Source organism: Tamandua tetradactyla, chromosome 18 (assembly GCF_023851605.1).
Source record: "Tamandua tetradactyla isolate mTamTet1 chromosome 18, mTamTet1.pri, whole genome shotgun sequence".
NCBI classification, from domain to species: Eukaryota; Metazoa; Chordata; class Mammalia; order Pilosa; family Myrmecophagidae; genus Tamandua; species Tamandua tetradactyla.
The window spans coordinates 36,889,898-37,156,924 of record NC_135344.1 but is presented as its reverse complement, the minus strand read 5'-3'; the positions used below and the strand labels follow the sequence as shown (position 1 = coordinate 37,156,924).

The 267,027-nt window shown below is 38.6% G+C and overlaps 1 protein-coding gene, 2 non-coding genes and 2 pseudogenes across 8 annotated transcripts; 2 read left to right on the top strand and 3 right to left on the bottom strand.

Annotated features, from left to right (window-relative positions):
• Positions 1–16,666: 16,666 nt before the first annotated feature.
• LOC143662416 (septin-7 pseudogene) lies at positions 16,667–22,047 on the bottom strand (annotated as a pseudogene).
• A 9,904-nt stretch (positions 22,048–31,951) lies between these two features.
• Positions 31,952–32,058, bottom strand: LOC143662877 (U6 spliceosomal RNA). The gene has a single exon (XR_013165643.1). It is a non-coding gene; the product is annotated as a U6 spliceosomal RNA (small nuclear RNA).
• Positions 32,059–70,297: 38,239 nt separating this feature from the next.
• Positions 70,298–222,036, top strand: ARK2N (arkadia (RNF111) N-terminal like PKA signaling regulator 2N). 6 transcript variants are annotated; one of them, XM_077135564.1, is made up of 6 exons: positions 70,746–71,040; positions 170,396–171,182; positions 190,928–191,110; positions 210,585–210,711; positions 213,633–213,700; positions 218,585–218,680. In XM_077135564.1, the coding sequence occupies exons 2-5, from the start codon at positions 170,468–170,470 to the stop codon at positions 213,658–213,660; spliced, it is 1,053 nt and encodes a 350-aa protein (XP_076991679.1). In that variant the 5' UTR covers positions 70,746–71,040; positions 170,396–170,467; the 3' UTR covers positions 213,661–213,700; positions 218,585–218,680. The 6 variants fall into 6 exon arrangements, with proteins under 6 accessions (XP_076991677.1, XP_076991678.1, XP_076991679.1 ...); XM_077135565.1 differs by having other exon boundaries at positions 213,633–213,693; positions 218,585–218,678; XM_077135562.1 differs by lacking the exons at positions 70,746–71,040; positions 213,633–213,700 and adding an exon at positions 70,298–70,366 and having other exon boundaries at positions 218,585–222,036.
• LOC143662748 (non-histone chromosomal protein HMG-17 pseudogene) lies at positions 196,986–197,330 on the bottom strand (annotated as a pseudogene).
• A 4,144-nt stretch (positions 222,037–226,180) lies between the features above and the next one.
• On the top strand, positions 226,181–226,371 carry LOC143662861 (U2 spliceosomal RNA). Its single transcript, XR_013165628.1, has one exon. It is a non-coding gene; the product is annotated as a U2 spliceosomal RNA (small nuclear RNA).
• Positions 226,372–267,027: the final 40,656 nt, after the last annotated feature.

Sequence of the window (267,027 nt, the reverse complement as noted above, 5' to 3'; positions counted from 1 at the left end):
ATTAAAGGAAATGGCTGCCTTCACAAAATGGATCAGGATTAAAACATGGCTTTTCTAGGGTACATAATCCTTTCAAACTGGCACACCTACCGACTTCCAAATGTTAATATATACAAGAAATTAGTTTATTAAGAAGATGACCTTTTAAATCAGTAGTAGAAAGATGAGGTCCTTCCTCATGAAGCTGGATACACATCTGAACAAGAAGTCAAAGAAACTGAAGTAAGGTACAGGGGAAGGGGAAACTATTGCAGGTTCAGCTGCTGCTTTAAACAAGTAAAATGAATCAGCAGAGCAGAAACAATTTGGTGAATGTACAGTTCCCAAAATGTAAAAATGTTTTACAATTTTCCTTCTCTCCTGTCCAGAATCTGAACTCAGGGAAGGACTAGTCCCTTTTTAAAGACCTACCTGATTAAGTCAAGCCCTCCCAGGCTAGTCTGTCTTTTGATTAGATTAAAGTCTTCTAATATGAGACTAATTATATTTGCAAAATCCCTTTACAGCAGTGCCTACACAGTGTTTAATCGAATAAGTAGGAGAAGGTGTGTGTATGCTGCCAAATGTCTGCCACTCTGCAACTCTGAGAGAATCTACCTTATAGCCCACCCTAACCAAAAACGAATTAGAAAGGGAATTCCAGAGACTGTAGTTCAGTCGATCCAAGATGACACGTTCACAGCCATCACCCACAAATTAAAGAACTTAACAAATTTCAAGTAGGATTTGTACAGAGTGATCACACATAAATATACCATAGTGCAGAAAACCAGACTAAAAGGAAATCCTAAAGCAGAGAAAAAATCATTTTCAAAGGATGTATAGTCTAACTATATAATGACTTCTCAACTGTGACAATGGAAAGAAAAATACAAGGTAATGATACCTTTAATGTGCTAAAAGAAAGATATTATCACTCTAGAAATCTGTATAAGGAAAAGTATTGTTCAAAAATACATCAGACAAACATGGAGATGGTTCATTAACAGCAGATCTACACTCATGGAAATTCTAAACAAAATCAGAAGGAAAGTAATTCCAGATGGAAGACCTGAAACATTAAGAATTAAGAGCAAAGAATGTGACAATATATAGATAAATGTAATAAGCATTGACAAAAGAAATTAACAAAATAAATAGTGGATTAAAAAAAAAGATAAAGGGCAGTGCAACTGGGCTCAGTGGTGAGAATTCTTGCCTGCCGAGCTGGAGACCTGGGTTCAATTCCTGGAGCCTACCCATGCCAAAAAAAAACAATTATACAGTTCATAAACTTATAAGTCAGAAGAGGGGCCAATGGAAATAAGTTGTTCTGGGAGGATTTTAAAACTGAATTAGATTTATACTTTGATAAGTATGTCTATTGTGATTTTTAGCATAACCACTAAAAGAATAAAATGGAATAAGTATATAATTCTAGGCTCATGGGAGAGAAAATGAAATATCAAAAATTATTTAGACCATCCAAAAGAAAGAAAATAAGTATAAAAAAATTTAGAACCAGCATGATTAAAAAAAAAAAACCAGAGATTCTTTAACATTTTTTAAATTGTGAAATATATATACAAAAAAGCAATAAATTTCCAAATACATTATTTATTTATTTATTTATAATTATAAATGTGCCAGTTTGAAAGATGTATGTACCTAGAAAAGCCATGTTTTAATCCTAATTCCATTTTGTAAAGGCAGCTATTTCTTTTAATCCCTATACAGTTTTGCATATTTGAAACTTTAATTAGATTATCTTCCTGGAGATGTGACTTAATCAAGAGTGGTTGTTATACTGGATTAGTGGAGACATGTCTCCAACCATTCCTAGTGGGTCTTGATTAGTTTACTGGAATCCTGTAAAAGAGGAAGCATTTTGAAGAAAGCAAGAGATTCTGAGAGAGCAGAGCAACATAGCCACAAGAAACAGAGTCCACCAGCCAGCTACCTTTGGAGATGAAGGAAAATGCCTCCCAGGAAGCTTCATGAACCAGGAAGCCAGGAGAGAAAGCTAGCAGATGATGCTGTGTTCGCCATGTGCCTTTCCAGATAAGAGAGAAACCCTGATCATGTTTGCTGCCCCCTTACTTAAGAGAAAAACGCTGAACTTCATTTGCCTTCTTGAACCAAGTTATCTTTCCCTGGATGCCTTAGATTGGACATTTCTATAGACTTGTTTTAATTGGAACATTTTCTCAGCCTTAGAACTGTAAACTAGCAACTTATGAAATTCCCCTTTTAAAAGCTGTTCCATTTCTGGTATATAGCATTCTGGCAGTCAGCAAACTAGAACAATGTAATATAACATATATACAAAGCAAAGAAAGAGAAAAGCAATAGTTTTCAAAGCACTCTTTAACAAGTTTGTTAAAGTTTGTCATGAGCTACCATACCAGCCTCTCAGATTTTTTCTTCTAGCTGCTCCAGAATATAAGAGGCTAGAAGGAATAAATGTGTTTTTCATCATCACAATCAACTTTTTTTTTCTTTTTTATGAAAAATAACATATATACAAAAAAGCAATAAATTTCAAAGCACAGCACAACAATGACTTGTAAGACAGATTTCAGAGGTTGGTCTGGGTTCCAATTCCACAATTTTAGGTTTTTCATTCTGGCTGCTCTAAAATACTGGAGACTAAAAGAAATATCAGTTTAATGATTCAGCAATCATATTCATTTGTTAAACCCTACTTTCTCTGTATAACTCCACCATCATCTTTGATCTTTCTATCCCACTCTTTAGGGGTATTTGGGCTACACCCATTCTAACTTTTTCACTTTGGAACAGGCTGTCAATACTATGGGGTAGGGAGACGGAACTAGCTAATGTTCTGGAGATGCTGGGCCCTCTAGGTTTCAGGACTTACTTTGTCCAGGGACCCATATGGGGGTTGTAGGTTTCTGGAAAGTTACCCTAGTACATGAAACCTTTGTAGAATCTTATATATTTGTCCTAGGTGTTCTTAAGGATTGCAGAAATGGTTTTGTTTGGGATTTGGCAAGTAATGATAGGTAGCAATGTCTAACTGAAGCTTGTGTACAAGTGACCTCCAGAGAAGCCTCTCAACTCTATTTGAACTCTCTCAGCCACTGATAATTTATGAGTTACACCTCTTTCCATCTTTTTTGGTCAGGATGGAATTGTTGATCTCAGGGTGCCAGGGCCAGAGTCTTCTCCCTTGCAGCTCCAATTACATTTTTTTTATTTTTTTTATTTTTTTTTTTTTAGCATGGGCAGGCACCAGGAATCGAACTGGGGTCTCCAGCACAGCAGGTGAGAACTCTACCTGCTGAGCCACTGTGGCCCGCCCTCCAATTACATTTTTTTTTTCTGTGTGCACTTTTATTTTATTTAAAAAGAAGGGTTGTACCTTCTCCCTTTCCTTCTTTCTTTCTTTTTTTTTTTTTTCTTACCGGAAAAAAAAAAGTTAACACAACATTTAGAAATCATACCATTCTACATATGGAATCAGTAATTCTTAACATCATCACATAGATGCATGATCATCGTTTCTTAGTACATTTGCATCAGTTTAAAGGAACTAGCAACACAACAGAAAAAGATATAGAATGTTAATATAGAGAAAAGAAATTAAAGTAGTAATAATAGTAAAAAAAAACAAAAAAAACCCTATAGCTCAGATGCAGCTTCATTCAGTGTTTTAACATGATTACTTTACAATTAGGTATTATTGTGCTGTCCATTTTTGAGTTTTTGTATCTAGTCCTGTTGCACAGTCTGTATCCCTTCAGCTCCAATTACCCATTATCTTACCCTGTTTCTAACTCCTGCTGGACTCTGTTACCAATGACATATTTCAAGTTTATTCTCGAATGTCCGTTCACATCAGTGGGACCATACAGTATTTGTCCTTTAGTTTTTGGCTGGACTCACTCAGCATAATATTCTCTAAGTCCATCCATGTTATTACATGCTTCATAAGTTTATCTTGTCTTAAAGCTGCATACTATTCCATCGTATGTATATACCACAGTTTGTTTAGCCATTCTTCTGTTGATGGACATTTTGGCTGTTTCCATCTCTTTGCAATTGTAAATAACGCTGCTATAAACATTGGTGTGCAAATGTCCGTTTGTGTCTTTGCCCTTAAGTCCTTTGAGTAGATACCTAGCAATGGTATTGCTGGGCCGTATGTCAATTCTATATTCAGCTTTTTGAGGAACCGCCAAACTGCCTTCCACAGTGGTTGCACCATTTGACATTCCCACCAACAGTGGATAAGTGTGCCTCTTTCTCCGCATCCTCTCCAGCACTTGTCATTTTCTGTTTTGTTGATAATGGCCATTCTGGTGGGTGTGAGATGATATCTCATTGTGGTTTTGATTTGCATTTCTCTAATGGCCAGGGACATTGAGCATCTCTTCATGTGCCTCTTGGCCATCCGTATTTCCTCTTCTGATAGGTGTCTGTTCAAGTCTTTTTCCCATTTTGTAATTGGGTTGGCTGTCTTTTTGTTGTTGAGTTGAACAATCTCTTTATAAATTCTGGATACTAGACCTTTATCTGATATGTCATTTCCAAATATTGTCTCCCATTGTGTAGGCTGTCTTTCTACTTTCTTGATGAAGTTCTTTGATGCACAAAAGTGTTTAATTTTGAGGAGCTCCCATTTATTTATTTCTTTCTTCAGTGCTCTTGCTTTAAAGTTTAAGGTCCATAAAACCGCCTCCAGTTGTAAGATTCATAAGATATCTCCTTACATTTTCCTCTAACTTTTTTATGGTCTTAGACCTAATGTTTAGATCTTTGATCCATTTTGAGTTAACTTTTGTATAAGGTGTGAGATACGGGTCTTCTTTCATTCTTTTACATATGGATATCCACTTCTCTAGGCACCATTTATTGAAGAGACTGTTCTGTCCCAGGTGAGTTGGCTTAACTGCCTTATCAAAGATCAAATGTCCATAGATGAGAGGGTTTATATCTGAGCACTCTATTTGATTCCATTGGTCGATATATCTATCTTTATGCCAATACCATGCTGTTTTGACCACTGTGGCTTCATAATATGCCTTAAAGTCAGGCAGTGCGAGACCTCCAGCTTCGTTTTTTTTTCCTCAAGATGCTTTTAGCAATTCGGGGCACCCTGCCCTTCCAGATAAATTTGCTTATTGGTTTTTCTATTTCTGAAAAATAAGTTGTTGGGATTTTGATTGGTATTGCATTGAATCTGTAGATCAGTTTAGGTAGGATTGACATCTTAATTATATTTAGTCTTCCAATCCATGAACACGGTATGCCCTTCCATCTATTTAGGTCTTCTGTGATTTCTTTTAGCAGTTTTTTGTAGTTTTCTTTATATAGGTTTTTTGTCTCTTGAGTTAAATTTATTCCTAGGTATTTTATTCTTTTAGTTGCAATTGTAAATGGGATTCGTTTCTTGATTTCCCCCTCAGCTTGTTCATTACTAGTGTATAGAAATGCTACAGATTTCTGAATGTTGATCTTGTAACCTGCTACTTTGCTGTACTCATTTATTAGCACTAGTAGTTTTGTTGTGGATTTTTCCGGGTTTTCGACGTATAGTATCATATCGTCTGCAAACAGTGATAGTTTTACTTCTTCCTTTCCAATTTTGATGCCTTGTATTTCTTTTTCTTGTCTAATTGCTCTGGTAGAACCTCCCACATGATGTTGAATAATAGTGGTGATAGTGGACATCCTTGTCTTGTTCCTGATCTTAGGGGGAAAGTTTTCAATTTTTCCCCATTGAGGATGATATTAGCTGTGGGTTTTTCATATATTCCCTCTATCATTTTAAGGAAGTTCCCTTGTATTCCTATCTTTTGAAGTGTTTTCAACAGGAAAGGATGTTGAATCTTGTCAAATGCCTTCTCTGCATCAATTGAGATGATCATGTGATTTTTCTGCTTTGATTTGTTGATATGGTGTATTACATTAATTGATTATCTTATGTTGAACCATCTTTGCATACCTGGGATGAATCCTACTTGGTCATGATGTATAATTATTTTAATGTGTTGTTGGATACGATTTTCTAGAATTTTATTGAGGATTTTTGCATCTATATTCATTAGAGAGATTGGTCTGTAGTTTTCTTTTTTTGTAGTATCTTTGCCTGGTTTTGGTATGAGGGTGATGTTGGCTTCATAGAATGAATTAGGTAGTTTTCCCTCTACTTCGATTATTTTGAAGAGTTTGAGGAGAGTTGGTACTAATTCTTTCTGGAATGTTTGATAGAATTCACATGTGAGGCCGTCTGGTCCTGGACTTTTCTTTTTAGGGAGCTTTTGAATGACTAATTCAATTTCTTTACTTGTGTTTGGTTTGTTGAAGTCATCTATTTCTTCTTCAGTCAAAGTTGGTTGTTCATGTCTTTCCAGGAACCCGTCCATTTCCTCTAAATTGTTGTATTTATTAGCATAAAGTTGTTCATAGTATCCTGTTCTTACCTCCTTTATTTCTGTGAGGTCAGTAGTTATGTCTCCTCTTCCATTTCTGATCTTATTTATTTGCTTCCTCTCTCTTCTTCTTTTTGTCAATCTTGCTAAGGGCCCATCAATCTTATTGATTTTCTCATAGAACCAACTTCTGGTCTTATTGATTTTCTCTATTGTTTTCATGTTTTCAATTTCATTTATTTCTGCTCTAATCTTTGTTATTTCTTTCCTTTTGCTTGCTTTGGGATTAGTTTGCTGTTCTTTCTCCAGTTCTTCCAAGTGGACAGTTAATTCCCGCATTTTTGCCTTTTCTTCTTTTCTGATAAAGGCATTTAGGGCAATAAATTTCCCTCTTAGCACTGCCTTTGCTGCGTCCCATAAGTTTTGATATGTTGTGTTTTCATTTTCATTTGCCTCGAGGTATTTACTAATTTCTCTTGCAATTTCTTCTTTGACCCACTGGTTGTTTAAGAGTGTGTTGTTGAGCCTCCACGTATTTGTGAATTTTCTGGCACTCCGCCTATTATTGATTTCCAACTTCATTCCTTTATGATCCGAGAAAGTGTTGTGTATGATTTCAATCTTTTTAAATTTGTTAAGACTTGCTTTGTGACCCAGCATATGGTCTATCTTTGAGAATGATCCATGAGCACTTGAAAAAAAGGTGTATCCTGCTGTTGTGGGATGTAATGTTCTATAAATGTCTGTTAAGTCTAGCTCATTTATAGTAATATTCAGATTCTCTATTTCTTTATTGATCCTCTGTCTAGATGTTCTGTCCATTGATGAGAGTGGTGAATTGAAGTCTCCAAGTATTATGGTATATGTGTCTATTTCCCTTTTCAGTGTTTGCAGTGTATTCCTCATGTATTTTGGGGCATTCTGGTTCAGTGCGTAAATATTTATGATTGTTTTGTCTTCTTGTTTAATTGTTCCTTTTATTAGTATATAGTGTCCTTCTTTGTCTCTTTTAACTGTTTTACATTTGAAGTCTAATTTGTTGGATATTAGTATAGCCACTCCTGCTCTTTTCTGGTTGTTATTTGCATGAAATATCTTTTCCCAACCTTTCACTTTCAACCTATATTTATCTTTGGGTCTAAGATGTGTTTCCTGTAGACAGCATATAGAGTGATCCTGTTTTTTTAATCCATTCTGCCAGTCTATGTCCTTTGATTGGGGAATTCAGTCCATTAACATTTAGTGTTATTACTGTTTGGATAATATTTTCCTCTACCATTTTGCCTTTTTTATTATATATATCATATCTGACTTTCCTTCTTTCTACACTCTTCTCCATACCTCTCTCTTCTGTCTTTTCGTATCTGACTCTAGTGCTCCCTTTAGTATTTCTTGCAGAGCTGGCTCTTAGTCACAAATTCTCTCAGTGACTTTTTGTCTGAGAATGTTTTAATTTCTCCCTCATTTTTGAAGGACAATTTTGCTGGATATAGGAGTCTTGGTTGGCAGTTTTTCTCTTTTAGTAACTTAAATATATCATCCCACTGTCTTCTAGCTTCCATGGTTTCTGCTGAGAAATCTACACATAGTCTTATTGGGTTTCCCTTGTATGTGATGGATTGCTTCTCTCTCGCTGCTTTCAAGATCCTCTCTTTCTCTTTGACCTCTGACATTCTAACTAGTAAGTGTCTTGGGGAACGCCTATTTAGGTCTAATCTCTTTGGGGTGTGCTGCACTTCTTGGATCTGTAATTTTAGGTCTTTCATAAGAGTTGGGAAATTTTCAGTGATAATTTCTTCCATTAGTTTTTCTCCTCCTTTTCCCTTCTCTTCTCCTTCTGGGACACCCACAACACGTATATTTGTGCGGTTCATATTGTCCTTGAGTTCCCTGATACCCTGTTCAAATTTTTCCATTCTTTCCCCGATAGTTTCTGTTTCTTTTTGGAATTCAGATGTTCCATCTTCCAAATCACTAATTCTATCTTCTGTCTCTTTAAATCTATCATTGTAGGTATCCATTGTTTTTTCCATCTTTTCTACTTTATCCTTCACTTCCATAAGCTCTGTGATTTGTTTTTTCAGTTTTTCTATTTCTTCTTTTTGTTCAGTCCATGTCTTCTTCATGTCCTCCCTCAATTTATCGATTTCGTTTTTGAAGAGGTTTTCCATTTCTGTTCGTATATTCAGCATTAGTTGTTTCAGCTCCTGTATCTCATTTGAACTATTGGTTTGTTCCTTTGAGTGGGCCATATTTTCAATTTTCTGAGCATGATCTGTTATCTTCTGCTGGCATCTGGGCATTTAGTCAGATTTCCCTGGGTGTTGGAACCCACAGGTTGAACAATTTTTCTGTGAAATCTCAGGGTTCTGTTTTTCTTATCCTGCCCAGTAGGTGGTGCTCGTGGCACACGTTTGTCTACGGGTTCCACCAGTGAAAGTTGCTGTGGGTCCTTTAACTTTGGAAAACTCTCGCCGTAGGGGAGGTTTGGCTGCCGAAGCATCTTGGAAGAGTGCCAGCTGGCCCGCGGGTCCGAACGCGGGGAGGGTCGCCGGCCACCGCAGCATGGGAGAGCGCCCGACCGAATTTCCTAGTTGGCCCGGGGCACCAAGCGTGGCGGGAGGGCGCCAGCTGCCGCAGCCCGGGAGAGTGCACTGTTCCCAGCCGGACCGGGGAGTCACGTGTTTGGAAGGGACCCCCCGGTCACCGTTCTCCGCAGTCTGGGGATTTCCAACCCAACTCTCTCAATTGGTCCGGGGGGCCTCGTGTGGTGGGGGCGTCAACCGCCGTGGCCCAAGGGGACCGCCTGCCCAATTCTGCCAGCTGGCCTGGGAAGGCGGAAGGGAGGGACTCCAGCCGCTTGCTGTCCCGCCCGGGAAAGTCCGCGCCCCTCGGCGATCTCACCAGAGCTGGTTCTCCCAGACAGTCAGCCATTCCAGGATGGGGTACACCGTCCCTTTGATCTCCGTCGTGGCTCCGGGAGCTGCTCTGTATTGTCTCCACTCCCCCAGTAGCTGTTCTGGAGGAGGAAAGGTGAGGGTGGCAAGGCTGTCGAGTCCGGTGGCGGAGGAGCCGGTGAGGGCGGAAGAGGGCACGGTGGTGGTTGGAGAGCCGCCGGAGCAGGAGGAGAAAGGGAAGGATAAGATGGCGGATGGAGCGCCGCCAGAGCAGAAGGGGGAAGAGGGAGAGGAGGGCGGGCGGGCTGGCTGGCAGGCAGGGCGTGGGCGCCACACGCCGCGCCGGCGGACAGAGAGGGAGAGGAGGGCGGGAGGGCTGGCTGGCAGGCGGGGCATGGGCGCCACGTGCCGGGCCGGCAGACAGACCTCCAATTACATTTTAACAGGTAGTGATAGAACAGATTTTAAAGTTTGGTATGGGTTATAGTTCCATGATCTTTAGTTTTTTCTTTTAGCTGCTCCGAGACACTGGAGACCAACAGAAATATCAACATAATGATTCAGTAGTCATACTCAATTGTTAAATCCTGTCTTTTCTGTTACACTCCTTCTCTTTAAATAACATATATACATAAAAGCAATAAAATTTCAAAGTAAATCGCAACAGTTAGTTGTAGAAAAGATTTTAGAGTTTGGTATGGGTTACAGTTCCACAATTTTAGTTTTTTATTTCTAGCTGCTCTAAGGTACTGGAGGCTAAAAGAAATATCTGTATAATGATTCAACACTCATACCCATTTGTTAAACGTGACCTCTCTGTAAAACTCTACCATCACCTTTGATCTTTCTCCCACTCTTCAGAAGTATTTGCGCTATTCCCATTCTAAGTTTTTCATGAAAAAAACTAGTAGTTCTTCTAAATGTAAATGCAAAAAATGTTTTTAAAAGACAAAACTTGAAATAATGGGTTTACAAAAACCTCCAACTTTTATATGACATAGATATCTTAAATGTAAGTCTGAAAGTTAAAAGAAAGATTTATCATGCAAATACTACCTAAAGAAAAACTAGTATAGATATATCAATATAAGACAAAATAGATTTTATGCAAACATCATTACTAGAGATAGGGAGTTCACTTTTAAGGCTGAAGTGCTCAATTTTTCAGGAGAATAAAAAAATTTAAGTTTATATGTACCTAATAAAAACTACTTAGACTATACAAAGCAAAATTTACTAAAATCCAAGGATAAATATGGATCTATAACCATGGTAGATAGATTTTACACAGCTCTCTCAGTAATTGACAGAACAGAGGGACAAAAAATCAGCAAGTATAGAATATTTGAACAACACGACAAACTTGATCTAATGGACATATAAAGAATCCTATACTAAACTGCAGCAAGGTGCATTTTCTTTTCAAGGACATCCATAATATGTACAAAAATTGTCCACTTCCTCAGCAGTAAAGGGAATCTACTATTGTAAACAATGGACTACAGTTAATAGAACAATTATAAAAATGTTCTTTCATGAATTGTAACAAATGTACCACACTAATGCAAGGTGTTAATAATAGGTAGTTTATAGACACATTTATATATTTTGCATGATTTTTCTGTAAACCTGCAACTTCTCTAATAAGGGATAAAAAAACAAAGGTTAAAAAAATCCCAACCATTGCCAAAGGACTGAAATTATCCACAGCACACTCTCTAATCACAATGCTATTAAGGTAAAAATAAATAATTGAAAAAAACCTTGAAATTTCTGTATGCTTGGAATCTAAGAAATCCAATTCCAAATAACCTATGGATCAAAGATATTATAAATTTTTAAATATTTAGAACTGAGTAGTAATGAAAATTCTATATATCAAAACTTGTAGATTTCTGTTTTGGGTCATGATGGAGTAACAAGGGTCAGATTTATTATCTCACTTTACACAGCTAGGAAAAGAAACAAAGTATAGGAAACTAAAGCTTTCAGGCATTAAATAACAGCACAGTGATCCATGAGAGAAGGGAAAGAAACAAGATGAGTCCTATGATGGCACCAGCTTATTGTGTGGAGAGAGTTTCCAGTCTGGCTCAAGGAGGAAAAACCCAAACAGCCTAGTGGTCTTGCTGAGTCGGGAGAGAGAGATGAGAATTTGAGAAGACCAAAGTAAATTTTGAGAGACAAAATATTGGAGAGCTCTGGAGATGTACAGACGGGTCTCCTCACATCCTTGGCTAAACTGCTGTTTTGCACACACACATGAGGAAACCACCTGAAGCAAGCCAAGGAATCACTGGAAAGGAGTAGGCTAAAAAATTCTTGGAATACACAAAGGGCTAGGAGTAGTTCATGTTCCCCTGAGCCAGAATGGAGCATTGGATAGTGTCTTCAAAAGGGTATTGCCTTAGTAGAGGGGCCAAATTAGCCCTACACCTCTACTAACAAAGCTTGAAAGTAAACTTTGAAGGAATCGAACTGATTGAAAATAACTGCTACCAAAACAAAGTCCAACAATACTTAAAGAAATATGCCCACCAATGTAAATTCAAAATGTTTGATATCCCAATAAAAAATTACCAGGTATACAAAGAAGCAAGTGAATGTGACCCATTATCTGGACCAAAATCAATCAGTAGAAACAGACCCATAAATGAAGATTTAACAGAAAAAAATATGTTAAAAATCGATTATACATATGCTCCATATGTTCGAGGAGGTAGAAGAAAGCGTTAAAATAATGGAGAGAAATGAAAGTTATGACAAAGACTCAAACTGAACTGTTAGAGATGAAAAATTCAATTTCTGAAATGAAAACATACACTTGTTGGGATTAACAGCAGAGTGAACATTGCAGAAGAAAAGGTCAGTGAACCTGAAGGTATAATAATAGAAACTATCCATAGTAAAACACATACAAAAAAAGGTTTTAAAAATGGATAGAGGGCCGTGCGACAGTGGCTCAATGGTAGAATTCTCGCCTGCCATGCTGGAGACCTGGGTTCAATTCCCGGTACCTGCCCATGCAAAAAAAAAAGTGGATAGAGCATCACTGACATGGGACAATACCACATTGTCCCACATTCATATAATTGGAATCTCTGAAGAAGACGAAATAGAGAATGGGACAGAAAAAAATAGGAAGAAATAATAATTAAAACATTTCCAAATTTGTTGAAAACTATAAATCCACAGTTCCAAGTAGCTCAATGAAGACTATGATGAAAAAAATATCCCCACAGCCCATCAAGATCAAATTCCTGAAAAACTGGTAATGGCAGAGAAAATCTTGTAAGCAGCCAAAAAAAAAAAAAGAAGATGAAGAAGATGACAAACTATGTTAAGAGGAACAAAGATGAGAAAAGATCAGATTTATGAAACCTTGCAAGTCTGAAGACAATGTAGTGATATCTTTAAAGCACTAAAAGAAAAAATATCAATATAGAATTCTATATCTACAAAATACCCAACAAAATATAAACTTTTATAGTCTCTCAGTAAACGCTGAGAGATTTAGAGCCTGTACTATAAAAAGTGTTAAAAATCACCTGTTTAGGACTGATTTTAAAAATTCAGAAATGGATAGCCCAATACTACCTAACTGTAATACAATAATGTTAGAACACTGAATGAAGCTGAATGTGAGAATGATAGAGGGAGGAGGCCTGGGGGCACAAATGAAATCAGAAGGAAAGATAGACAATAAAGACTGAGATGGTATAATCCAGGAATGCCTAGAGTGTATAATGATTGTAACTAAATGTGCAAATTTAAAAATGTATCTGCATGAGGAAAAACAAAGGAATGTCAATAATGCAGGGTGCTGAAAATAGATGATAATTAAGATTTTAAAACTTTAATGTATGTGTGAGATAAGCAAAAGATGTTTATTTGGTACAAAATTTATATTTTGATTAGTGCATTTCCTAATATAACTATGTGGACAGCTTAATCGAACACCATAGTACTTGGAACCTTGTGTAGGGTATGCGATTTTGTAGGTTTGTCCAGAGTGATGACCAGATAAATCCCAGAGCAATTTGAACAGTGAATAGGGAAGTATTTGCCGAGTCCCCTAGGGGGAATGGTGAGAAAGGGGGAGAATTCAACTTCCCCGAGTGGAGAATTCTTGATACACTCACAGATAGTGGGGACAGCCAAAGCAATAGGCCGAGCCTCCAATCTTGGGGTTTGTTCATATGACACTTAACCTCGCAAAGGATAGGCTAAGCTTACTTAAAATTAGCCTTAGTCACTCCCAAGAGAACCTCTTCTGTTGTTCAGATGTGGCCTCTCTCTCTCTCTCTCTCTCTCTCTCTCTCTCTCTCTCTCTCTCTCTCTCTCTCTCTCTCTCTCTCTCTCTCTAGATATCACCTTGTAAGTCAAGATGTAACGGAGAGGCTAGAGGGAACTGCCTGAAAATGTGGAGCTGTGCTCACGTGTCCATGTTTCCTGAAGATAATTGTATGATGATATGGCTGTCGTTGTGTGACTGTGTGGTTGTGAGAGCCTTGTGTCTAATGCTCCTTTTGTCTACTTTATCGATGGACAAGTAAAATATATGGATTAAATAAATGAACAATAGGGGGAACAAGTGTTAAATTTAGTAGATTGAAATGCTGGTGATTGGTGAAGGGGAGGGGTAAGGAGTTTGGAATGCATGAATTTTTTCCTGTCTTCTTTTTATTGCTTTTTCTGAATTGATGCAAATATTCTAAGAAATGACATGATGATGAATATACAACTATGTGATGATAGTCTGAGTTATTGATTATATAACAAGATGGAATGATCATATGATAAGAATATTTGTGTTTTTATGTGGTTATGTATCATAAATAAAAAAGAAATTAATTAAAAAAAGAAAGGGAGGGGTAAAGGGTATGGTATGTATGAATTTTTTTCTGTTGTCTTTTTATTTTTTTCTGAATTGATACAAATGTTCTAAAAAATGATCATGATGATGAATATGCAACTATGTGATGATATTGTGAATTACTGATTATATATGTAGAACGGAATGATCATATATATGTTAAGAATGTTTGTGTTTAAAAATCTAGAAATTAATTTAAAAAATTTTTTTTAAATCACCTGTTTAGTTAAAGTATAATGGAAAGGCTGGAGGGAGGTGCCTGAAAATGTAGAGCTATGTTCCAGTAGCCATATTTCTTGAAGATGATTGTATAATGATATAGCTTTTGCAATGTGACTGTGTGATTGTGAAAACCTTGTGTCCGATGCTCCTTTTATTTGCCTTATGGATAGACGAGTAAAACATATGGATTAAAAATAAATGAATAATAGGGGGAACAAATGTTAAAATAAATTTGGTAAACTGAAATGCTAGTGATCAATGAAAGGGAAGGGTAAGGGGTATGGTATGTATGGATTTTTTTCTTTTTATTTCTTTTTCTGAATTGATGCAAATGTTCTAAGAAATATCATGATGATGAATATACAACTATGTGATGATATTGTGAGTTATCGATTATATAACAAGAACGGAATGATCATATGGTAAGTATGTTTGTGTTTGTATGTGGTTATGTATCATAAAAAAAGTGTTAAAAGCATAAGGAAAATTATAATAGATGGAAATTTTTAACTATGTTAAGGAATAAAGAACCCCAGAAAGGGAGTTCTCACTACTAATTTTAGAGAAATTAAAAAGATTTATTTTTTATGAAAAAAGTGTAAACCAACAAATTAGATGACTTACATAAAACAGGCAAATGTCTAGAAAGACATCACCTCTGTTTTATTGTCTCCACTTCCTACTTCCAGACTATATATCTGCCTGTAGTGTACACACTGAAAACCACTGTTTTATTCCTACATACTTCTGTACTCATCTCGAAAGAATAGAGACATTTTTTAGATAATCGCAGTAAAATTATCAAATTCAGGAAATTTAACATTGATAAAATACTATTATCTAATATATAGTCCATACACAAACTTGTCAGTTGTCCCATTAATGTGCTCTGTAACAATTTTTTTTCCAATGCAGGATCATCCATAGTATAGTTGTGTGTGTGTGTGTCTCTCTCCCTCTCTCTCTTTTTTTTTTTTTACATCACAACATTGTTTATTATGTGAATTTTTACAATCAAACAAAAATATACAGAAATGCAATATATACAGCTAAATGCAGGATGGTGAATTTTTTTTCTCTTCTAGAGGTCATGATTCCCATTTCTAGTAAAATAAAAAGAGACTGTACATAAGTGAAAACAGGTTGGATATTAAATTCACAATTTTGCCTAAAAATGATCTATAAATGCATTTCCCACTGCTACTTAACATAAAGTGTAAAACAGAAGTTAAGAGAAAGTTACCTTGTTGGTTCCTATCATATGAAAGATGCTATCTTCTATTTGAGCAAGGCGAATATATGGAAAATGTTTAAATGAAATGTTCTTACAAAAATAAAGCAGTAATGGGTGTACAGGTGGTTCAGTGGTAGAATGCTCGCCTTCCATGCGGGAGACCGGGTTTGATTCCTGGACCATGCACTTAAAAAAAAAAAAAAAAGAAAAGAAAAAAGTGAAAAAAATTGAAGTGGTAATGAGATTCAGGCTAAAGAGAGCACTAAATGAGAATAATATATATTTAAAGACTCCAAAGCAAACAAAAACATGGTTATTTAAAAACAAACAAACAAACCTCTAGATGCAGTGTTACAAAAGACAAAGAAGGGCTTTATATATTAATAAAAGGGACAATCCGCCAAGAAGAAATAACGATCATAAATATTTATGCATGTAACTATATGCCCCCAAATGCATGAGTCAAACACTGGCAAAACTGAAAGGAGAAATTAGACACTTCTACAATAGTAGTTGGAGATTTCCATATACCACGCTCATCAATAGATAGAAAATCTAGACCGAAGATCAATAAGGAAAGAGAACTTGAATAATATGATAAATAAACGAGACTTAAAAGACATATACATGACCTTGTACCCCAAAACAGCAGGATATGTGTCCTCATCAAGTGCACATGATCATTGTCCAGGACCATCTACTGGATCACAAAACAAGTCCCAATACATTTTCTTCACTGACCATACTGAAGCTGGAAATCAGTAACAGGTAGGGAACTGGAAAATCCATAAATAAAGGGAGATTAAATAACACACTCTCAAACAATCAACGTCTCAAAGGAGAAATTACAAGGGAAATAAGTAAATATCTGAGACGATGGAAAACAAGAACAGAACATACCAAAACTTAAGGGAAATTTTAAGTCATATATATGTTACTAGAATAAAAATTAAGAGATAAAATGTAAAACAAACAAAAAAAGCTCTAGTTACAGTGTAAGTAATTGATGTCCAAGTTGGCATATTGGTAATTAATACATAAGTGGTGGTCAATAGAGGGTTTAAATGATCTTCCCTTTTTTCTTGTTCTTTTCCAAAGTTCTCAAAGAGTTCTGTTATTCTAATATACGTTGTTGAAATTCTCATTTTTCTTTCTCATCCTCAAACTGATTATGTTTTTCCTCTAATTTTTTGTGCTGTGATTCCAAATTCTTTTTCATTTGCTCATGGTGCCACTGGAGCTCAGCTTCAGAGTCCTTCGAGTTTCTGAACTTTTTCTTTGACCTTCGTTACAAACACATACCCTCTCCATCTTGGCTACGTGTTCTCTTTTTCCTTCTTCTAGCTGTGCCAGAGGGCTCTTAATAAGCTGCCCTTTATTCTTGTTGCTATCAACTCCACTATAAGTCATAGCTATGAGTTTTCTACTTCTACAATTATCCTAGTGCATGTTATTAGAGTCATCTTCAAGTCCTGCATGTGCATTCTTTTTTTAAATTTATTTATTAATTAAAAAAATTAACAAACCAAATAAAACATCAACATATGTATCAGTAATTCACAATATCATCACTTAGTTGCATATTCATCATTTCTTAGAACATTTGCATTAATTCAGAAAAAGAAAAAAAAAGACAATAGAAAAAGAAATAAAACGAACACAGAAAAGAAAAAAAAAGATTATACCTACCCTTACCTCTCGCTTTCATTGATCACTAGCATTTCAAACTAAATTTATTTTAGCATTTGTTCCCCCTATTATTTATTTTTATTCCACATGTTCTACTCATCTGTTGACAAGGTAGATAAAAGGAGCATCAGACACCAGGTTTTCACAATCACACAGTCACATTGTGAATGCTATATCATTATTCAATCATCATCAAGAAACATGGCTACTGGAACACAGCTCTACATTTTCAGGCAGTTCCCTCCAGCCTCTCCATTACATCTTGAATAACAAGATGATATCTACTTAATGCGTGAGAATAACCTCCAGGATAACTCTCGGCTCTGTTTGGAATCTCTCAGCCATTGACACTTCATCTCATTTCATTGTTCCCCTTTTGGTCGAGAAGGTTTTCTCAATCCCTAGGTGCTAAGTCTCAGCTCATTCTAGGGTTTTTCTCGATCCCTTGATGTTGAGTCTCAGCTCACTCTAGGATCTCTGTCCCACGTTGCCAGGAAGGTCCACACCCCTAGGAGTCATGTCCCACATAGACAGGGGGAGGGTGGTGAGATTGCTTGTTGTGTTGGCTGGCCTGCATGTGCATTCTTATCAGCATACTTCTTAGAATAGTAAAATAATGACGTTCACCATTTTCCATTTCAGCAACACCTCGAGGATACCACCTTCCTTTGATCCTTTTTGCCATTATCTTCAATAATAGTGTTAATACCTACTACAGCAAAAGGTAAGTGGTCCTTTATCTTTTTATTTTTCTTTATTATAGATGTTGCGGGTTTACAGAAAAGTCATGCATAAACTACAGGGTTCCATCTGCACTAATACTTCACTACCAACATCTCGCATTGTTGTGGAACACAGTTACAATTGATGATATCACATGTTTATAGTCATACTATTATTAAAGCCCATGGTTTACTTTAGGGTTTACTGTTTGCATAGTGGATTAAAAAAAGTATTCTTTTACCACTTATACAATCTAACATTTCCCCCTTAAATCATATTCAGATATATATTTCAGGGCTGTTAATTGCATTCACAGTTTTGTGCTACCATCCTTACCATCCATTACCAAAACATTTCCATCATTCCAAATAGGAACCCTATACATTTTAACCTTAACTTCTAATTCTCTCTCCTTACCCCATCCCCTCGTAGTGTATATTCTAGACTCTATGAGTTTGCTTATTTTAATTATTTCACATCCGTGAGAACATACAATATTTCTCCTTTTGTGTTTGGCTTATTTTACTCAACATAATGTCTTCAAGGTTAATCTATGTTGTCACATGTATCAGGAATTCATTCCTTTTAAATGATGAATAATATTCCATTTTATGTATACCACATTTTATATATCCATTTATCAGTTGATGGACACTTGAGTTACTTCCACCTTTTGGCAATTGTAAATAAGGCCATTATGATCATTGGTGTACAAATATCTGTCTGAGTCCCTGCTTTCAATTCTTTTGGGTATATACCTAGCTGTGGGATTGCTAGGTCACATGTTTGTTCTATATTTAGCTTTCTGAGGAATCACCAAACTACCTTCACATTGCTACCAGCAGTGAAATGAGTATTCCTTTTTTCTCTACATCCTTTCCAGCACTTGTAATTTTCCCTTTTTTCTGTTGTGAGCAGCAACTAACTGAACACCACCTACTTTGATTAAAACTTTGGATTGGTCCACTGTACAGTCCTTCTTATTCCATTACAAGGACCTGGATATTCCAAAGAATAGAAATCTGCAAATAATAATGAGTTGATTATTGTTGGCTTGCCCAATCCAGATTCACCTACTACCAGAAGTGTGAATTCAAGCCCTTTTTTCACTGATTTTCTGCATACTTGATTTGGGAGGTTTGCAAATCCTACATAGACTTTGCAGTTCTTCCATTGAGCCGTGGTGCTGCTGTTGAGTTTCCTCTCCTCAGCAGCATCAGATCTCACGCTAGTTGTGTCACTTTTAAGTCAGCTTTTGATACGTACTTTGGGCCATTTTGCTTTTACTGTCCTTTTAGACCCTCAGACTCTAGGTCTATGAGAGTTTCTTTCTGAAATCCAGCTGTTTTAGCTAGTCCTGGGTGGGTGGACAACACTAGGAATCATTGTGAGGGGAGGTCCAAGCCCTGAGGGGTCACCATCCTTCACTCCAATGTTCTGACCCATGAGAGGGACAGTTCTGGTCATAAATTTGCCTTTGCCTATACTGAATTAAGAACTCATGACTTAGTGTGGTTTCAGGGAGTCAGCACAATGGGTTTAGCTGTGACAGTTTCTGTTTCTTGGGAAACATGAAAGAAGTGAAACAGGGGAAGAAATGAAACGTGAATGAGAGATGTTACTCATGAAAACATGTCTGGAGCTATTTTGAGTGGACTGAGGATTGTGTAGGTGCCCTGAAGACTGTTCGGTTGCCAGGGGACCTTTTTTTCTTGTGGGTTGTCATGGAAGCATGTGACAGATGGCTCCCCATGGGCTGGGTATGACACTGGTATCAGGACTGCAGATGAAACACCAACCCAAGAGGTCACTTTGCTGGCTTAATTTAGTACTGTGGTGCATGGGCATCCTTCTGATCTTAGCTCAGCTCCCTCTCATGCAAGTATGTATTTTTAGTTTTTTTTGTGTGTGTGTGTGTGGTACCCACCTCTCACATGTGCAGTTTTCTTTACATTCTGCAGCACTGGTTATGGATTGACAGCATGCCTCCACAGCATTGGCTGTGGAGAAAGAGAATTGGTTTCTGTACCTCTTTGGGATCCAGATTTCATATAGGATTTTCAGATAAGGAGCATGAAAGCTAGTTCATACGCTACCTAGTAATGTGACCTTAAACACATCATGTAGACTCTCAGTTGTCAAATACCTTGCCTTCCTTACAGTTCATTCATTCATTCACTTCCTTATTAACAAATATTACTAAATACTATGTGTTAGATAGTGGGGATACAAAGAAAAATAAAAATTCCCTGCAGCTTCAGACATTAGCCTGAATTTCGCAGAATGTCAGAAGGGAAGGAAAAGCAGATCAGGAGGGACTGTCTAGCACAAATTTTAGTTGTATAGACAAAGAAATGGTGTCCCGCCCCAAATTAAAATGACTGTCCAGATGTCATACCCAGTCACTGACCTGGTCAGAATTAGAACCCAGGCTGCTTATTTTTTAATCCAAAGATCTTTCCTGTGCATCACTTGCTTTTGGCTAAACTGGAATAAGTTTCACTCTTTCTAGTTAGGTTTTTAACTACCTTAGATATCTAAACTGGGGATGCCCACGGTTTTGAACTGTTAAAAATAAAACCTCTCAAAATAAAAAAAAAGAACACATAACAACAAAAAAGGCGATTTTTAAACACAAAGTAATACATGCATATCATAAATAGTTCCAACAATTTAAAAGTATATAAGTGTAAACATTCCATTTCTGGTGTATTGCATTCTGGCAGCTTTAGCAAACCAGGACACCATCCTTTAGCTTATGTTGACTGTTGGCATTTCCCATTTTCTCTGGAAAAGGAAATAGAGAAGCCTCACTAGTACCAGTGTGATCACATGGCATCCCAGTGTGCATCAGAGCTGGGCATTTCCCTCTCTACTGGCCCAATCTCTTGGTAATGTGAGAAGTAGTCACCAGGCACCCCTGAGACATCTTTCCTGAGAGATATCTGGACCTGTTCTAGTTTGCTAGCTGCTGGAATGCAATATGCCAGAAATGGAATGGCTTTTATAAAGGGGAACTTAATAAGTTGCTAGTTTACAGTTCTAAGGCCAAGAAAATGTCCCAATTAAAGCAAGACTATAAAAATATCCAAATTAAGGCACCAACAAGAGGTTACCTTCACTCAAGAAAGGCTGATGAATTCAGGTTTTCTCTCTCAATTGGAAAGGTGAACATGGTAACATCTGCTAGGTTTCTCTCCAGGCTTTTTATTTCATGAAGCTCTCCTGGAGGCATTCTCCTTATTCATCTCCAAAGGTCTCTGGCTGCATGGCTCTCCTCGTGGCTCTTGTCATTCTAAAAGATACTCTCTCCAAAATGTTTCCTCTTTTAAAGAATTCCTGTAAACTAATCAAGATCCACCTGGAATGGGTGGAGTCACACTCCCTTTAATGAAAGGTCAATACCCACAATTGGGTAAGTCATATCTCCATGGAGATAACCTAATCAAGTTTCCAACATACAGTACTGAATAGGGATTAAAAGAAAAGGCTGCCCTCACAAATGGATCAGGATTAAAACATAGCTTTTCTACGGTATATGATCCTTTCAAACAGCACATTTGGCTTCCATTGGACTCCTGCTTGACACGGGGAGAAGCCCCCAGTCAGGCCTCAGTAGCAATTATCACCCACCACCGTGAGTCTCCTTAGATCTGCACATGGAAATTAGGCACCTATCACCTCTAAGGAAGCCAGAGGCTCAAAGTAGACTGAGTTTTTGTCTTGGGGAAGCCAGATCTGAGCCCCTAGATTCTTAGAGACACAGAGTTGCATTGAGGACATAGGAGAGAATAACAATGAGCCACATGAGAAGAAAAAGCAAAAGCACACAATCAAGCGTCCTGGTCAATAGCCATGATTTACCAGTCCACATAATCAGAGAGAAGTGTCTCCTGGCTGGTTCACAAAGTATATTGCCAGATTCAGCTTCCTAGGTTCTTGGTCATGTTGTAAGAATGAATTTAAAGATACAGCACAGCATAGAGGAAGCTGCTAGAACATTTATTGAATACTTACGTGAGAAGACATGTGGGCACTCTCACAGGAAAAGAGGGGTGAGAGGCAAGAGACTCCAGCAATGTGGGGCAATCTGCTTTTTTTTTTTTTACTTTGTTATTATTGTATAGTATAACATATATACAAAGCAAAGGGAAAAAAAGCAATAGTTTTCAAAGCACTCTTCAAAAAGTGGTTACAGGATTCATCCCAGAGTTTGTCATGGGCTACGATACAATCCTCTCTTATTTTCCCTTCTACCTGCTCCAGAATATAGGAGACTAGAGGGCTTAAATACTTTTTTTATCATCACAATCGACTTTTTTTCTTCGTTTTTGTGAACAATAACATCCATACAAAAAAGCTATAAATTTCAAAGCACAGCACCACAATTAGTTGTAGAACATATTTCAGCCTTTGACATGGGTTACAATTTCACAATTTTAGGTTTTTACTTCTAGCTGCTCTAGAATACTGGAGACTAAAAGAGATATCAATTTAATGATTCAGCATTCATGTTCATTTGTTAAGTCCTATCTTCTATGTATAATTCCATCATCACCTTTGATCTTTCCATCCCTCTCTTTGGAGTTGTTTGAGCTATGGCAATTCAAAAGTTTTGCTGTTGGAAGGGTCTGTCACTAATATGGGGTAGGGAGATGGAATGATCCGATGTTCTGGGGAGCCTGGGCTAGGTTTCAGGACTTAACTGGACCAGGGACCCATCTGGAGGTTGTAGGTTTCTGGAAAGTTACTCTAGTGCCTGGAGCCCTTGTGGAATCTTATATATTGCCCTAGGTATTCTTTAGGATTGGTTGGAATGGTCCTGGTTGGGGGTTGGCAGGCTATAACAGATAGCAAGGTCTACCTGAAGCTTGCGTAAGAGCAACCTCCAGAGTAGCCTCTAGACTCTATTTGAACTCTCTCTGCCACTGATACTTTATTAATTACACTTCTCTCCCCACTTTTGGTCAGGATGAAATTGTTGATCCCACGGTGCCAGGTCTGGATTCATCCCTGGGAGTCATTTCCCACGTCGCCAGGGAGACTTTCACCCCTGGATGTCATGCCCCATGTAGGGGGGATGGCAATGATTTCACTTGCAGAATTGGGTGTAGAGAGACTGAGGCCACATCTGAGCAACAGAAGAGGTCCTCCAGAAGTAACTCTTAGGCTTTCTTATAGGTAGTCTAAGCTTCTCCCCTACCTACATAAGCTTAACAAGAGTAAGCCTCATGATCGAGGGCATGGCCTATTGATTTGGATATCCCTAAATTTTGACATAGTATCAGGGGATTCCCAGTAAGGTTTAATAGTTCCATAGTCTTTCTCTACTCCTTCAGGGAACTTTGCCAATACTTTTTGATTATATGGTTAATATACTCTAAGATGTATCCAGGCATTAAAATAATCTATATTGGATTAAAGGACCTCTTTCTTATTCTGGGCTTCCCGAATAAGCTCAAATGAGCTATAAAAACAGGTTGAATTAGATTATGCTCTACAGAAAAAATCTGGATCAAATAAACCTTTCTTCCATTGGTCTCAAAGAGTATGTGTGGTTCTAAAATATAGACACTGTCTTCCTTACCCTTATGTTCTGAATTACTTTAACCCCAACCTGCTTGGCTTTGTTCTTTTCTCTAAATATCAGGTCATATATATAAAACAGCCCCTCAAAATCCAGAAATAATAATCACCACTCTGGACTGATGTGTCTGCTCTAAAAGCTGACAATCTAGGCCCCTGTTTCTTATAAGCATTTTCTAATGGGGACCATATTATTGTTGTTTTCTCTTTCCTGGCTTATTTTGTCTCACCAAATGTCCCACATGTTCATTCACATCATTGCATGCCTCATGATGTTGTTCCTGTTTATAGCCAGCACAAACTTCATTCATGAGTATACACCATCGTTTGCCAATCTACTTCTCCGTCAGTGCATCCTTCAGCCACCTGCCTTCATTGGGCATCATGTAGAGGGCCCGAAGTTCACAGTCCATCTACATTCTCAATTTCAGATAACTTCGCTGTTTCCAAGAGACAGAAAACCAACAAACACACCCTCACCAAATAGGAAACCTAAACCTCCTCTTAACTCTTGTCTCTCCCCCCATTATTTACCTCTGCTGTTGCTGTGGTAGTGCTGATGGTTTCCTCTTGAAACGTGCAATAGCAGTTGTCCTCCTGTACCCTGGACTTAAACACTCTTTATACAAAAATCATATCCTTTAAGTAATTCTATGTGAACTCATTCATATTTCTAGTGTGAGTCAGTGGGACACGTAGGTCTATACAACCCCTTTCAATCTTGTTCATTTTCAATATGGTAATATTACTTCTAGACCCACTAGAGAATCACCTTTGCTCTTATCTATTCCCTTACACTGGAGTTCAACCTCATTAGCTAATGGTTCACCCATCTCTAGCTTCTATGTATCTCTAAGTCCCCTATATTCTGTATTATAAGCCTCTGATTATACCTTTATGCTGGTCATAAAAGTGGGATCATACAGTATCTATTCTTTTGTGTCTGACTGATTTCACTCAGCATTATGTCCTCAAGGTTCATCCATCTTGTCATGTGCTTCAGGGCATCATTTTGTCTTACTGCTGCACAATATTCCATCATATGTATATACCACATTTTGTTGGTCCACTCATCTGTTGATGGGCATTTGGTTTGCTTTCATCTTTTGGAGATAGTAAATAATGCTGCTATGAACATCAGTGTGCAAATGACTGTTTGTGTCATTGCTTTCAGCTCTTCTGTGTGTATACCAAGTAGTGCTATTGCTGGGTCATAGGGCAACTTGATATTTAGTTTCCTAAGGAACCACCAGTCTGCACCATTTTACATTCCCACCAGCCATGCATAAGTGTCCTAGTTTCTCCACATCCTCTCCAACATTTATAGTTTCCTGTTTGTTTAATAGCAGCCATTCTTATAGGTGTGAGGTGGTATCTTATTGTAATCTTGAGCTGCATTTCCCTTATAGCCAGTGAAAATGAGCATCTCTTCATGTGCTTTTGAGCCACCTGTATTTGCTCTTCAGAAAAATACTTATTCATATCTTTAGCCCATTTTATAATTGGGTTGTTTGTTCTTTCATTGTTGAGTTGTATAATTTCTTTGTATGTACAGGAAATCAAACCTTTGTCTGATATGTGATTTCCAAATATTTTCTCCCATTGAGTTGGCTGCCTTTTCACCTTTTTGACAAAGTCTTTTGAGGTGCAGAAGCATTTGATTTAGAGAAGTTCCCATTTATCGATTATTTTCTTTTGATGCTTGTGTTTTGTGTGAAGTTTTGGAAGCTACCTCCTATTACTAGTTCTTGAAGATGTTTCCTTATATTTTCTTCTAGAAGCTTTATGGTGCTAGTTCTTTTATTTAGGTGTTTGATCCACTTTGAGTTAATTTTTGTGTAGGTTGTAAAATAGGGGTTCTTCTTTCATTCACTTAGCTATTGATATTCTGTTCTTCCATGCCCAATTATTGAAAAGAACATTTTGTCCTAGTTCGTAGGATTTGGGGGCCTTGTCAAAAATCAGTTAACAATAGATTTGGTGATCTCTTTCTGCACTCTCTATTCGATTGCATTGGTCAGTGCTTCTATCTTTGTGCCAGTACCATGCTGTTTTGACCACTGTGGCTTTATAATAGGTTTTAAAGTCAGGGAGTGTTAATCCCCCCACTTCATTCTTCTTTTTTAAGATGCTTTTAGCTATTTGGGGTCTCTTTCCCTTCCAGATGAATTTACTTGTTAGCTTTTCCAAATCTTCAAAGTAGGTTGTTGGAATTTTGATTGGTACTGTGTTGAATCTGTAGATCGATTTGGGGAGTATTGACATCTTAACTATATTTAGGCTTCCTATCCATGAGCAGGGAATGTCTTTCCACCTATTTAGGTCTCCTTTGATTTCTTTTAGCAATGTTATGTAGTTTCCTGTGTACGTGTCCTTTACATCCCTAGTTAAGTTCATTCCTAAGTATTTGATTCTTTTAGTTCCTATTTTGAATGGAATTTTTTCCTTAACTGACTTCTCAGCTAGGTCATTGCTTGTGTTTAGAAATGTTACTGATTTTTGCACATTAATTTTATATCCTGCCACCTTGCTGAATTTGTTTATTAGCTCAAGTAACTTTGCTGTAGATTTCTCAGGATCTTCCAAGTATAGTATCATATCATCTGCAAATAATGAAAGTTTTACTTCTTCCTTTCCAGTTTGGATGCCTTTTATTTCTTCATCCTGCCTTATTGCTCTAGCTGGAACTTCTACCACAATGTTGAGTAATAGTGGTGACAGTGGGCATCCTTGTCTTGTTCCTGATCTTAGGGGGAAGGCTTTCAGTCTCTCTCCATTGAGTATGATGCTGGCTATTGGTTTTTCATATATTCCCGTTTTCATATTGAGGTACTTACTTTTGATTCCTATCTTTTGGAGGGTTTTTATCAGAAAAGGTTGCTGAATTTTGCTGAATGCTTTTTCAGCATCAATTGAGATGGCATGTGATTTTTCCCTTTTGATTTGTTAATGTGCTGTATTACATTAATTGATTTTTTTGTGTTAAGCCATTCTTGCATTCCTGGTATAAACCCCACTTGGTCATGGTTTATAATTCTTTTAGTGTTGTGTTGGATTTGATTTACTAATATTTTATTGAGAATTTTTTCATCTGTATTCATTAGGAAGACTGTCCAGTAGATTTCTTTTCTTATAGCATCTTACCTGGTTTTGGTATTAAAATGATATTAGCTTCATAAAATGAGTTAGGTAGAGCTGCTTTTTCCTCAATTTTTTGGAAAATTTTGAGCAGGAATGGTGTTAGTTCTTACTGGAATGTTTGATAAAATTCCCCTGTGAAGACATCTGGCCCTGGCTTTTTCTTTGTAGAAAGATTTTTGACGACTGATTGAATCTCTTTACTTGTGATTGGTTTGTTGAGATCTTCTGTTTCTTCCTGAGTCAGTGTAGCTTGTTTACATGTCTCCAGGAATTTGTCCATTTCATCTAAGTTGTCTAGTTTGTCAGCATATAGTTGTTAATAGTATCCTCTTATAATTTCTTTTATTTCTTCAGGGTCTGTGGTAACACACCCCTTCTCATTTCTGATTTTGTTTATTCATACCCTCTCTCTTTTTTTTCTTTGTCAGTCTTGCTAGTGGCCCATCAATTTTATTGATTTTCTCAAAGAATCAACTGTTGGTTTTATTGATTCTTTCTATTGTTCTTTTGTTCTCCCATTCATTTAACTCTGCTTTAATCTTTGTTATTTCTCTTCTCTTATTTGCTTTGGGGTTAGTTTTCTGTTCTTTCTCAAGTTCTTCCAGGTATGCTGTTAAGTCCTCAATTTTTTTTAACTTTTTTTATTAGTTAAAAAAAATTAACAAACAAAACATTAAGATATCATTCCATTCTACATATACAATCAGTAATTCTTAATATCATCACATAGTTGCATATTCATCACTTCTTAGAACATTTGCATCGATTTAGAAAAAGAAATAAAAAGACAACAGAAAAAGAAATAAAATGATAACAGAGAAAAAAAAGATTATACATACCATACTCCTTACCCCTCGCTTTCATTTACCACTAGCATTTCAAACTAAATTTATTTTAACGTTTGTTCCCCCTATTATTTATTTTTATTCCATATGTTCTACTCTTCTGTTGATATAGTAGCTAAAAGGAGCATCAGACACAAAGGTTTTCACATTCACAGAGTCTCACTGTGAAAGCTGTATCATTGTTCAATCATCATCAAGAAACATGGCTACTGGAACACAGCTCCACGTTTTCAGGCAGTTCCCTCCAGCCTCTCTGCTACATCTTGAACAACAAGGTGATATCTACTTAATGCATAAGAATAACCGCCAGGATAACCTCTCAACTCTGTTTGGAATCTCTCAGCCATTGACACTTAGTCTCATTTCACTCTTCCCCCTTTGGTCGAGAAGGTTCTCTCAATCCCTTGATTTTAATTCTCAGCTCATTCTAGGGTTTTTCTCAGTCCCTTGATGCTGAGTCTCAGCTCATTCCAAGATCTCTGTCCCATGTTGCCAGGAAGGGCCACACCCCTGGGAGTCATGTCCCATGCAGAGAAGGGGAGGGTGGTGAGACTGCTCGTCATGTTGGCTGGAGAGAGAGGCCACATCTGAGCAACAAAAGAAGCTCTCTTGGAGGTGATTCTTAGGCCTAAATTTTAAGTAGACTGGACATATCCTTTGTGGGGTTAAGTTTCATATGAACAAACCCCAAGACTGGGGGCTCAGCCTATAGCTTTGGTTGTCTACACTGCTTGTGAGAATATCAGGAATTCAACTTGAGGAAGTTGAATTTCTCCCCACTCTCACCATTCCCCAAAGGGGGCTTGCAAACACTTTTCTAGTCACTGATCAAATCACTCTGGGATTCATCAGGGCATCGCTTTGGACAAACTAACAAAATCTCATGTCCTACCTGAGATTCCAAGTACTTATGACATTCAATCAAATTATCTACATGAGTTATATTAGGAAATGCTTTAGTCAATATATAAATTTTGTAACAAATAAACATTTTTTGCTTTAGTCTCACACATAAGGTGACATTTTAAAGTATTAATTATCATCTGTTTTCAGCACCCTGCAATAATGACATTCCTTTGTTCTTCCTCATGCAAAAACATTTTTAAAATTTGTACATTGTACATTTCACTATTGTTATACACTCTAGGCATTCCTAGATTATACCATCTTGATCTTTACCATCTATCTTTCTTTCTGATTTCATTTATGTCCCCAGCCCTCCTCCCTCTATCATTCTCACATGCAGCTTCATTCAGTGTTTTAACATAATTACATTACAGTTAGGTAGTATTGTGCTGTCCATTTCTGAGTTTTTATATTCAGTCCTGTTGCACAATCTGTATCCCTTCAGCTCCAATTACCCAATATCTCACTCTATTTCTATCTCCTGATGGTCTCAGTTACCAAGGAAATATTCCGAGTTTATTCCCTAATGTCAGTTCATATCAGTGAGACCATACAGTATTTTTCCTTTTGTTCCTGGCTAATCACACTCAGCATAATGTGCTTAAGGTCCATCCATGTTGTTACATACTTCATAACTTTATTCTGTCTTACAGCTGCATAATATTCCATCTTATGTAAATGTCACAGATTGTTTAGTCAGCTGTCTGTTGATGGACGTTTTGGCTGTTTCCATCTCTTGGTAATTGTTAATAATGCTGCTATAAACATTGGTGTGTAAAATGTCCATTTGTGTCCTTGGCCTCATGTCCTTTGAGTAGAGACAGCATATAGATGGGTCCTGTTTTTATATCCATTCTGCCAGACTATGTCTTTTGACTGGAGAGTTTAATCCATTAACATTCAGTGTTATTACTGCAGGGGTAGCACTTTCTTCTGCTATTTTGCCTTCTGGATTTTATATGTCATATCTAATTTTCCTTCTTTTTACCTTTACTCATAGTCTTCCTTTCTACACTCTTCTCCACACCTCTCTCTTCTGTCTTCGTATCTGTCTCTAGTGTTCCCTTTAGTATTTCTTGCAGAGCTGGTCTCTGGGTCACAAATTCTCTCAGTGATTTTTTGTCTGAAAATGTTTTAATTTTTCCCTCATTTTTGAAGGACAGTTTTGCTGAATATAGAATTCTTGGTTGGCAGTTTTTCTCTTTTAATAATTTAAATATATTATCCCACTGTCTTCTCGCCTCCATGGTTTCTGCTGAGAGATCTGCGCATAGTCTTATTGGGCTTCCCTTGTATGTGATGGGTTGCTTTTCTCTTGCTGCTTTCAAGATCCTCTCTTTCTCTTTGACCTCTGACATTCTAACTAGTAAGTGTCTTGGAGAACACCTATTTGGATCTATTCTCTTTGGGGTATGCTGCACTTCTTGGATCTGTAATTTTAAGTCTTTCATAAGAGTTGGGAAATTTTCAGTGATAATTTCCTCCATTAGTTTTTCTCCTCCTTTTCCCTTCTCTTCTCCTTCTGGGACACCCACAACACATATATTCATGCGCTTCATATTGTCTTTCAAATCCCTGAGTCCCTGCTCATATTTTTCCATTGTTTTTCCTATAGTTTCTGTTTCTTGTCAGATTTCAGATGTTCCATCCTCCAGTTTTGAAATCCTATGTTCTGTCTCTCGAAATCTACCATTGTAGATTTTCATTGTTTTTTTCATCTCTTCTACTGTGTCTTTCATTCCCATAAGTTCTGTGATTTGTTTCTTCACACTTTCAGTTTCTTCTTTTTGTTCTTTTCTTGCCTTCTTTATCTCCTCCCTCAATTCATTGATTTGGTTTCTGATGAGGTTTTCCATGTCTGTTCGTACATTCTGAATTAATTGTTTCAACTCCTGTATGTCATTTGAATTGTTGGTTTGTTCCTTTGATTGGGCCATATCTTCAATTTTCCTAGTGTGATTTGTTATTTTTTGTTGGCGTCTAGGCACTTAATTACCTTAATTAGTTTATTCTGGAGGTTGCTTTCACTTCTTTTATCAAGGGTTTTCTTGCTGGATGAATTTGTTGTCTATCTGTTCTTTGACATTCCGTTCAGCTTTATCTGGACCTTTAGCTTAAGTTTTGTTTAACAGAGGAGAATTTTCCAGTTCTTGTTTTCTTGTTTCTTGCCCTGCTTGTGTGGTGCCTTTCACCCACACACATTTAGGAGGGTCTACTTAGATATTATAGACCCCAGCCAGATTTTCCCAGACCAAACTGGCCTCCTATCAGGAGGAAAGAGTCACCTGCGTCGGTTTTCCCTGAGGTGAGACCCAGCAGGTTGAAAGACTTTCCTGTGAAGTCTCTGGACTCTGTTTTTCTTATCCTGCCCAGTATGTGGTGCTTGTCTGACTGCAGGTCCTACCAGCATAAGATGATGCGGTACCTTTAACTTTGGCAGACTCACCCTGCTGGGGGCATGGTGGAGACAGAGGAGAGGTTGTAGGCTGGTTTTGCTGGCTTCAAATTACCAAGCCCTGGTTTCTGAATTCCTTGATGGAGGGATTCCACCTGAGTTGGGCTTAACCCCTCCCCTGGGGAAGGCACAGTCTCCAGACAAGCCCTCCAAAGAGCTCACTTCTGCCTATGTCTGGGGCAGTTGCAGCCTGAAAAGTCCTGCTGCTGTATCCAGAGGCAGTCAAGCCTTTATAGATACACAACCACAAAAACCTCTGTTTCCTTCTTTTTTTCCCCCCCCTTTTTCTGTCAGTCCTGCCCCCTTGGCGCCGGGGCAAAAATGAGCAACCTCCGCTTTGATCAGGTTCACCTAAGCTGGGGGCCTATTTTTAGTAGTCAGAATTAGTTAATTAGTTCCACAATTGGTGTTTGAGTGTGCCCAGTCTCTGCTGCTGGTAAAGTCCTTTCCTTTCCCCTCTGGAAAGCAGCCTGTGGGGGAGGGGCACTGGCTGCCGCAGCTTTGGGAACTCATGGTTCAGGAGGGTGCTCACAGCCAGTCCAGCTGGTCCAGACTGGGGTACGCTGTGTGTCTGGTCACTGACGTGGCCCCAGGAGCTGTTCTGTACTGTTTCTGGTTATTTAGTAGTTGTTCTGGAGGACAAACTAAAACACGCATGTTGTTAAGCCGCCATCTTGACCCGGAAGCAAGTCCTCAATTTTTGCTATTTCTTGTTTTTTAATGTAGGCATTCAGGGCAATAAATTTCCCTCTCAGCACAGCCTTTGCTGCATCCCATAAGTTCTGATATATTGTATTCTCATTTTCATTCATTTCCAGATAGCTACTGATTTCTCTAGCAATTTCTTCTTTGACCCACTGGTTGTTTAAAAGTGTGTTATTTAATCTCCAGCTATTTGTGAATATTCTCATTCTTTGGTGGTTATTGAAATCCAGCTTCATCCCATTGTGATCAGAGAAAGTGCTTTGAATAATTTTTTTTCTTCTCTTTTTTTTTCTTTTAAAATATGGAACACTTCATGAATTTGCGTGTCATCCTTGCACAGGGGTCATGCTAATCTTCTCTGTATCATTCCAATTTAAGTATATGTGCTGCTGAAGCAAGCACTGAATAATTTCAATGTTTTAAAAAATTCATAAAGACCTGTTCTGTGCCCCAGCATATGATCTATCCTGGAGAATATTTCATGAGCACTAGAGAAGAATGTATAATCTTGCACTTTGGGGTGCAATAACCTATATATATTAGGTCTGATTCATTTATCAAGTTATTTAACTTCTCTATTTCCTTATTTATCTTCTGTCTGGTTGTTCTATTTATAGAGGAGAGTGGTGTATTTAAGTCTCCTACTATTATTGTTGAACATCTATCACTCCCTTCAGTTTTTTTTTTAATACATGGCTTTCATTTTTATTGTGTAGTATAACATATATACAACGCAAAGAAATAAAAAAAACAGTAGTTTTCAAAGCACTCTTCAAAAATTGGTTACAGGATAGATCCCAGAGATCCCAGAGCCATAGATCATATGGGCTACCATATGATCCTCTCATAGTTTTCCTTCTAGCTGCTCCAGAATATAGGAGGCCAGAGGGCTTAAATACTTTTTTTTATCATTATAGTCAACCTTTTTCCTTCTTCTTCTGTGAACAATAACATATATACAAAAAAGCTATAAATTTCCAAGCACTACACCACAATTAGGTGTAGAACATATTTCAGACTTTGACATGGGTTACAATTTCAAAAAAAAATTTTTTTTATATGCACACAGTTTTATATATATAATGCAGCATCTGAGTAGATACCTAGCAGTGGTATTGCTGGGTCATATGGAAATTCTGTATTCAGCTTTTTGAGGAACTGCCAAACTGCCTTCCACAGTGGTTGCACTATTTGACATTCCCACCAACAGTGAATAAGTGTGCCTCTAACTCCACATCCTCTCCAGCACTTGTCATTTTCTGTTTTGTTGATAATGGCCATTCTGGTGGGTGTGAGATGATATCTCATTGTGGTTTTGATTTGCATTTCTCTAATGGCCAGGGACATTGAGCATCTCTTCATGTGCCTTTTGGCCATTTGTATTTCCTCTTCTGAGAGTTGTCTGTTCAAGTCTTTTTCCCATTTTGTAATTGGATTGGCTGTCCTTTTGTTGTTGAGTTGAACAATCCCTTTATAAATTCTGGATACTAGACCTTTATCTGATATGCCGTTTCCAAATATTGTCTCCCATTGTGTAGGCTGTCTTTCTACTTTCTTGATGAAGTTCTTTGATGCACAAAAGTGTTTAATTTTGAGGAGCTCCCACTTATTTCATTCTTTCTTCAGTGCTCTTGCTTTAGGTATAAGGTCTATAAACTGCCTCCAATTATAAGATTTATAAGATATTTCCCTACATTTTCCTCTAACTGTTTTATGGTCTTAGACCTGATGTTTAGATCTTTGATCCATTTTGAGTTAACTTTTGTATAGGGTGTGAGATACGGGTCTTCTTTCATTCTTTTGCATATGGATATCCAGTTCTCTAGGAACCATTTATTGAAGAGACTGTTCTGTCCCAGGTGAATTGGCTTGACTGCCTTATCAAAGATCAAATGTCCATAGATGAGAGGGTCTATATCTGAGCACTCTATTCGATTTCATTGGTCAATATATCTATCTTTATGCCAGTACCATGCTGTTTTGACCACTGTGGCTTCATAATATGCCTTAAAGTCTGGCAGCATGAGACCTCCAGCTTCGTTTTTCTTCCTCAAGATACTTTTAGTGAAGCTTCCAGAGAAGATGGCGGCTTAGTGAGACGCGCGGGTCTTAGTTCCTCCTCCAGAAAAGCAACTAAAGAAACAGAAACAATACGAAACAGCTCCCGGAGTCACGACAGAGACCAAAAAGACAGCGTACCCCATTCTGGAACAGCTGAACGGGCAGGGAAAATCTGCTGCGGTGAGATACCCGAGGGGCGCGCATTTTCCCGGCCGGGACGGCTGGCGACTGGGGTCCCCTCCACGCACGTGGCTCCCCGGTCTGACTGGGAGCGTTGGATAGTGGGGCCCTCCCATCACGCTTGGCGTTTCGGGCCAGCTGGGCAATTAGGACCGGCACTCTCCCAAGCCGCGGCAGCCAGCGACCCCCGCCTCCACGCGCGGTTTCCCGGGCCGACTGCCGTGCAGACAGACGAGCGCCACGAGCACCACCTACTGGGCAGGAAAAGAAAAACAGAGCCCAGAGATTTCACAGAGAAACCTTTCAACCAGCTGGGTCCCACACCCAGGGAAATCTGATCAAATGCCCAGACACCAGCAGAAAATAATGGATGACACTCGGAAAATTGAAGATATGGCCCAGTCAAAGGGACAAACCAATAGTTCAAATGAGATACAGGAGCTGAGACAACTAATGCTGAATATACGAACAGAAATGGAAAACCTCTTCAAAAACCAAATCAATAAATTGAGGGAGGACATGAAGAAGACATGGGCTGAACAAAAAGAAGAAATAGAAAATCTGAAAAAACAAATCACAGAACTTATGGGAGTGGAGGACAAAGAAGAAAAAATGGAAAAAACAATGGATACCTACAATGGTAGATCTAAAGAGACAGAAGCTACAATTAGTGAACTGGAGGATGGAACATCTGAATTCCAAAAAGAAACAGAAACTATAGGGAAAAGAATGGAAAAACTTGAGCAGGGGATCAGGGAACTGAATGACAATATGAAGCACACAAATATACGTGTTGTGGGTGTCCCAGAAGGAGAAGAGAAGGGAAAAGGAGGAGAAAAACTAATGGAAGAAATTATCACTGAAAATTTCCCAACTCTTATGAAAGACCTAAATTTGCAGATCTAAGAAGTGCAGCGCACCCCAAAGAGAATAGACCCAAATAGGCGTTCTCCAAGACACTTACTAGTTAGAATGTCAGAGGTCAAAGAGAAAGAGAGGATCTTGAAAGCAGCAAGAGAAAAACAATCCGTCACATACAAGGGAAACCCAATAAGACTATGTGTAGATTTCTCAGCAGAAACCATGGAAGCTAGAAGACAGTGGGATGATATATTTAAATTACTAAAAGAGAAAAACTGCCAACCAAGACTCCTATATCCAGCAAAATTGTCCTTCAAAAATGAAGGCGAAATTAAAACATTTATAGACAAAAAGTCACTGAGAGAATTTGTGACCAAGAGTCCAGCTCTGCAAGAAATACTAAAGGGAGCACTAGAGTCAGATACGAAAAGACAGAAGAGAGAGGTATGGAGTAAAGTGTAGAAAGAAGGAAAATCAGATATGATATATATAATACAAAAGCCAAAATGGTAGAGGAAAATATTATCCAAACAGTAATAATACTAAAAGTTAATGGACTGAATATCCCAATCAAAAGACATAGAATGGCAGAATGGATTACGACCCAGCAATACCACTGCTAGGTATCTACTCAAAGGACTTAAGGGCAAAGACACAGACGGACATTTGCACACCAGTGTTTATAGCAGCATTATCTACAATTGCAAAGAGATGGAAACAGCCAAAATGTTCATCAACAGACGAGTGGCTAAACAAACTGTGGCGTATACCTACGATGGAATATTATGCAGCTTTAAGACAGACTAAACTTATGAAGCATGTAATAACATGGATGGACCTAGAGAACATTATGCTGAGTGAGTCTAGTCCAAAACTAAAGGACAAATACTGTAAGGTCCCACTGATGTGAACCGACATTCGAGAATCAGCTTGGAATATATCACTGGTAACAGAAACCAGCAGGAGTTAGAAACAGGGTAAGATAATGGGTAATTGGAGCTGAAGGGATACAGACTGCGCAACAGGACTAGATACAAAAACTCAAAAATGGACAGCACAATAATACCTAAGTGTAATGTAACTAGGTTGGAACACTGAATGAAGCTGCACCTGAAATATGGTTTTTTGTTTGTTTGTTTGTGTGTTTGTATCTTTTGTTTTTGTTTTTTCTTTTTCCTTTTTATATATATATATTTTATTAGTATTATTATTTTAAATCTCTTCTCTATATTAACATTCTATATCTTTTTCTGCTGTTTTGCTAGTTCTTTTCCTAAATCGATGCAAATGTACTAAGAAATGATGATCATACATCTATGTGATGATACTAAGAATTACTGAGTGCATTTGTAGAATGGAATGATTTCTAAATGTTGTGTTAATTTCTTTTCTTTTTTTTGATTAATAAAAAAAATTAAAAAAAAAGATACTTTTAGTGATTCGGGGCACCCTGCCCTTCCAGATAAATTTGCTTATTGGTTTTTCTATTTCTGAAAAATAAGTTGTTGGGATTTTGATTGGTATTGCGTTGAATCTGTAAATCAATTTAGGTAGAATTGACATCTTAACTATATTTAGTCTTCCACTCCATGAACATGGTATGCCCTTCCATCTATTTAGGTCTTCTGTGATTTCTTTTAACAGTTTCTTGTAGTTTTCTTTGTATAGATCTTTTGTCTTTTTAGTTAAATTTATTCCTAAGTATTTTATTCTTTTAGTTGCAATTGTAAATGGAATTCGTTTCTTGATTCCCCCTCAGCTTGTCCATTGAGAGTGTATAGAAACACTACAGATTTTTGAATGTTGATCTTGTAACCTGTTACTTTGCTATACTCGTTTATTAGCTCTAGTAGTTTTGTTGTGGATTTTTCAGGGTTTTTGACGTATAGTATCATATCATCTGCAAACAGTGATAGTTTTACTTCTTCCTTTCCAATTTTGATGCCTTGTATTTCTTTTTCTTGTCTATTTGCTCTGGCTAGAGCTTCCAACATGATGTTGAATAACAGTGGTGATAGTGGACATCCTTGTCTTGTTCCTGATCTTAGGGGAAAAGTTTTCAATTTTTCCCCATTGAGGATGATATTAGCTGTGGGTTTTTCATATATTCCCTTTATCATTTTAGGTAGTTCCCTTGTATTCCTATCCTTTGAATTGTTTTCAACAGGAAAGGATGTTGAATCCTGTTAAATGCCTTCTCTACATCAATTGAGATGATCATGTGATTTTTCTGCTTTGATTTGCTGATATGGTGTATTACATTAATTGATTTTCTTATGTTGAACCATCCTTGCATACCTGGGATGAATCTTACTTGGTCATGATGTATAATTCTTTTAATGTGTTGCTGGATTCGATTTCCTAGAATTTTGTTGAGGATTTTTGCATCTATATTCATTAGAGAGATTGGTCTGTAGTTTTCTTTTTTTGTAATATCTTTGCCTGATTTTGGTATGAGGGTGATGTTGGCTTCATAGAATGAATTAGGTAGCTTTCCCTCCACTTCAATTTTTTTGAAGAGTTTGAGCAGGGTTGGTACTAATTCTTTCTGGAATGTTTGGTAGAATTCACATGTAAAGCGTCTGGTCCTGGACTTTTCTTTTCGGGAAGCTTTTGAATGACTGATTGAATTTCTTTACTTGTGATTGGTTTGTTGAGGTCATCTATTTCTTCTTGAGTCAAAGTTGGTTGTTCATGTCTTTCTAGAAACTTGTCCATTTCCTCTACATTGTTGTATTTATTAGCGTAAAGTTGTTCATAGTATCCTGTTACTGCCTCCTTTATTTCTGTGAGCTCAGTGGTTATGTCTCCTCTTCCATTTCTGATCTTATTTATTTGCATCCTCTCTCTTCTTCTTTTTGTCAATCTTGCTAAGGGCCCATCAATCTTATTGATTTTCTCATAGAACCAACTTCTGGTCTTATTGATTTTCTCAATTGTTTTCATGTTTTCAATTTCATTTATTTCTGCTCTAATCTTTGTTATTTCTTTCCTTTTGCTTGCTTTGGGGTTAGTTTGCTGTTCTTTCTCCAGTTCTTCCAAGTGGACAGTTAATTCCTTGATTTTTGCCCTTTCTTCTTTTTTGATATATGTATTTAGAGCAATAAATTTCCCTCTTAGCACTGCCTTTGCTGCATTCCATAAGTTTTGATATGTTGTATTTTCATTTTCATTTGCCTCGAGATATTTACTAATTTCTCTTGTCATTTCTTCCTTGACCCACTGGTTGTTTAAGAGTGTGTTGTTGAGCCTCCACATATTTGTGAATTTTCTGGCACTCTGCCTATTATTGATTTCCAACTTCATTCCCTTATGATCTGAGAAAGTGTTTTGTATGATTTCAATCTTTTAAACTGTTGAGACTTGCTTTGTGACCCAGCATATGGTCTATCTTTGAGAATGATCCATGAGCACTTGAGAAAAAGGTGTATCCTGCTGTTTTGGGGTGTAATGTCCTATAAATGTCTGTTAAGTCTAGCTCATTTATTGTAATGTTCAAATTCTCTGTTTCTTTACTGATCCTCTGTCTAGATGTTCTGTCCATTGATGAGAGTGGTGAATTGAAGTCTCCAACTATTATTGTAGATGTGTATATTTCCCTTTTCAGTGTTTTCAGTGTTTGCCTCATGTATTTTGGGGCATTCTGGTTCGGTGCATAAATATTTATGATTGTTATGTCTTCATGTTGAATTGTTCTTTTTATTAGTACATGGTATCCTTCTTTGTCTCTTTTAACTGTTTTGCATTTAAAGTCCAATTTGTTGGATATTAGTATAGCTACTCCTGCTCTTTTCTGGTTGTTATTTGCATGAAATATCTTTTCCCAACCTTTCACTTTCAACCTATGTTTATCTTTGGGTCTAAGATGTGTTTCCTGTAGACAGCATATAGAAGGATCCTGTTTTTTAATCCATTCCACCAGTCTGTGTCTTTTGATTGGGGAGTTCAATCCATTAACATTTAGTGTTATTGCTGTTTGGGTAGTACTTTCCTCTACCATTTTGCCTTTTGTATTTTGTATGTCATATCTAATTTTCCTTCTTTCTACACTCTTCTCCACACCTTTCTCTTCTGTCTTTTCGTATCTGTCTCTAGTGCTCCCTTTAGTATTTCTTGCAGAGCTGATCTCTTGCTCACAAATACTGTCAGTGATTTTTTGTCTGAAATGTTTTGATTTTGCCCTCATTTTGAAGGACATTTGCTGGGTATAGAATCCTTGGTTGGCAGTTTTTCTCTTTTAGTAATTTAAATATATCATCCCACTGTTTTCTCGCCTCCATGGTTTCTGCTGAGAAATCTACACATAGTCTTATTGGGCTTCCTTTGTATGTGATGGATTGCTTTTCTCTTGCTGCTTTCAAGATCCTCTCTTTCTCTTTGACCTCTGACATTCTAACTAGTAAGTGTCTTGGAGAACGCCTATTTGGATCTATTCTCTTTGGGGTGCACTGCACTTCTTGGATCTGTAACTTTAGGTCTTTCATAAGAGTTGGGAAATTTTCAGTGATAATTTCCTCCATTAGTTTTTCTCCTCCTTTTCCCTTCTCTTCTCCTTCTCGGACACCCACAACACGTATATTTGTGCACTTCATATTATCATTCAGTTCCCTGAGTCCCTGCTCATATTTTTCCATTTTTTTCCCTATAATTTCTGTATCTTGTTGGATCAGATGTTCCGTCCTCCAGTTCACTAATCCTAAACTCTATCTCTTGAAATCTACTGTTGTAGGTTTCCATTGTTTTTTTCATCTCTTCTACTGTATCTTTCATCCTCATAAGTTCCGTGATTTGTTTTTTCAGACTTTCCATTTCTTCTTTTTTGTTCGTTCGTTGCCTTCTTCATATCCTCCTTCAATTCATTGATTTGGTTTTTGATGAGGTTTTCCATGTCTGTTCGTATATTCTGAATTAGTTGTTTCAGCTCTTCTATCTCATTTGAACTATTGGTTTGTTCCTTTGACTGGCCCATATCTTCAATTTTCCTGGTTTGTTTTGTTATTTTTTGCTGGTACCTAGACATTTAATTACCTTAATTAGTTTTTTTCTGGTGATTGCTTTCACTTCTCTTACCTAGGGTTTTCTTGCTAGATGAATTTGTTGTCTATCTGTTCTTTGACCTTCAGTTCAGCTTTTTCTGGACCTCTAGCTTAGGTTTTGTTTAACAGAGGATAATTTTTCAGTTCTTGTCTTCTTGTTTCTTGCCCTGCTTGTATGGGGCCTTTTCCCTCCCCACCCTTAGGAGGGTCTGCGTAGGTGTTATAGACTCGAGCTGGGTTTTCCCGGACTAAACTGGCCTCCTATCAGGGGCAAAGAGTCACCTGTGTCACTTTTCCCTGAGGGTGAGACCCAGCAGGTTAAAAGACTTTTCTGTGAAGTCTCTGGGCACCCCCCAGTATGTGGCGCGTCTGCCTGTGGGTCGCACCAGCAAAAGATGTTGCGGCACTTTTAACTCTGGAAGACTCTCCCTGTTGGGGGCATGGTGGAGACAGAGGAGAGGTTGTAGGCTGGTTTTAATTGCTTCAAATTGCCAAGCCCTGGGGTCTGAATTCCTTGAGGGAGGGATTCCACCTGAGTTGGGCTTCACCCCTCTCCTGGGGAAGGCAAGGTGGGAGACAGCCCTGAAAGCAGCCCATTTCTCCCTATGCCTGGGGCAGTTCCAACCCGAGAAGTCCTGCTGCTGAATCCAGAGGCTGCCAAGTCTCTGTAGAGACACAGCCACTAAACCCTCCGTTTCCTCCCCTTTTCTCTTTTTCTGTTAGCCCAATGAGCGACCTCTGCCTTGACCAGGTTTAGAGTGTCTTTCCTCTCCCTCTGGGATGCCGCCTGTGGGGAAGGGGTGCCGTGTGCCGGCCCCTGCGGCTTGGGGAACTCACGGTTTTGGGGAGGCTTGCAGCCGGTCCAGCTGGTCCAGACTGGGGTACGCTGTGTGTCTGGTCACTGACATGGCTCTGCGAGCTGTTCTGTACTGTTTCTGGTTATTTAGTAGTTGTTCTGGAGAATGAACTAAAACGTGCACATTGCTAAGCTGCCATCTTGGCCCCTTCTCCTCTCTCTTCAGTTTTGCCAATGTCTGTCTCATGTACTTTGGAGCTCCATGATTTGGAGCATAAACGTTTATGATTGTTATATCTTCTTGGTGAATCGACCCTTTAATTAGTATATAGTGCCCTTCTTTGTCTCTTATGATGTCTTTACATTTAGACTCCATTTTGTCCGATATTAGTATAACTGCTCCTGCTTTCTTTTGGTGACAACTTGCGTGGAAAATCTTTTTCCATCCTTTCACATTCAATCTATTTGTATCCTTCTGTCTAAAATGAGTCTTGTAAGGAGCATATAGCTGGATTATACTTCTTAATCCATTCTGCCAATATGTATCTTTTAATTGGCAAGTTTAGTCTTTTAACATTCAAAGTTATTACTGAAAAAGCATTTCTTGATTCCACCATCTTATCTTTTTTTATTTTATTTGTCTGATCTATATATTCTTTTACCTCTTTCTCTTTGTGTTCTTTAAATTACCCTTAGTGGTACTCTTCAATTCTGTGCCCTCTTCCAGACCTCCCTCTCCTGTCTTTTTTTTCAGCTGGCAGAACTCCTTTTAGTATTTCTTGTAGGGCAGGTTTCCTATTGATAAATTCTTTCAGGACTGTGAAAACTTTAATATTTCCCTCAATTTTGAAAGACAATTTGGCTGGGTACAGAATTCTTGGTTGGAAGTCCTTCTCTTTCAGGATCATCAATATATCATACCACTTCCTTTTCGACTCCAGGGTGCTGGTTGAGTAGTCTGAAGTCAGTTTTATCTGATTTCTCTTGTATGTAGTAGATTGTTTTTCTCTTGCCACTTTCATGATTTTCTGCTTCTCTTCAACATTTGACAGGCTGATTAGTATGTGTCTTGGGGAAGCCTTGTTTGAATTGATTCTGTTTGGAGTTCTTTGTGTTTCTTTGACTTGTATATTTATGTCCTCCATGAGGGTTGGGAAGTTTTCCCCCGCTATATCCTGAACACTACTCCTAGCACTTAACTCCTCTCTTCTCCTTTTGGGACACCAATGATTCTTATATTTGTGTTCTTTGTTGTGTCTATCATTTCCCTGAGTTCCCATTAAATTTTTTCCATCTTTTTTGCCATTTGCTGTTTGAGTCTTCAAAATCAATTATCCTGTCCTCTGTATCACTTATTCTTTCTTCTGTCTCTTCAAATCTGGTATTGTGTGCCTCTACTATGTTTTTATTTGGTCAACAGTCTTTAATCTCTGTCATTTCTGCTATTTTTCTATTTATTTCAAATTCCTCTTTGTGCTCTCCTACTGTCTTCTTGATGTCCTTTATGTCATTTGCTATCCCACTTATTTTATTAAGTAGAGTTGTATGAGTATCTTTCATTAGACAACATCTGTGTCTCCTCTGGTGTTTTAATTTGGTCATTAGGCATGGCAACATCTGTCTGCATTGTGTTATGCTTAGTGATCTTCTGCTGTCTTCATCACATGTAAATATCTTGATTGATTTATTTTGGGAGTAGCTTTCTTTCAGTAGTCTAAGGCCTTGTGTTTGCGGGATGGTTGTACAGCAGGGGGCAGTGCACAGGTTGGAGCACTCAGTATGGTAATTTGTTTCAGGGCAGGTATGGGCACAGGTTGGGTATATTATGCTGATGCTTGTGAATGAGGGCTCCCAGCGACCAGGGAGGATGTAGCTATGTGGGTATACTGCTCTGGGGAGTATAACCCTAGTGTGACCTGGTCTAAGGCATTGGACCCTTTGTGTACATGTGTAGAACTGTGACAGCAGGTTGGCATTACGCCTTCATGGATTGGGGGCAGATGTGACCTGGCTGCGCAGGTCGGCACTTTCTCAGAGCTGGGAAGTGAGGCTAAGGGCTATGTGCATGCACGGTTCTAGGACTGCTATACAGTGTGGCTTCCAGATCTGGTTATTGGGGGCCCATGTGCATGGGTTAGCCAGTTTACACATGGGAGTGCCGTAAACTGATGCGCTGAGCTCAGGGAGGGTGGGGTGAGGCTGTGCAACACTATGGAGGAGGGGATGGGGGGTGGGGGTAGCCTAGGTATGGGGGTTAGTGCCCGCAACATTTATGTGCTGGCAACACCCTGCAGGGAACAGGGAGAGGTAGGTAGTGCTTGGGAGGGGTCCAGAAGAGGTGGGTTGGGCTGCACTTGCGGTGGGGTTGTGGAACAGGTACGTGCACTGTGGGCTGATCGGGTGGGGGCGCCTGGAGCACGAGGAATGGGAATGGGTGAAGGGGTTCAGGTGTGTTGGGTATGGGGTGAGTCGCTGGTCAAGCAACACGACCTGGCTACTTCCTAGTCCCGTGTTCCATCTGTGCACTCCTGTGGGCTCCACGGCTCTGCACCTCCATGCCAGGCTCCATCTTTCTACCTCTCAGATTCTCGGCCTCTGCAACCAGGGCTGCTGCATGTGGTGCAGAAGGCTCTCTCAAGTCAGCCGCACTCCCGAACGTGCCACCTCAGTTGCCCTCCTGTCCCTTCTCTAACTTTCCGTGGAGCAGGGCTAGTTTTGAGCTATGCTAGTCGGCCATCTTCCCGGAAGTTCCCAATCGACTTTTATTGCTTAGCTTTACTTACTCCCCCTTCTCCAGGTTAGGGGCTCTTCCTCTGACCTCCTCTCCAGGGCAGTACCTGATGCATTTGGCCAGGTCGGCTGTCACTGGGAGTTTTTCCTGGGTGGGTATCCCCAGGCAGGTTGTCTTTTAGGACAGGTCCTCCTGACCATAATTAACTGTCCTTGCTCAAGGGCTTCTTCATGGTATTTTTCTCTCCCCTCTCAGGTCCTTTTGCTAGAGTACTTCAGAATCATCATGTCATCCAGCAACTTCACTTCTAGGTGTATACTCAGAGAAAGTGAAAACTGGATCATAAACAGATACTGGAACACCAATGTTTGTAGCAGCATATTTACAATAGTTAAGAAATGGAAACAACCCAAGTGTCTATCAACAAATGAATGGGTAAACAAAATGTGGTACATACACACAATGGAGTATTAGTCAACCATAAAAAAAGAATTAAGTTATGAGACATGCTGCAATATGGAAGAATCTCAAAAACATTATGCTCAGTGAAATAAGCAAGGTACATAGAGATGAATATTGTGCTATCACTTATAAGATATTGAAAATAGCAAATTCATAGAGATAGAAAATAGATTAGCAGTTACTGAGAAAATAGATTAGAGGTTACTGGGAGAGGGATAAGGAAAGAAAGGAGAGTATTTGTTTGGAAAGATAAAAAATAAACTTAAAAAAAGTAAAGCAAACTTTGCAGTGTACAAGTTGAAACTAAATCACCGAGAAACATAAGCAGAACTGGACCACAAGTGCTATCAGGAGTATGTTCTCTCTACCTTACTCTACTCCAGACTTCATAACTCAGAGCCCATTGCTTATTGCTATGGGCTCCTTTGACTACCCACATCAAAACAAGTGAAGACTCTGCCTCTGCCTTCCCTGGCAGCAAGAGTAGTCCCCGCCAGTAGCCTGGGATTATAGCATCACTGGTAACTTGCCCCATACTGGTAATTGTCCCAGCCATTATCCTGGTGCTGACCCTGGCATCTGCCTGGATGCTGTGCTGATGCTTGCTTCAGCCATGGCATAGGCAATGGAACTGCCACTAACACTGGTATTTGCAACATTCCCAGCTGTTGCTTCAGCCTACATGTCTTCCTGCATATGTATATAGATTCTAGATCCTTCTTTTTCTCTCTTTTCAACATCTTCATTGAGATCTCTTCATGTGCCACACAATCCATTCAAAGTACACAATCAATGGCTCACAAGCCACACAGCCATGCATTCATCTCCATGATCATTCCCAGGACACCTGCATCACTCCAGAAAAATAGACAAAAAGAAAAAGCCTATACATCCCATACCCCACACCCCCACCTTAATTGATCACCAGCAATCCACCCAATCCCCCTTAAACCCCTATCCTCCCTTTATCATCCATTCACTACCTTGTACCCACTCTTTCACTCATCTATCCATACCCTGGACAAAGAGAGCACCAGCCACAAGCCCACCACAATCACATGGTCACACCACAAAAGCCACACAACTACACAATCATCTTCAAGAATCAAGGCCACCGGAACACAGCTCAACAGCTTCAGGCATTTTCCCCAGCCACTCCAGCATACCAAAAACTAAAAAGGGCTGTCTATATAATGCATAAGAACAACCCCCAGAAAAAACCCTTGACCCCACTTGAAACCCCTAGCTACTGAAATTCCATTCTGTCCCATCTTTCTCCTCTACCACCAGGCCAAGAAGGCCCTCTCAATCCCATGGTGCCAGGTCCTAGCCCATCCCAGGATTCATGTCCCATGCTGCCAGGGAGATCTACACCCCTGGGAATCATGTCCCACATAGCAGGGAGGGCAGCGAGCCCACCTACCAGTTTGGCCAAGAGAGCGAGGGCACATTTGAGCCACAAAAGAGGCTCTCTGGGGGTGACTCTTAGGCACAATTATAAGTAGCTTAGCCTCTCCTCTGCAGGAACGAGCATCATATGGGTGAGCCCCAAGATCGAGGGCTTGGCCCATCAAACTGGCCATCCCCAGTGCTTGCAAGAACACCAAGAATTCCCCAGGTGGGAAAGTCCAACACCTCTTCCTTTCTCCCCAGTCCCTTAAGGGGAGCCAACAAATACTTTTTTATTCTCTACCCAAATCACTCTGGAATGCATCAGGGCACCATATCAATCTACGCAAACCAACAAAATCTCACCCCCACACCTCATCCAAGACTCCATGCAATTATAGTGTTTGAATAAATTGACCAAAAGAAGCCAATGCCACCAAAGATACAAATCCTACACCAACTAACATCTCCTTTAGTCTCAAACAGAAGTCCTAAAATATACACCATATCATCCTCCACCGTTTACTCTGACCAACTCCAGTCCCATTCAGATCAGCCTCACCCATAACTAGATCTTTCTTGATAACTTTGTAGTTTCTGCTCTACCCTCTGTTTCTTTGTTGGAGACCACCCATGGCTCTACTGCTGCCTCTAATGATCCTCTAATAAGGATCATGGATCATTAGCATCAGTTTAAAATACGTAAGACTCTGTTATAGGCCGATAGATCATTCTATCAGTTTTGAATTGCATTTAGCTGCATATGAATGAAACTACACACACAGAAGTGGCCTACACAAAATAGGGGGTTATTTTTCTTTCATGTAAAATGCCAAAAGCAGGCAGTCCAGGGTGGAGATGGGGACTTTTATGTTAATCAGAGACTTGGGCTCCTTCTTAATGGACTGGCTTCCATTCTCAGGGTCATTTCTTAGTCACACAGTGCCTGCTGCAGCACTGGCTTTCGTGTTCCCATCACTTCAGTCACTCAGAGCTGCAAGGGGACCTGGAAACTAGTATTTTAGTGGGCACGTGGTTGCACAGAATACATTTTGGGGACTCATTTGTTAAGGAAGAATGAGAGGAAGGACTAACAAGTGGGTAACTACCAATCCCTACCACAGTTAAAATGCTTTTACCTTCCAGTCTGGGGTTGAATTTTGTCTTTTAGCTCTCTTTCTGTTCTCTTTGGAAATAAGATTTCTTTTCTTTCTGTTTGTCCAACTTTGCCACTCATCTCTCTGCCACCATTTGTTCGAACAAAGCTCAGTGTTCCTCTTTTCCAACTTGAGATGTCTGAGTCCCTTCTGTTTGTATTTTTTTAAGTAATTCTCATTAACATTTACTGCCTATTCTAGAATTATGTCTTTCCTCATTTTCACATTCGCAAATAAATATTTTTAAATAAACTTTTTATGAAGCAACGCATACATAGCAAAACCATAAGAATATAGATTGATGAATTTTTACAGAAGGATGAATGGGTGATATGCATTTTAAAAATTTTAAAAAGGTGATAAGCAATCTTCAGCAGTGTACACACTGATTGTACCTGGCCCTTAGCCTCAGTTCACTGCCTGAGCAGCTGCTCCCACTGCTGCTGAACTGGTAACAGCGGGGCTCACGCAAGTACTGTGAATTCAGGTAAAAGGACAAGCAACGCTGCAACCATGAGGTAATGAAAACAACTTGCTCTTGCCTGTGCCTCAAGCATCAGAAATTGGGGAAAATAAGGTCGATTGACTGTGGTCCTGGCCAATGAAGCCATCTTGGTCAGGAATCCTAAGTCTAGGGAGTACCGGGGTCATCCAAAATTTAAGTATGAGACCACAGTTTATACACAAAATCCCAAAAGTTGTCTATGTGACCAACCCGGGACCCCCCATACCACAAGGCACAGTATGTCTGACTCTGTGGACACTTGTTATCCCTAGGCTAACTGTGGATTTGACTCCAGAAAGCTCCCTGCAATTGCAGGGGAGAAAATGTGCTATCTGACTACTAATGGAAATTTAGCTTGAATTCTTTTAGCCCTTAGCATCACAGCAAATACCTCCCTGCAATAGGCTTCTGTGGTAACCTACATACACAGTAGATCTCAAAGCTGAGTGTGCACTGAACTGCCACTGCTGGGTGCCACCAGCCTGCCTTGAGCTGTGACCCTGTGAATTGGACTGTACAGAATACCCTGCTGGCCTGGCAGAATTCAGCACATCGGGAAAGCCTGGAAGAGAATCTTCTCATTAAGACTGAAGTCCCAGGTTTTATCAATTATCAGTAAAATGGTTTAATTCCCTTCTTTCTCCATAATGGCATCACTTTGTAGAGTTGTTGCCTCTGTGCAGGGAACTCCTTATGTTCTCTTGTCTCTTACACCGTGGATGAAGACAACATCTGGCCTCTGGTCAACGTGGTCTGCCTTGTGGGGTGGATTGTGAGGACCCGGGGCCCGGGCCCCACCCCCTCCCCCATTTTCAGAGCAAGTCACACAGCCCCATACGTGACTGGAACAGACATTAAAGGTCAAAGAATGTATACTCCCTCCCCTTATCAGGTCTGCATCTTATAAGCCTCACTCCCCCATCCCCTCCCCGCCCAGCCCCAGGATTCCTCCTTCTCTTGCTGTCTTGGTCCTGGGTGGAGTGCAGGGTTCCATTTCCTAACCGACTGCCATTGGGAAGAAGAATTCTCTCGTCCTTAATCCCTAATAAGAACTCATGGCTAATCTTCTGTCTGGAGTGTTCTTTGGTCTCGGGGTTGTGCTGGGCTGGAGCAGTGCAACTTTAGAAAATACTGCCAAACTTTTTTCCAAAATCGTTGTATCAATTTATACTTTTATCATCCATATGTGAGAATTCCAGTTGCTCTACATTCTTGCCAATCCTTGGTATTTTCCCATTTTGTGGATGTTAGTACTATCCCATTGTAATTTAATTCACAATTTGTTTGATGACTAATGAAGTTGAGAACATTTTCACATGCTTATTAGTTATTTGGATATGATACTTTGTGAATTGTCTGTTTTGCCTTTTGCCCATTTTTCTGTTAGGTTGTTTGCCTTTTTCTTATTGAGTTTTAGGAGTTTTAAAATATAATGTGGATATAAGGCCTTTTTCAGATGTAAGTAAAGCAAATATCTTCTCTTATTCTGTATATTGTCATTTTATTCTTATTTTAAAAGACACTTTTTATTGTAGTAACATATATACAACTTGAAATTTCCCATTTTAACTAATTTAAAGTGTACAATTCAGAATGTTATGGTAATGTGTTACCATAATAGATTATAGGTTACAGGGGTTGGGGGGTAAAGAGAGTTATTTCTTAATGATGCAGTTTCTGTTGAAGCCCATGCCCATGTTTATACTTTAATATAGATTTCTTCACTCCATTTCACCCCATCTGAAGTTAACTACTATAGTTTACTTCCTTTTATAGAAAAATAATATTATATCACAACCTTCGATATGAATTGGACACATATGTATAACTTATTTACAGAACTCAACAACATTGCGTAAGTATAAAGGTGTAATCATTTGTAGTCCATCTTTCATCTCCTCTTCTATTATTTACATGGAATGCAAATAACAATGCATCCATTCAGTACAACACTGGCTGGGAAAAATCTTTTAGGGAAGTCTCTAAGCCTCTGGCTCATCTAATAAAATCGCTGCCCAAGGAAGAAATTCCTCAGGGAATGTGTCTAGGCTGGCTCTCTGAGCTACAGTATCTATTTAGGATGAAATGGATTCTCATCTATTTGGGACGAAATGAATCTCTCAGGACAATTTTATGAAGGGGGTATGACAAACAGTTTCAAGGATGGCCCCAAGGATCCTTGCCTTCTGTTATTGTCTTAGTTTTCCAGGATGTTATGACAAATACCACACCATGGGTTGGTGTAAACAATAAGCATTTATTAGCTTATGGTTTTGAGGATAGAAGAAGTCCAAAATCAAGATATAAGCAAGGCTTCCTCTCTCTCAGAGTCTGTTGCATTCTGGTGCTTGTGGCTGGCAATCCTTGGGGTTCCTTGACGTGCATCTGTGCTCCCATCTCATGGTGGTATCCCCTTGTGCTGGTTTGAAACTCTCATGTATCCCAGAAAAACCACTTTCGTTTTTTTTTTTTAACATTTTTTATTATAAAATATAACAAATATACAAAGCAAAGAAAGAAAAAAGAAATAATTTTCAAAGCACACTTCAACAAGTTGTTACACAATAGATCACAGAGTTTGTCATGGACTGCTATTCCACCATCTCCGATTTTTCCTTCTCCTGATCCTAAACACTAGAGGCTAGATGGAATATTAATATAGTGATTCAGTAGTCATACTTCTTTGCCAAATCCTATTCTTTCTGTCATACATCCTTCCTCTCCCCTGATCCTTCTTCCAATTCATAGCGATTCCTGGGCAGTGCCCATTCTGACCTTTTCATGTTGAGAAGGGGTGTTGACACTAAATGAAAAGGGGATGTAATTAATTATCTCAGAGAGCCTGGTCCCTCTGGCTTCAAGATTTATCTGACCTAGGAACCCTCCAGGAATTATAGGTTCCAGGAAAGCAAACCGTAGTGCGTAGTCTCCATTCGATCCCTAGGTGTTCTCAAGAGCCAAAGGTGTGATGCTGGTTTGGGTTTCGCAAACCATGGCAATCTAATTAAAGCTTGCATGAAAGTTGTCTCCAGAGTAGCATCTCAACTCCACTTGATCTCTCTTGGCCATTGATGCCTTATTTTATTAGGCATCTTTTAATGCCTCTTTTCCTCTCCTTAGTCCAGAAGGCATTGTTGACCTCACAGTTCCAGAACCAGATTCATCCCTAGGAGTCATGCCCTACACTGCCAGGGAGACCTTCATCCCTGAATGTCATGTCCCATATAGGGAAGGGGAGGGAGAGTAGGGGAGGGCAATGAATTTCCTTGCAGAGTTTGGCCTAGAGAAGGAGAGAGGCCACATCTTGGCAACAAAGATGGCAACAAAAGAACCCCAAGGCCTCCCCAGGGGCATTCTCAGCTTCTCCCCCACAGAAACAAGTTTTATAAGGGCAAACCTCAAATTAAAGGACCTGGCCCATTTTTCTGGGAGTCTCCTATGATTGAGAGGGTACTTTGGGCTTAGAAAAGCCATGTTCTGTTAATTCAATTTCGTGGGGGGAAGACTTACCTTTGTGCGAGACCTCTTGATTAAGTTGTTCCCATGGAGATGTGACCCCTTCCAATTGTAGGTGGGACTTTTTGAGTAGGTTGCTTCCATGAAGATGTGACCCTGCCTATTCAAGGTGGGTCTTAAACCTTTCCCAGAGCCCTTTATGAGAAAGAACTCAGAGCCAACTCAGAAGCACAGAGAGATGAAACCAAGGTACAGACGTTTGGAAATGTTAAGCTAAGAGATGAAACACAGAAGTTGCTCCAGAGAAGCTAAGTGCGGACCCACAGACACTTAGAGAGAAAGCCCCTGGAATCAGAAGCTGAAGGCAACAGAACTGGGGGCAAGGACCAGCAGATGCTGGCCATCTGATTTCCCAGCTGACGGAGGTGTCCAAGATGCCAGCAGCCTTTCTTCAGAAGCAAAATATCTTTTTCTGGATGTCTTAGTTTGGACATTTTTATGGCCTTAAATTTTTAAACTTATGACTTAGTAATTCCCCTTTGTTAAAGCCAACCCATTTCTGGTATATTGCATTTCTGGCAGCATTAACAAATGAAAACATGCCTCCATTCTGGCTTCTGGGTTCTCTTTATAAGGCCACCAATAATAGAATTAAGACCCACTCTGATTTAGTTGGCCGTACCCTAACTAAAATTAACATCATCGAAAATTCCTATTTACAATGGGTTCATACCCACAGGGACACAAATTGAGTGTTTTTTTGTTTTGTTTTGTTTCTATACAAAATTCAACCTCCTACAGTTATTTACATCTCTGTATAATCTTCTATTGAGTGTGGGCTGGGCATATTGAATTGCTTCTAAGAAATAGGACATACGGGACATAATTATACCAAAACATTATTTGCTGTTTATCTGAAATTCAAATTTAACTGGGCATTCTATATTGTTATTTGCTAAGTTGGCAAGCCTAAAGAGAATTAGTGTACATCCTCTACTGATGGTGTCTTTAAATTAGAATTCCGATTGTGAGCTGCTGATGTTACAGAAATCCCGAAGATGAGAGTCACAACTTTGCTGCTAAATTGGTCATTTACACAAGTAAAAAAGGAGGAAGTTAGGTTCTAGACCCAGCCCCTCATTGCATTTTTTTATTGTTCTAATAGTTTTTCAGTTGATTCTCTTGGCTGTTCTAGATAAATAATTATTTCACATGCAAATAATGATACATTTAATTCTTCCTTGTTAATTTTTGTTCTTCTGTTTTTCCCTTCTCAGGAGTTATCACCATGTTAAACAGTGGTGGTAATAGTGAATATTTCCATCATTGTTGCTGTTTAATAAACTATCCCCCAAAACTTAGGGCATAAAACAACCACAGATTCGGTGGGTAAGGAATTTGGACAAGGCAAGCTGGAAATGGTCTACCTTTGCTCCTTAATGTCTGGGTTCTTAAACTGGGCAGATTTAAAGTTCGGGAATTGTTAAATAACTAGGGGATAGAGCATCTGGAGATGTCCTCACTCACATGTCTGGCAATCTTTGCTGGTTGTTGCTCAAATCCTAGTGAGGCCTGGTGAGGCTTTTTTTTTTTCTTTTTGAGTTTGAAAATTTAATGGTTTAGAACCAAAGTAATGACTCATACATAAAGAAATGACAAAAAATGCAATACAAACATATGTATGCGACTGATGTAAATGTTTTTAAGTATACAAAATTCAAAAAGCCATGCAACACAAAATGATTACACATGAATGTACACCTCCTGTACAACCAAAATTAAAACAGAAAGAATTAATGGTAAGAAAATAAAAAACCATAGTATTTCATGTTCAATGAATGAAAATCAAAAGACTAACATCATTCATTATAAATGAGCCCTTAGAAATCAGTAACAAAATAACTATTACTTCAAGACAAATGAAAACATTACAAGAAAAATAGAACATAGAAGAAAGTGAAATACAATAGGCTATTAATGATGTGATGATCAAGCTTGACATTCTTTGTAATATTACATTGTCAAAGATTAAAAATACTGATACATGACATTTGAAAACCTTTTTTTTTTTGAGTGAGACAGACAGTAAGATTATTTTTTTGCAAGATCTAATTTGCTGAGCAGCAAGAATTTTATATGAAATCCGGATTATGTGAAATCTTCTTCATCTTAAATATTGTAACCTGGGTTACAGGCCTGGTCTGCCCTAAAGCAAAGTTCTCCTCTGGCTCTAGAGCTGTAAAAACTTAAAATAAGTTATTTGCTGCCAACATACAAAGGAGGAACATTCATAGTATACATATACCCATTTCCGTAGGAAGGAAGGAACACAGGGGTCGCTGGACCCATACAGTTTTGAAAATCCGCAGGGCAAAGTCCATTAGATTTCTAAGTCTAAGAGTCACTTATCCTCAGGGCTTTAGAAAGCAGCAGTCCCACCCTTTCCAAGGGCCTATACAGAGGCCTGCCTCTCTCCGAATACAACCTTGGGGGACATTGGAGAGACCACCTTTTCTCGGCTCCATCCTCTCCAAGGATTGGGGCTGCACCCAGGCTCTCTGCCATCTCCAGGGCACATGCAGAACCCCTCCATGTGGTGGCAGCCAGGCTCTCCCAAACCCCAAGGAGTATTCTTCACCCTCTCCAAGGCCTGAGGTGGCATGACTCTTCCACTGCAATGAAACGGAAGGCCCATCCTCTGCCTTTGGGTCAAACTCACCCTCTCCACGGGCTTGGGTGGGTCCGCTCTCCTGGCCCGAGGCTTCTTGACTTCAGACCCCAGCCTCCACGGTTTTGCCTCTGAAGGTGTTTTTCCTCCAGTGTGTCCCTTCTCTGTCCCTCTCAGTCCCGACTGACAGTGGTTCTCTTTATACAGATCCCGAAATACTCTTGCTGGCTTTCTATGCAGTAGCCTCAGATCGTGCCCATCAGACATAAGGAGTTTCCACAAATCCTTCCTGGATAACTCCTTGTCCAATCCTGGCTTTCTCTAAAGTGGCTGACTGGTTCTACATTTGGCCAAATCCTCATGTGGGGCATTATTTTCTGGGGTCTCCCCTCCTGGAAGCCCAGAATTTTCCAGAACATCAATTTCTGGTTTCTTTGTACCCAGTTCAGTTCTCAGCTTATCTCTTCGCTGTTGCATTTCGCTATACACTGTGAGGAGAAACCAGCCTGCATTTTCCATATTTAATTTGGATATCTCTTCTGCTAAATATCCAAGTATATGGCTTTTAAAATCTGCCTTCCAGCCAAAGCCACTAGTCAATTTTGCCAGATTATCTGCTACTTTAAAACAAGGATCACCCTCCTTGCAGTTTGCAATAACATTTGCCTTATTTCTTTCTAAAGCCTGGTCAGAGGTATCTTTCTACCAACAGTCTCTTCAAAGCATTCTCGGCTTTCTCTATCAAGCTCCTCACAACTCCTCCAAAATCTTTCCCATACCCATTTAAAAAGCCATTCCAACATGTTTGGTATTTGCAAACTGCAGCAGCACCCCACTCCTCTGGTATCAAAATCTCTTCTAGTTTGCTAGCTGCCGGAATGCAATATACCAGAAACGTAAAATCTTTTAAAAACAGGAATTGAATAAGTTGCAAGTTAAAAGTTTTTAGGCTGTGGAAATGTCCCAATTAAAACAAGTCTATAGAAATGTCCAATCTAAGGCATCCAGAGAAAGATACCTTGATTCAAAAAGGCCAATGAAGTTTAGAGTTTCTCTCTCAAGTGGAAGGGCACGTGGCGAATATGGTTATCTGCTAGCTTCCTCTCCAGCTCCCTGGGAGGCATTTTCCTTCTTCATCTGCAAAAGTCACTGGCTTGTGGACTCTCTGTTTTGTGGTGCTGTGGCATTCTCTGCTCTCTCAGATTCTCAATTTGACAACCTTTTTTTTTTTTGGTACATGGTCTGAGAATCGAACCCGGGTCTCCCACATGAAAGGCAAGCATTCTGCAGCTGAACCACCCAGACCAACCTCTTTTTGAAGCCCACGTATGTGACCTCTTTGAGTGTTCTCTCCATGATGACTAATTTGGACTTCCTCCCAGCATGGTGGCTGGTTCTGAGATTGAAGGTCTCATAAGAGCTGGGCAGAAGGGCATGACATTTTTATTATCTAACTCTGGAAGTCATAAAGCATCACTTTCACCATATTGTATTTATTGAGGCAGTCAGAAAAGATTCAAGGAAAGGGGACCTAGACTCCCCCTGCTCCATGGGTGGATTGTCAGGATCCCGTCGGACGAACATGTGGGATGGGAGCTATCATCATGGCCATCTTTGGAAAATATAGTCTGCCAAAGTGAGCTACCTTGTTGCGTTCCTGAGTTCAGTGGAAATTTTTACACTGAAAGTGTTTCACCTTTAAGGTTCAGATATATTTATTTATCATGTCAAGGAAGTTCATCTGTTCCAATTGTATTGGGTTTTTAAAAAAATAAGTAATGGATGGTGAATTTTTTCAAATGTTTTTTCCGTATCTACAAAGACTCTATGAAGAGGCAGTGAAATAAGATTAAAATGAATGAGGTTGTGGTTGCCCTGTGAGGCATGCCCATAGTTCATTCATTCATTCAATAAATATTTTCAGGTACTTATTGTATGCAGGCACTCTGCTAGGCAGGAGGATAAAACAGAGCAAAAACCAGAATGGTTCCCTGTCCTCATGAAGTGCACAGTCAAAATGATCTGGTGTTTATGCAGCAAATACAGAAAAAGGTGTTACCACCCACTCTCCCACCCCCAATCCTGAATAACCTAGTTAACTAATCCAGCATCCCTCTCTTTCCAAGATACTGAATCACTTTGTCTGGATTTTATTTGAAGGGCGTGGGGTCGTATATATATAACTTTAGCCACTAGAGGGCAGCCATATTTTAAAAGAACTTTGAGAGAGCAGGAAAAAGAGCAAACCCATTAACTGTAGAGCTATCCCTGGGCTCCTTAACCAAAGTCAAATCACAAGGTGGGATTCTCTCCAACAGGGATTTCAGCCCAGCACCCAAACCACCCAAACCACTTCAGATCTGGGGATCGCACCAATTTATCATTAGATTTTGGTCCCTTGAGTAGAGAATGATGTAGTGAAACTTGGTACAGGTCATGATGAAATAGATCAGAGGGTTTCCTAAACTGAACACTTCAGACAAAAGGTAACCACAGAGGAACCCCCTGGAGCATGGGGCCTCGGGCACCCGCAGACCAAGCATCTTTCAAGTACTCACTGAAGAGCGTCAGTCAAGGAGCATTTATTGAGCGATATCTACTCAACGAGCAGCTTGTACTTGGGCAGGAGAAAAATAGACTCTCCCTGGCTACAAAGTGAAACTTAGTTTGCACAACATTATGAGAAAGCAGGAAGGACAGCCCTGTATCAAACAACACCCAGTCAGGCTGACCCCCTCTCCATTCCAGGGGAAGACACTGAGAGGCCACCCAGGACTCCAGGTTCCCTGTCTAGACGCAGCACGGAGCCCTTACTCTCGAGTCCCGTCAGCTGAGGAGTGCTTTCAGATCCCCCAGCCCTTCTCCTTCCTCTCCCTAACCTGGAGTTGTTGTTGCTTGCTAATCAAAGGTGTTTTGTCATAGGTCCTTGCCCTCCCCCAAGCCCAATCTAGGGTTTGTGAGGCTCTGGGAGCAAATAAGGGAGAAAGACTTTTAGCTCTTTCTCTACCCACCCTCACCCACGTCAATGAATACAGAGCCCCTTTGAATGAGAAGAAGGGAGGGGGAGGAGATATAGGAAGTGAAAACGGTTAATATCTCAAAAATAGGGTTCTTCCACAAGGTCGTAAGAGTGTATATCCTTATCCCAAGTCTGGCATATAGTATGAGCTCAGTGAGTGTTAGTTATTACAGGTCCATAATCCCCCACTGGAATTCCCAAACCCCCAAAGCTCTAAAATCCCAAAGGCTTCTCATAATTCATTTGGCAAAACCTGATCTGACGTGAGCTCATTTGTGGCAAAACCTTACCTGAATCACTGTGAAGCTAATCTTGGTGTGCATGTACCACCTGGTGTGAGTAGCCATCTACGTCACTGCAAAGATATAAAGCATTTGACCACAGTGCTGTCTCAGGCTCCACTGCGGGTATTAGGAGTTTCTGACATTAGCAACTGATTGCCTTTCTCAAATCTGGAACCTTCTGTGTGACATTAGACATGGTAGATAGACCCTAGGGTGGCCCTAAGATTCGTCTCTCACTGTTCATGTCCTTCGACTGCGGGTGGGAACTGTGACCTGCTTCTAGCTAATAGAAAATGGCAAAGGTGAACAGATTTTGCAGATAGAGCTGGGGTTCCAAATCACTCTGTTTTGATTTAATCAAAAGGAGATCATTCTCAGTGGACCCGACCTCATCAGATGAAAACCCTTAAAGAGGCTCTTCTTGAAGTCAGAGACTGTCGGGTGTTAGCTTTAAAGAAGCTGCCACATTGTGAAAGCACCTCGGAGACGTCCATTTGGCAACAAACTGTGGGTAACCTCTAATCACTGAAAGTGTTTGGCCTACTGTCAGCCAGAAAGCAGGGGCTTCAGTCCTACACCCCCAAGAAGATGAATTCTGCCAGTGGCCTGAGGAAGCTTAGAAGCAGATCTTTCCCCACAGGATCCTCTAATGAGACTGCAGCCCCGGCCATACCCTGATTTTGGCCTAGTATTTCCCTGGAACAGAGGATGTAGCTAAGCTGAGCTCAGACTCCTGAACCATGGAAAATGAGATAATAAAAGTGTGTTATTTTAAGCCACTGATTATGGTAGTTGATTATGCAGTATCTTAGGGTACCTGGGCTGCTGTTACAAAGTACCACAGACTTGTTGGCCTAAACAACAGAAATTTATTATCTCTTGGTCCTGGAGGTTAGAAGTCCGAAATCAGGGTGTCAGCAGGGCTATGCTTACCCTGAAAAAGGAGACTCCCTTCCATGCCTGTCCCCTGGCTTCTGGTGGGCAGCTGGCATTCCATGCCACTCCTTCACTTGTGGTGGCATAACTCAATCTCTGCCTCAGTCACATGGCTCATTCTCTCTCTCTGTTTCTGTCTCTCTGTGTCCAGATTTCCTCTGCTTATAAGGACACCACTTATGATGGATTAGACACCACTCAGTTTGGCCTCATTTTAACTAAAAATGTCTTCAAAGATTCTATTTGCAAATAAGCTCACATATGCAGGATTGGGGGTTAGGATGTGAACATGCCATTGTGGAGGACATACTTTAATCCATAGCATGCTGCCTAGAAAATTAATACACTAGAGAAGTCCCTTAACCTCCCTGGGCTCCAGTTCCTCATCTGTTAATTGGGGGGATGGTTGGACCAGATCATGCTGGGGGTCTTACAGGCTCTAGCTTTTGGAGACTGTAGATGAGGCAGATGCTGTGTGATTAGTCTTGGGAGAAGGACCCTCTAGTCAGATGAGCAGAGTAGGGTTGAGGGGGGGCGTTGGGGTCAGGGAGGTCATGACTGTTGAGCTGGCTGGTGAGTTGTCAGAGAAAAATGCAGACAGCTGAGGACTCCCCCTGAGTCCCCAGTGACCCATCTGCCAGCTGGACACCGACTGTGGTTGGCACCACTCCTCCTCACAGAGGCAATCAGCTTTCAAAGCAGGAAAAACAAATACCCTCCTATCCCTGCTCGGTAAGGGAAGGTCCACCATGCGGGGCACCCCGTCCCCAATGTTTAGGGTAGAGAAGTGTCCATTTTCAGCAATCTCGGACCTGAGAGGCCTCAAACTTTTGGGGCTGTGACCTCTGGAACTGAGCAAGAAAATCCCAGGAAGCTGAGTCAGGGAGGGCATCAGGTTTCTTGTTAGCTCTTGGCAAAATTCTGCAGTGGGTGAGGTTGTACTTCTGTGTTCTCCAAACCCAGCGGATCTGCCTCTGCTCCCTGTTCTCACTCCCTGCCTCCTGTCCCTGAGACCACAGCCCCTCCACTCACCCTAGAGGTGGAGTATTAGCTCTTCGTCTTTCCTTCCTCAGACAGACCTGAGGGATTGTCCTTTATTAAATTCCTTAGGGGATGATCTCATTAAGCCTTATTATGGGTCATTTCTATTTCAGGGAGAATGCATTTGCTGGGATCTTTCTATGGGCAGCTAGTTAATTGAAACCTGAGATGGGGGTTGGGTGGGTAGGGGTGAGATTGTAGAGAAAACCTGAAAACAAGGGGGTGTGACTCACTGAGGCCGGAGCTGGGAGCTGGTTGGAGGAGAGAGACTGGGGTTATAGATGAGGGGAACTGATAAGAAGAAAACACAGGCCGTGGAGTGGGAGGGGAGACAAAGACAAGCGCCAACTGCAGTCTGATCTGCTGAGAGAAACCCCCCAGATGCTTCCAGGCCTCTCTGCCTTCCCATGCTCAGACATATGAATCCAGACCCAGCATGAAGTGATAATGGTCTAGACCAGAATGTGGCAACAGAGACAGAAAAGAAAGAGCTATGAGAGGACTTGGAAGCAAATTTGATATAGGAATGAATGAAAAGGAAGAGCCCAAGGTGAGTTTTAAAGATCCCTGGAGAATGAGGAGAAGTGTCAGGGTACAAGGCCAGCAAAGTCCTTAGATCAATGTCAAGTTCACTACCCTATTGTCTGAAGAATTGCTCTTTACCCACTTCTGAAAAAACTGCATATTCCTGTCTCCGGGAATCTTCCGTTCTTCATCTGTTCATGTATTCACGCATTCAGTTAACATGAATTGTGTGCCAACTGTGGTTCGGACCCTATGCTGAATACTGGGAATGGAAAATAAACAAATACATGTCTTAGGCCAAGGGACTTGAATCCATTCAGAATAGATAGTCACTCTCAGAATTTCTTTTACTTCAATTCCCTCTTTTCAAAAGTTATGCCAATTTTCAGGTTAGTTGCCGTAGAGAAGAGTAGGGAAGTTTGTGCTGGGAACCCTAAAGTAAATGAACTTGAAACTTTTTGTAGTGATGGGACACAGGTGACAGCTCACTAATTGTCTCCGTCTTTTATGACTCTAGGCCTGGATTTTATCATCTGTAAAATAAGGGAATAAGATTTAGGGGATTTCTGAAAACTCTTCTATCTTCCTTTCTATGCTTTTGCTTTATAGATGTTTAAGTGCTTTGAAAAGCTTGATTTCTATATAAATATGAGGCGGTCCTTTATTTCAGAAACAATAATAATGTCCATACCCACAGAGGTGATTTGGGGTGTGATGTGGAACTTCTATCCCCTACTCAACGTGTTTCCACGTGGAGGGGGTTACATTTGAGCTATACTCCTGGAATCTCTTTGGCCTCTTCCTCTTGGGAAGAATGAGCTATCTGATTGGGAAGTTTAATGGAAGGAACTGAGCAGGTACAGGGAGGATTTGCCTGCCTACAGGGAGGGAGAATATATTCTGGGCTGCTCATCATGCAACAAATCTGCTCTTTGGGGGGATGGCAGAGGTTGTCCAGCTCTACTTGCAACTGGGTGAATGTCTGTCTCCATTGGCCGTGGCATATAAAGAAGCCCACGGGGAGTGCATATTTGCACCATGCCCTCTAATCTAGTTTTTATCTGCAATAAAGTTGATATTTAAATGTTCATCTGTTTCCTGTGTCTTAATTCTCAATTGATTCCAGACTGGGGAGAGGTAAATAGAGTATTATTTATTGCACCTCCCAGGCCCCACCCCAAGAAGAAAGAGAAAGAAAAGATCACCACAGTCCATTTAACTAATAAGTCTTCCTTGAGGATTTCTCTTTTTTCTAAACTTGTCTCCCACAGATTCCCTCACTACTCCTAAATGAACACTCTACCTCCAGGTACACTCATTCGCAGAATGTCCTGGCTTTTTTATTCCACTGTGGCATCTGCCCAGCACACCCAACCCCTTCTTCTCTATGCATCAAAATTCTCTTCATTCTTGGAGTCCTGGCTCGGAGGTCTCCTTCCAGGTTGGTCCTTCCTAGAGAGGTCACAGGTGAGTTTGCAGCTTCCTCATCTCAGCTCCTCTGCCTCTGAGTACATATTTCTATCATATTATCATATGGTTCTAGTGATAGAAACTGCACTAGGGCAGACTAGGTTGAACTTTGGCACAGCAGGAAAGCCTGTTAGTTACTTCTGTGTCCCCAGTGCCTAGCATGGTGCTTGGCTCCAAAGTGGGTACCGATAAAATGCTGGTTGAATGAATAAGTGGCAGGATGACTTTTTTTAAATTAAGTATAGAATTCAGTGCTTTTTAAAAGTGTATAATATACTCACGGGGTTGGGCAACCATTGCCACGATCAATTTTGGAATATTTTGTTGCCCCCAAAAGAAACCCTATCCCCATTAGCAGTCTCCCCCGCTTCCCTCCACCCCACTAGCCCCTGGAAACCACTAATCTACTTTCTGTCTCGATTGCAGGGTGACTTTTTGAAATATTAATTTGTTTGTTTCTCATATTATTCCACCCTACCCCTTGCATTTCAAACAGACTTTCAGGCCCGTAATTCCTTTCCTCAAGGACTTGGTCTGAGTGCAAAGCAGAGAAACCCAAGGCCGATGACTACTCCAGTCTTTGAGAAAAGCTTAAACTCACTGTGTTTGGTGGGGAGGGGGGAAAGAGGGCAGATGGCCTTTGAGAGAGAAGCAATCCTGAGGACCTGAAAGCCAGGGAGAAGTGCGGGTCCCCTCATCTCTGCACAGCCATCCTAGAGGAGGCAAGTCCACCTTTGTGGGGTGGTAGACTTTTGGGGATCTCGGTTTTGGCAAAAATTTCTGCTCATACTTGGCAAGAAATCTTCATACTTGACATGAAAACAGACAGCCCAGCTACAGCACAGCACTGGGTTTTGCCAAATGAGGTATCTGCATGGTTGGAAGATGGAGTACCCCTAACTTCGGGGACACCTGATTTCTGGGAGTTCCTGGGTGAGGAAGAGAATGAGGCTTCAGCAATCACTGAGATGTACCTTCCCTCCAGGTGGAAATCTTAGAATGGAAATTAAATAGATTTATAGGAAATAAACAAAGGGATGTTTCTTGCCTATTTGAGTGGGAGGATTAGATTAGTATCCACTACGAATGGATTCTGGATCCTTGTTTCACTCCCAAAATGTTCACCCATCTCTTCTTCTGGCCTCCAAATTTTGCCAAGGCCTAAACTGGATCAGAATTTACACTATCGTTTGCTTACTTGTTGCCTGGAGCATGGCAGTTAAGGAGTGTTTCATTAGGCCCGAGACTATGTAGTGACTGATATGTCTACACAGCAGCTTGGGGCAGCCTTGACACAGAGGTGAGCTTGGGTGGGGTAGGTGGGGGTATGTGCAGGACAGGAAGAATTCTGCAGTTGATGCCCACCACCTGGAGGGAAGGTACATCTCAGTGATTGCTGAAGCCTCATTCTCTTCCTCACCCAGGAACTCCCAGAAATCAGGTGGGAACTGCCCACCAGGTCCATCCTAGCGAACAAAGGGTGCCAGGAGGAACACATTTTTCTACAACTCTAGATCTTTATCTCCAGGCTTGATTAGTCACTTCTAGTCCAATTAAGACTCTTAGGAACCACAAGCACCTCTCTCCTCTCTTGCACCCTTCTTTCCTCCTTGCCCTGTTCCTTTGCCATGATGCAGAAGCCCACACTCCCAGGGAACCACACTGTAATGAAATCTCTAACTTCATGTTCAGTCTTCCCGGGGATGCCCAGTCTCTCACAGAGGTAGACTGAGGAGGTGAGGATAAGTTGAGATGAAGAAGATAAGATGAGGATAAGTTTTTCCCAGAAGAAGAGGGAAAAGTAGTGTTGGTGACTGGGGAGAAAAGGAGAAAAAAAGGAAAGGTGTCAGCTTGGGTTCCCCACAAAACCAGCATCTGAGACAAGAGCTTGCAGATAGGTAGTTGATTTGGGGACGTATCCCAGAAACAGCAGTGCGAGCTGGGAAGAATGATGCAGGAAAGGAGGAAACACCATTCCAGGAGTGCCTTATCAGACGGGTCACCACTAACATCAACTGGGCCTTCGCCCTGCTGGCCGCCTCTGAGGAGCCAAGTAGAACGTCCCTCAGAATTGTCCACATGAGGGGAAAGAGGAGGGGACATTCGTCCACCAGCTTCCATTCCCACGGGTCAAGGGTTGCTGTGGGGTGTTAGCTCCCTCTCTCTTCCAGGTTGGCCCATGAGTCAGCATGGCTGTTCCTAGTGGCCCACAAGAGAAGCCTCAGGGCAGTATACATCAACGCACAGCTGCTCCTGCAACAATACCCGGAGTAAAAATGTGGGCTGAGAAAATGTGAACTGGGTGAGGGTGAGGAAGAAGATGCATCAAAAGAATGGAAGGAAAAGAGGAGGTGGTAACAAGGAGCGGAGGACTACTGTGGTGAACAAAGCAAGCCCGAAGAGGCTTCACCTCTGGGTGAAATCTGAGCAGGGCAGAGGCTGCCCTTAGAGCAGCCACGGACACTGCAGAGTTATTGAAACTGGCTGGGATAAGCCCTCCGGTTACAGTCTTTCCACTATCAAACCCTGGCATGCCACTGGGCAGGGCCCTGGCAACCTTGGCACTGACTTATATCCCAGGGCCCTGGTAGCCAGGGACAATCTCTTTAATGCCTTCCAGGAAGAGAAACTGTCTCCTTGGTGTTCCTGTCTCTTCTAGTTCTAACAACATTGATTTAAGTAGGGTTTCTGGCTGAGAACAGACCTCTTCCAAGGGACAGGCTGAAAGAACATGATTATATAAAAGGATCATGACATGTAGGAATGGAAGCAAGCTTCCAGCTGTCCTTGCAGCAACAGGCCATCTAGTTTGGGTTGTGGTTGCCCCTATAATCTGCAATGTGGGTTGGATTTGAGGAGATGGGTTCTTGAAACTTCTGAAGTCTAAGTGGGCATCTTGGGAAAAGTAAGAGAAGGGTTCCAGGGGAACTTTCTCAGTATCTTTTGAAAAGGTCTGGAGCATTCCATATTTTTATTCTATCTACATATTAGACTCTCTCTCATCCCACCATTGAATTTAGACTCTTTCCATATGACAGAAATCTTTTTCTTGTCTGAATTCTTATAGCATTAGTAATCAATCATACAGATTTAGGCTCTCAATTGTCTTCCTATAGTTCTTTCCCTTTGAGTTAATCCTATCTTCCTGAATTGTGAATTTTAGAGTTTCTTGGTATTTCCCAGGTTCCTGTTATATTGGGACTAGAGAACACCTGGGGCTTGGTAAGAACTCACAGATGAATGCATGTTAGATTGGCTATCCTAGGCCGTCATAATGTTGTGATTTTAGGACTCTGAAAAACCTGGCCAACCAAAAATATCTTTCTCTCTCCAGCAGGCAGACCTGCCTTGCTGACTGAAATTCCTACCTTATATGTCACTCCTTGACGTCTTGTAGAGTAGTGTTTATTTTATTTGGACAAAAGTGTTTCATCATCTGGAAGGGGTAATATATTAGTCAGTTATCACTCTAGTAAGAAGTAGTTTCCTTAATTAAGTTTTGTTAGATATGGAGCATGGAGACTAGCAAGCTTAGAGATTAAGTCCTAGGCTAGAGGGATTTGGTTGATGGAAGTGGGGCAGCGTAAGAAGAGTTGAAACCCTGGGGTTTCAAGTGGTGAGAGGGGAAGGCACTGACTGGCCAAGGTCCTGAGGGTGGTAGGGAAAATGTAAACTTTGATTCCACAGCTTTGTGAAATCAGGTAAGGCCTCCTGTCTCATTCAGGAGACAGCATTCTGTACATTTCATTAACAAAGTCTTAGTTCTCTGAGGGCAGGGACTAGCTCTTATACATCTTATATATCTCTCAATTTATCGATAGCACATGGGTGTGCATTCTCTGGGTTTGCAGGAATGGGACCACCTTCATAGCAAATCCTCTAGCTTTGCAGGTCTCTTAGAATTGGTGGGCCCAGCTTCACTCAGTGAGTGAATCACTTGACCATCCCAGAGAGGGATTTCAAGATGCTCCTTGCGCAGATGGCCTTTTTGCCTTTCTGATGACTTGAGGAAGTAATGGTAGAAACCACCAGCAGAATAAACAGGTCAGAGCAGAACAGCTCTACTAAGCACTTTAGGGACAGATTTCCTCAAAACATGAAATTAATAAGAAGGTACTATTACTCTGGGCCCCAGGACCCTTTTCTGCAAAATAAGAGGGTAATCTCTAAGGTCCCCTTCTAGGCCTGGTGGTTACTCATGGTTACCAATAAACTGCAGTTACTCATGAAGAGGGGTAGTCTGAAAGCTATCTGGCGTTCTGCTGTCCTGAAAGCTTGCCTGCCTATCTGGTGGGGGCCCTCCTACCTGCTGTCCCCCACCCCCATCCATACAGATTCCATGAATCTTCACTTTGTCTTTCTCCTACGGAATCCCATTGTGTTCCTCTAAGTCCTAGTGCCTTGGAAATGACTTCTCAAGAGAGAAATCAAATGAGATACTGTGTTTCACTTAATTTTAGGTTATTGTAGCTGCTGTCAGTCTACTGAAGTACTTTAATGAATGCCTATATTGTTCTTATGCCCAGAGCCTTTTTCAAATGATCAGCATATAATAAAACAAATAAAGAGCCTAATTCCTCACCCCCTGATATACACACACACAATGGCATGGCTAAGTACCCAGATATGTATGGGTAGTGGAAAGAGTCTGGAATTTGGAGGTAGTAGACCAAAGTTTGGTACTGACTTTTCATTTAGTGCTGGTGACCTTGAGAAAGTCATTCATTTGATCCTTCATTTCTTCATTCATTCAATAAGCATTTATTCAGCAGCTCTTCATGACAGTCACATAATCTATGCAAAATTGTAACAACCCCACCCCAACTACTTTCAAGGTTATGTGGAGGAGCTAATGAAATCATACTTACGAAAACGTTCAAGCTATACAAATGAATGTTGTTGATTGTAATAAGTAGAAAGATTTAAACAAAAATGGAGGGGTGGGGGAGAAAGACCCACACACTTGATAGACCTCGTTTATGCTCAATGTACCTATTCCTGACTATCTGGATGCGCCCTGCCCTTTCCTGACCCAGCCTTTCCTCAAGTTAGACCATGCCTGGGATACCTTTCTCTTCAGCTCTGGCCTTGGAATCCCTTCTCTTTCTGCAAGGCTCTAGTCAAAACCTTCCTCTTATGAAGTCCTTCTTAATTTGAGCCACATCTGCCTTAGTGATCGCCATGTTCCACTTGTGAACTATTGTGATTTGTTTCTAGATTGAACCAGGCTACAAGGCAGGCAGCAGGTGGCCATGGAGGGGTCCATGTTCTATGCCTCCCTTTGCCTTGACCTTGGTCAGGTGAGTTGTCTTCTCTGACCCTCATTTTCCTCCTCCATAAAACCTACCACCCTCAGCAGTTCTCAGGACTTACTGAGATACCACTTCAAAGACCTAATAGGTGTGCCTTGCATTCAGTGGGCAGGCTTCCAGTGAATGTCTTTTTAAATAAAATTGATCTGCTTGTACAATATGTTGGGCTCTCCCAGTGCACAAACAGAGGAGTTGGCTGCAATATGTGCAATTGAGGAATGTGGGATGATCCCCACCCAGTAATATTTTCTCCACCCAGAATTTGGTACCTGAAATGTCACCAGGAAAGATTAATTCCCATGAATTCCTCCTCAGAGGCATTCCTTTATGTTTCCACACCACTGGGAGAGGCAAAGCATTAAACCAATTCACCTTCTGCGGTGGTAATGGCAACATTGCCTGTCAGCTAAAAGGCAGAAAAGGTCACAAGGAAGGGAGGTGATGAATTCTGAAGAGAGATTTGGCCCACTGCTGGTATGGCTTAATAAAACATATATTTAAAAACATATTTCACTTTTTATTGTTTTAAACCTTCCCCCCTCCCTCCATCTCCCGGTTGTCTCTAATCTACTTTCTGTCTCTGCAAATTTGCTATTTCTAATAAGTGACATCAAACAATATTTGTCCTTATATGCCTTGCTAACATATTTATTTAAAACCCAATTTTCAGGACCACTGGCTGTTGTTCTTATTTCAGTATTATAGTTCTTGTTGCTGGAGAGGGCAAGGGGGAGGAAATGGCTCTTTATGGAGCCATTCTCCATAAAGCTGGGATGTCCACAGCTGTGGAGCCCTTATCACTTTCTTTCTTCCAAACTCATGTATCTCTGGACACTACCTACATGGAAGCTCCCTAGGGCTGGTGGCCCTTTCCACCCTTCTTAGTAGGATCCCTCGTCTCTCTTTTATCCAATCCCCAATTTTAACCTTTTCTCTTTCCTGAGTCCCAGATGGTATGGTCAGTGTGGGGCCAATCACTCCTTCTTCTCTAGGTTGTAAGTTGAGCCAGGGAGGATTTGGTTTCCTGCTGTTCTTGACCATAGCACCCAGTGGAAGTCTAGGTGAGAACACCACACCCGTCAGCACTTACAAAATAAAGCCCAGACTCCTGACACTTACATTCAAGCCCCCAATTTCTCTTCCAGCTGATTCTCTCCTCATCCTCCCACTGTGTTGTCCACCACAACCAACCTGGCCCTTGGATTGTTCTTTGAATATCCCAGGGGCTTTTCCACCTCTAGACCTCATGTCCCTTTCCCCTCTAAGGTCAGCTTTTTGCACTTGTTCATTCCCTCCAGAACATCTATTGAATATGTCCTACCCCCCAGGCTGAACTGGACACCAATGGGGCTCCAAGGATGGATGACATCAAGGCACTGGCTTTCTTTCTCTTTTTTAACAACCTTCAGGCATGTTCCAGATCCTCCCCGAGGTGTTCCCTGGAAGCCCTCATGGACACCCTCAGGGCTCACTCCCTCCTGTCAGCCTCTCACCCACTGACACCTGGCACTACTTCTTTTATTTGACATCCTTTCAAGTTCTTGTGTTTCCCTAGCAAGATGCTAAAATCTACTTCTTTCATTCAATATCCACGTACTAAGTGCGTCTGGCATGCTAAGCTTGGGGGCCTGGCAGTGGGACTGAACAGGACAGAAGTGGATGCAAAGCAGGCACAAGTGATGGCAAATGCCATGAAGCAAAAAACAGGTGCTGTGGTAGGGAGAGCATGGGGGTAGGTTAGATGGGGTGTCTGAGGACTACCCTCACCCCTGCCACCCAGGAACTCCCACCATGTCTGGCGTGATGTCATACAGAGCAAAACTTTTCATCATGTGTTGAGATGCCAATGCATATTTGTTGATACATTTAAAACTGTCCTTTGCATTTATCCCCCAACCCCATACTTTTTTTTTTTTTTTAGAAGGGGCGGACTTTCTAAATAGAAAGGACTTAAGGGTGATGATTTGACTGGAAAGAGGAAATTGGAGTTGGGTCGTGTGGCTCTTTACCACAGACAGAGGAGCCTCGACCATCCACAGCAGAGAAGAGGAGGAGCTGGGAGCAACAGTCTTCCTCTAGGCCACCTCGTCAGCTCCACTACCATGACATCTTTTTGCACCATTCCATTCTGGTTGCCACGTGGACTTGTTGCTTTGGAAAAATGATTCTATTGGGATGGAAATGTCACGGCCTTAACCGGTGTAAGTGTGCGTGCCTCTCGGTGGCAGTGGGGATGAGGGGAGCTGGCCTGCAGCACTGTTGTCAGAACAGCCTTGATTACAGAACATTCTCTCTGAGCTGAGCTGAGAGCTTTACACACGTGGCTCAGTTCACCTTCACACCAGCCTGCAAGGTAAGTGTTGGGGGTGGGGGGTAATCTGTGCTCACGAGCCTCTGTGAGGTTAAAGAACTGCTTGGTGGTCACCTTGCTAGAGCTAGACAGAAGCTGGTTCAAATTCAGATCTGTCAGACTCAAGAGCCCTGTTCCTGACGCCCATTCTGAGCATCCTGGCATCCTGAGAATGCTTCTGGATAGACTTCCATTCTGTGGAATAACTCTTTGAGAAGAGCAGGTAATGTTAACTTGGGAAGGACTGCCCTGCTGGAGATTATGCGGTTACCATAACATAAAGTTTCGGCATTTCCCCTATATTCCACTGCCTCACAGAAGCTACGGGTGATTGCAGTGGATGCTGGTTATGCTAAAGGGCAAGGGGGAGGAGGTGGTCCAGGGCTTAGCAATCTGAGAGGGTAGGGAGCCATTGGCCCGGAGCCCAGAGATGAGGGTTCTCTCCATCACATCACCCAATTTCCTCATCTAAAGTGGTTCTAATTATAGTGCCCATCTCACAAGAGCAAATGTCTCAGGTAACCTGCAGGGCCAGGACAGAATAGAGTGTGGTTAAAGCCAGTGAAGCCACTCTTTGATGCTCAGGCCACCATGTCTCTGGCCCAGCCCCATTCCAGGTGCAAGAAGAGTGATTCAGACAGGGTTGGCTCAGGCCTCTGTGGCTATGACAAAAGTCCAGAGGAGAACAACAGATATGATTTAATAGCAACATTCCAGATAGACTAAGGGGTAGACATTTTTTTGTGTGCAAGAGTGTCTGTGAGCAGAGGAGTTCTGACAAATTTTTATATAGAGTCAGCGGGAGGCCTGGGTAGAGGGTGTTGGCAAGCGTGGTAGTTCGGAGGGGGGGTAATGTCTGGCCTGGGCTGATTTTCTGGAAGGGATGGGATTTGGATCTTGGAGAGCTGAGTATTTGATGTATGGGAGACTCTCAGAGACAATTTTGAGGCAGAAGCAGGATCAGTTGTCTGGCCCTCCCTATACCTACAGATGAAGGGGAAGAAGAAAGCAATGATCCCATTTAATAATCTAGGTGTGAACAGATAATAATCTAGTAACAGAGATATTAGTACTTAGGATAGTGAATGCCCTAGCTTCAAAAAATATGCAGAGTCCATTCTTTATAGTGAATTGACTTGTTGGTATCAAAACAGGAGGAGTCAAGATGGCACCTCTGAGCAGAGGACAGATTGAGAAGGGGAGGAAGTGTGCTGGAATGACACTTCAGGGCCCTACTTCCCCACAGTATTGAAAAGATGTGACTGTCAAGAAATTCTTTTTAAAACCAAATGCATTAAACCATATTCATTCATTCATTTCAAGACAGCTGTGATCCCAGTAGTTCTTTCCTTTTTTTCTCTCCTGAAGGAGTCTGAGCTCTTGTCACTATTCCACAACCTCTCAAATTCCTGGAAAACTAAAGTCGCAGGCAAATAAATGAATAAGTGAAAGAATGAATGACTGGAATAGCATCAGAGGAAGATAAAATATTTATCTGTGACACATTATGTTCTCAGTGGATCTCAATGAGGGTATTGATGGTAGTGATTAAAAAACATGGGCTCTGGAGTTGAACTGTCTGGGTTGAAATCCACTTGCCATTTATTACCATGTGACCTTGGGTAGGTTACTTTACTACTCTGAGCCTCAGTTTCCTCCTTTGCAAAACGGGACTAGTAATACCACCGACCTCATAGGGTTTTTTGGTGACGAGTAAATGAATTTTAAAGGCATAAACCTGCTAGCACAGAGTAAGCATTCAATAAAAGTTAGCTATTATTTTAATCATTGTCTTTATGATTTATTCATTTAGTCTGGGGTGGACAACTCCCATGCCTGTAAGCAGTTAGCACAAATGGGTGACCTGGAAGAGCAGAGGGGTCTAAAGGGGAGACTAATGTTTAGGGCAGTGTGGACTCGATGCCGCAGAATATTCACAATCTCCTCTGGGGTAATCTCACCCCAGGTCCCGCCAAAGGTCCTCAAACGATAAAGATCTTTTACATTTCTTCTCAAACTTTTTTCCTTCTTCTTCTTCCTCAAAACCTTGCACAGCTTTTAGGGAGGGTGGATCCTTGGCCAGATCTTGTGTTGTGAGGTTTGTTCTCCTCACCACCTCTTCCTCCTTCGGAAGTCCTCTACACGTCAGGTGGTCTGCCCTGGCCGCATCTTTTCTTCTGGTCCCGTGTCCAGTGCGTTTTCTTCGTCCCGGCTCTCAAGGGAAGGCCTCGAAAATTTACAGATTACTTTAGTGCGTCACCCTTCCCAGGGTGAACTGCAAATCAGAGGAGTGACTCTGCAGAGGTGGAATTTGGGGCGAATGAAAGGCGCGAGGGGGATGACCTCCCTAGCAGATCTTGTATACCAGCAGGTGGCGGTATATCGTCCAGAAACTTGGGGATATTGACGCCACCGCAAGAGAAGAGCATAGAGAAGTCGCCCCGAGCAGAGCTGTTGGATTCCGCGAAAAGGTGAGGAAAGAAGGGAGCGGGCTCCCTGCTGGAGTGATTCAAGGATTCAGACACCACGAGGGGGTAGGTATTGAGCAGCGCATATAAAAGAAAAAGCCGTCTTTTCTTAAGACATTTTCCTGGCTTGCATTGACTGGCTTTCCGACCCGCCGGGAAAGAAACATCTGGAAGGGAGCTGCCGGAAATAGAGGAAGGAACGCGGGAAAGAAACCCCGAAGGCCGGCGCCAGCGCGTTCTGCGCTCTGCAGCGGGAGGAACGCGTGTCCCCTACCGCCAGATGGCACTGTCTAGATTTCCCCCGGCTTCCCGCTCCAATCCCCGGGGGCCCCCGCCGCAGCGGCCGCTCTAGCCAGCCTTTGAGGGCTTGGTGGTTCCGGGAGGAAGTGAGGCGCCGAACGGAACGGCCTCTGGTGACATTTTCTCCGGGCGGCGCGGACGAGTGGAGGGACTTGGTGGTGGAGGTTGCAGAGGGAGCGAAATTTACTTTGGCCCAGGCCGGGCTGGGGCGCCTTCCTTCCACTAGCCGCCACGGTTTGTACCGAGGAGGAGAAGGCGGCGGCGGTCGTTGGGTCTCGGGTCACCGCGGCCTGGAGAGTCCCGGCTTGGGGGTCGGTGCGTGCCCCGACGGCACGGGCGGAGCGGGCAAGGAGGCGCCGAGCCACAGCGGAGCGCAGGTGAGCTAGGAAGGGGCGTGGGGCAGTGGCCTGACTGCGGGTTCAGCCGCGGGGCCCGGGTTGCGGCCCGAGGAGGAGCAGGAGGGGCACGGGCCGCGGAGGGCTGCGGCGCTGGGCGCCGGGGTCGTGACGGGCTAGGCTAGCGGGCGCGGATATACGCTTACAGACGGTTGGAGGCGCGCCTCCGGCTGGGAGTTGACGAGAGCGTCCTAATAGCCACGACCCCACCGGTCGTCAGCCCGTTGGTGACCCTTGCGTCTTCCCGGCCCAGCCGAGTTGGCGGCGGGCCGGTTGTCCCCCTTCACCTGTCGCCTCTCCGCAGAGCCCGGGGCTCGGTGAGCCGATGCGAGTCCCTTTTCGCGGTAGCTGAGAGGAGGCTCAAGGTACGGCAGCCCCCGGCCGCGTGAGGGAGCGGCTTCGTGGCCGTGGAGTTCTCTTCACACAACTTTTCCAGGGCCCCGGCCCGCGGGGAACGCGGTGGCGGCAGCTCAGTTCCCCGAACTGCGGTCTGGGGCCGACACTTGCTTGTGTCTCGGAGAGCCGTGGTGGTAGCCCCAGCTCCGTGGCTTTGGGGAAGGGAGAAAAGGCTTGGCGCCGCCTGCCTCTCGGCGCGTCCACTACCTGGGATCTGCAGAAGCTTCTGATCAATGGGAGGGATGTGCCAGTCTCCAAAATTTACCTCTCCTGGCGAGTTTGCTAACTTCATCAGAAAAAAACCGGCAAGGATGTAAACAGACAAGCCCCTGGTTAAGAGGTTCTCGCCTGTCCTGACTTCTCAGGAGAGTTACATGCTTTTCCCCAGTAGCACTTTGTACTTGATTTCTTGTAGTACCTTCCCCAGTGTATTGTACAATTTATGCGGCTGCTCCCACCCGAACCGCATCTCATTCATTTTGTCTTTTAATTATCGTCCCCTCTACCACAGAATAGATGCTCATAGGTTGAAAGAATGAACGTCTGCCCTTGTCCTTCCAATTCTGCTTAAGCAGTTTATGCTTGGATGTGCTTAACCCTTCTTACCTGAGCTTTTGCTTCCTGGAAACTTCACCCAGAAATCCCTCTGATGATGCTTTGTCAGGGCTGAACCTCTTAATTACAAATACATCTGGCAGTTTTGCTTAGGCTTTTGTTGTGTGTATTGTTGGGCATCAACTAACAGTTTGAATCACTTATTTTCTTCTCCTGGAATATTTCATGCGTGGAGGTTGTTAACTTTTTAATGCAGTTTTGCTGATTCTGGCAATTTGAATTCCTCCACTAATCAGAGCATTGCCTTTTGCTTTAACAAGCATTTTGAGAAGCCTACAATTGATAGTTATTACCTGATGGCTGGAAGAGTTGCATCCTTAGCCACATTTTTGGTAGTATGTACAATATTTTGGCTAAGTAATATGCCCAATACCATGCCTATTTGAGTGTTTCGTAGCACAGTAGGTGCTCAGTAAATATAAAATTATGTATTAAATTTGAGTTAAGGAAACTGAGATGGAGTTCACTCGGATAACCTGAATGCTCCTTAAAAAAACATAGTTAAAATTTTATGCATTAGAATACTAAGAAAAGTATTTCTTAGACATTTTGAAATCAAGTGTAGAGTGCTTCTCAGTCTTGCTTTAATCTTCAATCTTCAAGCTATATCTTTTTAGATAATGTTAACATAATAGATGGAAACTTCAAAATAGGTGTATGTAATATGAAAGTGTGATTTCTTAAGAAACCGGGGAGAAACTTCAAGATAATTATATTTAAAGGGCCATCTAAATCAGATTTTTTAATGGAAAAAAGGTTTTTTTTTTTCTGACAGCATTTTGTAGAAAATGAGATGGACTGGATTTTGAAGCTGAAGACTTCTCATGTTGTTAGCTTTATATTAAGTTCACGGTGTAGCTGTTAACATTGTTCACTAAATTTGCTATTATTCCTACATGTGTTTTTGTAAGAGTAACTGTCATATTACTCTTTGTTTTATACTTACTTTGATTAATTCAGCTTTAAGTTCCAATTTAATGCAGTTCTGTTAGAACTGAATGCTGTGCATCCTTTAAGGTATCTTGCTCTTAATATTTCTTAGTGACATTGGTACCTTAAGTCTCATTATAAGACTGGTAGCGTCTGACAGCTTGTATAGTCACTAAATTATTCAAGGGTTGTCAATTTTACTGGGATCCCCAATTTCATGGTTTTTTTTTTTTTTGCACGAATAGACATAAATCTAAGATATATGGGCAAGGCTTTTTCTTTTTTTGTATGCTGTGTGGTGGGGTCACATTTCATTATTTTTCCATGTGAGTATCCCATTATTGCAGCACTTTTTGTTGAATTTTTGTTTGTTTTTTTTGGGGAAGTGCATGGGCTAGAAATGGAACTTGGGTCTCCCGCATGACAGGCAAGAATTCTAACACTGAGCTAACCTTGCACCCCTCTTTTCTTTCTTTTTAAAATTCATGCCTAAACTTTAACATATGTAACTTTGGTAAATCGTCTTAGACCTACTCATTTTTCTGCCTGTAAGTAACTAGAGCTATGAAAAACATGTTTATCCATTATTAGTGAATTGACAATACTTGGGAAAACTTGTCTGTCCTTGTAGCAGTGTCACACTGGGCTAATTAATATGATGTTGTTAATTAATATGATGCCTCTGCTAAGGTACCTTCTCCTATAGTAATAATATTATTATTCAGGAGTGCCTTGGTTATTTTTGGTCCTTTGTTCTTTTGTCTGGAAGTTGATTTATGGTTTGGTGTTAAGTAGTACTCAGCCATGAAAGATGAAAATGCTATTCTCTTAACATATTTTCTTTGAAACTGTATTGATTTCAGTATTTTATTTTTGTAAACAGTTTGGGCCAAGTAAAATTTCTTGGGTAGCTGTAATAATGTAGGCAAAATGAAATGGACATATAAAAATTGTGAGAATTTAGTAGAGGAAAAGCTATTGAAAAAACTTAGAGGACAGAATATTTGAGATGAACCTCTTTTTTTTCCCTCACTACTCATTTATTGATAGCTTACTGTGTGCTGTTAGTATCAGTGCTCTTGATGGGTAAAGTGCAGCTGCAACCTTGAATGTTTAGAGGCATGGGTAGGAGAGAGGAGGGTAGGGCCAAACTCTGAAGGAGTTAGGTATTTTCTTCCTTTGGGGGAAAAACTCAAGTAGAATATGATGGGTGAGATAGTTATTACTTTTTGAGCATTTCTCTTCATTCCTCAAGTTCAGTGAAGAGAAATTTTATTGTTTTTTTTTTTGCTGTTGTTTGATTCTTGATCGTCATACTGAAGTAGATAGTTTTTTCTTCAGTTGTTGAACTCACTTTAAATTTGACTGTTGACATGGAACTTTTCTAAGTCCTTTGGCCTTTATCTTCTATTGTACCCACTTTCTTTACTTTTTTGGGACACTTATGTTTAAACTTGAGGGAAAACTATTTCCTGCTTCTGTTTGGGAAGCTTCTCTCAGCAGAAGTAGAATTTATATTCAGTCAGTTTTCACACTCAACCCACAGGGCCTTGTAAAAAGAAGGAGAAGGATGAAACTAAAAGTAAAAATGTTTTTATTCTCTTCTATTCTCCTGAACTGCTAAGAGAGGAAATGTGTTGTGTATATTGTACATATTTAACTTAACATATTAGTATCAGCCGATAATACTAAGCATGGTTTTTTTTTTCTTTAAACTTTATTATTTTGAAACTATTTCAAATAATCTGGACAGTTGCAAAAATGATACAGACTCCATAGAGAACTCCAGCATACCTCATTCACCATTTTTATCAGCTCATCTCTTAATCCATTTATCTGTGTATTTTCTGAACATTTGAGAGTGGGTTGAATACATCATGCGCCTTGTATTTCCATGTACATTTACTAAGAACAAGGATATTCACTTATATAATCTGATCACCTTAAGTGCACTTAGCAAGTTCAAGAAGTTTAATGTTGATATAAAGCTTACGGTATATTCCATTTTTTCCATGTCCCAGTAATGTCCTTCTGAGCCTTTTCTCCTCCATTCTTAGATCCTGTCCAGGATCGCACATTGTGTTTGGTTGTTGTCTCCTTAGTTGCTCTTTCTTTTTTAAATTGTGGAAGCATGTGTACAACATAAACTTTTCCATCTTAGCACTTCCCATGCATACCATTCAGTAGGATTAATCACATTCACAATGTTGTGGTACCCTCACCACCATCCATTTACTAGAACTTACACCTATTATACATTAACTTACCCACCCCCCATAACCTGTGCTGGACTTTGTCATGAATTTGCATATTCTCTGATATTTTCTTTACCATGGGGCTTAAATTTACCACCCTAAATCTATAACAGTCTTGTTTGGTATGTTACCAACTTAACTTTTTTTTATTATTGTGATGAATAACATATATACAAAAAGCAATAAATTTCAAAGCAATTGCAACAATTAGTTACAGAACAGATTTCAGAGTTTGATATGGGTTACAGTTCCACAATTTAGGTTTTTCCTTCTGTCTGCTTCAAGACACTGGAGACTAAAAGAAATACCAATATAATGATTCAGGTGTCATACACCTGTTAAATCCTATCTTCTCTTTTATAACTTTACCTTCTCCTTTGATATATATATATTTAAATTGATATATATATTACATATTCACATTCCGTGTAATGATCCAAAGTATACAGTCAGTGGTTCACAATATCATATAACTCTGCATTTGTTATCACAATCAACTTTCCCCCCCTTTTTTTTGTGAAAATAGCATATATACAAAACAGAAATAAATTTCAAAGTACATCACAGCACTTGTAGAACAGATTTCAGAGTTTGGTATGTGTTACAATTCCACAATTTTAGGTTTTTACTTCTAATGGCTCTAAGATATTGGAGATGAAAGTAAATATCAATATAATGATTCAGCAATCATACTCATTTTTTAAGCCCAACCTTCTCTATAATTCCACCTTCATGTTTGATCTTTTTCCCACTCTTTAGGGTATTTGGGCTATGCCCATTTTAACTTTATGAGGTTGGAAGGGACTGTTGATAATACAGAATGGGGGATGGAACTAGCTGATATTCTGGAGAGGCTGGCCCTTCTGCATTTCCAGACTTATTTGGTCCAGGGCCATCTGGAGGTTGTAGGTTTCTGGAAAGTTACCCTAGTGCATGGAACTTTGTAGAATCTTGCATAACACCCTAGCTGTTCTTTAGGATTGGCAGGAATGGTTTTGGTTGGGGTTTGGCAAGTTATGATAGGTAGCAGGGTTTAACTGAAGCTTGCGTAAGAGTGAACTCCAGAGTAGCCTCTTGACTCTATTTGAACTCTCTCAGCCACTGATAATTTGTTACATATCTTTGCCCCTTTTGGTCAGGATGTCATTGTTGATTCCAAGATGCCAGGGCCAGGCTCATCCTTGGGAGTCATTTCCCATGCCGCCATGGAGACTGTCACCCCTGAATGTCATGTCCTATGTAGGGGGAGGCGGTGGTTTCACTTAGAGAGTTGGGCTTAGAGAGAGAGAGAAAGAGAGAGAGAGCAGTCAAATCTAAGCAACAAAAGAGATCCTCCAGAAGTAACTCTTAGGCATACATGGTAGGCTAAGCTTCTGCGCTATGTAAATGAGCTTAACAAGAGCAAGCCTCAAGATCAAGGGCTTGGCCAATTGATTTGGGTCTCCCTAATGTTTGACACAGCATCAGGGTTTCTCTGGTACCAACTTAACTTTAATAGTATACATGAATTATAGTAAGTGTGATTTTGAAGTACTTAAAAATAGTCAGTATGACTCAGATTTAGTTGTTTTATCCAGATGTTGTGGCTTAATATAGTGTTTGTTTTAAGCTTTGTTTCTTTTTTTTCATGTGTTTATTCAAAGTATGGAGCCTCACTCTTTGCTCAGATTCTGTCACTTAATGGATGACAGGTAGATGGTGTAAATCCCTAAGTTATTAACTTTATTTTATTTAAAAGCCTACCTGGATGAATGTTTTCTAATTGTGAATTCATCAAAAGTGGAAATCTGTCAGCAGACCTTACTTTGTGTGCAAGAGCGGTTTTATATCTGGCTAAATTGAAAACCCATTTATTGAGCACTTTAGTGCCAGGTGGGGATGGGTACAAAAATAAAAGAAACAGTTTCTGTCCAGGGAGCACAATATAGTGAGCCAGATGATTTCTGAGTTTCCTTTCTGCTGAGAAAGATGAGAAAGAACGGTATAGGGAAAAAAAAAGTGCTGCATACGAAAATAATTATAGTATGGAACTTGTCTTTTCCTTTATAAAATCATTTTAAATGAAGTATTGGAAAACAGCATTTTTCTTAAATGGATCTCTGAGCTTAAAATAAAATAATCAGAGACTCGAATATCTTTTTTATATTGCCAGTTCATTTGCAAAGTACATTTTTCTTCTGCTTGGAATTCAAGTCCATGTATTAGCAAGTTAATTTTGATTTTATAAAACAGCAAAATCTTTTAGAGCCTACTTCTAGCAGCTATTACCAAGAATGTGTATAAACTTGGATTTTTAGTAGTCTAGAAATTAAATTTTCATTAGCATAGTTAATTTTAGAGATACAAGATACTAACCAAAGGGACAGTAGAAGTTATTTTTTATTGAATTGTCTGGTTTAAAAATAAAATGTCCAGAGTCAGCATTTTTGTTAGGTGCCTTATAATTATAGAAAGGTGTTGTTGGGAATAGGAAAGTTGGGTGTGGGCTGAAACTCTGGGAAAGCAGAGCTGTTTTCCTTTCTGTCTCAAGAACAAAAACCTCATGTGGTTAAGATTTTAAGCAGTATCCTGTTTGCGTTAGTTTTAACCTAGCGTAGAAGCATAGTTTGTTCTTTTTTTTTTTTTTTTTTTTTTTTTTTTTTTTTTTTTTATTTTTTTTATTAACGGAAAGAAAAAAAGAAATTAACACAACATTTAGAAATCATACCATTCTACATATGCACTCAGTAATTCTTAGCATCATCACATAGATGCATGATCATTGTTTCTTAGTACATTTGCATCAGTTTAGAGGAACTAGCAACACAACAGAAAAAGCTATAAAATGTTAATATAAAGAAAAGAAATAAAAGTAGTAGTAATAGTAAAAAACAACAACAACAAACAAACCAACAAGCAAACAAAAACAAAAAAAAAACCTTATAGCTCAGATGCAGCTTCATTCAGTATTTTAACATGATTACTTTACAATTAGGTATTATTGTGCTGTCCATTTTTGAGTTTTTGTATCTAGTCCTGTTGCACAATCTGTATCCCTTCAGCTTCAATTACCCATTGTCTTACCCTGTTTCTAACTCCTGCTGAACTCTGTTACCAATGACATATTTCAAGTTTATTCTCGAATGTCCGTTCACAACAGTGGGACCATACAGTATTTGTCCTTTAGTTTTTGGCTGGATTCACTCAGCATAATATTCTCTAGGTCCATCCATGTTATTACATGGTTCACAAGTTTATCTTGTCTTAAAGCTGCATAATATTCCATCGTATGTATATACCACAGTTTGTTTAGCCACTCTTCTGTTGATGGAGATTTTGGCTGTTTCCATCTCCTTGCAATTGTAAATAACGCTGCTATAAACATTGGTGTGCAAATGTCCGTTTGTGTCTTTGCCCTTAAGTCCTTTGAGTAGATACCTAGCAATGGTATTGCTGGGTCGTATGGCAATTCTATATTCAGCTTTTTGAGGAACCGCCAAACTGCCTTCCACAGTGGTTGCACCCTTTGACATTCCCACCAACAGTGAATAAGTGTGCCTCTTTCTCCGCATCCTCTCCAGCACTTGTCATTTTCTGTTTTGTTGATAATGGCCATTCTGGTGGGTGTGAGATGATATCTCATTGTGGTTTTGATTTGCATTTCTCTAATGGCCAGGGACATTGAGCATCTCTTCATGTGCCTCTTGGCCATCCGTATTTCTTCTTCTGGTAGGTGTCTGTTTAAGTCTTTTTCCCATTTTGTAATTGGGTTGGCTGTCTTTTTGTTGTTGAGTTGAATAATCTCTTTATAAATTCTGGATACTAGACCCTTATCTGATATGTCATTTCCAAATATTGTCTCCCATTGTGTAGGCTGTCTTTCTACTTTCTTGATGAAGTTCTGTGATGCACAAAAGTGTTTAATTTTGAGAAGCTCCCATTTATTTATTTCCTTCTTCAGTGTTCTTGCTTTAGGTTTAAGGTCCATAAAACCACCTCCAGTTGTAAGATCCATAAGATATCTCCCAACATTTTCCTCTAACTGTTTTATGGTCTTAGACCTAATGTTTAGATCTTTGATCCATTTTGAGTTAACTTTTGTATAGGGTGTGAGAGATGGGTCTTCTTTCATTCTTTTGCATATGGATATCCAGTTCTCTAGGCACCATTTATTGAAGAGACTGTTCTGTCCCAGGTGAGTTGGCTTGACTGCCTTATCAAAGATCAAATGTCCATAGATGAGAGGGTCTATATCTGAGCACTCTATTCGATTCCATTGGTCGATATATCTATCTTTATGCCAATACCATGCTGTTTTGACCACTGTGGCTTCATAATATGCCTTAAAGTCAGGCAGCGCGAGACCTCCAGCTTCGTTTTTTTTCCTCAAGATGTTTTTAGCAATTCGGGGTACCCTGCCCTTCCAGATAAATTTGCTTATTGGTTTTTCTATTTCTGAAAAATATGTTGTTGGCATAGTTTGTTCTTAAGTCAACATTTTATCATCAAAGTTTCCCATTTTTTTTCCTCAGCTGAAATCCTCTACGCAGTTTGCCATGAGCCTGAGAGTACAGTGGCAACATTTATCTTGGGGACCTCAGATGTCAGCATGTAGTGACCCATCTTTATTTTATTTAACCATCTTCTTACGGAGATGGAAAATGGCCAGAGCAGAAATCTTGTAGGAAATCTAGAACCTTTGTTTTCAGTTATTCTTGATTTACAGTGATAGTTCTTCTGAGTACCTTAGAGAATTTGTCATTAGCTCTAGTGTATTTTTTTTTTTTTTTTTTGCATTTGATAACTTCCGTGGCTTCTTATTTGATGCTAGTTGATCCACAGCTTTGGTCCTGGGCCAGGTACATACCAGTAATTTAGTATCTGCAATATGAAGTGATTTAAGCAACCACTATCACTCTTGGCCTATTTATAGAACTTATATCAGTCGAGAAAAGGCTGACAAGCAGGCAAAGCTGTTGTCTTCTATGGTTGCAGTCTCACAATTTCTGTTTCCGTTCTGGATAGGACAAATTTAGTACATTATGGACAGTTCTATTCAGCCCATTGATTTTAGTGTTCACTTCCTTTGTGTGCTTCATCCCATTAGCGCTTCAGTTTCTTAGTCAACTTTACTCTTGTTTTTCTCTCTCTTTTTTTTTTTTTTTTTTTTTACATGGGCAGGCACCAGGAATCGAACCCGGGTCCTCGGGCTTGGCAGGCAAGCATTCTTACCTGCTGAGCCACTGTGGCCCGCCCAGTCAACTTTACTCTTAAGGAAGAAAAAAAACTTAAGTATAATCATACTGAAAAATAACAAGCAATAATTCTTTAATGTCATATAAATTCAGTCAATGTTCAGATCTGTTTGATCATCTCATAAATGTGTTTGAGAGTTATTCAGATCAAGAGCCAAAAAGGTCTGTACATTATCTCGTAGTCTGCAGGTTCCCCCTTCTTTTCTTTTTCTTAGCACATTATTTGTTGAAGAAATGAGAATTTTCCCAGAGTCTGAATTCGCAGATTCCATTCCTGTAGTGATGTTAACTATATTCCTCTGTCCCCTGGTTTCTTCCTAATTGGTATTAGGATTAGAAACTTAATCAGATTCAGTTTCTATAAAGCATATCCTCTTTCACACACTTTTTTTTTCCGAAAGTACTTTGTAGATTATGTTGAGGCATGTAATATGTTTCCATGATGTTAGCTTCTGCTGCTGATCATTGCTCAGTTCCATTAATTACTCATAACTCATCATTCTTGAAAGCCCTTCATCACTCCTACTTCTCAACTCATTTTGAGAGCTAAGTGAAGGGAAAGGACGGGTTGCTGTAGAGAAAAGGGCTGTTTCTACTATGTTGAACTTCTGTAGGCATTTTTATTTCATTTGTGAGTTTGGTTGCTGCACTGTCTACATGATCTGCTACGGTTTCTCAGTGAAAAAACTAACCTCATTCTTACATAATTGAAAGAAGTCCTCTGAAAACAAAATTTGCTTTGAGATTTTGGTGGTTATTAAAGGGAGAATATTGTTGTCATTTAAGTAAATTAATGTTTATATATAGAAATTAGAAAAGAGATTATTGTTCCTCTTTCAGATTTGGAAACATTGCTATGGAATAAGCAGTGGAATCTCTTGGTAGAACTGAACATGGAAGTGGGGTGGGGCTCCATTTTGATTTTTAGTAAGATATTATTCTTTTATGTGGCTTAAGCTGAATAAGCCTCCTGATTGAGGGCATAGCCTATTGATTTGGGGTTCCCTAAAGTCTGACGTAGTATCAGGGAATTCCCTGATGGTAAGGTTTAATAGTTCCATATTTTTCTCCCATCCCTCAGGGGACTTTGAATACTTTTTGATTGTCAGGTTTATATACTCTAGGATGTATCCAGACATTACAATAATCTATATAGGATCAAAGGACCTCTTTCTTATTCTGTGCTCCCTGTGTTTCAGTTGTTCAAATTAGCCATTCAGATGGGTTGAATTAGATTATGTACTGTAGAAAAATTCAGTTCCAGACCAAATAAACCTTTCTTCCATTGGTCTCAAAGGGTATGTGTGGTTCTAAAATATGGACACTGTCTCTTTTACCCCTGTGTTATGAATTATTTTAACCCCACCTGTTCGGCTTCGTTCTTACCTCTGAATATCAGGTTATATATAAAAAACAGCCTTTCAAAATCCAGAAATAATAATCACCACTCCGGGCTTAATGTATCTGCTCTAAAAGCTTACAATCTAGGCTGTTTTCTTTCTGTTTTTTTTTTTAAATTAATTTTTAAATTTTTAAAAAACATATGCAACAAATGCAAACATTCTTAACTTTTGATCATTCCGTTCTACATATTTAATCAGTAATTCACAATATCATCACATAGTTGCATCTTCATCATCATGATCATTTCTTAGAACATTTGCATTGATTCAGAAAAAGAAATAAAAAGACAACAGAAAAAAATTCATACATACCATACCCCTTACCCCTCCCTTTCATTGATCACTAGCATTTCAATCTAAATTTATTTTAACATCTGTTCCCCCTATTATTTATTTTTATTCCGTATGTTTTACTCATCTGTTGATAAGGTAGATAAAAGGAGCATTGGACACAAGTTTTCACAATCAAATAGTCACAGTGTGAAAGCTCTATCATTATACAGTCATCTTCAAGAAACATGGCTTCTAGAATACAGCTCTACATTTTCAGGCAGTTCCCTCCAGCCTCTCCACCACATCTTTTTTTTTTTTTATTAATTAAAAATCAACTAACACAACATTTAGAAATCATTCCATTCTACATATGCAATCAGTAATTCATAATATCATCACATAGATGTATGATTATTATTTCTTAGTACATTTGCATCGATTTAGAAAAAGAAATAGCAAGACAACAGAAAAAGAAATGAAATGATAATATAAAGAAAAAAATAAAAATACAAAAAATATATAAAAAATTAAAAGAAACAAACTGTAGCTCAGATGCAGCTTCATTCAGTGTTATAACATAGTTACATTACAATTAGGTAGTGTTGTGCTGTCCATTTTTGAGTTTTTATATCCAATCCTGTTGCACAGTCTGTATCCCTTCAGCTCCAATTACCCATTATCTTACCCTATTTCTAACTCCTGATGGTCTCTGTTACCAATGACATATTCCAAGTTTATTCTCTAATGTCGGTTCACATCAGTGGGACCATACAGTATTTGTCCTTTAGTTTTTGGCTAGTCTCACTCAGGATAATGTTCTCTAGGTCCATCCATGTTATTACATGCTTCATAAGTTTATTCTGTCTTAAAGCTGCATAATATTGCATCGTATGTATATACCACAGTTTGTTTAGCCAATTGTCTGTTGATGGACATTTTGGCTGTTTCCATCTCTTTGCAATTGTAAATAACGCTGCTATAAACATTGGTGTGCAAATGTCCGTTTGTGTCTTTGCCCTTCAGTCCTTTGAGTAGATACCTAGCAATAGTATTGCTGGGTTGTATGGCAATTCTATATTCAGCTTTTTGAGGAACCGCCAAACTGCCTTCCACAGTGGTAGCACCATTTGACATTCCCACCAACAGTGGATAAGTGTGCCTCTTTCTCCACATCCTCTCCAGCACTTGTCACTTTCTGTTTTGTTGATAATGGCCATTCTGGTGGGTGTGAGATGATATCTCATTGTGGTTTTGATTTGCATTTCTCTAATGGCCAGGGACATTGGGCATCTGTTCATGTGCCTTCTGGCCATTCGTATTTCCTCTTCTGGTAGGTGTCTGTTCAAGTCTTTTTCCCATTTTGTAATTGGATTGGCTGTCTTTTTGTTGTTGAGTTGAACAATCTCTTTATAAATTCTGGATACTAGACCTTTATCTGATATGTCATTTCCAAATATTGTCTCCCATTGTGTAGGCTGTCTTTCTACTTTCTTGATGAAGTTCTTTGATGCACAAAAGTGTTTAATTTTGAGGAGCTCCCATTTATTTCTTTCTTTCTTCAGTGCTTTTGCTTTAGGTTTAAGGTCCATAAAAACGCCTCCAGTTGTAAGATTCATAAGATATTTCCCTACATTTTCCTCTAACTGTTTTATGGTCTTAGACCTAATGTTTAGATCTTTGATCCATTTTGAGTTAACTTTTGTATAAGGTGTGAGATACGGGTCTTCTTTCATTCTTTTACATATGGATATCCAGTTCTCTAGGCACCATTTATTGAAGAGACTGTTCTGTCCCAGGTGAGTTGGCTTGACTGCCTTATCAAAGATCAAATGTCCGTAGATGAGAGGGTCTATATCTGAGCACTCTATTCGATTCCATTGGTCGATATATCTATCTTTACGCCAATACCATGCTGTTTTGACCACTGTGGCTTCATAATATGCCTTAAAGTCCGACATCGCGAGACCTCCAGCTTCGTTTTTTTTCCTCAAGATGCTTTTAGCAATTCGGGGCACCCTGCCCTTCCAGATAAATTTGCTTATTGGTTTTTGTAATTCTGAAAAATAAGTTGTTGGGATTTTGATTGGTATTGCATTGAATCTGTAGATCAGTTTAGGTAGGATTGACATCTTAATTATATTTAGTCTTCCAATCCATGAACACGGTATGCCCTTCCATCTATTTAAGTCTTCTGTGATTTCTTTTAGCAGTTTTTTGTAGTTTTCTTTATGTAGTTTTTTTGTCTCTTTGGTTAAATTTATTCCTAGGTATTTTATTCTTTTAGTTGCAGTTGTAAATGGGATTCGTTTCTTGATTTCCCCTTCAGCTTGTTCATTACTAGTGTATAGAAATGCTACAGATTTTTGAATGTTGATCTTGTAACCTGCTACTTTGTTGTACTCATTTTTTATCTCTAGTAATTTTGTGATGGATTTTTCCGGGTTTTCGACGTATAGTATCATATCGTCTGCAAACAGTGATAGTTTTACTTCTTCCTTTCCAATTTTGATGCCTTGTATTTCTTTTTCTTGTCTAATTGCTTTGGCTCGAACTTCCAACACAATGTTGAATAACAGTGGTGATAGTGGACATCTTTGTCTTGTTCCTGATCTTAGGGGGAAAGTTTTCAATTTTTCCCATTGAGGATGATATTAGCTGTGGGTTTTTCATATATTCCCTCTATCCTTTTAAGGAAGTTCCCTTGTATTCCTATCTTTTGAAGTGTTTTCAACAGGAAAGGATGTTGAATCTTGTCGAATGCCTTCTCTGCATCAATTGAGATGATCATGTGATTTTTCTGCTTTGATTTGTTGATATGGTGTATTACATGAATTGATTTTCTTATGTTGAACCATCCTTGCATACCTGGGAGGAATCCTACTTGCTCATGATGTATAATTCTTTTAATGTGTTGCTGGATTCGATTTGCTAGAATTTTATTGAGGATTTTTGCATCTGTATTCATTAGAGAGATTGGTCTGTAGTTTTCTTTTTTTGTAATATCTTTGCCTGGTTTTGGTATGAGGGTGATGTTGGCTTCATAGAATGAATTAGGTAGTTTTCCCTCCACTTCGATTATTTTGAACAGTTTGAGGAGAGTTGGTACTAATTCTTTCTGAAATGTTTGATAGAATTCACATATGAAGCTGTCTGGTCCTGGACTTTTCTTTTTAGAGAGCTTTTGAATGACTAATTCAATCTCTTTACTTGTGATTGGTTCGTTGAGGTCATCTATTTCTTCTTGAGTCAGAGTTGGTTGTTCATGTCTTTCCAGGAACCCGTCCATTTCATCTAAGTTGTTGTATTTATTAGTGTAAAGTTGTTCATAGTATCCTGTTATTACCTCCTTTATTTCTGTGAAGTCAGTACTTATGTCTCCTCTTCCATTTCTGATCTTATTTATTTGCATCCTCTCTCTTCTTCTTTTTGTCAATCTTGCTAAGAGCCCATCAATCTTATTGATTTTCTCATAGAACCAACTTCTGGTCTTATTGATTATTGTTTTCATGTTTTCAGTTTCATTTATTTCTGCTCTAATCTTTGTTATTTCTTTCCTTTTGCTTACTTTGGGATTAGTTTGCTGTTCTTTCTCCAGTTCTTCCAAGTGAACAGTTAATTCCTGCATTTTTGCGTTTTCTTCTTTTCTGATATAGGCATTTAGGGCAATAAATTTCCCTCTTAGCACTGCCTTTGCTGCGTCCCATAGGTTTTGATATGTTGTGTTTTCGTTTTCATTCGTCTCGAGGTATTTACTAATTTCTCTTGCAATTTCTTCTTTGACCCACTCGTTGATTAAGAGTGTGTTGTTGAGCCTCCACGTATTTGTGAATTTTCTGGCCCTCCGCCTATTATTGATTTCCAACTTCATTCCTTTATGATCCGAGAAAGTGTTGTGTATGATTTCAATCTTTTTAAATTTGTTAAGACTTGCTTTGTGACCCAGCATATGGTCTATCTTTGAGAATGATCCATGAGCACTTGAGAAAAAGGTGTATACTGCTGTTGTGGGATGTAATGTCCTATAAATGTCGGTTAAGTCTAGCTCATTTATAATAATATTCAGATTCTTTATTTCTTTATTGATCCTCTGTCTAGATGTTTTGTCCATTGGTGAGAGTGGTGAATTGAAGTCTCCAACTGTTATGGTATATGTGTCTATTTCCATTTTCAGTGTTTGCAGTGTATTCCTCACGTATTTTGGGGCATTCTGGTTCGGTGCGTAAATATTTATGATTGTTACGTCTTGTTGTTTAATTGTTCCTTTTATTAATATATAGTGTCCTTCTTTGTCTCTTTTAACTGTTTTACATTTGAAGTCTAATTTGTTGGATATTAGTATAGCCACTCCTCTTTTCTTGTTGTTATTTGCATGAAATATCTTTTCCCAACCTTTCACTTTCAACCTGTGTTTATCTTTGGGTTTAAGATGTGTTTCCTGTAGACAGCATATAGAAGGATCCTGTTTTTTTAATCTATTCTGCCAGTCTATGTCTTTGATTGGGGAATTCAGTCCATTAACATTTAGTGTTATTACTGTTTGGATAATATTTTCCTCTACCATTTTGCCTTTTGTATTTTATATATCATATCTGACTTTCCTTCTTTCTACACTCTTTTCCGTACCTCTCTCTTCTGTCTTTTCGTATCTGACTCTAGTGCTCCCTTTAGTATTTCTTGCAGAGCTTGTCTCTTGGTCACAAATTCTCTCAGTGACTTTTTGTCTGAGAATGTTTTAATTTCTCCCTCATTTTTGAAGGACAATTTTGCTGGATATAGGAGTCTTGGTTGGCAGTTTTTCTCTTTTAGCAATTTAAATATATCATCCCACTGTCTTCTAGCTTCCAGGGTTTCTGCTGAGAAATCTACACATAGTCTTATTGGGTTTCCCTTGTATGTGATGGATTTTTTTTTCTCTTGCTGCTTTCAAGATCCTCTCTTTCTCTTTGACCTCTGACATTCTAACTAGTAAGTGTCTTGGAGAACGCCTGTTTGGATCTATTCTCTTTCGGGTGTGCTGCACTTCTTGGATCTGTAATTTTAGGTCTTTCCTAAGAGTTGGGAAATTTTCTGTGATAATTTCTTCCATTAGTTTTTCTCCTCCTTTTCCCTTCTCTTCTCCTTCTGGGACACCCACAACACGTATATTTGTGCGCTTCATATTGTCCTTGAGTTCCCTGATACCCTGTTCAAATTTTTCCATTCTTTTCCGGATAGTTTCTGTTTCTTTTTGGAATTCAGATGTTCCATCCTCCAAATCACTAATTCTATCTTCTGTCTCTTTAAATCTATCATTGTAGGTATGCATTGTTTTTTCCATCTTTTCTACTTTATCCTTCACTGCCATAAGCTCTGTGATTTGTTTTTTCAGTTTTTCTATTTCTTCTTTTTGTTCAGCCCATGTCTTCTTCATGTCCCCCCTCAATTTATCGTTTTCGTTTTTGAAGAGTTTCTCCATTTCTGTTCGTATATTTAGCATTAGTTGTCTCAGCTCCTGTATCTCGTTTGAACTATTGGTTTGTTCCTTTGACTGAACCATATTTTCAATTTCTGAGCGTGATCCGTTATCTTCTGCTGGTGTCTGGGCATTTAGTCAGATTTCCCTGGGTGTTGGACCCCACAGGTTGAAAATTTTTTCTGTGAAATCTCAGGGTTCTGTTTTTCTTATCCTGCCCAGTAGGTGACACTCGTGACATACGTTTGTCTACGGGTTCCACCAGTGAAAGTTGCTGTGGGTCCTTTAACTTTGGAAAACTCTCGCCGTAGGGGAGGTTCGGCAGCCGAAGCGTCTTGGAAGAGTGCCAGCCGGCCTGGGGGTCCGAACGCGGGGAGGGTCGCCAACCACCGCAGCACGGGAGAGCCCCCGACCGAATTTCCTAGTCGGCCTGGGGCGTCAAGCGTGGCGGGAGGGCGCCAACTACCGCAGCCCGTGAGAGTGCACTGTTACCAGCTGGACCGGGGAGTCACGTGTTTGGAAGGGACCCCCCGGTCACCGTTCTCTGCAGTCTGGGAATTTCCGACCCAACTCTCAGTTGGTCCGGGGGTCTCGTGTGGTGGGGGCGTCAGCCGCCGTGGCACAAGGGGACCGCCTGCCCAATTCTGCCAGCTGGCCTGGGAAGGAGAAAGGGAGGGACTCCGGCCGCTTGCCGTCCCGCCTGGGAAAGTCTGCGCCCCTCGGCGATCTCACTGGAGCTGGTTCTCCCAGACAGTCAGCCGTTCCAGCATGGGGTACGCCGTCCATTTGATCTCCGTTGTGGCTCCGGGAGCTGCTCTGTATTGTCTCCACTCCCCCTGTAACTGTTCTGGAAGAGGAAAGGTGAGGGTGGCAAGGCTGTCGAGGCCGTTGGCGGAGGAGCGCGTGAAGGTGGCAGAGGGCACGGTGGTGGCTGGAGAGCCGCCTGAGCAGGAGGAGAAAGGGAAGGATAAGATGGTGGATGGAGTGCCGCCGGACCAAAGGGGGAAAGAGGGAGAGGAGGGTGGGTGGGCTGGCTGGCAGACGGGGCGTGAGTGCCGCGCACCGAGCCGGCGGACAAAGAGGGGGAGGAGGGCGGGCGGGCTAGTGTTTTATTCTTTTAGTTGCAATTGTAAATGAAATTTCTTTCTTGATTTCCCCCTCAGCTTGTTCATTGGTAGTGTATAGAAACACTACAGATTTTTGAATGTTGATCTTGTAACCTGCTGCTTTGCTGTACTCATTTATTAGCTCTAGTGGTTTTGTTTTGGATTTTTCTGGGTTTTCGACATATAGTATCATATTGTCTGCAAACAGTGATAGTTTTACTTCTTCCTTTCCAATTTTGATGCCTTGTATTTCTTTTTCCTGTCTAATTGCTCTGGCTAGAACCTCCAACACAGTGTTGAATTATAGTGGTGATAGTGGACATCCTTGTCTTGTTCCTGATCTTAGGGGGAAAGTTTTCAATTTTTCCCCGTTGAGGGTGATATTAGCTGTGGGTTTTTCATATATTCCCTTTATCATTTTAAGGAAGTTCCCTTGTATTCCTATCCTTTGAAGTGTTTTCAACAGGAAAGGATGTTGAATCTTGTCATTGCCTTCTCTGCATCAGTTGAGATGATCCTGTGATTTTTCTGCTTTGATTTGTTGATATGGTGTATTACATTAATTGATTTTCTTATGTTGAACCATCCTTGCATACCTGGGATGAATCCTACTTGGTCATGATGTATAATTGTTTTGATATGTTGCTGGATTCGATTTGCTAGAATTTTGTTGAGGATTTTTGCATCTATATTCATTAGAGAGATTGGTCTGTAGTTCTCTTTTTTTGTAATATCTTTGCCTGGTTTTGGTATGAGGGTGATGTTGGCTTCATAGAATGAATTAGGTAGCTTTTCTTCCACCTCAATTTTTTTGAAGAGTTTGAGCAGGGTTGGTACTAATTCTTTCTGGAATGTTTGGTAGAATTCACATGTGAAGCCGTCTGGTTCTGGACTTTTCTTTTTGGGAAGCCTTTGAATGACAGACTGAATTTCTTTACTTGTGATGGGTTTGTTGAGGTCATCTATTTCTTCTTGAGTCAGAGTTCGTTGTTCATGCCTTTCTGGGAACTTTTCCAGTTCATCTACATTGTTGTATTTATTAGAGTAAAGTTGTTCATAGTATCCTGTATTACCTCCTTTGAGGTCAGTGGTTATGTCTCCTCTTCCATTTCTGATCTTATTTCTTTGCGTCCTCTCTTTTCTTCTTTTTGTCAGTCTTGCTAAGGGCCCATCAATCTTGTTGATTTTCTCATAGAACCAACTTCTGGTCTTATTGATTTTCTCTGTGGTTTTCATGTTCTCAGTTTCATTTATTTCTGCTCTAATCTTTGTTATTTCTTTCGTTTTGCTTGCTTTGGGGTTAGTTTGCTGTTCTTTCTCCAGTTCTTCCAAGTGGACAGTTAATTCCCGAATTTTTGCCCTTTCTTCTTTTCTGATATAGGCATTTAGGGCAATAAATTTCCCTCTTAGCACTGCCTTTGCTGCGTCCCATAGGTTTTGATATGTTGTGTTTTCATTTTCATTCGCCTTGAGATATTTACTAATTTCTCTTGTGATTTCTTCCTTGATCCACTGGTTGTTTAAGAGTGTGTTGCTATGCCTCCACGTATTTGTGAATTTTCTGGCACTCTGCCTATTATTGATTTCCAACTTCATTCCTTTATGATCCGAGAAAGTGTTGTGTATGATTTCAATCTCTTTAAATTTGTTGAGACTTGTTTTGTGACCCAGTGTATGGTCTATCTTTGAGAATGATCCATGAGCACTTGAGAAAAAGGTGTATCCTGCTCTTGTGGGGTGTAATGTACTATAAATGTCTGTTAAGTCTAACTCATTTGTTGTAATATTCAACTTCTCTGTTTCTTTATTGATCCTCTGTCTAGATGTTCTGTCCATTGATGAGGGTGGCGAATTGTAGTCTCCAGCTATTATGGTAGATGTGTCTATTTCCCTTTTCAGTGATTACAGTGTATTTCTCATGTATTTTGGGGCATTTTGATTCGGTGCGTAAATATTCATGATTGTTATGTCTTCTTGTTTGATTGTTCCTTTTATTAGTAGATAGTATCCTTCTTTGTATCTTTAAACTGTTTTACATTTGAAGTCTAATTTGTTGGATATTAGTATAGCTACTCCTGCTGTTTTCTGGTTGTTATTTGCATGAAATATCTTTTCCCAACCTTTCACTTTCAACCTATGTTTATCTTTGGGTCTAAGATGTGTTTCCTGTAGACAGCATATAGAAGGGTCCTGTTTTTTAATCCATTCTGCCTGTCTATGTCTTTTGATTGGGGAATTCAGTCCATTAACATTTATTGTTATTACTGTTTGGGTAATACTTTCCTCTACCATTTTGCCCTTTGTATTATATATATCATATCTAATTTTCCTTCTTTCTACACTCCTCTCCATACCTCGCTCTTCTATCTTTCGTATCTGACTCTAGTGCTACCTTTAGTATTTCTTGCAGGGCTGTTCTCGGTCACAAATTCTCTCAGTGACTTTTTGTCTGAGAATGTTTTAATTTCTCCCTCTTTTTTGAAGGACAATTTTGCTGTATATAGAAGTCTTGGTTAGCAGTTTTTCTCTTTTAGTAATTTAAATATATCATCCCACTGTCTTCTAGCTTCCATGGTTTCTGCTGAGAAATCTACACATTGTCTTATTGTGTTTCCCTTGTATGTGATGGATTGTTTTTCTCTTGCTGCTTTCAAGATCCTCTCTTTCTCTTTGACCTCTGACATTCTAACTAGTAAGTGTCTTGGAGAACGCCTGTTTGGATCTATTCTCTTTCGGGTGCGCTGCACTTCTTGGATCTGTAATTTTAGGTCTTTCATAAGAGTTGGGAAATTTTCAGTGATAATTTCTTCCATTAGTTTTTCTCCTCCTTTTCCCTTCTCTTCTCATTCCGGACACCCACAACACGTATATTTGTGCGCTTCATAATATCATTCAATTCCCTGAGTCCCTGATCATATTTTTCCATTCTTTTCCCTATAGTTTCTGTTTCTTTTTGGATTTCAGATGTTCCATTCTCCAGTTCACTAATCCTAACCTCTGTCTCTTGAAATCTACCATTGTAGGTTTCCATTGTTTTTTTCATCTCTTCTACTGTGTCTTTCATTCCCATAAGTTCTGTGATTTGTTTTTTCAGACTTTCCATTTCTTCTTTTTTTCATCCCATGCCTTCCGTATGTCCTCCCTCAATTTATTGATTTGGTTTTTGAAGAGGTTTTCCATTTCTGTTCGTATATTCAGATTAGTTGACTCAGCTCCTGTATCTCATTTGAGCTATTGGTTTGTTCCTTTGATTGGGCCATATCTTTAATTTTCCTGGTGTGATTTGTTATTTTTTGCTTGCTTCTGGGCATTTAATCAGATTTCCCTGAGTGTGGGAGTCAACAGGTTGAAAGACTTTCCTGTGAAGTCTCTGGGCTCTGTTTTTCTTATCCTGCCCAGTATGTGATACTTGTCTGTCTGCGTTCCCACCAGCAAAAGATGTTGTGGCTCCTTTAACTTTGGAAGACTCTCTCTGCTGGGTGTGTGGTGGAGACAGAGGAAAGGTTGTGGGTTGGTTTTAATGGCTTCAAATAGTGAAGTCCTGGGATCTGAATTCCTTGAGAGAGGGATTCCACCTGAGTTGCATTTCACCCCTCCCACAGGGATGGTTCTGATGGTAGAGAGTCCTGAAAACAGCCTGTTTCTGCGTTCAGGGCAGTTGCAACCTGTGTTATCCCAGCACTGAGCCCAGAGGCAACCAAGCCTTCGTAGAAACAGCTGTAGTAGGCTCTGTTTCACCTCCTTTCCTCTTTTTCCGTTAGCCCAATAGGCGACTTCCGCCTTGATCAGTTTCGCCTGAGTTGCGGGCCTATTTTTAGTAGTCAGAAGTTGTTTATTAATGCCACTATTGGTGTTAGGTTGGACTCAGTCACTACTAATATTGGATACTCTTTCCTTCCGGGAAGTCGCCTGTGGGGGAGGGGCGCCGGCCGCTGCGGCTTGGGGAACTGCTGATCCGAGGCTCCCAGCCGGCCCTGGACGCCGCGTGTGTGGGAGGGGCACCGGTCGCTGCGGCTTGGGGAACCGCTGATCCGAGGCTCCCAGCCGGCCCGGGAAACCGCGTGTGGGAGGGTCACTGGTTGCTGGCCGCCGCGGCTTGGGGAACTGCTGATCCGAGGTTCCCAGCCGGCCTGGGAAGCCGCGTGTGTGGGAGGGGCGCTGGTCGCCGCGACTTCGGGAACCGCTGATCCTAGGCTCCCAGCCGGCCCAGGAAGCCGCGTATGTGGGAGGGGCACCGGTTGCTGTAGGCCGTTTTCTTATAAGCGTTTTCTAAAGGTAATGATACCATTTTTGTACTTTTGTTTCTGACTTATTTTGTCTCACTAAATGTCCCACATGTTCATTCACATGATTGAATGCTTCACGACTTTGTTCTTTTTTGTAACAGCACAGCCTTCGTTCGTAAGTATACGCCATCGTTCACCAATCTCCTTCTCCGTCAGTGTATCCTTCAGGCACCTGCATTCATTGGTCATCATGTAGAGGACCCAAAGTCCACAGCCCATCAACATTCTCAATTTTAGATAATTTCATTGTTCCAAAGAGAAATAATACTGATAAACACACCCTCACTGAGTAAGAAATCGAAATCTCCTCTTAACTCTTGTATCTCCCCCCATTAATTTACCTCTACTGTTTGTGATAGTGCTGATGGTGTCCTTTTGAACACAGCTCATAACATGCAATAGCAGTTTTTCCCCTGTACCCCCTGTAGAAAGAGTTATGCAGTCTTTGTACAAGAATCATATCTTTGAAAGAGTTATGCAGTCTTTGTACAAGAATCAGATCTTTGAAGTAATTCTTGTGAGAATTAATTCATATTTCTAGTGGTAATCAATGGGACACTTAGATCTATACATCCCCTTTCAATCTTGTTCATTTTCAATATGGTAATATTACTTATAGACCCACTGGAGAACCACCTTCATTCCTGTCTATTCCTTTACATTAGCATTCAACCTTATTAGCTAATGATTCACCCATCTCTAGCTTCTGTGTATCTGTAAATCCCCTATATTCTCTATTATAAGCCTCTGATTATACCTTTATGCTGGTCATAAAAGTGGAATCATACAGTATCTACCGTTTTGTGTCTGGCTAATTTCACTCAGCATTATGTCCTCAACGCTCAGCCATCTTGTCATGTGTTTTCAGGACATCATTTTGTCTTACTACTGCATAATATTCCATCATCTGTATATACCACATTTTTTGATCCACTCGTCTGTTGATGGGCATTTAGTTTGTTTCCATCTTTTGGCGATTGTGAGTAATGCTGCTATGAACATTGGTGTGCAAATGTCTGTTTGTGTCATTACTTTCAGCTCTTTGGGGTATGTACCAAGTAGTGCTATTGCTGAGTCCTAGGGCAACTTGATATTTACTTTCCTATGGAACCGCCAGATAGTCTCCCATAGTGGCTGCGTTATTGTACATTCCCACGAGTAGTGCCTTAGTGTCCCAGTTTTTCCACATTCTCTCTAACATTTACACTTTCCTTTTGTTTAATAGCAGTATTCTTATACGTGTGAGGTGGTATCTCGTTGTAGTCTTGATCTGTATTTCCCTTATAGCCAAGGCAAATGAAAATGTCTTCATGTGCTTTTGAGCCATCTGTATTTGCTCTTCAGAAAAATGCCTATTCATATCTTTAGCCAATTTTATAATTGGGTTGTTTCTTCTTTTGTTGTTGAGTTGTATGATTTCTTTGAATATACAGGAAATCAAATCTTTGTCCAATAGGTGATTTCCAGATATTTTCTCCCATTGAATTGGTTGCCTCTTCACCATTTGACAAAGTCTGTTGAGGTGCAGAAGCATTTTATTTTGAGAAGTTCCTATTTATCTATTTTTTCTTTTGTTGATTGTACTTTGGGTATAAAGTTTAGGAAGTTACATCCTATTACTAGGTCTTGAAGATGTTTTTTACATTTTCTTCTAGATGCTTTATGGTGCTAGTTCTTATATTTCGGTGTTTGGTCCACTTTGAGTTAATTTTGTGTAGGATGTAAGATAGGGATCCTCTTTCGTTCTTGTGACTGTTGATATCCAGTTCTTCCATGTCCAACTGGGACAAAAGACTGTTTTGTTTCAGTTCAGAGGATTTGGCGGCCTTGTCAAAAATCAGTTGACCATTGATATGGTGGTCTATTTCTACACTCTCAATTCAATTCCATTAGTCAGTGTTTCTGTCTTTGTGCCAGTACCAAGCTGTTTTGACCCCCATGACTTTATAATAGGTTTGAAAATCAGGGAGCATTAATCTTCCCACTTCGTTGTTTTTTAGAATGCTTTTAGGTATTCAGGGTCTCTTTCCCTTCCATATGAATTTGGTAGTTAGCTATTCAAAATATTCAAAGTAGGTTGTTAGAATTTTGATTGGTACTGTGTTGAATCTGTAGATCAATTTCGGGAGAATTGACATCTTAACTGTATTTAAACTTTTATTCATGAGCAGGGAATGTCTTTCCACCTATTTAGGTCTCCTTTGATTTCTTTTAGCAATGTTATAAAGTATTCTTTGTATAAGTCCTTTAAGCCCCTAGTTAAGTTCATTCCTAAGTACTTGATTCTTTTAGTTGCTATTTTGAATGGAATTTTTTCTTTAACTGACTCCTCAGGTTGGTCATTGTTTGTGTATAGAAATGTTACTGATTTTTGCGCATTAATTTTATATCTCGCCACCTTGCTGAATTTGTTTATTAGCTCAAGTAACTTTGCTGTAGATTTCTCAGAATCTTCCAAGTATAGTATCATATCATCTGCAAATAATGAGAGTTTTAGTTCTTCCTTTCCAATTTGGATGCCTTTTATTTCTTTTTCCTGCTTGATTGCTCTAGCTAGAACTTCTAGCACAGTGTCGAATAATAGTGGTGACAGTGGGCATCCTTGTCTTGTTCCTGATCTTAGGGGAAAGCTTTCAGTGCCTCTCCGTGGAGTACAATGCTGGCTGTCAGTTTTTCATATAGTCCCTTTATCGTATTGAGGTGTTACCTTGATTCCTAACTTTTGTAGTGTTTTTATCAGAAAAGGATGCTGAATTTTGCTGAATGCTTTTTCAGCATCCATCGAGATGATCATGTGATTTTTCCTTTTTGATTTGTTAATATGCTGTATTACATTAATTGATTTTCTTCTGTTGAACCATCCTTGCATTCCTGGTATAAACTCCACTTGGTTGTGGTGTGTAATTCTTGTGCTGTTGGATTTGATTTGCCTATATTTTTTTGAGAATTTTTTTTAATTTGTATTTTTTTAATTTTTTTTGATGCAATAACGTACAAGCACATACATTCCTAACAGACAAACATTCCATACATGGTGTACAATCAGGTGACTCACAAGATCATTGTATAGTTACATATTCATCACCATGATCATTTTTTTTTTTTTTTTTTTTTTTTTTTTTTTAAGAGAGAGGGAGGAAAGGAAGGAAAGACAGAGAAGGAAGGAAGGATGGAAGAAAGGGAAACATTTTTAAACATTTTCTTGTTTTATTATATTTTGTTTGTTTGTTTGTTTTTTTTACATGGGCTGGGGCCGGGAATCGAACCGGGGTCCTCCGGCACGGCAGGCAAGCACTCTTGCCCGCTGAGCCACCGCGGCCCGCCCACCATGATCATTTTTTAGAACATTTGCATCACTCCAGAAAAAGGAAAAAGAAAAAACTCATACATAGCATATCCCATACCCCTCCCTGTCATTGACCACTAGTATTTCCATCTATCCAATATATACATTTTTTAATTTTAACATTTGTTTCCCTATTTATTTTTATTAATTTTTAATACCAAAAAACGCCAAATGCAAACATTCTTAACTTTTTTCTTCATTTATTTATTAATATATTTTTTTAAAATACAAAAAATACCAAACAAACACAAACATTCTTAACTTTTGACCACTCTGTTCTACATATATAATCAGTAATTCACAATATCATCACATAGTTGCATATTTATCATCATGATCATTTCTTGGAACATTTGCATCTTTTCAGAAAAAAAAATAAAAAGAAAACAGAAAAAATTTTTTACATGCCATACCCCTTACCCCTCCCTTTCATTGATCACTAGCATTTTGATCTAAATTTATTTTAAGATTTGTTTCCCCTATTACTTATTTTTATTCCATATGTTTTCCTTGTCTGTTGATAAAGTAGCTAAAAAAGGAGCATCAGATGCCAGGCTTTCACAATCACACAGTCACATTGTGAAAGCTATATCATTAAACAATCATCTTCAAGAAACATGGCTACTGGAGCAAAGCTCTACATTTTCTGGCAGTTCTCTCCAGCCTCTCCATTACATCTTGACTAACAAGGTGATATCTATTTAATGTGTAAGAATAAACTCCAGTATAACCTCTCAACTCTGTTTGTAACTCTCTCAGCTGTTGACACTTTCCTTTGTCTCATTTCACTCTTCCCCCTTTTGGTCGAGAAGGTTTTCTCAATCCCTTGATGCTGACTCTCAACTCATTCTAGGATTTCTGTCCCACATTGACAGGAAGGTCCACACCCCTGGGAGTCATGTCCCATGTAGACATGGAGAGGGCAGTGAGTTTGCTTGTTGTGTTGGCTGGAGAGAGAGGCCACATCTGAGCAACAAAAGAGGTTCTCTTGGGGGTGACTTTTAGGCCCAATTTTAAGTAGGATTGACTTATCCTTTGTGGGGTTGTTAAGTTTCATATGAACAGAACCCAAGATTGGAGGCTCAGCCTATGGCTTTGGTTGTCTACACTGCTTGTGAGAATATCAAGAATTCAACTTGGGGAAATTGAATTTTCCCCTCTTTCTCACCATTCCCCAAAGGGTAGTTAGATTCAGTTGTCAACTTGGCCAGGTGAAGGCACCTAGTTCTGTTGCTGCGGACATGAGCCAATGGTATGTGAACCTGATTACAGCTGCAGCTGGCTAGGAGGAGACCTGTGAATGACATTGGACTTAATTGGCTGGTGCTTAAATGAGAGTGCAATGTAGCACAGCCCAAGCAGCTTGGCACACCTGATCTCAGCACTCGCAGCTTAGCCCAGGCCTTTGGAGATGCAGAAAGGAATCACCCCAGGCAAAGTTGTTGCAACCCAGAGGCCTGGAGAGAAGGCCAGCAGAGATTACCTTGAGCCTTCCCACGTAAGAAAGAACCTCAGATGAAAGTTAGCTGCCTTTCCTCTTTAGAACTAATGAAATAAATCCCCTTGAAAAATAAAAGCCAGTCTGTCTCTGGTGTGTTGCCTTCCGGCAGGTAGCAAATTAGAATAGGGACTTTACAAGTACTTTTTAATTCACTGTTCAAATCACTCTGGGATTTACCGGGGATCACTCTGGACAAACTAACAAAATCTCATGTCCTACTCAAGGTTCCATGTACTTATGGTGTTCAATTAAGCTGTCTACATAAGTTATATTAGGAAATGCACTAGTCAAAATATAAATTTTGTACCAAATGAACACTTTTTGCTTTAGTCTCACACAAAAGTTGAAATTTTAAATATTAATTACCATCTGTTTTCAGCACCCTGCAGTAATGACTTCCTTTGTTCTTCCTCATGCAAAAACATTTTTAAAATTTGTACATTTAGTCACTGTTCTAGTTTGCTAGCTGCTGGAATGCAATATACCAGAAACGGAACGGCTTTTAAAAGGGGGAATTTAATGAGTTGCTAGTTTACAGTTCTAAGGCCGAGAATATGTCGCAACTAAAACAAGTCTATGGAAATGTCCAATCAAAGGCATCCAGGGAAAGATACCTTGGTTCAAGAAGGCTGATGAAGTTCAGGGTTTCTCTCTCATCTGGAAAGGCACATGGTGAACATGGTCAGGATTCCTCTCTCATTTGGAAGGGCATAGTGAATATGCGTAATCTGCTCACTTTCTCTCCTGGCTTCGGGTTTCATGAAACTCCCCGGGAAGTGTTTTCCTTCTTCATCTCCAAAGTTTGCTGGCTGGTGGACTCTGCTTCTCGTGGCTATGTCATTCTCCTCAGCTCTCTCTGACTCTCTCATTCTCAAAAATATTTCCTCTTTTATAGGACTCCAATAAACCAATCAAGACCCACCCAAATGGGTGGAGACATGTCGTCCCCTAATCCAGTTTAACAACCACTCTTGACTAAATCACATCATCCAGGGAGATGATCTCATTACAGTTTCAAACATACAGTATTGAATAGAGATTATTCTACCTTTATGAAATGAGATTTACATTAAAACATGGCTTTTCTTAGGGGGCATACTTCCTTCCAAGCTAGCACAGTCACTTGATCATTATACACTCTAGGCATTCCTAGATTATACCGTCTCAATCTTTATCATCTATCTTTCTGTCTGATTTCATTTGTGCCCCCATCCCTCCTCCCTCTATCATTCTCACATTCAGCTTCATTCAGTGTTTTAACATAATTATATTACAGTTAGGTAGTATTATGCTGCCCATTTCTGAGTTTTTACATTCAGTCCTGTTGCACAATCTGTATTCCTTCAGCTCCCAATATCTTACCCTATTTCTATCTCCTGATGGTCTGTGTTACCAGTGAAATTCTCCAAGTTTATTCACTAATGTCAGTTCATATCAGTGAGACCAAACAGTATTTATCCTTTTGTTTCTGGCTAATCTCACTCAGCATAATGTCCTTCAGGTCCGTCCATGTTGTTATATGCTTCATAACTTTATTCTGTCTTACAGCTGCATAACATTCCATCATATGTGTATACCCCAATTTGTTTAGCCACTCTTCTGTTGATGGATATTTTGGCTGTTTCCATCTCTTCGCAATTGTAAACAATGCGCCTTTAAACATTAGTGTGCAAATGTCTGTTTGTGTCCTTGCCCTCATGTCCTCTGAGTAGATACCTAGCAATGGTATTGCTGGGTCATATGGCAGTTCTATATTTAGCTTTTTGAGGAACCGCCAAACTGCCTTCCACAGCAATTGCACCGTTTGACATTCCCACCAACAGTGAATAAGTGTGCCTCTTTCTCCACATCCTCTCCAGCACTTGTCATTTTCTGTTTTGTTGATAGTGGTCATTTGGTGGGTATGAGATGATATCTCATTGTGGTTTTGATTTGCATTTCGCTAATAGCCAGGGACATTAAGCATCTCTTCATGGCCTTTTGGCCATTTGTATTTCCTTTTCTGAGAAGTGTCTTTTCAAGTCTTTTGCTTATTTTGTAATTGGGTTGGCTGTCTGTTTGTTGTTGAGTTCAACAATCTCTTTATAAATTCTGGATAATACACCTTTATCTGATATGTCGTTTCCAAATGTTGTTTCCCATTGTGTAGGCTGTCTTTTTACTTTCTTGATGAAGTTCTTTGATCCGCAAAAGTGTTGAAGTTTGAGAAGTTCCCATTTCTTTCTTTCTTTCTTCAGTGCTCGTGCTTTGGATGTAAGGTCTAGAAAACTGCCTCCTAGTATAAGATTTATAAGATATTTCCCTACATTTTCTTTTAACTGTTTTATGGTCTTAGATCTAAGTTTAGGTCTTTGATCCATTTTGAGTTAACTTTTGAATAGGGTGTGATATATGGGTTCTCTTTCATTCTTTTGCATATGGATATCCAGTTCTCTAGGCACCATTTATTGAAGAGACTGTTCTGTCCCAGCTGAATTAGCTTGACTGCCTTATCAAAGATCAAATGTCCATAGATGAGAGGGTCTATATCTGAACACTGTATGCTATTCCATTGGTCAGTATACCTATTTTTATGCCAGTACCATGCTGTTTTGACCCTTGTAGCTTTATAATATGCCTTCAGGTCAGGTAACATGAGACCCCCAACTTCATTTTTTTTCTCAGGATGTTTTTAGCTATTCGGGGCACCCTGCCCTTCCAGAGAAATTCGGTTATTGTTGTTTTCTATTTCTGAAAAGTAAGTTTTGGGGATTTTAATTGGTATTGCATTGAATCTGCAAATCAATTTAGGTAGAATTGACGTCTTAACTATATTTAGCCTTCCAATCCATGAACATGGTATGCCCTTCCATCTATTTAGTTCTTCTGTGATTTCTTTTAACAATTTCTTGTAGTTTTCTTTGCATAGGTCTTTTGTCCTATGTATTTTATTCTTTTGGTTGCAATTGTAAATGGGATTCTTTTCTTGATTTCCCCCTCAGATTGTTCATTACTAGTGTATCTGTTCATTACTACTGTAATCTGTAGTGGAGCACTACAGATTTTTGAGTGTTGCTCTTGTAACCTGCCACTTTGCTGCACTCATTTAGTAGCTCTAGTAGTTCTGCTGTGGATTTTTCGGGGTTTTCAACATATAGTATCATATCATCTGCAAACAGTGATAGTTTTATTTCTTCCTTTCCAATTTTGATGCCTTGTATTTCTTTTTCTTGTCTAATTGCTCTGGCTGGAACTTCCAACATGATGTTGAATTATAATGGTGATAGTGGACATCCTTGTCTTGTTCCTGATCTTAGGGGGAAAGTTTTCAGTTTTTCCCCATTGAGGACGATATTGGCTGTGGGTTTTTTATATATTCCCTCTATCATTTTAAGGAGGTTCCCTTGTATTCCTATCTTTTGAAGTGTTTTCAACAGGAAAGGATGTTGAATCTTGTCAAATGCCTTCTCTGCATCAATTGAGATGATCATGTGATTTTTCTGTTTTGATTTGTTGATATGGTGCATTACATTAATTGATTTTCTTATGTTGAACCATCATTGCATAGCTGGGTTGAATCCTACTTGGTCATGATGTATAATTCTTTTAATTTGTTGCTGGATTCAATTTGCTAGAATTTTGTTGAGGATTTTTACATCTGTATTCATTAGAGTGATTGGTCTGTAGTTTTTTTGTTTTTTTGTTTTTTTTTGTAATATCTTTTTCTGGCTTTAGTATGAGGGTGATGTTGGCTTTGTAGAATGAGTTAGGCAGCTTTCTGTCCCCTTCAATTTTTTTGGAGATTTTGAGCAGGATTGGTATTCATTCTTTCTGGAATGTTTGGTAGAATTCACAAGTGAAGCCATCTGACCTTGGAATTTTCTTTTAGGGGACCTTCTTAATGACTGATTCAGTTTCTTTACTTATGATTGGTTTGTTGAGGTCGTCTGTTTCTTCTCAAGTCAAAGTTTGTTGTTCACGCCTTTCTAGAAAGTTGTCCATTTCATCTACATTGTCGTATTTATTAGCATAGAGTTGTTCATAGTATCCTGTCATTTCTTCCATTATTTCTTTGGGGTCAGTGGTTATTTCTCCTCTTGTATTTCTGATTTTTTTTATTTGCATCCTCTCCTTTTTGTCAATCTTTCTAAGAGTCCATCAATCTTATTGATATTCTCATAAAACCAGCTTCTGGTTTTTTTGATTTTCTCAATTTTTTTCATGTTCTCAATTTCATTTGTTTCGCTCTTATCTTCGTTATTTCTTTCCCTTTGCTTGCTTTGGGGTTAGTTTGCTGTTCTTTCTCTAGTTCTTCCCAGTGGACAGTTAATTCCTTGATTTTTGCCCTTTCTTCTTTTTTGATATAGGCATTTAGGGCAATAAATTTCCCTCTTAGCACTGCCTTTGCTGCATCCTGTAAGTGTTGATATGTTGTGTTTTCATTTTCATTTGCCTTGAGATATTTGCTGATTTCTCTTGTAATTTCTTCATTGACCCACTGGTTGTTTAAGAGTGTGCTGTTGAGCCTCCATGTCTTTGTGAATTTTCTGGCATTCTGCCTATTCTTGTTTTCCACCTTCATTCCTTTATGATCTGAGAAAGTGTTTTATATGATTTCAGTCTTTTTAAATTTATTGAGACATGCTTTGTGACCCAGCGTTTGGTCTATTCTTGAGAATGATCTATGAGTACTTGAGAAAAAGGTGTATCCTGCTGTTGTGTTCTATAAATGTCTATTAAGTCTAGCTCATTTATTATATTATTCAGATTCTCTGTTTCTTTATTAATCCTCTGTCTAGATGTTCCATCCATTGATAGCGTGGTGAATTGAAGTCTCCAACTATTATGGTAGATGTGTCTGTTTCCCTTTTCAGTGTTTGCCTCATGTATTTTGGAGCATTCTGGCTCGGTGCATAAATATTCATGATTGTTATGTCTTCTTGTTGAATTGTTCCTTTTATTAATACATAGTGTCCTTCTTTTTCACTTTTAACTGTTTTATATTGAAGTCTAATTTGTTGGATATTAGTATAGCTACACCTGCTCTTTTCTGATTGTTATTTGCATGAAATATCTTTTCCCAACGTTTCACTTTCAACCTATGTTTATCCTTGGGTCTAAGATGTGTTTCCTGTAGACAGCATATAGATGGGTCCTGTTTTTTAATCCGTTCTGCCAGGCTATGTCTTTTGATGGGGGAGTTTAATCCATTAACATTTAATGCTATTACTGTACAGGTAGTACTTTCTTCTCTCATTTTGCCTTTTGTATTTTATATGTCATATCTAATTTTCCTTCTTTTTACTTTTACTCATAGTCTTCATTTCTACACTCTTCTCCACACCTCTCTCTCCTGTCTTTTCGTATCTGCCTCTAGTGCTCCCTTTAGTAGTTCTTGCAGAGCTGGTCTCTTGTTCACAAATTCTCTCAGTGATTTTTTGATTGAGAATGTTTTAATTTTTCCCTCATTTTTGAAGGAGAATTTTGCTGGATATAGAATTCTTGGTTGGCAGTTTTTCTCTCTTAGTAATTTAAATATATCATCCCACTGTCTTCTTGCCGCCATGGCTTCTGCTGAGAAATCTACGCATAGTCTTATTGGGTTTCTCTTGTACATGATGGATTGCTTTTCTCTTGCTGCTTTCAAGATTCTCTCTTTCTCTTTGACCTCTGACATTCTGATTAGTAAGTGTCTTGGAGTACGTCTATTTGGATCTATTCTCTTTGGGGTACGCTGCACTTCTTGGATCTGTAATTTTAAGTCTTAGTTGTGAAATTTTCAGTGATAATTTCCTCCATTAGTTTTTCTCCTCCTCTTCCCTTTTCTTCTCCTTCTGAGACACCCACAACACATACATTTGTGCGCTTCATGTTGTCATTCAATTCCCTGAGACCCTGCTGATAGTTTTCCATTTTTTTCCCTATATTTTTTTTGCTTGTCGGATTTCAGATGTTCCATCCTCCAATTCACTAATCCTATCTTCTTCCTCTTGAAATCTAACATTATAGGTTTCCATTGTTTCTTTTTTTCATCTCTTCTACTGTGCCTTTCATTCCCATAAGTTCCTCAATTTGTTTTTTCAGACTTTCGATTTCTTCTTTTTGTTCACTCCTTGCCTTCTTTAAATCCTCCCTCAATTCCCTGATTTGATTTTTAATGAGGTTTTCCATGTCTTCCCATACATTCTGAATTACTTGTTTCAACTCCTGTATCTCATTTGAATTGTTGGTTTGTTCTTTTCGCCATATTTTCAATTTTCCTAGTGTGATTTGTTATTTTTTGCTAGTTTCTTGGCATTTAATTACCTTAATTAGTTTATTCTGGAAATTGTTTTCACTTCTTTCACCTAGGGTTTTCTTTGTTTTTTTTTTTTTTTTTAAGTATAAACCAGGATTTATTCATAGGATTACATGTAAGTAGAGAAAAATAACAGAAAAACCAAATAAATGAAAGGAAGGGGATCCAAATCAATTTTCTCTCTGTAGTTTTAAGCTTGCACTCTTTTTGCACATATCAAAGGTACAGAGGGGCACCAGCATGCACCAATAGAGTATAAGAACCCTACTTTACCTCCAATAATTTAAACATATCTCTAAGACCATGTTTTGAACAAAAAAAAAGAAAACGAAAGCTTAGAAGGCGATATGTTGACTGTGAATAAACATTGAAATATGGCAGTCAGCTCTTTAACTTCTGCATTTGTCTTTATGTTATGACTAAGATTTATGCAACCTTCTACAGATCTTTTATCATGTAATTTAAGTTTTAGAAGTTTTGAGCAATTCACTAGCCGTATACAACTATGCAAGGATGTGCTATAGTTTCTTGGAACTAAGCAGAGATAGTATATGCGTAATAGATGTTTGGTGAGTCAATGACTCAGTTTTGGTTTAGATTACCAAAGTTTGAAGTGCTGTAACCTGTCTTCTGGGAGAAACTAAAGAACATAAACGGGCATAAAGAAACTGTATACTCTTTAATGAGGTTCTTTGAATGAAATAGAAAAGCGTTTCCAAGTGTTTTTCATTTTTCTGTTTTTTTTTCCCTCCACACAATGGACGTTTGTGGCTCAAAGCAGACCTGTGGTTAGTAGGCTTTTCTTAGTCCTAGACATGAAATCCTTTGATTTCAACCACAACATATGATATAATTAACCATGTGTCACAATATGGTGTTGGAAAAAATTGTGGTGTGCACTTTGTTAGTTCTCAATGACATAAAAGCACTCATGCATCCCACAATGCCTAGCTGTAGATCCAGCAAGGGCAAAGGATGTCCTAAGGAAGGAAGCTTCTTTCAACCAATGTTTATTGGTCTTCATTCAAGGGCAAAAAGCAGTCACGGAGAAAGCTCATCTCCTGAGACAGATGGAAACAGCAATTGAGCCCTTTGACATCATCTGTTCTTCATGTAGATGTCCCTTCGATTCAGTCTTCCATGAAGACATTTCCTAAGAATCATTTATAAACTTGAAAGGGGATCAATTGAGGGAGGGAGTTGTTTAGATATTCCAAGGTGGATAATTGGATTTAAAATATTTTTTTAAATTAATTTTTAATGTTATGCCAAGTGAAAGTTGATTCTCTTTATATGAAATATACATAATAGTCAAATCTAGAGAGACAGAAATCAGATTAGTGGTTGCCTAACGACAAGGATGGGTTGGGCAGCGGGGTTGGGTGGTAGAGTTAATAATAGCTAAAGGGTTTCTTTTTAAAGTGAAGAAGATGTTCTAAAATTGACTGTGGTGATGGTTGCATATTTCTGTAAATATACTAAAAATGATGGAATCGTATACTTTAAGTGGATGAATAGTATACTATGTGAATAGCATATCAATAAAGCTGTTTTTTTTAAAAAAATTAATTTTTAAGTTTTTATAAAATACCAAAAAACACCAAGCAAATGCAGACATTCGTAGTTTTTGATCATTCGTTTCTACATATATAATCAGTAATTCACAATATCATCACATAGTTGCATATTCATCATCATGATAATTTCTTAGAACATTTTCTTCTATTCAGAAAAAGAAATAGAAAGAAAACAGAAAAAAAATATACCATACTCCCTTCCCTCCCCCAACCAATCACCAGCCTTTCACTCTAAATTTATTTTACCATTTGTTCCCCCTATTATGCATCTTTATTCCATATCTTTTACTTATCTGTTGATAAGGTAGATAAAAGGAGCGTCAGACACGAGGTTTTCACAATCACACAGTCACATTGTGAAAGCTTTATCATTATACAGTTATCTTCAAGAAACATGGCTACTGGAACACAGCTCCACATTTTCAGGCAGTTCCCTCCAGTTTCTCCACTACGTCTTGAATAACAAGGTGATATCTGTTTAATGCATATGAATCACCTCCAGGAAAACCTCTCAACTCTGTTTGGAATCTCTCAGCCATTGACACTTTATTTTGTCTCATTTCGCTCTTCTCCCTTTTGGTCGAGAAGGTTTTCTCTGTCCCCTGATGCTGAGTCTCAGCTCATTCTAGGTGTTTTCTCAATCCCTTGATACTGAGTCTCAGCTCATTCCAGGATTTCTCTCCCGTGTTGCCAGGAAGGTCCACACCCCTTCACCCAGGGTTTTCTTGCTGGATGAATTTGTTGTCTATCTGGTTTAGTTTTCCCTGGGGGTGATTCCCAGCAGATTGAAAGACTTTCCTGTGAAGTCTCTGGACTCTGTTTTTCTTATCCTGCCCAGTCTGTGGCGCTTGTCTACCTGCAGGTCCCACCAGCATAAGGTGATGTGGTACCTTTAACTTTGGCAGACTCTCCGGTTCTGGGTTGGCTCGCAGCTGGTCCACACTGGGGTACGCTGTGTGTCTGGTCACTGACGTGGCATCAGGAGCTGTTCTGTACTGTTCCTGGTTATTTAGTAGCTGTTCTGGAGGACAAACTAAATCCCACACCTTGCTAAACCACCATCTTGGCACTAACCAGGCCCCCCTATTATTTATTTATTTTAAATCTGTATGTTTTACTCATTGGTCCATACCATAGATAAAAGGAGCACCAGAAACAAGATTTTCACAATCACACAGTCACATTTGGAAAGCTTTATCATTATATAATCATCTTCAAGAAACTTGACTACTGGAACACAGCTCTACAGTTTCAGGCCCTTTCCTCTAGCTTAATACACCTTAATCTAAAAAGGGAATATCTATATAATATGTAAGAGTAACCTCCAGGATAACCTCTCGACTCTGTTTGAAATCTCCCAGCCACTGAAACTTTATTTTGTATCATTTCTCTCTTCCCCCTTTTGGTCGAGAAGGCTTTCTCAATCCCTTGATGCTGAGTCTCAGCTCATTCCAGGATTTCTGTCCCATGTTGCCAGGGAGGTTTATACCCCTGGGAGTCATGTCCCATGTAGAGAGGGAGGGCGGTGAGTTTGCTTGCCGTGTTGGCTGAGAGAGAGAGGCCACATTTGAGCAACAAAAGAGGTTCTCTGGGGTGATTCTTAGGCCTAATTTTAAGTAGGCTTAGTCTGTATCCTTTGCAAGGATAAGTTTCATAGGAACAACCCCAGGATTGAAAGCTTGTCCTTTTGGTTTGGTTGTTCCCACTGCTTGCGAGAAAATCAGGAGTTCTCCAAATGGCGAGATTGAATTTTCCCCCTTTCTTGCAATTTCCGCAAGGGGACTTTGTACATACTTCTTTCTTCACTGTTCAGATCACTCTGGGATTTATCGGGGCATCACACTGATCTGGACAAACCTACAAAATCTCATGCTCTATTCAAGATTCCATGTACTTCCTGTATTCAACTAAACTGACTACAGAAGTTAAATTAGGAAATGCGCAACACAAAAAAAAATTTTTTTAAGGTACATTTTATATATACAGTGATGATTTTTGCAATATCTGTTTTAAAGCTGTATTTCCTTTATTACTAATGAGGTTGAATAGCTCTTCATATGTTTATTGGCCATTGGGGTTTCACTTTTTAATGAAGTGCCATTTTGAGCCTTTTGACCAGTTTTCAATTGGGTTATCTGTCTTTTACAGATAGGATTTCATTGTGTATTCTGGATACTAAAGCTTTTTTTTTTAAAAATATACCAACAAACTAACACAATCATTCTTAACTTATAATCATTCCATTCTACATATATAGTCAGTAATTCACAATATCATTACATAGTCACATAATTGCATATTTATCATCATGATCATTTCTTAGAACATTTGCATTAGTTCAGAAAAAGAAATAAAAAGACAACAGAAAAAGTTCATATGTACCATACCCCTTTACCCCTCCCTTTCATTGATCACTAGCATTTCAATCTAAATTTATTTTCACATTTGTTCCCCCATTATTTATTTTTGTTCCATATCTTTTACTTGTCTATCGATAAGGTAGATAAAAGGAGCATCAGATGCAAGGCTTTCACAATCACACAGTCACATTGTGAAAGCTGTATCATTATACGGTCATGTTCAAGAAACATGGGTACTGAAACACAGCTCTACATTTTCAGCCACTTCCCTCCAGACTCTCCGTTACATCTTAACTTAACAAGGTGATATCTGTTTAATGGGTAAGAATAACCTCCAGGATAACTTCTTGACTCTGTTTGGACTCTCTCAGCCATTGACACAAGCCATTGAGTAGGTTTTCTCAATCCCTTGATGCTGAGTCTCAGCTCGTTCTAGGATTTCTGTCCCACGTTGCCAGGAAGGTCCACACCCCTGGGAGTCATGTCCCACATAGACAGGGGGAGGGCAGTGAGTTTGTTGTGTTGACTGGAGAGAGAGGCCAAATCTAAGCAACAAAAGAGGTTCTCTTGGGGGTGACTCTTAGGTCCAATTTTAAGTAGGACTGACCTATCTTTTGTGGGGTTAAGTTTCATATGAACAAACTCCAAGATTGAGGGCTCAGCCTATTACTTTGGTTGTCCCCACTGCTTGTGATAATATCAAGAATTCAACTTGGGGAATTTGAATTTTCCCCCTTTCTCACCATTCCCTGAAGGGGACCCAAAATATAAATTTTGCACCAAATAAACATCCCTCCCTTTAGTCTCACACAGAAGTTGAAGTTTTAAGGTATGGACGTTATCATCTTTAACCCAACTTCTGATTTATCTTAGTCCTATCCAGATCAGCTTCATTCATGTCTGTACTCAAAATCTGATCAATTTTTAAACTTTTTAAACCTGTACAACAGATATTAAAGTTTGGTATGCGTTACAGTTCCACAATTTTTCATTTTTTTCTTCTAGCTGTTACAAGACACTGGAGACCAAAAGAAATATCAGTATATTGATTTAGCATTCATATTCGTTTGTTAAATCCTATATGCTCCATTATGCTCTTCCTTCTCTTTTTTCTGAAAAAATAACATATATACAAAAAAGCCAAAAGTTTCAAAGTACATTACAACAGTTAGTTGTAGAACAGATGTCAGAGTTTAGTATGGATTACAGTTCAACAATTTTAGGTTTTTATTTCTAGCTGCTCTAAAGTTCTGGAGACTAAAAGAAATATCGTTATACTGATTCAGTGCTCATACTCATTTGTTAAACCTGACCTTTTCTGAATAACTCCACCATCACCTTTGATCTTTCTCACATGCTTTAGGGGTTTTTAGGCTATGACCATTCTAACTTTTTCATGTTGGAAGGGGCTGTCGATAATATGGGATAGGGGGATGAAACGAGTTGATCTGGAGTGGCTGACCCCTCTGCATTTCAGGACTTATCTGGTGCAGGGACCCATCTGGAGGTTGTAAGTTTCTGGAAAGTTTCCCTATTGCATGGAAGTTTTGTAGAATCTTACATAATGCCCTATGTATTTTTTAGGATTGATAGAACTGGTTTTGGTTGGGGTTTGACAAGTTTTGATAGTAGCAATATCTAACTGAAACTGGTGTAAGAGATCTCCAGAGCAGCCTCTCTACTCTGTTTGAACTCTCTCAGCCACTGATACCTTATTTGTTACACTTTTCCCCCCTTTTTGTCAGGATTCCATTGTTGATCCCACAGTGCCAGAGCCAGCCAGACTCAGGAATAAGTGTTTTGTTTTTTTTTAACAACCGTTTAGGAGCAGTCAGTTGCCTTGATTTTTTTCGTGTTAGAATACTGCATCATTTTTGAATCATGGATTCAGTTATAAGTATGCATGTTTAAATATAAATTGTAGGCCAGCTAACGATTGTTGAATTTTGAAGTTATCCCTATTTAAAAAAATAGTCTACAAAGTTGTTTAGACCAGAATGCTGTAAAGTTATTTGAACTGTAACTCAGTTGTTCAATAACTCCCTCTTATCAGTGGCATGGTGTCTCCTTTTATTGATTAACTATTTAGAATGCCTTGATCATGGTCTTAAGTGTAGTGTGGAAAACTTTCTTCACTTATATTAAGAATACCAAAGGAGTGGTGGTTGTGTGGTTTTTATAAAATAAATCTGTGTTGATTTGAAAGGATGTATGTCCCCTAGAAAAGCCTTGTTTTAATCTAAATCCCATTTCATAAAGGCAGAATAATTCCTATTCAATACTGTATGTTTGAAACTGTTATCAGATCATCTCCCTGGAGATGTTATTTAATCAAGAGTGGTTATTAAGCTGTATTAGGTGACAACATGCCCCCACCGATTTGGGTGGCTCTTGTAAGTTTCTAGAGTCCTATAAAAAAGGAAATATTTTGGAGAATGAAAGAGATTCGGAGAGAGCAGAGCAAAATGACATAGCCACAAGAAGCAGAGTCCACCAGCCAGTGACCTTTGGAGATGAAGAAGGAAAATGCCTCCCAGGGAGCTTCATGAAACAGAAAGCCAGGAGAAGAAGCAAGTAAATGATGCCATGTTCACCATGTGCCCTTCCAGATGAGAGAGAGGAACTCTGACTATGTTCGCTTTGTGCTTCTTGAGAAAGAAAGCCTGAACTTCATCAGTCTTCTTGAACCAAGGTATCTTGAACCAAGGTATCTTTCCCTGGATGCCTTTGATTGTACATTTCTGTAGACTTGTTTTAATTGGGACATTTTCTTGGCCTTAGAACTGTAAACTGGCAACTCATTAAATTCCCCTTTTTAAAAGCCATTCTGTTTCTGGTATATTGCATTCTGGCAGCCAGCAAACTGGAACAAAAGAGAAGGAAGAGTATAATGGATGTTTTGTTTTTAGGGGAAAAGGTCAATCAGCTTTAAAATAATATTTGTTAAACATGTAATAGTTTATACTAATTGATCTATAGACCTGTGCAAGGAGATGGTATATCATTTCCATATCCTGTCACTGCTATTTTTTAAAATAATTCATTGCATCTTAGGTGTCTGAAGGGCATATGTTATGCTAATGATGCATTTGTGGATAAAGTCAGTGTTGAGGTAAAAGGTAAACTATCCACTTATAGCAGAGTTTGTCCTTAAAAAGTTAAATGATTTAAAAATTATTAACATGAGCATATAGGATTAAATTTTTTTTTAAGGTATGAGGCCTCATGTCCCCAGGGCCAAGAAAGTGCCTTTTGCTTATTAATAAATACTGAATATAAAAGTATTTTGAAAATGTTATGACTCCTGTATGCTGGGCAGTTTTCTAGGTTCCAGGGGTATACTAAACAATACAAAAAAAAATGCTTCTTGTATCTTATATTCTTGTGGGGCACATAGACAATAAACTAAATATATAAATGAGGTAATTTTGGGTATGGTTTTGAAATAGAAAACAGTAGAGTGAGGGTGAGCAGAGGTGTTTAGGGAAGGCCTTTTTTCATGTTGAATTTGAGTTGAGAGCTGACGTATAAGAAACCAGTCTCAAAATGAGCTGGCAGTGGGAGGAAGTATGAAGCCCCTTGAGTCAGAAGAAATCTCCGTGTGTCGAAGAGTCTGGAGTTCAGTGAGGAAAAATGAGGTAGAAAGAGAGTTCTGTTAAACATGCCTTGTAGGTCTTCAAAAAATTCAGTGTTTTTTCTAAGTGGAGGGAACCATATAGAAAAGGTGTAGATCTAGATGAAGAGCAGTCTTATTTACCTTTTAAAGGTAAAATATAGATCTGCCTTGCTTTACACTAAAGACGTATATTTGTGAGCAAGATGAAATTCTAAATATTAAATTTCAAAAACATTAGGAAAATTTATTTTAAAGAGGTCTGTTAAAACCGACAGACCTTTAAGTATGTAATCTAATTTATCTTTTATAAATATCCAGATTTTCAGAACATCCATGTTTGGTTAAAGGAGGCTGCTTGTGTAGCATGATCTAGTCTTAGGGTAAGATGCAGATTGGAAATTCAGAAACTGTTCTAAATATATCTTGGCCATTGACCTATATTTCTTTTCTTAGAAATGAGGATTATACATTCCAGTTTAGTTATGAGCAATAATTAGTAAAAATAATTGAAGTGTTCTGAAAACCTGAATAGAATTGTTTAGAGATAGTTGTCAGTGTGGGTAGGCTGCTTATTTTGTGTAGTGCTCTTAACTTACAGCTTTTTAAAAAAGATTACAAATATGCAACAAGACATTTGAGGGTTTTTTAAAATTTTATATATGAAGTTTTTTTCTTTTTTGGTAGGATTTTCAAATGAAATTGCCTACAATTTTTTGTGTGTGTTTTAAAATATTCCTTGAAAGTTTTGGAAAACCTTGAGGTATTAGTTAATTCTCAGTTGAATATTTATGTTTAATTTGAATTTGCCAGTGGCATCATTGGTACCCCTTACTGCAGATTGGAAGTACTAGTTTTGTGTTGCTGAGAAACAAAGGAGAGAGTAATGCAAATCTACCCCCTTTCGCTTTATCTCAGAAATCTAGTAGTAGAGCCATTAACTGCAGTGGTTTTCTGTATGCTGTGATCCTAGCTCCTTCGAGAATGTTTATGCAGAAGATGGTTGTGCATGCATATTTTCATCTGCATTTTTTTTGAAGGGCATAAAATGAAACTTAATAGGCTCATTTAACCGTGGTAAGTCCAAGTGTACAACTGACCTCTGGTCAGCTGACTCCAGGAGCTCATTTGATAATCATTTGGGCACTTTTTTTTTTTCCTCTTCGTGTGCTGACTCTGTGTACTGCTTTTCTTTGAGTGCTTTATTTTCTGCAATGCTTTTCTCTCAAGGGGGCAAAGTTGGCCCCATGGAGCGCCAAGCTAACAAGTTACTTTAGCATCTTTGACTAAAAATCACAATATTGAAAGTAGAATTATGGCAGAAGCATTCTTTCTCTTGACTTTATTACAAATGATCGCAAATATTTATTGAGCAGCTCATTATTATATGACATGGTGCTAGGTGGGACACACTATTATTTGGGTAGTGGTTAAGAGCATGGACTCTAGTGGGATGGCATTGGTTAAAATCCTGATTGTCCACTAATGACTCTGTGATCTTGTGCACATTCCCTGACCTTGCATCTTAGTGCATCGATCTGTAATATGGGGTAATAGTATTTATCTTATAGAGTTGTTAGGGGTTATAAATTTAAATGCTTAGTAAATTTCTTGAAAATTAAAGAAGCCTTGCTTTTAGTAGTGTTAGTTTCTATATAGTTATGTCATATCCTTAGGCACCAAACAGACCAATCCAGTCACGCCAAAGGCTGAATTTTTTTGTAATTATTTACAAAAATGTATGATTTACTCCTAAAATACTGTTAAGATAACTGCTCCTCTTTCCTGCATATGGACAAACTATGTATTGAGACATGTCTAAATAATGTGGTATGAACTATACTTTGTATGTGTGTGGTGCATTAGAATTTATGAAGCATTCTTACATTGTTTCATATATATGTATCTGCCTCTTTTAACAACCACTAGAGTATGTCTTTCCATTCCCTGGTATTTTTTGGTTTTACAGATCAGGAACTGAAGGACAGAGATAGAGAATTGTCTTAGGTTATGCAGTTAGTGGCAGAACTAAGATTAGAACTCAAGTTCTGGTTCCTACCTAGATTTTTTCTCTTTTCTACCTTGCTGCCTTTCTTTTCTCTTTCATTACTTTTTTTTTCTCTTTCATTACTTTTTTTTGCATGCTGTATGGCAGGGTCGCATTTCATTCTTTTTCCATGTGAGTATCCCATTATTGCAGCACCATTTGTTGAATTTTGTTTGTTTTTGTTGGTTTCTTTGGAAGTACATGGGCCGGAAATCGAACCCAGGTCTCCCGCCTGGCAGGTGAGAGTTCTACCACTGAACTACCCCCGCATTCCTTCTTTCATTACTTTTAAGTATAATGAAAGTCAGCTACAGAAAGAGAGAAGTAGAGAAAATTATACAATCCTCAAAGATTTTTTTTTTCCTAATTGACTTTTATTTGATGTTTTCTTAGGAATGCCATTTGATATTATTGGCAGAAAAATCCATTCCATTTTCCAGGTCTTCTGAAACTTTCTCATCATTTCTCTTTGGGTGTCTCAGAGACAGTTTCAGCTACTTATGCCTAATATCAAACTTTTGATGACCCTTTCCTGTCTTTATTCACTGTACAGGTCTTTCAGTTTTCCCTTACTGATTAATTCTGCCATCAATCTAATTGTAGAATCCAGAAACCAAAGACTTGTTCTTGACATTTGCCTTTCTCACCCTCCCAACCGTGCTATGATTTCTTTTTTTTTTTTTTTTAATTTTTTTATTAATCAAAAAAAAGAAAAGAAATTAACACAACATTTAGAAATCATTCCATTCTACAAATGCACTCAGTAATTCTTAGTATCATCACATAGATGTATGATCATCATTTCTTAGTACATTTGCATCGATTTAGGAAAAGAACTAGCAAAACAGCAGAAAAAGATATAGAATGTTAATATAGAGAAGAGAATTAAAATAATAATACTAATAAAATATATATATATATATAAAGGAAAAAGAAAAAAACAAAAACAAAAGATACAAACACACAAACAAACAAACAAACAAAAAACCATATTTCAGGTGCAGCTTCATTCAGTGTTCCAACCTAGTTACATTACACTTAGGTATTATTGTGCTGTCCATTTTTGAGTTTTTGTATCTAGTCCTGTTGCACAGTCTGTATCCCTTCAGCTCCAATTACCCATTATCTTACCCTGTTTCTAACTCCTGCTGGTCTCTGTTACCAATGATATATTCCAAGCTGATTCTCGAATGTCGCTTCACATCAGTGGGACCTTACAGTATTTGTCCTTTAGTTTTTGGCTAGACTCACTCAGCATAATGTTCTCTAGGTCCATCCATGTTACTACATGCTTCATAAGTTTAGTCTGTCTTAAAGCTGCATAATATTCCATCGTAGGTATACGCCACAGTTTGTTTAGCCACTCGTCTGTTGATGAACATTTTGGCTGTTTCCATCTCTTTGCAATTGTAGATAATGCTGCTATAAACACTGGTGTGCAAATGTCCGTCTGTGTCTTTGCCCTTAAGTCCTTTGAGTAGATACCTAGCAGTGGTATTGCTGGGTCGTAATCCATTCTGCCATTCTGTGTCTTTTGATTGGGAAATTCAGTCCATTAACTTCTAGTATTATTACTGTTTGGATAATATTTTCCTCTACCATTTTGGCTTTTATATTATATATATCATATCTGATTTTCCTTCTTTCTACACTTTACTCCATACCTCTCTCTTCTGTCTTTTCGTATCTGACTCTAGTGCTCCCTTTAGTATTTCTTGCAGAGCTGGTCTCTTGGTCACAAATTCTCTCAGTGACTTTTTGTCTATAAATGTTTTAATTTCTCCTTCATTTTTGAAGGACAATTTTGCTGGATATAGGAGTCTTGGTTGGCAGTTTTTCTCTTTTAGTAATTTAAATATATCATCCCACTGTCTTCTAGCTTCCATGGTTTCTGCTGAGAAATCTACACATAGTCTTATTGGGTTTCCCTTATATGTGACAGATTGTTTTTCTCTTGCTGCTTTCAAGATCCTCTCTTTCTCTTTGACCTCTGACATTCTAACTAGTAAGTGTCTTGGAGAACGCCTATTTGGGTCTATTCTCTTTGGGGAGCGCTGCACTTCTTGGATCTGCAAATTTAGGTCTTTCATAAGAGTTGGGAAATTTTCAGTGATAATTTCTTCCATTAGTTTTTCTCCTCCTTTTCTCTTCTCTTCTCCTTCTGGGACACCCACAACACGTATATTTGTGCGCTTCATATTGTCATTCAGTTCCCTGATCCCCTGCTCAAGTTTTTCCATTCTTTTCCCTATAGTTTCTGTTTCTTTTTGGAATTCAGATGTTCCATCCTCCAGTTCACTAATTGTAGCTTCTGTCTCTTTAGATCTACCATTGTAGGTATCCATTGTTTTTTCCATTTTTTCTTCTTTGTCCTTCACTCCCATAAGTTCTGTGATTTGTTTTTTCAGATTTTCTATTTCTTCTTTTTGTTCAGCCCATGTCTTCTTCATGTCCTCCCTCAATTTATTGATTTGGTTTTTGAAGAGTTTTTCCATTTCTGTTCGTATATTCAGCATTAGTTGTCTCAGCTCCTGTATCTCGTTTGAACTATTGGTTTGTTCCTTTGACTGGGCCATATCTTCAATTTTCCGAGCGTCATCCATTATTTTCTGCTGGTGTCTGGGCATTTGATCAGATTTCCCTGGGTGTGGGACCCAGCTGGTTGAAAGGTTTTTCTGTGAAATCTCTGGGCTCTGTTTTTCTTTTCCTGCCCAGTAGGTGGCGCTCGTGGCGCTCGTTTGTCTGCACGGCAGTCGGCCCGGGAAACCGCGCGTGGAGGGGGGGTCGCTGGCCGCTGCGGCTTGGGAGAGTGCCGGTCCTAATTGCCCAGCTGGCCCGAAACGCCAAGCGTGACGGGAGGGCCCCGCTATCCAACGTTCCCAGTCAGACCAGGGAGCCATGTGCGTGGAGGGGACCCCAGTCGCCAGCCGACCCGGCCGGGAAAGCGCGCGCCCCTCGGGTATCTCACCGCAGCAGATTTTCCCTGCCCATTCAGCTGTTCCAGAATGGGGTACGCTGTCTTTTTGGTCTCTGTCGTGACTCCGGGAGCTGTTTTGTATTGTTTCTGTTTCTTTAGTTGCTTTTCTGGAGGAGGAACTAAGACCCGCGCATCTTACTAAGCCGCCATCTTCTCCGGAAGTCTGATTTCTTAAATCTATCATCTTCTCTACCATCAGTCCAAGAGCTACAGTAATCTCTTCCCTTGCCTTTGAACTGTTCTTACTGGATGTAATTTTATCCTTCTTCTATCCGGTCTCCACACGGAGCCAGAATTGTCTTTCTGAAATATAAATCAGTGTACCTCTCTCTCTACCCTCTGTTTAAACAGTAGATTCCCACCACTCTATAGGAAAGCCTTCATTGATCTCCTAGGCTACATTAAATTCCCCTTTTTTCCTTCTTTTATGACATCAGATACCTCCTCTCTATGGGATTTAAACAACATTAATAATTTTATGTTTGTGTGATTATTTGATTGTCTCTATTTTGGACTGTAAGTTCCTTTAGGAAGGTACTGTATATTTCCCAGTGCTTAGCATACAGTAAGTATTTGTTGAACATGTGAATGAATCCAAGTGACTTTTGTTGTACATAAATGACTTATTAGCTTGACTTGAAATGAAGACAAGAGAGGAGAGAGGATAAAGATAAAAAAAATATTATTTCTTGTAATTTGACTTTGTGCTTTCTATATATTAGGTGCTTTAAATATGGTCCTCATTTCATCTTACCAAGAATTGTGAAGTTTTACAAACAAAGAAACTGATGCTTAGAGGACATCAGTAATTTGTCTAGGAGATCTAACACTTCAAATTCCCTTTCCCTACTTGCTGTGTGGTCTGGTGTTTTTATCATTGTTCTCATTTTTGAAAGATGCTGGATCACCGTATCTCATTGCTATCACCATACTGCATTAGTGCTGAGAGAGACATTCATTAAAACTGACTGACAGCAGTTTTATTATTTTTGCAGGATTTTTTTTTTTGCTAAAACAGACCTCTCATCTAAATCTAATGAAGCGCAAGTTATCCCAGATGATTGAGTCCCGTGCCTCTGACCTTCCTCATTTCTTTTGATTTTTTCTTATTTCTCTCTTGTTACACAGTAGAGGTTTACAATTCTATAGTAGTCCCTTTTACTGTTGTTTGTTGAAATCAGTCTTATTTTTCTAAACCCTGTTAAATGATCTTCTTCATAGACTTTCTGTCAGTGATCTTGTGACTGTCTGTGGTTCTTTATACCTTTCCTATAGCACTTACCCTATTCTGCCTTGTTTGTATTCATCCACTTCATTTGTGTGAGCTGCTTGAAAGCAGGTGCTACTGTCTTTCTTTGGGAGGTGGGGGGAATGGGCAGCCTCTGTGAATCGAACTCAGGTCTCTGGCATGGCAGGTGAGAATTCTGCCACTGCGGCATGGTTGCCCCACCCAGGTGACTACTGTCTTTATCCTGAACTGCTTTGAAACACTTACTGAACAATTATGTAGATAGTTGGTTTGCAACAGATATCTGTTATTGATTGCACTTGAGTGTAAGTGCCTGATAAAATTGCTATTACTTCAGACAGCAGCTGTAAGTTTAGAGTTCTCAGGAGCACTGTCACTTCAGGGCAGCTGGCAATAAGTTTGAGAGTCCCCCAGCGTCAGTAATTCACTAGAAAGACTCTCAGAACTCAGGAAAGCACTACATTTAGAATTACAGTTTTATTATAGCAAAAGGATACAAATTAAAATCAGCCAAGGGAAGAGACAGAGTGGATTCTGAGTGGATCCAAATACTACCTCCTACTCATCCTCTACCCATGGAGTCATGGACAGTGTTAACTCCTCTCAGCCATGATGTGTGTTAGTACACATGAATATCGCCGACTAGGGAAACTCACCTGAGCCTTTGGTGTCCAAAGCTTGTATTGAGACTTGATGACCTGCTGCCTACTTAGATGACCTTTGGTCTCTAGTCTCTCTTGGAGGTCAGTGCAGTACCTTTAGTTATACTTTGAAACTGATAGGATGGGGCTTAAAACCCCCATTATGAATCACACTATTAGACTGTCTGGTGGCCAAAGATCCTAGACAAACAGACACTTGTATCAGGCAGGACATTCCAGGACCTAAAGGGCTAGAGATTACCTTTAGGTAGCCAAGAACAAAGGCCAGACATCTCTTTGGGTGAGCTTAATTCTTCACTATACAATATGTTTTTGATATGTGTTAGCTGAATTTCTTAATCTAGTCTTTCTTTTAAAAATAGTTTCAGTATTTATGCATTTAATGAGAAATATAAGATTAGATTTTCACTTTTAAAAAAATATTTTTATTGATAAAATACAACACAAACTTTTTTTCAGATTTTAAATTAGATTTATTGAGCTAAAATATGTGTTATTTCCTAATATACTAGAAGAGATGGGCTTTTTCCTCGCAATTTTAATGAAATAAATAATATACACATGGTAATAAAAGCAAACTATACAAAAAGGTTTACACTGAAAACCACTAGGTCTCCCTTCCACCCGTGTATCCTAGGTTCACAGTTTCCTTTCCAGGAAGCAAACAGCCTTACCAACTTATTGCAAGACAAACATTCTTAACATACAAATGTTCCATATATGGTAAACAGTCAGTGACTCACAGTATCATCACATAGTAGTTGAGGAGGTAATTGATCAACTGGATAACTTTTTAGAACATTTGCATCACTCCAGAAAAAGAAATAAAAAGAAAAAAGAAATAGCTCATACCTACCATACCCCTTACTCCTCCCTCTCATTGACCACTAGTATTTCCATCTACCCAACATATTTTAACCTTTATTCCCCCTATTTCTTTTTCTATGCCCCTTACCATTCCCTTTCATTGATCCCTAGTATTTCATCTACTCAATTTGTTTTAACATTTGCTCCCCATATTATTTATTTATTTTTAATCTATATTTTTTACCCATCTGTCCATACTGTAGATAAAAGAAGTATCAGACACAAGGTTTTCACAATCACATAGTCACATTTGGAAAGCTGTATCATTATACAATCATCTTTAAGAAACATGGCTACTGGAACGCAGCTCTATAGTTTCAGGCACTTCCCTGTAGTCTTTCTAATACATCTTAAACTAAAAAGGGGGATTTCTATGTAATGGGTAAGAGTAACCTCCAGGACATCCTCTCTACTCTGTTTGAAATTTCTCAATTACTGACACTTTATTTTGTCTCATTTCTCTCTTCCTGCTTTTGGTTGAAAAGGTTTTCTCAATCCCTTGATGCTGAGTCCCAGCTCATTTTAGGATTTCTGTCCCATGTTGCCAGGGAGGTTTACACCTGCATGTGTAGTCATGTCCCATGTAGAGAGGAGAGGGCACTGAGTTTGCTTGCCATGTTGGTTGAGAGAGAGAGAGAGAGGCCACATCTGAGCAACAAAAGAGGTTCTCTGGGGTGACTCTTAGGCTTAATTTTAAGTTGGCTTTGCCTATCCTGTGTAGGAATGTTTCATATGAACAAATCCCAAGATTGAGGGCTTGTCCTATTGATTTGGTTGTCCCACTGCTTGCAAGAATATCAGGAATTCTCCAAATGGGGAAGTTGAGTTTTCCTTTCAGATTTTCATTTTTAAACAGAAATAATTCTGCCTGCAGTTGTAGTGATCAGGAGTATTATATGGGAATATCACTTATGTTGTTATAATAGTACAGGAAATAATATCTTTGGGAACTGGGTGGTAGAGAAAGGGATGAACTTGAAAAATGTGGACAGATTGACAGTACTTAATGATAGAATGGGATTTGGGATTACGGGAAAAGGAGTGTCAGGTATGACTCTTTTGGATTTGATAACAGTACCACATTATTTACACATTAGTTGATATGGGCCTGTTAGCGTAAGTGCAGGTTTTGCGTGTAGTTTCTTATTTATTAGATTTGGAATACTTTTGAGTTATCTAAGTAGAACGTCGAGGAGGTAATTGATAACTGGGTTTGGAGAGCTTTGGATGCTCCTTCTGGGCTAGAGATATGAATTTAGTAGCTGGGGCTGTAGATGAGATCACTTAAAAGTAAAATAGAGAGAGAAGCGCCTAGGAGGGGCCATGAGGAACTAAATTAAAAGGCAAGAGAAGGGTGAGTCTGCAGAGGCCGTATTGCGAGGAAGGAGTTAAAACCAGAGTAGTGTTTTGTGTAGAAGCCAGCATAATGGGGGTGGGGGTGGAGCAGGGGATTCAAGAAGAGGAGAGAATGGGTTATCAATTTCAGATGCTGCTGAAAGGTAAGGATTGAGAATTTTGGATGGAATAATGGGAGCAGAAACTCTGTTGCAGTGAGAATAAGGAATTTGAGATACTGATTGTAGACCATTCTTATGATAGTAAAAATGAAAGTAGACCTAAGGAAGGTATGTATGTATTAAAGGCAAGACTTGGTTATACTTTTAAAACTTTCATTCTTTGATTTCACAGACTAGACGTTTTTAATAAAGTCCAATTTATGAATTGCATTTTTGGTATTATATTCAAGCCCGAGCTCACCTAAAATTTCTCCTGTGTTTTTATCTAAAGAGTTTTATAGTTTTGCATTTTGTATTTAGGTCTGTGATTCATGTTGAATTAATTTTTGTGCAAGGTGTAAGGTCTGTGTGTAGATTCTTTTTTTTGCATTGGATAGTCACTTTTCCAGTTCCAGTTATTGAATATGAAGATCAGTTGAATATGTTTGTGTGGGTCTGTTTCTGGACTCTGTTCTGTTCCATTGATGTCTTTGTTCTTTTGCTGCTGCCAAACTGTTCTGATTACTATAGCTTTAAAGTAAGTCTCAAAATTGTGTAGTATCAGTTTTCCAACTTTAGTCTTCTTTGGTATTGTGTTGGCTATTCTGAGTCTTCTGCCTTTCCATATATACTTTTATCACTTTGTCAGTATTTACAGAATAACTTGCTGGAATTTTGATTGGGATTGCATTGAATTTGTAGATCTAGTTGGGAAGAATTAACATCATAATAATGAACACAGACCATTCTGTGTTTTGTTTATTCTAAATAAACACTTATTTAGATCTTCTTTTATCAAATTTTTGTAGTTTTTTTGCATATAGATCCTATATACATTTTGTTAAGATGTATGCCTAAGTATTGGTGCTGTTGTAAATGGTATTGTGTTTTTAATTATAAATTCCAATTGTTCATTGCTGTGATTTACAGGAAAGCAGTTGACTTTTGTCTCTACTATGCTTGTATCCTGCAACCTTGCTGTAGTCCCTTATTCGTTTCATGAGTTTTTTGGTTGATTTTTTTGGATTTTCTACATAGATGATTGTATATCTACAATGACAGTTTTATTTCTTTCTTCCCAAAATGTATATCTTTTATTTCCTTTTCTTGACTTTCTGCACTAACTAGTACTTCCAGTATGATTGAATAGGATTGATGAGAGGGGGACTGTTCTAGTTTGCTAGCTGCCAGAATGCAACACACCAGAGACGGATTGGCTTTTAATAAAAAGGGATTTATTTTGTTAGTTCTTCAGAGGAAAGGCAGTTAGCTTTCCACTGAGGTTCTTTCTTACGTGGGAAGGCACAAGATGGTCTCTGCTGGCCTTCTCTCCAGGCCCCTGGGTTCCCACAAACTTTCCCCGGGGTGACTTCTTTCTGCATGTCCAAAGGCTTGGGCTGAGCTGCCAGTGCTGAGATGAGGTGTGCTAAGCTGCTTGGGCTATGCTACATTGCACTCTCTCATTTAAGCACCAGCCAATTAAGTCCAGTGTCATTCATTGCAGCAGGCACGCCTCCTAACCGACTGCAGATGTAATTAGCAACAGATTAGGTTCACGTACCATTGGCTCATGTCCACAGCAACAGAACTAGGTGCCTTCACCTGGCAAAGTTGACAACTGAATCTAACTACCATAGGGACATCCATGCCTTGTTCTCAGTCTTAGGGGGAAAGTATCAGCTTCTCACCATTAAGTATGATTTTAATTGTAGGTTTTTTGTATCAAGAGGAAGTTTTCCTTGTAGTTTGCTGAGAGTTTTTATTATCGGTCTCAGAGTCTTATGTATAAGTACATATATGTAATCCATCATAATATCATTTTAGATTAATATAATCCTAACTTTATAGAAATGTACCCAAAGACTTAGGTAATATATCTTAAAATCCAATACATTAAAAAAATAAAACCTTTCTATTATGCGAAATTTCAAAATGCATAAAAATAGAGATGTATAATGATCCCCATGTACCTATTACCCACTTTCAATTATCTACATTTTACTATTCCTGTTTTTTCTGTTCTTTCTGTGTTCAGTTATTTTTTTCTAAAGTCTTTAAACTTTTTAAAATGAAAAGTTTCAGAAGTACACAAAAGTAGAGAGGGTATATAATAAACCTATCACCCAGTTTTAGCAGTTAGCACCATTTTGTTAATCATGTTTCGTCTTCTCTCTCACCTAACCTTCATATTATTTTAAAAGTAAATATTTTGCATTTTTAATGGTGTGGACTGAAAACAACAATTGCAATAACACTGTCTAACCTCACAAAGTTAGTAATTATGTGGATGAATAAAAACGTTCAGACATCACATTGTTTTATCCCTTCATATACTTGAGAATATTTTTCTAATAGATGAAGCTTTTAAAGAAACATTACCATATCATCATCTACAGTAATAATGAATAATACCGTAAAATATCTAGTCTGTTTTCACTTTTTCCTGATTGCCTTAAAATGTCATTTTTGAGTTGGTTTGTTTGAATAGGACATTTCTGATATTTACCATGGGATCTTCATTTCCAGGGGTTGCAAATGTATTATACCAACTCCTCTTAAATGGTATTGCTAGATTTCTCTTTGTATAGAGAAAGAATATATTCTCGGGTGCTATGGCCCTGAATGCTTTATATATGTTATTGGGTCTTCAGCTTGATTGTAAAAAAGGTAAATTGATCCTGTTTTCCTACTTCATGGGTAACTAACCTATTTTTCTTTATATCAAAGTCAAAATTCTAGAAAGAGAAATCAATTTGGATAGTATTGATAATTAATAAAAACAGACCTGCAGTTTGGCTTTTGTCCTTTGTGTTAGTCAGGGTTCTCTAGGGAAACAGAACCAATGAAAGATATATGTAAATAAAATTTTATAAAAGAATCTCATGTAACTGTGGGGATGCATGTGTTCAAATTCCATAGGGCAGGTTGCAAACTAGCAACTCTGCTGAAGATTTTTTTTTTTTTTTGCATGGCAGGCGGGAACTCTGCCTGCTGAGCCACTGTGGCCCGCCCTCTGCTGAAAGCTTTTGATAAATTTTCCAGGAGAGGCTGACTGGCTGAAGTAGAGAAGAAAGTTTTCTTTTCTGATTGTTGAAGTCCTCACCTCTCAAGACTTCAACTGATTGGATTAAAACCAGCTGATTGGATTCTCTCATTGCAGAAGACACTCCTTTTAGTTGATCACAGATTAATAAGCCATAAATGCAACCAGCTGACTGATTTTTTTAAGTTCATGAAATGTCCTCACAATAATAGGCCAGTACTTGCTTGACCAGACAACTGGGCACCATCGCATGTCCAAGGTGACATATGACCCTAACCTTCACATCCTGGAAGCTCTAGTAACTGTACTCATGTGTTTCAGGGGCATTGGCTGATTATTTATAAGAAATTAAATATATTTAAATAGTAAATAGCCAGGTAAGTTAAACTGCCCATATTTCCCACATGTCAAAAGTTTAAAATTTTGTTAAACTACAGAGTAGCTAATTATAAAATAGTATTATAATAAGATGTAGACCCTCTCTTCTTCCATCAAGCCACCTATTTCCAGTTTTTATTGTCTTTGTCATTTATGTATAGCAGTAAATTTTGTCATTTAGTTTTCTTTGAGAGAGAACAACTAAAAGACATATTGTGCTCTTGAAGGAACAGACTGTAATACCAGATAATTGATCATATTTATTTGCCAAATACCATGGAAACCCACCCAAGGAAAATAGGGTAATTCATCATCTGTAGCAGTGCTGAACAGTAGAACTTTCTTTGATTGTGGAAGCATTCTGTATCTGTACTATCTGTCCAGTATGGTAACCACTAGCCACATGTAGTTGTTAAGCACCTGAAATGTAGCTAGTGAGACAGGAACAAAATTTTAAATTTATTTAAGTAACCATGCTTGGTCAGTGGCTGATATGATAGCACATACCTGAAGCTTTCTATAACATTAGATTAATCACTTTTCCCTTTAATTTTGCTGCGATAGTTAATCCCCAACACAGGACAGTGTTCCTGTTTTTTTTCTTTTTCTTTTTCTTTCCTAGTGTTCAGTTCTCAGTACTTGTTATATTTTTCACTAGGCAATTCTGTGGTTTCATTGTACCTGTAGTACCTTGGCTGGGTAATTCTCAAATTTACCATTAAGAACTGCGCTCTCTAGAACTTCTGTTCCTTATTATGCACTTCATGCTAAATACGTTACATACTGCTTGCCCACAAAATTTGCTTCTCATGAGTTTCTAGTTTTTGTTAATTCTGCTCTCAGTACCTTATGGCTGGTACTGAAATTTCAGAATTGGCAACTTTACTCTTCAGAGTCTAAACTTAATATTTTCTTTAGCTAAAGTTGTCAGTGGTGATAAATTCTGAGTCCTCTTTCAAAGAATAAGTCTACAGTTCTATTTATTAAATATTTCTGATATTTAATAAATAGGCATATTTATTAAATACAAAATACAAAATAACAAAAGGGCATATATTTCTAAAATACATGATTTTTAGGATTTAGCACAGTTTTATAGTTTCCCCAGAGGTAAGAGTTATTCTGTCAGGGAATTAGTTTTAATTTTCAACTTTATTTTCCTGGTAGGTTGATTAATTGGGATAAGGTAAATATATCTATCTTTTTGCTTGGTTACAAGAAATTGAATGCAAAAGCAAAAGTTGAATACAAAAAAAAAGAGTTGAATACATTTTTAGAGAATTTGAAAATAAAATGCCCTGTCAGTTTTTGGCCTAAAGAAAAAAGGTCTTTTCTGTTTTAGATAACGGTTTCTGAGATGATCACTTCAGGTTAGTAGATCATTTCAAGTTGGTACGTAGCTCTGCCCCACAAAATCATTTAGGGGTTCCCAGGCTGACCCTGTCATATTTAATATATAGCTTCCAAGTTGATTTCATATCACCTTTCCAGATAGTTGTAATGGGGAAAAGAATGGAAATCTAGGGCTGAGAATTCCCTTTTATCCATAGGAAATAGAAGATGCACATGTTGCTTATCACATTCTATTTGTGAAAGTGTATCCACATGGTCAGACCTAGTAAAGAGGGGACTCGTCCAGCAACAGTTGCAACTGTGGAAGTAGAGTAGAATGGGTATTCCTGGGCAGCTGTCAGTCTGCGACATTTGGGAACAGAGATAAGAATAGGGCCTCCTGTTAAAAGAAAAATGTTTTTATTGTAAAAGAACATATGTAAGAGTATAACGTATATGTACAGTTTAAAGAATAATAGAAATATTTTTCTAAATATTCACATACCACCCAGTGTAAGAAATAGAATATTAGTAATACTTTGACCCTGGAATACCATGCCCATCATATCCTCTTTTATTCCCTCTGTCAAACTGAGTTTTCTTTTTTACGTGGGCAGGCACCAGGAATCGAACCCGGGTCTCTGGTATGTCAGGCAGGAACTCTACCTGCTGAGCCGCCATGGCCCGCCCTCAAACTTAGTTTTGTGTAAAACATTTTTTTTCTTCAGATTTGGTCTGTGACACATGTTTGTATTCCTAATTGATATCTAATAAGTTTACTTGGTTTTAATATATCATATGGTTTTAATCATATCATATGTATTCAACTTTTTCACTCAAAATTGTTTTTGTGATACATCCATATAGGTCTGTATAGCAGTAATATATTCATTTTCATTGCTCTGTAGTATTGCATTATATGACTCATATATCCATTTTATTTGTTGACATCTGGATTTTCCATCTTTTGTTATTATTAATAGTATCTCTATGAACATTTTTTTTTTTCGGGAAGTAGGTTTTATTAGCTCATGCGCATGAGGGCCCAGATAAGTCACCTCAAAAGTCTGAGCCTCTATGAACATTTTTATATGTGTCTCTTGGTGTACATGAGCAAGTTTCCCTAAGGAGTTATATACTAAGGAATACAATTGCAGAGTTTTCTTTGTTCATATTCAACTTTACAATATTTCAGCCAAAGTCAATATACCAGTTGAAACTTGCCTCAGTACCAATGTGTGATGAATTCTGTACCAAAATTTGATATTTTCAGGCTTCTTCTTGAGAACGAAATGATATTTTGTGGTTTTATTTTATATTTCCCTAAATACTGTTGAGGTAGTATATCTTTACATCAATTCACCATTCCTTTTCCAGGAAATACCTAGTCTTTTTCCCATTTTTCTATTGGATTATTTATCTTTTCTTGTGGATTTGTAGTAGTTCTTGATATATTCTGGGTACTTATCTTTTGGTTATGTATAAAGTAAGTGTCTTCAAGTTAGTGGCTTGATCTTTAACTCTCTTTTCACCTTTTATGAAAAAACATAGAAATTCTTAGGTAGTTGAATTTATCAACCTTTTCTTCTATGGTTTAAAATTTTCCCTACCTATATTTTAAAGAAACTCTTCCATAGCCTTGGGGGCAAACTAGAAGTGTTGGAGAAGGTATGGAGATTGGAACACTTATTCACTGCTGGTGGGAATGTAAAAAGGTAAGCTCTTGTGGAGAATGATTTGACAGTTCCTCAGGAAGCTAAGTAGAGAGTTGCTGCCCTACCTGGCAATCCTACTGCTTAGGATATGCCCAGAGAGTCTAAAAGCAGGGACACAGACAAACATTTGCTTACTAATATTCATAGAGATAGGGATCCTCTTTCCTTCCTACTAGTGGAGTGATTTCTCCACTTCCTTGTTAACACTTGTTATTATCTGACTTTTTGATTCTAGCCATCCTAATGGATTTGAAGTAATATCTCATTAATGGTTTTGATTTGCATTTCATGATGGCTAATGATGTGGAACACTTTTTCATGAAAGTATTGGTCATATGTATATATTCTTGGAAAAATGCATATTCAGATCATTTGCCCATTTTTTAAAATATAAAATTTTAAATTATTTATTAAATTGTAGGAGTTCTTTCTAAATACAAGTCCATTGTGATTTGCAAATATTGTCTTCCATTCTGTGGATTATTCTTTTTCTTTTTAATGCAGTTTCATTGAGATATATTTACACTCCATAAAACCATCCAAAATATACAAGCTCTAATAATATCATCTCATAGTTGTGCATACATCCCCATGATTAAATTTAGAACATTTTCATTACTCCAGAAAAGAAATAAAAATAAAAAAGAAAACTCTAATCCTCCTGTACCCTTTATCCCCCTGTTGTTGACCTATAGTATTGCTGTAGTACATTTGTTACTGTTGATGAAAGAATATTAAAATATTACTAACTGTAGTTATATATAATATGCACAACACGTTATGTATAATATATATTATGTATATAATTATATTATTTTGTAATGATATATATAATATGTAATATAATTTGCAAGAGGTAAAATTTTTCCTGTATACTCCTCTATAACTCCCTGCATAGTTTTTACATTTGTTCTAGTTCATGAAAAAACTTTTTTATATTTTTATATTTGTACAGTTAATCACAGACATTTCCACCATAAGATTCACTGTGTTATATATTCCCATGCTTTAACTTCCAGCTTTCCTTCTGGTGACATACATGACTCTAAACTTCCCCTTTCCACCACATTCACATGCCATTCAGCAGTATTAATTGTTCTCACGATAACATGCTACTGTCACCTCTATCCATTCCCAAATGTTAAAGTTCAACCTAGTTAACATTCGGCACATTTTAAGCAACTGCTCCCATTCTTTAGTCACGTTCTGTTTCCTAGTAACCTGTTTCCTATATTTTATGTCTGTGGATTCGCATATTATAATTAGTTCATATCAGATCATACTATATTTGTCCTTTTCTGCCTTGACTTAATTCACTTAACATAATGTCCTCAGGGTTTGTCCATCTTTGTCGCATGCTTCAGGACTTCATTCCTTCTTCCTGCTGGATAGTATTCCATTGTGTGTATATACCACATTTTGTTTATCCATTCATTAGTTGATAGACACTTGGGTTGTTTCCATCTTTTCACAGTTGTGAGTATTGCTACTATGAATATTGGTGTGCAAATGTCTGTTCATGTCCCTGATTTCAGATCCTCTGGGCATATCCCAAGTAGTGGGATTGTCAGGTAGGGCAGCAACTCTGTACTTAACTTCCTGAGGAATTGTCAAACCATTCTTCACAGGGGCTTACCTTTTTACATTCCCACCAGCAGTGAATAAGTGTTCCAATTTCTCCACACCTTCTCCAACGCTTCTAGTTTGCTGTTTGCTTAAGAGTGGCCATTATAGTAGATTTGAGGTATCTCATTATTGTGATTTTTATTTGCATTTTCCTAGTAGCTAGTGAAGCTGAGCATCTTTTCATGTGCTTTTTAGCCATCTGTATTTCCTCTTTGGAAAAATGTCTGTTCATGTCATTTGCCTATTTTTTAATTGGGTTCCTTGTTTTTCTTGTTGTAGAATATCTTTATGTATTCTGGATATCAAACCTTTGTCAGATGTATGGTTTCTAAATATTTTCTCCTATTGAGTTGGATGCCTTTTCATCCTTTTGACAAAATCCTTTGAAACACTAAAGTATTCGATTTTGAGGAGTTTCTGTTTATATAGATATATTTTTAATCTCACTGCTGGTGCTTTGGGTGTAAAGTCTGAAAACTACCATCTATCACTAGATCTTGATGTTCCCTGGCATTTTCTTCTAGGAGTTTTATGATAATGGTTCTTATATGTAAGTCTTTGATCCATTTTGAGTTCATTTTTGTATAGGGTGTGAGATAGGGGTCCTCTTTCCTTCATTTGGTTATGGATATCCAATTATCCCAACACCATTTATTGGGGATACTGTTCTGTCCTAGTTGAATGGGCTTGAGAGCCTTTTTAAAAAGTCAGTGGACTGTATCTGAGGTCTATTTCTGAGCTTTTAATTCAATTATCTTGATCAGTATGTCTGTCTTTATGCCAGAACCATGTTTTTGACGACTGGAGCTTTATAATATACTTTAAAGTTAGAAAGTGTGATACTTCCCACTTCATCCTTCTTTTTCAAGATATTATTGGCTATTCAAGGCCCCTTACCTTTCCAAATAAAATTGATAATTAGCTTTTCCATTTCTGCACAGTAGTCTGTTAGAATTTTGATTGGTATTTCATTGAATTTATAGATCAGTTTGGATAGAATTAACATTTTAATGACATTTAGCCTTCCTTTTCATGAACATGGAATGACTTTCCATTTATTCAGGTCTTTTTAATTTCTTTTAGTAATGTTTTGTAGTTTCTGTATATACTAGTCCTTTACATCCTTGGTTAAGTGTATTCCTAGATATTTGATTCTTTTAGTTGCTTTTGTAAATGGAATTTTTTTCTTGATTACCACCTCAGCTAACTTATTGGTAATGTATGGAAACACCATTGATTTTTGTATGTTGATCTTGTATCCTGCCACTTTGCAGAACTTGTTTATTAGCTCTAGTAGCTTTGTTGTTGTTTTTTCAAGACTTTCTAAATTTAGGATCATGTCATATACAAATAGTGACAGCTTTACACTTCCTTTCTTTTTCTTGTCTAATTGTTCTGATTAGAACTTCTAGCACAATGTTGAACAACAGTGGTGACAGTGGGCAGCTTTGTCTCATTCTCAATCTCAGAGGGAACATTTTCAATCTCTCATCATTGAATATGATGTTAGCTCTGGGCTTTTCAGATAACCTGAATCCTGTTGAGAAAGTTTCCTTCAATTCCTCTCTTTCATTTTTTATCATGAAAGGATGCTGAATTTCATCAAAGGCCTCTTTTTGCACCAGTTAAGATGACCATGTTTTTCCCTTTCGATTTGTTAATGTGGTGTATTGCATTAGTTGATTTTCTTGTGTTGAACTACTCTTGCAAACCTGGAATAACACCCACTTGGTTATGGAATATAATTCTTTTAATGAGTTTGATTTGCAAGTATTTTATTGAGAATTTTTACATCTGTATTCATTAGAGATACTCATCTGAAGTTTTCTTATAGTACCTTTGTCTGGCTTTGGTGTTAGGGTGATGTTGACCTCATAGAATGAGTTAGATAGTGCTCCTTCTTCTTCAATTTTTTGGAAGAGTTTGAGCAGGATTGGTATTAATTCTAGGAATGCTTGGTAAAATTCACCTGTGAAGCCATGAGGTCTTGGGCTTTTTTCTTTGTTGATAGATTTTTGATGACTGATTCAGTCTCTATTTATGATTGCTTTGTTGAGGTCTTCTGTTTTTTCTTGAACCGGTTTAGATTGTTCTTGTTTTTTAGGAATTTGTCCATTTCATTTATGCTGTTTAGTTTGTTGACTTACAGTTGTTCATAGTCACCTCTTATGATCATTTTTATTTCTTCAGGTTCTTTGGTGAGGCCCTCTCCCCCCCTTTTCTGATTTTATTTGCATTTCTCTTTTTGTTTTTGTCAGTCTAGGTAAGGCTTTGTCAATTTTATTGATTTTCTCAAAGAGCTAACTTTTGGTTTTATTTATTCTCTATTTTTTTAATTCTCTATTTCATTAATTACTGCTCTAATTTTTGTTATTTCTTTTCTTCTCCTTGCTTTGGGATTAGTTTTCTGTTCTTTCTTCAGTTGTTCAGTGCCATCTCAAGATATTTGTAGCTTTCTCTTGCCATTTCTTCTTTGACCCACGGATTGTTTAAGAGTGTGTTAACCTCCATATATTTGTGTGTTCTCCAGTTTTGTTTGTTATTGATTTCCAGCTTTATTTTGTTATGAGCTGAGAAAGTGCTTTGTATAATTTCAATCTTTTGAAGTTAGTGAGACCTGTTTTGTGCCCCAGCATATGGTCTAGGCTGGAGCATGTTCCATGAGCACTTGAGAAGAATGTACATCCTGCTGTTTTGGGGTGCATTTGTTCTATATATGTCTTTTAAGTCTGGTTCATTTATTATATTATTAAGGTCCTCTGTTTCCTTATTGATCCTGTTTAGACGTTGTATCCATTGGAGATGGTGGTGGTGTGTTGAAGTCTTCCAGTATTATGATAGAATCATCTATTACTCCCTCCAGTTTTGTTAGTGCTTGCCTCATGTACTTTGGGGCACTTTGATTAGGAGCATAAATGTTTGTGGTTGTTATTTCTTCTTGGTGAATTGCTCCTTTTATTAATATATAGTGTCTTTTATCTCTTACAACATTTTCACATTTAAAGTCTTTTTTGTCTAATATTGCTGTTGCTACCCCAGCTTTTTTTGCTTACTGCTTATGTGAAGTATCTTTTTCTACCCTTTCACTTTTTTTTTTTAACTTTTTTTATTGTATAGTATAACATATATACAAAGCAAAGAAATACAAAAGCAATAATTTTCAAAGCACTCTCCAACAAGCAGTTATAGGACAAATCCCACAGTTTGTCATGGGCTACAATATAATCCTCTCAGATTTTTACTTCTAGTTGCTGCAGAATATAGGAGGCTAAAGGACTTAATTATTTTTTTTATCATCACAATAGACTATTTTCCCTTCTTTTTTTGTGAGAAATAACACATATACAAAAAAAAGCTATTAATTTCAATGCACAGCACCACAATTAGTTGTAGAATATATTTCAGAGTTTGTCATGGATTACAGTTTAACAGTTTTTGTTTTTTCCTTCTAGCTGCTCTAAAAGTACTGGAGACTAATAGAGATAACCGTTTAATGATTCAACCTTCATATTCATTTGTTAAATCCTATCTTCTCTGTATAATTCCACCATCCCCTTTGATCTTTCCATCCCTCTCTTTAGGGGTGTTTGGGCTATGGCAGTTCAAAGTTTTTCATATTAAAAGGGTCAGTCACTAATATGGGATGGGAAGATGAAACTATCTGATGTTCTGGAGAGGCTGGGTTAGGTTTCAGGACTTATCTGCACCAGAGACCTACCTGGAGGTTGTAGGTTTCTGGAAAGTTTATTCTAGTGCAGGGAACCCTTGTGGAACTTATATATTGCCCTAGGTAAATTCTTCAGGATTGCCTGGAATGGTCCTAGTTGGGGTTTGGCAGGTTATGATAGGTAGCAAGGTCTAACTGAAGCTTGTGTAAGAGCAACCTCCAGAGTATCCTCTCGACTCTATTTGAACTCTCTCTGCTACTGATACTTTCTTAATTTACTTCCTTTCCCCCTTTTGGTCAGGATGGAATTGTTGATCCCATGGTGCCAGGTCTGGATTCGTCCCTGCGAGTCATCTCCCAAGTCTCCAGGGAGACTTTCACCCCTGGTTGTCATGTTCCACGTAGGGGGGAAGGCAATGATTTCACTTGCAGAGTTGGGCTTAGAGAGACTGAGACCGCATCTAAGCAACAACAGAGTTCCTCCAGAAGTAACTCTTAGTCGTATCTATAGGTTGTCTAAGCTTCTTCGCTACCTACGTAAGCTTTACAGGAGTAAATCTTCTGATCGAGGGCATGGCCTATTGATTTGGGTGTCCCTAAAGTCCGACATGTGTCAGGGGATTCCTTGATGGTAAGGTTTAATAGTTCCGTATTTTTCTCCCTCCCTCAGGAGACTTTTCCAATACCTTTTGATTATCTGGTTAATATACTTTAGAATGTATCCAGGCATTACAATAATCTATATAGGATCAAAGGACATCTTTCTTATTCTGGGCTCCCTGTGTTTCAGTTGTTCAAATGAGCTATTCAAATGGATTGAATTGGATTATGTACTGTAGAAAATTTCAGTTCCAGACCAAATAAACCTTTCTTCCATTGGTCTCAAAGAGTATGTGTGGTTCTGAAATATGGACACTGTCTTCTGTTACCCCTATATTCTGAATTATTTTAATGCCAACCTGTTCAGCTTCGTTCTTATCTCTAAATACCAGGTTATGTATAAAAAACAGCCTCTCAAAATCCAGAAATAATAATCATCACTCCGGACTTAATGTGTCTGCTCTAAAAACTTACAATCTAGGCCCTGTTTTTTTATAAGCATTTTCTAAAGGTGATGATACCATTCTTGTTGTTTTGTTTCTGGTTTATTTTGTCTCACTAAATGTCCCACATGTTCATTCACATCATTGCATACTTCACGACTTTGTTCCTTTTTGTAGCAGCACAGCCTTTGTTCATAAGTATACACCATTGTTCGCCAATCTACTTCTCTGTCAGTACATCCTTGAGCCAGCCACCTGCATTCATTGATCATCATGTAGAGGGCCCAAAATCCAGTCCATCAACATTCTCAGTTTTAGATAATTTCATTGTTTCCAAGAGAAAGAAAACCGATAAACATATCCTCGCTGAGTAAGAAATCGAAATCTTCTCTTAACTCTTGTCTCTCCCCCCAATTATTTATCTCTGCTGTTGCTGTGATAGTACTGATGGTTTCCTTTTTGAACATAGCTCATAGAATGTAATAGCAGTTTTCCCCCTGTACCCTGGACTTACGCACTCTTTGTACAAGAATCATATCTTTGAAGTTATTCTTCTGAGAACTAACTCATATTTCTAGTGATAATCAATGGGACACGTAGGTCTATACAGCCCGTCAATCTTGTTCATCTTCAATATGGTAATATTACTTATAGACCCACTAGAAAATCACCTACACTCCTATCTATTCCCTTAGCTTAGAGTTCAACCTCATTAGCTAATGGTTCACCCATCCATAGCTTCTGTGTATCTTTAAGTCCCCTATATTCTGTATTATAAGTCTCTGATTATACCTTTATTCTGGTCATAAAAGTGGAATCATACAGTATCTACCCTTTTGTGTCTGGCTAATTTCACTCAACATTATGTCTTCAAGCCTCATCCATCTTGTCATGTGCTTTAGGACGTCATTTTGTCTTACTACTGCATAATATTCCATCATCTGTATATACCACATTTTGTTGATCCACTTGTCTGTTGATGGGTATTTAGTTTGTTTCCACCTTTTGGCAATTGTGAGTAATGCTGCTATGAACATTGGTGTGCAAATATCTGTTTGTGTCGTTGCTTTCAGCTCTTTGGGGTATGTTCCATGTAGTGCTATTGCCGAGTCATAGGGCAACTTAATATTTAGTTTCCTACGGAACCGCCAAATAGTCTTCCATAGTGGCTGCACTATTATACATTCCCCTCAAGCGGTGAATAAGTGTCAGTTTCTCCACATCCTCTCCAACCGTTATGATTTCCTGTTTATTTAATAGCAGCCATTCTTATAGGTGTGAGGTGAAAACTTCAATGTAGTCTTAATCTTCATTTCCCTTATAGCCAATGAAAATGAGCATCTCTTCATGTGCTTTTGAGCCATCTGTATTTGCTGTTGAGAAATGCCTATTCATATCTTTAGTCCATTTTATAATTGGGTTGTTTGTTCTTTTGTTGAGTTGTATAATTTCTTTGAATATACAGGAAATCAAATCTTTGTCCGATAGGTGATTTCCAAATATTTTCTCCCATTGAGTTAGCTGCCTCTTCACCTTTTGTGACAAAGCCTTTTGAGGTGTGGGAGCATTTGATATTGAGGAGTTCCCATTTATCTATTCTTTCTCTTGTTGCTTGTGCTTTGGGTGTAAAGTTTAAGAAGATACCCTTATTACTAGCTCTTGAAGATGTTTCCTTACACTTTCTTCTGGAAGCTTTATGGTGCTAGTTCTTATTTTTAGGTGTTTAATCCACTTTGAGTTAATTTTTGCGTAGGATGTAAGATAGGGGTCCTCTTTTATTCTTTTGGTTATTGATATCCAGTTCTTCCATGCTGAACTGGGACAAAAGACTATTTTGTCTCAGTTCAGAGGATTTGGGGGCCTTGTCAAAAATCGGTTCACCATCGGTTACCTTAGAGATTTGGTGGTCTGTTTCTGCACTCTTGATTCTATTCCATTGGTCATTGCTTCTATCTTTGTGCCAATACCATGCTGTTTTGACCACTGTGACTTTATAATAGGTTTTAAAGTCAGGGAGTGTTAATCCTCCCACTTCGTTCTTCTTTTTTGGGATGCTTTTAGCTACTTAGGGTCGGTTTCCCTTCCAGATGTTTGGTAGTTAGCTTTTCGAAATCTTCGAAGTAGGGTGTTGGAATTTTGATTGGTACTGTGTTGAATCTGTAGATCAATTTGGGAAGAATTGACGTCTTAACTATATTTAGCCTTCCTATCCATGAGTAGGAAATGTCTTTCCACCTATTTAGGTCTCCTTTGATTTCTTTTAGCAATATTATGAAGTTTTGTATACAAGTCCTTTATGTCCCTAGTTAAGTTCACTCCTAAATACTTGATTCTTTTGGTTGCTATTTTGAATGGAATTTTTTCCTTAACTTACTCCTCAGCTGGGTCATTGTTTGTGTATAGAATTGTTACTGATTTTTGCACATTAATTTTCATCTCCCACCACCCTGCTGAATTTGTTTATTAGCTCAGTAACTTTGCTGTAGATACATCAGGATCTTCCAAGTATAGTATCATATCATCTGCAAATAATGACAGTTTTAGTTCTTCCTTTTCTATGTGGATGCCTTTTATTTCTTTGTCCTGCCTGATTACTCTAGCTAGAACTTCTAGCACAATGTTGAAAAATAGTGGTGACAGTGGACATTCTTGTCTTGTTCCTGATCTTAGTGGGAAAGCTTTCAGTCTCTCCTCATTGAGTATGATACTGGCTATCAGTTTTTCATATATTCATGTTTTCGTATATTCCCTTTGTCATAACATATCATATCATTTGTTTCCTATCTCTTGGAGTGTTTTTATCAGAAGGGATGCTGAATTTTGTCGAATGCGTTTTCAGCATCAATCAAGATGATCATGTGATTTTTCCCTTTCGATGTGTTAATGTACTGTATTATATTAATTGATTTTCTTGTATTGAACCAACCTTGCATTCCTGATTTAAACCCCACTTAGTCATGAGGTATAATTCTTATAATGTGCTATTGGATTCAATTTGCTAATATTTCTTTGAGAATTTTTACATCTATGTTCATTAGGGAGATTGGCCTGTAGTTTTCCTTTCTTATAGCATCTTTACCTGATTTTGGTATTAAAATATTAGCTTCAGAAAATGAGTAAGGTTAAGAGTTCCTTTTTCATCAATTTCTTGGAAAAGTTTGAGCAGGATCAGTGTTAGTTCTTTATGGGATGTTTGATAAAATTCCCCTATAAAGTTATCTGGCCCTGGGCTTTTCTTTGTAGAAAGATTTTTGATGACTGGTTGAATCTCTTTACTTGTGATTGATTTGTTGAGATCTTCTGTTTCTTCCTGAGTCAGTGTAACTTCTCTAGGAATTTGTCCATTTCATGTGAGTTGTCTAGTTTGTTGGCATATAGCTGTTCATAATATCCATTTATGATTTATGTTATTTCTTCAGTATCTGTGGTAAAACACCGCCCCTCATTTCTGATTTTGTTTGTATCCTCTCTCTTTATTTCTTTGTCAGTCTTGTGAGTGGCTCATCAATTTTATTGATTTTCTCAAAGAACCAACTGTTGGTTTTATTGATTATTTCTGTTGTTCTTTTGTTCTCCCATTCATATATCTCTGCTTTAATCTTTGTTAATTCTATTCATCTATTTGCTTTGGAGTTAGTTTGCTGTTCTTTCCCAGGTTCTTCCAGATGTGCTGTTAAGTCCTTAGTTTTTGCTCTTCCATTTCCTTTTTTTTTTTTTAATTAAAGAAAAAAAAGAAATTAACCCAACATTTAGAAATCATTCCATTCTACATATGCAGTCAGTAATTCTTAACATCATCACATAGATGCATGATCATCATTTCTTAGTACATTTACATCAATTTAGGAAAAGAACTAGCAAAACAACAGAAAAAGATATAGAATGTTAATATAGAGAAAAAAATAAAAATAATAATAATAGTAAAAAAAAGAAAAGGAAAAAGAAAAAAAAGACAAACAAACAAACAAACAGACAGACAACAACAACAACAAAAACCTATAACTCAGATCCAGCTTCATTCAGTGTTTTAACATGATTACTTTACAATTAGGTATTATTGTGCTGTCCATTTTTGAGTTTTTGTATCTAGTCCTGTTGCACAGTCTGTATCCCTTCCGCTCCAATTACCCATTATCTTACCCTGTTTCTAACTCCTGCTGGACTCTGTTACCAATGACATATTCCAAGTATATTCTCGAATGTCGGTTCACATCAGTGGAACCATACAGTATTTGTCCTTTAGTTTTTGGCTAGACTCACTCAGCATAATATTCTCTAAGTCCATCCATGTTATTACATGCTTCATAAGTTTATTCTGTCTTAAAGCTGCATAATATTCCATCGTATGTATATACCACAGTTTGTTTAGCCACTTGTCTGTTGATGGACATTTTGGCTGTTTCCATCTCTTTGCAATTGTAAATAACGCTGCTATAAACATTGGTGTGCAAATGTCCGTTTGTGTCTTTGTCCTTAAGTCCTTTGAGTAGATACTTAGCAATGTTATTGCAGGGTTGTATGGCAATTCTATATTCAGCTTTTTGAGGAACCGCCAAACTGCCTTCCACAGTGGTTGCACCATTTGACATTCCCACCAACAGTGGATAAGTGTGCCTCTTTCTCCACATCCTCTCCAGCACTTGTCATTTTCTGTTTTGTTGATAATGGCCATTCTGGTGGGTGTGAGATGATATCTCATTGTGGTTTTGATTTGCATTTCTCTACTGGCCAGGGACATTGAGCATCTGTTCATGTGCCTTTTGGCCATTTGTATTTCCTCTTCTGGTAGGTGTCTGTTCAAGTCTTTTTCCCAATTTGTAATTGGGTTGGCTGTCTTTTTGTTGTTGAGTTGAACAATCTCTTTATAAATTCTGGATACTAGACCTTTATCTGATATGTCATTTCCAAATATTGTCTCCCATTGTGTAGGCTGTCTTTCTACTTTCTTGATGAAGTTCTTTGATGCACAAAAGTGTTTAATTTTGAGGAGCTCCCATTTATTTATTTCTTTCTTCAGTGCTCTTGCTTTAGGTTTAAGGTCCATAAAACCGCCTCCAATTGTAAGATTCATAAGATATCTCCCTACATTTTCCTCTAACTGTTTTATGGTCTTAGACCTAATGTTTAGATCTTTGATCCATTTTGAGTTAACTTTTGTATAGAGTGTGAGAGATGGGTCTTCTTTCATTCTTTTACATATGGATATCCAGTTCTCTAGGCACCATTTATTGAAGAGACTGCTCTGTCCCAGGTGAGTTGGCTTGACTGCCTTATCAAAGATCAAATGTCCATAGATGAGAGGGTCTATATCTGAGCACTCTATTCGATTCCATTGGTCGATATATCTATCTTTATGCCAATACCATGCTGTTTTGACCACTGTGGCTTCATAATATGCCATAAAGTCAGGCAGCGCGGGACCTCCAGCTTCGTTTGTTTTCCTCAAGATGTTTTTAGCAATTTGGGGCACCCTGCCCTTCCAGATATATTTGCTTATTGGTTTTTCTATTTCAGAAAAATAAGTTGTTGGGATTTTGATTGGTATTGCGTTGAATCTGTAAATCAATTTAGGTAGGATTGACATCTTAACTATGTTTAGTCTTCCAATCCATGAACACGGTATGCCCTTCCATCTATTTAGGTCTTCTGTGATTTCTTTTAGCAGTTTTTTTGTAGTTTTCTTTATATAGGTTTTTTGTCTCTTGAGTTAAATTTATTCCTAGGTATTTTATTCTTTTAGTTGCAATTGTAAATGGGATTTGTTTCTTGATTTCCCCCTCAGCTTGTTCATTACTAGTGTATAGAAATGCTACAGATTTTTGAATGTTGATCTTGTAACCTGCTACTTTGCTGTACTCATTTATTAGCTCTAGTAGTTTTGTTGTGGATTTTTCCGGGTTTTCGACGTATAGTATCATATCGTCTGCAAACAGTGATAGTTTTACTTCTTCCCTTCCAATTTTGATGCCTTGTATTTCTTTTTCTTGTCTAATTGCTCTGGCTAGAACCTCCAACACAATGTTGAATAATAGTGGTCATAATGGACATCCTTGTCTTGTTCCTGATCTTAGGGGGAAAGTTTTCAATTTTTCCCCATTGAGGATGATATTAGCTGTGGGTTTTTCATATATTCCCTCTATCATTTTAAGGAGGTTCCCTTGTATTCTTATCTTTTGAAGTGTTTTCAACAGGAAAGGATGTTGAATCTTGTCAAATGCCTTCTCTGCATCAATTGAGATGATCATGTGATTTTTCTGCTTTGATTTGTTGATATGGTGTATTACATGAATTGATTTTCTTATGGTGAACCATCCTTGCAAACCTGGGATGAATCCTACTTGGTCATGATGTATAATTCTTTTAATGTGTTGTTGGATACGATTTGCTAGAATTTTATTGAGGATTTTTGCATCTATATTCATTAGAGAGATTGGTCTGTAGTTTTCTTTTTTTGTAATATCTTTGCCGGTTTTGGTATGAGGGTGATGTTGGCTTCATAGAATGAATTAGGTAGTTTTCCCTCCACTTCGATTTTTTTGAAGAGTTTTAGGAGAGTTGGTACTAATTCTTTCTGGAATGTTTGATAGAATTCACATGTGAAGCCTTCTGGTCCTGGACTTTTCTTTTTAGGAAGCTTTTGAATGACTAATTCAATCTCTTTACTTGTGATTGGTTTGTTGAGGTCATCTATTTCTTCTTGAGTCAAAGTTGGTTGTTCATGTCTTTCCAGGAACCTGTCCGTTTCAGCTAAATTGTTGTATTTATTAATGTAAAGTTGTTCATAGTATCCTGTTATTACCTCCTTTAATTCTGTGAGGTCAGTATTTATGTCTCCTCTTCCATTTCTGATCTTATTTATTTGCATCCTCTCTCTTCTTCTTTTTGTCACTCTTGCTAAGGGCCCATCAATCTTATTGATTTTCTCATAGAACCAACTTCTGGTCTTATTGATTTTCTCTATTGTTTTCATGTTTTCAGTTTCATTTATTTCTGCTCTAATCTTTGTTATTTCTTTCCTTTTGCTTGCTTTTGGATTAGTTTGCTGTTCTTTCTCCAGTTCTTCCAAGTGAACAGTTAATTCCTGCATTTTTGCGTTTTCTTCTTTTCTGATATAGGCATTTAGGGCAATAAATTTCCCTCTTAGCACTGCCTTTGCTGCGTCCCATAAGTTTTGATATGTTGTGTTTTCGTTTTCATTCGCCTCAAGGTATTTACTAATTTCTCTTGCAATTTCTTCTTTGACCCACTCGTTGATTAAGAGTGTGTTGTTGAGCCTCCACGTATTTGTGAATTTTCTGGCACTGTGCCTATTATTGATTTCCAACTTCATTTCTTTATGTTCCGAGAAAGTGTTGTGTATAATTTCAATCTTTTTAAATTTGTTAAGACTTGCTTTGTGACCCAGCATATGGTCTATCTTTGAGAATGATCCATGAGCACTTGAGAAAAAGGTGTATCCTGCTGTTGTGGGATGTAATGTCCCATAAATGTCTGTTAAGTCTAGCTCATTTATCGTAGTATTCAGATTCTCTATTTCTTTATTGATCCTCTGTCTAGATGTTCTGTCCATTGATGAGAGTGGTGAATTGAAGTCTCCAACTATTATGGTATATGTGTCTATTTCCCTTTTCAGTGTTTGCAGTGTATTCCTCACATATTTAGGGGCATTTCTGTTCAGTGCATAAATATTTATGATTGTTATGTCTTCTTGTTTAATTGTTCCTTTTATTAATATATAGTGTCCTTCTTTGTCTCTTTTAACTGTTTTACATTTGAAGTCTACTTTGTGGATATTAGTATAGCTACTCCTGCTCTTTTCTGGTTGTTATTTGCATGAAATATCTTTTCCCAACCTTTCACTTTCAACCTATGTTTATCTTTGGGTCTAAGATGTGTTTCCTGTAGACAGCATAGAGAAGGATCCTGTTTTTTAATCCATTCTGCCAGTCTATGTCTTTTGATTGGGGAATTCAGTCCATTAACATTTAGTGCTATTACTGTTTGGATACTATTTTCCTCTACCGTTTTGTCTTTTGTATTATATATATCATAGCTGACTTTCCTTCTTTCTACACTCTTCTCCATACCTCTCTCTTCTGTCTTTTCGTATCTGACTCTAGTGCTCCCTTTAGTATTTCTTGCAGAGCTGGTCTCTTGGTCACAAATTCTCTCAGTGACTTTTTGTCTGAGAATGTTTTAATTTCTCCCTCATTTTTGAAGGACAATTTTGCTGGATATAGGAGTCTTGGTTGGCGGTTTTTCTCTTTTAGTAATTTAAATATATCATCCCACTGTCTTCTAGCTTCCATGGTTTCTGCTGAGAAATCTACACATAGTCTTATTGGGTTTCCCTTGTATGTGATGGATTGTTTTTCTCTTGCTGCTTTCAAGATCCTCTCTTTGTCTTTGACCGCTGACATTCTAACTAGTAAGTGTCTTGGAGAACGCCTATTTGGGTCTAATCTCTTTGGAGTGCGCTGCACTTCTTGGATCTGTAATTTTAGGTCTTTCATAAGAGTTGGGAAATTTTCAGTGATAATTTCTTCCATTAGTTTTTCTCCTCCTTTTCCCTTCTCTTCTCCTTCTGGGACACCCACAACACGTATATTTGTGCGCTTCATATTGTCCTTCAGTTCTCTCATCCTCTGTTCAAATTTTTCCATTCTTTTCCCTATAGTTTCTGTTTTTTTTTGGAATTCATATGTTCCATCCTCCAAATCACTAATTCTATCTTCTGTCTCTTTAAATCTATCATTGTAGGTATCCATTGTTTTTTCCATCTTTTCTACTTTATCCTTCACTTCCATAAGTTCTGTGGTTTGTTTTTTCAGTTTTTCTATTTTTTTCTCTTTGTTCAGCCCATGTCTTCTTCATGTCCTCCCTCAATTTTTCGATTTCATTTTTGAAGAGGTTTTCCATTTCTGTTCGTATATTCAGCATTAGTTGTCTCAGCTCCTGTATCTCATTTGAACTATTGTTTATTTCCTTTGACTGAGCCATATTTTCAATTTTCTGTGCGTGATTCGTTAACCTCTGCTTGCGTCTGGGCATTTAGTCAGATTTCCCTGGGTGTTGGACCCAAGAGGTTGAAAGATTTTTCTGTGAAATCTCTGGGTTCTGTTTTTCTTATCCTGCCCAGAAGGTGGCGCTCGTGGCACTCGTTTGTCTGCGGGTCCCACCAGTAAAAGGTGCTGTGGGTCCTTTAACTTTGGAAAACTCTTGCCGTGGAGGAGGTTCGAGGCCAAAGTGGCTTGGAAGAGTGCCAGCCGGCCCGGGGATCCGAACGCGGGGAGGGTCACTGGGCACTGCAGCCCGGGAGAGTGCCCGTCCGAATCTCCTAGCCGGCCCGGGGCGCCATGCATGGTGGGAGGGCACCAGCCGCCGCAGTCCGGGAGAGTGCACCGTTCCCAGCCGGACCGGGAAGCCACGTGTTTGGAAGGGACCCCGGTCACCGTTCTCCGCGGCCTGGGGATCTCCGATCAGATTCCTCCAGTTGGTCCGGGGGGCCGCACGTGGGTGGGACGCCAGCCGTCGCGGCTTGAGGGGACCGCCTGTCCAATTCTCCCAGCTGGCCTGGGAAGGAGGAAGGGAGGGACTCCGGCCGCTTGCTGCCCCGGCCCGGGGAAGCCCATGCCCCTCGGCGATCTCACCGGAGCGGGTTCTCCCAGCCAGTCACTCGTTCCAGAATGGGGTACGCTGTCTTCTTGATGTCTTTCGTGGCTCCGGGAGCTGTTCTGTATCGTTTCTACTCCCCAGTAGCTGTTCTGGAGTAGGAACTAAGACCCGCGCGTCTTACTAAGCCGCCATCTTTTCCGGAACTGAGGGAATACTTCTTAATTCATTTCATGTGGCCAACTCGTTTATGCAGTGGCCGCACCGGCGTCCATGGACCAAGGTGAGCACAGCCTCCCCCCGCTAGCGGCTTTGGGCGAGTCCTGCACAGCATTGCGTGAGCTCCATCCTCCCCGTATTTTTTAATATAGGCATTTAGGGCAAGCAATTTGCCTCTTAGCCTTTGCCACATCCCATAAGTTCTGATAAGTTGTATTCTCATTTTCATTCATCTCCATATAGCTACTGATTTCTTTCACGGTTCCTTCTTTGACCCACTCGTTGTTTAAAAGTGTGTTATTTAATCTCCATATATTTGTGAATGTTCTCATTCTTTGGTGGTTATTGAGATGTAGCTTCATCCCATTGTGATCAGAGAAAGTGCTTTGAGTAATTTCAGTGTTTTTAAATGTATAAAGACCTGTTTTGTGCAGTGGCATATGATCTATCCTGAAGAATGTTCCATGACCACCGGAGAAGAATGTAATTCCTTGTCTTTGGGGTGCAATGACCTATACATGTCTGTTAGGTCTAATTCATTTATCAAGTTATTTAACTTCTTTATTTCCATGTTAATCTTCTGTCTGTTTATTATATCTATATAGGAGAGTGGTATATTGAGGTCTCCTGCTATTATTATTGAAACCTATTGCTCCCTTCAGTTTTGCCAGTGTTTGTCTCATGTACTGTGGAGCTCCTTGATTTGGAGCATAAACTTTTATGATTGTTATATCTTATTGGTAAATTGATCCTTTAATTAGTATATAGTGTCCTTTTCGTCTCTTTTGATGTCTTTACATTTAAAGTCTTTCGTCTGATATTAGTATAGCTACTCCTGCTTTCTTTTGGGTACAACTTGCATGGAAAATCTTTTTCCATCTTGTCACTTTCAATCTATTGGTATCCTTCTGTCTGAGATGAGTCTCTTGGAAGCAGCATATAGCTGGATTATGCATCTTAATCCAGTCTGACAATCTGTATCTTTTAATTGGCAAATTTAGTCCATTATCATTCACAGTTTTTACTGAAAAGGCGTTTTTTTATTTCCCCATCTTATATTTTTTATTTTATTTGTCAGATCTAAATATTCTTTTCCCTCTTTCTCTTTGTATTCTTTAAATTACTCTTAGTGATATTCTTCAATTCTGTGCCCTCCTCCAGACCTTCCTCTCCTGTCTTTTTTTTTTTTCCACTGCAGAACTCCTTTTAGTTTTTCTTGTAGGGCTGGTCTCTTGTTGACAAATTCTTTCAGGACTTCTTGTCTGTGAAAACTTTAATCTCTCCCTCTATTTTGAAGGACAGTTTCACTGGGTATATAATCCATCCTTTCACTTTTTAACTTGTTTGTATCTATGGGTCTTAAATGAGTCTCTTATAAACAGCATATAGATGTATCATATTTTTATTCTATTCTGCCAATCTCTGCCTTTTGATTGGAGAGTTTAATCCATTAACATTCGGAGTTATTGCTCTAGGGCAGTTCTTACTTCAGCCATCTTATCCTTTGATTTTTTTTGTCCAATCTATTTTTCCTCTCTTTTTATCTTTTTAGTCACCGTTACTTATTCTCTTCAATTTCGTACCGTCCTCCACATCTCTCTCTCCTGTTTATTTCTTTTCAGCCAGTAGAACCCCCTTTACTACTAAAGTTATTTGGCATCTCTTGTATGTGGTGAATCATTTTTCCTTACTCGTTTCAGAATTTTGTCCATCTCTTCTCATTTGACAGTGTGATTACTGTGTGTTGGAATGAGTCTATTAGGACTTACTCTGTTTGAAATATGTTGGGCTTCTTGGATTTGTATATTTATGTTTCATATTTTTAGCCATTATTTCTTCTAATATTCTTGTTGGCCCTTTTCCCCTTCTCTTCTCCCATGATATGTGTGTTTGTAAACTTTGTGTTGTTAGTCTTCCCTGAGAACCAGTTCAAATTTTTCCATTTTTTTCCCCCAATTTATCTTTTTTTTAATTTAATTGCTCTGTCTGCCAGCTTACTGATTCTTTCTTCTACATTTTCAAATCTGCTGTTGTGTGTGTCCAGTATATTTTTAATATTATCTACAGTGTCTTTTATTTCCATAATGTCTGTTATTTTTCTTTGTATTCTTTCAAATTCTTCTTAGCACTTTTCTAGTGTCTTCTTAATATTGTTTATCTCTTTATACACCTATTCCTTCATTTCTTTGGATTGATTCAGTAGATTTGTTTGAACATCTTTGCTTGTTCCAGATTTGTGTTTCCTCCAACTTTTTTATTTGTTCCTTTTACTGGGCCATTTGTTTTTCAGTTATACCACACCTTGTGATTTTTTGGTGATATTTAGTCATCTTATTATCTTGATGGGTCTATTCTAGGAAGGTTGTTTTTTTCTGTATTGTCTAGGGTTTACTTAATGCCTAGGTTTGTATTAGGGCACTGCTATAACAGTTGGGTTGTCAGTATTTCTCCGCCCAAACAGGGTAGGGTACCTGTATGGGAGTGTAGCCCAGCTCTCATGGGCTGGAATATGGTCTGGGGAAGCTCTGAAAAGCCCTACAGATTTCCCATGCATTTTCCAGTCTGCCTAGCAGGTGGTGGTGCCCTTTGGATACATTATTGTCCTCAGAAGTTGTGTACCTTCTGGAACCCCACAGCATCTGACCAACCTGGGCTGAAACTGTGGGGTTTCCATGCCCTCACTTTGTAGGCCAAAATCTGGCTCAGGCGTTCAGCTGTGTACTTGTGGCAGTCATGCATACCTCTGTACTTGTGGCAGAGGACTCCTGTAGCCATCCCCCAGTTAAGGATTGGGCTCCCCGCTTCTGTTTCCCTCAAGGATGGGGGTTGGGCACCAGAACCCATGGCTATAATTACCATCTCTGTCCATGTTTTCTCAGACTCTTCGTCTCTCACTGACTTGGGCCTTGAGATGTCTTTCCCTGTTCCTTGGGTCCCTAAACAATTGATTTGAACTGTTTCTCCTTGGCTACTTGCTGCTTTTGGGGGAAGATTCTGTAGTTTCCTCCCTAATCCTCCATTTGGAAGCTCTTCCTTGCTGCTCTTTTGTATTCTTCCCTCCCTAGCAGTTTGAGTCCTGCCATGGGTCCCTGTGGGCTTGGGTCTCTGTGTCTGGATATAGGTGAGGATCTGTCTCACTGTGGTGAGAGATTTATAGTCTGTGTGCCTGGTGGGAGGTGAGAGGGATCTTAGCTGCTGCTTCTTGGTACTTCCCTGAGCTGCGTGAGACTGAATGAGAGGGTCAGGAGAAAACTGCTGGTCTGGAATGAAAGTTTCCTACCTGATATTTTTCTCTTTTTTCAATTCAGCATTTGTTATATTCTTCTTCAGTCTTCACCTTCCTCCAGAGTTCTGAACAAGTGAGATTTGTCCCTTTTTTTTTTTTATGAATCTCTGGGGAGAGGTTTTCAGTAGCTTTCCTATGTCACCATGTTCTGTCCTTTTTTAAATAGTGCCCTTTGAGGCACAAAAGTTTTTAATTTTGATTAAGTACAATTTATCTATTTTTTTATTTTGTTGCTTGTGCTTTTGGTGTCATATTTCAGAATCCTTTGCCAATTCCAAAACCTGAATATTTACCTCTGTGTTTTTGTCTAAGTGTTTATAGTTTTAGTTCTCACATTTAGGTTTTTGATCCATTTTGAGTTAAATTTTTACCTCAAATTTGTAAGGGTCCAAAATCTGTAGTATAGAGAAGAAAGAAATACCTGGGCAGAATGGTGATTTGTTGTTGTTGTTTAATTTTTTTCTTTTGGAAATTCCTGAAGTAGAGAAATAGATCAGTGTTGTATTATAGCATGTACTAGACATGATAGACTTAAAAGGGATATATTTAATTTGTCAAAAAGTGGCTAAAATAGAAGATTAAATTTAATAGGCAGAAAAGCACCTAACAATAATGATGCTGGTAAAGATGTGGAATACCAAAATCTGACACTCTTGGTGGGAAGATAAATTTCTGTACTGATATGGAAAGCTTCCTACTAAAGTTGGTCCTAAGCACATTGTATGATCTAAAAATGTAGGAGTGTTCTGTAACTATATACTGTACTACAATATATAGATATATTGTACTACAGAAATATGTACAAATGTGAACAAAAAGGCATGTGCAAGATTCTTAGTGAAAGCATGACTCATGGTATCCCAAACCAAAAACAAACCAGCTCTCCATCACAGTAGAATGGATAGGTAAATTATGGAATAGTTATTGAGTGGAACACTGTATAGCAGTGAAAATGAAGTACTACTGTATGCAATTGCATGGATGGATCCCAGAGACATAATGTTAATCATAGGAGTTTGACATGAAAGAGTATATTACATAATTCCACTTGTATGACGGTCAAGAACAGACAAAACTGAATCGTGGTGATAAAAGAATAGTGATTACTTCTGTTAGTTTTAGTTTACAGAGCAGGGAGTGAACCCCCCCAGTTTTTGTTTTTAGTGATCTAACACCTGTCTAATATTGTTGAAAATCTGTGTGTACGAACTTCTTAGGAATGGGAAGTGAGTAAAAGAATTTAAACATTGAGAATAAGAGTATTCGCACTTGAAAAGTTGATCTCTTGTGTGTTTCTTGTAAACAGTATTTATATTTATTTATTTGTTTTTGTAGGGTAGGGGAGGGCACAGGTATAAAATGTTTGCAGCAATTTTAAATAAAATGAAGGACTGCAATAGACTAAATCTTGAAAAAAAGTGTCATAACTTCTATTCAATATATAGTGTTCTCTGAATGGAGATTGGTATAAGCCCTATCACTTGATATTTGAAGCTAGATTAGATAAAACAATAGAAGGTGACCTATTTGGACCAATCCTGCATTGCAAGGGAATAGACAGGATCACCTCTAAGTTTTGTTTTTTTTTTTTAAACACTTAATTGCATTTCAGTGACAGAGAAAGTATTACATCATTTTGATAGGCAAAAGCATTCTTGTTTGGGCAGTAAAACGTTGATCTCTTTAAAATTGCTTTTTCATTAAAATAGAAAACTATGCTTTGGTTCAGAGTGTTGATTTGTGCAAGAGAACAAAGTTGGAATTCATGAATTATCTATAACTATAGCTATGTGGAGAAGCAGTGTAAGTTAACTGGTTTATATAGATCATATTTAAGTCATTAGCTACTTTTATTTCTTACAGTTCTAGATTGGTGGTATAAAATGAATAAATGAAGGAGTGATATCAGTTAGAATGCCTTATTTTACATGACTAGAACAAAATCATGCCTATATACAGTGTCATTTTATTGGCTGTGCTTGGGTCACATGTGTGGTTTCAGTGGAAAAGTGCCTGTGGCAACGAAGTAAACTTGTAACAGCAAATTACTTCAGTTTGCCCTTGTTATAATTAACAAGGACCATATAGTTTTAGTTCATTCATTTTAACAGTCGCATTGCAAAAGTTATGTCATTATACAATCATCTTCAACAAACAGGACTACTGGAACACAGCTCTACAGTTTCAGGTACTTCCCTCTAGCCGCTCCAGGGCACCATAAACTAAAGAGGGGATATCTATATACTGTGTAAAAATAACCTCCAGGATAACCTCTCGACTCTGAAATCTCTCAGCCACTGACACTTTGTTTAGTCTCATTTCTCTCTTCCCCCTTTTGGTCGAGAAGGTTTTCTCAATCCCTTGATGCCAGGTCACAGCTCATCCTGGATTTGTGTCCCATGTTATCAGGGAGATTTACACCTCTGGGAGTCATGGCCTACATTGGGGGGTGGGCAGTGAGTTTACTTGCTGTGTCGGCTTATAGAGAGAGGCTATGTCTGAACAAGAAAAGAGGTTCTCTGGGGATGACTCTTAGGCCTAATTTTGAGTAGGCTTAGTCTGTCCTTTGCAGGGATAAGTTTCATAGGGGCAATTCCCAAGATCAAGGGCGTGTCCTATTGATTTGGTGGTCCCCACAACTTGCGAATATCAGAAATTCTCCAAATGGGGAAGTTTAATATTTCCCTCTTATTCCCCATTCCCTCAAGGGGACTTTGCAAATACTTCTTTATTCACTGTCCAAATCACTCTGGGATTTATTGGGGCATCACACTAACCTGGACAAACCAACAAAATCTCATGCCTTAATCAAGATTCCATATACTTATAACCACCCTTTTATTAACATCATATAATAGTTTTAACCACTGTAGCTTTGTAATATGTTTTAAAATTAGAAAGTTTGAGTCTTCCAACTATGTTCTTCTTTTTCAAGTGTTCCCTCCTCTCCAACTTTTTTGGAGAGTTTGAGCAGGATTGGTATTAATTCTTGGGATGATTGGTAGAGTTCACTTGTGAAGCCATCTGGTCCTGGCCTTGTCTTTGTTATGAGGTTTTTGATTACTGTTTATTTGTAATTAGTCTTTTGAGGTCTTCTGTTTCTTCTAAAGTCAGTGTAGCTTGTTCTGGTGCATCTAGAAATTTGTCCATTTGATCTAGATTGTCTAATTTGTGGGCATACAGTTGTTCATAGTATTCTCTTATGGTCCTTTTTATTTCTATGCAGTCAGTAGTAATGCTCCCCTCTAATTTCAGATTTTATTTGCATCTTCTTTTTTTTTCTTTTGTCATCTAGCTAAAGGTTTGTAAATTTTACTGATCTTCCCAAAGAACCAACTTTTGGTTTTGTTAAAGCTCTCTAATGTTTTTTATTCTCACTTTCATTTTTTCTGTACCAATTTTTGTTATTGCTTTTCTTCTCCTTGCTTGGAGATTAGTTTGCTGTTCTTTTTCTGTTTTCTCCAGGTGTGCAATTAGGTTATTGATTTTATCCCTTCTTTTTTAATGTAGGTATTTAGGGCTGTAAATTTTCCCTCTCATCCCATATGTTTTGTTGTTTTTGTTCGTCTCAAGATATTTGGTGATTTCTCTACCATTTCTTCTTTCACCCATGGTTGTTGAAGAGTGTGTTGTTCAGCCTTCATATATTTGTAAATTTCTGAGTTTTCTGCCTTGTATTAATTTCCAGCTTTATTCCATTATGGTCAGAGAAAATGCTATGTATAATTTCAGTCTTTTAAAATTTATCAGAGCTTACTTTGTCACCCAACATGTGGTCTATCCTGCAGAATGATCCATGAGCTTTTGAGAAGAATATATATATCCTGTGTATGTCTGTTAAGTCGAGTTCATTTTTGTATTGCTCAAGTTCTGTTTCCTTATTGATCTTCTGTCTAGATGTTCTGTCTGTTGATGAGAGTGGTGTATTGAAATCTCCAACAGTTATTGTAATGGTATTTATTTCTCCCTTTAGTTTTGCCAGTGTTTGCCTGGTGTACTTTGGGACACACTGGCTAGATGTGTAAATATTTCTTCTAGGTAGATTGTCCTTTTTATTAATATATAGTGTCCTTGTCTCATAAGAGTTTTTATTTAAAGTCTGATTTGTCTGATATTAGCATAGCTACCCCCACTCTTTTTTGTTTGCTGTTTGTGTAGAATAGTTTTTCCCTCCTTTGACTTTCAACCTATTTGTGTCCTTGGGTTTAAGCTGGTCTTTTGTAGGCAGCGTATAGATCATATGTATTTGTTATCCTTTCTGCCATTCTGTGTTTTTTCACTGAAATATTTAATCCATTAACTTTTTTTTTTTTTGCATGGGCAAGCTCTGGGACTCCAATTTGAGTCTCTGGCAATCCATCATTTGATGTTATTACTGTAAAGACAGTACTTATTCAACCATTTTATCCTTTGGTTTTTATACATCATATCTTATTTTGCCTCTCTTTTTAATCTTTTAATTATCCTTACTGGTAATCTTCATTTCTAAACTCTCCTTCAAACTTCACTCTCTTGTCTTTTCCTTTCAGCCTGCATAACTTCCTTTATTATTTATTTTAAAGCAGCTCTCTTGTTGATGAACTCTCTCAGTTTCTGTTTATCTGTGAGTATTTTAAATTCTTCTCTCGTTTTTTAAAGGCAATTATGCCAATACGCAATTCTAGACTGGCAGTTTTTCTCTTTCAGTTCTTAAGTATATTATACCACTGCCTCTCACCTCCATGCTTTCTGCTGAGAAATCGGTACTTAATCCCATTGCTCTTCCCTTTATGTGACAAACTGCTTTTCTCTTGCTGCTATCAGGATTCTCTTTTTTATCTTTGGCTTTTGCATTCTGATTAGTATGTGTCTTGGAGTAGGTCTGTTAGGAATTATCCTGTTTGGAGTACGATGTGCTTCTTGAACACTGTTTGGAGTATGATGTGCTTCTTGAACTCTTCTAAGAGTTGGGAAATTTTCAGCCATTATTTCCTGAGATACTTTTTCTGCCCCTTCTTCCTTCTCTTCTCCTTGTTTGGCTCTCACAATGCTTATGTTTGCATGCTTTGTGTTGTCATTCAATTCCCTGAGACCCTGCTTAATTTTTCCTATTCTCTGTTCTTCTGTCTGTGAAATTTCAAATGTCCTATCTTCCAGTACACTGACTGTTTCTTCTGCTTGTTCAAATCTGCTGTTGTAATTCATCTAGTGTATCTTTTATCTATTCTATTCTGCCTTTTGTTCGCATAAGTTCTGTTATGCTTCTTTCCATACTTTAAAAATTTTTCATGCTCACTCTGTGTCTTAATATCCTTAGCTCTTTAGCCATATTTTCCTTTATCTCCTTGAATAGATTTAGGAGAGTTGTTTGAACATCTTTGATTAATTGTTCCAAATCTGTGTTTCCTCTTTTTAATTTGTTCCCTTGACTGGGCCATATTTTACTGTTTCTTAGTGTGGCTTGTAATTTTTTGCTGATGTCTGGACATCTTATTATCTTGATTAGTGTACTCTGTACATCAATTTCTCTCTCTCAGGTTTTGTTGTGATTGGCTTTGTTATAAGGCTCTTCTTTGACACTTGTTTCGTGAGTATTTTCCAGCCAAAAATTGGGCCAGGGTCCCTTGAAGTAGGTACAGATCAGTTCCAAAGGGCCCTGGGTCGAGGGTCAGGTAAGATGCCCAAAACCCTTTTTGTTGGCTCCCTTAAGGCTGCACTTTTCTGGTCTGTCAAGCAGTGATGGAAAGGTGTACCCCTCAGTACTAAGAAGGCAAGTTGTTTTTAAACATCTGCTGGCTCTGCCCCTGCCAGAGGTAGAGTTGAAGCAATGGCATGGAAGCCCATGTCATAATGGTGTAAAACAGTGGGACCCAGCTGTCTAAATTTGCAGACCAAAAGCCATGATCTGTAGTTGGCTGTGTCTCCCATATTCTTGGGGAGGAGGCCTTCCAAGTTCCTCTCCATCCACATCAGCCAGCCAGTCAGGGACTGAAACAGAGGTTGTTTGCCTTTGAGAGCAGGGGATGGATGCCAGGACTGCTGCTAAGTGAGTTTCAGTTTTTCACTGAAGTTTCTCAGTCTCTTCCTGTTGCTCTTCCTTGGATGCTGCACAGTGCTTTCTTGGCCTCCAGTGCCCTAGAGCATTTGTTTCAGACAGTTTCTGCCTGTGCACTAGTTGTCCCTATCTTCCCTGGATGTTCCTTATTTTTATTTTTTTTTAATGCTGTTCATTTCGAAATACAAAAATTATTACTTTTTTATTTTTCAAAATCGTTTTGGCTTTTCTAGGTAATTTGTATTTCCATGCAAATTTAGGATTAGTTTTTCAGTTTCTTAAAACAAGAAAAAAAAAAGCCTGCTCAAATTCAAATGTGAATTGTGCATTTGTGAATTTGGGGAGAATTGCGCTCTTAACAGTATTGATGTTATTTTGTTAAATTTATTCCTAAGTATTATTGCCAGTATTGTAAATGGAATTGTTTTAATTTCATGATCAGATTAATTGGTAGTGTGTAGAAATCATTTTTGTATATTTATCTTATATTCTGTGACCTTGCTGAACTCGTTTGTTCTAGTATTTTGTGTGCTCTTTAGATAAAAAGAAAAAAAAAACTGCATACAGAATCAAGTTGTCTGTGAAGACACTTGTATTTTTTTGGTAATCTGAATGCATTTTATGTCTTTTTCTTCCCTAATCACATTGGCTTGAACCTCCAGCGCGATGTTGAATAGAAACAGTAAGAATGGATTTCCTTGCCTTGTGCCCTCCCAGTCTTACAGGGAAGCCTTTCAGTTTTTCACCATTATGTGTGATGGTACCTAGGTTTTTCATAGAGACCCTTTATTAGGTTTAGGAAATAATATGCCTAATTTATTGAGAATTCTTCTCATGAATGGGTGTTGGATTTTGTTATATAAGTTTTCTGCATCTTTTGAGACTATCATGTGAAAATTTTCCTTTATTCCATTAACATGGCATGTAACATTGATTCATTTTTAAATGTTAAATCAGTGTGCTCCTGGGATAAATTTTCTTGGCATAAATCCCACTTGGTCATTGTATTAGTTAGGGTTCTCTAGAGAAACAGAATCAACAAGAAACACTTGCAAATATAAAATTTATAAAAGTCTGGACTGGCTGTGAATTTCAGAACAGTGAGTTCCCCAAGCCGCGACAGCCCTCCCCCACAGACGGCTTCCCGGACCGGCTGCGAGTCTCGGAGCAGCGAGTTCCCCAAGCCACGGTGGCCGGTGGCCGGCACCCTCCCCCAGGGGTGGCTTCCCAGAGGGAAAGGAGGAAGTCTCCAACAGTAGCAGGGACTGAGTCCGACTGAACACCAATAGAGGCATTAATGAACAAATTCTGACTACTGAAAATAGGCCCCCAGCTCAGGGGAAACTGATTGGGGCGGAAGTCGCCTATTGGGCTGGCTGGAAGGGAGGAAAGGGGACGAAACAGAGCCTTCTGCGGCTGTTTCTATGGAGGCTTGGTTGCCTCGGGACTCAGCGCCGGGATTACACAGGCTGCAACTGCCCCAAACGCAGAAACAGGCTGCATTCAGGGCTGTCTACCACCTGAACCATCCCCACGGGAGGGGTGAAACGCAACTCAGGTGGAATCCCTCTTTCAAGGAATTCAGATTCCAGGGCTTCGCAATTTGAAGCCATTAAAACCAGCCTACAACCTTTCCTGTGTCTCCACCACGCCCCCAGCAGGGAGAGCCTTCCAAAGTTAAAGGAACCACAACATATTTTGCTGGTGGGACCTGCAGACAGACAATCGCCACATACTGGGCAGGATAAGAAAAACAGAGCCCAGAGACTTCATAGGAAAGTCTTTCAACCTGCTGGGTCTCACACTCAGGGAAAACTGACGCAGGTGATTCCTTCCCCCCGAGAGGAGGCCAACTTAGTTCGGGAAAACCCGGCTGGAGTCTGTAATACCTATGTAGACCCTTCTAAGGGTAGGGAGGGAAAAGGCACCTTACAAGCAGGACAAGAAACAAGAAAATAAGAACTGAAAATTTACCCTTTGTTAAACAAAATTTAAGCTAGAGGCCCAGAAAAAACTGAACTGAGGTGAATGAACAGATAGACAACAAACTCATCTAGCAAGAAAACCCTAGGTAAGATAACTGAAAGCAATCTCCAGAATAAACTAATTAAGGTAATTAAATGTCTAGACACCAGCAAAAAATAACATCACACCAGGAAAATTGAAGATGTGGCCCAGTCCAAGGAACAAACCAATAGTTCAAATGAGATACAGGAGCTGAGACAACTAATTCTGAATATATGAACAGAAATGGAAAACCTCCTCAAAAACCAAATGAATAAATTGAGGGAGGACATGAAGAAGGCAAGGAATGAACAAAAAGAAGAAATGGAAAGTCTGAAAAAACAAATCACAGAACTTATGGGAATGAAAGATACAGTAGAAGAGATGAAAAAAACAATGGAAACCTACAATGGTAGATTTCAAGAGACAGAGGTTAGAATTAGTGAACTGGAGGATGGAACGTCTGAAATCCAAAAAGAAACAGAAACTATAGGGAAAAGAATGGAAAAATTTGAGCAGGGGCTCAGGGAATTGAATGATGATATGAAGCTCACAAATATACGTGTTCTGGGTGTCCCAGAAGGAGAAGAGAAGGGAAAAGGAGGAGAAAAACTAATGGAAGAAATTATCACTGAAAATTTCCCAACTCTTATGAAAGACCTAAAATTACAGATCCAAGAAGTGCAGTGCACCCCAAAGAGAATAGATCCAAATAGGCGTTCTCCAAGACACTTACTAGTTAGAATGTCAGAGGTCAAAGAGAAAGAGAGGATCTGGAAAGCAGCAAGAGAAAAACAATCCATCACATACAAGGGAAACTGAATAAGACTATGTGTAGATTTCTCAGCAGAAACCATGGAGGCAAGAAGACAGTGGGATGATATATTTAAATTACTAAAAGAGAAAAACTGCCAACCAAGAATTCTATATCCAGCAAAATTGTCCTTCAAAAAAGAGGGAGAAATTAAAACATTCTCAGACAAAAAGTCACTGAGAGAATTCGTGACCAAGAGACCAGCTCTGCAAGAAATACTACAGGGAGCACTAGAGACAGATATGAAAAGACAGAAGAGAGAGGTGTGGAGAAGAGTGTAGAAAGAAGGAAAATTAGATATGATATATATAATACAAAACGCAAAATGGTAGAGGAAAGTATTACCCAAACAGTAATAACTCTAAATGTTAATGGACTGAATTCCCAAATCAAAAGACATAGACTGGCAGAATGGGTTAAAAACAGGATCCTTCTCTATGCTGTCTACAGGAAACACATCTTAGACCCAAAGATAAACATAGGTTGAAAGTGAAAGGTTGGGAAAAGATATTTCATGCAAATAACAACCAGAAAAGAGCAGGAGTAGCTATACTAATATCCAACAAAGTAGACTTCAAATGTAAAACAGTTTAAAGAGACAAAGAAGGATACTATGTACTAATAAAAGAAACAATTCAACATGAAGACATAACAATCATAAATATTTATGCACCAAACCAGAATGCCCCAAAATGCATGAGGCAAACACTGCAAATACTGAAAAGGAAAATAGACACATCTACCATAATAGTTGGAAACTTCAATTCCCCACTCTCATCAATGGACAGAACATCTAGACAGAGGATCAATAAAGAAACAGAGAATTTGAATATTACAATAAATTAGCTAGACTTAACAGACAGTTATAGGACATTAAATCCCACAAAAGCAAGATACACCTTTTTCTCAAGTGTTCATGGATCATTCTCAAAGATAGACCATACGCTGGGTCACAAAGCAAGTCTCAACAAATTTAAAAAGATTGAAATCATACACAACACTTTCTTGGATCATAAAGAAATGAAGTTGCAAATCAGTAATAGGCAGAGTGCCAGAAAATTCACAAATACTTGGAGGCTTAGCAACACACTCTTAAACAACCAGTGGGTCAAGGAAGAAATTACAAGAGAAATTAGTAAATATCTCGAGGCGGATGAAAATGAAAACACAACATATCAAAACCTATGGGACGCAGCAAAGGCAGTGCTAAGAGGGAAATTTATTGCTCTAAATGCCTATATCAAAAAAGAAGAAAGGGTAAAAATGCAGGAATTAACTGTCCACTTGGAAGAACTGGAGAAAGAACAGCAAACTAACCCCAAAGCAAGCAAAAGGAAAGAAATAACAAAGATTAGAGCAGAAATAAATGAAATTGAGAACATGAAAACAATTGAGAAAATCAGTAAAACCAGAAGTTGGTTCTATGAGAAAATCAACAATATTGATGGGCCCTTAGCAAGATTGACAATAAGAAGAAGAGAGAGGATGCAAATAAATAAGATCAGAAATGGAAGAGGAGACATAATCACTGACCTTACAGAAATAATGGAGGTAATAACAGGATACTATGAACAACTTCATGCTAATAAATACAACAATGTAGATGAAATGGACAAGTTCCTAGAAAGGCATGAACAACCAACTTTGACTCAAGAAGAAATAGATGACCTCAACAAACCCATCACAAGTAAAGAAATTGAATCAGTCATTCAAAAGCTTCCCAAAAAGAAAAGTCCAGGACCAGACGGCTTCACATGTGAATTCTACCAAACATTCCAGAAAGAATTAGTACCAACCCTGCTCAAACTCTTCAAAAAAATTGAAGTGGAGGGAAAGCTGCCTAATTCATTCTATGAAGCCAACATCACCCTCATACCAAAACCAGGCAAAGATATTGCAAAAAATGAAAACTACAGACCAATCTCTCTAATGAATATAGATGCAAAAATCCTCAACAAAATTCTAGGAAATCGAATCCAGCAACACATTAAAAGAATTATACATCATGACCAAGTAGGATTCATCCCAGGTTTGCAAGGATGGTTCAACATAAGAAAATCAATTCATGTAATACACCATATCAACAAATCAAAGCAGAAAAATCACATGATCATCTCAGTTGATGCAGAGAAGGCATTTGACAAGATTCAACATCCTTTCCTGTTGAAAACACTTCAAAGGATAGGAATACAAGGGAACTTCCTTAAAATGATTAAGGGAATATATGAAAAACCCACAGCTAATAACATCCTCAATGGGGAAAAACTGAAAAATTTCCCCCTAAGATCAGGAACAAGACAAGGATGTCCACTATCACCACTGTTATTCAACATCGTGTTGGCAGTTCTAGCCAGAGCAATTAGACAAGAAAAAGAAATACAAGGCATCAAAATTGGAAAGGAAGAAGTAAAACTATCACTGTTTGCAGATGATATGATACTATACATCAAAAACCCGGAAAAATCCACAGCAAAACTACTAGAGCTAATAAACGAGTATAGCAAAGTAACAGTTAGAAGATCAACATTCAAAAATCTGTAGTGTTTCTATACAGTCTCAATGGGCAAACTGAGGGGGAAATCAAGAAACGACTTCCATTAACAATTGCAACTAAAAGAATAAAATACTTAGGAATAAATTTAACTAAAGAGACAAAAGACCTATACAAAAAAAACTGCAAGAAACTGTTAAAAGAAATCACAGAAGACCTAAATAGATGGAAGGACATACCATGTTCATGGATTGGAAGACTAAATATAGTTAAGATGTCAATTCTACCTAAATTGATTTACAGATTCAATGCAATACCAATCAAAATTCCAACAACTTATTTTTCAGAAATAGAAAAACCAATAAGGAAATTTATCTGGAAGGGCGGGGTACCCAGAATTGCTAAAAGTATCTTGAGGAAAAAAAACGAAGTTGGAGGTCTCATGCTGCCTGACTTTAAGGCATATTATGAAGCCACAGTGGTCAAAACAGCATGGTACTGGCATAAAGATAGATATATTGACCAATGGAATCGAATAGAGTGTTCAGATATAGACCCTTTCATCTATGGACATTTGATCTTTGATAAGGCAGTCAAGCCAACTCACCTGGAACAGAGCAGTCTCTTCACTAAATGGTGCCTAGAGAACTGGATATCCATATGCAAAACAATGAAGGAGGACCTGTATCTCACATCCTATACAAAAGTTAACTCAAAATGGGTCAAAGATCTAAACATTAGGTCTAAGACCATAAGACAGTTAGAGGAAAATGTAGGGAGATATCTTTTAAATCTTATAATTGGAGGCGGTTTTATGGACCTTACACATAAAGCAAGAGCACTGAAGAAATAAATAAATAAATGGGGGCTCCTCAAATTTAAACACTTTTGTGCATCAAAGAACTTCATCAAGAAAGTAGAAAGACAGCCTGCACAATGGGAGACAATATTTGGAAACGACATATCAGATAAGGGTCTAGTATCCACAATTTATAAAGAGATTGTTCGACTCAACAACAAAGACAGCCAACCCAATTACAAATTGGGAAAAAGACTTGAACAGACACCTCTCAGAAGAGGAAATACAAATGGCCAAAAGGCACATGAAGAGATGCTCAATGTCCCTGGCCAGTAGAGAAATGCAAATCAAAACCACAATGAGATATCATCTCACACCCACCAGAATGGCCATTATCAACAAAACAGAAAATGACAAGTGCTGGAGAGGATGTGGAGAAAGAGGCACACTTATCCACTGTTGGTGGGAATGTCAAATGGTGCAACCACTGTGGAAAGCAGTTTGGCGGTTCCTCAAAAAGCTGAATATAGAATTGCCATATGACCCAGCAATACCATTGCTAGGTATCTACTCAGAGGACTTACGGGCAAAGACACAGACGGACACTTGCACACCAATATTTATAACAGCATTATTTACAATTGCAAAGAGATGGAAACAGCCAAAATGTCCATCAACAGGCGAGTGGCTAAACAAACTGTGGTATATACATACAATGGAATATTATGCAGCTTTAAGACAGTATAAACTTATGACGCATGTAATAACCTGGATGGACCTAGAGAACATTATGCTGAGTGAGAATAGCCAAAAACTAAAGGACAAATACTGTATGGTCTCACTGATATGAACCGACATTAGTGAATAAACTTGGAATATGTCATTGGTAACAGAGACCATCAGGAGATAGAAATAGGGTAAGATAATGGGTAATTGGAGCTGAAGGGATACAGACTGTGCAGCAGGACTGGATACAAAAACTCAGAAATGGACAGCACAATACTACCTAATTGTAATGTAATTATGTTAAAACATTGAATGAAGCTGCATGTGAGGTATAGTTTTTTTTCTCTCTATTATCATTTTCTTTTTCTGTTGTCTTTTTATTTCTTTTTCTAAATCGATGCAAATGTACTAAGAAATGATGAATATGCAACTTGTGATGATATTAAGAATTACTGATTGTGTATGTAGAATGGAATGATTTCTAAATGTTTTTAGTTAATTTTTTTTAATTAATAAAAAAATCTAAAAAAAAAAATAGAATCCTAAAAAAGCAAAAAAAAAAAAAAAAATTTTATAAAAGTGTCTCATGTAACCATGGGAACGCAGAGTCCAAAATCCACAGGGCGGGCTGTGATGCTGACGATTCCAATAGAGGGTCTGGATGAACTCCACAAGAGAGGCTTGCCAGCCGAAGCAGGAAGACAGCCTGTCTCTTCTGAATCCTTTGAAAGTCTTCCAGTTATTAGATTAAATATCACTCATTGCAGAAGACACTCCCCTTCGCTGATTACACCTGAAATCAGCTGTGGATACAGCTGACATGATCATGATTTAATTCTATGAAATGTCTTCATTGCAACAGATAGGCCAGCATTTGCCCAACCAGATAAATAGGTACCATCACTTTGCCAAGTTGACACATGAACCTGACCATGACAGTCATGGTGTGTAAATTTTATGTCCTAAGTTTGCTAATATTTTATTGAGTACTTTTGTGTGTATGTTTATGAGGGCTGTTGGTCTGTTTATTTTTTTCTCTTGTCTTTTCTGGTTTTGGTATCAGGGTAATACTGGTGTAATGTTAGCCTCACAAATTGATTGCATTGGGAATAGTTTCTTTTACAGGTTCCTTAAAGGGTTTGTGAAGAATCTGTATTTCTGATAATTTGGTAGAATTCACCATGTATACCATATAGGCACAGGACTTTTTTAGAAGAATGACTTTAACTTAAATCAGTTCTTTTATTTGTTATAGGTCTATTCAGGTTTTTATTTCTTCTTGAGTCTTTTTAGTAATTTGTGTGTTTCTAGAAATTTGTACATGTCACCTAAAGTATCTAATTTTTTTTTGGCATGAAATTCCTCCTCATATTCCTTTATAGTCCCCTTAATTTCTCTAATTTAGTAGTAGTTATCTCCTCTTCCAACCTTGTTTTGGTTATTTGCATTTTCTCTTGTCAATTTTATTGAACTTTCAAAGAACCAGCTTTTGGCTTTATTGTTTTCTCTTTTTTGCTTCTTTGATTTTTGTGCTAATTATTACCATTTCCTTTGATTTTGAATTTTGCTTTCTTTTTTTAGCTTCTTAACTGGAAACTTAGGCTGTTGACTTGAGTTCTTTGTTCTTTTCTGGTAAGGTATTCAAATTTCCCTCTAAGCACTGCTTTAATTATAGCTTGTAGATTTTTTTTTTTTTTCACGTGGGCAGGCACCGAGAATTGAACCCGGGTCCTCTGGCATCACAGGCAAGCATTCCTGCCTGCTGAGCCACAGTGGCCCGCCCAGCTTGTAGATTTTGATATGCTGAATTTGCTTTCTTTCAGTCAAAGTTCATTCTGTTGAGGTTGGAAAACAGTCTTTTATAACATCAGTCCTTTTAAATTAATGAGACTTGTTTTGTGGCCTAGGGTATGGTTTATCCTAGAGTACCTTGGACGGTTGCTTCAAAAGAAAGTGGATTTTATACTCATTGGGTAGAGTGTTCTGTATATGTCAGATAGATTGAGTTGGTTCATGATTTTCATGTCTTCTGTGTTTTTGCTGATTTTCTGTTTAGTTTTATTCATTTAGATTGAGGTGCTAAAATCTCTATTAATGTTGAATTGTCTCCTTTCCATTCTCTCAGTTTCTGCTTCATGTATTTTGAGACTCTGTTGTTTAATGTGTATACATTTATAATTTTACATCTACTTGAAGTGCTAATCTTTTTATCATTAATGCCCCCTTTTCTTTAAATAATTTCTTGTTTTATGTCCTGTTCTAGTTTGCTAGCTGCCAGAATGCAACACACCAGAGATGGATTGGCTTTTAATAAAAGGGGATTTATTTTGTTGGTTCTTCAGAGGAAAGGCAGCTAACTTTCCACTGAGGCTCTTTTCTTACGTGGAAGGCACAGGATGGTCTCTGCTGGTCTTCTCTCCAGGCCCCTGGGTTCCAACAACTTTCCCCGGGGTGATTTCTTTCTCCATCTCCAAGGGCCCGGGCTGAGCTGCAAGTGCTGAGATGAGGAATGCCAAGCTGCTAGACTGTGCTACATTGCGTTCTCTCATTTAAGCACAAGCCAATTAAGTTAAACGTCACTCATTGCAGCAGACACGCCTCCTAGCCCACTGCGGATGTAATTAGCAACAGATGAGATTCACCTACCATTGGCTCATGTCCACAGCAACAGAACTAGGTGCTTTCACCTGGCCAAGTTGACAACTGAATCTAACTACCACATGTCCTTTTTGTCTAATTTTAGTATAGTCACTTCAGCTCCTATTATTACAGTTTGCATAGGTTTCTTTTTTCTGTCCTTTTACTTTCAATTTACTTATGTCTTGTGGGAAACATACAGTTGGATCTTTTTCATCCAGTCTGATACTTTCTGCCTTTGAATTGAGTGTTTAGACCACTGTATTTAATGTAATTGTTGATATGGTTGGATTTATATTTACCATTTTGTTAATTTTCTGCATGGCTCATTTTTGTTGTGTTGTTCCTCTATACCTCTTTAACTGCCTTTTTTTGAACATTAATTTTTTAAAACTATTTTGAAATATTTTTGCTAGTGGTTGCTCTAGGGATTATATATATGTCTTCATTTATTACAGTGTTCTTCCAATTAATGCTGACTTAATTCTAACTTAATGTTGATTCTCCAGCAGTCAGTGTGTTTTGACATTATGTCCATCTTCTCCCCCCTTGTTTTTGCAGTTATTTTCATATATATTGCATCTGTTTATATTATAAATCCAGCAGTACAGTGTTATAATGGTTACTTTGTACAGTCTGTTTGTTAAAATAAAATTTTTTAAATAAAATTTATAAATACTTATTTATAAAGTATTTTACATTAACCTACATCTTTATCATTTTCTGTTATCTGCATTTTTGTGTGTGTGAATTTGAGTACGAGGTGTCATTTTCTTTCAGCCTAAAGAACTTTCTTTAGTATTTCTTGTAAGGCGTGTCTACTACCAGCAAAGTCTCTCCATCTGCTTATCTGGGAAAGCTTTTCCTCCTTCAGTTTTAAAGAATATTTTTGCTGGATATAGAATTCTTGGTTAACATTTCCCCCAAGCACTTAGAATATGTCATTCCACTACCTCTTGCCTTCCATTGTTTTTTGTTTTAAATTGGTGCCCAGACTGCCCACACTCATGTCTTGGGGAATTTTGTCTTGTTCAGGTTGTCCTCTGCTTTCTCATCTGCCATGTCCATGTGGGCAGCCCACTGCAAATAGGGTCCTGGAGCAAGTGGGGATGGGTGCAGGGTTATACCCCACAGAGCCTCCTTGCCTCTGACCACCTCTCCTCTCCTATTGAGTCCCCCACTTTCCCTTGTTTCAGAAGAGAAGTCAAATGTTAATCTTACATCATTTCCTCATATATGATGCATTACCTTTCTCTTGTTGCTTTCAGGATTTTCTCAGTGTTTATCTTTTGGTTGTCTATGATGTGTCTAGGTGTGGATCTCTGTGCAACAATATCAGCAGCTGGCTGAGATTTGTTAAGCTTTTTGGATGTGTAGATAAATATTTTTCATCAGATTTAGAAGGAAGTTTTTGGTTTTTTTTTTCAGATTTTTTCCTCCTTTTTTCTCTTATTTTCTGGGATTCCCATTACACATATGTTGGTACTCTTAATGTCTTACAGATCTTTGAGACTGTTAATTTTTCTTCAGTCTTTTTTATTTCTGTCTTTTAGACTGGATAATTTCTGTTGATCTCTTTTCAAGTTCCTAGTTCTTTCTTCTGCCATTGAATGTGCTCTTGAGCCTTTCAGTTTTTCTACTTTTCAACCATGTAATTTCCATTTGCTCCTTTTAATGATTTCTGTCTCCTTATCAAGAGTCTGTTTGTTGGTTCATTGTTGTTATATTTTCCTTTAATTTTTGAAGTTTATTGTCCTTTTTTCCTTTGGTCATATTTGTAATAGCTGTTTTGAAATCTTTGCTATGTCTAGCATCTGAGTTTATTGTTTCTACTGAGTTTTCTCCCCCCCTGTGTGTTAGTCACAGTTTCCTCTTTCTTCAAAAGTATCTTAATTTTTTTCCTTGTAAACTACATTTTAGAAAATATATTGTAGTAACATTGGAATCTTAGTATTTTTTCTGTTGAAAGTGTTGTTTGTTGCTATTTCTTTAATTAGATAACTGTGTTAAATCTGTGAAATCTGTCTCCTGTACTGCGTGGCTTCTGATGTCTCTGCCTGGTTCTTTTCCCTTTTTGTCTTTTATTTTTAAACCTGGCTTTCTGGTGCTTCTGGATCTGCATATCTCAGAGGTCAGAGTGGTTGTGCTCAAAGATAGTAAGACTCTTTCATTGTCAGTTGATGGACTTGTATGTGGATAGGGAGTACTTTTTAAAGTTAAGGCCGTTTTTGTTCATATCTACCCCAGCTTTTACTTTCTGTTGGACTCTTTCGGCATCTCCTTCATAGACCTGCACCCTCAGCCCAGAATATGCCAGACCCGTTCATTACCACATCCTCAGACTAGAAGAGCCTTTGGCCATCTGAGTTCACCGGTTGCTGAGATTGTTACTTGTAGGGTCAACACCCTGGATGTAGGTATAGTTCACCTCGACAAATTGAGTGAACTCCCTTTGTCAGTGGCAGCAAACCTGTGGGTCCTTAAGTCCTCCCCTTCTACCCCACCATCAGAGCTTTCCACTTTCTGAGCTGGGGTGAGGCATGGGAGTAAAAATCAGTTATTAGGAAATTGAAATGCTGTTTGGATGTTACAACAATGTTAAACTGCTGTAAGTTCCTAAATACTTACTTGCAATTTCTATACTTCTCTTTTCAATTGTACAGTCATTTGCAGACAACACTTTGACTCATGCTGTTAAATCTTGCCATTTACCAATAATTGGAACCTTTTATAAAATTGCTTTAATTCATAGCACTCTCTACCACCTTTTATCTTTGTAACTCATTTTTCATAATATCTTAATTCCAACCTTCTTTCACCCTGATGGGATGTCCAATCCATTTGTGCTACCCCTGCACTCCCTTGATGTGGTAATTGACATCATTTCCTTGCTCATACTTTCTCTTTTTTCTTGCTTTGTTCTACTTGCTTGGCAAATCTACAGTTCTGGCCCGCCTCTGCACTTGCACTTATGCAGTTGAACTTGAAGGGGGAAAAAATTCATGTTTACCAGTCTCACTTTAAGTTCATGGCTACAACTCTTAAAGGGAACTTTTCATTTCCTGGAGGTCATACACTGTATTTCCCTAGTTTCTTCGCTTTCCCACTACTGTTTCACACCCGGTGCTTTCATCAACACCAACAACATAGAATTAATATTTATTCTTAACACACCTGGGATTAGTAAACTAGCAAGAGGGCAGGCACAAAATAAGTGTGAAAAGCTAGAGATCTGGTGAAGCTCTGTTTATGTTCTTCTCAGTCTCCTCTTTGTAGCTGGACAGAGCTAGGTTATGAGTGGTCCAAGATGAAGCTGGAGAGATGGGTAGGCGTTTTGAGCAGGAGCAAGGCATCATATTTTCTCTCCTTACAATTTGTGTTAGTGGTCCCTACATAATTTGGAAATTGAATATTCTGAACTGTTTTTTTGACCTTTTTGTATAAATTATTATATTCAGCAGCTTTATTCCCTGTCTGGCAGATGTTATAGCCCTTTTCTGTTTTTCACAAACCTCCAAACCTGCCTTCTTTTTCACCTTGTATTAAGCTTTGCTGTCCTGGAACCAAAAAAGAAAGTCTGCTTTGAAATGAGCTCATTCAGCTTTTCACTTCCAGATTTTCAGTAATCTCACTCAGCCTTATTCTTTCCAATTCTCGGCCTTCTCATAGAGAGCAGCATACTGCTTCCCTTCCATGGATTTTCTTTCCATTTGTACTCATCCTCTCTTATCTTAGTTTCTTAGAGTATAAGGGCTAATAAAATGCCACATTTCCATTTTCCAGAATTAATAGTCTAGTTTTTTTCCTTTTAATTATTGCATGTAACGCTTTTTATGGGGAGGAAAGAAAACATAAAGATCAAATCATCTATGACTATCCTTCTCTTGTTCACCTCACTCCTCCTTGCCAAACTAAGACATATAGTAAATACTTTCTCATTTAAACATCTCATATTTGCTTTGTAAAAATATTGTTCTGTCTGCTGTATGAAAGAAGAGATTCGTGAGTAGGAGGAGTAAGGTTGACTATGAAGAGACTAGTAGTAGAGAAGATCCTCAATAGTTATTTGAAAATTAAATGATGGAGGTTGTGTCTAGGGTGGTTGCAATGTATATAGAAAATACTGTACAGGTTAGAAAACTATTTAGGAGGCAGGGTTGTTGGAAATTAGTGAGTGTTGGAAGCAGTGACCAAAGGAGGAGGTATTGTCAACCCTCAGGTTTTTGATATGAGCAGTTCTGAGAGTAGTGCTATTTACTGAGCCTGGGAAAGGCAAAGAAGGAGCGTGGTAGGATAGATCAAAGATGACCAGTTAGGTTTTGGACACTATGAGATTGTGATGTCTTTGTGAACTCCAAATGGAGATGTCAAATGGGTGGGTATTTGGGTGGACTGGTATATATTTTGGGTGGACTGGTATATAGAGCAAGAGAAACAAAATTAAAATTATTGGTGAGGGGTTGTTTTGGAAACTGTCGGTGTAGAAGAGGTCACATAGGTAGATGAGAGTAAGATCTAGCCCTAGCAATAAATCCTGAAGTTTGGTTGAGGAAATTAACTCTGCAAAGTAGACTGAGAAAGGCATTAGTTTAAGGAGGAAAGGGTGTGCCCAGGCATGGAATGTTGTTTAGAGAGCCAAGTTATGTCTGTTGGATTTAGAGTTACTAGGGTCATTAATGACTCTGGTAAGAAGTATTCTACTGGTTTAATGGAAACAGTTGCTGAATTGGAGTGGAAGGAAATGGGGATAGAAAGAGAGTTTAGACAATTCTTGTAATAAGATTGACTGTGTAAAAGAAAATAAGTGGTGCCTGGAGGGGGAGAAGAGAGAGGTTGAGCTAGTGAGTGAAAGGAGGATTTTAAAAATGAATGACTGACTAATTGAATAAAGGGACCAACTGAGTGTGAGAGGTCATGAGAGCCAAGAAATAATACATGTTTCCAGAAAGAAGAGAGAGGATACCCATTTAGAAGGAGGCTACCTTGATGTTGGAGAGTAGAGAAGCATGGAGGTATGGGGAGATTGCTGTCCTAATAGGATACTTCCTACATTGTACATTTTGTACTTCACTGTGAAGTCACTAAGAATATTAAACCAGAAGGCTGAGCTTTCTATCCCATTCACAAGATGCAATTTCCATTTGACAGTTTTATCATATTGTACCTTCAACTACTTGACTACCCTTACCAGAAAAATCCGCATTTTTCCCCTTGACCAAAATCAAAGTAGGCAGTAAAGATGGTTGGTTGAGAAGACCACGTGTGATATCTTTTAACCCTGTGTGTAGGGCACTTCATTTTAATTCCACAGCAGGGAGTTGTGTTGGAACTTGTATTTCCATTCCCTGTGACCTTTTTTCCTTCTGCTTATTAATTATAACATGATTCCACTACATGGGGTGGGGGTGGGAGTGGAGGGGTGTCATAGAACTCACGGACTAAATTTAACCTAAATAGTAGCCTGTGTCATGACCAGAAAAAAAATTAACCTGAACAGTAGCCTGTGTCTTTCCATCAGAAGACTTTTATCTCAGAGTGGATTTTTGAATAGATAATACTTGGACTGATAATACAAATATTCAGGAGGTACAAAAAGGCATACAATGAAAAGCCTTCCACTCTTGTTCCTCATTTACCTTCTTTCCTTTCCAAGGCATTGCCATTTTCTTATATATCCTTCTAGAGATTCTGTACATGCAAGAACAAAGTATAATTTTGTCTTTCATTTACACAAATGGTTTAATGTACGCTTTTTATTCTTTTAATAGTATGAAAAGTTGCTCCATATCATTATGTAAAAGGTTTTCTCATTCTTTATGGCCACACAGCTTTCCATTGTATGGAAATACCAGGGTGAACAGCTGTTATATTTACAGTTGATCTAATCTTTTGTAATTGATTTGAGCATATTTAAGTGGTTTTGACCCATAATAGTTGCTTATTTAGGCAGTCTCAGTTAATATTTAGATTCAGGGAACATGAAGCACAATCATTTGATTGATGTATCATATTGGAAGCCATTGATACTGTCATATTTTCTTACAAGGATAAACAGTCTAGATTCATTTGTGCCACACACAGAACTTACTGGAGAAACAAGATTTTTACAGTCATTTTAACAAATTTACTTTTCAGGCTGATGTTTGATGTTGTAGTACAGTCTTTGAAAAGGTCCAGTGCCTTCTGCTTTTAAAAATTAATTTGAGACGTCTGAATGCCTTTGTCTTAAGACTGATATTAACTTCATTTGAGTATATTTCTCAGATATTTCAATTTTAAGAAAAGTCTTTATTCCATAATATGTAACTTTAGTCCCTCTAGAAGGATCAACTCTTACTTTTATTCATTTAGAAAATCTCGGGTTTATCCTCATAACTATGAGTATTTTATATTGCTGCTTAAATATAGTTTATTTTCTGTTTGTATTGTCAGCAAGCTTCTTTTATGACACTGACAGTTTGTTGGTTTAGCTCTTACTCCCTCTGTTGGCTTTCAGAGGCATTACATTCCTTTTGGCTGTTGGCTTTCAGAGGCATTACATTCCTTTTGGAATGCTTTTTATTTAACTAAAAGATTAGTAATGATGCAAATATGCTTTGAAATAGGCTACACATGGGATCGTTTTACAATTAATAAATGTTTCTGATGGCCTTGAGTGTTCTGGTTGTCATAAATGTGTTAAGGAAATGCTACCAGAATGTCTGTTTGTTCAGCAGTTGTGAGAACAGGGCCGTGAAAAACAAATCTAGGTATATAAAATACACATGTATTAAACAAAAATTAGGCTTGGCATGTTAGAGCGATAAAAGGATTTTTGGATATTTTCTGGTTGTTGTCTACCCTCCATTGAACTATAGGGTAACTTGATGGAGTGAAGCTATATAGATAATTTATTACACCTGACTAGTAGGCCATCTAGCTTAATGCATTTTGTCATGACCTATGGCATATCATGATAGGTGCCTTTTATAACATATAGGTACAGGGCAAGGTATTTACTTGCCATGCATATTCTTAGCATCTTTAAAGCCACCAGTTAATGAAGTTTGGACTTTATAGGTCACAGCTCTTGGTATTAAAGACTATGCCCTGTTTTTCCATGATAAAGTGGAGTTACATTCACACACTGGAGTGATGATGTGGAGGTTGTGTTTGTGTGTGGTGTCGGGGTAGGGAGTAGTTAACTTCTAAAGTCACAGTATAAGGCTGAAAATGTGTGTAAGGTATTATCTCTTAAGTCCCTTAAGTAATTCATAGAATGTAGGGTACACTAGGTTTTCTGAGTCCACAAAGTAGTTAAGCTGCATTTAGTGGCTATTGTTTATGAAACAAGCATGTTTAAGTAGACTTGCATTAAGCATGATGAGAAGTGTGTGGGAAACTTAAGAAGGACTGAGTGATCTGCAGACTCAGTCCTTCCGTATCAGTCCCCCTGTAAAGCAACTCCTATTGAGGGGAATGGCAGACACAGTTTAAATACTTTTTGCCAAATGCATGTAGTTGAAGTTTTTTAATACAGGTATGCGTTTGATGTGATTCCAGTTTAACTCCACCTTGTCCTCTTTTTTTGAGCATATAAGTATAAAAATAATCATTCCATTTCTCATTGTTTTCTTGTCTAGTGTTTTTTAAACATTCTTTTTCATTTGTATTAAAGTCAAAACATACACATTAACTATATCAAGAGTTTTGAGGATCCCTTTCTTGAACACTAAATCGAGTTTAAAATTAAAAATCCTTGATTGTTAACTTGCTGGCCTTCAAGATTCAGTAATAGAGAATTACTACTGTGCTATTTTAGTAGCTATGTATGATAAGATTTTTATGCTGCTAATACTAAGTCTTTCAAATATTACTTAAGCAGACAATACATATATTTTAAAGACCTATATAATGGTAACTTTGCCATCCATTGAGAAAGGTAGGCATGTTGTGTTGATTAAATAATCTCCTATTTCTTTTTAATTGATATTGTGTGTTTTTGTACAGGTTGCTCTCCTGTGGCATCTCTGATATAGTTTCCTAGACTCTACTCCATGATTTAACTCAAACAATTTTGAAATGAAGATGGAGGAGGCTGTGGGAAAAGTCGAAGAACTCCTTGAGTCCGAAGTCCCACCGAAAACATCTGAACAAGAGACCTCCAAGGAGGAAGATGGATCTGTAGAACTAGAATCTCAAGTTCAGAAAGATGGTGTAGCAGATTCTGCAGTTATTTCTTCAATGCCTTGCTTATTGATGGAACTAAGAAGGGACTCTTCTGAGTCTCAGTTAGCATCCACAGAGAGTGACAAGCCAACAACTGGTCGAGTTTATGAGAGTGACTCCTCTAATCACTGCATGCTTTCCCCTTCCTCTAGTGGTCACCTGGCTGATTCAGATACATTGTCTTCTGCAGAAGAGAATGAACCCTCCCAGGCAGAAACAGCAGTAGAAGGAGATCCTTCAGGAGTGTCTGGTGCCACAATTGGGCGCAAGTCTAGGCGGTCCCGATCTGAAAGTGAAACATCTACTATGGCTGCCAAGAAAAACCGGCAATCCAGTGATAAACAGAATGGCCGAGTTCCGAAGGTTAAAGGTCATCGGAGCCAAAAGCACAAGGAGAGAATCAGGCTACTGAGGCAGAAACGGGAGGCTGCTGCACGAAAGAAATACAATCTGCTTCAGGACAGTAGTACCAGTGATAGTGACCTGACTTGTGACTCAAGCACCAGCTCATCAGATGATGATGAAGAGGTTTCAGGGAGCAGCAAGACAATCACTGCAGAGATACCAGGTAGAGGATGTTTTTTAAACTGACTGTAAAGCACCTGATGGCGTTTCTCAGCTGTCAGGCTCAATTAGATGAGTGACACTTAAGAGAATCCAGGAGACCTGCAGCTCTGTGTAAATTTGAAGACTGCAGTCTATTAACACGACATGGCCAATTTTAAAAACCTGTTTTGAGGTTTCCAATGCACTTCAGCACATCAAAAAAATATTTAAGTGGTTGATAGGGACAAAATTATTTTTAAGTAATGGAATTCCTCACAACTGTCTTTCTGTAACACAATACCGAACTTCCTTCATTGCCTTTTTAGCACTGCTTAGATTTAATATTCACTGCTCAGCATTATTACTAAGTACATTCTCCTCAGGAATAGGCACCTTGCTTTTATTATGTAGCTACTGCTCTCAAGCTTATGGTGTCTGAAATAAAACATGTTATATCTTTCATTTAAAGTTTTCTAATAACTGTTCCTCTGAAAAACAGTTTTCCCCCTAATTTAATGCATGATAAGCTAGTTAACCTTGTTGCACTTTTTTCTGAGTTGTCCCTTGCATTGAAAATAATGTGTTTGAAGAATTTCCCACTTAATCCCCCATGCTATTAGAAATCTGCTTGTTCTAGCTCTCATTGGTATGAGGATCTACAGTTTATTACATGTTTGAGATATCTGCTTTCATAATATCAGGTGTAATACTGTGTACTATGATGGCAGTCTTGAGATTTCATAGGGAAGAAAGATGAGATCTGAACAGTTTTTAAGTGGTGAATTTTCATTATCGAAGAGACTTATGATTAGGAATGTTGTGTAATCTATGTGACATTTAGTTGATTATTTCAGCATTGTTTGTTGCTATATTAAAGAAGGGGAAGTTTTGGTTTTCCAAACTTTTATGGATGGCTATGTTTTTTCTTCCTAGTTTTTGGAAAGGTTTATTTCTACATGCGAAGACAGCATATTGCTGGTATACAAAGAATGTTTCAAGAAAAATCATATTGTTTAATTACATCTATAAATAACCAAATTTATTAACTCAGTTACAAGAATGATTGGTTGTAAAGCACTTTATTGGTGTTCAACTTATAATAGTAAAGGTCAAATCCATATAGTATATTAAAAATGAGTTTTTACAATCTTTAGAAGTGCTTTTTATGATCTCTATTGAATTCTTTTGGTAGCTTAACTTTGATATGTCCTTGTATTAAAATTATTAGGAAATGGATTTAAATGATGCTCGTTTGTTGAATGCATGACAGAAGCAGACTTTGGGTTTGTCTGTAGCAGGTACTAGATATATTTTGGTTTTACATTTAATAATATTTTAAAGAAAGCCAAACTAACACCTGCAAAATTGCTCATTCCTGCATTCTCATATCCTGTTCTATTCTATTAATCAGGATGATGGTGGATCTGTGATATAGCACTTCATTCCATCTACTAAGCAGGTTTTTATGTAACTACCCCTATGCTTTCCTTTTTATGGAAAGGGAAAAGAAGGTGGGTAAATAGAATTCTCTTGCAATCTAGAACGTCGTCATTGAGGTGACATGAGAAATGACTTTAGAGTCTTCTCTCCCTGTTTGGCTTCTATCACTTAGGTGTGCTGTTTCCTAATCGCTTTGCTAATTGACTACCTTGACTTTAGTTTAAACTTCTAGAACACTGTGGTCTTTTTTTCCTGACTTCTGAATTGTATACTAACCAAAATACCAAATTTAAGTATCTGATTCAGTTTATAATATTTTCTGTTGTTCACACCATTTAGTAAGTTTTTGGCTTTTGAAAATATGTGGCATTTCCTAAGGTAATCACAGAGAATCAAATGGTAGTTAAAGTGCAGAGCTACTGATATGGCTGCCTATGCTGTGCACTGCAGTTTCAGGTGTCATTCCATAAATCAGGGTATAATTGGTCCTTCCTGGAATTATGCAAAGCAGTGAAAATGAAACATCATAGAGTTTAAATATTAGGAAGTTTAGTTCAACTCTTAGTTATGCTTTCTTAATCCAGGATCACATAGGTCTTTATTATTAGCTTAACTGTTCATATTGTTATCTCTGAAAATTTGTGACATTGTGCATTTAAAAAATTATATATACCTCAGTTTCCTGAATCATATTTTAAATTCGGGGAGGGGAGGCATGCACTCAACCTTATAGAAGGGCAGTTGAAGAAAATTTGTATAAATTGTAAAGATAGGATAAATTATGAGTTGATTCGAGTGTAACAACATGGACATTCAGGTGAACCTAAACTGAATGTGCTGAAAGATAATCCCTTAGATGTCAAAATTCAAATCCAATTGTTTACACAGAACAGAGACCAAGAGGAAAAGTGAAAACTGAGATACTTGCTATATCTTTCATCAGTTAGTTTAGTAAGTCAGAAAATGCTTTATTTATAAGCTTTTGTTTGGAAGCAACTTAAAAGTTGAATTAATTATCCTAAATATTCTTATGCCAAATAATTTAACATTTAATGCATTTTCTTTTAAAGAGTTTAAGTAATTAATGATGCAGACTTATAGCACATGATCATTAAGAAAATTAAAATTGAGTTTGATACCTGGGCAACAAATGTTAAAGAAGACTTTTTTTTCCCTTTTTTTAGTTCCAGTTAACTGACTGGCAGTTTAGTGTCAATACTACATCATTTTCTCCACTTGAAGATTCAAAAAATATATTGGTGATCTAAGAAATCTATTTGGAGGTGTTATATCAAGATAATTCTGACAGTTCCTTTATTTAGGGCTTTAGAGATGAGTAAAAATAGTATTTTGTAATCAATATTAATGTAAAAATATTATGTGGTGGGTGGTCCACAGTGGCTCAGCAGGTAAGAATGCTCGCCTGCCATGCCAGAGGACCTGGGTTCAATTCCTGGTACCTGCCCATGTAAAAAAAAAAAAAAAGAAAAGAAAAAAAAAAATTATGTGGTGGTGATCTTGACTGTCCAGTACTTTTCAGATGTCCAATTTATCTTTATTAATCACTATTTGCAGTTTTATAATAAGAACATTATTTCTCATGGGGGACCAGTTTCTCTGTAAAATCACTTTAGGTTGAGACTAGATCTGTAAAGTCTGCTCTTGAAGGGTTCTTTATTTTAGTTCACATGAATGATGTACATCAGACTTCATTCAAGTCAAGAAATTGATTTTCCAAACAGGCTAATTGACATGTACCAGTGTACATGGGTAGCATGGAAGTTTTTCCAGTGAATGTTGTTTTTCATAAATATTTAGCATACAGCAAATCTCATGATTGTTTCATTTTGTCTAGACTATGATGGCCTGCTTTTGTGTGGTTAAGTAGTCCACTATTTAAATGCCTCCTCAGGTGGAAGTTTTAAAAATAGGGCCCACCTTGGTAGATAAGGGTCAGTTGTCTTAGCTGATTTGTATTTAGAAAATCTAATTTGTCTATTTTGGAAAATGTCAAGGAGGCTGTTGAGGACAACTGTCTAGGAGTATCTGAATTCCCTCTCCATGTAGCAGAGACAGACCAGCTCAGCTCATCCTCTGAAGCCAGAATCTCACCACAAATTTGCGCGCTGCAATGCATCATGATGAGCTGTCTTCTTACCTCAGAAGTTTTTCTGAGGTTGATAATGCTTGCTCAATTAATCTTGCTTGGAAGTTAAAACGAAACAAAATAAGTGATAAATTCTTTTTAGAAATTTTGGAAAATAGAACGTGAAGTAGAATATTACAGTTATCCATAATCTTTTTTTTGTTTTTTAGTATTTGAGTATGTTGCCTTCCATAATACATAGGAAAATTTTTTGTATAGTGTATACTGTTTATCTCTCTTGCCCTTTTAACATTACCCTTTGAACATTTTACCTAAATACTAAATAGTCTCAAAAATGTATAAATTTTTAATAATTTAGCTAATAAAAATAACTTGCTTATTGTTGATCCTTTGGACTATTTTTAGTTTTTACTTTCGGGGTAAGGTTCTTGACACATATTTCCAAACTACTTTTTAAAAATATACTAACTTTATTCCATCCAGGAGCTTGAGTGTTCATTGCATTATGTTCTTGCCATTGGGTATTTATTTAGGAAAAGAAAATCTCGCTGATTTGATGATATAATTGTATCTTAACTTTAATTTGTATTTCTTGATCACTAGTGAAGTTGAAAACTCATGTTTGACCATTTGTATTCTCTTTGTAAGTAGCATATTCATGTTCTTTGCACATTTTCCTACTGGAAATGTGAAGAACATTTATTTTTTCTTCTTGATATATGAGAGATCCTTACCTTTGAGGATTTAATTGCTTGGAAAAATTTTAATATTAATGTAAGTGGTGGGGACTCGAGGTAGAAGACAAGACTCAATTGCCACCAGGGAATTCTGTGAGCTCAGTATTTGACATTTTTCCTAGATTGAATATAAAATACGCTGGGTGGCTAAAAGCCAAGTGCCCATTTTAAGCCTTTTGTATCTGACTGTATTTTGGTAACTAATTAGAAGACTTGCCAAATGCATTGATAACAAAACACTTGAGGAATCAGGCTAGAACTGCCTGTTTTCAGCTTAGTAACTGCAAAGCAGACAGGTGAAAGTTTATTTTTGGTTTTCCCTCTGGCTGTATATTAGAGCCACCTGGGGAGCATTGCAAACTTGGTGCTCAGGTCAGTTAATTAGAATGCTAGGCCAATTTAACCAGAATCTCTGGAATAGGACTCAGGTTTTTTAAAGCTCCCCAGTTGATGACTGAGCAGCCAGGGCTGAGAACTACTTAGTGAAGCAGTGGCTTAAGTCTTCTGCTGCTATAAATCATTGTGAAACTGGTAGTATGGTTCAATTAAGTTCCATTCCTATTAATGGGTGTCAAGTTCTAAACAGTGGAGTCTAGTTTTTAAAAAAATATATTATTCATTATAAACCACAGCACAGTTGTATATTAGCAAACGTAATTTGTTTTTTTACCCTATTTGAGTGATTGTTTTTAAAGTATGCATTGTTTAAATATGATTTTCTATATGTCATCGTGCCTGGATAATGTTACCTTAAATTTACAAGCTTTGAAATGTTACTGGTTGGTATCCTTTGGCAATCTCTTATGTTAAAGTATGCCAAGGTATTATTTTTGACCCCCTTTATTTCCTAAAGTGAGTGCCTGTATTAACTTTGTATATGCAGAAGTTTAAACTGTGCTTTTATATGTCTTTTTCTCAAAATAAGGTGCACCTTAGTGTTAATAAAAAGCTATATGTACATTCAAGGTAAGAATATGGTCCCTGTTTTTAAGGCCTTAAGAATGTCTTGCTTGGTGTTTATTGCTGGTAGTCATCTTTGAGGTTGCTTTTTATCTCACTGTCCCAGTGTAAGTGTTCTTACACTATTTTCTAAAATTCAGATTGTGAATACTCATTTTTCAGTATTGGATGAAGAATAAATGATGACAGAATCTGAAGCATATCAATATCACTCAAAATAGCCATCTGATCTCCTGTCCTACACTTAGGTAAACCATTGTAAGTGGGGATAAACTACTTAAAATTTTTTTGATATTCTTTAAATTTCAATTAGTCTTGTTTTTCTGTAAGCCAAATTCATTAAATTATTGAATTTGTCCCAATTTCTTGAAGACATTTACAAATCAACAAGCGCTTTTTTCCTCCCAAGGAAAGAAATCATAGGGAATGGAGTAATCAGGGGAAAAGGAATATGATGTCAGAGGAAAGTTCAGTAACAACAAACTTCACGAGTGCTTTGAGATTCTTTTTTCTAGGTAGAATTGGTCTACAAATTTGTCCCACAGTTTCTTAGGCATTGAAAAGAGGTAACACGATTGATTAAACAGTTCTTACTGTCTAGGAGAAACGCTGCTATTCTTGATAATGAGACCTGGAAAATTTTACTCTTGGATCTTCAGGAAAAGCCACTATGTGATAAAGTGAACCATGTTACAGAAATACCCTGGGGTAAATACAATAGAGCATTTCATAGGACTTTTTTTTATTTTTATTTTTCAATAAGACCTCTCTTCATGTGGGCAGATGGTATAAGACCATGATTGATTGATTCTGTCAATCATTCATTTATTTAGTAACTATTTCAGCACCTACTATGCAGCACTAGGAACACAACAGTGAATGAAAAGTCCCTACCTCAGAGAAGTCCTTGATATTGTCTCCTTAAGGAGATCAACAATAACTGAATTCATCATATGATATCAGGTAGGGATATATGCCATGAATTATAAAGCAGAGTATAATACTTAAAGGTTGACCAGGAATAGGGTAGAAAAGTATTTTAGATGGGGTAGTCAAGAATGGTGCGGAAAGGTAGGTAACATTTTTAATAGATCCCTGAAGGAATGAAGAATTCAAGTAATTAGTTTTGTTAGCCACTCAAACTATATGGGACCTAAACCAAAGATGATCTGACTTTTAGTTCAAGGATAAAACTTAGTATATGTAGAGGACCATCTCCTAAACTGAAATCCTATGAAACCAACTGTTCTACTGAATATTAATAGCTTTATACATGTTCACATATTTGGAAAGGGCTAGATTATGTAGAAACAGGTTTCTTTATCACAGAACTCCTCAGAGGTATTAATGTGCTCTCCAGAGAGATTAGATATGATCTGTAGAATATCTTTAAGACCAGGATTTTTTAAAATGTGGCCCTAAGTTTTAATGTATTCCTGTATATCCTTTATGTGGTCTTCCATAGGATTTTTCAGACTTAAAACTGAGTCTTTGATAAGAATCAGTCAGCTGAAAATTTATAGTGCTGTATATGGATCAGTTGCCTAGACAGATATTTTTTTAGTCAAAGCAGTTAAAATGTTCAAGGATACAGTGCTAGTCAACCAAGGCTACACGTTAAAATAACCTGCAGATCTTAAAAAAATAAAAAAAGAACGACGACGACAAAAAACCCACTCAAATACCTTGAAGTCACCCTAGTCCTATTGAATCAGAATACCATGTGAAGCATCCTGGGTTCTGATAAGTTGTTAAAACATTCCAGGTGCTTCTTGTGTTCAGCAGAGGTTGAAAATCACTGTTATAGACTGTTAATTGTATAGTGACACAATGTACATTCCCAGACAGATATAGTGAATCTATGAAAAATGGTGGTTATGTTATTTTATTATTTTTCTTGGAATTACTTGCTTTTTGCTTGGTTAATGAATTTTAAGACTGCTTACCAATGCTGTATTTCTCTAGCTATTCTTAGTAATGTGCATGCCGTTTTCTGAATAAGCATGTCTTAATAAAAACACTATTTTCTGAATTTATGGTGTTTTATTAAATGATAGTGTTTTTAAGGCTGGTTTCACTTGTGCTGAGAGATCTGAAGGAGCACCTAAGAAAATTCCAGAATTATTTGGTAGGGGTGCTGTATGTAAGAGGAATTGCATAGGCAGTGTCCTAGAAGAGGCCATGAGCTGTTTTTCAGAGATGTAGAGGCAGACAGGAGTTTCTCTTGTGGATGGAAAAGCTAACTCACCTTAACACTGGCAGCGATAACAAGCAACTTTTGGAATCCAGGGAACCTAAAATGCAACTAGATGGCCAAAGAATTCTCCTATCATCTAATCAGGGGCTTTAAATACAGAAACATGATTCCCAAGTACTGCGACTGCAGGCTTGGGTTCTTATGTGACCTGTCAAAATGTTGACAGTACATTAGAATTCCCAAAGACTTTTTATAGTAAGTTTTCCAGTTAACTTTTACATAAGTGGGAATATTACAGAACAATCTTTGAATCAATCACAAAATTAATTTCGGTAACCACTCTGCTTTTTTGATTGTGTGAGAAAGAATATACGCTTCCCCGTTGTAAGATTTTTTAAATTGTGTTTTAAAAACTATAAAGGAGAGTAGTTTCTTTTTTCTAAATATTAGGTATTCAGAACAGAAGACATCAGAGTTTGATATATTTTAGGTTTTGTTAGATATCATTGCAACATAGAACCAACCATATTTATACAGTAATAGAAGTGATCCTCATATTTATGCTTTTTTTAATGCCAAAAATATAAATAAATTTAAAATAAGGAACCTAGTAAGCCCAGATATGTGAATAGTTAATCCCTTCTTACGGCATTTATTTTCTAAAAACACTATTGATTCCCTTCTGATTCCAATTTGGGGAATCACATAATCTGTTCCACTCTGAAGATCATGAATGAATGTACTGCATGATCATTCATCCTTATTCCACTTAATTAAATAGTTTGTTGTTATCTTTAACTAATTATAATATGAAATAACATTTGAATGCAGGAAGAATGTATTACATTTTTGAGCAAGTATTTGCTTTGTACTTACTATGCAAGATACCGTAAGGAAAGCAGATTAGACAGGAGTTTGAGTTCATGCTTGAGAAAAATAGTAATTTTCATTGCTACATAGATGAATAGTTATCTTGAGCTTTAACTTAAAAGCTCAGTGTCCAATGCAGAATCCTGGCAGACATCATCCAGTGGAACTGTCTGGTACCCTGATAGAATATCTCTAGAGGATGCAGATGAAATGATCATTCAATCATGTGTATGTATTGAATGGGGTTTAAAATTACTAGGGACTAATAGTTAGCTAATGTACTACCTATTTAAGTTTTGTTTTTAGTCCGTGAACTGAAAATAAATGAACATTAGGCATGTAAAAGGGCTGATGGAATGTGTCAAATGGAAGAAAGTATTGCAGCCTTAAAAGTCTCGCAACATGATAGATGTTTTTATGTGCAGTTTAGGATGAGGAAATCCTGATATTTAACTTTTTCAGGATTGGTGGTAATATTTTGAGAAACAGTTAAATTAGGATGAAAATTTTCAATAGGAATATGTAACTTTGTATTAATACTATCAGTGTATGTGTGTGTGTTTTAATTGTGCTTTTAACTGGATTTACTTAAGGAAAAGTTTATTACTGTTTACTGTCAGATACACAATCTGACATCAGTATGAAAAGTGTTGATTATATTTAATGAAATTGCACCTTTTGAAAAGATACAGTTTTGTGTTTTGTAAGAGGTAGCTGGTGTATTTGAAGTTTCTTATATAAACCATCAAGATCTTTAATTTATTGCATTATTTGTCAGTAACTTTAATCAGAAAAACTGTCACCACTTAAACTCTATTCAATTCTGTATTCAATTTTTTTCAGCTTTTAAATTAACTGTAGTAGATTGAGCCAAATTTTGTTTCTTTTCTAGTTTTGAATTAAAAACTTAATTACATGATTTTGTTTCTTTTCAGAATTTAATATATGAGAATTGGGAATTAACTTTGGGGAAGGCCTTGTTAAGTGCTCAGAAGCTCTCAGTTTTTCATTTAAGAATATATGTATGAATTGATGAAGAAACTAGTGGCTTCTTTTATTGTGTAATGACCATCAGATTTCCTGAAGTTTATGTTTGACAAATAGGGGTAAGGTTTGAGTACCAAGCAACTTGCAGTAAATTTCTTAACATTGTTAAACCCTTACTTAATGTTAGTATGAGTTTTCACCATGAAATATACAGACATTTATTATAACTCATAGGTTTTTCTTGGAAATTGTAGTGCAACATGTGTAAACTACTTTAGCCAATATATTTTTTTAATTAAGTTTTATTAACAATGTGAAGAATTTATTGGTTTTGGATCAACTAGATTTTTACTACTCTACAATCTTTTCTTGAAGCTGAGTTGTTTTCAGAGATGTTTGCTCTGTCTTCAGTTTCTTGGGATCACAGATTTTACTAGACATGGACGTTTATATAAGAAAATAATGTAATTTCAGCATAGTAAGATGACTACTCTAGGCACGTTTAAACTGCTTAAGTTCTTAACCATTTTTTTGTTTCATGATTTAATATTTGATATATTAAACCTGTTCTGAAATGCCTTTTATTTTTTAAATAGAAAAGATGAATTTATCTTTTAAGATTAAAATAACAACAATTTATTACTAGTGTTGTATTGACTGGATATATTCTAATTTTTGCTTTTATTGAGTAATTGAGCTAATAATTGCAAAAATAGTCATGGAATTTTTTTGCTTTAAGAAAAAAATGAAAATCTTCACTGGAATGGAATTACAAAACAGGTTTAGTAATCAGTATTTAAGATATGAATAACATTTTGAATATTTTAAAAAAGTGTTAAACACCAATAATTTTGGGACGCCTTTGCTACAAAATCTTTAATAAGGATGTGGAGAGAGAGGTTTTGATAGAAAGAAAAAAAAATGCCTGACTGCACTGATTTTATTCATAGAACATAGGTGAAAATATTAAATTTATCCTGTACAGAATGTGAAATTCTGTGGTTTGGAGAGTTTAAAAATAATTTTGTAGTAGAAACATATGTACAAAAAATTCTTACCCTGATTTTCATTTATGCACATTGCCTTGAAGGTAATTTTTAAAATTTTTATTTTAAAAAGCAAGAGGTTTTTATGTGAGTTGTGCTTTAAAATGATTACATCTTTTCCAGATTGTACAATTTAAAAAATCAGTCTTTCAATGATTTTGGGGGGGGCAGGGGGGATAATTATGGACATTGAAAGAAGTGCCAAGTATTTGAAATAGTTTCAATACTTTTTTTTATGACATTACTGTTGTGGATTATCGATTCCTCTTTGGGGCAATCTCTGTATCCCTAAAGTTATAAGTACTCTTAAGTGGGAATTACTTTTGGATTGTCTCTTCCCTTAATTGCCTTTGAATTTCCTAATTTTCTAGAATTTGAAGAAGGATAAGGAACGTATCCTGCTTGGATATTTTTGGTAGTCTATAAAGGGCTAATGCTGTAAAGAAACTTCAGCCTAATACATTAATCCAGACATGGTTGAAATACTTTTTATTTAAGAATAAAATCCTATATCTGGATTATTTAGCCTTATAAATATGTATATATGAAATTTCTCTTTGTCAGATCTGTCAGATTATTTTCATTTAGTAGTTTGTTTTCATGGAGTTGAAAATTAAAAGGACTAAGCTGCAGACTTAAAAAAATTACTCCATTAAAAAAAATCTGTGCATTATAAAAGATTAGGAAAATGTTAACAAATGCTGTCATAACTCCATTAGTGGCTATTAAATGTATTCAGTATCCCCTTTTAATGCTTCTTTTTAGTTATTGGCCTTTAAAGAGGGTGTTATCTCTAAGAGTGAATGTCTTTTCTGATTATCGTTTATAGAATGCTTTCTGCCTAGTTTGTACTAGCTCAGTGTTGTAGAACATTAGCTACCTAATCATCTTAAGAGAATTTAAACAGCAGATGAGAATGATCTAGTTATCTAAGCCACTTATTACACAGTAATAACTCTCTTAATCATATTGATACATACTTTGTGTGTATGATTAAAATTGAGTGTAACTTTAGAAACATAAGTAGAAATTTAATTTAGAAGCCAACACAATGAAGTTAAAATTAAAATTTCAAGATTTACTATTCTACATGAAGTTATTTAAATTAGAAGAAATGTAAAGGATTCTGTCATTTTGGGGCTCCAAGTTGTTTTTTGTTATCAATTCAGAAGAGTGTTCCTAGCTAGTCTCAGGGAATTGTGGTGTGTGTGTATGAGCATATGTGCACACACCCTTTTAGAATTCTGAAATGATTAATTCCAAGTTTTATTAACGTTATATTTGAAGTTGTTGAAGATATAACTACATTAGTGTACAGGGATTCTAATGGACTCATCATTCGTATAATATCCAATCATTGCTTTTCAAGTATATAAGAAAAAAATTACTCACATATGGTGATTAGACTGGAGAAAAATTTTTTAGCAAAGATTTGGTCCTTTTTTTCCACCTCTCACTCTCAGACTGAATAATATAATAAACAAAAACTAATATTTTTTCTTCATTGCTCTTGTCATCCCCTACTGTTAAGTAAATTTAACAATAGCAAGAGTCTCTGGATATAGGTATATCTCAGTTTACATAAGATTTATTACTTAAAAGTGAATGTAAGTCAGAAAGTTATAAATGAAATAATTTAAAATGTATTAAATCTGCTTGTTAATGAAATAAATGCCATGGTGAATGATTTTGTTGAGTACACAAAGGACCCTATATTGATATTATTAGTAATTCTCATTTTTAATATATAGTCAAATTAGTCTATTAGGACAGTTACATGAAAGTTATAAGACAGATAGGTAAATAAGGCTTCATGCCATCATTTGTGAAGAATAGCAAATTATGGGCAAGTTATCTTACAGAAGGAAATGTTTTAAAGTAATTGTTCTTGTATTTTATTTATCTTATTGATTTCCCTCTTTTTCCTGTTATTTAAATAGCACAGTAAGGTCACAGTGAAAACAACTTTATAGAATGCCGTTTGTCAGAAAATACAGTAATTTGAGCAAAATTGTTAAATTTATAAATGTATCAGTTTTTTCTGTAAAGTTCTCAAAGAAAAATTCTTTTCAAAATCCTCTCCAAAAATGTCATGTATGCCATCAGCTAAAGTATAGGCAAGAAACCTGTCTTTTTAATTTTTCTGGGGTGGTTATATGAGTATATGAATTATAAACTACTCAAAAAAACTCATGTTTTCATTTTTTCTTGATTTCTCTTTTTAATTCTCCTGAAATTTAGGAAAGTTAGTGGAAGTTGGAACCAAACTGTTAGTCTAATAGTATTGTGTAGATTTTTTCATAGTATATTAATTACCACAGCATAAACTAGAAGACGTCCTGTGAAATGAAGGAGTAGTCCACGAAGAAGTATATTCTTTGGTAATGAAGTTTTATTTACTTGATAATTTTAAGATTTGGGAAGAATGTTAGCAGTTTACTGTGCTTTATTTTATCGCATTATCTTTGTATCTTAACTGTACATTTGAAGTGTAACTACTCTAGATTAAATAAAAATTTTTAAAAGAAATGTTTCTTGTCTATTGAAAGCAGTGTTTTATTAGTGATTTCCTACCATTTCATTCACATTAGGTGTTTAAGAATGAAGAAACCTGCATTTCTGTAATGAAATGAATGGTATTAGTTTGTAGTTAGTATAACCAGTAATAGATTTTAGATTATGTTTTTGGGATAATTAAATTTTTTTTTTTGTAGTTGGTATAATGAAAAAGGAAATGGCAAAGTACCAATGTTAACAGTCAAGCTTCTTTTCCTTTAAATTAAATGCCCTACTAAGTTATTCTATTCCAAATTGAGGTATATTTGGGAAATAGCAATATTTAAACTAGAAGTAATCAAAAGACTGGACTCAATGAATTTTTAACAAGATTCATAGACATGAGGATGTTTTTAAACTGTATCTGATTTTTTGTTGTTCTTCCTGGGTGTATGTGGTACAGGTATTTTAGTTGTGTTCTCTATAAATTTAAATTCTCAAAGCATTAGGTCATGAATTTGACACTGAAATAGAGAGATAAATTGAAAGATAGTAACCTCTTCTAGTACCCTGTTTTTCTATTTATCATTTCCCTTAAATATGTAGATAAATTATCTGATTCATCTTTTGAATAGTCTTGAGTCAAATTTTCCCAATTCTAAGGTTGGTAGTGAAGGGTTTAAATTAAATTTTCTTACTTTTGATCGACTTTTTTTTTTTGTGGAAATTTTGGAAAGCAAATGCATGGGGGTTTTATTAAGTTCTTATCATCTTAGAGAAGATTGCCATCTGTATCAGCCTGGGTTAGAAAATTTTCAGAGTGTATTCTCAACAGCTAATACTTAACATCAATAATAAATAATATACTGAACAGTAAGGACCTGACTTATTAGGAAAACAACAATGGACTTAGGAAGCCTGATGCGTCATTTTTTAAGATAAACTCAGAGATTGTAAGTGCAGGCTATATTGTACCTTGATTATGAGCTTGGAATTTAAAGTTCTTCCGCTATTAAAATTCTAGAGTCATCAGTTAAATGTTTTGTCACGTTGGAAAGTTACTTGGTTTGTAGAACTTCATTTCTCTCATATGTTAAATAGGAATAATAAAACATTTGAGTGTTTCTGCTTAGTGTTTTGAAATACTGTAAGCAAACAGCTCTACTATAGATACTCCACTCCATCAAGATAGTTATTATCATGTTGCCAGTCAACCTGCCTTCTGTTAGCACTGATTAAAACAAATCATACCCATGCTCTATTAACTGTTGATCAACTTCTAAATGTCTTTGATAATCTTGAATCTTTGCTTGTACCTCTTCTTTAATCCTTTCAAAAAGGTAAATTAACGCTTCATCTATACGATAGATAGTTTTCTGGGTAGATAAAATGACTTGTGATTTATTAATATGATATAAAGACAAACGTAATCCTTAAAACTTTATTCTCACCTTGGAAGCTTTAGAAAGTTTATCATTTTTAAATAATTGAGATGACTGTAATGGAAAAAGTACAAAATAGTTTTATTTTTTAAATGATTTAACTCTTTAACATAAAATCTTAGTGCATATTGCTATATTTCATTTCAAATAGTCCTGTCTTATTTTTTCTTTTTGCTCAGTGGCTTTATGCTGTTGTTCTGAATAAAACACACAGTTTTTGGTATTAAAGACTTTTTCTGGAGATGGCACTTCTCCGTATAGACTTTTGTAGATGCAATAATCTACAATATGTTGATGTAATCATCTTTTTTCATGAGGTGTTTTGAAAATGCTTTCCCATTTCAAATTATTCTGTATATTTTTTTAGTTCTTCTTGATCACTAGTAATAAAAATATAGCATGTTCTCAATTATTTTTCTCATTTGCAAGTATAAATTTTCATCTTGGTAAATATTGTAGTGTATAATGAAATTTTTGTGTGTTGTGTATCGGTTTTTATCAAAATATACTTCTTGAGATGTACCCCTTTCCTACTACCCACCACTGCACACGTTCCCTTCTTTCAGCCCTTGACTAGTTTTTTTCAGGTTTAACATGTTTTGAATTTTATTGTGTGTATCGAGGTTGAGTGTGATTTCTACTCCTGCTTTTTTTTGAATTGATATTCTGGATAGTAGCACTGGGCCTAGGTCCTTGATGACAGGGATGAAGAAGCCTATGTGCAGTCCTTTGCTACTTCTGGGAACAATAAGACAGAATTTTCTTCTTCTAGTTGGGAGGGAAGTGGTTGTGAGTAAGGGGTGTAGCAGGGAGGAGAGAAGGAATATTTTCTGGGCTTTATTGCCAGCTCCCTTAATATAGCTGTAAAAATGGGGTTGAAGGGGCAAACCAGGTAGTAGCCATGCAATCTTGGGCCTTAGCAATAGAGAGGGAAGGACTTAGCAATAGAGGGGGAAGGAGGGAGTGACATTTCCAGGTGTCTTTGGGATACAAGAGGGATTCCTGTTTCCTAGATCTAATTATACTTTATAATGGTAAACTGATAACATTTTTGTTACCGGAAGGGCTTTGTAGGTGAGATGATGCTAAATATGAAATAATCTGAAATGATCTCCGTTTGGCTTTGAAACACTTTGGTATGAATACATTCAAGCTGACATTTCACCTGAAGCAGAAATAATGCAAAAGCCATTATTTGTGATAACCTCATTTAGCTGTTAATCCCAGCAAAGCATTTACTTAAATTGAGTTCATCTGTGACCATTATAAGGCCCTAGCCCAGCCAGTGACATTTCCTCAGATCTTACATGCAGGTTGTGTACAGCAGAGTATGTATGCAAAGTAAGCAAACCAATAATGAAGTAGGGCAGGTGCTAATTATAGAGGAAAGTGGGCCTGTGGACCAGTATGTGCACTCCTGTTGTGTTTTTTGAGTTTTCTTTAACCGTCCCCAACCCTGTGAATAAATTGAGGCGTGAAATGATTTCCCAGAATCATACAGCTAAGAGATAGTAGGTAGGACTTGAACCTGTGTGTTTGCTGTCTAATATCTGTGCTTCCTATGCCGTTTCTAGTCTTGAACTATAAATTCCTTGTTCCCTCAGTGAGAACATCTGCAGTTTATTCTGGTTCCACCTGACTAGAACTCAGAATTTCTCATCTGTAAAGGTGATAGTGATAAATTTGTAATTACCTTGTATAGTTTTAAAATTCTGTGCTACTGGTTGTCAAGTTTCAAAGAGAGATTTGTACAGATAAGTTTTTTAATGGATAAATTAGGTTTTATTTTGCTTTGTTTTGTTTTGGTTTCATTTGGTTTCCTTGAGATTTAAAAGAGAATATATCTGACTGAAAAGAAAACTAATTCATAGAATTAAACATTTAATGACAATATTGGGAAAGGCTTAAAAGTGTAAAAGGGTAAAAAAAACTCACTATAACAGGGATGGGTGACTGCACAAATACAGTGTATTTTGATATTTGGAAAGTTAGAGCCTGTTTATGGGCTAGGAGTTCAGGGGGAGGGTACAGTCTCATTTCTAGCATAAAACGGATGAGTTGTTCACAAAATATGGAAGAGAAAGTGTATTTACTATATTTCAAATGTAAATATAGTTTATAAATGTATACTATGGCATAGATCTCAGGTAAAGAGAAATTTTACTAGCTTGCACAGGTGGAATGGCCTAGAACAGGAGGTAGCAAACTTTTTCTGTAAAGAGCTGGATCGTAAATATTTTAGTGCTTATGGGCCATATGTCCTTTGTCAAAACCACTCAGCTCTGATGCTGTAATGTGAAAGCAGTCATAGAAAGTCCACAAATGTTTGAGTGTGGCTATGACACAGTTTAAGTATAAGAACATTCAGTGGGGTGGATTTGGCATGTGGGCCATAGTTTTACTGATCCCTGGCCTGAAATGCAGCTAATTTCTTTGGTAACCACATAGAGTCTAAATTATTGCAATTTTCAGATATTTTTCCTTTATTCTACTTTTTAAATAAAAAGCAGCCAGTGGATGGCTTCATCTTTTCTTTTTCTTGCCTTGTATTTATAATGAGAAGCAAAACTTTTCAGTGAAAAGGAGAAACAGCACCTGGATTTACCACAGCCTGAATAGTTATTGACTCATTGTCTTAATTTACCTTTATAGAGAGATACTTTTAATAGCTGTGGAAAAACTAGTAAGTTCATTGTTACAAATTTATATTTTAAGACATAACAGATACTACAGTTTGGCAGATGGGAGAATGTGCAGTTTGAATGGATAATCTTGAATGTTGTAAGCATGAAATATATTTACATTAATGACTAAACCTTAAGTTGGAAATTTGTCCATGTGTAACTTTACTTGAAGTGATTATTTTGATGTTCATGAAAATCAAAATATTCTCTTAGTGCAGTGCAGTTGTCTTAACAGCAAAGAGAAATTTTTGAGTGAAAGCAAGGATAGTGTTTCCAGTGTATTTTCTGTACTGTAATGAATTGATAGAGTCATATTGGAAGCATAGATATTTGCTTCTGTTATTCAGGTCGTTTAGTTTTTCTAGCTCTTCCTCAGTGCTCTGATTTTTTTTCTTATTCAAGAGAAACTTCTTTTAAAAAGCAGATAAAATCACCATAGAATCTGAGCTGTCTCTCAGTTTTCTGCTGCAGGGATTATGTTTAAAAGAATATCACAGATTATCACCATGAGGCAGCCTAATACTCATTTAGTGGTTCAGACTGCAAGAATTGTTGTCAAGTACTTTAAAACATATCTTATTTAATCTTGGTTTGCTAATGATAGGTGTAAGATGACCTTGGAAATCAAGATCCTTAATTGTGGTTTCTTGTTGGAAGACAGAGTTGGAAAGACAGCTTTATAAAGTTTGTATGGTATTAATTTGCCATCATTTGATTCTGCTGGAAATAGAAAATGACAGTAGTCATAATTTCTTTTAACTGTTAAATATAATTAAATTATGAAAATATTGCTCTCTCTTTATGATGAATACTAAATTTAAGCTAAGTTATAAGGTGTGCTGTTTGGAAATATGGAAGATACAAGAATGAAGCCAGATAACAAGTTTATGCTTGTATTTCCTACTGATGAAGACTTTCAGACAAGTTGTTTCCATGGGTAGGTGATGTTGCTCTGCATGTATATAATACACTTATGCTTTTTGCATGGTTATACGTGTAGGAGTGGTACAATTTTGACTTGACTGTTGACCTGTTGCTCAATTTGGTGGTGGGGGGAATGTGAGGGCAAGAGGCTGTGAGTGGTATTGGCGATATAAATTTCAAAATAAACTGCTGAAATAATCTATTTCAAACACAAAACACTTTTAAAAAAAAAGGATTCTTAAAAGTAGAACATACGGTCAGATAGTCAATATTGTACTTGACCCTTTTATCTTCTGCACCCATGTATTTGGACATCACACAGTATCTTGATTCATTATAATCATTTTAAACTCTGACGAGAATTCCATGGAGTAATTAACTTTCTTTTCTTTTTTAGAAAAGAAAAATCTCAAACATAAGCAAATTTTTGCTATTTGAACTAAAATCTTTTATTAGCTAATATAAAAGCCATGCTGTTGAATTTTTGTGGTTATCCATGAACCTGATTTACCCTTTTGGGGGAACTGGCAATTATTTTTAAGTAGTTAACTGAAATTATGTCATGATCGTCAGAATTTCATATTGTGACATGTCTGTTTGTTACTCCTTGGCTCCCAGTAACTCATTTAGTTTTATGTTCAGTCATTTTTTATTTAAAAAGTGTTGCTCCATAAACCTATAGTTAGATAACTTAGTTTTAAGGGATAAATACCCCAAGTGTTTTTTGTTCAGTGACAATCTACACAATGAGTGTTTGTATTAAAACATCCTTCATTGTGTTATATTTTAATTATTCATTGGCATATGTATTTCTATCATAATTAAGAGTTTTGTAAGATGGATGTGTTCTAATATTCATTTATTGGATGATATTAAAAAATATTTATGGAAAGAGATGATATCCCTGCACTTCTTTGATAGCTGTTGTGGGCAGACGAGCATTCCTTTATTTGTACTTTATTCTAAATTAAGAGTAGTAGTGAGGAATATGTATTTCTTGAATAAAAACTTTATTTTTGCCTTTTGCTGTTATATTAGGAAAAAGGTAGCATTAGTACTTTAAAAGCACGTATCTAGTCTACAAGCATGGATATTGAGTTATTTTAGCGTGAATCACTGCAGGGTAATTATTTTGGAACTCATCTCAGCTGGCTTTTTCAATATTTAGGGTGATTTGGGAGTGGAAGGAAATCTCTTCTTTTTCCAATAAAAACTTTTTTCTTCCTCCAAAACCACTTAATATTACATTTCATTTCCTTGGAGTGTAAGTTGATTATCTTTCTCAGAAAAAAATAAAATATAAATATCCCTCACAAGACATCCAAAGCAAAATCCTGGAAATGGATTTTGTAAGTATTTTCTTTCTTAGAATGTTATAAACTGTTAACATCCCTGTTATAGAAGGGCTTTACTGGAATAGGTAAGTCATTCTACACGGGACTTATAGTACTACCTACTAAGAGAAAGAACTAGACTCAATCTCTTAAACATATAAATTGAGTTTTAATAATTTGTATCATTTTTCCTTTAAAGAATCAGCTTTCTCTCTCTCCGTGGAGTGTTCCCCTTTTTCTTCACCTTTTAATCTTTAGGAGTATTTTAAAAATTCAGTGTGACATTGTTTAGTATGGTCTTGTCTTCTGTTCTTCATAACACTGCTTTTCCTCTTTCTAAAATTAGTCCCTCATCTTTGTAAGCTTGGGTTGTCTTTTCCACTTTCACATCATGTACGAAATTTTAGATGTAAAAGTGTAACTTTTCTGATCAGATAGAATGATAAGGTAAAGGCAACTGACATTTATAGGACTCTTACTTAGTTTCACAAGTATTTTCACCCCACAAGTTAGATACAAGTATACATTTTTTTTCCTCCCTAGATGGACCTCCAGTTGTAGCTCATTATGATATGTCTGACACCAACTCTGACCCAGAAGTGGTAAATGTGGACAATTTATTGGCGGCTGCAGTAGTTCAAGAGCGCAGTAATTCTGTAGGAGGCCAGGACACAGGTGCTACTTGGAGGACCAGCGGGCTTCTAGAGGAGCTGAATGCAGAGGCAGGTTGGTCTCCTTCCCCCGACCCTCCCTTCTCTAATGGCGAAACGTGCATGTGTCCTGGCAGCTACTTTCCTTGTGGTGGACTCCCTGAGGGGAACAAGTAGTACCAGACACATCTGGCATTAAATGATCGTGCCTATCCAGGATACTGTTTATAACTGGTAGGAAGATTTAAGTAGCATGTAGTTGATCTTTCCTAATTAAAAGGAAGCAAAGGATAAGAATACATAAGACATATGTACATACATACATTAAGGCATAGGTAGATTTTACTAGACATACTTCTTGGGTTAGAAATGTCCAGTAAATGCAAAAACAGCCCAGATGACTGTATACTTTCTACCACTTCCAGCCACTGCCCCATTCCGCCCAGTGGTTTCCCTCACTTAACTCTGGATAGTGACCTTGCAGCTTGAGAAGGGGATGATTAAATAGACTGTGTGGGACTATTATGTTGTGACTGTTTATTCTGCCTCTCAGTGTGGTTTGTCCCTTTTAATTCCTCTGCAGTAGTTCTCATATTTGTCTTTTCTAGCCCTTTTCACTTTATCACAAAAAAAAATCTCTCCATCTTGCATTCATTTATCTTGGTTCTGTGTTTATTCTAGAAAGTGATGTATTTATTCACTAAAATACCCATTGCTATTACCTTTGAAAACCCTTTGCAATACCTGTAAGTCTCCTTTGATATTTTCCTCAAAACCCTTTCTTTCAACATCTTTCTAACTTAAAACTTTAAAAAAAGTACTAGTGCTTAAGTTTAAGAAAAGAGGTGGAGGGAACTGAGACAGCTTTTGTAGTGTGTGTGTTTATATTTGTATTAGTGAAAGATTATATAGTTTTCTAATAATTACATTGGCTTTTATGAACTAATCTAGTAACTTAAACCTACCTGAGATAGTTTTTATGGAAGAAGAGTTTTGCTTTACAAAAAATAACAATAGGTGGTAAGTTTAGAACTTTTTTTTTCCTTTTTTTTATTAATTAAAAAAAATTAACAAAACATTTAGAAATCATTCCATTCTACATGTACAATCAGTAATTCTTGATATCATCACATAGTTGCATATTCATCATTTCTTAGTACATTTGCATCGATTTAGAAAAAGGAATAAAAAGACAACAGAATAAGAATTAAAAGTTAATAGAGAGAAAAAAAAAACCTATACCTCACATGCAGCTTCATTCAATGTTTTAACATAATTGCATTACAATTAGGTAGTATTGTGCTGTCCATTTCTGAGTTTTTATATAGTTTAGAACTTTTTATATTGAAATTAGTTAGGAAATAAAAGAGGAGACAACTCCAGAGATCCTTGTGTCTTAATTCATCCTTTCATAACCTTTGGTTGGAACTAAATAAAAATTTCGTATTTATTGAGCTTCTGATAGATTTATTGACTGATTTTGGAACAGAACCAGGATTTAGTTTTAACTTTCCTGCTAACTACCTGTTTGACCTTGGCCAAGTAGTTTCTCTTCTGAACTTCAGTGTTTATATGTATAAATACTTGCTTTGCCCGATAAGAATTTATTACTTGTGTAAGTACTTGGAGAAGAATTAAATGGCAATACTTTATACAAAGGGAGAGGAGTTTGAACACATGTTGTGTAATGTGTTTCTGATAAGTTATGTAAGCCACTTACTTTAAATTTGTTCTGTACACTGGATGGTTTAATCCTTATTTTTCATCCATTGACAATTAAGTGAACCGTTCTACTTAGGCTTTATTTCCCTATTCCCTTAGTTCTTTTTTTTCCTTCCAATATTTATTCAGGAGTGCCACCCATATTTCTGTGTGGATTTAAATCTGTTCCCAAGAACAATGCCGCAAATTTTGATGGTTATCTAAGAAACCACTCACCCACCACTCATTGTTCCTTGAGAATCAAGACTTAAGAATCATGTTTCACTTGTTGGACACCATGTACACGACTCCTAGGTCCACATGGGCACAATCCTGATACTTGTTTTGAGTTGTGAGCTATTAAAGAAAGCAAGGAGTAACTTGCCTGATATTAAGCAAGTACAACAGAGAATACTTGTAGGAAATTGAGTCCTTTGTGGTTATTTATTTAATGTACATGGCAATAAGTCATTTTTTCTCAGAACATTTCAGATATAGAATACATCTGTGGGCAACTGTCAAGGTCATTTGAAATAGCAGATAGAAAATACAGCCATATGAGTACAGCCTGTAGCAGCAGTTGGGCTTAGTGAGGTCGGACTGGAGAGGAAGTGAAGCCAAATTGGGGGGGGTGATATTTAGGGAGTTAAGGTCCACAAGATACCTGGGAAGATAACATCCATACACTTCAGTGAACTAAAGATTGGATTTCCAATTACAGAAAGTTTTGCGTTGTTTTTCCAAACCTGTTCCCTTGGTCTTGGCCATCAAATATAGAAAATTATTGAGAAAAAATTGAACAGTTATCAATTTTGGCTCATAATATAGAGAATTCTTAATATTAGGTTGAACCATATGGAATTGTTAATATTTGATTGCTACAAAATCCCAGCAATTTCATATGATTCAACACTATAGACTTGGGGGTCTTAAAATATTAAAGTCACCAGGATTGAAGATACCATTTCCCACGATAAGATTCAAGTAATTGTTAACTTAATTATGTAAAACAAAAATAGCATGTGTACTTAAGTCTATTTTTATTGCCTTTTAAAATTGCAGCCACACAAAGACATAAAGAATATAATACTTAATACCTACCGGCAGTCTTCTTAAGAAATAAAACATGGCAAAAATTTAGGAGGAGGGAAACATCTGGCTTCAACTCTTCCTTTTGCTTTTTCCTTCCTTGTGCAAAACTGTCCTTAATTTGTACTTGATATTTGGTATTCCTCTTTCTATATATTTTTACTGCATTTGTTATGTATCTGTAAACAGGTACATTTTGAAACTAGTTGGTATCACATTTAAGGTAATCATCTGTAACCTGCTTTTTTAGTTCTGCATTTTGTGAGCTTCCTTCTTGTTGATATGTGTGGCTCTAGTTCATTGTTTTACACTGTTATTTATTATTGTGCTTAATGATTATATCACACTTTCCTTACTCTCAGACATTTAGAGAGTTGTTGCATATGATGATGCTTTTGCCATTTCTTGTGTCTTTTGGTATGTGTGTAATAATTTCCCTAGGATGTGATATATAAAGAGAGCACATGTGCATACTGGGTTGTAAGTTATACATAAGTTTTGCATATCGTAGAATCTGGTTATCATCAGTTTAATGATCCCTAACACATTTTCTTATGAAGTCACATTTTGGCTCATTCAAAGTCATTTTGTTTCCAAATATGACAATGCAGGTGTGTGATTAATAAATAAAATACAATATACTTTAGTTTTGATGTAATTGTCATAGTGGGAACTCATCATGTGTGTCTGAATATATGTGCAGTGTCACAATAAAATTTCAATAGAATTTATGTTGGATTACCAGTTTATAGTTTTGAGACTTGGACTGTTAGTATCAGTTAGGTGGTCATTCTTGGGTTGATGAATATTCTAATGATTAATATGGGTCTTCCCTCCACCCTCTACAACAAAATAAAAACCCAGTCACAGATCTGACTAATCAGAGGTTCAGTTTAATCTATAGCAGCATTTCAAATCAGTTTTGCAACCCCATTCAATTTAGGATCACATAAGTAATCTTTGGTGACAGAAGTAGCTTACATTTTTTTCCCCAAGCATTTGGATAATGTTCTTGTATCCAAAATAATTTTTAACTATTTCATTTTAGTTTTTACCAAGACAGAACATCTGAATCACAAGCAGATTAAAAAACTAAGTGGAAATAAGGAAAGCCACTGGCCAAAAAAAAGACCTAAATTTTCCATTTCGACGTTTGCCATTTGCTTACTTTTTCTCACTTGATGCTGTAACAGTGAAGTAGATGGCAGCCTGCTGCCAAAAGTTTCGAAAGCCTGATTTTAAACCAGCAGTCACTTATGAACTGAGACTTCTGGTAAATCATGTAAATAAAGTTTCAGTTTTCCCTCATTTACAAAACTGAGATAAAACTAGTTATCTATCTCAAAAGGGTATTGCTACCATTAAGTAAGGTAATGAATGTAATGCGCTTAGTACTGAATACAGCACACAGTAGGCACTCAGGAATGCTAACCAACATAATATTATGCTGAAGTATATGGAGTAAAGAAGTGATTAATGGACCAGATCAGCAGATTTCTAATTTACTCTCCTGCTCTATAATGAGTTGTTCTTGCTACAGAATTTCCTAGACTTCCCCTGGAAAAAGAAGTCACCTGAGGTGCTTTAAAAAATTCATTCTTCTATGTTTCTACCTGAAGGTTCCATAAAAAGATCTGAAATGGGGTCTGGGAAACTGTTTTTTTTTTTTTTTAATAATAATCCTGGTTAATTCTTGGATCAGAAATGTATATCTGAAATGGTTTAAAGTTTAATTGCTTGTTAATTGCTCACTGTAAACATAAATATAGATGGGACTAAAAGAGCAGAGCTCTGAAGTAGCTTTGGTATGGATGGCTTATAATTGTGGCAAACTATTTAGACTTTTTTTCTGGGAAATTATAAACTCTAAACATCTCTCTCTCTCTCTCTCTCTTTTTTTTCTCCACAATCACATAGTCACATTGTAAAAGCTATATAGTTAGTTATACAGTCATTTTTGAGAATCAAGGCTACTGGAACACAGTTCAACAGTTTCACATACTTCCCTCCAGCCACTCCAATACACCATAAACTAAAAGGAATATTTATATAATGCTTAAGAATAACCTCCAGGATAACCTCCCGACTCTGAAATCCCTCAGCCACTGAGATTTTATTTTGTCTCATTTCTGTCTTCCCCCTTTTGGTCAAGAAGGCCTTCTTTTCTTTTGATGATGACAGGTCCCAGCTTATCCCTGGGGTCAGGTCCCATGTTGTCAGGAAGATTTACACCCCTGGGAGTCGGGGACAGGGGTGTGGGCAGACTGTGAGTTCATGTGCCAAGTTGGCTTAGAGAGAGAGGCCACAACTGAGCAACAAGAGAGGCTCTCTGGGGGTGACTCTTTTTTTTTTCAAACTGTATCCAGCTTTATTAAAGATGCTTTTCATTAACAGTCATGATGTTTCAGGCAGAACATGGGCAGACAATCATTAACAGTATACAACTTTCAAACTCCCTTCTTCAGTGGACTACCAAAATCAAAAAGCCACCATAAAACCCAATGAAGTCTTCATTTGATGCTCTGAACAGGGAAAGTTTAGAGTGAGGGTTGACATTTCACATTTAGCATGTTGTTTGACAGCTTTTCATGAGCCGACCCTGACTTTCAGGAAATGAAATGAAAATGGCAGAATTATCAGTTTGAAGGTCCACAACCTAACAAGGACTCGCGCCTCTCTTGCAGAATGCCATCTCAGGGGCATCACTGGAAAGTCTAGATTGCCTGACATTCTGGTAATTTTTTTGAGTCAAGCTTCAACAGATTTCAGGGAGTCAAGTCTGTGCTGAAGTCTGAGGAGAAAAGGACATGAGGACATAAAAATGAATTTTAGTTTTCCCATACCCACAAGGCATTTGTGCCAAGGTAGCTAATGTATATTAACATTAAGGAATCCAGGATCCTAGGAGTAAAGATGAAATATCTCAAAATTAGGGGAGAAAGGTGTTTTCTCCCATGTTAATCCAGCTTTGGAGACATTCTATTAGTGACATTTGCCCCTTCCTCAAAAAAAACAGTGATGTGTTCTGCGTGTTAACATAGCTTTTTAAAAAAAAAAAAAAAGGTAGAACAAAATTTTGCATTTTTATAAAACTTGATAAAAAATAGTATTTCAAACTATACAGTCACCAGAAGTACACAGTTATCAAAAATGCACACCCTTCACTTGTCATCTCCAACACCTTTGGCTTTCTGTGCCTAGTCTGTTTTGGCATCTCCATTTTCTGGAGTTATTTCTTTGCCAATATCAGCTTTCCCCCTTTTCCCTTTGGGTACCTTTTCTCCCTTCTTTGTAGGGGCTTTTTTAGGCTTGAGTTCTGGCTTTGGAGGAGCAGGTTTAGCAGATAACCTTGCAGATCTTCTTTGTGGTTCATCTTTTACCTTGGCTTTATCTCCTTTAGCATCCCCTTCAGCCTTTCTCTTGGGTATGGTGGCTCCTGTGGTGGGACATAGGTGCTGGATGTGGGGATGTAGCAGTGCATGGGCCTTGCTCAGTTTGGGGGTCATTCTCGCCTCTTCACACTGCTCCTCCAGAAGTGACTCTTAAGAATAATTATCAGTAGGCTTAGCCTATTGAATTGGGTTTGCCCCCACTGCTTGTGCATATCTCATTTTTTCTGTCAGTCTTATCAGGAAGGTAAGCTGTGAATGTTTTCCCCATCCTTAAAATAAGAAAGGTAATCCTGGTTTGTCATACTAGTAGTCCAGCTCAACAAATCTTTTGTCTCCTGTTCCTAGTGTTTTTTTTAATCAGACCAGAATATCAAGATTTCTAATATTAGCACTAATTTAAGTCAATGTATCCATCTTTTGAAGGAGATAAAGTTTGGTCAAGTTCCTTTTGTTTACATGTTTGAGATTTTAGATTTCTGGCCTCACTTTTTAAAGTTTTGGTTTTTTTTAAACATTCTTATTGAAAGAACTAAATAGAGTAATAATTGGCTTTGTTTGTAAAACTAAATGAGCAGTGACTTAAGATGTATATCAATCTTTTCTTATACTTAGCATGCTTGGGTCATCCAGTATGCAATAATTTTCTTTCAAGTGCTTCAGATAAACTCAGGACTAGTTGTTGGTGGATTTGCAGTTTAACAGTAGCTACATGACTTCTTTTGAAGAAAAAAAAAATGTTCTCAATGATAATTTAATTGCCACTTTCTCTACTTATCTTACCCTATTTCTGACTTATCAGCGTGTTGAAAAGGTCTCTAGTGGGAGGATAAAAATTTTAAATGTTCTCATAGAATGAAAGAAGTTGTCGTTCCAAAGAGATTACACAGGCAGAGATCTGCACAGATTTGGCAAGGTGCTACAATAGCTGAATCGTCTGCTTTATTTTCAGTTTTAATATATAGCAATTCTGGTATTTATATGTTCTCTACAGGGCTTATTCTTGTCTTAGACCTAGAGAGGATTGCAGTGGTGGTCTTCAAGAGAACCTCATAGAATTTTTGACTTTATTGTGTGTGCTTTTGGTACCACTCTGCCAGCAGACCCTGTGAAGTCATGGGAGAGGGATGGGAGGTCGCCCAAAGGCCAGAACACACCAGACTTTGCGCAGGAGCTCCCAAATCAATGTGTGGCATGCCAAAAAGGGTTACATTCGTAGAAAAAGACTAAATTGTCCTGGTTCAGAAATAGAAGAAGATATGCATCCCTTCTGTTTGAGAATGTCTTTAGTGTTTTTTTATCGAGCATAGCAACCTAAAGATGTGGTATGGGTCCTAGCTAACTTGTTATCTGTGCTGTACATGTTATCTAATAGCTCTGATAAGAAGTATGGCAGAATTCTCATTCCATTACATTAGGAGTTCTTACCATTCATCAGGGAATTTATATTTAGTCCCCAGCACAAACATCATTTCCTTTACTTTATTTTGTACCAGTTTTTTTACTAAGTAATGAAGATGTGAAGATGTTGGCTATATGAGCAGACCCTGATATTAAGTGAATTTTAGAACATTTTGGTAGTTAGTTTCAGGTGTCAGCTTGGCCAGGTGAAGGTGCCTAGTTCTATAGCTGTGGACGTGAGCCCAGGGCTTGTGAAGCTCATCTGTCAATGATTTCATCTGCAGTCAGCTAGGAGGCTTGCCTGCTGCAGTAAATGATGTTTGATTTAATTGGCTGGATGTTTAAATGAGAGAGCTCAACGTAGCACAGCCCAAGCAGCTCAGAATACCTCATCTCATCACTCTCTTAGTCCAGGCCTTTGGAGATGCAGAAAGGAATCGCCCCGGGAAAAGTTGTTGGAACCCAGAGGCCTGGAGAGAAGGCCAGCAGAGATCACCCTGTGCCTTCCCATCAAGAAAGAACCTCAGTTGAAAGTTAGCTGCCTTTCCTCTGAAGAACTGTATGTTTTTAACTAAATAAATCCCCTTTTATTAAAAGCCAGTCCATCTCTGGTGCGTTGCATTCTGGCAGCTTTGGTAAACTAGGACAAATATACTGGTTCTATAAAAATATTAAATGTCAGCAGGATAAGAGTACAATTTTTTAAAGCAATTCTTTTGAGATATATTCATACAGAATACAATCTATCCATAAGTACAATCAGTGACTCAGTATAATCACAACTTGTGCGTTCAACACCACAATCAATTTTAGAATATTTTCATTACTCTAAAAAGTAAAATTCCATGCCACTTATACCCTCCTTTTTTTTTATTATTAATTAACGGAAAAAAAAGAAATTAACACAACATTTAGAAATCATACCATTCTACATATGCAATCAGTATTTCTTAACATCATCACATAGATGCATGATCATCGTTTCTTCGTACATTTGCATGGGTTTAGAGGACCTAGCAACACAACAGAAAAAGATATAGAATGTTAATATAGAGAAAAGAAATAAAAGTAATAATAATAGTAAAAAAAAAAAAAAAACACAAAACCCTATAGCTCAGATGCAGCTTCATTCGGTGTTTTAACATGATTACTTTACACTTAGGTATTGTTGTGCTGTCCATTTTTTAGTTTTTGTATCTAATCCTGTTGCACAGTCTGTATCCCTTCAACTCCAATTACCCATTATCTTACCCTGTTTCTAACTCCTGCTGGACTCTGTTACCAATGACATATTCCAAGTTTATTCTCGAATGTCTGTTCACATCAGTGGGACCATACACTATTTGTCCTTTAGTTTTTGGCTGGACTCACTCAGCATAATGTTCTCTAGGTCCATCCATGTTATTACATGCTTCATAAGTTTATCTTGTCTTAAAGCTGTATACTATTCCATCGTATGTATATACCACAGTTTGTTTAGCCATTCTTCTGTTGATGGACATTTTGGCTGTTTCCATCTCTTTGCAATTGTAAATAACGCTGCTATAAACATTGGTGTGCAAATGTCCGTTTGTGTCTTTGCCCTTAAGTCCTTTGAGTAGATACCTAGCAATGGTATTGCTGGGTCGTATGGCAATTCTATATTCAGCTTTTTGAGGAACCGCCAAACTGCCTTCCACAGTGGTTGCACCATTTGACATTCCCACCAACAGTGGATAAGTGTGCCTCTTTCTCCACATCCTCTCCAGCACTTGTCATTTTCTGTTTTGTTGATAATGGCCATTCTGGTGGGTGTGAGATGATATCTCATTGTGGTTTTGATTTGCATTTCTCTAATGGCCAGGGACATTGAGCATCTCTTCATGTGCCTCTTGGCCATCCGTATTTCCTCTTCTGATAGGTGTCTGTTCAAGTCTTTTTCCCATTTTGTAATTGGGTTGACTGTCTTTTTCTGGTTGAGTTGAACAATCTCTTTATAAATTCTGGATACTAGACCTTTATCTGATATGTCATTTCCAAATATTATCTCCCATTGTGTAGGCTGTCTTTCTACTTTCTTGATGAAGTTCTTTGATGCACAAAAGTGTTTAATTTTGAGGAGCTCCCATTTATTTATTTCTTTCTTCAGTGCTCTTGCTTTAGGTTTAAGGTCCATAAAACTGCCTCCAATTGTAAGATTCATAGGATATCTCCCTACATTTTCCTCTAACTGTTTTATGGTCTTAGACCTAATGTTTAGATCTTTGATCCATTGTGAGTTAACTTTTGTATAAGGTGTGAGATACGGGTCTTCTTTCATTCTTTTGCATATGGATATCCAGTTCTCTAGGCACCATTTATTGAAGAGACTGTTCTGTCCCAGGTGAGTTGGCTTGACTGCCTTATCAAAGATCAAATGTCCATAGATGAGAGGGTCTATTTCTGAGCACTCTATTCGATTCCATTGGTCGATATATCTATCTTTATGCCAATACCATGCTGTTTTGAACACTGTGGCTTCATAATATGCCTTAAAGTCCGGCAGCGCGAGACCTCCAGCTTCGTTTTTTTCCTCAAGATGTTTTTAGCAATTCGGGGCACCCTTCCCTTCCAGATAAATTTGCTTATTGGTTTTTGTAATTCTGAAAAATAAGTTGTTGTGATTTTGATTGGTATTGCATTGAATCTGTAGATCAGTTTAGGTAGGATTGACATCTTAATTATATTTAGTCTTCCAATCCATGAACACGGTATGCCCTTCTATCTATTTAGGTCTTCTGTGATTTCTTTTAGCAGTTTTTTGTAGTTTTCTTTATATAGGTTTTTTGTCTCTTTGGTTAAATTTATTCCTAGGTATTTTATTCTTTTAGTTGCAATTGTAAATGGGATTTGTTTCTTGATTTCCCCCTCAGCTTGTTCATTACTAGTGTATAGAAATGCTACAGATTTTTGAATGTTGATCTTGTAACCTGCTACTTTGCTGTACTCATTTATTAGCTCTAGTAGTTTTGTTGTGGATTTTTCTGGGTTTTTGACGTATAGTATAATATCATCTGCAAACAGTGATAGTTTTACTTCTTCCTTTCCAATTTTGATGCCTTGTATTTCTTTTTCTTGTCTAATTGCTCTGGCTAGAACCTCCAACACAATGTTGAATAATAGTGGTGATAGTGGACATCCTTGTCTTGTTCCTGATCTTAGGGGAAAAGTTTTCAATTTTTCCCATTGAGGATGATATTAGCTGTGGGTTTTTCATATATTCCCTCTGTCATTTTAAGGAAGTTCCCTTGTATTCCTATTTTTGAAGTGTTGTCAACAGGAAAGGATGTTGAATCTTGTCAAATGCCTTCTCTGCATCAATTGAGATGATCATGTGATTTTTCTGCTTTGATTTGTTGATATGGTGTATTACATGAATTGATTTTCTTATGTTGAACCATCCTTGCATACCTGGGATGAATCCTACTTGGTCATGATGTATAATTCTTTTAATGTGTTGTTGGATACGATTTACTAGAATTTTATTGAGGATTTTTGCATCTATATTCATTAGAGAGATTGGTCTGTAGTTTTCTTTTTTTGTAATATCTTTGCCTGGTTTTGGTATGAGGGTGATGTTGGCTTCATAGAATGAATTAGGTAGTTTTCCCTCCACTTCGATTATTTTGAAGAGTTTGAGCAGGGTTGGTACTAATTCTTTCTGGAATGTTTGATAGAATTCACATGTGAAGCCATCTGGTCCTGGACTTTTCTTTTTAGGGAGCTTTTGAATGACTAATTCAATCTCTTTACTTGTGATTGGTTTGTTGAGGTCATGTATTTCTTCTTGAGTCAGAGTTGGTTGTTCATGTCTTTCCAGGAACCCGTCCATTTCATCTAAGTTGTTGTATTTATTAGCGTAAAGTTGTTCATAGTATCCTGTTATTACCTCCTTTATTTCTGTGAGGTCAGTAGTTATGTCTCCTCTTCCATTTCTGATCTTATTTATTTGCATCCTCTCTCTTCTTCTTTTTGTCAATCTGGATAAGGGCCCATCAATCTTATTGATTTTCTCATAGAACCAACTTCTGGTCTTATTGATTTTCTCTATTGTTTTCATGTTTTCAATTTCATTTATTTCTGCTCTAATCTTTGTTATTTCTTTCCTTTTGCTTGCTTTTGGATTAGTTTGCTGTTCTTTCTCCAGTTCTTCCAAGTGGACAGTTAATTCCTGCATTTTTGCCTTTTCTTCTTTTCTGATATAGGCGTTTAGGGCAATAAATTTCCCTCTTAGCACTGCCTTTGCTGCGTCCCATAGGTTTTGATATGTTGTGTTTTCGTTTTCATTCGTCTCGAGGTATTTACTAATTTCTCTTGCAATTTCTTCTTTGACCCACTCGTTGATTAAGAGTGTGTTGTTGAGCCTCCATGTATTTGTGAATTTTCTGGCCCTCCGCCTATTATTGATTTCCAACTTCATTCCTTTATGATCCGAGAAAGTGTTGTGTATGATTTCAATCTTTTTAAATTTGTTAAGACTTGCTTTGTGACCCAGCATATGGTCTATCTTTGAGAATGATCCATGAGCACTTGAGAAAAAGGTGTATCCTGCTGTTGTGGGATGTAATGTCCTATAAATGTCTGTTAAGTCTAGCTCATTTATAGTAATATTCAGATTCTCTATTTCTTTATTGATCCTCTGTCTAGATGTTTTGTCCATTGATGAGAGTGGGGAATTGAAGTCTCCAACTATTATGGTATATGTGTCTATTTCCCTTTTCAGTGTTTGCAGTGTATTCCTCACGTATTTTGGGGCATTCTGGTTTGGTGCGTAAATATTTATGATTGTTATGTCTTCTTGTTTAATTGTTCCTTTTATTAATATATAGTGTCCTTCTTTGTCTCTTTTAACTGTTTTACATTTGAAGTCTAATTTGTTGGATATTAGTATAGCCACTCCTGCTCTTTTCTGGTTGTTATTTGCATGAAATATCTTTTCCCAACCTTTCACTTTCAACCTATGTTTATCTTTGGATCTAAAATGCGTTTCCTGTAGACAGCATATAGAAGGATCCTGTTTTTTAATCCATTCTGCCAGTCTGTGTCTTTTGATTGGGGAATTCAGTCCATTAACATTTAGTGTTATTACTGTTTGGATAATATTTTCCTCTACCGTTTTGCCTTTTGTATTATATATATCATAGCTGACTTTCCTTCTTTCTACACTCTTCTCCATACCTCTCTCTTCTGTCTTTTCGTATCTGACTCTAGTGCTCCCTTTAGTATTTCTTGCAGAGCTGGTCTCTTGGTCACAAATTCTCTCAGTGACTTTTTGTCTGAGAATGTTTTAATTTCTCCCTCATTTTTGAAGGACAATTTTGCTGGATATAGGAGTCTTGGTTGGCAGTTTTTCTCTTTTAGTAATTTAAATATATCATCCCACTGTCTTCTAGCTTCCATGGTTTCTGCTGAGAAATCTACACATAGTCTTATTCAGTTTCCCTTGTATGTGATGGATTGTTTTTCTCTTGCTGCTTTGAAGATCCTCTCTTTCTCTTTGACCTCTGGCATTCTAACTAGTAAGTGTCTTGGAGAACGCCTATTTGGGTCTAATCTCTTTGGGGTGCGCTGCACTTCTTGGATCTGTAATTTTAGGTCTTTCATAAGAGTTGGGAAATTTTCAGTGATAATTTCTTCCATTAGTTTTTCTCCTCCTTTTCCCTTCTCTTCTCCTTCTGGGACACCCACAACACGTATATTTGTGCGGTTCATATTGTCCTTGAGTTCCCTGATACCCTGTTCAAATTTTTCCATTCTTTTCCTGATAGTTTCTGTTTCTTTTTGAAATTCAGATGTTCCATCCTCCAAATCACTAATTCTATCTTCTATCTCTTTAAATCTATCATTGTAGGTATCCATTGTTTTTTCCATCTTTTCTACTTTATCTTTCACTTCCATAAGTTCTGTGATTTGTTTTTTCAGTTTTTCTATTTCTTCTTTTTGTTCAGCCCATGTCTTCTTCATGTCCGCCCTCAATTTATCGTTTTCGTTTTTGAAGAGGTTTTCCATTTCTGTTCGTATATTCAGCATTAGTTGTTTCAGCTCCTGTATCTCATTTGAACTATTGGTCTGTTCCTTTGACTGGGCCATTTTTTCAATTTTCTGTGCCTGATCCATTATCCTCTGCTGGCGTCTGGGCATTTAGTCAGACTTCCCTGGATGTTGGACCCACCAGGCTGAAAGATCCTTCTGTGAAATCTCTGGGTTCTGTCTTTCCTATCCTGCCCAGTAGGTGGCGCTCGTGGCACACGTTTGTCTGCTGGTTCCACCAGCAAAAGGTGCTGTGGGTCCTTTAACCTTGGAAAACTCTTGCCGTGGGGGAGGTTCGCCAGCCGAAGCAGCTTGGAAGAGTGCCAGCCGGCCCGGGGGTCCGAACGCGGGGAGGGTCGCCGGCCGCCGCAGCCCGGGCGAGCGCCCGTCTGAATTTCCTAGTCAGCCCGGGGCGCCAAGCGTGGTGGGAGGGTGCCAGCCTCCGCGGCCCGGGAAAGTGCACCATTCCCAGCCGGACCGGGGAGTCACGTGTTTGGAAGGGACCCCCCCGGTCACCGTTCTCCGCGGTCTGGGGATTTCCGACCCAACTCTCTCAGTTGGTCCGGGAGGCCTCGCGTGGTGGGAGTGCCAGCCGCCACGGCCCGTGGGAACCGCCTGCCCAGTTCTGCCAGCTGGCCTGGGAAGGAGGAAGGGAGGGACTCCGGCCGCTTGCCGTCCCGCCCGGGAAAGCCCGCGCCCCTCGGCGATCTCACTGGAGCTGGTTCTCCCAGACAGTCAGCCGTTCCAGGATGGGGTACGCCGTCCCTTTGATCTCCGTCGTGGCTCCGGGAGCTGCTCTGTATCGTCTCCACTCCCCCAGTAGCTGTTCTGGAGGAGGAAAGGTGAGGGTGGCAAGACTGTCGAGGACGGTCGCGCAGGAGCTGGTGAAGGCGGCAGAGGGCACGGTGGTGGTTGGAGAGCCGCCGGAGCAGAATGAGAAAGGGAAGGATAAGATGGCGGATGGAGCGCCGGAGCAGGAGGGGAAAGAGAAGGATAAGATGGCGGATGGCGCTCCGGAGCAGGAGGGGAAAGAGAAGGGCAAGATGGCGGCAGGAGCACCACCGGCGGAGAAGGGGGAAGAGAAGGGCTGGCTGGCTGGTGGCGGGAGCGCCGACCGCGGAGAAAGAGGGAGAGGAGGGCTGGCTGGCTGGCGGCGGGAACACTTATACCCTCTTATTATTGATTCTTAGCATTGACTTGGTACCTTTGTTACCACTGACAACAGAATGTTAATATATTACTGTTAACTGTAGTCCATAGTTTGTATTGTGTATTTCTTACTATATACTGCCCTATTATAGACATCTTGTAGTAATGACATATATTTGTTCTAGTTCATGAAAGAACTAGAGAGAAAGAATATTCTTTCTTATATTTGTACTAACCACAGTCATTGCCCGCAACAGGGTTCACTCTTTATACAGTCCCACGTTTTATCTGCTACCATTTCTTCTAATGACATACATGACCCTAAAACTTCTCCTTGAAGAAATGCCAAATTGTCTTCCTACAGTAGCTGTACCATTTTACGTTCCCACCAGCAGTGAATGAGTGTTCCTATTTCTCCACATCTCCAACACTGGTAGTTTTCTGTTGTTGTTGTTGTTTTAATCGGGGCCATTCTAGTAGATGTGAAATAGTACCTTATTGTGGTTTTAATTTGCATTTCCTTAATAGCTGATGAGCTTGAGTATCTTTTCATGTGCTTTTTTAGCCTTCTTTATTTCCTCTTTGGAAAAATGTCTTTTCAGGTCTTTTGCCCATTTTTTAGATTGGGTTTTCTTTTCACTCCTGAGTTATAGGATTTCTTTATACATTCTGGATATTTAAACTCTTACTGGATATGTGGTTTCCAAATATTTCCTCTCATTGGGTAGGCTGCCTTTTCATTTTCTTGACAAAATCCTTTGAAGCACAAAAGTATTCAGTTTTGCAGCGATTCCGTTTATTTCTTTTTTCATTGCTTATGCTTTAGGTGTAAGGTCTAAAAAACCACCTCCTATCGCAAGATCTTGAAGATGCATCCCTACATTTTTTTCTAGGGGTGTTATGGTCCCAGCTCTAATATTTAGGTCTTTGATCCATTTTGAGTTAATTTTTGTATGTGTGAGATAGAGGTCCTCTTTCACTTTTTGGGATATGGATATTGTAAATAGAATTTTTTTTCTTGATTTTCTCCTCAGATTCCTTATTACTAGTATATAGAAACATTTAAACTTTTGTCAGCTCTTCCTTACCTGCCATTATTCTTCAGCTTGCCACATTGGCTTCAGCCACAATACTCTTCTGAGGCTCTCTTTGCTAAGGTTACCTGTGATCCTCTTATTGGTGGTTTTAGTGGACTCTACTTAGTCCCCATTCCTGTTTGACCTCTTGGTTGGACATTTTTAAGCACTTCTTCGTAGAAATGCTTTTCCCATGGTGTCCAGGCTTCATATCTTTTGTTTTTATTTTTTCCGCCTACTTCTCAGTTAACTTTATGAGCTCCCCTTCTCTGCCTATCGTTAATTGTTGACGTTCATCAGGGTTCTGTTCTAGGCTCCCTTAATTCTCTGGATTACCTTTATTCTTCTCCCTGTTACTATTGCTGAGGTCTTATCAAATCTGGGTTTCCACTCAGGACTTTTGTCCTGAGCTTTGGAACAATAGGTCCACTTATCTGTTGGACTTCGCAAAGACACGTTATCATCATGTCCTAAGCAACTATTCTCAACCTGTTTGCCTGTTCCTTTGCTTCTGTTCAGTAGTGTGCTGAATCATACAGTAATTCCATCCAATTGCCTAAATCACAACCTAAGCATCATTTCTGACTACTTGTCTTCTTTCATTTACCCTACACACCCACACAACCACACAACCACACATACACTTCCCCATTTTGCCCTTTTCCTAGTTCTGTTATAGTCATTCTTACCCAGGAAACTAAAGCAGCCTAACCCGTTTCCTTGCCTCCATTGTTTCTTGTTCCATTATCAGTTCATTTTTACACTCCGAAAGGATGTTTTCTAAAATGCAAAACCAGATGATGTCACTCCTCTACTTAAATCCTTTAGTAGCTTCCTCCTTTTCAGGTTCAAGTCCAGATTCCTTATCATGACCTGACCCTTCCTGACCATGACAACTTTGTTTTTCATTACTCTTTTTACCAACATTCCTCCAAATCTTACAGAACTTTTATGTCCTAAAGGGCAACAAAATAGTCCTGATGCTGCTTCCCATCACCTATTCCTGCTCTTCCCCTAAGGTTTAGTTTCCTTGATCATGCCCAAATCTGAAGTATATGCTTTTTCCATATGCTTTTAGGGTACTCCTTACCGCTGTATCAGTGCAGTTTTTAAGCCATAGTGCAATTGACAGCTTTTTGTAATCCCTGACTTTATTGTAAGCACAGTGAGGGCAGAGGCTATGTCTACCTTGTTTCCCTAGCATTTAGCACAGTGCATGGCTTTCATAAACAAGTATTTATTGTTTAAACAAACAGATAAGATAAACTATTATAGCCACAGAAAGCATGGCTGCTTAACATAACAAATATGGTTAAGCAAAGAGACATAGTGTGAAAAGAGAAACTCTAAATTTGCATTTCTTCCCTAGCAGTGCAGTAAGTAGGAACAGTGTGCATCATGATAGCCGTTAACTAGATGATTGAAGCAGAAATTGGATAAAAGACTTGGCCACTAGCAAGGTATTGGTGGGATCAGAGCAAGAATTTAGATTTTTGACATCAAGATTTAACCTCCATTTAAGCAGACACCCTAGAGATAACGAAAGTTGGTTTTATCTGATGAGTGCCACCTTTTGTGTGCTTGTAGAGTTCAGAAATGTGTTGACCCCCAATATCCAATAGAATCCTATCTAGATTATTTTTCAATACAGAAGTTAACAGGGCAGTGCAGACTGTAATATAATCTCAACCACCAGTTGTATGTAGAAGCTATTTTAAGCTTTTTAGTCTTTTCTCATATGTGGATAATTTTCAGTTGAAGAAAAGTGGTAAAAACAATATTAAAGAACTGTGATAAAGACCCAAGTCATATCCAAACTTGATTACTTTTCACAGCTTTTACCCAGCACCTATATGTTTTTATAATGTTATGCATGACACTTTATATGTTATACATGCATTTTTCCCATGTTTCAATATATCACTGCAGAGAATAATTTTTTGCATCATGATATTTTACTTATTTTTCTCTTAGGTCTAATTCTCAGGCATGAGATTACAGGGTCAAAAGGTGTGAAAACATAGATAAGCCTTTTGCTTTCAGACTGTCTATAGCTTTCCAAAAGGGTTACATTAAAAAGCTCTTGGGGAGGATGAAAGTACTGGGTTTTTAAAAAGGTACAATGAACAGCATTGATTTAAGTGAGTTGAGGGGTCTGAGGGAGGGGGAATGGAGAATTTCACTTGTAAAATTTTCTTTTCATTTACTTCATATTGATTTAGTTTGTATGGGTTGTCATGAAGGATTTTCTTTTTAATATGGAGAAATAGTTTTGTACCATGTGGCAATATATATATATATATATATATATATCATATATACCTTTTAAAGAGTAAATGAAAACTTGGATCCATTGTAACCCTGTCTATTCCATCTTTACTCCTAGGTATTCTAAGATTCATTATTTTAAGTTAGCACATTCAAGAACTAGATATATACGCTAAATTATTTTCATTCTAGAATTGTTTTTGGAACCATGTACTTTGATATTGGCCATTAGCCATTATTGAGAGTTCTGTGATGTTGGAAAATGTGTTTTATTACATCATATATTATATGTTTTAATTAAGACCTATGTGGAAAAGGCCTTACATGCTCAGTGTACAAACTGTTTTGTTCCTCCAGAGTATGTGGTTTATTTCTATCTTATGAAAACTGTCAGTAATATACAGGTTATGTTTCAGTTTTAATCAAAGTCAAAATTGTGATCTACCTCTAGCTTTCCATCCTTTTAGATATAGTTTTGGTTTTGTATTTTGTCAAATCTATATTCCTTTAGGGGAAAAAATGCTAATCTTTCACAAAGCATCCTAATATAAATATGTAATATGGCATTAATGATTAGCTCTATTATTCCATTTATGCCTTTGAGCTTTTCTGAAAGTTTAGAATTTTGTTCTATCAAAATGAGAAGCATTATAGAACCACATCGCCCTCTAGATGGTGATAAACCTGTTTCGCAGGTCATTAAAAGTAGGGGTGGAATTGAATGCAAAAGGCATTCAGAATAAGATATAGAATATTAGCACATTTTACATATACATACATGCATGCATACATGCAAACACATACACCAACATTTTTCCCCTAAGGAATGGTAGAAAGTTGAGAGTCTTTCATGTACAGGCATACGTCGGAGATTTGGTTCTGGATCACTGCAGCAAAGTGAGTTACATGAATTTTTTGGTTTGCCAGTGCATATAAAAGTTGTGTTTACCCTATACTGTAGTTTATTAGGTGTATAATAATAATGAAAAAGTTTGAAATATTGTGACAGTTGCCTAAATGTGACACAGACATGAAGCAAGCGAATGCTGTTGAAAAAATGCTGCTGATAGAGTTGCTTAATGCAGGGTTACCACAAACCTTCAGTTTGTAAAAAAAAAAAAGTAACATCTGCAAAGTTCAGTAAAGTGAAACGTACTGAAATGAGGTATGCCTGTACTTCATATTTTTGAAACATTCTCTAAACTATAAGCATGCATCTTGTTTAATTTTTTTAAAACCAGTTTTTTAAAAAGCAGATAGCATACTGTCTCAGATTATTTGACGTGGGTAACAGTTTCAGTGTGGCAAGCTCTCATAGGCTGTCTGTTTGTGGGATTAAACCTAGATAAGGCTTGTCTGCCATTGAGTTGTTTCTGCTTTTGTAAGAAGTCAAACTGTGGTGCTTGTTTTTTCTCCTCTTTTCTCTCAGGTCATTTGGATCCAGGATTTCTAACAGGTGACAAAACATCTGCTGGCAACGTACCACTCAATGAAGAAATTAATATTGCTTCTTCAGATAGTGAAGTGGAGATTGTGGGGGTTCAGGAACATGCAAGGTAAGATATTAATTAGAGTATTCTGATGTTTTAAATTGTGAATTTTGTTTTAACCAGAAAACAAGGGAAAAGAAAATAGTAGGCCTTACAGCATGGCTGGCATGAATAGTGGGAGGTACCTTTCAGCTTCCTTTAGCTTGAACACTTTCTGGTTAGACATGATACTGATCTTAAGAATGTGCTGCCATGTTGTCTCATATCAAGAACATCACAACCATATATGTGTGTGAACTAGACCTGATGCTTTCTCTTTCATTTTCAGCAAATGTCTAGGCCATCTTAATTAGATATTTCTCTTACGAAAGAAATATTATCATACGTTTCCCCCCTCAATCATATTTTCTTGCCTTTCACTTTACCTTGAAAAATAATGGGAGCAAACAATTGGAGGTTTCTTCTGACATCAGACCTCTTTTCCTTGTTCCCTAGATCACCTCTCCTTGTCTTTTTCAGTAAAAACAAATCTGCAGGTCATTTTGGTTTGCTTCTACTGAGTGTTGTATTTCTAGTGATGTTTATGTAACACAGGAGTCTTTTTTTTAGGATAGTAAAAAGCCATAGAATGTGAAATAAGTGTGTAATATTATGAAAATAATTTAATTAAGTTGGCATTCTTTAAGGAAGGGGTAGGGAAATTACAATCCATGGGCCAAAACTGGCCTGCCACCAGTTTTTGTATAGACTGCAAGCTTAGACTGGTGTTTACATTTTTAAAAGGATGGGGAAAAAAATCAAAGGTAGAATAATATTTGGTGTCATATGAAATCAAATTTCAGTATCCATAACAAAGTTTATTAGAACATAGTCATACTCATTTACATATTATTTATGGCTGCTTTTGTACTCCTTCATCAGGGTTGAGTATTTTGCTCATATGGACCACAAAGCCTGAAATATTTACTTACTATCTGGCCCTTTACAGCAAATAATTGCTGGTCCCTGCTTTAAGGTATGCTCAGAGCTATTTCTAAGGAAGATTTAAAACACATGCACACAAAACTAAATCCCTATTCTTTGGAACATGAATATTCTAAATATCAAATAACTTTTCTCCCACGTGCCACAAAGTTGTGATTTACTCAAATAAGTCATATAACACAATATCTACATTATCTTGCTTTTAGATTTTACTTTTTGGTGGTTAGCAAAGTAGTAAAACATTCACCTGCTTTTTTTGTTGTTGTTGCTTATATAAAAGGTGAACTTAAAAGTGGAAAGTGTACTTTTTGGTGGTTAGCAAAGAAGTAAAACATTCACCTGCTTTTCTTTCTTTCTTTCTTTCTTTGTTTTTGTTACTTATATAGAAGGTGAATTTACAAGTGGAGATTAGGGGCAGAATACAGATGCATATAAATTGAGGGTATCTTTTCCTAGTAAGATCTGGTTATAATTTCTGAGGGCATTTTTCAGTTGAACTATTGGAACTTTAAGGGACGTAGAGTTTACACAAATAGTTTATTATGCCATCTTCTAAAAGTGTCCAGTTCTGTCTTTATCAGAAACAGTTTTGTCCTAGTACTTCTTCACTAAGCCTGCATAACTGCCTCCATTTCTCTCAACTCTTTTTTAAATGGTTATTTCCCCTATAACCATTTAAAACAGAAAAAAAATTCATTCTTTAATCTTTCCTTTAATTCACACTTTTTTTCTTTCTCAGTCAAAAACTTTTTTCTATTAGGCTCTCTTCAATTTTCCATCCATTCTCCTTACGATAACTTACCCATCATATGAGGTAGATAGAATTATCAGTTTCTTCCTTTACTTCAGCATGTGGCTTGCTAGTATTTTATTTCACCATTGTTCTTTACAATGTAGAATACATATTCTTAAGCCCCATGTCTGGATCTTTCCCGAATATTGCAGTATATTTGTTTTGAGGTTCCTACTATAATACTACTTTTCCTGCTTATGGACATACTCATGAGGTAAATTATCTTAAATTGTGTTAGGAGCACATTATCCATCCACCAACTTCTTCTTGGGTTACATTTCAAATTTTAACTCACTCTACTCATGTATTCCTGTTTAAGTAGGAGAGAGTAGGTATTGACCTGTATAGCTTATCTAATCTCTTATCTTTACCGAGACGTATTACTTGGTCTGCTTCTTTCTCAGCTTCTACCAAGTCTCCCTTCTTTAATGTATCCTTATTTCTAGTAATGCTGTTGAGTTAGCAACCCTTCTTTTCAGCTCCTTTCTTCAAATTTTCTTCTGTGATGAAATCTTTAGCTTCTTTTTTACCAATAAATCTGCTGTTTGGAGTTTTAAAGAGTTAAGATTATCTTTATATTTTTATTAAAATTTGGAATTTTAAATTCTGACACCCCCAATTAAAAAAAAATCACACACGTGCAAAGTGGCTCTAGTATATCCTTCTCTGAACATTGCTAGATTTTTTTTTATTTGGATTGTCATTCTACTCTATAAACATGTTTGTTTTAGTCTTGGACTAAGTCAAGTAACTTTGGGTACATTTTAAATAGCATGCTTTAACTTTCCTTCCCCAGGATACTTTTTTCCAGGCTTTGAAACATAAAGATTTGTTTAATTCTGTCCATTGGTTTGAATACTGGGGATATCATATTTTGGAGGTAACAAATCGTTTGAAACCTTGGTGGTGGTTAATATTGTCCAAACAATGGACTGTAGAGTTAACAGACAGATTCTACTGGAGTATTTGAAACTTGTGTCCTTAAGCATATCTTTTATATTGGTCTCTGAGTCTAGAGTTTAGTAGAGTCTCACTGACTCTGCTCTTTCTGAAGTTTTTTCCAGCCATTTCTTTTTAAATGGCCAGGTAATCTTTCAAAAATTGAAATTAAAAAGCTGAAAAGCAGGTGGGGGAAAGGCCTTCTAATTGGTTGCTTCAGAATTGCCCCTTTGGCTACTTGTATCTCATCTGGAATTTATTTCTTTTACAGGTCTAGGGTTGCGGTTATGAAGTATTGATGGGCTTCTGGCAGGGTTATCGCATGGAAAAAGGTTTTAGGTTTTGATCCACATCTTTTTGTTCTAATTCTATTTGCATGTATGGATGTTTTGTTTGGATTTAGTTGTCCTGTTATTTTTCCTTTTGATATTATGCATTGTTTTGGGTTTTCTGAGAGTTTTTAAAAACTCAGACTTGGTCCTTGAGATATTTTCTTTGGGATTGTGGTTTTTCTGACTTATGTTGGGTGCCATTTTTCCATATTGGAAGCATTTTGTTTGACCTTTTTCACTCAGTAATTCTGGTTGTGATGTGCCTTTTTAAAATAAACAATTGTGTTTTTTCCCTTGCATGTTAATATCTTTTCCCATTCTTTTATTTTAGAGTTTGATGTTTTCACTTAAGTTCCATGTTTCTTCTAGTAATGAACTAGAAAGCATGCTTTCTGAACTAATAGTTGAATGCATCTTCTTTGGCTGCCCTGTGTTGCTGTAGTGGATTCCTGACATTACCTATACATTATTGTTTTCATGTGTTAATTTTTGGACTGTTCAGTTTATAAGATGTTCTTTGCCAGTGAAGTAGATACTTTTCCAACATTTCTAATTCTTTTGTGCCCACTTAATTTTGCCCACAGTTTTAGCTTATGAATCTCATGCCAATTTTTTTCTTGTCCTTGGTCTTTTTTCTTTTCTTCTACCAACCTCATTGGTAATTGCCTTAGGATGATGAATGCATTATAGTGCAGATGTTTCTGTTACGGAACTATGTTGGAACAGTTCCCTAGGTCTCAGTTCTCTGAAGCTTTTTAGAATAATCAGACTCTTAACTTATTTCATTGTAGAGTATTGGTTTTGTTGTCTTTGATGTTAATATTAGTACAGTCCTCAGCAAAAGAATTGATACAAGAAAGCTTTTTACATTTAAGATTGATTGATTCCTAGAACCAATTGCTAACATTAACCCTGATAAAGTTTTATGGGGGGCAGACAAGCAAACAAAATCTAGGAAAGGAAAGTTTCCCTAAAATCATATGCATGCACTTCATTTTCACTTAGGAAAAATAAGTAGAAATATTATCTAAGAGGTCACCTTCAGGCTTTGTAAATGAGAGCAAAAGCGATTTAATTTTAATGTTTTCTTAGAACAGGAAATTAACTTTAACAAAAGCTGACCATCAGAGCCCACTCTTTTTCTATGTTTTCTTTTCTATTATGAAGTTTCTTCTTTATTGTTATCAGTGTATGAAGAGCAGACAGTTATTCTGTCAAAGCTTAATGCTTTTAAGTTTTTTCTAGCATTTTGGGAAGAGAGGCTTAAGCATTTTCTTGGTTATAAGACTCAAAGTGTGGCTTTAAGTTGTGGTTTTATACCTGTTTTAACTCATTTGAAGATTAAATATTTTGTGAAACCAAAGTCTGTATCTGCCCCAAAATTAGATTAGGCCAACCACAAGGCAGCTGAATATGCCCCACCTCCCACCCCATATCTTTCATAATATGAGAAAGAGAAATGTGAAAGTGCATGAAAATCTCTTTTTGTTTGTTTGCTTTTTTGTTTGTTTGTTTTTTAATGTAAGTTGCCCTCACAAATTTTGAGCCTCTCACATCTTTTATAGGGCATGTCCATAGGGCTTGTATTAATTGTTGTGGTTCCCTTCTGAAACTTTCCTCTTCCTGTCTGGTGTCAGTTAATTCTGTAATGTACATTATCTTTAAAATAACTGAAATGTTTCTCTAGCCACCCTTTGTTTCCTAGATTGCCTTTTTTTGTACCATTTTTTAAATGCATGAAGCCTTCTTCTGTCCTTATCTATCTCCTGGCTTCCGTTTTATTCAAGATGGTTGAGGTCATTAAATCATTACAATTTTTAAATTATTTTATTGGTTTTTGACCCACATGGAGCAGTCATAAATGTATACTTTAATTGATGTTTAAAAACTATATACACGCAAGTAACCAGCACTCAGGTCAAGAAATAGGACAGAAGTCCCTTTGTGTCCAGTCACAACCTCCCTTTATTCTCTTTAATTACTACCCTGACTTCTAACAGGATAGTTTAGCCTTTTTTTTGAACAAATCTTAAAGTTACTGATGACCCTTGGCAGCCATCTTAGAATCATCTCCAGCATTCCTGACAGATGCCCCAAAAATTGCTTGTATGCTTAAAAGGCACTTTATATACTATTTTGTAGTGACTGTAATTATTGTGTGGTAATGATCGTCCAAACTTGCCTCCCGGATATTGATTTATGGTTCTTACTGTCTTCTCAAGATCTCTGTACATGGTAGAGTAGGCATCTCTCATGGTCACTGCCCAGTTCACAGTGATTCTCCTTTTTTGGGAAATTGCCTTCCAACTACCATTAATAGGAGCAAGGAAGCTTTTAAAATAAAGGTGGGTTCATTACATTCCCAGAGAATCTAAAATTTTGAGGTAAGAGAGATTGAGAAGGTTGGGACCTGAGTCAAGTAAATGAGGCCTTGTAGTTCATATCATCTTTGGATTGTTTGAGATTCTCCCATACCTTTCCAAGAAATTTCCTTTTTTGCTTAAAGTTGCTTGAGTTGGTTTCTGGTTCTTTGAGTCATTTTCAATTTAAATATAGAAGTAATCTGTTTTCAGATAGGAGAGAATTTGTTTCATCTCTTCTTCCTCCTCTCTCCAGAATGAATATTCCCAATTCCTTTAACCACTTCCGCAGTAGTAAATATATTCTAAAACCTCTCATTCTCCTAGTCCTCTTTCTATTCCAAACACCTGTTAGAATTTACTTTGGTTTGTTGAATGCCCTTAAGGGCCAGGCAGTGCTCCTCATAATCGTACTACTTTGGCTGTTGTCTGAGGAAGGCATAATTGTTTATTGGAAAATAAACTCCCAGTAGAGACCTGATTTTGTCCTGGCTCTGAGTTTAATTTGCATAAGACCCTGGGTGATTGTCTGTTGGCCTTGATCTTTTCTTTTATAAAGCCGGACAGATTGGATCAGATCCCTTTTAAAGCCACTTCCTGATATTACATTATGTGATTATTTGCAGTATAGTGCAGAGTAGAATTTGGGACTGAATAACTTCCTTTATTTTAGAGATATTTAGAAATTCTGCCAAAAATTACATCCACTCGCTTTATAGCCACTAATACTTAAATTCTTATGGAGCTTCTTAAGCCACCTATTCCTCAATGTATTTATACAGATAAACATTTGAACTGTTGAAGAACATTATGCTTTCAGTTTGTAAACCTTGGCCTGTCTTAATTGTACTCTGTGTTTTGCCCTACCCAATTAATGCAAATGTCCGTAAAATGACAACATGATGTGTTGGAAATTATTGGACCCAAAATCAGACCTGGATTGAGGTTCCTTGGCCTATCACTTTCAAGCAGTGTGACCCTGGGCAAGTCATGTAACTCCAAAAGCTTTATATTTTTCTCTCTGTTGAGTATGCATAATAATTTCCATGTCTGTCTCATAGGTCTATTACAATTGTCAGATGAGGTAATATATGTGATTGACAAATTGCTAGCAAGCTATTACATTCTATTGGCCATCTGTCATTGAAATCATTTATATAAATGTTGAATGGATTCCTTTGGCGACATTCTTCCATGATACATGATTACTTAATCTGCTAGCCAGATTTGGATTAGAGGTTGGACTTTATTTTATATTAATGTTTTTCACCAGCCCAATCTTCAAAATGTAGTAACCTCTCTATTAATAGCTACTTAGCCCATTTCTGAACAGATTGATAGGTACTGCCCTGGCTCTGGCCATTTGGGATCTGTTCTTCAGCATCTCTCTTGATAAGGGAATGGTTTTCAGGCTGGTTTTCCTTAAGAGCAAGGACCTCTTTCCAGGAGCATACGGGTCCTCAGGAGAATTTTATAACTGGACTCTGTCCATTGTTACACTAATATTCTTTTGAACCTGGACATGTAGGTAGCATTAAAGGAAAGCTGAAATTATCAAGTGACCCAGCATCACATACTGTATACACGTTGTTAGAACAGCTGCTGAAGATCCACTGAGATAGTTCATGTGACAAGAATCATGCTACTTCACACAACAAATAAAGACAAATCAGTAATATGGATGTAAAGGCTTAAGTAGCAATGATAGCTTGAGCTGCCTGCCTTCTCATTTGAGTCAAAATTTACTCACTATTTCACCCTGGAGCTTACATTTCTATCATTTGACTGGAATGTGGTATTGAAGCTGTTAGTGTTTCTGTAACAGTTTCCTTCAAAGGAGATCTTGGTGAGATTTGTCACAGATGATTTTACCCCTCTGATAGGACCCTTTAGAGAGTCTAAACTGAGAACTTCAGCCTTGTTACTTCCAGTGAACCAAAGCATATGCATTTCTAATGAAAGAGCCAAGTGTTTCTGCTATGACCTTCAGGACTAGGAAAATTGATAGGACTAGGTCCCATATGCATGACCTAGTACTTATAGACTTTTAGAAATTTTATCTGTAAAGGAGAATTGTTGTTACATCTTTGATTGTATTATCAAATATGGTACAGAACTTACCTTAAGAACAAGTTTCATCTATTTCTCTTACTGTTTCTGTTGTTCAGACTAAAATTATTTGGGTATCTTAATTTTGTTCTGAATTTATATGTTGCCCTATCCTGAAAATCCCAGAGTTTTAATGTAGTCCAGAGAGAAACATCTTCTTATTCATGAACAATCAGTACTGATCTAGACTCAGTTTAGAAGTTTCTGACTGAGATGAGTCCCTTGGCCTTTTTTAGGCTAAACTAAGAGACAGAGGAAAAAGAGAAGGAGGAAAGAAGGGGAAAATACTGATTGTGGATTTCATGCACTTGCATATAGGCTTATTTTAGTAAAAGTATTGATTAGTAGAACTAAAGCCATATTGCTTTCTCTTTTTCCTAAGGTGAGATTAACCATGCTTTTGCTGATCATCTCAATTATAGGTGTGTTCATCCTCGAGGAGGTGTGATTCAGAGTGTCTCTTCATGGAAGCATGGCTCAGGCACACAGTATGTTAGCACCCGGCAAACACAGTCATGGACTGCTGTGACTCCTCAGCAGACTTGGGCTTCACCTGCAGAAGTTGTTGATCTTACCTTGGATGAAGATAGCAGACGTAAATACCTACTGTAATACGATGTCACTGTGTTTCCTCTGCACTGTTCCCTTCCACTTCCTCCTCCTCCTTTTTGTGGCATGGAAGTTCATTGTCATAGCTTCAGCCTCAGAAGCTGTTTGTGGCATTTATAGAATTGAAACTCATGGAAAATTGCCCCCCCCTTTTTTAATTAAAGAAAAAGTCACCTAGAAAAATAACTTAACAACAGAGAAAATAATTTTTCCTCTTTCCCTCAATAAGAATATGAGAATGATGAATTTTATTGGACAAACTTCATTTTAATTGGTGAATTTTAGTCTTAGAAAACTCTGCCTTCCTTTTAGAATAATATTTTTATTACCAGGTAAAATAGATTTCAGTTTTTCAATCTTGTATTTATTTTCTTTGCAATGAAATTAGTGTCTAAACTTAACCGCTATCGATCCACCCCATTGGTACTCCCACCTTAGAGTATTTGCACACATATCAGTCAAGTCCTTATTGACGTCTAGTAGGGCATGTACATTTAAAAACTTGTCCTTAAAAGTGGAAGGCAAAAGTATTACTTTTTCTTTTAGCTTAAGTCTTCTCTCTTCTTTCCTGACTTTACTCCTAATTGACTTCCCACCACACAAATAATTGATGTGCCCCTTTATGTTTATAAATACTATTGAGGTGACTTAGTTGGTCTCCTTGTTGCAATAATCTACAATTATTTCAAAAATGTCTCCTTTGGGGCAGAGGCATTTCAGATAGATACCCACCATGAGGTTTTCTGGGCATCTGAAGAGAATATTGAGAGATTAGTGAGAAACTCTCTCAGTTTTCTTTCCTGGTTTATTCAAATAGGAGAATATAGAAACCTGTTATTTAGGTAGAATATGAAAAGTTATATGGCTTCTAAAGGCTATAGGCACTTGCAAATCTAAGAGAAAAGTGCCTTCTTTCATAGCTGGTCTTCCCATAAAGGATGAATGGCAACCATTTAACACCTGAGCTGAAGTTGACCTGATTTGGATATTTTTGTCCTCTACTGTCTAAAAGTGGAAAATCAAAATATACCATAAGAAATCCAATGCAAAGCACATTAATGGCACTGTAGGTTTTACAGTATCTAAGAGAAATAACAAAGTGGTAGTAGGAACTTCAGGGAATTCAGGAAATACCAGCATTGGAGTTTTGTGGCATTAGTTACTATCTTTAGTCCTAAACATGTTGTAGTTCCTAGTGAATTCTTTTAAAAGCAATACCTAGAGTTAGAACACTATGTACTGTGCACAGGGGGAGTGAAGTAATGTTTGGCTTAGAAGACCTCACGTTTTATTTTTCACAGTGTGTGTTTGTTTGTTTTCCATTTTAACCATATAATGTTGCTGTGACCCTTTGCCTCCTTCTCCAAATGCCTTGGTGGCTCTTCTTCTTCATAAGAGCACGAGAACTACAGTCATTTTTCATTCAGCGAATGCGTGTTTACCAAGTGCCTGTTCTGCATAAGGCACTGTGTGGGGTGGGTGCTTTGGGGGCTTGGGGTGGGTGCTGTAGGGGACTGCTGAGATGAATGAGGCACACCCTGCATGCGCATGCTTCAGAGTCTGCCTGGCTCCTCCTGCCTGGCCTTTTTTCTTTTTTTCTCTCTTTTTTTTTTAAGGACAAGTTTATTCTCTTACCCATCTTCCTGCTGCTTTGATTCTTCTTCATATTCCATCCTCCATGAAAGTGTGTTTGAGCATGTGTTCTTTGACCTCCAATAGTATCTCCTTTGATCTGGCCTCTGTTCTTCATCAATTTTTTATTTTTTCCTCCAATTTATTTTTCACAGATTAGGCTTTCAGGATCGTGAACTTCTAGTTTTAACACCTCATATATCAGTTTCTCACATGGCCACAATTCTAGATAAAACCAAAGACCCAGAGGCCAGAGCGAAATAGGACCTTCTGCAAATTCACTACTGGTATATCCCTTGGATTTTACTTTAGGGTTAATTTATTGAATTTACTGTTACACAACATTTTGACTTGAATTGAAGTGCTAGACAAAGCAGAAATGTACAATTTCTGGTCTGTGTTTTCCAGGAAATCATTGGAAAGAGAATAGGGTAGATTATATGACTTGAAGTTTTTGCAACTTAGTTTTTCCTGCATTATCAGGGCAGAGCCCCGTTTTACAGAATGTTTTTGTATTACCTGTTCTTATGTTAACAGTATGTTTTGTCTAATCCCTATACAAGCAGGCAATTTCCCATGACATACCTTCTTTAGCCCCCTACTAATCATTCTTTAAAGAGAGAACTTTATTGGTGTGCTATGTGCACTGTGGATTGGGAGCAGAGAGCGGAGTTGTAACCAGGCTCCTTCCTTTTTGGCCTTTTGCTTTTACGTCAGGTTGTACTTTTCCCTTCTCTCTTCCTATTCAGGTACCCTGACAACCTGACTTGATGCACCAGAACAGAGATTTAGAAATTAAGATGCAGAAACGGAGGGTGTTAGAAACAAACATCATCTCTTTTCCCTACTAAATTGAGACTTTTTTTTTAACTATAGAGAGTAAGTTTCAACTCTTCTTTCACTGCTAAATTCAGAAGAGTGGGCATGTACTTTCTGGCACTGTATTAATGATAAAACTCTGTGGTAAACAATTTATGTGACATTTGACATTTCTTTTAAAGGGATTTTTTTTAAACCAAAATTTTGTATTTGGTAGCCTAAGTGGGTTCTTCATCCTTCACCGGCCATTGTCTATTCAGAGTAACATCTGTTAAAAATGGTACACTTGGTGACAGATTGGTTTATGCCACAGATTTGGTTAAGTCCCTCTTCCCCTTCTTTGAAAGTACAGAGCAGTAACCTAACTATTACATTATCATGATTGCCTTGTAACATAATTGCTGCTCTCCAGTTTTCATTTTGATCAAAGGGCCAGACTGAATGGACTCCATTTTCTTTACAATTGAACATCCCATAAACTGCTTTCATTGTGATCAATTGTGAATATGAACTGCCTGATTTGCTAATTTAGTCAATTGTTCATCATTAACTTTTAGCAGATTAGCACCATAGGTAACTTAAAAATGAGTTTGTTGCCTGCTTTTTATACTATTTCACAAGGTTTTTGAAAAAGCTGGGGACACAATTTTGTTTGTAGTTTAAAAAAAATTTTTTTTGAAGGCGAAGAGCCGCTAATCCCTGTTTTCCAGTATATGTATGATGTAACTTCCATGTATATATAAAAATGATCACCCCTAACCAAACTTCCTCAGATTGTGCACTGTTTGTTTAAAATAATCACGTATTAGTCCAATGCTGTTGTATTTTTTTTTCATTTTATTTAAAACACTACATATTTCTTTTAACAAAGTTTGAAAAGGTAGTGATCTTAAAAAAAAAATCACTGGATAACTAGGAAATATTTTTGTTGTTGTTTTGTTGGTTTTTTGTTTTGTTTTGTTTTGTTGGTTTTTTTGAAAGAGTAAAAGGGTCTTCAAAACCTTTTGCTCCCCTTACCGTGAAAATGAAATGTTAGCCATTGTATGGCTAGGAACCAATGCACTTGGTGGTTAACAGATCTGCTGTTGCTGGAGTTTGAGCATGGAACTTGATGCAGTGACGACAAATCATTGCTTAGAATTAATGTTTTAAAATGTGCAACTCTAGTTTTTAAAAAGAAGTTTGGTTCTTCTTTACATTCATTATTTAGTTTTTGTTTCCATTTAGTATTTAATGGTCTTTGGAGAAAAATAATAATAAAACAGAGTGTTATATATATATTTTTTGGTGCAAGATAAGATTTTCTGTTTTTTGAAATAAGTCTGTAGCATAAAGGTTAAACTATTTTAAGACAAAATAAAATAGAGTGTATTTAAACAATGATATTTCTGAGGAGTTTTTTTCCTGTCTGCTTCAGTTAATTAGTTAATACCTGGAGCAGTTTCCCCCTTTTGCATATAAAAGTGAAATATATTTTGCTAATACTTACCATTATAAGATGCCTGATTTTTCCAAGCAACAGCTGTATTCCTCCAAGTCCCTACTCCCAAGGTAGGAGATATGACTCATGTGGTGGGTCATATCCAGATGAAAATAGTTTTGTATTAACTTTTGTTCAGTGCCTACTTCCCTGCCTAGTTAGACCAGGTTAGGTGGCATCTCCGTTGAGATTTCAGAGGGGTTAAAAGTTCTGTAGTGCTGGGTATCTTCGTTCCTGGGAACAAAACTCAACTATCATTCACCTCCAAAAGACCAGAGCACCAGAGTAAGAAGACATGATTGCAGTGTACTTTCTTCATGATTGAACATTGATGCAAGTGTAGAGTGTTTCAAAATAGCCTAAAGAACTTTTCCCCTAATTTGGTTCTATTTTAGATTTTATTTGGCTATCCAAATGTTAGAAACTACCATATTAACATCTCATTACCTTTGTACTTTTCTTCATATAAAAGGAAATGAGAAACCAGGGAGAATGAGAACTGTATTTATCAATATCCAATAAATCTCTTAAATTTCCTCTAGAATTTTTAGTTCTGTTTGTGCCAAAAAGAGATCTGCCAAATAGCTGATTAATAATTAGGAAATATTTCTAGTTTTCCAGAAATCGTTCTTTTATACTACTTTATATCTGAGAGCTAGACATATTGATACCTATGAGAAACTCTTAGTTTGCTTTAACAGGAAAATAGTTTTCCTAGGTCCTTGCATTTGAACCATTTTGCCATGGGTGCTGCTTTTGAAAATAAACCTGGCCATGAGTAAGTAAAATAATCTGTGGCTAGTACTTCATCTAATTCTGGCTTCCTTCTACTTTTTGCTAGTTTTGGCCTTGACTTCCCGTGTTGGTTTGTTTCTCATAATAGATGCCAGCTATTTATAACTTTAGTTATAAATTTTTATCTAAGTGGCCTAACAGCAAAATTGTAGATGAATATTTGCCAAATATATAAATATCTCTTTAGCTCCATTTTTGAAACCAAGTAAAGGGATTTTTTTCTTTTAACCATATTATTGTTTTATTTTAACCATATTATTAATCTTTGAGGGAGGGATCCTCCGAGGTCATTGGTAGGTATGATTTTCTTTACTTCTTGGACATACTGTTCTAGTTTGCTAGCTGCCAGAATGCAACACACCAGAGATGGATTGGCTTTTAATAAAAGGGGATTTATTTTGTTAATTCTTCAGAGGAAAGGCAGCTAACTTTCCACTGAGGTTCTTTCTTACGTGGAAGGCACAGGATGGTCTCTGCTGGTCTTCTCTCCAGGCCCCTGGGTTCCAACAACTTTCCCCAGGGTGACTTCTTTCTGCATCTCCAAAGGCCTGGGCTGAGCTGCAAGTGCTGAGATGAGGAATGCCGAGCTGCTTGGGCTGTGCTACACTGTGGTCTCTCATTTAAGCACCAGCCAGTTAAGTCAAACGTCCTTCATTGCAGCAGGCACGCCTCCTAGCCGACTGCAGATGTAATTAGCAACAGGTGAGGTTCATGTACCATTGGCTTATGTCCGCAGCAACAAAACTAGGTATGCTCACCTGGCCAAGTTGACAGCTGAATCTAACTAACACACATACCATGTTCCAAGCAAAAGCTGTGCTGCACTGATTCAGGAGTTAGGAAGTTCCTAGGCTACAGTGGAGCTTTGGCTGGGAGAATCTGCTTGGAACAAAAGGAAGGCAATAGGAAGTGGTGGAGCTCAAAAAAAAGATGTAAGTGATGATAGTGAACATCACAGAGATGCAAAAAGAGCACCCATTCACATATATGGTGACGTTACCTCTTGGCTCAGTTCAGTATTGTCCTCATGCTACTCTGCATGCCATCGAAGTAGAGAGATGGCTTTAGGCTGGGATCCCTATGTGCATTATGAGTTTATTGTTTATTTCTTTCTACCAGGTCCTGGATCCCATTTTGGTGGGGTGAATTTGAGTAAAGAATGGGTGTTGATATTGGCAGTGAAGTCAAACCTCAGAGAAGTATGGCAGCAGTAACTAGTGTGATCTCACATATTCTGGCCTGCTGGTTCAGAACACCTTCTTGGTTTTAAACTTTATCAGTCTAGCTTCTTACTTTTTAAAGTGTGAAGGAAGCTATTTGGTACCAAATACCTTTGTGCTTTGAAAATTGACACTTCAGTGGAGTCAGATCAATCCTTTTCCATGTTTGCTACACCTTGAGGGTGGGAAGGTGAAGTAATGTGAATTATTGTGATTGATTCTAAAACAGGCAAGTCTGACTTTAGGCTTGATCTTGACCTCTCTAGCATAAGTGTGATCAGACTAGAGGGTAGGATAAGTGATATATAAAAGGCCTAGACAAGGAAAGAGGAGACCTCAGAAAGGTCATATGAATGTAAACAAGGGGGCTTGGTTTCTAGATTTGTAAAATGAAGAATTTCTTGAATTTCTTTTCTGAAACTGAAAACAGGTAGTTCTGTGTTATTTTAAAGGGTAGTTAATTGTTCTGCAGCGACATCGGGTTTTTTGAGCAGGAGTTTAGGAAAGCTCATTTTAAAAACCTGTTAAAAGAATTAAAGTTCTATCATCTCACTTAAACTTTTGGAAGGCCTTGGATGACTAACCCCACAGAACTTTGAATTTCAACAGAATGTTTATTTTCTACATTTTGAAAGAATGTTTACTTCAAAACTTCTCTGTGGAGTAAGGAGTGGTAAGAATTGATATCTTAATTTTGCATGTTGGAAGACTGAGTACAGAAAAACAACAACTTATTCAAATTTGCATAGCTAGACTTTGAAAGCAAATTTTTTTTAAGACTCCGAATTAGGGTGTTTCAGCTTTGAGGAAAAAAAAAGTCTTTTTCTCTCTCTAGTTTTCTTTCTTTTTGCTGCTGATACTACTTTGCTCTGCCCTGAGAGGAATTGAAAATCTTTTGGAAGAAGGGTAATGCTTGATTGGTTTCCTTTTCTCTTGGGTAGGTGGTCACAGATTTAAACCATACATCAGACCTATAGACCTTAATTAATGCCTTAATTAAAGAAGAAGAAAGAAATTAATTATCTAACCTTTCCTCTTAAGACATAGGGAAAAGAGCAAATTAAACTTAAAACAAGCAGAAAGAAGGAAATGATAAAGATTAAAGCAGAACCTAATGAAATAGAAAAGAGAAAAACCAATGAAATAAATGAAACAAAAGCTCGTTCTTTAAAAAGACCAACAAAATTGACAAATCTTTAGCTATAATAACTGGGAAAAAAAGAGACTCAAACTACTAGAATCAGTAATTAAAAAGAGAACATTACTACCCACCTTATAAAAACAAGTAGGAGTATAAAGGAATGCTAGAACAATCCTCTGCCAACAAATTGGATAACCTTGATGAAATGGACAAATTCCTAGAATGGCACAGACTACCGAAACTGACTCTAGGGAAAATAGACAATCTGAATAGACCTATAAAAACTAAAGAGATTGAATTAGTAATCAAAAATCTACTCACAATCGCTTCTCGGCCTTTTGGCTAAAATCAAGTGTAGTATCTGTTTTTATCAGTTTAATATCTGATACGTCCTCTATCTGAGGACAGTATATTAAATGGATTTTTGGAGTTGGGAGATGGAATAGGAGCTTGCTCCATCCACTCCACGCATCGACCTGGTATTACCGTACTTCCAAGAACAATGCACCCCTCTTGGGGGAATAATAAATGCATAAGAAGTCAGAAAAAAAAAATCTACTCACAAAGAAAAGCTCTGCCTAGTTGAGCTCACCACTGAGGTCAACTAAACGCTTAAAGAAGAATTAACAACAATCTTTCACAAACTCTTCCAAAAAATGTTAGAGGAGAGAGCACTTACCAACTCATTCTATGAGGCCATTATTACCCTGACACCAAAATTTTAGCAAACTGACTCTGGCAACATAAGAAAAGAATTATCCATTACACCAAGTGGGATTTATCTCAGGAATGCAAGGTTGGTTTACATCTGAAAATTAATGAGATACAGCAACAGAAAAAAATAAAAACAATATGGTCGTATCAATAGATGTAGAAAAGTATTTGAAAAAATGCAACATCCTTTCATGATACATTTACTCAAACTAAAAATAGAAGGAACTTCCTTAACCTGATAAAATTAATCAATGAAAAATCCACACCTAACATCTACTTAATGTGAAAGCCTGGATACTTAACCCTAATATCAACAAGACAAGGATACCCTTTCTTGCCACTTGTGTTCAACATTGTACTGAAGGTTCTAGCCAGGGCCATTAGGCAAGAAGAATAAGAGGCATCCAGATTGGAAAGGAAGAAGTAAAACTATTTCTGCTTGCAGACGACTTGATCTTGTGTATAGAAAACCTAAGAACTCTTTAAAGAAAAAACTTAGGATTAATAAGCAAGTTCAGCAAGTTTGAGGGGTACAAAAGATCAGCGTACAAAAATCAGTTGTGTTTCTAATATACTTGTATTCAACAATCCCAAAATGAAATTAAGAAAACAATTCCAATAAATAAAGTGGGAATTAATTTAACAAAAAAGTATAAAACCTATACTCTGAAAACTACAAAATATTGTTGAAAAATCAGAAACAAAAAAAATTCTTGAAAATAAATTAAAGAAGATCTAAATATTTGGAAGAACATCCTATGTTCCTGGATCAGAAGATTTGATGTTGGTACTCCCAAAACTGTTCTGTAGATTCATTACAATCCTTATCAGAATTCCAGCTGATTTCTTTGTAGAACTTGATAAGCTGTTTCTGAAATTCATATGAATTGCAGTGGACCTCGAATAGCCAAAACAACCCTGAAAATGAACAAAGTAGAAGAACTCACCCTTCTATTTCAAAACATACAACAAAGCAACAATAATTAAGACAGTGTTGTAATGGCACAAGAATACGCATATAGAACAACAGAATAGAGTTGAGAGTCCAGAAATAAATCCATATATTTATGGCTAGCTTGATTTTTCAAAAAGGGTACTAAGATTACTCAGTGGCAAAAGAATAGTAGTCTTTTCAGCAAACAGTGCTAGGGCACTGGATAGCCACACACAAAAGAACAAAGTTGAACCTTTATGTTACACTGTAAACAAAAATCAACTTAAAATGGAAGAGAACCCTAAATGTGTAAGCAAAAAACTAGAATTTTGGGGGTAAATATTCATGATCTTGAAGTTGCCAAAGAGTTCTTAGATATGACACCAAAAACACAAGCAACAAAAGAAAACATAAATTGAACTTTTATGCTGCAAGGACATCACTAAGAAAATGAAAAGACAACCCACAGTAGGAGAGAAAATACTTGCAAACCATAAATCTGATAAGGGACTTGTATCTGGAGTATATAAAGAACATGTACAACGCAGTAATGAAAAGACAAATAACCTGATTAAAAAAAATGGGTCAAGGATCTGAATAGACATTTCTCCGAGAAAGAGATACATAGGGCCAATAAGCTCATGAAAGGATACTTGACGTCATTAGCTGTTTAGCTTCCTGGGCTGCTTAAGCAAATACCATGAACTGAGTCAGGTTTAACAGTGGGAATTTATTAGCTTACAGTTTTGAGGGTCAAAGGGAGTCTAAATCAAGGCAATACTTTCTTTCCAAAGACCAGTCTTCTGGGGCTGGCTCCCAGTGATCCTTGACTCCTCTGTCAAATGACAAGGCAAATGGTGGCATCTCCTGTTCTTTCCTTCTCTTCTGGGTTCCCTGAATGTCCAGCCTCTTGTTTCCTGTGTCTTTCTCTCTTTGAATTTCATTCAGCTTATAAATGACTCCAGTACAGGATTAAGTCCCATCCTGGTTGAGGTGGGCCACATCTTCTTAACTGAAGTAACCATATCAAAAAGTCCTACTTAACAATGGGTCCTCACCCATAGGAATGGATTACATTTAAGAACATGTTTTTCTGGGGTAGATACCGCTTCATACTACCATGTCAGCCATCAGGGGAATGCAAATCAAAGCTACAGTGAGATACCATTTCACACCCACTAGGATGACTAAAACCAAAAAGACAAACAAGTATTAGCAATGATGTGGAGAAATTGAAACCCTTATACACTGCTGGTGGGAATGTAAACTCATGCATTCACTTTGGAAAACAGGCAGTTCCTCAAATGATTAAACAGAATGTGTATGTGACCCAGCAATTCTTCTCCTGGGTATATATTCCAGAAGAAATGGAAATAAATGGCCACACAAGAGCTTATACACAAATGTTTATAGCCATATTATTCATGATAGCTATAAGGTGGAAACAACCCAAATGCCCATCAGCTGATGAATGGATAAGCAAAATGTGGTATATCCGCACAATAGGATATTGTTCAGCCACAAGAAGGAATGAAGTACTGCTTCATGCTACAACAGAGATCAACCTTGAAAATATGCTAAGTGAAAGAAGCCAATCAGAAAAGTAATTCCACTTGTACAGAAGTATAGAATATGGTAATCTATAGAAGTAGAACATAGATAAGTGATTGCTTTGGGCTGGGCAGTGGCATGGGGTATAATGGTGCTGGTTGCCCTACTCTGTATATGAAAAGTCACTGAAGTGTACCTTTGAAAAACATGAATTTTCTGGTATACAAATTATACTCAAATAAAGCTTTTATAAAAAATACATAAGTATCTTTGGAAATGAGGTCATTGTGCTTTAAAACTGAATATCTTGGCATGAATGGATGCCACACACAGGGTAGAAAATGGGCTTAGATTAGTAGGGATAGAAAGGAGAGTAGGAGGATGCTACTCAAAGGGCCCCACAAGGCTGAGATAGCAGTGATTGAAGTTAAGCGTGACCAACTTCCTTACTGGTTGCAGAGTACCCTGACCTGGAGATGCCACTCTGGAGGAAGACCTATTCTCTGTGAATAGACATTTGGCTTACCTCAAACATCCTACATCTAGAGGCAGAAAATGACCATCTAAATACATAAATGCAGTAAAAGGATGCTTCCAAAGTGATAGCAAGCACTAGGGTATTTTTATGGAGGAGAAGAATAAAAATAGCTTTCCCTGGCAGTAAAGTAGGGAATGAATGAGAGACTTGAGATTGGAAGTGGGGAATTGATAGAAAGCTTCTACAGGAATTGAACAGATAAATGATGAGGACTGAATCAAGTTAGTGGGAAGAGGAATGGAGAGGAATGAGTAGAATGAACAGCAATTTAAGAGATTGACTTTGCAGGACTTGGTGATAGAGTGGAGGGGGCTGGTCACAGAATATATGGGTGAAGAAGAGTCACTGAGGAAGGCTCCCAGGTTTTTGCAGCCACTGAGCAGGAAATCTAGAAAAAAATCAGGTTTGGAGAGTGTGACAGATGCTTTTGGGTGCTCCATGTTATACCCCTCTAAGGTAAGGAGAAATTGTTGCTTTTTGTGCCTTCCACTATTACAAAGGAAACACAGCACTTGGTTTCGATTTGGTGGCAAATACATACCATATTTGGAAATACTGTTCTAGCCCATTCATCGGGTGGTTTGGGATAAGAGATGGTTCTGCAGTAGGCCCAGGCTACAATACAAACTGCCCTGCCAGTTGGGTCATATGACCCAGCAAATGCAATGGTGCTAGAGGTATTTGTGATGATTAAGAAATGCAGTGTAGAGTTTCTGGCAAACCGTAATAGGAAAGGTGTAGCATGGATCCTTGGAATTCTGGAGCAAGACTATGCCTTCTGCAGCAGAGAACTATTAACCATTTGAAAAGCAGCTCTAAGTTTGCTTTTGGGCCCAGTAGAGACAGTATTTGACCATGGGACATGAATTGAACAATGCATCACTACAGCAGCCCATCTTGAGCTGAACCACTCAAGTATTAAGGTCAGGCAGGTTCAATAGCAATCCATTGTAAGTTGAAGTGGTACGTTTAGAATTGGGCCATGAGCAAGACCAGAAGGCACGAGTAAGCTGTGTGAATAGAATAGCTGCACATGCCTCCTTCCCCAGACCTCACAACTTCCTTCTTCAGTGCTGGTCAGTCAGCAAGTATGGGTCAATCTCCCTCATTGTATCCAGCCACAGTGGTCTTGGGTGGGACATAAGAGGAGAATCCGTGATGGTGCCACTCAAGAACTTAAGCTCTGCCTGGGGAGATGAAATGATCTTAGCGAAGTGCTCGGATCACAGTGAAGACTGGGTATGGGACTGGTGACCAGAGCAGTATTTATTTTTGAAATTAAAATCAATCAGTATTTTAATGTTTTTTGAATTTTTATATTCTCCCTTGAGGAAACTGGTTGCCCCACACACAGAGTCAGAGCAGGGCCCTCTCCAACCAGGCAGCCTATCTCTTTCTCATCTCCTGCTTGGACCAGAGAACCCAGCAGACTTAGGCATAGATTTTGCAAACTTTTAGACCACAACCCACAGTAAGACATGGATATTATATCACAACCTAGTATAGATTTGCACATGTATTTTGCGAAACAATACTTACCCTTTACTACACCTGCTCTGATCTAGTCCTAGTTTGTTCAGTTCTGAGTCTCAGGCATTAAAGAAATGCTGCTCATAACCCACTTGGCTGTTCTCACAACCCGCCAATAGATGGAGATCTGCACTCTGAAACCACCGGGAATCTAGGCTGGGGGGGAGGGGGGCAACTGATAAGAATGTGGCATCTCCTCACACTCACTGATCCTCTAAATCTAACTTTCTTAAAGCACACACAGGAAGGAGTCTTTCATTTGTTGATAGCAGAGGCCACAGTACTTGTAGGAAAGGATTTCTCCTTTGTGAGTCACCCTGTCCAGTGGTTAAAAGTGCCAGCTCCAGGGCCTCAGGGTTACCTGCATAGAGTCCTGCTCCGCCCTCTCTCCATTGATGGTCCTGGCAAACTACCCACCGCTTTGTGCCTCAGTTTCCTCACCTATAAAATGGAGATGATAGTGGCACCTACCTTGTGGGGCTGCTATAAGACTAGTGAAGTGGTTAGAACAGTGGCTGGCTCACTGGGGATGCTTGGTAAAAGGCCCCTCTGATGATAGCAACAGCTCGTTTTTCCACTCAAAGTAAGGATTGCTAGAGAAGGCCAGTTGCTGGGCAAAGCCTGCCTAGGTCATTCATTAATTCATTGACCCAACATGTGTTACCACAGATAAATAAACAGAGCTCAGCACCTGTTTGGGAGACAGTTAAGTACACAGACGGTTACAGTAGGTGTGATAAAGACTTAGGAGGCCATCAGTGCTGGGTGCTCTGGGAGCTCACTGGCACCTGGGAGGATTCCTTAGATTACCGGCTTTCAAAATGTGGTCCCTAGATCAGCAGTGGACCTGGGAAGTTGTTAGAAGTTAGGTTCTCAGGCCTTAAGCTAGAAGTATAGAATCAAACATTCTGGGGGTGAGCCCAGTAATCTGTGTGATTCTGATGCACACTCAGGTTTAAAAACTACTTGCCAAAGGTTACCAAACTTTGCTGCACTTTAGGGTCATCTCGGGCACTTTGGTCCAGGTTGCTCCCCATACTAATTTAATCACAATGTGTGGCAGTGGTAGTCAGCATCAGGATTATGTAAAAAATTCTCAGATAATTCCAGTGTATGGCAAAGACAGCAACCACTGCCCTAACCCAACCCTGGGGCAGGAAGCCCGGGAAAGCTTCTTGGGTGCAGTTGTGGGACTGTGAACAGAAACCTCCAACTCATGTACTGGTAGAGGATTCCAAAGGCAGTAATCTAGTGTTGAGAAGCTGGGCCCTAAAGACAAACCACCTGGTTGCATATCCTGCTCCACCACTTAGACCAGCTCTGTGAACATAGGCAGGTCATTTAACCCTTAAGCCCTGGTTTCCTCATCTATGTGGAGTTTCTGTGAGGATTACGCACATATAAGGAACATTACTTATTCCTGTTGGGATGAAAGTTATAATCATAAGTTAAGGTAAAGGCCCAGAGCTGAGTCGGAATATGACAAAAGCATAATGTGGCAGGAGCTACCAATGGAGAATGGGTGGGCCAAAGCCAGGGCAGGCTTTAGCATCACACTCTGGACCTGGAATCACTAAGAAGCCATTGGAGAGTCTGAGGCACTGGGAGCCATGCTGAGGTATGTATGAGAATGTACTTTAGAGTGGAAAGGGTATGGGAGTAGTGAGTGAGGACCACATTGCCATGATAGGTGTGACATGACAGCAGCCTACCTGCAGAGAGGTGAATTGAAGAGTGAAGATGGTGAAACCTAGGGGAATGAATTGCACTGGGGTGCGGGAGAGGAGGAAGTGTCACCATTTCGGGTCCCAGCACCTGCTTTTCTCTGGTCTACAGACAGAGATCCGGCCTCAGGCATAATTGGAGTAGAATGATTTGAATATTGGAGCCACTCTTTGGCTGAAGGTAGTGAAGACCGTTCCAGACTGCTTTACTTCTTATTACTTGAATGTGTCACACATGTTCCCACCTGCAGGCTTATACTTCTGTCTGCCCTCCCTATCTATCAGAATCCTGCTTTCTATCTACCCTCATCCTCCACAAACAGGTTCCCAGGGCTCAACTTCTTGAGGCCTCCTTGACCACAGTGATTGTCCTGGAAATCTGACAGCAGCCACCAATGTGCCTCACAATATCTTCTGTCCCCACACATGTACAAGCTCTTCAGGGCTGAAAAGGGTCTCCCGCAACCCTACCCCCACTCCACCCCAGAATGCCTGGCAATGTTTTGCTGAGCAAATATGGGGATGAGGCCCTCTGATTGGGTTAGAAGAAAAAACACAGAATTCAATGCTAGTCAGGAAGTCATTGTTGAGGATTGAATTATCAGAATGTAAGCTGGGCCCTTGGTCCCCACGGGGCTCAGTTGGGGAGAACACAATGTGGATGCTTCTCACAAGGTTGCTCTTCTTGGTCTCAGAGGGTTGGGTATATCCCTTTGGTTTCTGACATGTGGGCTCTCCCCATTGTGCAGGAGGAGTGTGACAGCTGGTCTAGACCCTGCCTAGTGCCCTCCAGGCAGCTTCTCCCAGCACCTGGAAGTTGAGGTGAAGGGATCCTTCTGGCATCTGGGGCAGGTAGCAGAACCAGGCTGAGTGCTCAAGAAAAACCACTGAGCTGCTAAGGGCCCCCTCTCTGAGTGCCCATTCAGTTGTAGGTGTTGTATGGGAAGTACCAGAGATATTAGCATGAAAGCCCCGGAAACAAAAGGAGAACAGTACAAAATGAAGAACTGGACTTTGTAATGCAGATGTTAGTGCCTGGGAGTTAAGGGACTTTGGACCCAGCAAACCCGGGTTTGGAATGGTGACTGTCATTGACTGGCTGAGGAACTTTAAGCAATGAAGAAACCTGAACCTCTCTGAATCTCAGTTTCCTCATCTATTAAATGGGTATGATAATAGCACCTGATAATTAAGTGATTAAAACTTGACATAAGGGGTACAAAGGTAGTTCAGTGGTAGAATTCTCGCCTGCCATGTGGGAGACCTGGTTTCGATTCCTGGTCCATGCACTTCCCAAAAAAACAAATAAACAAGCAAAACAAACAAACCAAAATCCAGCTAATGGTGCTGCAATAGTGAGATACTCATATGGAAAAATAATGAAATGTGACCCCACCATACAGCATACAAAAAAAGAAAAAGACTATATATATTTTCAAAAGTACAATAGTGTGATTACAATAATTGATACATGTGATGATGTATGTACAACACTTGACACAACACCCAGCGCATAGTGAGCTCCCAAATAGTGATAGCTCTTACTGCTGCTGTTCCACCATGGAGTTGGATTATTACAGGAGTTCAGGAAAGTGTGCATCCACTGCATGATCCTGAATAACATGAGGAGGAGATAGGACTTGTAGGATGGGTTAGGTAGGAGAGAGGAAGGACTGACTAAGAGGGAACAAAATGTCCTTATTTTCAATAAAGAAGATTATGGTTCCTGGGATGTAAACTTAATGCCACTCAAGTGTATTCTAGAATGGTTAAACAAATAGTTAGGGGGTTCTTTATAAAAAGCCATACTCATTCCAGAATTGTTTACTAAATCATGTCAAACCAAACTCCTGATGACTTTCCTTACCAAAGAATATTTTTTTTCATTCATTCAACATTATTCTCAGCAGTAAATATTATTAGGAAAAGCAAAGGGTATCTAGTGAGGCACTGAATGAGGTTTCCCATGCTGTCTATGTTGACAGGAGAGAGAAACGTAAGCAGGGCAATGCACAGTTAGATACAGTTTGTAGGAGCATGAATAGTTTCACTCCAAGAGCTGGATGAGTGGATTAGGCCCGAAAACTACACTCCGGTCGTTATGACGGAGTCTAATGAAGCAACAGGAGGGTGGAACAACAGAGTACGTTTTGGCACATAAAGTTTAGACTATTTAAGAACAAAACTTAATTTGCTATCGGAACAACAGAAAAATAACGTTATACACTGTGATTTGTTTCCTAATGTAAATAATAAAAGCTTGTGGTAGAAAATTTGGAAAATATAGATCATAAAGAAGCAACTAAAAGACGTGGAATTCTACCTGAATGATGCAGTTTAATAGCATGACCAAGAAGAGTGATGATGAGAATGAGAATTTGGGTAATATTTAAGATGGTAAGGGGTCCAGGATTGTTGACTTTAGAAAAGGGTCTTTGAAGAGTTGACAAGCTGTTGGAAGAAGAATATGTAGGTTATTGCAGACTGTTCAAGGAGGCAGAACTAGAAGGGATCACAGAGGATCAGAGAAGTCAGTTTCTGCTCACTGAAAATGGAAGAGCCATCCAGGAATAATTCTGTCCATCAATGAAACAGCTGCCTTGGAGGGAGGGAGTCCCCATTCGTTCAGAGTATTCAAGCAGAAGCTGGTTTCTTTATCACTTTCTTCTTTGAATGTTACAGAAGAGTCCCTGGTCTACTCTGGTCCCTTCCAACTCTTAAGATTTGTGTGTCTATAGGTGAAGACATGGAGGTAGAAAGAAATGTGATTGGTTATTGCTAAGGGAATATAGCATGTTGCAAAAGAGTATATTCTTAATTTTGTTAGAAGAACACAAGTAAGTATATATTCATTGAAAAGAGATGGCACACAAATGTATATTAATGCTTATACTGTGGGAGATGCTTTTCATCTTTGGGTGGTTTTGATTTTTCCAACTTTTCTACAATTGATTGAGTTAAAAATACAATAAATGTCATGTTAAAATAAACATGTCTCCTACATGTATGAGGAAACTTTCTTTATTGAAACAATAGACTAGAAAGGAAGTGGAAGGGAACATTTTCTAAAAAGATATGTAGGGTGGAGTTGATTATAGAGAGCCTTGAATGCCTTGAACAGGGAGAACTGTTTAGATTTGATGGTCACCATAGTGACAATGGTAATGAACTTACTTGCTGAACCAAAATCTGGGCCAGTGATCTGACAAATAAAAGCACATTTATTTTAATATAATAAATAAAAGCGGTGCAGGTGGCTCAGCAGGCAGAAATCTCACCTGCTAAGCCGGAGATCTGGGTTCGATTCCTGGAGCCTGCCCCTGCCAAAAAAAAAGTAAAAGCATATTTATAAGGGGTACACAGGTGGTTCAATGGTAAAATGCCTGCCTTCCATGCAGGAGACTTGAGTTTGATTCCCGGACCATCCACCCAGGAAAAAGAAAAAAACAAGCAAAACATATTTATGGGGACAAAAGGACAGAATGCAGTGTTTCATATTGGAAAACTGGAAAATCAGTGTTGCAATAGGGAACCTTGTGAGTGTCTTAAGGAAGTGACTTCATCTGAGTACAATTTATTAAGCCCCAACTATGTGTCAGACACTATGCCATGCACCTGATGCAAGCAGGTCTTTCGGGAGTTGAGTACAGGGCACACTAGGAGATGAAGATAAAATGGCTAATTGGTAGGCCCCTGCCTTAATCCAGGTGAGAGAGTCTGAGTTTCAGGAATAGAAGTGATGAGAATGGAAATTTAGGTAATATTTAAAGATAGTCTGCTTGCTTCACAGTTGTGCTGTAGGTTCTTTTCAGCACCCTGAACAGGGTGGGGTGCACAGGAGGCACTCAGTAAACCTTAAGCAGGAAATGGGAATCTTACTGAGGGGAGGGGAGCAGTTTGAACTGAACTGCAAATGATGAATAGTTATTTACTTAACTTTGGAATAAACATTTCCTGAATGCCCAGCATGTACCAGGCATTTTACTCATTGCTGAAGTTACAAAGATTAGGCACAGTCATCCTCAAGGAACTCATAAGACCATAGTTTGGGGAGACACAATTGTGAAGAATTAAAGTATTTATAATGGACTGATAGAAGATGAACTAAGGTTAACCTAGATGAAGATGTAATTAGTCCAGCCTGTAGTGGTCAAGGGAAGGCATCAGAGAGGAGATGACATGAGTTCTTTAGAATGTCCCAGGGGTGGGAATGGTGATGGAAGGAGTTCCCAGCAGATGGAAAATATTAAGGTACGTAGTATAATGAGGGAATGGGAAGGTCCTTCTCATTCTACTTTGTGAGTGCAACTACTTCCATTTATTCCTTAAAGGTTGCTTAGACATCTTTTGGGCTGTCTATCCAACCAGTCTTCCCCCTTCTGAAAACTGCTCCACCCCCATCTACATAGTTACAGCAAGGGTAGTTATGAGGGCGTATGTGTCTGCTCTTTGGGCCAGAGTTACTCAGTCCAGGGGCACAAATTGGGCCACTTAGAGATCTTCCTGGGATTTTGGAATTGGGACTAGTACCAGTGAATTTAAATTCGTGGGCTGTGGTTCTCATATTCTATTTTAAGCAAAAATTGCAAGTTTGCTGTGAGGAAGAAATAAGGTAGATATGTCAAGAGAGGCAGAGATGAGATTTGGTGAGAGGGGACTTTCTGCATTTCCTCCAGTGGTCCAGTCCCTGGTTCCAGTTCATTTATGAAGTCCTATTGTAGGGTTCATGTTGGATGCCTAAAACACTTCTATATCTTTCTATAAAATCTCTCTTTTTTGTTTGTTAGACATTTTTTGGGCTGTCAATCCCAAAAATTGCTACCACAGTTTTATTCAGACTCAGACCATGTACCCACCAAGACTTAGGGAACTTAACAATAAAATAGCATGATGTTACAGCGTGTTTCTAATTCTTGTAAGGTGCCAGAAAGGGGATATTTGCTTTAGCCCAGGGTAGAAAGCAAATAGTGAATAGCAGCCCTTGGTGTAAGGGGATGTTTTCTGCTGAAAGTCACTAATCTGAGGTAGGATCAGAAATCTATATGCCATACTCATCTAAAGAAGCAAAATTATCTATCACAGCCCATTTCTAAGTCTAAGTTTAATTTATGGAATACGAATCCTGGTAATTGGAATGGGAATATCAGGGAAGAGTCAAAGGTTTCAGGGAAGACACGTCTTTGGACCCATCGAAAATACTGCTTGTTAGGTAGCCAACTTGCCTTCTGTCATCAGGAAAACTTGATGAGGCATCTCGAGATAAAGCCCTATTGACAGGAATACAGTCCCAGCATAAGGTCAATATCCCTGCCCCCACCCGCCAAAAGTCTAAGAGTTCTTCCTGTATATTCCTAGAGCACTGTCCTTTCTGGGTCGTGGAATTTGTCTCACTATTGTGCCAAATACTTTTTCATCTCCCTCACACACAGAACTTCATCAACCCAGGGCTGTATCCTCACCACCCCCTCACTTCCCACCGCCCCCCCCCCCCACCCTCTCACCCTCCATCTTCATCATAAGTGGAGTGCCTGGCACATAGCAGGATTTGGTAAGTATTTGTCAAAAGAATAGCACATGAGAGGAGAGAGAGCCTGGAGTCAAGACCAATAAGAAGGTGGATACAGTAATCTCAGAGATGATTGGGGCCTCTAGTGGGGTTGTGACCAAAGAAATGAATGGGAGAGCACTTTCCTGCTGATTAGGTGGCCCTCAGGTGTTTGGGGGAGGGGGGCATTATCCCTTCCTTATGATCAGAAGACTCTTTGAAAGTCATTTAATAAGAATAGGCCACACTTGGCCTCTGCTGTGCCCAACTGGGTAGTCTGCAGTAGTTGCTTCTCTCAGAGAATTACTCTCCATGTCTCCTTGTGGGCACTCAGAATATGTCTCTCATATCCCATTTGCTCTCTGAGACAGCCACTGTGTGTCCTCACCTGCAGTGCCCCACCTCTGTGCACAATTTCTGCTGCTTCAACTTTCTAAGACCCAGCTCAAGTGCCACTGCCTTCCAGGAGTTTTTCCTTTAGAGCTTCGTTGGAACCACCTCCACCCCTCATATTCCTAATGTACAAAGAACAATGATGCTGTTTCCTGTTCAGGACTATGCAGCTCATAGCATGCTTTCATATTTCCTATCTTATAAAAGGTATCATCAAAGCCCATTTTGCAGTGCAGAGAGGTTAACTGTCAGAGCTGAGACCAGAATCCAGGACTCATGAAGCCAAATAATTTGAACTTTCCGCTCTCCTGCAGTGCCTCACTGAATGTACTTATCTCCACCAATAAGTGATAAACTTCAAAAGAAAGAGACTAGATGCTAATTTTTAAATTCCTTCTACATACCATGTCCAGGATAGTGTTTTGTACCAGATGGTTAAGTGGTCAGAATGTTTGCTGAATTGAAGATGGGAGTCAGAGACAGATTTACCATGGAAGTTTTTGATGGTTAAACTTCAAGTTCTTCCACTTGGAGAGGGCCTCTGGGAGAGGTCCTAGCAATGTGTGTGCATGGCCATATGTTTTTGTAAAATTTGCAAAAGTAAGATCATTTTAAATATAATTGGCTAAGCCCACTGTCTCATTCTTCTCTCATGTTCCCTCTGTTACACTTCCTCTCATGACAGATGGTGTTGGAGTGGCCCTGGGTATTTGGGAGAATTAGCTAAGGGGATACTGAGTTGGAGACACATTTAGTTAGTATCTTAGCTTGCCTGGGTCACAATAACAAATACTGCACAATGGGTTGGCTTAAACAACAGGGGTTTATTGACTCACAGTCTGAAGGCTAGAAGTCGAAAATCAAGATGTTGACATGGCCATCCTTTCTCCTGGAGCTGGTAGCATTCTGGTGACGGCAGTCCTCTGTGTCATGGCCACCTACCCCCAACCTCCCTACCTCCACCCAGACTGTGGTTCCTACTGACTGTGTTCAAATTTCCTTTCTTTATAAGGCCTACAATCATACAGATTTAGACCTGATTCAGTTGGGTCACACCTTAAATAATAATAACATCCCCAAAAGTCCTACTTACAAATGGGTTCCCACCCACAGGAATGCACATGAAGATTTGAATGTGTGTTTTGTGGAGGACATAATTCAATCCCCAACAGTTATATCATTCAATCTCCAACAGTTAGATTAGTGGGGTTTGTTTACGTGGTTTGCAGTCACTTCAATGTAGAGTTACTTTATTGCTTCCAGGAGTACTTGTTGGACTTCATGGTATCATGACACAAAGTGCAAGGACAGCATGAACATGTCCTATGAGTTCTGACTTTGGAATATGTGTGTAGAGTAGGAAAAATGAGGTTTGAAATTATGGAGTCAGAAACAAATCTTGGGAACATTCTTTAAATCATCACATACATAAGATCAGAAGGCTTTGGTTTTTATCAGTTCTAGCCAAAATGGAAGTTCTATCTTATAACATACCATACTTTATTTTCTTAAATGGGAATCATGTAAAATAGAATTTGTCAGATTTTCGTGCTGATTTGAACAACAACAAAAAAACCTTGAAATGCCTGAAATCTGACAGCTTATACACAAAAGAAACAGATTTTTCCAACAGTCCTAAATATTTACATAGCAATACCAATAATTTGTGAAGGTGAGCACTTTCTGAACTATCAATAATAAAACACAAATTTGGATTAACCATACTAGAGGAAAGACTAAAAGTCCCTTTCTATTTTCTCCATGGAAAAAACATTACAAAGTTGTCACAAGATGAGGTAATCAAATCATATATATGTGGACAAAACACAAAGAGAAAAGTATATTAGAAGTAGGCTGGACTGGTAATAGAAATGCTGTGCTATTTTTCTGAATTTTGTGATATATGTGGTATTTCTTAGCTTCTTAAAATTTGTAATTTGCTATGTTTTCTCATTCTAATTAAATGTTCATGTTTGTACCAATTTTGTATCTGTCGTTTCATATTCTTTTCTTATAGAAGACCCCCCACACACACACATACACACTATAAGCTTCAGTCTACTATATCCCTGCCCCACAGATCCATGACTCAGTTGGTCTCTTTCGGTCTCTGTTTCTCTTTCTCCAAATAATGGAGGTACCCTGGCCTTCCACTAGACACTCTTCTGGGGAGGGTTAAAGAGAGGAGCCAGGTAATCAGGTGAGTATCTGTCACGCTTGCAGAGACAAACACATGGCATTCATTATTTCATTTGGTCCTTACTACAAACCATTAGAAAAGAAACACACTTTTATTATGGAAATGTTCAAATGTATCCCAAAGTAGATGGAATAGCCACAATCCGTGTTGCAGATAAGGCTTGGAGAAGTCCAGTGGCACCGGGCCAGGGAACAGAGGAGCCAGAAGTTAAACCTCTGCAGTCTGCATCCTCTCTCCCTGCTCTCCTCACATTCCATGGTGCTTGACATGTGTGATTCTGTGGTCACATCTGGCTTGAAAATGGGCTTAACATCTGATCCACAGGGAGCAGGAAGCCAGCAGCCTGAGGCCGTCCACAGCTGAGCTGACAATCTCCTTCTGAATGTGAAATGGAACTCAGGATGCTGCTCCCAGGGAGTTTGGTGAGGGGTGGGGGGAAAGGTCTCTGGACTGCAGACCTGGGGGTAAGCAGGGGCAGCTGGAAAATCATTGAAGGGAGCTTTTTCTATATATGTGCTGTGCCCTTCATCCCAATCTATTCTGACACAACCAGAGTGGGAAGAGGACAAATGCGTTTCAGAAATTTTCCCAGGCAAATCTGATACCCACTCACTCTTAGGGTGAGAACCATAGCACTTGAGGCTCACAGAGTCACCTGTAGCCTCTAGGGGCCCAGATGTGCTCAGAGCTGAATGGACCCATCTACACCTGGCAGTTTGGGGAAGATGCTGTCTACACAGCTGGGGCTGGGGAGCCAGCTTCCTTGGGATGAATGTTTGACCCATCTCCTGGCTAGCTGCATGACTCTGAGAAAGCTATTTGACCCTGAATCTTCTGCCTGCTTACTTAAAAGGTGGAGTCACCTTATTTAAATGAGATAATGCATGTAAAGCACTTAGCTTAAAATCTGACACACCCACTCAAAACTCTTAGCCACTCATGAGATCTTATTGGTTTGTATAGGTTAGTGTGATGCCCTGATATATTCTAGAGTAATTGGGCAGAGGATAAAAAAGTATTTGCAAAGTCCCCTTGGGGGATTGGGGAGAAAGGAGGAAATATTAAACTTCCCCATTTAGGGAATTCTGATATTCTTGAAAGCAGTGGAAACAACCAATTCAATAGACTCAGCCCTTGATCTTGGGGTTTGACCCTATGAAACTTACTCCTGCAAAGGAGTAGCTAAGCCTACTTACAATTATGCCTTAGAGTCACCACCAAAGAACTTCTTTTGTTGCTCAGATGTGGCCTCTCTCTTTAAGCCAACTCAACAGGTCAACTCACTGCCCTTCCCCCCTGTGTGGGACATGACTCCCAGGGGTGAAAATCTTCTGAAAATGCGGGACAGGACTCCTGGGATGAGCCGGGACCTGGCATCATGAGATTGAGAAAGCCTTGATCAAACAGGGAAAGAGAGAAATGAGACAAAGTTTCAGTGGCTGAGAGATTTCAAGTAGAGTCAGGAGGTTACCCTGGAGATTATTCTTATGCATTATACAGATATCCCTTTTTAGTTTATAGTGCATTGGAGTGGCTAGAGAAAAGTACCTGAAACTGTTGAACTGTGTACCAATCGCCTTGATTCTTTTTTTTTTTTAATTGTGAAATATAACACATAGAAAAAAAAATAAATTTCCAAGTGCATTCTAACAAATAGTTATAGAACAAATTTTAAAGTTTGGTATGGGTTACAGTTCCACGTTTTTTTGTACAGTGCACCAAGACACTGGAGATCAAAAGAAATACCAATATAATGACTCAGCAGTCATGTTGTTAAATCCTATCTTCTCTGTTATATTCCTCCTCTCTCTTTTTTTTTTTTGTGATAACACGTATACAAAAAAGCAATAAATTTCAAAGTACATCGCAACAATTGGTTGTAGAACAGATTTCAGAGTTTGGTATGAGTTACATTCCACAATTTTAGACTTTTACTTCTAGCTACTCTAAAGTACCAGAGACTAAAAGAAATATCAATATAATGATTCAGCAATCATACTCATTTGTTAAACTCTACATTCTCCATATAACTTCACCATCACCTTGGGTCTTTCTCCCACTCTTTGGGGGTATTTGGGCTATGCCCACTCTAACCTTTTTCATATAGAAAGAGGCTATCGATAATATGGGATAGGGGGATGTAACTAGTTGATGTTCTGGAGAGACTGGCCTCTCTGCATTTCAGGACTATCTGGTTCACAATAGCCTTGATTCTTGAAGAAGATTGCATAACTATATACCTTTTACAATATGACTGTGTGATGGTGAAACCTTGTATCTGATGCTCTTTTTATCCAGGGTATGGGCACAAGTTAAAAAATGAGGGAAAAAAATAAGGAAAAGTAAATAGATAAATAATAGGTGGGGGATAAGGGGTCAAAAAAAAATTGGATAGATTGAAATACTAGGGGTAAATGGTATGGGATGTATGCGCCTTTTCTTTTTATTTCTTTTTCTGGAGCGATACAAATGTTCTAAAAATTATCATGATGATGAATACACAACTATGCGATGATATTGTGAGCCATTGATTGTATACTAGGGATGAACTATATATGAAAAAAATTGTTAGCCACTGCTGTTGTTGGCTTACACTGATATCAGACAAGGCTGGGAAGAAAGGAATATTCCCCATTTTAAGGCTCAAGCAAGCTGTAGGCTGCTCTCCCTCCTAAACAAAGAGGAGGTAAGATGCCAATGACCAGAGACTCTCAATCAGTATCTCCTTTCAGTCTGGAGCAGGGACCACCCTCCTTTGTCTGAAGCTGGGAAGACCAGTTTGAGGAATTTGAGAGTTCCTGGTATCACCAAGCCCCCACCTTTCCCTCACTTCTGCAGGCAACCAGTCTTTCCTTGTCAATCTGAACAGGTGGGAAGCCTGGAACCAAAGGAAGTTCAGGGGAGGGGACTGGGAGGCTGGCGCTGGCTGGGCCTCTTTGGCACCACTGTGCAGAAGGCAGTTTTTCTCAGGCTCTCAAGCCTCCACATTTCCCTCTCTATGCAGCCTTGATCCCCCAGGTGCTCAGGCTCTCAAACCTTTAAAGTATCCTCCATTTGGGGGAAATGGATTTGATAAACTTATTCCCGTTAAGATTTTGAGGGCTATGTGCATTTGCATTTAGGACAGGGCCATGTAGTGATTTTCACATAGCAGCAGATCCCTATCCCCAGGCACAGCCCTGGGGTGCCTCTGTGGGACTGTAGGACATTGAAAGATCAGTTTGAAAACTATGGCCATAGAGTAAAGGAGAAATGACCATGTTGTGGGGTCTCCCTAGCCCCGAGGCCCCTCATCACTCCCCCCATGACCCTGGTCCTGAAGCCCAGGAGGGCAGAGTGAGCACTTGAATTCTGAACTCATCCCTGAGTTCCTGGTGGGTCTTTGACAACTGGGCAGTGGGAACTGAGGAAGAGCCTTCTTTGTGCCCACCCTGCCTTTGCCCCCCTGATGATTGGACAAGGATCCAACACCAAGCTCTTGCTTCCCCATACCCTGGATTCTTCAGCCTTCTCAGGAGGTTTCGTATTCTCTTGGTTTTGGAAGCTGAGGGGAGGGAACTAAATGAAAATCTAAACCCAACGCTCCCACCTCCCCTGCCCAGGGATCAGGGTAAGACCAGGGGATCTTTAAAAGAAGACCTGCAGAGCCAGCAAGGTGATGCTAGCCACTCCACCCCATCTCATCCCAGCCAACCCCCCACTCACTCCCTGCTTTCCCCTGGAATGCCTGCTGGTGGCAATCTCCCACCTCTGCTGGGCCTCCAGCCGTCCCACCCCTACCCCCCTCTGAAATGAATAGTCATGCAACTCAGGCAGCCCTGCCCAACGACATGGGGGCTGCAGTGGCCACTAAGTGTGTGTGGCTCAGGAGTTGGTCTGCCGCAACTGCTTTGTGCCTCCCTGGAGGCAGCAGGAGGCAACTATGTTGGAGGGGCTTTATGCTCAGCTCTTTCCAATAACAACCCCCAGGATCCTTATGGATCCTGTGTGCCGGACACCAGCTTCCCTGTTTATCCTCGGATCTGACGCCAAAGCCACTGTTCCTTCCTCCCCACACACAGCCGTCAGAAGGAACAGATTTGATGTACACATGGCCACATGGAGGAGCTTAAAACGGAGCAAGAGAAAAAAAGCCAGAGAATGAGATCCATAACACAACCCATTTACATTAATTAAGAATATATGTGTCCAACAAAAGACTGTACACTCTGCCAAGACATATAAAATGCACAAAACCTGTTAAGAGAGGTGATCTGTGGATTGGAGAGGAAAAGAGCAGGGAGTGAGGTCAAAAGGAAATAAAGAACAAACAGAAAGGATGACAAACAAACAACAGAAAGTAGGAGAAAATAAAGGAAGGGAGGGAGGAAGAGGAGGGAGGGAGGGAAGACTCTTTTACAAGTTACTTCTGAATGTTTCTTCCGGGAATACAATCTGGATTTATTTAAGATGTATATATTTTTTCATATAAAAACATAAAGCCTACATAATTTTTGAAAATGGGAAATCATACTGGTTAGTACATTTTATAAAACAAAGTTTTTTTGTCCAAAAGCCATTTGAAAACTTGCAGGACAAAGGGCAGATAGAGTGTTCTCTTTAAAACAGTAAGAAGACCAAGCAGGAAATGAAGTGTCTTTCTGCATATAGGAAAAGGAGCATTTTGGAGTCAATTTCTCCTAAGTGACCTCTCAACTATCCCCATGTCAATGCCATTTGAAAGTGTTCCTGATAAGACTGAGAGTTTGAGTATGTGAAGCCACAGAAGAGTTCTATGACAGGACCTGAACCAGGTGGAGAAAAAGAAGGAATGAGAATAGAGAACTGTGCACACTCTGCTCTGGAGAGTTAGACTCTAGTGGAGAAAATCCCATAAACTAATGACTGGAACTAGCTCAGAACAAAAGTTACCAAATAAATGAGCCCTCACTGAGGCCTTGTGTGGCAGGTGGTAGTCAGGGAGTGTAATCCAGGAGGTAAATGCCAGAAGTCAGAGACCGACCAAGTTGTATTGTCTCTGGGCTCCAGAAGCAGGAGTAGTAATTTGGGCTCCTTGATCTTCAGGAGGGCAGGTGAGACCATCCTCCCTGAGAGATTCCCTTAACTGCCATTCTCAGCACTTTTACAAAGAACATGAGTCCAAGGGCTGGGTCCGAGCCTGGGGCTGGGCATTATTCTTCCCCTTTGGTGGCTCATTTAGGGTCAAGTGTTGAGGGCAGACTGTTGAGCTGGCCAGTTCCTATGCACATGTGTTTGTGTGCAAGCATGTGTGTGCATGTGCAAATGTAGACATGAAAGTGAGGGCTGGTCAGGGTCCAAACTTATCTAATAAAGAGAGCACAAAATGGCTGTTTAGATCACCAGGAAACATGGAGATCCCGGTCAGCCAACCCTGGAATAAGGATGCAGGAGAGCAGGTTTCCTGAGGGTGTGGTCAGCAGGAGAGCAGCCTGAGGTCTATTACTCCAGAAGGGCCATTAAAGAGAAAAGGTTCAGGGCCCCAAGCAATTCAGGGGTGGCCATCCCCTGAAGTGTGAGTAGATACAATGTGTGTCACTTCTGGACAAGACTTATAGGAGTGGGCATGTCTCCTCCAAGTTCTCTTTCCACCAGATCACTGCAGATAGATAATAACGCCTTAGGCCAGGGATGGTGGAACCACAAAAGGGAATGAATCTGGGTGTCTGAATCACCACCTGGAAGAAAGCTACTCACTGACCAGGCTTGGACTGGTACGGGAGAAATGGATTTGTGTTGTGGTCAAGCCTTTCTGCATCTGGGGTCTGTTTATCACAGCAGTCTGTCTGCCCTAATACTCCTAGCATTCCGGGGCTTGAACCTGCATTCATTTTTACCCTGTTGGGGCTGTCTCCAGTTGGGCCTCTGTATCTCCTAGGTCTGTTCATTCATCCATCCATCCCACAAATATTTATCAAGACATCCTCAATGTGCACGTTGTACCAGGACAGGCTCCACACTTTTCCCTGCATTGCTCACACTGCTCAATGCATCTCCAGATTTTCTAACTCTTACCCACCTTTCACAACCTGGTTCAACCCAGCTGAGCTGCTGGAAGCCTTCCTGACCACTTTAGGCCAGGCCTCTGACAGCTCGGTCCTGTCCTGCCCAGCCAATCCAGGAGTCTCTTTCCTGGAGGGAGAGTTAGAAGAGACAGGAAGGTGAACCCTCCCCAGCCTGGGGTGGCAGGAGTCCCAGGTAACAGAGAGAAGGCAAGAGCTAATTTTAACCACAGGCCCACATGTTGCAGTCATATGGAGGAAACCTGACCTCTTGGTAATGTATTATATTTCTCTTGAGGTGTGGGGGGTTGGAGGAGGGGCTGGGGTGGGTCTGCTTTGTGGAGAGGCAGAACCAGGAAGTGCCTGTTTTGGGGTGATGTAGAGACTGGATTAGGGGTGTCTTCCTAGATATGAGTCCCCTTGCACTTGCTTTCTCTCTCTCTCTCTTACACGCGTACACATACATAGATGTGTTCAGCCCACAAACAAGATGGCAAGGCCAGTTAGGCCTGAAGCAGCTGAGCAATTGAGTCTAAAGCAGGGAAGAGCAGTACCCACTGACCTCCATGCCCCTACTCAGGCAAGCTAGAAGAGATGTGGCTGTTGGCAGATGTGGTGGCTTGAAGCTGTATGTATCCCAGAAAGGCATGTTCTTAAACTTAATCCATTCTTACGAGTGTGGGTCCATTGTAAGTAGAATCTTTTGATGAGGCTACTCAGTTGAGGACAGGTCTTTATCCTCTTCCTGGATCCTTTATAAAAGAAATGAATGACTCACTGATTAACACTACAAATAATAGTAGGTTCTTCCATGACCTACTTCAAAGGTATGATTCTAGTACAGAGAGTTTATAATATTAGGGTATAGGGGGGAACTTATTGTTGCATGCTATGAGCTATGTTTAACAGGAGGACATCGACAATACCACAGCAACCCAGGGATAGATAATTGAGGTGGAAGGAAGGACAAGAGTTAAGGGAGGTTTGGATTTTATATTTGGTGAGGGTGTATTTATTGGTTATTTTTCTCTTGAGAGCTATGAAAATTGTTTAAAATTGAGAGTGTTGATGATTATGTCATTAAGTGAGGATAATATGAGACATAGACTGTCGACTTTGGACCTTATACATGATGCCCAATGGATGGACATGGCTGAAGGATACAATGATTGAGAAGTAGAATGGCGAATTATGGTGTATACATATGATCGGATATTGTGCTGCCACAGAAAGGAATGAAGTCATGAGGCATGCAAAGTTGTGAATAAACCTGTGAGATATTATGTGATGCAAAATAAGCCAGACACAAAAGAGCAATTATTTTATGGTCTCATTTAGAAAATACTTATAAGAAAATTGAGGCCTAGATTGTAATCTCTTATAGCAGTAACATTTAGTCAGAGCTGTAATTGTTCTTTCTAGATTTTGAGAGGTTGTGCTATGTATGTATAACCTGGTATTTCCCTGGAACTTTGGGTACTTGTGTGACACCTCAGACTTGGAGTAGGAGTTCTGCTGGTCTGAGAGTCAGCATTGCCACGTACAACAACTGTTAAAGAAATTGAAAAAGAGATCAAACTTCAGTTAGAGATAAGAATGAAGCCAGTCAGGTTAGGACTAAGGTAAATCAGAATACAGGAGTAAGGAGGACATTGTCTGTATTTTAGAATTTCACCTACTCTATGAGACCAAAGGAAGAGAGGTTTATTTTGTTCAAAATCTAAATTTTCTGTTGCACATAATGTAACTCAACATGTCTGGACATATTTAAACAACCCAAGCACAGAGAGCCCAGTATGGGAATGAGGGCTTGTAATTCTGTATAGTGTAATGTAATACCCGGATATATCCCAGGGTATGTTGAGCAGATAATTAAAAAGAATTGGCAAAGTCCCTTGAGGGATGGGAGAAAAATAGAGTCGAGAGGCTACTCTGGAGGCTTCTCTAACTCAAGCTTCAGCTAGATATTGCAATTTATCATGGTTTGCCAAACCCCAACCAAAACCATTCTTGCCAACCCTAAAAAATACCTAGGGCTTTATCTGAGATTATACAAAAATTCCATGCACTGTTATCACTTTCCAGAAACCTACAACCTCCACATGGGTTCATAGGCCAGATAAGTACTGAAACCCAGAGGGTCAGCATCTCCAGAACATCAACTAGTTCCATCCCCCTGTCCCATATTATCAACAGCCCTTACCAACATGAAAAGGTTAGAATGGGCATGGCCCAAATACCCCTGAAGATTGGGAGAAAGATCAAAGGAGAAGGTGCAGTTGTAACAGAGAAGACAGGATTTAACAAATGATTATGACTGCTGAATCACTGTATTGGTATTTCTTTTAGTTTTCCTGTATCATGGAGCAGCTAGAAGGAAAAACCTAAAATTGTGGAATTGTAACCCATACCAAACTCTGAAATCTGTTCTACAACTAATTGCTGTGGTGTGCTTTGAAATTGATAGCTTTTTTGTATATGTGTTATTTTCATGATTTTAAAAGATAAATGAATAAAAGGAATGAATGAGAGAGAAAGAAAGAGAGAGAGACTGTGTAGGAGAGAGAGAAAGCAAGAGAGAGGGTCACGGAGTAAGAAGGCGAAATCAATGGAACCTGGAAGAAAAGGAAGAGACCAGCAGGTGTCACCATGCACCTTGCCCTTTGGCAGGGGAGCCAAGGATTCCGGCAGCTGGTCTTCAGGAAGAAAGCATTGCCTTGAGGAAGCCTTGATTCACACATTTTTCTCAGCTTCAAAACAGTAAACTAATAAATTCCCATTGTTAAAAGTCCACCCATTTTATATTCTCTGCTTTCAGCAGCCTAGGAAGCTAAACACAGGCTGAGGCTGACCATAGGCACAGGACAACTCCACAGGAGGCACTTAGAGAGGCCCAGGGAGAGGGCTGGGAGGGGTGTGAGCTCAGCCTGTATTATGGGTTGAATAATGTCCCTCAAAAAGATATGTTCCAAATGTTCAAATAAACTTAGATTGAAATACTAGTGATCAATCTAGGAGGGGTAAGGGGTATGGTATATATGAATTTTTTTCTGTTGTCTTTTTATTTCTTTTTCTGAATTGATGCAAATGTTCTAAGAAATGATCATGATGATGAATATGCAACTCTGTGACTGTGAATTACTGATTATGTATGTAGAATGGAATGATCATAAGTTAAGAATGTTTGTGTTTGTTATATATATTTTTTAATTTAAAAATTAATTTAAAAATAAAACTAAAAAAAAAAAGATGTTTTCTAGGCTTAACCCCCAGTCCCATGAATGTGACCTTATTTGGAAATAGGGTCTTTGAAGATGTGATTGGATTAGGGTGGCCCTAATCTATTATGCCCGGTGGTCTTATGAGAAGAGGGAAATTTGGACACAGAGACATACAGACACAGAGAAGGTCCTGTGATGACCAAGGCAGAGATTGGAGTGATGTATCCACGGAATGCCAAGGATGGCTGACAAGCACCAGAAGCTAGAAGAGGTCAGGAAGTATTCTCTCCTACAGGTTTTGGTTGGAACATGGACCTTTTGACACCTTGATTTTGGACTTCAAGCCTCCAGAACTGTGAGACAATAAATTTCTGTTGATTTAAGCCACACAGTTTTTGGTACTTTGTTTATGGCAGCCACAGGAAACTAATAGAGCTTCCAAGCCTAGAGGTCAAAAGGTGCCAGAGAGGAGTCATGCTTCCTCTCCCCCGGGTCTCTTTGTCTTCCTATGTTTTGTTGTTTTTGATAGCTAACTTTCTGCAGGCCACCTCCTCTGTGAAGCCTTCCTGGACTCCATCCAGCAGAGAAGTCCCTCCCACCTTGTCCATGTCTCTATTACAACTCTTAGGACATGGTATAGTAATCCATCTTTCCTTCTAAGCAATGACCTCCCCAGGCGTAGGATCCCTAGTACCCAGCACGGTGTCCAGGACAGAGGAGATAGACAATGCGCAATACCAATAAAATCAATTTCCCTGACATATAACAATAAAAGGTTATTCCTGATAACTTTTAAAAATGGAAGAGAAAAAGAATTGAAAATTTTACAGAAAGACAGGTAAAGATATGAACAGATAATTAAGAAGCACAAAAGATATAGAAATGGCCCTTGAACATATTAGAAGATGTTCACCTTCATTCACATTAAAAAAACGCTATATAAGACTATACTGAGATACCATTTCTAACTTATCAGACTGGCAAAAACTCAAAAGCTTGACAAGATACTCTGTTGACGAGGCTGTAGGAAAATAGGCGCTCTCACACATTGCTGTGGGACTGCCAACAGCACAACCCCGTGCAGAGGAATTCATCAATATCTCACACAACTTCATATACTTTTACCCTTTGTGCTGGTTGGAAAGGATGTATGTACCCTAGAAAAGCCATGTTTTAATCAAAATCCCATTTCATAAAGGTAGGCTAATTCCTATTCAATACTGTATGTTTGAATCTGTAATTAGATCTCCCTGGGGATGTGATTTAATCAAGAGTGGTTGTTAAACTGGATCAGGTGATGACATGTCTCCATCCATTTGGGTGGGTCTTAATAAGTTTCTGGAGTCCTATAAAAGAGGAAACATTTTGGAGAATGAAAGAGATTCAGAGAGAGCAGAAAATGCTGCAGCACCACGAAGCAGAGAGTCTGCTAGCCAGCGCTTTGGAGATGAAGAAGAAAAATGCCTCTCAGGGAGCTTCATGAAACCGGAAGCCAGGAGAGATAGCTAGCAGATGACACCTTGCTCGCCATATGCCCTTCCGCTGAGAGAGAAACTGTGAGTGTTTTCACCATGTGCCTTTTCACTTCATCGGTCTTCTTGAACCAAGGTATTTTTCCCTGGATGCCTTTGATGGGACATTTCTATAGACTTGTTTTAATTGGGACATTTTCTTCACCGTAGAACTGTAAATAGCAGCTTATTAAATTCCCCTTTTTAAAAGCCATTCCATTTCTGGTACATTGCATTCCGGCAGGTAGTAAACTAGAACACCGTTCAACCCAGTAATCACGTTTTAGGAATTGTGAGTGAGGTGTGTGCGAAGTGTACCGGAGGATACACCTCAACAGTATGAGGGTCCATATGGACAGGTGGTTCCTGGAGGCATTATTTGTAATAGCAAACTACAGGAAACTATCTCAATCCAGTTGAATAAACTATGCAACATCCAAATGGAGGAGTTCTGTGCAGCTGTCAGAACGAATAAGGAAGACATCTTTGAACTGACAAGGAGTGATTTTCAGTATCCATTAAGTGAACAAAGTAAAATGCAAAAGAGAATATAGAGTAGACTGTCTTTTATGTAGGAAAGAAGGAATTTTTTTTAAAAAAAATGCATATATCTACCTATTTTAAAAAAACTCATACAGGAAATATAAACCCCAAAGTAAAGAAATTGGTTTTCTACAAGGGTTGGGGTGGAAAGAGTCCTGGGGGAGACCCTTCTCTATGTATAGTTTTTTATGTACTTTTGATCTTTGGAATATATTCCATATATTAAAAACTAAAACTAAATCACCAAGAATGGGGGAATCCTAAAATTTAGTTTAAATGGAAACAAATGAACATAATTACTTCAAATGAATAAAATAACCATGCTGAAGGAAAACAAGTAAAGCAACCCAAGTGATTTTGAACACAGTGCTTTGACCATAAACCCTCAGTCAATAAATTAAAAGAGCCAGTAATAATTCCTGATCTCTTGCTAGTAAGTTTGTTCCCATTATTTTGATAACAGATAAAATTGGAATATAGGTTTTAGATTTGATAAAAGAATTGTTTCAAGGTTAAATTTCCCAAATTTGATGACCATAGTGTGGTTATGTGACTAGTCTTGTTCTTAGGAAATGCACACTGGAGTAGTCTTGCAACTTTTCTGTAAGTTTGAAATTATTTCAAAATAAACAGTTTTCAAAAGGTAAGTGAGAACATGTGTGTAATGTATGCTCCCCATACGCTGAATACCATAGTAAGACGTTTCATCCTTTATCTCATCTAACTCTCATAGCACTCTGAAACAGGAACATTCTTGTTCCCATTTTCCTGATAAGGAGAACTGAGCCTGGGGCAAGGTTACCTGACTCCCTGGGGCCATGCTGCCGGTCACTTTTGTAATAACTTGCAGTCACGTCTACCTGACCCTGAAATTGTTTGTCCTTAACTGGTGCCTCCCCAGACGTTGAGTGAAAGGACTGGGGTTCCAGATAAGATTTTGTTATTTCTTCCTAACCTAGTCCCAGTCATGCCATGTGACTTTAGCTTCTCAATGCCTTAGTTACCACATCTTTAAAATAACCACCTGCCTCCCCTGTGTGTGTGAAAAGCTAAGGAGCGATGGATAGGGCTTCGACTTCGCTAACGGAAGACCCTTCCATACCTGCTCCAGGGGCTGTAACTATCAGGGAGAGGCCCCAAGGGCTGCTGCAAACAGAAGGAAGCCTCTCTTGGGCCAGGCCTGGAGCTCCAGAGATGGCAGGTGGGGCTCAGCCTCCCTGTGAGTGTGCTGTGGGAGGGAGGGCAAGGAGTGTGCAGTATTTGAGAAGTAACCAGCTATGCTGTTGAGAAGGAGTAGGGCCATGTCTTACTGTTACTCCTACCCCATCCCTGTGCCCCTCTACAAAGGGCATCAGCCCTGCTCAGGCAGGAGATGTCTCCACATGCCCTAATTGGTCTGTCCCTCTAGTCGGACAAGGGCGGGTTGTTCAGCTCATTCATCGGAAAAGAAAGAGATGGAGTGGGCAGTCCTGGGTGCCCAGATACCTTCCCACCCACCAGAACCCCTTTGTCGAACAAAGTCTACCAGAAACCTCTCAGTAAAACAGTAAAGGGGACCAGGGTGGGGCTTAGGTATCCAGCTTGGTGGGTTGGACCCACAATCCCCCTATTTCCCAAGGGCTTTCTGCTCAGGCCCATGGCACAGCATGAAAACTACTGGCTGGTCCTTCAGGGAAACCTTCTCCATCTCCTCTGACTCCTACCTCCAGTTCCCACCATGAGGCTGACCTGGACATTAAATTAGCCTGGTGGTCGCTCCATCATTGTGGGAGCTGGGTGTTTGAGTGTACAGCCAGCATTTGCCCCAATTCAGTGCTTCTGTGGCCTGTCAACAGAGTCAGAGGGGTGAGGAAGGGACCAATGACTGGGACCTGAGAAAGCGCTTCTCTAGTCACCTTAAAGAGGACGCCTGCCCAGCTGACCAGAAGTAGGTCCATCAACCAGACTCACAGCCCTCTTTCCAACCAGTGTGGGGCAAGGGAGTACATCTCTGGCTCCCCATCATCTGTGGAGGGGGGTGGGAGGTGGAGCAGCTGCAGCTCTACATTGAGATCCTAGGCAGGGTGCACAAGTTATACCCCCCCATCCCCTCTCCTTTTCTCTCCTCTTCCCCTCACATCCCATCCCATCCCATCCCATCCCCTCCACTCTCCTCCCATCTCTCCCTATTTTTTCCCCTCCTCTCCTCTCCCCTCCTCTCCCATCCTCTCTCATGCCATTTTAATTCCCCTTCAGCATCTCCTTCAGCTCTTTCAGCATCTTCTAAACCCACCTTTGTTCCTCAAAAACCAAACCTAGATGGAAACTAGCAATAAACATAAATTTTTGCAGGAGGAAAGCAGCCTGGGAGAGTGGAGCTGGCCTGACACTCCCAGTTGAACATAAATAATGACATGAAACACCAATATTAGACAAGGCTACTGTCACCATGAAAGAGCAAGAGAAAAAATAAGACCCCTCTTCAGGAGCACAGACAAAAACAAGGCTACTGCCCACATACACAAACACCTGCCACCCACAGTTACCAGCAGGGACTGCTATTTCTTTATCAAAGGCAGCTTTGGCCCAGCTTTGTTCCTTCACTTTTTAAATCAGAATCTTGAAGGTCCGTGTGGTAGGTTGAATCATGTACCCCTATAGAGGACACATTCTCAATCTTAATCTAGTTCCTATGGGTGTGAACTCATTTGTAAATGGGACCCTTTGAAGATGTTTCCTCAGTAAAGATGTGGACTCATTTGTGAATAGGATCTTCTAAGATCCTATCTAAGTGTGGCCAAAGTGAACCAGGTAGGCCTTAATCCGAGGATGGGGCTCACAAGCTGGACCTGCACCCAGAAGCCCTTCCTTCTAGCCTGAGGCACGCTTCTGCCTCCAGATATGTGACCTTGAAGAAGGCCTTAACCCAAGAGTCTCTGTGTCTGTGGCTATGAAATGGAATCAGACTAGCCTTGCTAGCCCTCTGGGCAAAGGAATGGTGGGGTGAAATAAGGCAAACAAAGGTGCCTGGGGACAGGCTTAGCCCTCGTGCAGTGGCACCAGGGAATTTATTTCCAGTGCTTTTGGGAATAAACAGAGGTGCAATTGATAATCCCTCAGAGGCCACCAAGAAAACCAATCCTCTTCCCAGCACACTGGCAAGGCCATCTGACCCTAGTCGATCTACTGGAAATGAAGGTAGAGAAGCTTGGATGTGCCCATGGAAGTCATTGGGCAAAGGGTCTTTAAAGACCCCTCTTCCCAGATACTCTGCCCTCCTGGTACTGTCTCTGGGATCATTTTGTTCTCATGCAGCTGAGGTCACCCATCAGCTGCCACTTCCTGGTCCCCGTCCTGGGTTTCAGCTCCATACAGGGTGAGTGCCAGTACCCTTGGACCCCCACCCCACTCCCAGTTCACTGCATTCATCCCAGCTGTGAGGAGCAGGAGCTGTCCAAGCAGTTGAGAATCTGATGACAGACCCTTGTGGGACAGACTGTGCAGCCTAATGTTCTCTGTCTGAGGGGTTATCTGGTTAGACCCTGCATCAGGATGGGGGTGTTGGCTGATGATCCCCCTTCTCCAGGGTTCTGATTCAGGACAGGGGAGGCTATGGGAAGCTGGGTCAGCAGGACCAGCCAGGAGCCAAAGTGGGGAGCAGGGTGGGTGAAGTCTGCCTCCCATAACCACCCGCCTCCCCCCATCCGCACGCCTTGCCTCTCCTGCCACGGTACTCTAATGGACACCTATTTCCCCAGAGGCCTCCCAGCCCCAGCCCTGCCTCTACTTAGCCTGGCCCCTTCCATGACTTTGAAGAGAATGAAATCAACTTGCTCATATCCAGGCTTGATTCCAGAGCTTTCTCTCCCCAAGGATATTTGGAGTTTAACTGGTGAGGTACAGGGGTGTTGTCTCATAGTTATAGTGGAGTTTCAGCCATTATGTCCAGTCCCTAGGGGCTCATTTTAGATCAGTGTCCTTCCCCCACTCTCCCATCATCTAGATCATCACACTTCTTAATGTTTGAAATTCCTCCATCGAGGTGGAAAGGATCTGTAATATCCTGCAGTATCTTTTTTTAAGTAGGCAAATTCCCAAGAAAAAGCACCTGTGGGGAGGGGGAGCAGGCCTCCCGAAGAAAGGAAAAGGACAGGAAGAGGAGCACTCCTGAGGAAAATTTCATTTCCTTCCACATTCACCGGGGCCAAGTTTGGTGCCAAGGACACAGGAAGAACTAGAGAAGGCTGGGGAATGTTGGAATTTGCATCTCCAAGGGCCTCCACAGGATTCCAGCCCTGCTTTTCTAAATCCCCTCCTATTTTCTCCAAAGCTAGAACTCTGGAACTGGGCTGCTTGCCTTCATGTTTTAGCTGTGTGAACACTGACGAGTTATGTGGTATCTTAGAGACTCGGCGCCTATCTGTAAAATGGAGGATAAGAGACCAGACCTCACAGGACCATATGATATGCAGGCTAAATGCATAGAACAGTGCCTAGGAGCTAGTAAATGCTCAAGAAATACAGGTTTTCATTATGCTCAGGCTCCTGGGGGCTCTGTACCCTGGACTAGTCTCCTTCTAAGGCACACAAAGATGCATCTTTAAAATCAGCAGGAGCTAAGTAGCTCCTTACCTTCTTCTTCTCCAAAAGGTCTTCTCCATACTGTCCCTCTAAGCATGGAGGAGACAGCAGGACCAACAAGAGAAGACCCCTGTGTAGAATTCTCAGCTCACACCATGGAAGTAAGCCCCTGGCCCAGTCATGCTCTGGCTTCCTCAAGCTGCAGCTCCTAAACATGAAAGGAGTCCAGTAGCAATCAGAACTCAAGAATTTATACTGATGAGGAGACCAGGGAGGGAAAGTGACTTGCCTAACATCATACAGCTGGGGAGTGGGAGCACCTGAGTCTTTTGGTTAGGTTCAGGGACTCTGTGAGTGGGCCACTCTTTGGAGGGGTTTCCAAGCATGTCACAAAGCAGCAGAGCTGGCCATTTTTGGGCATACTCAGTGCCTTTCCATGGAAAGAAGATGGATGATGCTGACTGAAGCTCAGTCCCACACTGGCTCAGATGAGACTGCCACATAGGTGGAGAAAAATATGAGCCTGGGGGTCTCTAGAAGGCTTATTAGCCCTCAGTGGAAGGCAAACCAGAACAGTATAATTTTTTTTTTAATTTTATTTATTTTTTAAATTGACAAATAAAAAACAACATACAAACATGAACATTCTTAGCATACAAATGTTCCATGCAAGCTTATAATCAATGGCTATACAATATCATTACCTAGTAGTATATTCATCACCATGATCATTTTTTAGAACATTTGTATCACTCCAGAAAAAGAAAAAAGAAAAAACGCATACATGCTATACCCCTTACCCCTCTGTGGTAGTTAGATTCAGGTGTCACCTTGGCTAGGTGAAGGTATCTAGTTCTATTACTGTGGATATGAGGCAATGGCACATGAACCTCATCTGCTCTTGATTACATCTGCAGTCAGCTAGGAGGTGTGCCTGCTGCAATGAATGATGTTTGATTTAATTGGATGGAAGTTTAAATGAGAGAGGTCAACATAGCACAACCAAAGCAGCTCAGCATACCTCATCTCAACACTTGCAGCTTGGCCCAGGCCTTTGGAGATGCAGAAAGGAATCACCCCGGGGAAAGTTGTTGGAACCCAGAGGCCTGGAGAGAAAGCCAGCAGAGATCGCCCTGTGCCTTCCCACGTAAGAAAGAACTTCATTTGAAAGTTAGCTGCCTTTCCTCTGAAGAACTATACATTAACTAAATAAATCCCCTTTTATTGAAAGCCAATCTGTCTCTGGTGTGTTGCATTCTGGCAGCTAGCAAACTAGAACACCCTCCCTCTTGTTGACCACTAGTATTTCCATATACCCAATATATTGTTTTTAACTTTCTTTATTGTATAGTATAACATATATACAAAGCAAAGAAATAAAAAAGGCAATAGTTTTCAAAGCACTCTTCAACAAGTAGTTATAGGACAGATCCCAGAGTTGGTCATGGGCTACCATATGATCCTCTCATATTTTTCCTTCTAGCTGCTCCAGAATATAGGAGGCTAAAAAGACTTAAATATATATATATTTTTTACCACAATCGACTTTTTTTCCTTCTTTTTTTTGTGAAAAATAATACATATACAAAAAAGCTATAAATTTCAAAGCACAGCACCACAATTAGTTGTAGAACATATTTCAGAGTTTGACATGGGTTACAGTTCCCCAGTTTTGGGTTTTTACTTCTAGCTGCTCTAAAATGCTGGAGACTAAAAGAGAGATCAATTTAATGAGTCAGCATTCATATTCATTTGTTAAATCCTATCTTCTCTGCATAACTCCTCCATCCCCTTTGATCTTTTCATCCTTCTCTTTGGGGGTGTTTGGGCTATGGCCATTCTAAATTTTTCATATTGGAAGGGGTAGGGAGATGGAACTATCTGATGTTCCAGAGCAGTATAATTTGATGTCTAAAATGTACACCTCATGAGAAGGCAGTTGTCATTAAGCTTGGCAGTTGATGTGTCCTGTTTCTGTTAGGAAAATCATAGTCTAAGATTCAACAGGAGAATCCTTTATACAGTATTCAGAAAAGCCATTTTCGCTTCATGTTAAACTTCAAAGTAAGTGTGGATTGAGCATGTGCCAGGAATTGTGCTATTCATTAGGGGGGATGCTAAATTGACCAGGGGTCATGATGGTGAAGTGGAAAGTGGGTGGGTGGGCTGTGACATCAAGATACCTGGATTCAAATTCTAGCCATTCATCCTTGGAGAAAATACTAGAGCTATTGAACCCTCCCACCCCCACCCCATTTCCTGACCTGCAAAATGAAGATGATAACACCGACCTCTTAGGGTTTTGTTGACAATGACAGCACCTAGACCAGGGACTGGCACATAGTGAGTATTTGGGAATGGTAATCATAGTCTCCATTCTCAGGAAATTTACAACAGGATAGGAAGACATCTAACTTTAAAAACTTTACATACAATGTAGGTACTCTTTGTGGTGCATCATTTTAAGAGTTTTGTCAGATGCAGAGTATATCCACCATATGATATAATTCCATCACCCCTCAAATTCTGTGAGCTGTCCCTTGGTTGTCTACACTTCCCCTTACCCCAAGGAAACCACTGATCTGCTCTTTGTCCCTCAAATTTTCCATTTTCCAGAATGTCATATAGATGGAATTATTCAACATATAGCCTTTTGGATGTGGCTTCCTTCACCTAGCAAAATGCATTTGCGATTCATCCATGTTTTGATGTAAGTGTGAATTATAAGTATTGATTCCTTTTTGTTATTGAGTAGTTGTGCCATTATGTGATGCAATGAAATGTGTTTATTCATTCATGTTTTGAAAGACAACTCAGTTGTGTTTAATTTGAGTCCAGGTTTTGTATGGATGTAAGTTTTCATTTCTTTTGGGTGAATACGTAGAAACAAGGTAGGGTCATATGGTAAGTATATGTTAACTTGATAAGAAACTGCCAAACTGTTTTCCAAGATGGTTATACCATTTTCCATTCACACTAGCTTTCCCAGTTGTTCCGACTAATGAAAAGACTATTCTTCCACCACTGAATTGCCTTTGAACCCTTGTCAGAAAGGTAAACTCTATCAGTTTACTACGTTTGTGTGGACTTATTTCTGGACTCCCTATTTTGTTTCATCAATCTATGTGTCTGCTCTTTTGTCAATACCACACTGTCTTGATTGTTGTAGCTTAATAGTAAGTCTTAAAATCAGGTAAAGTCCTCCAATTTTGTTCTTTTTCAAAATTGTTTTGACTATTCTAGTTGTTTTGCCTTTCCATATACATTTTACAATTGGGCTGCCAGTATCTACAGAACACACAAACAATCAAATAAACAAAAACCTGCTAGGGTTTTTATTGAGATTGCATTGAATCTACAGATTAGTTTGAAGTGAACTAACATCTTAACAATACTGAGTCTTCCTTGCCAAGAGCACTCTTTATCAATTCATATATTTAGGTCTTATTTAATTTTTTTGGTCCTGTTTTATAGTTTTCAGCATACAGATCCTGCACATATTTTGTTAAATTCATACCTAAGTTCTTCATTTTTATTGGTGCTATTGTAAATGGTACCTTTTTAAAATTCAAATTGTTCATTGCTGGGATATAGAAATACAATTGACTTTTGTATGTTGATCTTGTATCCTGTGACTTACTAAACTTTTTAGTTCTAGGAGTTTTCTATAAATGCTTTAGGAATTTCCACATATGTAATCATGTTGTCTATAAATAGAGAGATCTTTCTTTCTTTCCTTCCAGTCTATATGCCTTTTGTTTCTTTTTCTTGCCTTATTGCATTGTGTAGGGATTCCAGTGTGATGCTGAATAGGAATGATAAGAGGATACCCTTGCCTTGTTCCCAATCTTAGGGGCAGTTGTTCAGTCTTTCGAAATAAAGTATGATGTTAGCTGTAGGTTTTTAAAAAAAATGGATGCCCTATATCAAGTTAAGGAAATTCCTTCTACAATTAGTTTGCTGAGAGTTTTTTATAAACAGATGTTGAATCTTGCCAAATACTTTTTGCATCTAGTAAAATGATCTTATGGTTTTTCTTTTTTAGTCAGTCAATATGGTCAGTTAAATTGATTGATTTTCAAATCTTGACTTAGTCTTGCATGCCTGGAGTAAGCCTTACTTGATTTTGATATATTATCTGTTTTGTATATTGCTAGATTCATTTTGCTAATATTTTGTCAAGGATTCTAAAAATCTATGTTCATTAGGATATTGGTCTACAGTTTGTTTCCTTGTAATGTCTTTGTCTGGTTTTGTCATTCAAGTAATGCTGGCCTTATAAAATGAGTTGGAAAGTATTCCTTCCTCCTATTTTTTCGGAAGCTATTATATGGAATTGGCATTATTGTATTATTTCTTCCTTATATGTTTGGAAAATAGGAAACCTTGGAGTTATTTTTGTTGGAAGGTTTTAAATTATAAATTCAATTTCTATAATAAAGGATACAGGCCTATTCAGATTATTTGTTCCTTTTGGAGTGAGTTAGGTAGTTTGTATCTTTTTAAAAATTGGTCCATTTCACTTAAATTTCCTTATTATCCTTTAAATGGTAAATTTGGTCTTTTATTTCTTAGTCACTCTGGCATGTGATTTTATCAATTTTATTGATCTTTTTAAGAATCAGCTTTTGGTTCCATTGATTTTAAATACTGTTTTTCATTTTTTATTTCACTGATTTCTGCATTTATCTTTATTATTTCCTTCTTCTGCTTGTTTTAGGTTAATTTGCTTTTCTTTTTCTAATTTCTTAGAGTGGAAGCTAAAATTACTGATTTGAGATCTTTCTTCTTTCCTAATAAAAGCATTTAATACCATAAATTTCCCTCAAAGCACTATTTTAGCTGAATCCCACATATTTTGATATGTGGAAGAAAGGAAATAAATAGCAGTAAAATTTATAAATAATAATAGGAGATGGAAGTTGGAAAACAAAAGGCTTGCTTAAATAAGGACTTAGAAAGTTGCATGGAAAGTTGAGACCACTTTTGGAAGAGCAAGGCTTCATGAAGGAAGTGGGATTTCAGCAGAGCTTTAGAGATGGCATGGCAGAGGCCGAAGCTTGCCTTACCAATATCTATTTCACCCTTCTGCCTTAGTAACAGAACCCTGAGCAGAATGCCCAGTTGAAAAGACTACATTTCCCAGCCTCCCTTGCAGTTAGACGTGGCAATGAACCTAAATTCTATTAATGAGACACAGCAGAGGCAGTGTGTAATACAGTTCCTTAAAGAGAAGTGATACATGGGGAGGTATATCTTCATTGCTATTCCCTCCTTCCTCTTTCCTGTTTCCTGGTAAACAACTTGTCCAAGAAGAACCTTCCATGTGGAATCTGCACTGTGAGGAAGGTGGAGCGGAAAGGCAGAAGAAGCCTGGGTCTTGGCTACTTTATGGAGTTGATACACCGTTCCTGGACTTCTCACTTCAAGAAACCCAGATAAACTACACCTTGGATGTTTAAGCCTTGGTGGTGGTGTGTGTTGGGTTGTGTGTGTATGTGTTCATTTAAGTGCAACTGAAGCTAAACTAGATCCTGAGGAAAAGGATTTGGAAGGTAGAGAGGGAAAAGGGCATTTGACAGAGGTATGGGGAGCAAGGGCAGAAGGAAAGGGGGAGAAAGTAAAATGTGTTGAGGTGGGGGAGTGGGGCTAGGAAGGTTGGTGGGAGCCAGCCTGCAGAAGGCCTTAAAAGAACCCAAATGCCTTGGGAAATTGCTTTCTCTTTCTCTTGGCCAGCTTCATCGTCTGCAAAACCTGCATGGAGCAGAGGTTTTTAACCTGTAGTTCACAGAGAGATTCCATGGGGTTCAGGAACCTCCCTCCAAATCACAAATTTTGCATCTCTATATATATCTCTGGTGAGAGACCACAACTTTCATTGGATTCTCTAAGAGGTCTGAGACTGGCCCCCAAAGAGCTAAAAAGAATTGCTGCCCCAGATGCCTCCAGCATGAAAGGTCTCTCACTGACTTTATCATATAGGCTGGAAAGAGCCTATGGTTTTTATGGGCTGGGCAGGGCAGAGCAGTGAACACGATAAAAATTAAGGTTTTATGTGCTTGAATTTTTGCAAAATCTGATAATAAATACCCATAGAAAATGTGTTTTAAAAAGTTAAAAAGCACATTTTTTTTAAAAACTTCCCCATAATTAAGTTACTGCATTCTATTAGTAATAAACATATAAACAAAAATTGGATCATATGAACTTACTACTTTGTAGCCTGCCATTTTCACTCAACAATATACAGTGAACATCTCTCCATATTACAAAGTTTTTTTTTCTATGTTATCAGTTTATATTGCTGCAGAATATCACACTCATGAATTTCCTGGAGCTTTTTTGTTGTGGAAGGGGGAGGGTTTTGAGGGTGGGGGCCAGGTGGGCTCCAGGTAAGTAAGAATCCAAGGCCACGTGAAGTGCCAGGAGGCTGAGGGCTGCATTCCCCTGGCAGGGGTATGAAAGTGAAGTGAGGAAAATGCCTCCTGACCTTGAACTGACTGTGGAATGAGACTAAAGGCCACACAGAGCACAATGAGTAAATGGCAGCATCCAAAATAGGCACAAAACTGAAAGGCAGAAACTAACCTCAAAGAAAATCATATGGGAAAATAAAAAATTCCCTTCACAGGTGAGAGTGGATTGTAGGCACAACGGAGCAGGTGGCTTTTCCCGGGCACCTAGATCATGCCAAAGCTCTTGCAAAAGGCTCTACTGCCCGCCCCTGCCTCCTCTCCCCTTGCCAATACCTTCCGGTACCCAGATCCTTTTAACAAGGACAAGCACTGCCATTACTTTACACTGAGAGAAGAAGCTGGAGACACAGGTCCCTCTGGGGGCTGGAGCTCAGGCCCTTGGGGTCTGTATCCACCCCTGAGGATAAGGGGAGTGGGCAGCATGGCCCCTGGTGGTCCTGGCCTTTGTGGGCCCCCTGGTTCTCTCAACAGTGCCTGTGGTGTTTTCCTTTCCCGAGGCCCTGAGAGCTTTGATAACTGGCCAGAGCTGCCCAGCACAGACCCACTGAGACCCGGCCTGGAGCAGGCTGGCGGGCCGGTGCGGGAGGAGCGCCCAGAGATGAGCCTCCCACCACGGAGGACCGCGGACCCTGGGTGCAGCGGGGGTGGGAGTAGGGGAGGGTCCGTGCTCAGGAACACTGGGCTTCCCAGGTGAGTGGCTATACCTGGGAGCTCTTTCCTGCTCAGCAAGTTACCTCCTTGGGCCCCTGTGAGGGGGGGAGGGGCGGGTGGGTCTGGGGCTGCTTCCTCCTCCATGGGTCGCTGCTTGGAAGCACAGAAAAGCCACATGGGAGCCAGTTGTGGGCGAAGGTTGAGGCCGGCGATGGGGACGTGGGGGGAGCAGTTGGTCCTATCCTGCCTCATGTTGGAGGTGCCCTCCACCCAGAAGTACCCCCTGACCCACCTCACCTGCCAGGTCCTCTCCTTCTTTTCACACCTGTCTATGCCCCACCTCCTGTCACTGCCCGCAGGCTCCTCCCAGTCTCTCCTCATTGTCATGTGTTTTTTTCCTTCTGGGCTCTCCTTTAGACTATCAGACATGAAATTTCGGGAGGGCAGGGTCACTGCTCATTGCGTGGGGCCCCCAGGTGCCATCCTCCTGGCCTCCCACCTTCCCACCCCACTTCCCCCCAACTCCAGGCCTCACTCCCCACTGAAGACCTGTCTCTCAGAGCCCTTCCTTCGGCTGGTGGCGGAGCCTGATCCAGAAGATGAGGGTTCCTGTGGGGTACCCCCAAATTAGGGGAGGGAGCAGGGATGGTGTTAAGTCGGGGAAGAGAGGAACTGGAAGATCTTGGAAGCCAGAATCCGGATCGGATGGCAACGAAGTAACAACTGGGAGCTGCTGCATTATGGAGCCAGAGACCAGACACCTTTCCTGGGCAAAGTGTGTGACGAAGGCAGCAGCATGGCTGCTGCGCAGATGAAGACGTGACTCATTGGGGACCTCGGAGCCTCACTTTTCTCACCTGCTGCCAGCCTGCGATTTTCTAGCCGGTAAACTTGATCATGGGGTCCACTGCTCGGAGTTCTTCAGAGAGGTGACCAAGAAACCCCCGGCCTGGTGCCCAAGTCCTTCCTGCTTGCTGGGTCTTCCTGTCCCTGTGCTCAGCCTCAGTTGGACGGGTTGCCAAGCAGCCCCCAGCCCACACCTGTCCCCACAATTCCTGTTGAGTTTTCAAGCTGGGTGTTGATTTGCCTCACACTTGCCCCCACCAGACCATAAGCCCCTCGAAGGTGGAGGCCATGTCTTATGCTCTCCTATCTTTCCCTCTGTGTCTAGCAGGGAGCCTTGCACACGGCAGGCACTCAGTAAATGGGGAGGGGGTATTAGTGGATGAAGTGTCACTCCTCTCAGGAAATCTGTCTGACCCATGGAAGAATATTGGATGGTGGGTTGATATTTCAGGGCAGAGGGTCCTGTGGAGCCCCTCCTTGAAAAGGTGGTAACTGTTTCTCCAGCATCCCTCCATTTGGGAGTCCTTCACCATTTGCAAGGTGCATGTACAACAATTATTCATTCAACAAACACTTAAGCATTTATCCTATAACACACTCTGGAATTGAGCTGAAACTTGGTCCCTACTTTTTCTTTTCTTTTTTTTTTTTTCACAATCACACAGTCACATTGCAAAAGCTATATCATTATACAATCATCTTCAACAAACACAGCTACTGGAACACAGCTCTATAGTTTCAGGCACTTCCCTCTAACCTCTCTAAAACACCTTAAACTAAAAAGGGTATATCTACATAATGTGTAAGAATAACCTCCAGGATAACCTCTGGACTCTGTTTGAAATCTCGCAGCCACTGACACTTTATTTTGTCTCATATCTCTCTTCCCCCTTTGGGTCGAGAAGTTTTCTCAATCCCTTGATGCTGAGTTTCAGCTCATTCTAGGGTTTCTGTCCCATATTGCCAGGGAGGTTTACACCCCCGGGAGTCATGTCCCATGTAGAGAAGGGGAGGGCAGTGAGTTTGCTTGCCGTGTTGGCTGAGAGGCCACATCTGAGCAACAAGAGAGGTTCTCTGGGGGTGGCTCTTAGGCCTAATTTTAAGTAGGCTTCTATCCTTTGTAGAAATGAGTTTCATATGAACAAACCCCAAGATTGAGGGCTCAACCTATTAATTTGTTTGTCCCCACTGCTTGCGAGAATATCAGGAATTCTCCAAATGGGGAAGTTGAATTTTTTCCCCTTCTCACCATTCCCCCAAGGGGACTTTGCAAATACTTCTTTATTCACTATTCAAATCACTGTGGGATTTATTGGGGTATCACACTGGTCCCTGTTTTTCTAATCCCTACATTTTACAACTTTTCATCTTGTAACAACTATTCCATCCCGAATCTTATAAGCTGTGGAGTGAGTATGACTAAGGGTAGTAGGCCCACTTAATAGATGAGGAAACTGAGGTCCCAGATGGTGATGTACCACCTAAACTATTTTCCAGTCATTGACAGAATAAGTTTGGAACCCAAGCAAGAGGCAGCTTCCCTGGAGCTCTCTCCATCTCTGCTCCCCAGGTTGTGGCTCAGGTTACCCCCATCCTGGGGATAGCAGGGCCCATGGCCCCCTAGGCTCCTAATCCAGCCCTGGGCCCTCAGCCCTCATGGGGCTGCGGGTGGGGAAGAAGAACCCTTGTAGGCAGGTGAGGGAGGCCTCTGGTCTGGATCTCATCTAGGCTGCGTGGCAGGTGGGGGGAGTGTAGAGAAGGAGGTTGAGAAAGGCAGGTCCGCCTGCTCCTCCTCTCCTTCTCAGTGCACTGGGACTGCCACAGGCCTCCTTCGCCTGCCTGAGGACCTCCTGGCCACGGGGGACCATGTGCAGCTGCTCTGTGAGACTCCTGCTCCCATAACAAGTGGCCCAGAGCCCCAAGAGGGCCATTTCTCTTGCCCCAGGAAGGGGACTACTGAGGTAGAGTCAGGAAGACATCCAAGTTAAGATTCAGGCTCCTTGGGGGAGCCTCTCCCTCTTCCTCAGTCCTGAAGGAGATTCCTGTCTTCTTATTCCCTCTCCTCCTTCCTCCTTCCCTTGAGCAGAGGGGAGCTAGGAGTTTTTATAGTCAATACAAAGCACTGAGGACCCCTGCATGTCCCATGCCCATCAAGTGACCACGACAGAGCATTGGGATTGAAGCCCAGCTCCTCCACGGCCTGGCTCTGTTA

Bases quoted from the DNA above. Each gene is read 5' to 3' on its own strand.
- ARK2N (XM_077135562.1), top strand. From the start codon at position 170,468: ATGAAGATGGAGGAGGCTGTGGGAAAAGTCGAAGAACTCCTTGAGTCC. The intron at 171,183-190,927 runs GTAGAGGATGTT...TTTCCTCCCTAG, and splicing joins AATCACTGCAGAGATACCAG to ATGGACCTCCAGTTGTAGCT. The intron at 191,111-210,584 runs GTTGGTCTCCTT...CTTTTCTCTCAG, and splicing joins GGAGCTGAATGCAGAGGCAG to GTCATTTGGATCCAGGATTT.